This window comes from Geotrypetes seraphini, chromosome 4 (genome assembly GCF_902459505.1).
Source record: "Geotrypetes seraphini chromosome 4, aGeoSer1.1, whole genome shotgun sequence".
Taxonomy (NCBI): domain Eukaryota; kingdom Metazoa; phylum Chordata; class Amphibia; order Gymnophiona; family Dermophiidae; genus Geotrypetes; species Geotrypetes seraphini.
This window is the reverse complement of record NC_047087.1, coordinates 280019188-280279774: the sequence shown is the minus strand read 5'-3', so window position 1 is coordinate 280279774 and position 260587 is coordinate 280019188. Positions and strand designations below refer to the sequence as shown.

Sequence of the window (260587 nt, the reverse complement as noted above, 5' to 3'; positions counted from 1 at the left end):
GACGATCAAAAAGCCTGATCGTCCAAGTACCCATAACCAAAGCTGGTTTTTAGACATATCTAAAAACAGCTTAGGCCTTTCCCCTGCCTCTAAATGCACAGAGAGAAAAAAGGTGTGTTTAGAGGAGGGGAAAGGGCGGGCAGTGGGCGGGAGGTGGGCCGACCTACACCTAGGCGTACAACAGGTATAACCAAAACATTAACAGGTTGCCTAGTCGGCACTTAGACCTTTTTGACTTAGACGAAGTCAAACCAGGTCTAAGTGCCGAAAAAGGGGCTGCTGAGCTGATGGCCATTGGCGCCATCAGTTCAGCGGCCCAGTAACCTACCCACCACAAGCATTGTGGCAGGAGAGATGCCTCATCTCCCCTACCGCGATGCCATCACTCCTCTACCCGAACTGCCGCGACCCGCAGCAGGAGAGATGCCCCATCTCCTGCTGCGATGCATCACCCCTCCACACGAATACAACATCGGGGCAAGAGGGAGCCCAAGCCCTCTTACCCCGGCGATCGTGCCCCCCCCCCCCCGACTCAATCTGGCCAAGAGAGAGCCCAAGCTCTCCTGGCCCCAACAACCACCCCCCTTCGATTGGGCCCAGTAGGAGGGGTCGCCGGGGCCAGGAGAGCTTGGGCTCTCTCCTGGCCCGTTCAATCGGAGAGGGGGGTCACCGGGGCCAGGAGAGCTTGGGCTCTCTCCTGACCATTTAATCGGAGGGGGGGTCGCGGGGGCCAGGAAAGCTTGGGCTCTCTCCTGGCCCATTCAATCAGAGGGGGGGGGGGGTCGCCGGGGCCAGGAGAGCTTGGGCTCTCTCCTGGCCCATTCAATCAGAGGGGGGCGGGGTCACCGGGGCCAGGAGGGCTTGGGCTCCCTCCTGGACAGATCGAGTCGGGGGGGAGGGCACGATCGCTGGGGCAAGAGGGCTTGGGCTCCCTCTTGCTCCGATGTTGTCGAGGGGTGTCGCGGTTGGACGAGGCAAGAGGGCTTGAGCTCCCTCTTGCCCCAATGTTGTCGGGGAGGGGGGGTCGCGGTTCGACATGGCAGGAGGGCTTGGGCACCCTCCTGCCTGCATCGGTGGGGGGGTTTCTGTAAGCGGTGTTGTTTTTGGCAGACACCGGTTACAGAATCCAGCTTTTCGGCAAAGGACTGGCTCCTCCTTCGCCTAAAAGCCCTTCTGTTGGACGTTTGGAGCTTAGGCGTTTTTTTGGTTCATTATGGCCAAAAAGTGTAGACGTCGTGGGGGTGTACTTTTAGACGTAGTGGTGATCTGGGCGTTTAGTAGAGGCAGGCCATAATCAAAACAAGGACGTTTGTTTTGGTTATGGACACTTTCCCTGCTTCTGCTTTGAACGTTTAAGGACTTAGGCCAAAAGGGGACTTAGATGTTTGTTTTTTTTATTATGCCCCTCCACGTATATTTATTTTGAAAAATAAAAAATTTATGAAAAAATACAGAGCTTGAATTCCTCTTTTTACGGAATGTGGATAAGATGGAAGGTCAATTTAAAATATTTTCAGAAAAATGTGCATCTCAATCCCAGGGAATGATTCAACAATTGGAGAAAGTAACTTCCCTTGAACAGAAATGTGAAGAAGTACAGAGTTTAGGAGTGGCTTTAGTAAAAGACTAGTGTTTTAGCCCGTTACATTAATGGGTGCTAGAGACTCCTCTTCCTCCTGCCCTTGTTCCCTCTGTTAGGCGGTGTGTTTTTTTCGAGATCACCGTTAAAGCTACAGAAGAGCCTCTATTCGCCATTTTTTTTTAATTGTAGGCTTCCTCCCCCTCCCATTCCCCTTCCCGTCCAACCTTTCGCTTTTTCAACCCCCTTGCATTTCCCTTTGCACGGTCTCCCTCATGCTGTGATCATCCGCTCCTTCTCCTAGCCTCACCCTGTGGCGGCGCTGAGTTAACTTCTCCCTTCTTTCCCTGCTTCCCTCCCCCTTCGTGCTATTCAAGGAGATTGGGCAGTCTTTCCTCGCTTTCCCCCCTTCTTACCCCCCTTTCCTGTGCCTGTTCGGAGGAGAGGCTCTTTTCCGGGATCTCACTGTCATGGGGGAAGGGAGCCGGTGGAAAACTCCGGAGTGGTGGCTTCGGCCTTGCCCTCCTCCCGCTTTTTTTTTTCCGCCTTCCTCATTGCCCCCTCGGACTTCAACTTAGAGACGATAACAGGATCAGGGCCAGCATGTGAAAAAAAGAGAAAACATTCCCTACCTGTATCACCAACTGCCTCGTGCATGCGCAGTCCTGCCTGCCACTGACATACGGATCACAGATCACGCAGGTAGGACTGCGCATGCGCGCTTAGGGTTTTATTATAGTAGATAAGAATTTGGTTGCTAGGAAGCTGGAGTATTTGGAAAACCAGTTGAGAAATATTCTATGTTTTTAAAATTTTCCTAAGTCCCCATTGATATCTTCAGTGGAACTAGTAAAAAAGATATTTTAAGGAGATTCTCAAGATTCCAGAAAAAGCTTTTCCTCCAATTGTTAGAGCTCAATATCTTGATAGGAGGAATACTGGGGAGTCTGAGAACTTCCAAAGAAATGATCCAGCATTAGATTTAACTTGGTTTCCTTGAATCTTCTTTGGAGATAATAACTCAGAGACTGACTCTAATTGTTACGTTTGACTTAAACTAGATCGTAATAATATCTTACGTTTATACTTTCATAATATAAATCAGTAGTTTATGGGATCATCTATATGTATATTTCCTGATCTTTCATGAGATACACAGAAAATGCACCAGGCATTCTTGGCTTTTAAACCAAGAGTGGTTAATCTGGGGGCCAATTTTGTTTTGTAATTTTCTTGTTTTTGTGTAATCCTTTTAGAGGGGGTTTCTTATAATTTCTTTGACCCTAAACAGTTAGTGGACTTCATTGTAGCTTGAGAGGAATTAAAAGTTACTGTATAATCCTTCTGAATTAGACAATCGCTGTTAGTAAGCGGGCTAAGGAAGGGATATGGGAGGAAAGTCTTCCTGAAAATTATTATTCATTTTTTCCCTATTACTTATATTTGAATTTCTAAAACCTTGGATCCATTTTTCCTAAAAATTGTGGACTAATTGTTTAGATATTTTTCCTTTGAAATTTACAATTATCATGGTTTGCTGATATTTCTTTATCATGGATTTCTTGAAGTGATTGTAAAATTTATAAGAATAAAAAGAAAGTGAAAAAAAAATGGCATTCATAAACAATGCTTATATGCTGAAAACTGTTATTGTTGCATATTGCTGCTGGTACTACAAAAGAGCAATCACAAACAGTTACTCATATGCTTTGAATTGTTATGCTGCATAAACTGCAAGGTAATACTTGAAATAACTTTAATTTGCTTATCTTGAGAAAGCACAGGATCCCCCTTCACCTATATTTTTTATATTGTTTCATGGTAGTCTATTATTAAGGGCTCCTTTTACTAAACTGCAATATAGCGCGCGCTAAATCCACACTACGCAGCTAGAATTAATGCCAGCTCAATGCTGGCATTAGCATCTAGTGTGCACGGCAATTTAGCGCGCGCTAAAACCGCTATCGCAGCTTAGTAAATGGAGCCCTAAGTTTCATTTTGATGATTATGAGTTTATCTCATTCACTGTATTTATGTTTATATTTGGTCATTTTACTATAAAAGAGCCCGAGAGCTGGTCTCGATGGGCGACTATTACGAGGGGCTGGATGGCCCTGGTTGGTCGCCCATGGAGAAGCAGCTTTTAGGTGATGGAAGGGGTGGGGAGGGGTTGGAGGAGGAGCAGGGCATGATGGGAGGAGGTGAACAATATGTGCACTCCGAGGTTCAGGATTTTTCCTGTCCATCGGAGGCAGTTTTCCCTCCCACCCTCCTCCCTTTGTACACAGGGGGTGCTTGGGGCTGTCGCAGCGGCAGTGATCCCAAGCTACAAGCTTTGGCTCATCAGATGAGCAGTTATGTGGTAGTGTGATCAGCTGAGGGATGATATCACGGGTCATGTGACCTGGCATGGGGGGCATGGAGGTACATGCCTTACCCCTGCAGGCTCATCCAGGGATGAGCTGTTAGGGGGAAGTGAGCTCAGGGGAGCTAATGGGCTTTTAGGCACATGACATGGAAAAGGGGCATGGAGGTCCATGCCACCCCCTAGACTCTTGCTTTCATGGTGGGGTCAGGTGGAATTTAATTTCGATTTGTCAAATTGCAATGTTTTTGTAGCTCGGGAGCAGGATGGACCTATGGTCTGCCTCAGCGGAGGCAACTTCTTATGTTCTTATGTTCTTGTCCCAATAAACAAAGCTGCAGCCTGGTTATGGCCATCAATAAAGAGTCTGTGGTTTATTTATGGTTGTCATTATTGTGGAGGTTATATGGGACCTGATAAACAGAAAAGCGTGGAGATTTGGTGTACAAGAAGGTAAGGGGGTGATGGGTGAGGTTGGGCGACAACTGGGCCATTCCAGATCCATATGTTACGTTATGCTGTTAACAAAATTGTAAGTCTTATGTTGAACTGTACTTGCTGTACTCCGCCTGGGTGAATCTCTTAATAAAAGCAGTTAATAAATCCCAATAGTTAATTAATTAAATAAATAAATACCTAGATATTCAGTGCCAGTGCCCAGATATTATCCTGCATTGAATAGCTAGGCATAAAGCTAGCAGCAATGAAAAATTACTGACCGCCACCAGCTGAATATTTACCCCTTAGTTTTTTCTTTTCTTTACATGTTAGTTTGCAAACCCCATATGTTGGTTCAATAAAAGTCATCACAGATATAAAATGGCAGAAAATACTTGGAAATGGGCCATGGTGAATCAGAACTGGGTACACTGTAGCTTTCTTTTAACATTTCTATGTTTTTTCCAACATTAATTTCCAATATGAGAATAAACAGATATAAATAACTATAACAGGTCTTGTAATTTTATAATCAATTATCTATGGATCCTTCATCTAGTTCTTTACATAGTGGTGTCTCTCTTACAGTTGAAAAAAACTACCAAAATTTTTGAAGTTTTCTTGGACCATTGCCTTACTTATGAAGACCAAATTGCCAATCTCTAAAGGAAAACTTTATTTATTATGAGACAACCTAGATTAATGAAGGTCTGATTCTTTGAACCTTTTTTGCCATTGTGTAAGTCTTGATTGACTCCATTTGATCGTGATTGGCGTGTGTTTGTTATCTTTTATGCAGTTTGCTTTATACCTTAACCACCATGGACCCCTGAGGAAGGCGTGTTATCCGAAACACGGACCGTGTCGGGTCCCTTGGTTGGCTATAAGGTTGTATATGTTACTGCATTTACTAATAAACAACGCCTGCATCTTGTACATTATCTGCAGTCTGTTCGTTGTTTTCTGATTCTTTGAACATCATTTTGCATTGTTGATTCAGATGCTTGTGTTACCTCAAATTGACTGTTGTACAAGGGGTCGCTGAAAAGTTCTAAGCACACCCAACAAAGTTAGGGCAGTCTCCATCGAAGGCGATACATTTAATCCATTAATTTTCTACTTTTTTTGTTCTGTCAGAAAAATACGGAATGAAAAAAGTAGAAAATTGTTGGACTAAGGGCTCCTTTTACTAAGGTGCACTAGCGGTTTTAGCGCACGCTACAATGCCGTGCGCACTAGATGCTAATGCCTCCGTGGAGCTTGCGTTAGTATTTTTCATTTAGCGTGCGGTTTGCGCATACTAATATTCAGCGCATGCTAAAAAATCGAGCCTACCTAAATAAAAGGAGCCCTAAGTGTATCACACTTGATGGAGACTGCCCCAACTTTGTTGGTTGGGTTGAGAATTTTTCAGTGGTCCCTTGTAACTCTTTGTATCTGAATTTAAATTCTATATTAGTTTAAAAATTGCATTTAATTCACAATATTGCTGTGAGGTTGATATATGGATTGAAGAGATACAATAGTGTTTCAGCAGCCTATAGAAGACTACATTACTTATTAAGAAACATATTGAGTTCAAAATAGCTTGCTTAATTCATCATATTCTACAAGCAGAGGCTTCTGATTATCTTGCTCTTTTTTTCTCTCAATTGCATTATTCATCTAATAGCTTAAGTGGTATTCTCCTGTTGCAATTTCCTCAGTTTGGAATAAGATCTAAACGTCAGTTTAATTCCTCCTTTGTATATGCTGCAATTATTATCTGGAAAAATTTACCAGTACAACTAAGAACAGAAGTTAGTTATTTGAAGCTTCATAAGATGCTGAAAACTTTTCTTTATATGAGATTGTTTTAGATTAATTGTTTTATTTTTTCTGGAAATGTGTATAATGAATTTTGTACTTCCCATAGTTTGTTTATGGCTTTTTTGATGTAAATCTCCTTGAACTATTTGGTATTAGGTGATTCATAAATCCTGTATTAGATAAGATTAGATTATATAATTATGTGCGCTTTCTTTAAAATCTCCAACAGTTAGCAATTGCTTAATAAATGGTGAAAGCTTGGAAAACTGTCACCTAGTGGGTCACAAATTTTAGGCCAATTAATTAAACTTTTTTTAGTCTGAATGTCATGCGGGCAATACATTTCATCTAACAGACCAAATTTAAAATGTGTGCTGGAAGATTTGCAAATGGAATGTTTCCTATAAGTTCATCCCAGTTCTAAAATATATGAGTTCTAAGTATCTAAATAAGAAGGAAAATATTTAGCAGTTGTTAGGTCACCTCATTTAACCCATTTATGATGCAGGGTTTAGTTAGAGAAGTGATTAAAGTTCAGCAAGAATCCAATAAGCAACCCTTCCACTAATCCCCTAAAGTAGAACCTTTTTTTTACTCACAGATTTACAAAAAACAGATGATGTAAATGAATCCTCTTCAGTGTAAAAGTAACCTTACTATAAACAAAATAGCTTTATTTAATTAATAAAGTAACTCTGGGAATGTTGCCGACTATCCTTTTATTGTCCTACACATTAGGGCCATAAACTTATAAAACTATCAGGCCAAAGATGTGACTCATTGTAAACCAAAGGAATATACTGCAAAATATTTAACTATTTTTTCTTCCACAGTTCTATACAATAGATTGGCATCTAATGGTATCTTTCCTCTATGCAAAGAAAAATAAAAGTTATTTCCCACATATTTGCTATGAAATACCAGTGTAATGATGCTGGTTTGCAATTATGACAACAGATGAAAAAGATTTCTATATCTTTCTACAGTATTTTGAGACTTTCTATATGCTTCTCTCTGCCACAGTACACAAGTGCAACATGAATTAGTAAACTACCTGAAATAATCAAATATTGGATTTCCCAAAAATTCTTTCTGAAAACAACAGCTGACAAGGAGATCATGATAATCTCTACAGATTTATCTGGAATTACTACTATAACATCCACACTTTACACCTTTAAATACCTCTTTACAGGAATCTGCAGCTTAGACACTCACTGTAAAAAAAAGACTGCAAAAATCAGAAGGACTTTTACAAGGTTCTCCTTTTGTATTCTTATTCTTTTCAACCAAAGGGAATATTAGTAAGAAATTACATGTAGGTACCAAGGAAATGGGGACAAAATACCTCTCTAAAAACTGAATAGACTTGCCCCAAAATTGGAATGGGGGAAAAACTGTGGAAAAGACACAAAACATTCAAAGATGAACCAGACTGGGTTAGGGGCTCTGCAGAATTAAAATCCTCAATAAAATGGTCCAGTGCATTTCCATAGGAGAGGTAATTGCAGTGGCTTCAAAATCAGTTGACAGTGACATCTAATGGCTAGATGAATTATCACACTTGGTTAAATTTTTGTTTTCAAGATAGCTGATGTTGTAAACAAATAATAACAGGATCTGGATGAGCTCCCCTGTTCCCTGTAACCCCTACCCTAGATCCCCTGACACTCATCCTACCTATTCAACAAAAACACGCCAACTCTATATTTGGTAATTAGCCACAGCTCAGTTTATTAATAGTAAATTAACATATTATAATTTCATTACAACTTTAATTAACATAAAACAAGAGCTCTCCCCGAGCTACCAAAAACAAACATTCTGTGCCCTCGACCCTGCCACTTCAACAAGGGTCAGAGGGGTGGCATGTCCCTCATGCCCCTTTATCCGGGTCACCTGACCCCACCAGGCATGGCACCCCGCCGGCCCACCGCTCATCACCCGATGAGCCCCAATGACCGAGTAGCTCGGGAGATCCGCCACAGGCCTGTGGCCCCACAGGCCCCCCCCCCCCAAACAACAGAGCAGCGGCTAACCCAAACCCAACACGCGCTCACAACCCACCGCGAAATCATCTAAAAGCAAATCCCACCCAATGTCAGACAAATGCACCCTGTCTTTATGGAAAAGCCCACCACAACTGACGTCAACCCACCCATGCAATAACTGTGAACTGCCTTGCGACTCGACCCACTTACCTACCTGACGGTTAAACTTAGACAACCCCCTAGTCCACCACCGGGACACAAGACACCGCGGTCGCGGAATAACATCCGACCAAAGCACCCGCGTACCCGGGAACCAGGCAAAAAGAACCCGCAAATCATCCTTAATGACGTTAACTAACTGACAGCGAATCAACATCATTACCCCCCAAATGAATGATAAGCACATCAGGACGGCGAGGACAAGCACGCAAATGCGACAAAAACAGCAAAAGCTGATGCCACTTCATGCCGCGCTGACCCCACCAAGATACCCGTACACCAAGATGGCCAAGTCCAAGATGTCGACCTCCAGGGCGCAACAATGACCTCTCTCCAGCCCAATGAACAAAGGAATGGCCGATTATCCACATCGAACTGCTCCGAACAGCACCTGAAAAAACAAAACAAATGAGCCACAGACAGAACAAAAAACTCACCCCAATATCCCACAATACCATTACCAACCCGTAGAACTACCCCCACGTCCCAAAACCGGACCCGACGGGCGAATGTAACCGCGGAAAGCCCCAGATACCCAGCGACCCAACCGCCGAATGCCCGCCTCCGACATACCATCAGCACAAGCACTGGTGGCTGCACCAATCCGAAACGAGTGAGTGCCATAACGCCTAGGCTCCTCACCGCAGCGGCCCAAGGCCAAACGAAGCACAGCCAAGAACTGAAACCTGGAAAGAGGGGACCCATTCGCGTGAACAAATAATACAGGAGAAACCGCAACTCGCACCGACAAAAACTCGTTCAAACAAGCCACTGGACAAGAAACACAACCCACAACCCGGTGGAGCACCAACCACTGGCCACGACCGGCCTGATCCGTCTTAGAACTAGCCACAGAAATCCAGACCTCCCTGGCTCCCAGCCGCACATGTTGAACTAGCAACCCGCGCCGTCTAGCCCTGTCAGCCACACTAACCAACAACTCCCCAACCCGTAATGCCCCAAAAAAGGCTAGCGAAAAAGCCGCCCGAAAAAGGGACGCCTCGTAAGAAGAGTGGGCCAGATCAGGTAGCACCAACAAAAGCCGAACGAGCAAGTCATGCTGAATAGGCAAGCGAGAATCGGGCCTGGAAGGCAAAACCCTCCCCAGAGCACGAAGCAAACGTTGAACCACGAAACCCGAGGAAGGACAATTCCAACCCAGTGCCCGACAGAAAAAGGCAAACCCTACCAACCGCCCCTGCACCACACCTTTAGAGACCCCAGCCCTGCTTGAATCCAGCACAAAATCCTCAAGAAAGGACTCGGCCACATGCCCTGGAACCCAACCCCTGCTGAACAAGAAGGTAGAAACCACACGGAAACCAGCTGAGTAATGCGACCAGGTAGCAGGTGCTACCGACAGACGGAGCATTTCCCACACTCCTTCTCGACCAGGCTCCACAAATGCTCCGGCATCGCCGAACCTTCCTCTCGAGCCTCCGGCGCCAGTTGTCGAAACTGCGAAAAATGGAAACGAGAGAGAGCATCAGCAATGCCATTCTGCATACCGGGCACATGCCGAGCCCTGAGAAACACATTGAGGGGCAAACAGCGCAAAACCAACGCTCTGACCAGAACAGCTACCGACAGGCAGTGAGCCGTCTGCCTGTTAACCACCTCCACCACCCCGAGGTTATCGCACCAAAATATGACACGCCTGTCCCTCAATATGTCGGGCCACAGTTCACAGGCCACGACGAAGGGAAACAATTCCAAGAGCGTGATATTACGCGTAATACCCTTAGCTACCCAATCCTGGAGCCACCGCTCAGCACACCAGGCACCCTGACAGTAAAGGCCAAAACTGACTCCTCCCGCAGCATCAGAAAATAACTCCAAATCCCCGTTAGACACTTCCGGAGCCTGCATAGGCAAGCAGCCGTTAAAGTCTCGCAAGAAACAAGCCCACATGCGGAGATCCGCCCGCACCCCTGCCGACAGTTGCAAAAAATGTCGCTTATCCCTAACCCCGGCTGTGGAAGCAGCCAGCCGACGCGAAAAAACGCGACCCATGGGCAAGACCCAACAAGCAAAATTAAGGGAGCCAATCAGAGACTGCACGACATGCAAAGTAGACTTAGGAGCGGATAACACGCGCTCAATAAGATCGAGCAACTTATGAACTTTAACCACCGGCAGGCGAATCACCAACGCCTCAGAATCCAATTCGATACCCAGAAAAACCAGGGACGTAACAGGACCCTCGGACTTGTCCAGCGCCAGAGGTATCCCAAATTCATCGGCCATTGCCTCGAAAACCCACTTTAGGCGCCCACAATCATCCAAGCCCCGTGGACCTATGAACAAAAAATCATCCAGATAGTGAACCACGGCATCCAACCCAGCACGCTGAACCACCACTCAATGAAGGAACGTGCTGAACATCTCGAAATAAGCGCACGAGATAGAACAACCCATCGGCAGACAACGATCATAAAAGTAAGCACCCTCAAAACGAAACCCCAACAAAGGGTAAGACTGAGGATGAACGGGCAATAACCTGAATGCAGATTGAATATCAACCTTCGCTAACAGTGCCCCACGGCCAGCCCGGAGGATAAGCCGAACAGCGCAGTCCACCGAAGAATACCGTACAGTACACAGATCCCGCGGAATACCATCATTAACAGAACACCCAACAGGACGGGATAAATTGTGAATAAGGCGGAACTTACCAGGTTCCTTCTTGGGAACGACTGCCAGTGGAGACACCACCATAATCGGAAACGGCCGCTCCCGGAAAGGACCAGCAATCCGCCCCAAACGCAATTCCTCCTCCAACTTACTACGGACTACTAAACGTAAATGAGAAACTGACGGCACATTGCGCGACCGCACCCCCGACAACTCGCCCCGAAACGGTATCTCGAAACCAACCGAGAACCCACACTCCAACAGCGTAGCAACGCGCACCGGCCGGTAACGATGCAGCCATGGGCCCAAAACGCCCACCAAAACCGGCGTGGGAACAGCACCGAACCTACCACTATTTGCCAACACTCGCAGGCCCCGCAGTTGGCTTCTTGGGGCACTTAAGCAGGGAATGAGGCTGCCCACATTGTGAGCAGGCGTGACGAAACCTGCAGTCCGAGAAGGAGCAGCTCGATTTGTTGAATCTCCAACAGACATCGCTGACCGCTCCCCCAAAGGATCCCACCCCCGTCCCGGACCGAAAGGGCCGTCCGCCACCCGAAACACCCACCGGCACACGACCCCCCACTCCCCGAGGCTGTACCAGGCTTGGAGGACATATGTGTCAGCCACAGGTTAACATCCTACGTACCCCACGACATATGAGAGTTCTCCTCCATCTTATCCCTAAATGCCTCATCGTAATTCAACCACGTCCAGCCCCCGAAGCGCTGGTACGCGTCAAGCACAGAATCCGCATATGCTAGCAACAGACCATAATCGCTAGGATGCGCATGACCCCAAACACTAGCAAACCGCATAAAAGAACGGATCCAATTGAGAATGGACCGTGCGACCGGATAGGGCTTGGAAGCGCCCGCCTCCCGCTTAGACTTCTTACGGCTCCAACGATGAACCCTACCCTCCATAAGACGACAAATATCAATGCAGGAACGCCGCCTAATCTTACGCCGCAAAGCTTGCGGCACCCGCTCCCAAAGTTCCGTCAGGGCCACCAGCGCAGGCACGCCCCGACCCTCCCCCTGCGGAGCAACGTTACCGCTCCCCGCAAGACCCGCCTCCCCTACCTGCCCAGGAACCAAAGAAGAGGAGGCCGACGAGGAAGAGGAGGACGAGGAGGCAGACTGACTAGACGAAGAGGAATCCCGCCTGCGCCGCCGCTTCCCCCTACCCCTCTTCTGATAGGATTTCCCCCCAGCAACCACAGCAGGTGCCGCCTTACCCGAAGCAGAAGGTTCTTCCACAGGAACGGAGATGCCACCGGAAACAACCTCCGTCGACGGCACCAACGGACGCTCCACAACAGTGACGCTACGGCCAGCAACCACCACATCAGCTGAGGGACCAGCAGCGCCTCCGCCAACAGCCACTGGCTCCAACGCAGAAGCAACCGAAGCTCTCTCGCTGTGCTGCCGAACCGACACTGCCCCGACGCTGCATGACGAGGGTCCAGGAACACTGCCAACCGCACTCCAGTGAGGCTCCGGCACAACCAGCGGACTCTGTGAAGAAAAACCAAAACCAGGAACAGAGCCCAGGAAACCACCCCCAGGCGTCCCCCAACCAGCACCCCCAGCCCCACTCGGCGAGGAACCACCCATCCACCCAGGGGGCACACCCTCGCCCCAGTAAGGAGAAAACAAACCAGGACCCCAGCCTTGCTGCCCAGAACACCACCCTTGCTGCCCAGGACCCCACGGGAAGGCCCTGTAAGGCACCCCCAAAGGCCCCCCAGAACCAGCACCCCACGCTCCAGCGTCCCAGCTAGTGGAAGGCTGGGGCGATGCTTGAAAAACACTCCCCTCTAAGCGAGCAGACCCATCCGCCCCCGAAACCGGGGCCGCATGCACCTCAACACCACTGCTCCCGGAGGTTGACATAGGAAGAACTAAAGGCTCAGACAAGTCCCCGGAAGCCTGCAGGGAAACAGGAACTGCACTCCCAGCCCCCTGCAGAGAACCAGTAGCCTCAGAGCTGCTGCTTTCTGGCCGAACGGACGGCCGCCCACCCGACTTGCACCGCCCACCAGCTTTAGTCTTCCCCGTCGCTTTGCGCGTCGCAGCCACATTCTGGGACACCCCCGGCACAGGAGACCGCCCACCCATGCGGCCCGCGGAGCCAGCAATCGCGATGGCCGAGAGCGCATCGCGCTTGGATCTGCGCTCCGGCCTGCCCTGCGCCGCTCCACAACCCGAACCCACCTGCTCATCAGGGTCTTCAATCAAGGAATCGCCGGCCCTGAAAGAAATCTCAGTCGCATCCGAATGCTGCACACCAGCCATCGCCGACCTCGCCGCCATGCCGCCGCCAACAACAGACACAGAAGGTCGGAAAAACGCCCTGGAGGACCCGAACGGTTGAGTCCTCCAAGGCCCTCCCCCTTTTATCCCCTCGCCTCACGAGCACATCGTTACCCGACCAATCAAATTTAAAAGTTGGCTTTTGCCTTTTACCAGGCCAATCAGCCATCACGCTAATTTTTTTTTTTTTTTTTTCTTTCCGCCCCCCCGACCGCCCCGCTGACGAGCAACGCGGAGGCTCACCAGCCCCGTATTATATTTTGCCCTTCGACACTCGGTCTCGGGCTCCCATTTATATGTAGCAGCTCAAAATGCTTGTCAGATATACACACACACAAATCCTCACCTGCCAACAAGAAAGCATAGTTGCTTACCACAACAGGTGTTATCTGGAGACAGCAGGCAGCTATTCTCACATATGAGCCCGGTATGGACAGTTTAACAAGTGAATTGTCATTTTAACTTTTTAGAAACTTCATGGCTGCCCACACTGTGCATGCATGATTGCCTTCCCGCCCGCTGAGGTTCGGGGTACCTCAATTCCATAAAGCAAGCTAAGAAGCCAACCATGGGAGGTGGGAGGGATGTGAGAATATCTGCCTGCTGTTTCTGGATAAAACCTGTTACAGTAAGTAACTGTGCTTCATCCTAGGACAAGAAGGCAGCATATTCTCACATATGGAGGAGAGGGGAAGTGGAGAGGACTCAGAGGGGTAAGTCCTAATCTTCCCCTTTCTCTTCCCCATCTTTCTCAAGTGTTATGAGCAAAATTAGCTCAAGGGAAAATGTTCCAGTTCAGAGCCTGTTTCAGCATCGCTGTTACTGAGACGCCATCTTGAATTTCTCTCCCAAAGTGGTGATTCTTTAATTAAACAACAATGGTCATTATTCTGGCTTTATGGTCACAGATCCTCACTTTCAGCTTCAATGACCCAATCATTATTTTTCCTACAACACAGATCTCACTTGACCCCTATTACATCCCTTAAATTTGGCAATAGCTAATCTTTGTTGGCCTTGTAAATTTGATCCTGGTATATTAAAACACATTTTATTTGAGAGTAACACTATATTGGCCTTCTGGTTTGATATGTGGTTACAAATTTCTAATATATTGCGTATTTCTGAACTACAAACATATTATATGGAAATATCCACAAAATTATCTCATGAACAAACATTATTTGATTTCTTAATCTCTGTTGTATTGAAACTCATTGTTCAACATTGGAAAGATAATTCTTCCTTGTCGATATATCTTTAGTGGAATACCATTTTACTCTATAGGAAATATGAAGATATTGTTTATAAACATTTACCTCCATCCTGTTTACATATTAGAAAATGGAAAACAGTAGATAAATTTCTAAATATGCCCATCTCATCTAATTAACAGCATATTGTTATTGTATACTTTATGTAAGCTCATGAATAATTCCCTTTATTGCATTATTCATTGTTTATTTTATTGTTTAGTATAGTTAACAGTTGTACATTAACCATCCGAGTTAGATGGTCCTTATTATTATACTGAAAGATATGTTTCTGAATATTTTCTTCACTTATGCCTTTGCCATCAATAAAAATGATTTTGGAAAGAAGATATTTGCAGCATTATTCCTTAGGCTGACTGTAAGGATTTTTATCTCAGGACAAGCAGGCAGCATATTCTCACAGATAGGGGACGTCATCCACGGAGCATGGACATCGGCTCACAAGGTCATCAGTTCTTAGTTTTCCATGGAGCTAAAAAGACGTTGGAGTCATTCCATATCTGCGCTGCTTTTTTCCCTTGGTGCCTTCCCATTTTTTTCTTTTTCTTTATTATTTTTTCCCCTCTGTATATCTTTTTTTAAAATTTACCTTCAGAATTTTCTTATTTTCTTCAGTTTATTGACCGTCTCTCTAGTACTGAGTTTGAGACTTCAGCTCCTCTACCGTCCCTTCGCAGGCTGGAAGAATTTAAGACTTTTTGTTGATTATTGCCATCACTCATGATTTAGTCTCAGTGGCTTTCCCTTCTATGTCAAAGTCTTCCAGCAGGTTCAAGAGATGCTCTGGGTGTAACTGGGCCATATCAGTCACTGACCCCCGTAAGTGATGTATTCAGTGCCTTGGTATTGAGCATCGATTTGACATTTGTATCCACTACTTAACCCTTCAAAAGTGTTCCCTGAAGGTTCAATGTCTCCAAGAGGAGAAGTTCTTTGGATCCTCCTCAATGATGTCCACAATAGATCCTGAAGAGGTGCTGAGAGTGGATCTGCTAAGGGGAAGAAAAATCCAATGGAATATCTTACTTGTTAGCATTCAAACTTGGTAAAAGGTAAAACTTGGGCTTATTTCATTGTCCTTCTCTTTTGTAGTTCAGTACTCTGCTTTTACAGCAAAATCAGTTTAGGCAATAGTGTGGAGGGGCATAATCAACAAGTAGTATAAAATCACTAGGCGTCGGCGGCGTAAGACATCCAGGGAAATGTGTCGATAATCGAAAGACGTCCATGCCAATCGATTATCGGCACATAACACGTCCAACATAAACACGTCCACATGCGCTATACCGAAGCGTCCAACTTTACCTACCAGAATGTCACTCGTCCAAACAGGACGTACAACTATTTTTCGCAGCGTTCCGCTAGACGACTTGCTAGTTGTATAGCGTTCTTTATCTATTAGTTGTCCTGGCACATGTCCCACTGATGTCACACTGTCCCCAACAATGTCCTGCATGCCCATATATAAACCACCACGTGGAAGTGCGACCCTTGTGGGTGTAGTAGGAGTTTAGTGAGGAGTCAGGAGAGTGTTTGGAGTTTGGTGGAGGTTAGGATAGTTAAGATTGATTACTGAGTGGGATCGAGTGATTGGAGAGTATTTCTGTGAGTGTGTATGTGAGAGCAAGTGAGAGAGATTGTAAGGGAGACAGACAGGACAGACAGTGTGAGTGATTGTGGGAGTGAGAGATAGTGTAGTGAGGAAGGGCGTGCCAGGAAGAGTGTGTGGCCACCAGGGTGAGTGTGGGAGAGGGTGTGTGAGTGTGTGTGTGATAGCTTCTGTGAGCGCGTGCAGGTGTGATGGTGGAGCGAAGGGAGCCCAACTACTCCCTAGCGGAGACAGAGTCTCTAGTGGAGCTCTGCCTCCAGTATGAGGCACGGGTCTTTGGCCACAATGGCAGGAGATCACCCCGCAACGTTGCCATGAGGGCCTGGGCAAGAATACGGGACACCATGCATAGGTGAGAAAACCCCCCCCCCCCCCAGTACCTATCACTATGTAGCCAGTGTGTCCTAGTCACTAAACCTGTCACCTATTGCTCCCACCCCCATCTGTCAAGGACCTGCTTGCTTATTCTGTGTTGCATAAAAATAGAGAGAGAGATATATATAAAGGAAACATAGATAGATAATGAAGGATAACAATATCTTGGCAGGCAGATGTTTAATATCTGGTATGTCCCGATCCCATCAGAATATACATGACAGATGTGATGTGCTCAGTGCCCTCATAACACTGCATATGTTAGAAAAGGACTGTCACCTGACCTTATTCTCCACCATATCTTTCTTCCTGGCGTTATGGTGTGTACCAGGACCTTGAGTCCCTGAGGCGCAGGTGGCGCAGGGTCCACCATGAGAACCCAGCCCTCATCCAGCGCACCAGACACCGCCTCCGAACTGGAAGTAAGTGGCAGCCCCCCCCCCCCAAACAAAAAAGTCAGTAGCACAGGTATGACAGCTGCCTTGTAAGAAATACCAGATATCCTGAAATGTGTAAGTGACTATCAGATGCTAAAAAGCTATAATGGAGGAACGGGAGGTAATGGTCAGATCAATGAATATCTCTCCAGTTGATATCGGCGCTGGTAGCATACTGAGTGCTCATTCTCTGAAGCCCCTCTCCGCAATCATCTGCATTGTCAAGGAGGCATACCTGAACAAGGGATATAAGCCTCAGAGGCTGCCGGCCACATGTTGCTCTGGAGGTCACCCTCATACCTCCAGACCAATGTCAGGCCTGCTGTTGTGGAGGCATATATCCCTTGGTCAGGTATGCCTCCCTGACAATGTAACCAGGCCAGGGGTACAGGGAGCAGCAGTGAGATTAGAAGCCACAACCTCTGGAGACAGAGGCTGTTGCAGCAGGCCAGCCCTTACACATATTTGCTGTCCCTTACAAATGAAAAAGTATGTGAGGCCAAGAACTGCTCGCTTACTTTGCACAGGTCAGAGCAATTTCAGGCATGTTGGGCCAATCAGCCTGGCATGTGCTATGTAGTTACCATAAGTATGATATTGTGTTTTCTCATAAAGCGTACATATATGATTGTTCTATGACAGTCTTTTGTGACCAGGTGTTCTAGCATTCATGTCTACCTCAGCAAAGGTGTATGCATTTATATTTGAATCATGACTAAAAAAAGCAGAACAAAATAAATAACAGATATCTCCCTCTAAACTGGGTGTCATGTGTGATTCCTGATGTCATGTCACTGACCTGCACCTAACAAAAGGTCAAGCAGCCTACTGAAAGTGGGAAGATGCCCATCCTGTAAGTGAGATGTGGATGAGACCATGTCACATGCAAGACCTGAGACAGAGGGTGTGTTAGTAAGAGTTCTAGAAAGAGGGGAGAGACGTAGACTTGTGGGTTCCATGATTTGCAATGCATGTACCACCTGACTGCTTGAATAGCTCCCCCTTTTTCTAGAGGCCTCTGCTAACCCTAGACTGATGAGACATCTTAGGACTGAGGAGTCATGTACAGGAGAGCTGGTGACTGCTGTGCAATGCTGGGAATCATATGCAATCAGGTAGATGCCATAAGAGCAACACATGTGCAAGGTGAGGCACTAGGAAGCAGAGCAGTGACAACTGAGAAGGTATCCCCCCCTCCCAATGACACCAAAAAGCTGTAACAGCAGAGCCACCAACAAGGCCACAAATACACCTGTGGCCAGGATCAGGAGTGTGTAAGGCAGGAATCCCAGGGGAGGGGAGGGGGGTGAGGTGAAGCAATCATTGGAGGAAGGAGGTGGCATTGTGGGATAAGGAAGCCCCCCCCCTAGGCAGGGATGGAGGACGGGGAGAGGGAAGAGGTGTGTTCCCCAATAAAGAGTGCCTCTCCCCCCCTCCACTCTTCCTCTAAACGGTGTTTCACACAGCCTTTCCAGAGGGTAACCAGCAACGTGAGCCCCAGACATGTCTATGAGCATTCCAAACATCATAGATGAAGCAGGAATACTTGCTTACCTGAATACAGCCACAGGCTTGAAAAGGCAGCCCATGTAATGTGTAACATCCAGCAAATGAGTTCGGATGGCATCAGTAGATAGGAAGGTGTCTCCGAACAGACAGGAGACGGAAGTTCGTGGTGATGTAGACGTATCCCGGCCCTCTGAATTTAAACGTACCAAGGAACGTGGGCTAGATGTCTTTTGGATTTGTCCATAACCGACCAAATGGACGTATTACGTCAGGTCGTCTAACATACGGCTTGTTGGACGTGCTTAATTGTGTATAAATACGTCTAACTTCATATTATCAAAAGTGTGGGTACTTTGACACCATGGCTCCCAAAGCACTGAAAACCATGTCGAGAAAGCCTAACTTCACCCAGGCTGAGACCGAAATGCTGGTGCAGGAGGTCCACGCTCACCACCAGCGCCTCTTTTCGCCCCAGGGAGAGAGACTAGGGGCATACTCCAAGAGCAAGCTCTGGACCGAAATTGCTCACCGCCTCAATGCAGTCCACCACCATAAGCGGGATGTGGAAGACTGCAAGAAGAAATGGCGAGCGATTAAAAGGGAGGTGTGCGCAAAGGTGGGGACCTCAGCCCCATGGAGCAGCTGGTGCTAAGCTGTGTCAGTATCCTCCACCTATGGTGTGGGCACCCAGGACACCTCAACTGCCCCACCTTCTGGTAAGTACCTGTCTTCATCCCCAGTCTCACAACTATGTCCCATATTCTGAGAGAGCTCTCTTTCATCCGCCTTACTCTACCCCTCTAATGGGCCAGTGAGTACACCTGCTGTTCAAACCTTCACATAACACCTGTTTGGTACTGCTGATGGCACAGCATGGAATTAGAATCCAACACCTTTATACTCACAAATTGGAGTATTTGCTATGATCAGCAGGTGTGGTCACGTAAGGTGTGTGCACATACACTGCTTTCATCCCCTTCATAATGTCACCAACACACCGCCCTATGGTTGCTGGCTATGTGGTAATACACCTTTGGGATGCATGTTACTGCCAATTCATCTCACGTACACACAGGTAGCGCACCTGTGCTATGCGGTGACATCTATATGTGCTTTTCCCCTATGTAGATGCCAGTTCTGATGAGGAGCAGCCCTGCCATGGTGGCATGGACACAGCAACTCTGTAGGATGCGCCAGCCACAACAACAGTCAGCCAGCAGGAGCTTGAGGACTCCCAGCACACCCTCACACAGGAGCCTGCGAGTGGAGCTGAGGACCTGCCAATTCTCCCACCACCTGAGCAGTTTGCCACTGTGGTTGGCGAGACTGAAGACGGCAGTGAGGGAGGCCAGGCTGGCTGCTGGAGGGCACCCAGTTGCCAGCGTCGACACCTGGTTCGACTGGCCCAGAAGCTACTGGGCCACAATCTGACCCTGGAGAAGTATCGCCAGCAGAAGCTCCAGCTGCTGGGAGAGGCAGTGGAGGCCCAATGGGAGACGAATGACCTTCTGTGCCAGCTTGTGCATACCAACACTGCCGTCGTTGGCAAGCTGGAATGCCTCCGCAGTGAGCTGCGAGCTGCACACCGTACTCCCTCCACAAGCCACCACACTGATGAGGTGCCTGCACCACCCTCCAGCACTGGCTCAGTGCCAACCGGGCGCAAAGCTACACAGAAAACAAAGCACCCCAGGTGTTGGGGCCTGTTCCACGCTTGCCCTCCTCGGCTCCCTTAAGATGGCCAGCTTTTGAACACAACAACACTACCTCCAGCAGTGAGAGTGGCAGCTCAGACACTGATGGGGCACCAGTTGTTCCAGAGGCTACATCTCTACCTAGAGGGGGAGCTGGGAAGGCTGTCAGGGGCCGTGGGAGACCACGTTGGTGAGGGAAGGGGAAGTAGGTAGGGGCTGCAGTTGTTTGTGTATGGGGTGGGGGTGGGTTTGGTGAGGATGTGTGTATGTAGGGGTAGTGTTTTGCACAAAATGTGGGATAATAAAGGTGTTTTTGGAAAAGAACCTATTGTCAGTGCTGTTTTCCTGCTTCGGTTTATGTACACTGAAGCTGGCTTGGTTTTGCAGTCCAGTTAAATGGCACTGGACTGATATAGTATCAGGTGGCTAGGGTACACCATCCATGTCAGACGAAGTGGGTCTGTATTAGACGGTGCCTGGTGTTGAACCCTTCGTGGACGGCACTCTGCTCGTCTCTGTGGTGTAGGGGTGGAGGGGGCTCATCAGCATCAGGTTGTTGCTGTGGGGGATCCGGCAGTGGCTGCTGTTTGCGTAGTGCAAGGTTATGCAACATGCAGCATGCCACAAAGATGTCAGCCACCTTCTCAGGCCTGTACAGCAGCTGGCCCCCCGAGCGAGCCAGGCACCTGAAGCGGTTTTTTAACTGGCCAAATGTTCTTTCAATGATGCTCCTGGTGGCTCTGTAACGCCGGTTGTATTCCTCCTCAGCTGCAGTATGAGGGTGGACAATTGGAGTCATCAGCCAAACTCGCTGCGGATACCCCCTGTTACCTATCACACATAGAGGGAGAGAGAGAGAGAACAATGATGAGTGGCAGTGATTTACAGGTGCAGGAGAAGAGTGTTGGGATGGTGGAGGGGGGGAAAAGGGTATCTGTGTCCCTGAGGTGCTTACCTAGAAGCCAAGCCCCATTGAACTCCCCCTGGGTTGCTCTCCTGTGGAGGCCACAATGTTACACTATATAGGAGTTGTGTGTGGAACCAGGGTATCGGGCACACACATCCAGGAACTCTCCCTCTGAATTGCACACCACCTGCATATTCAAGGAGTGGAATGCTTTCCTATTACGATAACTGGCCTCATCCGCCCGAGGGGGTCTCAGGGCAATATGATGATGATGATGGAGGGGAATTGTGCCACATTGTAGAACCGCCTCATACTGTCTTGTAGGGCCTGGGGAGTGGTGGGGAAGGAGATGTAGTCACAGGTGTGGGTTAAGAAGGCATTAAGAAATTGGGTGAGGCAGTTGGAAATGGCAGGTTGAGTGAGCCCAGTGCTGGAGGCCAATACAGACTGGAAGCTCCCAGTTGCCAGGAAAGCGAGGGCTGTTGTTACTTTTAGATGCACTGGTATTGGGTAATTACGGCAAGTGGGGGCCTGTCGAATCGGTATCGCTCTACACACTGCTGGTCAGTGAACTCAAAGAAACTGGAGCGCCCCCTAAACTGCCTCCTACGGTGCAGTCGATGTTGGGGCCTGTCATTCTCCATCTCCTCCTGCAGGAGGAGTTCCACAGCAATGACCACATTGATCCCTTCCATGGGCCACAAAGAAAACACCTGGCAAAGAAAGCACAGCTCATTACAGTGTAGACAGGCACCAGCCAAGCAGTCGCCCCACACTCCCTCCCTCCAGGGATTGAGCCAGGTGGTGAAACAGAACACTCATGCCACACGCTAGAGACCACAGTGCATGAGTAAGCTGTAATAGATGTAAGAGAATCAGCTGGTGATGGTGATAGGAGGTAGGATGAGAGAGGGTTGTTTGCAGAGGTGGATGACACGTGGGGAGACACACAGCAGTGAGAATATAAGTGGGGAGGTTGAGATAGAGATGGTGAGAGTGAGGGGGTATACACACACGAAATTACACACTCTTCCCTTACCTGACCACTGCACGAAAAACACTCGGGAATAGCTTAGACGTTGTGAAAGCAGGTCTAAGTCAAAACGCTACTTTGAACGCACTGAGCAAACTGATGTGGCTTTGGTTATCGTATTTGTACGTTTGGGGCCTAACCCCGCCCTCGGAACGCCCCCAAGTTGGACGACTTACGTTCGATGTTTTGCGGCATAGGACATGCAGCTGGCCGACTTTTCATTATGGCTACTTGTACGTTTTGCCGGGTAACACGTCCAAACCCCGACTTATGCGCTTTTTTAGACGTGTTTGTGTTTTGATTATTACCCCCTTAGCCTTTAGAGTCTGTTAGGGTTTTTATATAAAAAGTGTTTTAGTCTAGATTAGTACTTTAGGTTGTATTTCAGAGCATAAGATCATATTAGGGCATAGATAGCAGTTGAGGAAAGTCTTGTTTAGTGCTTTAACTCTCACACTCCCCAGCTCCCACCCATCTCTGGCCTGATCTCTGATTTATAGTTCCTTGAACCAATTAGAAGGCTGCAAATATAATTAGTTAGTAATTACCTCAGGGGTACGGTAAAACCCTTTGGGTTGAATAAAGAAGTTGAATGGCATTTGCTTTAATCAAGGACAGGTGTGTAGGGGATATAACAGGAAGAAGGAATTGAGGTAATGGCAAGCGTTTGTGCTGGAGTAAGATCCCGATTTGGAGTTTTCAGTCCTGGTTGAGGCCAGCAAACAATATATGATGAAATGTCAGGTATGATGTTATATGATTGGGGTTAAAGGTTTATTTTAGATTTAATTTATTTAGTGTATATTGTAAAGTTTATGGGTGAAGGTAATTTTGGAATTGTATATAACAGCGGGATCTGGATAGGCCCTGCTGTCTTCCTAAATACTCAAACCCTATTCTTCCCTCATAACCCAAACCCCCTTTAGTTTTACCAAAAATCACACAACAGTCTCCTGGTTGGTATAACTAGCTGCAGCTCAGTTTATTAACCATAAACATAAACATATCAACTTCATTACATTCTTAACATCATATAATAGCTCCTCCCGAGCTACCCAATAACTTTGATTTATTCCCTAGACCCTGCCGCCACAGCAAGGGTCAGAGGGGTGGCATGTCCCTCATGCCCCATTTTCCGGGTCACCTGACCCCCGGGGCACGGCTCCCCGCCGTCCCAATGCTCATCACCTGATGAGCCCCATGACCTAGTAGCTCGGGAGATCCGCCACCTGAGCTACTGAATTATTGCACCATCACAACGGGTGGGCGGGTGGGAAAAGCCACCCTGGAGGACCTCAGAAGGAGCTGAGTCCTCCAGGGTTCAGCCTTTAAGACCTCGCCCCCGCGCCCATCCACCAATCAATTTAAAATTCTTACACTGATGGATCCCTCGCCCAATCACGACCTGCATACCACCCAACCCCCCCCCCTTCCTCTGCTAATACACCCAACCCCCAGCTGATGGGCGACACGAGGGCTCTCCCAGCCCCGTGTTACATTCCGCCCATCGACACAGGGGTCTCGGGCTCCCATTTATGGAAACTGTGATGAAGTGGAGCCGGTTTCAGTCTTAAGCTCCTGATAAAGCCTTAGAGTGAAACACAGAACTGTGTTGAGCTAAAATGTTCTCAAAGATCAAGTTTGATTGAATAAAAGCGGAGGCAAATCCAGTAGACAACGGCGTGCAGAAGATAATTGAGAACTGATACAGATAAGAAGATTAGACACTGAATACAGTGTTTTATTGAAAGGATAAACTTTTCATGAATTTTAACTTTTTTAATGTGTTGGATAGATGGGGGGCTTCACTGTTTGGGAGAATAATTGTGTGTATAGTATGAAATAATGTTATAATATGTTTTAAAGGTTTTGATGGTGCCATATTATAATAAATGATGAATTATTTATAAGCATAAGAAGCAGTGTGAAACATAGCTCTTATGTGGGTATTTTGTTTATGTATTAAGAAATAGTCAGAAATTCTTGGAGGGTAATTTACCAATTAAAACATTGCAAAATAATCATCTAAATTAAACATTACCTAACATATAACTAGCAATCTTAGTGGAATATGGACTACATATTCCAACTCCCGTAGCAACTTAAGAAAGAAATCTCCAATATTAAGATGCAGGCAGTAGTCCGGCAGCAAGATAGGGGCTATCCATTCTTTTGCACTGAGTGTCACATGCTTGATTATCTTCCAGCTGGTGAGAGGTCTTATGTGTGTACTCAGTGCAAAGAGCTCCTGGCACTCAGAGAATGGGTCCGATCTCTTGAGGCTAGAGTAGCAGACTTGGAGGAGTTAAGGGAGACAGAGACATAGAGGAGACCTACAGGGACATTGTAGAAATGTCTCACCTCCAGTCTGGCAGCCTCTGTGCTGCCTTAGAGGAAGGAAGTCTTTTCATAAAAGAGATCATCACCCTGGTGAAATAGAAGGCAATCCTGTAGCTAGGACCTGCCCACCAAAGGATGCAATGTTCTCTCGCACCGAGGGGAGGGGGGTGTCTCCAGGGACTTCTGCCCAAGAGTTGAAGGGTTAGGACAGCCATTATAGTGAGCGATTTGATCATTAGGCATGAAGATAGATGGGTGGCTGGTGGACGTGAGGCTCATTTAGTCACTTGCCTGCAAAGATGGGTTCTACCTTAACCAGAGTGTAACCAGGCTACTGGCATCAGCATTTAAAAAGGAGATAGAGCAGCTTTTAAACTAGAAACTGGAGGAAGGCAGACAGTTACTCAAAAAAGCATAAGACAAAGCATCTTTAAAAGATATCATCATAAAAGGGAAGACAGAGCATCTTGATAGTGAGATTGCAATACAGACCACAGTAGACCAGGTTTCCTTAAATATAGAGCAGGCTGATTTTAAAGATTGCAAATTATCTATGCCAACTCCTGAGCAAACTGTAAATAGATATGATAAACACTGTTTAAAATATCTGTTTGCAAATGCCAGAATCCTAAGAAACAAGCTAGGAGAGTTAGAATATATTGCACTAAATGAAAAGATAGATATAATAATCATCTCTGAAACCTGGTGGAAGGAAGATAATCAGTGGGACATTGTCATATTAGGGTACAAGTTATATCATAGTGATAGGATGGATCGAATCAGTGGAGGCGTAACATTATATGTTAAGGAGGGCCTTGAATCGAATGGACTCAAAATTCTACAGGAGTAGAAACGCACCTTGGAATCATGGGTAGAAATTCTGTGTGGAAGAGGAAAAGGATAGTGATAGGAGTGTGCTACCATCCACCTGACCAGGATGAACAGACAAACTGGGGTGATTTCAACTACCCCAATAAGTGCATCATCAGGGCATGCTAAGGAGATAAAATTCCTTGATGAAATCAAGGACTGCTTTATGGAGCAGTTGGTTCAGGAACCGACAAGAGGTGAAGCAATTCTAGATCTAGTTCTTAGTGGAGCACAATGAATTGGTGAGGGCGGTAAAGGTGCTGGAGCCACTTGATAACAACATGATCAGATTTGATATAATCCCTGGAATAGGTTTACACAGGAAATCTAATACAGCAGCACTTAACTTTAAAAAAGGAGACTGATAACATGAGGAGAATGGTAAAAACGAAACTTAGAGGTGCAGCTGCAAAGATCAAAAATAAACATCAAGCATCGATGTTATTTAAAAATACCATCCTGTAAGTCCAGACTATATATATTTCATGTATTAAAAGAGGAAGGAAAACCAAATGGCAGATATGTTTATTAAAAGCAAGCAGCTGAAAAGAATTGGTTGGACCACTAGATGACTGAGGGATAAAAGGGGCTCTCAGGGTAGATAAGACTATAGCAGACATATTAAATGAATTCTTTGCTTCGGTCTTCTCTGAGTAAGACATGGGGGAGTTACTAGTGCTAGAAATGGTATTCAATTCTGATGAATCAGAGACCTTTTACAAATCTCTGAAACACTGGATAATGTAATGGATCAATCTGACAAATTGAACAGTAGCAAATCACCTGGATTGGATGGTATATACATCCCAAAGTGCTGATAGAATTAAAAAATGAACTTGCAGAGCTATTGTTAGTAATTTGTAATTTTTCTTGGGAGAGGCACTTTTTGGTGATATGTTTGAAGAAACCATGCAGAAAATTGCCCAGCACAAATATCCTGAGTCTATGACCTTATCTTCCAGATCAACACTGACACACAAATCTACTTTCCGTAGTCTCTCAGGACTACTTTTATGATCTACACCAAGCCTTGATGTTATTCTATGCCACTTCATTTGTACCCATAAATATACTTTCTTCTCCTTGGCCTCTCCTCTGGCTCACTCAACTTACTGCGTAGTCTTCACACTCTCTACATTACAGCTAACAGTCTACTCCAAGTATTCAACATCTCACTTCTTTCAATACCATTTATCATCCTCTTCTCTGAGCACTAGGTCAATGCAACTCAACTGGCCTCATATTAATCACTCCTCTGCAGCTTTTCGGATCTACTTGCATTTTCAATAACTTTGCCTGTAACCAGTCTGAGTCGTACAACTCATGTCAATAATATTATTCTACTTTAATCTTGTTTTTCTTCTCTTGTAAGAAGCAATATCACGATTCAACTCTGTAGGCTGGCTTGCAATTTTTCATACCATTATGAACAGCCAAATCATCCACTCTTGAAGTCTGCATCAGCAAGATCAACACACTCTACTTCACCTTTGAAGCGTAAAATACAGGTCCAAATTACAGGTCCGAGGGAAGAAAATGGAAATTAGTTTTTCTAACTGAAGATTTAAGATACACTGATGAGATGTCGTCACATTTTGAGATATTTTCTTCTAATTTTGAGTGCCTCTTTTTCTTTTTATTCTCTCTCTCTCTCTTTAGTTTTGAGGGCTTATAGAGGAATCTGCTATCTAATTCACTTAACAGTATATTCTGTAATAAATGTTTTATGTTTTTGAACATTACTGATATAGCTATTTGATTTCTGTTTCCTAATGCATGTAAGTGCTATAGGGCTCATAATCAAAACAGAAAAACGTCCAAAAACCGGCCTAAGTCGGCACTTGGACGAACATTTCTTAAAAACGTCCAAGTGTCGATAATAAAACCAGGTTTTGGACGTATTTAAAAACAACATAAGCCTTCATAGTGCCGCTTAACGTCCAAAGCTAAACGGGGCATTTTGGGAGGTGTGTCGAGGGCGGAAGTTGGGCGGGACGTTGACCGGCTTAGACTTAGTCGTACAGCATGTATAACCGAAAGTTTAACAACAGAGCCTAGACGGAACTTGGACGTTGTGACTTAGACCGTCACAAAAACCCACCTAAACTCACAAGATAAATACTGCAAACACATAACACAGACCCCCACACACTACCCCAGTGATCACCAACCCCCCTCCCCACCTCCATAAAAATTTTATTCAAAACTTTAAATTTCAGCCTCCAGACCATCATCACCTGGCCGCCTGGCATAGAAAAGCCTAGTCGTCCAGCCCAGAGGCAGCTTAAGTCATCTTGGGGGTGGGTTAGGGACCCATAGAGAGGAGGACCCATGCCCAAAAGCCCCTGTAATCACTGCATTGATACTGAAACATGTGCACTGCTCTATACACCCCCAAAACCCTTTTTTACTGGCATATAAGTGGCTCCTGCAGCCATACGGGCTATGGGGTGGTAGATAAGTGGGTCTAGGGGATTCTGGAGGTGGTTTGGGGGGCTCACCCTCACCTATAAGGGAGCTGTAGTGAGGAGAAGCCATGGCACCCTTTTTGTGAAGTTCACAGCGGTGCCCTGTAAGGTACCCCACTATTTAGGTGGCATGTCTGGGTGTGCAGTCCATCACTTTGCAGACCCCTCCCACGTCCAACAGGGCTTGTTCTAGGCGTTTTGGACTTGGACGGAAAGTTGGACGGAAATGTGGTATAAAGATAGACGATTTAGTGGCTTGGACGATCAAATCGGCAGGACGTATAATTAGATGATTTGCGAAAGTAAAAAAAAGTTGGACGTATCTTTCGAAAATGTGTCTTAGGCTCATTTTAACTTTGGATGACTTGCGATATGGACGTAAACGGACTTAGACATCCCTTTCGATTATGCCCCTCTATATGTTCAATTAAAACTTAATAAATTTTAAAAAAATAAATAAAAGAATCACCATTTTCATTTTCCCATGTTTTTTGAGTATTTATAGAGAAATGTTTATAGAGTTTTTTTGACAAACATTATAGAAAGATACAGCAGAAAATTTTGTGGAAGCTGCAAATATCTTCTATGAAGAAAATGTTGTAAGGGAACAATAAGAAAAAAAGTCAATTATAGTTAAAAAGCCAGAAGCTTGGCATGCCCTCCCTAAATTAAGAACCACTGATAATTATAGAGTTCTTTTATTAAGGTGCGCTAACCAATTTAGCGTGCACTAAAGATTAGTGCGTGCTAAGATGCCCATATGAATATAATGGATGTCTTAGCATTTAGCACGCACTAATCTTTAGCGAGCACTAAATCGGTTAGTGCACCTTAATAAAAGGACCACTTAACTTTTAAATGTACAGTCAAATCCACTTAATGTCACTTCATACATAATGTCACACATTTTTTATATCCCTGGTCAGCGCCCAATTGTAACTAACAAGAACTTATTCTGCCTATTATCACTCTGTGTAATATCACATATCAGTTAATATCAACAATTTTAGCTGCCTGTTGGTTTAAAATCTACTACTTAATACCACAAAGTCACTATCAGTGTCACTGAAATAGCCAATCATATTGCTCTTTTATGTCACATGACAGATGCTAGTTCAGCAGTGGCTTCACACAGACGTCAATTTGCAACGACATGTTGGTTTAAGCATGCCAAATCTAAGTGTGCCAATTTGAACTTAAATGTAAAAATGGACATTACAGATGCTAGATAATTAGGGTAAGCACAAAAACATTGCGGAAGGGGAAATTATGCTTTGATAATTTTCCTTTAGTCCTTAAAACTATTCCAGAAAAGCGGGTGTTGTGTTCATTGACCAGCAGATGGAGATAGAGACTTTAAAATCCTGGTGCTCTGTACCTTCTAAATTTTTCATCCTCTTCCCAATCTTGTGCCATCCTCTTCCCAATCTTGTGATATTGAATTTAAAAAAAAAAAAAAAACGGCAAAATGCAAAGATGAAACAAACTCTGTAAAGAAACAACATGAAAAAACAGCAATGAGCCACAGGTCCTGGTATGATCCAGTATGGCTATTAATATGCAATGTAAACACATAAAAACTATCAGAGCACTTAAAAATATTTCACTAATTTGTGTGTTTTTGCATAATTTCCTAGAAATTCCAGGTAGGTAAATAACAAAATTTAAAGCTAGTTGTTAAATTTCCACATGAACTTGTACCATATTTTCACTAGTGCTTTTTAAAATTATGATATTTCTAAACACACTACTGCATATGGTGGTGCCCTCCTTTCTTCCTAATGTTGCTACATCCTCTCCTATTAATCAGTTGATCGATTTCCCTACATTTCACATGGAAGAGTGTGAATGTCATTGTTCTTCCTTATGGTTGTTGAATGTTCACAGAGTACTTCTCAGGTATTCCTGGCTAAAGGAAACCATTATTTCAGTCGTAATGGGGAGAGGAGACCAGAGGGGCCATGGCCTCCCCCAAAATTGCCACTTTCATCATCCCTGGTGGTCCAGAGGTGCAGTGGGCAGGAGTGAGCTTTCCGGCTCCTGTCCCGCTGCTAACTCAGCCGGTTGCAGCTGGTTTCTTCTGCCGCTGAGCGGCAATGAGCAGGAGCGCGCTTTGACGCTCTTTCTCAGTGCTCGGCGGCTTCTGCACGTACTGGGAAAGAGTTGGGAAGGACAAATGCATGGGCTGGGGGAGTGGTTAGGAAAGGAGGAATAGAGAGATGCTGCACAGGTGGAGTAGTGGGAAGGGAGAGAAAGAAATGCTGCCGGTGGGGGAGGGAAAAAGAACGGAGAATTGTTGGACATAGGTGTATGGCATGAGAGGGAAAGAGATATGATGTTTATGGGGAAAGGAAGAAAGAGGAGAATTGTTGGACATGATAGTGGTGGAGAGGAGGGAGGGAGAAATGTTACACTGGGAGGGAGAAGAGATGACCCAAAGAAGGGAGAGATGTCAGACCACTGGAATGGGAAGGAGAGAGAGATGCCAGACCACAGAATGGACGGGAAGGAAGGGAGAGAGAGATGCCAGACTGCAGAAAGGAGAAGAGAGAGATTCCAGGCTATGGGAAGGAGAAAAAGAAAGATGCCAGACCTTATGAGGGGGGAAGGAGGAAGACAGGGATGTCTGACCATGGGAGAGGGATGAGATGGTGCATAGGGATGGAGGAGAAGGGGAGACAGGAGGAGATGGTGCACAGCAATGGGTGCGACAGGGAAGAGATAAGAAGAAATGCTTCTTATGGATAGATGGGAATAGGGTAGAAGAAAAAGGGAGGAGACTGAGTGTGCCCCCCCAAACAAAAAAGTGTTTCACTGCCTATGGTTTCAGCCTATGTTCTGGCAGATAAAGAGGCACGCAGAGCCTTGCAAGCCTACATGAGGGTGGCAATGACCTCTTGAGTAGAAGTCAGTCTACTTTTGCTAAATTTGCAGAGCAGCGACCTAGGTTTGCCTTCACACTTTTACAAAGCATTATATAGTCAACATAGCAGCCAGAAGAGCTGTCGAGATTAGGGCCTCTATACTTGGGACAGTAGTGACTTCTACCCACTCTATATAGGGATTGTTTGTTTTTCTGGAATAATCTAAGGACTACAATAAAGGAGAGATTAAGTCTTACTTGATAATTTTCTTTCCTTTAGTTTTTACTATTCCAAAACCCCTCCCTTCCTGAAGATTTACATAAGAATGACTTTTGTGCAATTATCAATTCATTTTACTTATTTACCAATATTGACACTAACACATTAGTTTCATTTTTTCATTCACAGGTTTTCAACATAGCATCGTCATAGTAATAATCTAATATTGAAAATGTCCAAAAGAAAAACAAGACTGCAAGTTTGGACTCATTTACATCATTTGGTGCGATCAGGCATAAAACTACCAGTAGCTGAACTACCAACTCCCAGGGATCTCATTAGATATGGGCTGTATTTGAGACATCAGTGATCAAGGTAGATTAAATTACAAGTTAATTGTGGGAAGTTGGAGCTTTTGCTTTTTGCAGGGGAACCTCCAGAACCCTGGCATACACTCTTGCCTATTCCTCCTTGTCTAAAACCTATGAGACACTTAGGTATTTACCTTAGTACGGATCCTATCTCTTTATATCAGAATAATGTACAATGTCGTCTGGATGGCATAGGCAAGCTGTGTTCTGCCTGGATGGATCTCCCAGTCTCATTGATGGGAAGGGTTGCTCTAATGAAAATTATCATGTTGCCCAAATTACTATATCCACTGCAAACAATGCCTTTATGACTCACACAAAAGGATGAGCTGAGGTTTTGCTCATTAATCACATGCTTTATTTGGAAAGCTAAGGCACCTCAAATCAGTTTGGCCAAATTGATGATGGACAAGACACAAGGGGAGTTAAATATTCTGGATATTAGACTTTATAATGTCGCAGCCTTAATGCAGTGTATTCATGAGGGTTTCACGGATAACGACTGATTCTTCCCACTGGGATGGTTAGAGGGATGGAGCATATCTTTAAAATTTGTCAATCTGCTTCATGCTCAGGAGAGTTGGCTAATGCCTTACAGCAGGGGTGTCCAATGTCGGTCCTCGAGGGCCGCAATCCAGTCGGGTTTTCAGGATTTCCCCAATGAATATGCATGAGATCTATTAGTATACAATGAAAGCAGTGCATGCAAATAGACCTCATGTATATTCATTGGGGAAATCCTGAAAATCCGATTGGACTGTGGCCCTCGAGGACCGACATTGGACACCCCTGCCTTACAGGGATCATTTTCAGTTTGTAGAACCCTTCCAGAGAGCATGGAAGTGGTGGAGACAGAAGTAAAATCTCAGCCCAGCTATCTCCCCCTTCATGTTTTTGGAGGGTAATGCTAATTTCATGCCTGGATGGGGCAGGTCGGTGTTCCGGGACTGGGCGGCTAGGAACTGTAGAACTATGGAGCACCTCTTAGATATCTCTCCGAGCAGCTTTCCATCATTTTCACAGGTGCAAAAGAGATGGGGACTTCTCCCTAAACATCTATGGTCCTATTTTCAGATTCAGCATTACTGGGGCTAGAAGAACTCAGAACCTGGCATGGGAAAGGGGACAATTAGATCAGGTGTTTTCTCGAACACCGTCGACCTTAAATTCATTATCCCATTGGTACAGAATACTCCAGATGAGAGTCAACCCTGCTGCTCTGGGCCCGCTTCGGGAGAGGTGGCAAAGGGATCTTGGGGGAGGGGGGACATTACAGGATCACAGTTTGCAGAACTATTTGTTATCATCTATGAATTTGTGAAGTCAGTGGACCTTCAGGAAACTCAATTTAAAATTTTGCATAGGTACTATCTCACTAGGCAGAAGGGAGCGCAGCTGGGTCTTTGAGAGGGGGGAGGAGTGTCTTAAATGTAAAGATTTTCTGGGTTCTTACCTGTAGTCTTTTCTGGAATTTCCAACTTTACACATTTGGCGGGCGGCCTTACCCTTGTTAGATAAAGTAGTGGGAAGGAAGGTGGATTGGAAGTATGGAGCCTTACTATTGGGGGGCCAGGAGACACTGATTGCGCAAGGGTATACAATGCCACAGAGGTGTCTCTTGTATGTTTCTATTTTATTAATTAAGAAACTTATTTTGTCTTACTGGATTTTGGAAGAGGCCCCCACCGCTAATACAGTGGCTAGCTCAGATGCATGAATAGCTAGTTTTGAGATCCGCACGTACAGAACTTCTCTGCACATTGACAAAAAGACATACCTTCAGCTCCAAGATGGGGAATGGAAAAACCAGTAGGCTGACTTTTGTAACCTGGCAGATGGGGGGTCATGGCTCAGTGTGTGTGGGGGAGAGGGGTGGCAGCTGTATTCCATTTGTTGTACCTGGTGGCTATGCCCATGAGAGCTTGTGGTGTGTTTTGGGGGGCTAGCATGTATGACAGGGTTATATTTAAAAAAATCATGGTGTGGTTGGGAACAAGGTATCACGAGCTGTCTCTTGCAATTTTCTCTTAGGTTGAATACTTTGGGGTCCCTCATCATTAGTTCTTTCTAATATATCATGCTTAAAAAAAAAAAAAGACAAAATTCATTAGTGACCTCCAGGTAGCGAAGAAGCACTCTGCGCACCTCAAGTTTCCTCAAGAGGCGATCTTGCGTCCTGGAACCAGTAGGCTGAAAAACAGACAAACGTATTTCCTGATAAACATGGAAAGCTGAAATCATCTTCAGAAGTAAGAAAGGAACCATACGTAGGGAACTCCCAATCTCCAAGATGCGGAGGAACGGTTCCCTACAAGAAAGAGCCTGGAGTTCCAAGACACACCGCACAGAGGCAAGAGCAACCAGAAACATGGTCTTGTGCATCAAGTCCAAGAGAGAAGCATCCTGAAGGAGCTCAAAGGGAGCCGTGATGAGGCTAGACAGCACCAGGTTGAGGTCCCAGGAAGGGACCAGTGGTCTGATGCGAAGAGCCCCCTTCCGAAATCTAGCGACATTGGGATGAGACGCCAAAGAGGAATTACGATCCCAGGTTCTAAAATAGCAGAACCCGGCTACTGGACCCAAAGAGATGTGAGGCCTTTATCAAGACCAGCCTGAAGAAAGACGAGAATCACCATGACAGGAGCCAAATAATGGTCCACCTGGTCCTGAGCATACCAATGTAGCAGCCATTAACCCCAGAACCTGAAAACAGTCCCACGCCGAAAGAGCCGGCTGTTCCAGAAGGGAAGAAATCTGGGCACACAGTTTCTGTCTGCGTGCATCAAGAAGACAGATGCAGCCGTGTTGAAGAGAATGCCCAGATATGCTAAAGACTGCATGAGCATTGGATTACTCTTTCTGTAGTTCACAATCCAGCCCAGGTCCTCCAGCACCTGGATCACCAGATCCACTATGTGTTGACCTTCAGCCAACAAGGGAGTCCTGATCAGCCAGTTGGCCAGGTAAGGGCATACCTGCAGACCCATTTTCCTTAAGTGACGGCAAATGTTCTGACAGTTATTGGTAATATACAAGCATTTTTCAAAATGTTTCAGCACTTTCATATTTTTGTGGGAAATGATTGGGGTGGGAGAAGTGGTAAGAGAGTGTGTCGTAGAAAGTCATGGGACAAATCAGTTTGGCAAGCTGATTCACCTATGGAAAAGTGATGCAATTTGCTTTTGAGATATTTAATTAATAGTTAAAAAAATAAAAGTGCTTAAACTTTTTGAAAATCCCTCATAACAACAGTATTGTAATTTTAACCTCAATAGTTAGCAGCTAACATGTAGTTGTCAGTAGTCAATAGTGGACACCTGATTTAGTAATGAGGTACAAGCATTTCATTGATAAGTTAAAGGAGGTGCAGGATTTTAAAAAGGTTATGCATCCTTGACCTAGGCCATCAGAAACCCTTAGGCTGGTGGGGTAAGGGTAAGGTTTCCCTGGAAATGTCCATTTTTTGAGGACTCTTGTCGGAAATCCATGCAGCTTTTTTTATTTTACTAATTTTGTCTGGGGAAAACTGGACATCTAGTAACCCTACAGTCTTGGACCCTGACCTTCCCCTTGCCAGGATCCCTGGTGGCCAATATGAGCCCCCACCTGCGTCAGCTTACCTGTCAGGACCCCACCACGGCCTAAAAGTCTTCTGAACCCCAGCCTATATCAAGCTGAGGTCCATTCATATTGCCACAACTCAATTCATTGCTGCACATGCACCAGATTGAGTGCACTTCTCCTCCTTTTACCCGGTAGCCGGTATGCAGAACCAACAAGTGCTGCGGCCACCAGGAGAGAGATCAGCTGATCTGCTTGCCTCCTGCTACCATGGTCCTGCTGGCCCAGAGCAGCAAAGCCAAGCCAAACCCACAGGCCATAACAGGACCATGGGAAAGTCTCCAGCCCCCCAGAGCCAGCCCACAGGTGGGTTTAATTTTTTTACTTCACTGGAGATTCACTAAATTCCCCAAAGGCCCTAACCTCATTCCACTCAGGCAAACCACAGGCTCCTGCTACACACACTTGCTGGGATTCAGTGCCTGGAATCCACCTAAAGGCTTTTTAATGTATTTATTTATTTTTTTTAATTTCATTGGTTGGCAAACTCAGAAGTTCTGCCAGCTCAACCAATCAAATAAAAACAAAACATCTTTGGGGATTCTGTCCAGGCTCTGAATCCTCAACACTCCTGTGCTGGAGGACGGCAGGATGCTACAGTGAAGAAGCATGAATGCTATACTGGTCTCTGATTGCTCAGCCAACAACCATGAGGGGATTTGAAAATCTCCTGATGGAATGAGGCATGATGGCATGAAGCATGATGGCATGAGGACTGCGTGGGCATGAAGGAGGAGCCGGGAGCGAGCAGCCTGAACAGAGGTAAGGAGCCAGAAGTGAGCAGTGCAGTGCAGATCTGCAGCCGCAATTAAGGCCTTCACTGATTCCCTGAAGTAGGGTTACCAATCAATATACACTTAGGACAGTATATATATGAAAAGATTCCACAAAACTATTAAAGCTTTCCCACTGTTACCATTAAATATATTTATATTTTATAAATATGCTTTTTCCCCACTCTTACAAAACATAAAACATACAACATTTCATTATACAACATCAAATTACTGCTTAGAAAACCTGGACCATCAGTCCCTCAATCATTCCAAGTCCAGTTTTTAAAAGTCTCTCTATTAATCTCGTGCTACATAGACTTAGCTCCTGTGATGATCATAAAGTCATGTCATTGTGAATTTATCTTTGATGACAAAATAATATTCAGCCAGCCCAACACAATCTTGCAGGAGCTGAAGCCGCTTTAGGTTTTCATCCTGTATTGTCATCCTGTATTTTTATCATAAAGCAACTGCAACGCAGGCTCAGAAATCTCACCTCCCTGATTCTTTCATTTTGATCGGAAGGTGAGATTTCTGAGCCTGCATTGCAGTTGCTTTATGATAAAAATACATGATGACAGATACACGGTGTATGAAAACCTGAAGCGGCTTCAGCTCCTAAGGACACCTATATGGTGTAGGGCTGGATGAATATTATTTTGTCATCAAAGATGAATTCAGTGACATGATTTTATGATCATCACAGGAGTTAAGTCCATGTAACACGAGATTAATAGAGAGACTTTTAAAAACTGGACTTGGAATGACTGAGGGACTGATGGTCCAGGTTTTCTAAGCAGTAATTTGATGTTGTATAATGAAATGTTTTATGTTTTGTAAGAATGGTGAATAAGCATATTTATAAAATATAAAAATATATTTAATGGTAACAGTGGGAAAGGTTTAATAAATAGATTTGATAAATTTATAAATTGTAAAAAGTCAGCTTCTTCTGAAGTAGGGTTACAGACACGTATCCTCTTTTTAGAGGACTGTCCAGGTGCCTGGAGGGATTTCCAAGACCCAGCAGTTTGGGTTTTGGAAGGCGGCAAGGCCCCAAACTCGGGGCGGTGTCAGGAGGGCCTTTGCACATGAGCATGTCATTGGGTCAATATCCACACATGCCTGGAGGCCCTCCAGACACAGCCCAGAGCTTGAGGAATAAGACCTAAGGTTCACATGGGGGCTGGGGGCACATATCCTTTTTATTAAAGAGGAAATCTTGTAACCCCAGGTAAGAGGGACAGTCTATATCTCCCTAACCCCCATTTCAAAACCAAGTAAACTAGCAAGACAACTACTCTCCTATATTAACTCATGCTCCAAGATTCTAAGATATTTACAACGAAATGAGCATTGTGTCAGTTGTAAAGTTGTGATATTTAACTGTTCACCTGTCATGTACGAAAATATCCTTCTCAGTTAAATATTAACTGAAAAGGCAAGCAGAGCGTCAGCCTGCCTCCACTTCTTCCTGCTTTCCATGAGATGGGGGGGTGACCCTAATTTAGCTTCACGGCCCCAACCTTGCTCCATCCGCAGACAAACACCAAAACAGCTAGCTCAACCAAAGCTAGAAATATTGAAGCACTCCAGTATGGTTAAATGTTTTCATACATTTTTTTTTTCTTCAGTGAGAGTTCACAGGTTTGATTTGAATGGGGGAGTGTGGGAGAAATCTCGAGCCCTTACTTCCCAACTGTCACTGAGGATCACGTGGCTATCATTTCCCCCCTCCCTCCTGCCCCCTCAGTTCTGTGGTTCCGTTGCCGCAGTGTCACGTGCGTCATGTCAGGTCTTACTCCAGGATGGCGGAGGCGAAAGCTGTTCGCTGCGGGACGGGCGCCGTGTTATTGCTCATCTTCTCCTTGCCGCCACGGTCCGCAGCATCCTGGTTACTGGGGTTCCGTCCAGAGGACACAGCGGGAGGCCTTGTCTCTTTAGAAGGGGGTACTCTGCGTGTTACCGAGGGAGCCCGTTTTTTTCTCCGGGTTTATTTCCAACCGTTGTCCCAGCCCGTCCGTAACGCGAGCAGCCTAAAGTTGGCGTTCGTCGAAAAGCCGCAGCTCACGGAAGTCCGCAGCCACGACCCCTGCATCGACAGAGGCTTCTGGGCTACCGACGTGGAAGTAGTGGGGCCCCTTCGGCTGTCCCGGTTCACGGCGGGGTCAGCGGTGGCGGAGGTGCAGGTGCGCGAGCTGCGCAAAGACGAAAGCGGCAAGCTCTTCTCCCTCTGCGCCTTCGACGGGAGGCAGTGGGAGCATTACGGGGGGGCCCACTTCGCGCTGGAGGTGCTGGCGGTGGTGCCGGGCGTCCCGGCCTGGCTGCGAGCCCTGACCACGGTGCTTTTGCTTGCTACGTCATCCCTCTTTAGTGGTCTCCGCCTGAGTTTGCTCTCCTTGGACCCGGTGGAGTTGCGAGTGCTGCAGAACAGCGGCTCTGCGGTAGAAAAGGAGCACGCCCGCCGGGTGCAGTGGGTAAGGGGCCGAGGGAGCTACTTGCTGTGCACCTTGCTGCTGTGCAATTCGCTGGCCAACGCGTCGGTTGCCGGCTGGCTTTGTTTTTTGCTGCCTACTTCGGCTGGGGACGGCGGCGGGATCTGGCTGCCTGTTTTGGTATGTACTGGCTGCGTTTTCCTGTGCGGAGAGGTAGCGCCCTATTCTGTGTGCTCGCGACATGGGCTGGCTATTGCTTCTCGCACTATCTGGCTCACTCGGTTTCTGATGGTCGCATCTTTCCCGTTATCCTATCCGCTAAGTCGGTTGCTTGACTGGGCTTTGCGCCAGGAGATCAGCACCTTTTACACCCGGGAGAAGTTGCTGGAAATGCTGCGGGCGGCCGATCCGTACAACGACTTGGTGAAGGAAGAACTGAACATCATTCAGGGAGCGCTAGAACTGCGCACCAAAGCGGTAGAGGATGCGTTCACTCCTCTCGGAGACTGCTTCATGTTGCGCTCCGATGCTGTGCTGGACTTCGGCACCGTCTCTGAAATCTTGCGCAGCGGTTATACCCGCATCCCGGTGTACGAAGGTGAGGATCGTGCTAATATCGTGGACATCCTGTTTGTCAAAGACTTGGCTTTTGTTGATCCAGATGATTGTACTCAGCTGCAGACGGTCACTCGGTTTTACAATCGCCCCTTACACTGTGTGTTCAATGATACACGTCTGGACGCTGTCCTGGAGGAATTCAAGAAGGGTGAGTCAGCGATCACTGTTGGATCTGCCCACTACTAATTTGGCCTTTAAGAGGTCAATGCAGAAAGCCATTCAGTACAGCTGCTAACCGCATAGTTTCTACTATAAGAGCCAACATTTCAAAATGATTGGGGTTGCTCAACTGGGCACACATTATTACCATGTCTCTATATAGGAAAACAAAGTATGGCAGGGATCTGGGGCATAACTGGGCAGGCCATATTTAGATGTAGAGCATAGCAGGTATTCTCACACTGGATGGACTGATGGCTTAAAAAAAGAGCTAGGGAAGCACTGAATGCCCCATCAGTTTCTCTTCCTCCCCAACCTCAATTCATCCCCACCCAATTTATTCCACATTGCCTTTCTTCTACCCCCTCCCATCCACAGCCTTCCAGTCTAGCTGGCCTATCCGTATCGCCCATACTCAGGTAGGATTACTGTTCTCGTTTTGTGAGAAAGGAACATGATGGTCCTCTCGTTTCTCTTTCAATTTGAGTTTTGATTTATAGGTTCTCTCCATTGGAAAACTTTTTCATATCATGACATCACATACTGCCAAAATTCCCTCTGCTCCCCCATTTCCTTTAGTAGGGCTGGAGGAAAATGGCAAAATACTAGCTGTTCTCTACATTTGATCCAGCTCAATTAGCACACAAATCTTCTGGATGATATACAAAACAATTTAATTGGTCGCTGACCTGTTAAATTGCATAGCTGGAGCTAAACACTAATTTTCAGCAACAGTGAAATTCTCAGCACCTACAGTAATTCAAAGCCAGCTATGTTGGAGGTGTGCTTAAGTACTAAGAATATAAGAATAACCTTACTGAGTCAGACCAATGGTCCATCAAGCCCAGTAGCCCGTTCTCATGGTGGCCAATCCAGGTCACTAGTATCTGGCCAAAACCCAAGAAGTAGCAATATTCCATGCTACCGATACAGGGCAAGCAGTGCAATAACAGACTATGGACTTTTCCTCCAGGAACTTGTCCAAACCTTTCTTAAAACTAGCTACGCTATCCGCTCTTACTATTCATTTATCCCTTTAGTGGCCAAGTTTAGTGCATAAATAGGACTGCATACAAGCCCACCTATCTTTATGCACTCCCCCGCTTAAGTGCTTAATATCAAGTGGCTTTGTGTTAGCCCAATCATATTAATTCTTTGAAATTCATAAATGATTTATACTATTGCAGTTGCAGGATCTTGAAAATGCTGTAGGAGTGTGTATATATATATATATATATAGATATATATATAGATATAGATATAGATATATATATATAGATATATACTAGTTTTTTAGCCAGTTACATTAACGGGTGCTAGAATAGATGTGTAGACTTAGGCATTTCTTTCTTTCTTTCTGTCTCTCTCCCTGCCCCCTTTCTTTCTTTCTGTCTATCTTTCTTTCTGTCTCTTTCCCTGGCCCCCTGTCTGTCTTTCTTTCTGTCGCTCTCCCTTCCCCCTGTCTGTCTTTCTGTCTCTCTCCCCCTGTCTGTCTTTCTTTCTGTCTCTCTCCCTGGCCCCCTGTCTGTCTGTCTTTCTTTCTCTCTCCCTGCCCCCTTTTTTTCTTTCTGTCTGTCTTTCTTTCTGTCTCTAATGGGTGCTAGAATATGTGTGTGGGTGTCTGTATTTATTTCTTTCTCTCTCTGTGCTTAGCCTCTTTCAGTATTTCTGCATTTTTTTCACATCTGCGAGAGGAGGAGGAGGCTGGGGTGCGCGGGATGGCGGGGAGTCTGGGGGTTGGGCGGAGCAAGGCAGAGCTGGGTTCGGGCATGGACCTTGCGCCTCCCGGGCTGGCTCCTCGTCACGCAGCCGCTCCCGGCGACAGGCACCGCGTCAATATCAGCACGCTGCGTTCGCCGTGACTCAAAACCGCAGGCAAACGAATGACTCGGTCGGCTCCTCCTCCCTGCGCACGACCACCTCTCCCAGGACCGTCACGGCGCCCCGCCAGGTCTTCGCCACTGGATTTAATGACCCTATTCTAACTTTACTGTTGACATAGGTGTTGTCCCCTCCCCCCCCACACACACACACTATAAAGAATTAAATTAAAGTTGTATTAACATCAAGCAGCTTTCAAATGATATTATAAGCAAATAAAAATAAAATATTTTAAATACATTGCTAATGATTACCTGCATCTTTACCTAAACTGTTTTGCCCTAGCTCTCACTTTGATCTTTATCTGCTACTTTTTGGTTTTGCTGTAGTGCAATCACACTGGTCTCCTTCAAGGCTCAGTAACACCTCTCCATAAATTTTGTGGAAGATGTATGGAAGTGGGGATTGCTTCTATTTCATATCCTCAGTGAGACCTCAGGAAGGAACCTAATGATCAAAACATTATTAGAGGTGCTGTAGAGCCATTTCTTGTTTGATGGGATGAGCTATATTTACAGTGTTCTCCCTGGAAAATATTTCCAGCTGGGTGGCATGAAAAAGCAGCCAGGTGGGGTGGGATGGGGAAATTTGGTGGTAGGGAAATATCTAATTATTATTTATTTTTTATTATTTTATTTTAGGGAAAATGCTTGAGTACCTGATTGTAAACCGCTTAGATAACCTTGATAGGCGGTATATAAAATCCTAATAATAAACTTGAAACTTTTATATACCGCCAAAGCCATGATAGTTCGAGGCGGTTTACAACAAGAGGTGCTGGACAATCAGCGAAGTGGTTACAATACAAAGTCATCACGCTAATATTCTGCGCACACTAAAAATGCTAGCGCACCTTAGTAAAAGAGGGGGTTAATTTTCCCCACCACCAAATTTCCCCATCCTGCCTCACCTGGCTACTTTTTTATGCCACCCGGCTGGAAAAAATTTCTGAGGAGAACACTACAGCGCCATGCATCTTCTCCAGGATGGCTCTAGTGATTTCTCCACTGAAATCCTTGGGCTTGGTTGTGAATCACTTGGTTCCCTCTCAGGTGTTGGAATACTTGGGGGTCCAGTTTGACATGGTCTGGGGTTGGTGTTACTCCTGGAGGAGTGGGCGCAGAAGCTACAGGTGCAGAAATGGCAGTTGTGTGAACTTCACATGCCCACTATTTGGACCTATTTGTTACTTCTGGGTACCATATACTTCTCCTTGTCATAGTCAGGACTTTCACCATCTTCTTCGTCTTATGCTCAAAGAGAGGCTCAGTCAGGACTGGTGGGACAGTGCAACCCATATATTGAAAGGGATTCCTCTGGCTTCCCCTCAGTAGGTCTTGTTCACCATGGATGCAAGTCTCTTCTGTTGGGGAACTCACTGTCTGGGTCATGTGTCTCAGGGCCTCTGGTCGAGCCAAGAGGCAGTTTGATCCATCAACCATAGCATTGCTGGAATTTCAGCTGCTACTGGAGGACAAGGTGGTCAGAGTGAGGGACAATGCCACGGCAGTACCTGAAGTCAGGCAGTGGCTCTGGAGGCTGCAAGTCTGTTTATTGACGGAGATCCATTGGCGAGTTTTTTGTTGCTGGGTAGAGACCCATCCGTTGTCTCTTTCAGAGGTTCACATTGTGGGCAAGGACAATGTGCAGGCAGAAGTTGCTCTCTTGATCCAAGGGAGTAGGAGCTAGGGCATTGGCCTTTCAGCTCATTCTGAACCACTGGGGGCTTCCACTCTTTGACTTGATGGTGATGTGGGACAACACAAAGATGGATTGCTTCTTCAGTTAGTGGGGAGGGATCTAATCTCCCACGGAATCGATGCCCTGGTCCAACCATGGCTAGACTCGGAGGCCCTTTGTCTTCCTCCATGGCCCCTCATAGGGCACTTTCTGCAAAGGGCTGTGCAGTTTCCGTATCTGATCTTGTTAGTGGTTCCCTATTGTCCCTAGAGACCTTGTTGTGCAAAACTTAAGTGTCTTCTTGTGGAGGACCCATTTCCACTATCCAGGGGTCAGAATCAGGGTCTCCTTCGGCAGGGGCTAGTAAACTAAACTAAACCTTAAGTTTATATTCCGCATCATCTCCACGGAAGTAGAGCTTGGCACGGTTTACAAGAACTTAAAAATGAGAAAGGGTAAGAAAAGGTTTACATAAGTTTATAAGTTGAGTGGAAAAGTAAGGGAAAAAAGAAATTACATGTTAGAGAAGAGCCAGGTTTTTAGTTGCTTGCGGAATAAATGGAGGGAGCTCAGGTTCCGCTGCGGGATGGTAAGGTCATTCCAGAGACCTGTGATTTTGAATAGAAGTGATTTTCCCAGTTTACCTGCTTGGAGAATACCATGTAGGGAGGGGAAGGATAGTTTTAATTTATGGGCAGTCCTGGTGGAGTCAGGGCACGAGGAGTTGAAGGAAAGTGGGAATAGGGAAGGAAGGATGCCGTGAATAATCTTAAAAGCCAGGCAAGAGCATTTGAATTGGATTCTGGAAATCACTGGGAGCCAGTGAAGATTGGCCAGGAGTGGGGAGACGTGGTCAGTTTTACGTTTTGCAAAGATCAGCTTGGCTGCTGTATTCTGAATAAGCTGGAGGCTTTGGAGGCTTTTTTTCATTAAGCATAGGTAAATGGCATTATCCCAGGACAAGCAGGCATGATATTCTCACATGTGGGTGACGTCATCTACGGAGCCCCAGCGCGGACAGCTTTTCAAGCAAACTTGATTGAAGTTTCAAGTTTGCTACACTGCACCACGCATGTGCATGCCTTCTTGCCCACTAGAGGGCGCATCCCCACCTCGTGGTCCTCAGTTTAGTTTTTTCCACGGAGCCAGAAGCCCTGTGGAAATTGTGCTCTTCGAATTTAGCCTTCTGACATAGCGGCTGTGTGTTATTTCACGGTCGCTGTGCTTAATTTGCTTTTCTTTCTTTATTTTCTTTCAGTTTTCGTCGGAAAAAAAAAAAAAATTTTTTTTGGTCGGCTCCGGGGGTTCCCGGTAGCCGCGGCCGCGGGACCTCGTTCGTTCCCGGCCGGGTTTTGTGTCCATGTCCCGTCCCTTGACGGGCTTTAAAAAGTGCACCCGGTGCGATCGGTTGCTCTCAATTACCGATCCTCACCGGTGGTGCTTGGTGTGTTTGGGTCCTGAGCATCCTACCGAGTCCTGTAATAGGTGCTCAACTTTTCAGTCTAGAGCTCTCCGCCGACGCCGTGCCCGGATGGCGGAGCTCTTCTCTGCGGACCCCGCGGCGGGGAAGGCCTCGACGTCGGCTTCGGCCCCCGACCTCGCCTCGACCCTCGACTTCATCCAAGCCTGCTGCCTCGACCAAGCCTGCTTCGGGTAAGTCCTCGCTTCCATCCTCGACTCCAGGGTCAGCGAAGAAGCTATCCTCGGGCTCCTCGACTGCGGGTGGGTCGTCCTCTGCCCCGCCCCGAGTTGCAAAGCCCAGTGCCCCGAGGGAATACTCGAGACCGAGGTCGCCCTCCAGGGAGCACTCCTCGGCCCTGGACCTGCCTGCCATGATGGGGGTTCCGGTCTTCCAGGACTTGCTCCGAGCGCTGATTGCCTCGGAGCTGTCCGGGGCCCTCACGCACCTGCAGCAGGCTCCGGCCTCGACTGCTCCGGCGTCGGCGGCCTCGGTCTCGGTGCCTTCGGCTTCGGCCCCTGGGGGCCGGCCGGCCTCGACCCCGACCTTGCCCTCGACCTCGGTTGACCAGCCTGAGAGGAGTGTCAGGCCTCGGGACAAGGTGCGGCGGGTTCGGAGGATCTCCTCCACGTCCTCTTCCTCGAGGTCCTCCCGGGGCTCCTCGCCCTCGGGTCGGCCTCGAATGAGGCGTTGGCCGAGGAAACCTAAGCGCTCTCGCGCTTCCCCTCGGAGACGCGGTCGCTCCTCGCCGACCGGGGGTGAGACATTATGTGTCTCGGAGCTCTGCCTCAACAATCCGAGGCTCTTCCGCACCCCTGGGGGAAGGGGTTCGAGAGACTCTTCGCCGAGACGGAGGGGAAGGACCTCGGTTCCTCATACCCCGGGGACTTCCCCCAAGGGCTCCTCGGGGCATAGGCGGTCCCCGACCCCTTCGAGGTCCCTCGGCACGGCCTCCTGGGGATCGGGGTCTGGTAGGGAGCCTCGGTATTCCCGCGAGGCCTCCCCCTCTTTCTTGGCGGCTCGGACCTCACGTACTCCTTCCCCGCCAGCTAGGCCCTCTTCCTTCTCAAAATTTGTGCAGGATATGGCGCGGGCCTTGGACCTGGACTTGCTTGCTGGGTCTCAGTATACGAAGGAGTTTTTGGAGGAACAAGATCTGCCCACTCCCCCGATAGAAACTCCTCGTCTGCCTCTCAATAAGGTCCTCCACCAGACCTTCCTGAGAAATTTAGACTCCCCTCTTACAGTCACAGATGGAGTCCAAGTACCGGACCATACCATGGAAGGGCTTCGATAAGGCACAACTGTCTCACCAGTCGTTGCTGGTGGAGTCGGCGCTGAAAAAGTCTCAACCCGCTAAGGTTTTGGCGGCGGTCCCGCCCGGACGGGAGGGGCGGACCCTGGACAAGTTTGGTCGTCGCATCTATTCCAACTCATTGATGGCTACCAGGGTCCTTAATTATGCCTTTACATTCTCCTCTTATCTTCGAAGCATGGTCAAAGACTTGCCCCGTTATCAAGGGGTCATGCCGGATTCCCACAAGGAGGGTTTTGCCACGTTCATGTCCAACTTATCCCAGCTGCGTCTGTACCTGTTTCACGCTGTCTACGATGCATTTGAACTGGCCTCCAGGGTATCCGCCTTTGCCGTGGCGATGCGCCGGCTGGCCTGGCTACGTACCCTGGACATGGACCCGAACTTGCAGGAACGTCTGGCCAATCTACCCTGTGTTGGCTCTGAATTATTTGATGAGTCCCTGGAGGCGGCGACCAAACGTCTGTCGGAACAGGAGCGCTCCCTTGCCTCCTTGGTCTGTCCTAAACCTCGGGCCCCGCCGCAGAAGCCATTCCGGCCTCCCCCGAGGGGATACCCCAGAAGTCCACGCCGGCCTTCTCGAGACCTCCGCCCCGGCGCCCCCCGCAACAAGGCAGGGGAGCCCAACAAAAACCTCAGGCGCAGGGGGCGTCCAAGCCGGCGCCGTCTTTTTGACGTGATGCACGGATGGGGGCGGGCCCCCTCCGCAATCTCGCCGAACCTCCTTCCTATCGGGGGTCGGCTCCGAGCCTTTTATGCGGCCTGGACCGGGATCACATCAGATGCTTGGGTGCTTCGGATTATCTCCGAGGGCTACTCGCTCAATTTCTCAGCCACGCCGCCGGAACATCCGCCGGGGGCTTACCCATTCAGTCAGGTCCAACTTCTTCTTCTTCTCGCGGAAGCGAGGGCCTTGTTGAGCCTTCGGGCGGTGGAACCTGTACCCCCCGACCAACGAGGGCGAGGGTTTTACTCCCGTTACTTTCTGGTCCCAAAGAAGACCGGGGACTTATGCCCCATTTTGGACCTCCGGAAGCTCAACAAGTTCCTGGTCCGGGAGAAGTTCCGTATGTTGTCGCTTCCGGTGTTGTATCCTCTTTTAGAGGAAGGGGATTGGATGTGCTCCCTAGATTTAAAGGAAGCGTATACTCATGTTCCGGTGCAATCCCGCCTTCCGCAAATTCTTACGGTTTCAGGTGGGGGAGTTGCACCTTCAATATCGGGTCCTCCCCTTCGGACTCGCTTCGTCCCCTCGAGTCTTCACGAAGTGTATGGTGGTGGTCGCTGCAGCCCTGAGATCTCGGGGGCTACAGGTCTTTCCCTACCTGGACGATTGGCTGATCAAGGCGTCGACCAGGGAGGGGGTTATCTCAGCGACCCAACAGACTATCATCTTCCTTCAACGTCTGGGGTTCGAAGTGAACTTTCCTAAGTCTCAATTGTTCCCGACTCAATCCCTCCAGTTTATCGGAGCCGTGCTGGACACGGTTCGTCTTCGTTCGTTCCTCCCCCCCCCTCGGTTGGAGGCCCTGCTTCGATTGAGTCGCCAGGTTTCGCTGATGCCCGTGGTGTCGGCTCAGCGCATGATGGTTCTTCTGGGACACATGGCATCGACGGTCCACGTCACTCCGTTCGCCCGCTTGCATCTAAGGCTTCCTCAGTGGACCTTGGCCTCGCAGTGGCGTCAGGATCGCGACCCAGTCTCTTGTCCGATAACGGTGACTCCTTGTTTGAGACGCTCGCTCCGTTGGTGGACCAACTCTTCCAATCTTTCCGGGGGTTTGCTCTTTCTCGTTCCTCCGCATCGCAAGGTCCTGACCACGGACTCCTCGGAGTACGCGTGGGGGGCTCATCTCGACGGCCTGCGGACTCAGGGTCTATGGTCGGCAGAGGACCGTCTTTGTCACATCAATGTGTTGGAGCTTCGGGCCATTTTTCTGGCGGCTCGAGCGTTCTGCCACTTGCTACACGATCAGGTAGTCCTCGTGCAGACGGACAACCAGGTGGCAATGTATTATGTGAACAAACAGGGAGGAACGGGCTCTTGGTCCCTGTGCCGGAAAGCCCTGCGCCTTTGGGAATGGGCGGTCTCCCAGAACATCTTCCTAAGGGCGGTTTACATTCAGGGAGAGAGGAACTGTCTGGCAGACAAACTCAGTCGTCTTCTCCAGCCGCACGAGTGGTCGTTGAACTCCCGGGTTCTGCGCGAGGTCTTCGACCGCTGGGGGACTCCTCAGGTGGACCTGTTTGCCTCCCCAGAGACTCGCAAACTGCCCCTCTTTTGTTCTCGGATGTACTCCCCGGATCGTCTCGAGGCCGACGCCTTTCTTCTCGACTGGGGAGGGAGGTTCCTTTATGCGTTCCCTTCTTTTCCTCTAATCTTGAGAACGTTGGTGCATCTCAAATCGACCAGAGCCACTATGATTCTCATTGCGCCTCGTTGGCCCAGACAGCACTGGTTCTCCCTGCTCCTTCAACTCAGTGTCAGGGAACCTCTGCTTCTGCCTGTTTTTCCCTCTCTGCTGTCTCAGAGTCGGGGTTCGCTGTTACATCCCAATCTGCAGTCTTTGCATCTGACCGCTTGGTTCCTTTCCCCTTGACTTCGATTCCTGTTTCTCAGTCGGTGAGGGAGATTTTGGAAGCCTCGCGCAAGGTCTCGATTAGGCTTTGTTATTCCCAGAAGTGGACTAGATTTTCATCCTGGTGTTCCTCTAACCATCTGGACCCGAGTTCAGTTCCAGTGTCTTCGGTGTTGGAATATTTGCTGCATCTGTCTAAGTCTGGACTGAAGACGACTTCCATTCGGGTGCATCTCAGTGCCATTGCGGCGTTCCATCGGCATCTCGAGGGTCGGTCTCTCTCTCTTCATCCTCTGGTGACTCGTTTTATGAGGGGTCTCGTGAATGTTCACCCTCCTCTGAAACCTCCTCCTGTAGTTTGGGATCTTAATGTGGTCTTAGCTCAACTCATGAAGCCTCCTTTTGAGCCTATCGACAAATCTCACCTTAAGTTTCTCACTTGGAAGGTGGTCTTTTTGCTTGCGCTCACGTCCGCTCGTCGGATTAGTGAGCTGCAGGCTTTGGTTGCGGATCCACCTTTTACTGTGTTTCATCATGACAAGGTGGTTCTTCGCACCCATCCGAAATTTTTGCCTAAGGTTGTGTCTGATTTCCACCTCAATCAGTCCATTGTACTTCCGGTGTTCTTCCCGAAGCCCCACTCTCATCCTGGTGAGGCGGCGCTTCACACGCTTGACTGTAAGAGGGCGTTGGCCTTTTATCTCTAACTTTCCAAGTCTCATCGGAAGGTTCCTCAATTGTTTTTGTCCTTTGATCCTAATCGGTTGGGACATCCTGTTTCCAAGCGCACCTTGTCCAACTGGTTGGCTGCTTGTATTTCTTTTTGCTACGCTCAGGCTGGTCTTACGCTCCATGGTCGAGTCACGGGGCATAAGGTCCGGGCTATGGCAGCTTCTGTTGCTTTCCTCCGGTCCACTCCTGTGGAGGACATATGTAAAGCTGCCACTTGGTCTTCGGTTCATACGTTCACCTCCCACTATTGCCTGGACACTTTGTCCAGAAGCGACGGCCTGTTTGGCCAGTCGGTGTTACGTAACCTGTTTTCCTAAATTGCCATCCTCCCACCTGCCCTTTTTTGGTTAGCTTGGAGGTCACCCACATGTGAGAATATCATGCCTGCTTGTCCTGGGATAAAGCACAGTTACTTACCGTAACAGGTGTTATCCAGGGACAGCAGGCATATATTCTCACAACCCGCCCTCCTCCCCGGGGATGGCTTCTTTGCTGGTTATGGAACTGAGGACCACGAGGTGGGGATGCGCCCTCTAGTGGGCAAGAAGGCATGCACATGCGTGGTGCAGTGTAGCAAACTTGAAACTTCAATCAAGTTTGCTTGAAAAGCTGTCCGCGCTGGGGCTCCGTAGATGACGTCACCCACATGTGAGAATATATGCCTGCTGTCCCTGGATAACACCTGTTACGGTAAGTAACTGTGCTTTACAGTAGTCGAGTTTGGAGAGGATGATGGATTGGACAAGGACAGCAAAATGTTTTTGGCGGAAGCGGGGTCTTGCTTTCCTTAGCATGTGGAGGCTGAAAAAGCATGATTTTGTCAAGGAGTTGAGGTGGTCGGTGAGGGAGAGAGAGGAGTCAATTATGACGCCAAGGACCTTGCTTGAGAACTCAAGGTGTAAGGCAGTGCCTGAGGGTAGTGCGAAGAGGGAGGGCAGGTGTTCTAACTTTGGGCCGAGCCAGAGTAATTTTGTTTTTGATTCATTTAGTTTCATCTGTACCGAGAGGGACCAGGAGTGGAGTCTTGTTATGCAGAATGTTATGTTATCGTGGAGGTTGGTGAGGTTCTGGTCTGTTTCAAGAAGGACAAGGATATCATTGGCGTATGTGTAGATTGTTTCAAGGGGGGAAAGCTGGAAGAGCTTCAGTGAGGACATATAGATATTAAAAAGGATAGGGGATAGGGGTGAAGGAGAAGACCAAGACCGCAAGAAGGAGATCAAGGAGCGGACATGGTGCCATTAGAGTTGACAGTGTAGAAGCGAGAGTGAAGGAAGTTTGAGAACCAATTAAGAACGGTGGAATCAATTCCTATCTCGGAAAGTTGATAAAGTAGTATGTCATGGTGAACGACATCGAAAGCAGCAGAGAGGTCGAATTGTAACAGAACAGCGAATTTGTTTCGAGAATGTAGTTGTTGTACCTTTGATATTAGGGAGGCAAGGAGGGACTCGGTGCTGAAGCTGGGTCTAAAGCCATGTTGATAGGGGGGGAGAATGGAGAATCTCTCTAGGTAAGAAGATAGCTGGGTAGCGACTATGGACTCAAACAGTTTGGTTAGGAGGGGGATATTTGTTATGGGGCGGTAGTTCGATGGTGAGGAAGGGTCGAGATCAGCTTTTTTCAGAAGAGGGGATAAGGCAATGTCCCATTTCTGTGGAGAACAGGCCAGATAGTAGGGCAGTGTTTACAAGATTGGTAAGGGAGGAGATGGCCTGTGCAGGAATGTTATCGTAAAGGTAGGATGGGAAAGGATCTAGGATCCATTTGCAGGATTTCAATTTGAGACAAAGTTTAGAGATCTGGGATTCGGAGGCTATTTTGAAGGCAGTCCAGGATCTATCAGCAGGGATAGGGTTGGAGTCGTTGGGAGGTAGAGAATTGTAAGAGATGGTTGGGGGGAAAGAACTTCTTATGGTAATGATCTTTTCGTTAAAAAATTTGGCTAGGTCGTTTGCGGATGGGGGAGAGAAGGGGGAAGGTGGAGTCATTTTTTGAGGTTAAATTATGCCAGATGTTGAACAGTGTACTAGTGTGGTTTTTTGATCTGGTGATTTTGTCACCATAGAAATTTTTCCTTGCTTTTGTCAATACCGTGTTGTAGAACTTGATGTTGTCTCTCCAGGATTGTCTGTCAAAAGGGGATTTTGATTTTTTTCCATTTACACTCCAGTGCTCAACATTTCTGCTTCAATTCCCTATGATATGGAAGATACCAGGGAACTTTGCGGGAGTGGGAGATAGGTTTAGTAGAGAGAGGAGCGAGAGCACAGTAAGTGGATTAAGAAAGGGTTATCCAGTTGTGCCAATTGGAATCAGGGTCGGTATGGTCAGGAGAAGGGGGGAGATGGTTGAGAAATTGGGACCAGAACAGTTCACTCGTGATTTTTTTGCGGTAGGTGATATAGTTTGTGGCTCAGGGAGGAGTGCCCAGGTGGGACATGAAAATGGGAAGGCAGGCGGAGCCAAGAAGGTGATCAGACCAGGGGACATGTTCCCAATGGGCATCTTCAGCAGAAATTTTGTGTTCAGTCAGGTCGAGGAAGCTGATGATGTCTAGAGTATGCCCCTTATCATGGGTAGGGGTGGGCGGAGGGGCAGTGAATCCGAGGGAGGTAAGGAAGTCTTTGAAATCGGTTGCATCCTTGTTGGTGTTATCATCTAGGTGGAGGTTGATATCGCCAATGATCAATAGTCTTTGGAATTTTAGGAAGGCCCTTGTTATGGTCTCTAGGACGAGTTCGGAGGATTTGTTTCAAGGGGTGGGTGGGTGGTAAAGTAGCAGGATGCCTAATGGGTAGGGATGGAGTTCGTCGTTGACTAAGGCTAGCAAGAATTCTAGTGATGTATGGCTGCCCTTTTCAAGGAGCTGGACATCGAAAAAGGATTTGTAAAGCAGGGTCAGGCCTTCTCCCCTCCGGTTGGTTCTGGGTGAGAAGAGACCATAGTAGCCAGGAGGGCAGAGTTCGTTTTGTGTGAAAGAGTCATCTCTTTCAATCCATGTTTCTGTGATGCACAGGAAACCAGGGTCGAAATCTCCGAGTATTTGGGTCTTGTTTCGGGCTGATCTAGCGTTACAGTAGAGAATTGGGACTGGGGTGAGAGAGTCCGAGGTATGGTTGGGTAGGTTGGCAGGAGAAACAGGCTTTAAGGAGGAGTGATTGACTCCACGGTGTTTTGTGAAAGGATGGGATCTGGTTCGTATTAGTATGGGAATTTTAAGTGGAAATGGAAGACCCAGATCCCGTCTGGCTTATGGTTTGTCCACTGAAAGGAGAGTACTCTCTTGCACTGATAGCTACAGTGTTTCATTCTCATAAGTCTTTTATGTCCTTGACCTATGTCAGGGCCTAGCATATTTTTATTTCCTTGCAGGGCTCAGGTTCCTGATATTTTGAGATTCTTGCAGAAGGGCCTGGACTAAGGGTTGGCTTCGAGCTCCCTGAAAATTCATGTTGTGGTACTCTCCAGTTTCTGAAGGAAGGGGAATGGCAACTCTCTGGCTATGCAAAGAAAGGTAGCACAGCTTCTGAAGTGGGTGGCACATATGCACCCTCCACTTCAGCCTTCCAGTCTATCATGAGATCTTGCCGGTTTGCAAGTGTTTTGCAAGACGAGCAAAACATTTTCGCAAAACTTGTCTCGCAAACCGAGTGTTGACTTGATTTGCGAGCACCCACCCCGAGAACCGGCATCGCACTCCCTGCTCGCAAAGGCCCCCCCCCCCCCCGACCAACTTTAACTCACCCTCCCGTCTGGCACTGGCACGCAGCCCACAGGACGTGCCGGTGCTGCTTGAAGATCTTCTTCCTGCCTCTGCCAGCTTTGAGCATGCTCAAGCCCTTTCTCCCTCTCACCCTTCCACAAGAGCTGATGGAGAAAAACGGTGACCGAATTAAAAGATGCATGAAATAGACATGGGAAGGCCTAAATATAAATAATAATGATAATTTTATTCTTATATACCGCCTAAGCCATAATAGTTTGAGGCGGTTTACAACAAGAAATACTGGACAAGCAGTAGAAAGATACATATCATTACAAAATACAATATTAAAATCAGAATAAAAATAATTTAAAGTTAAAACAATAAACCTTCAAATTATAAATCGATCAAACAGCTGGGTTTTTACTAATTTTCTAAAAGTAAGATAAGAAGGTGCATGCATAAAGTTATTACCCAACCACTCATTCATTCTGCCAGCTTGAAAAGCAAGGGTTCTATAAAAAAAAAAAATGGAAACCCAACATGACTGTTGAAGTGTTATCTTGGGCAAGCATATTGGAAACTTAGGCTAGTGCTGGACAGACTTCTACCATCTGTCTCTCGCAAATAGCAAAAGACTGAAAAAAAAAAATCAGCATTATCCCAGGACTAGCAGGCAGCATATTCTCTACATGTGGGTGACGTCATCTACGGAGCCCCGATCGGACACTCTCACAAGCAAACTTGCTTGAAGATCTTCAAGCTTGCGAGTGTACCGCGCGTGTGTGTCTCCTCAACGTGGCCTCAGTTCTTCGTTTTCCGCGGAGCCAGAAGCCCTGTTCTTCTGCTCTGCGCGATCGGAGTGCCTCTTGCACGGCGGCTTGCTTCGTTTTTTGTTTTCAAATTTGGGTGAGTCACTGTGCGGCATGTTTCCTAAAAAAAAAAAAAAAAAAAATTTTAACTTTACAATTCCTCGTGTTCGTCATTGACCCAGGGCCCCGGGTCTGACTAGGCCGACAAGCCTCGCCCTATGTCCTAGCTTATCACTGGCTTTAAAAAGTGCATTCTGCAGTCAGGTTATTTCGATTACTGACCCCCCACCGTTGGTGCATTGAGTGCCTGGGAGCCGATCACTGGACTGAATCCTGCTCGTGCTGTGCTACCCTTCAGACGCGGGTGCTTCATAGGAGACGGGCGAAGATCCTCAAACTGTTTGGAGCCATAGATCCTTCGGCCGGGGCAACCTTGGCCTCGACTCCGACCTCGGCCCCAGCAGGGGCCTCTGCCTCGAAGGCCTCGACCTCATCGAAGTCGCCCTCTTCCACCAAGGCCTCGGTGGCTGCCCCGACGAAATCTGTGGCCTCGGGTAAGTCTCCTCTTCCTCCCTGAGGTTCACTAGCGAAGAAGCCTCTCCTGGGGTCTCATGGAGGTGCAGTGGGCCATGCCCCGTCGAGACTTCCCTCTAAGTGTGCCTCCACACAATGGGAATACTCTTCATCGAGGTCGCCCTCATTGGAGTGCACTGCTGCACCTGTACGACCTGATCCAATGGTCTCTGTACCGATGTTCGAGGACATGCTGAAGGCCATCCTGAAGACACAGATCTCCTTGGTCCTGAGCCAGCTTGCCCCTGCCTTGACCCTGCTCTCGGCAGGCCAGCCTGAGCGTCTGCTCGACGCCCCTCGGGGTTGGTCTCAACGGTCTCGCAGGCTCTCTTCTAGTGGGTCTTCCTCTGCTGCTTCGAGGCTTGGGTCTCCGGTCCGTGCGCCTCTTTCAAAGCACCTGAGTGAGATTGCTGCTTCTTTGAGGCATCCGCCTTTGAAGCGACCGAGGGACTCGCCTCGCCAAGGTAGGTCTCCTGCCCTGCGGACCTCGAGGCACTTCAAGGCTTCAGTGCAGTCAAGACGCACCTCTCATTCTCGAAGGCGGCCCTCCATGTCGGTCTCTCCGGGGCGAGGCGGGTCGAGGTCCCCTCCCTCGAAGCCGTCAGTGAAGTTTGTCTCTTCGTCCCTTTCTCGTACCCCGGGATCTTCCCCCAGTAGGTTGCAGCGTAGGCGCTCTTCTACCTCCTCGGGGCTTCGGAGCAGGACGTCCTCGTTGCCCTTTTCTTGAGGCTCGGACATGCCTGTGCTCTATTCTAGGGAAGCGTCCACATCCTTTTCGGCAGCTCGACATTCTGGGTCTTCCTCCCCTCACGAGGTTCCTTCTTCCAATCGGACCTCCTACTTTGCGAGGTTTGTCTCGGACATGGGTAAGGCTCTTTAGCTGGACCTCCAGTTTGAATCCCGGTACACCCAGGAATACCTGGATGAGTTGGAGCTCCCTCATCCTCCTAGGGAGTTTTTGCGTCTTCCTCTGAATCAGGTCCACTCCTATTGAGGAGATCTGCAAGGCCGCCACTTGGTCCTTGGTTCATAGCTTCACCTCTCACTACTGTCTGGATACCTTTTCCAGACGAGACGGCCAGTTTGGCCAGTCTGTTTTGCGTAATCAGTTCTCCTAAATTGCCAACTCTCCCTCCATCCCTTTTTGGTTAGCTTGGAGGTCACCCACATGTAGAGAATATGCTGCCTGCTTGTCCTGGGATAAAGCACAGTTACCGTAACAGGTGTTATCCAGGGACAGCAGGCAGATAATTCTCGCAACCCACCCACCTCCCTGGGTTGGCTTCTTTTCTAGCTATCTGAACTGAGGCCACGCTGAGGAGATGCACGCCCTGATTCGGGCGGGAAGGCACACGCGCATGCGCGGTACACTCGCAAGCTTGAAGATCTTCAAGCAAGTTTGCTTGCGAGAGTGTCCGATCGGGGCTCCGTAGTTGATGTCACCCACATGTAGAGAATATCTTCCTGCTATCCCTGGATAACACCTGTTATGGTAAGTAACGGTGCTTTTCCAGCAGGGGGGGATTTGAAGCCAATGCTGGACAGACTTCCACAGTCTGTGTCCCACAAATGGCAAGACAGGTGAAGCTTTGACAACTCTAGTATTTGAAATCATTTTATTGTCATATTCTGTAAGTGGGGGTGCTGTGCAGCTCAGAGGGGTGGGGAAGACATCTTGACTGATAAGTTGAATACTGTCAGCAATACTTGGTTATAACCATTTTTGCAAAAGTCAGAGATTATAAGTTAAAACAGAACCAAGAGTCACAGGCAGGGTAGGGTAAGTATTCTGGTAGAACCAGGGCTTGAAACATAGTGAAAGATAATCCTGTTGATTAGAGTAAGGCACCACTATTTTAAAGTGATCAGGCTGTTCTTATGTTGGGTAAAACAAAAAAACCAGTCATTGATTTTGACACTATTATTCTTTGTAGGAATAGTTTAATTTGGTAATAATGGTTTTACTGTGGCATTGGCTCCAAATAGATTAGTTTTGTTCTTACCATATCAGTAAAGAAGTTCACTCCAAGCCAGGGGTATGTATGGAGAATAATCTGTCTCCCAGATTTATTGCTGATGCTCACTGTAGTAATTGCATGGTGCCAAATAAATCTTCATTTTAGCATTCATAAGGTGTATCAGGTATAGTCTATCAAGGTGTGCTTAAAAATTAATTTTAATCCAGCCCATGGCATTCAAGGCAATTGGAAGCATTTCTTATCTTCCTATTATATTTTCTTGGGTTCTGACTGCATTTCTTGGTACTTGAGAATAATTTCTCTCCTGATTCACAGATCATTTCCTTGATGCTGAATCTCTCTTTTATCAATAGAGTTCTTTTCTTTCACCGTTATGTCTGGTTTTCCTGCATTCAGCTTTTTATCTATTGGAATGGATATCCCAAGGTATTAGAATATCTTCATTCTCCACAGTTAACTTTGGGTTTTGATTTTAGTACTCTTCCACAGGAATGTTTACAATGAATGAGACATGCCATCTTATTGTGCCTTTCTGTGTAGAAAATTTCTGCCATTGACCTTTGCAGCCAGCTGTGAGATACTGTTATAAACACTTGCAGCTCTTCTTACAGAATCTACAGATATCTTTTGTACCAGCTTTTTCCAAAACATACTGTTAACATCTTAACTTGTGGATGGGAAGACTGGATGGGCCATTTGGCCTTTATCTGCCTTCATGTTTCTAATCTGCTCTTCAGCTATTAATTTTTTATCCTTAGATTTCAATTCATCTTATGTATCCATTTGTCTGGTTTTGATCAACAAAAGTATTGCTGGAGGAATATTTTGTATTTTCTACTGTACCTAAGCATTTGCCTCTTGGTTTGTTTGTTTTTTCTACATTTGCTGATCTGGTTCTTTGAAGAGTTTTTTTCTCTCTTCCTTAGCAAATTCTTTTGCTTCCTTTCCTCTGTGTACTGGTGGATTCTCACTCATTCCTTCTGCTCATTGGAGCTTGTTCAAGTTTAATAATGGATCATATTCTGGGCATTTATTCCATACTTCAAAACCTTTTGTGCATTTGATCTGACAACACAGTTAAGTATGCCTGGAGGCCTAGAATAGTAGTTGTACATATATACAGTATATATATAATCTGTCTCTCTGATGCCCACTCTTCTTTGAATTGTGAAATGTACAGTCTCAGCATGCACTAATTCTTATAAATGGCTTCATAGGCATGGAAGAGTTTTGTTGTTTATATCCATTTTTTAAAGATCTTTAAGAAGCTAGTCTATAATTCCAAAGCTATATGAGAGTGTGGGAGTTGCCAGCTGATTAATGGCTTTTATCTTATTCTATATTAAGAGTTTTCAGTATCAGCTTTAATCTCCTGTAATATTCTTTACTGATCACAGGCACTGGAGAAATGTTCTTAGTTCTGTTCAGTTTTCCTCTAAAATACAGTATTTGTCCAGGCCAAAAGTCATCTTGATGTCATCTGAGAAGCTTTTCACTACATAGAGTTGCTCTGCTAGTAGCAGATCACTGGAATTATAAAACTTCAAGTCATTCACAGACATTAGGTGCGATGTAACTGTTAATAATCCAACTATCTTTAGCATTAATCTGTAACCCAAGGAGTTAATAAGAGAACTTAGTGGATTAAGTGCCATATAAAAGTGGCAACAGGCAATCTTCCTGAAATATTCCTTGCTGGATTTTGATGTTAGGAATGATGAATTGTGATTTGTCACATTTTCATGGTGAACTTAATGTACTTGATCAATTTAGGGTTTATTTTGTACATTTTAAGGCAATGAAATTTGGTCCACCAGCTGAGCAATGATCTGGCCGTCAAAGGCTTTCTTGTAGTCATTCCGTGCTATAGTGAGATTTCTGCTTTTCTTAGCACTGGCTATGATGGCTTTTTTAAGCATTAACTAGTCATTGATTCCATATACTTCTCTCTTTTTTGTCCTTTTGCTGTATTACCATGATGCTGTTGGAGTCGATATGATTGTATATTGTGTTGATATCTATTGCAGTGAACAGCTTATAGAATATAGGTAGGGAAATTATTGGTCCAATTTTTGTGAACATTACTTGGATCTTCATTTAGAAGAAGAAGTATTCTTCCTGTTAGCCACTATAGGGTTAAATCTGGCTGCCTGACCAATTGATTTTTGAAGTCAGCCAGGTCTTGGTGGAGGGAAATTATTGGTCCAATTTTTGTGAACATTACTTGGATCTTCATTTAGAAGAAGAAGTATTCTTCCTGTTAGCCACTATAGTGTTAAATCTGGCTGCCTGACCAATTGATTTTTGCAGTCAGCCAGGTCTTGGTGGAGGGATATTTTGCTGTACTTCATTTGGGCCAGTTCTCTTCCAGTTTAGAGCTCTTAATGCAGGGCTTACAACACATTAATGGAAATGCAGAATAAGTGATCTCCAATTATGTCTCACAGTTATTTTAGTATAATTAAGTGCAATTTATCCCTTTACTTTCCTCTTTTAGCACAATGGCCTGCACCTACTTGAAATGGATATTTTCACAGAAGGGAGAAGTTCACAACCAGGGAAAGGTGCCCAGATGAGCTTATAGAGGCAGAAAACTCTACCCTTGATTTTGCAGTCATCCTCATCAGTTGTGACAAGGTGAGTGCTGCATTCATCAGCCTCTTGTAGAATAACAAATGGATTTAAGGAAGTGATAGGCAGCATACAAGCAGTGAATATAGCTGCCTAGAAGTCTTTCATTCTGAAAGGATATAATATACAGGGGTATCCTACAGAAGAATGGCAGAAAAACACATGCAAACCTTTTTTGGTTTGCTTGGTTTTTTTAGAGTTGTGATTAGTGGACATTATTAATTCTGGAGAGTTAATAAGTCAAGGCCAATTGCTTAGAATCAAATAGTAGAGCAAAGGGAATCTGTTGTATAGAGCAGTGCTTCTCAGCCCTCTCCTGGAGGCAAACCTAGCCAGTCAAATTTTCAGGATTGCCACAACAAATATGCAAAAAATAAATCTACATATGTAGATAACCTATTGTATGAAAACCTATCTTGCTAGATGTGCCTCCAGGAGAGGGTTGAGAAGCAATAGAGCAGTGTTCTTCAACCACCGGTCCATGGTGCCGGTACTCAGAAATTTTCTGCCGGTCCGCAGGGCCAGCACATCCATTGGGCCGGCTCCCTGAGTGCTGCAGTGCAGTGCACAAAGCTGGCTTCTATGCGCGGCCTGCGCCTGACCCAGAAGCCTTCTCTCTGATGTTGCAATGTCAGAGGGAAGGCTTCCGGAGGAGGCCCGGGACGCGCGCAAGGAGTCGTTGCCCACAGCCCTCAGGGAGCTGGTGACGAAAGGCGGGTGCTCGGCATTCAATGAAGAGGTCGGGGCCTACCTGACCGAGCCAGGTGCGAAGGCTCCTTAGACCCACACGCGTTCCCCTCGCCATCATAAAACTCGAAGAGCCATTTTCCTTTTGGAAGGGGCCAGACTGGGTGTGGCCCCAGAAGTTCCTGGGAGGCAGCTCTGCCTCTCCCCCAGTAGGAAGCAAACTGCTTGACTGTGGCCAGAGAGGGGGTCATTTCCGTTGGGTTTAGCCCCCCCCCCCCACTCGCACCCTTGATCTCAAATACATTGACCATGGCTTTCTGAGTTTTGTCCTGGTCAGGTGCAGCTAGCGAAGGGATGGAAGGGCCTTTGGGGGCTCAGGTTGATTTCCCGCACGTGATGGTGTGTCCCTGAAAACTAAGGGGAGAGCGGGTTGACGCTAGCATTTACCGGGTACATTTTGCCCAGGATAATTGGACTATAGATTGGATTTATGAGCTGATTACCCCTTGGACAGGCCAGAAGGCAAGGCACTGCATGGAAGGACAGAGACACCAACGGTAGGGGGAATGCTTTTATTGTTTTTATTTAGTGATTGATTTGTCTGTTCAGGAAGAAATGCATTTGTTTCTTTTCCTCCTGGGGTACTGCTTACAGAGTCTTGCATCTTAGGATTTGTTTGTAAATATTAGTACTTTTAGTTTTTGGTCCTGCATTTGCATGGGGTTATCTGTTTTCTAGTAGGAATGAATGTTGAAAAGCGTACAGTATGCTTTGTGTATTTTAATTTTGTGGTTAACCATTATTACATTACATTAGTGATTTCTATTCCGCTTGTACCTTGCGGTTCAAAGCGGATTACATTGGAAGAGAGCTGGACATTTTCAGGAGGTTGTATTACATTGGAAAACTGCTGGTACAGGTTATGTATTGAGGTGTTGTTAATACAGTTATATTGTGTGTATATGTGAAAAATGAATGGAAAAAATGGTGTTACAATTAGTACTATTATGGGAGCGGGGTCTGTGGCGGAGATGGGCATGACTTAGCCCAGTGATCTTCAACAGCTGGTCCGTGGACTAATGCTGATCCACAAAATAATTATTTTATTTCCGCTGGTCCATAGGTGTCAAAAGGTTGAAGAACACTGCTCTATACAGCCTAACATCCTCCTGGCTAAAGGTACCACCTTGTCGCCTTCAGATCCTCAGATACTATCACCCCAAGGTCCCTCTCCCTATCCATGCATATCAGTATTTCGCCTCCCAGCACATACATCTCCCTTTGAGCCACTCGCGACAGTGTCCCACACCGCAGGCTGCTAAGCAAGATGGAATCAATGGGGTTAGGAGAGACACTAACTGCATGGGTCAATGATTGGCTGAGTGGCAGACTTCAGAGGGTGGTAGTTAATGGTACCCTCTCTAAAACATCGGAGGTGACCAGTGGAGTGCCGCAGGGCTCGGTCCTGGGTCCACTCCTTTTCAACATATTCATAGGGGATCTGACTCAAGGGCTTCAAGGTAAAATAACACTATATGCCGATGACGCCAAACTATGTAATATAGTAAGTGAATGCAGTTTACAGAATTATATGGCGCAGGACCTGCATACATTGGAAAGTTGGTCCTCAACCTGGCAGCTAGGCTTCAATGCTAAGAAATGTAAGGTCATGCACCTCGGAAGCGGAAATCCATGCAGGACGTACTTCTTGAACGGAGAAACTTTAACTAGGACTTCAGCAGAACGAGATTTAGGAGTAATCATCAGTGCAGACATGAAAACTGCCAATCAAGTGGAGAAGGCTTCATCTAAGGCAAGGCAGATATTGGGTTGTATCAATAGAAGTTTCGTCAGCCGAAAGCCTGAAGTCATAATGCCGTTGTACAGGGCCATGGTGAGACCTCATCTGGAGTACTGTGTGCAATTCTGGAGGCCACATTACAGTAAAGATGTGCGCAGAATTGAATCGGTTCAGCGGACGGCCACCAGGATGATCTCGGGGCTCAAGGGTCTCTCGTACGAAGAGAGACTGAACAAATTGCAGCTCTACACTCTCGAGGAACGTAGGGAGAGGGGAGACATGATCGAAACATTTAAGTACCTCACGGGACGTGTCGAAGTGGAAGATGATATTTTCTTTCTCAAGGGACCCTCGGCCACAAGAGGGCACCCGTTCAAACTCAGGGGCGGAAAATTTCATGGCGACACCAGAAAGTATTTCTTCACAGAGAGAGTGGTTGTTCATTGGAACAAGCTTCAAGTGCAGGTGATCGAGGCAGACAGCATGCCAGACTTTAAGAATAAATGGGATACCCATGTGGGATCCCTACGAGGGTCAAGATAAGGAAATTGGGTCATTAGGGCATAGACAGGGGGTGGGTAAGCAGAGTGGGCAGACTTGATGGGCTGTAGCCCTTTTCTGCCGTCATCTTCTATGTTTCTATGTAACTTCATAGCTTAAGCATATCACATGATAGATTGGTTCTTCACACATCCCAAGTTTCTCCAAAAGGTTGTCTTAGAATTTCATCTGAACCAGTCTATAATCCTCCCTATCTTTTTTTTTTTTTTTTTGCAAGACTACATTCTCATCCTGGCGAAGCTGCACTCCACACTTTGGACTGTAAACAAGCTCTGGCTTATTATCGGCATCACACAAAATCTCACAGGACTTCCACTCAGCTATTTCTCTCATTTGATCCAAAGAGACTTGGAGCTCCTGTCACCAATAAGACCAACTCCACATGGGTGGCAAACTGTATCTCCTTTTGCTATGCTGGATTGGACTGTTGCTCGAAAGTTGGGTCACTGCACATAAAGTCAGAGCAATGGCAGCTTCAATAGCAGCTTCTCAATCTGTCTGCTGCCTTCGACACTTTTGATCACCACCTCCTTCTCAACATGTTGTCCTCACTGGGATTCCAGGGTTCTATTCTCTCCTGGTTTTCTTCCTATCTCTCTCATCGTACTTTCAGCGTATGTTACTGTGGCTCCTCCTCCACTGCCATCCCACCATCTATTGGCGTACCCCAAGGCTCTATCCTGGACCCTCTCCTCTTTTCCATATATACCTGCTCTCTTGGTATACTAATCTCCTCTCATGGGTTTCAATATCACCTCTATGCTGATGACTCCCAGATCTACCTCTCCACACCAGATATCTCTACAGGAGTTCAGGCCCGAATCTCAGCCTGCCTGTCCAACATTATCGCTTGGATGTCTCGCCGCCATCTCAAACTGAATATAGCTAAAACTGGACTCTTTATCTTTCCACCTAAATTCACTTCCCTCCTCTTACTGTTCTTATTCATAAGAGATATGACGCAAGGACTTAGAGGAAGGGTATCACTGTTCGCCGACGATGCCAAACTTTGCAACATAGTAGGCAAAAGCTTATTACCTGATAATATGACACACGACCTACTGTTGCTGGAACAATGGTCAACTACTTGGCAGCTAGGCTTCAATGCTAAAAAATGCAAGATAATGCACCTGGGTAAGAGAAACCCGTGTAGAACTTATGTACTAAATGGAGAGACCTTGGTTAGGACCACGGCGGAATGCGACCTAGGGGTGATCATTAGTGAGGACATGAAGGTTGCCAATGAAGTGGAGAAGGCTTCCTCCAGGGCAAGACAAATGATGGGGTGTATCCGCAGAGGTTTCGTCAGCAGGAGACCTGAAGTTATGATGCCGTTGTACAGAGCCATGGTGAGGCCTCACTTGGAGTACTGTGTTCAGTTTTGGAGACCACACTACCGAAAGGACGTGCTGAGGATCGAGTCGGTTCAGCGAACGGCCACCAGGATGGTCTTGGGGCTCAAGGATCTCACGTATGAAGAAAGATTAAAAAAATTGCGGCTGTACTCACTTGAGGAAAGAAGAGAATGGGGAGATATGATTGAAACATATAAGTACATCACGGGACGCATCGAGTCAGAAGATGATATCTTCTGGCTCATGAGACCCTCGACCACCAGAGGGCATCCACTGAAGATCAGGGGAGGGAAGTTTCATGGCGACTCCAGGAAGTACTTCTTCACCGAAAGAGTAGTGGATCATTGGAACAGACTCCCACTCCAAGTGATAAAGGCCAGCAGCGTGACGGATTTTAAGAGAAAGGGATACTCACGTGGGATCTTTAAGGGAGTAAATTCAGGGGAGGGGATACTTGGAATGGGCAGACTTGGTGGGCTATAGCCCTTTTCTGCTGCTTTTTTCTATGTTTCTCTATTTCTGTGGATAACACTATCCTCCTCCCTGTCTCGTCAGCTCGTAACCTTGGGGTGATCTTTGATTCCTCTCTCTCCTTCTCTGCTCAGATTCAACAAACCGCCAAAACCTGTTGCTTCCTCCTCTGTAATATTACCAAAATCTGTTCTCTCCTCTCTGAACACACTACCAAAACCATTATCCACACATCATCACCTCGTGCTTAGACTACTGCAATGTACTTCTCTCAGGCCTCCCACGCACACATCTCTCACCTTTTCAATCCGTTCAAAATTCTGTTGCATGATTCATATTCCGTGAGAGCCGCTATTCTTGCATTACTCCTCTCCTCAAGTCACTTCATTGGCTCCCCATCCATTTCCAAATACAGTTAAAACTCCTTGCTGACTTACAAGTGCATTCACTCTGAAGCCCCCCCAAATATCTCTTCACTTATCACCTCCTATGCTCCTCCCCAAGAACTCTGTTCATCAGGCAAGCCCCTCTTATCTCTACCTTTCTCTTCCACTGCCAACTCCAGACTCCGTCCCTTCTTTCTTGCAGCACTGTATGCCTGGAACAGGCTGCCTGAATCAATACGTCATGCTCCATCCCTAGCAGTATTCAAATCCAAGCTGAAAGCCCACTTTTTGGAAACTGCTTTCAACTCTTAACTCCCACTCACTGCTGTCAGATACCTAGACCCACTGTATCATTTACTCATACCATAATTTCCCCAACCCTGAGATGTCTGTCTGTATAATTAGATTGTTAGCTCTTCTGAGCAGGGACTGTCTTGTATGTTAAATGTACAGCGCTGCATATGCCTTTCAGTGCTATAGAAATGATAAATAGTAGTAGTAGTAGTTCACCTATGCTTCACTCCCATTGAGGATATGTAAAACAGCCACTTGGTCCTCCATTCATATGTTCATATCCCACTACTGTTTGGAGAATTATTCCAGATGGGATAGTCAGTTTGGCCAAGCAGTTCTCCAAAATGTACTCTCCACTTAGAAGCCAACTTACCCTCCAGCCCCTTTCTAGTTCAGCTAGGGAGTCCCACATGTCAGAATATGCTGCCTGCTTGTCTAACAGGTGTTATCCAAGGACAGCAGGCAGACATTCTCACAACTGTTCTACCTCCCATAGTTGGCTTCTTATGATTGTCATTCCAAACTCCAGAAGTAAAAATCCTTCATCATCCTCTGAAAAACAATTGCCATGACTTTGCCTGCAGATTTTTCTGTCTTGAACATTTTTGGGGTGGGGAATACTTGTGCTTCCACTGCATTTACTCCATTTTGGACTCAGGATCTCTGTGATAGACCCAAGTCTCATCTCCAGTCACCAAACGATGAAAAAAATTCACTTAGTCTTCATGGAGCTATCTCCAAGTTCTCCTGACAGCACTGGAGCCTTGTGGCCTTCTGACATGGCATCGGCATTCTTGGAACCCATCTTGCACTAACGTTGGATGTGCCTAACTTTTCATGAATTATTTTCCAAACTGTACCTGCCAAGATGCCCATTTTTTTCAGATATTTGGTAAATTTTATTTAGTCTGTCTGACAAAATTAAATTGTCGACTTTCTTTCACATTTCTGTTTAAGTTGCTTCTATAAGCTGTCCAATGTGAAGGTCATCTTCAACAGACTCTCTATCACTTAAACTTCTTGCTCCAAAATTTAACTTTTTAGGATGATGGCACAGACTCACCGTAAACTGCAGTCATGGATCTCCTTTGGCTTTTTCCGTTCTTTTGTGAGAATTTTATCATTTAACAGTTCTCCAAATCTAGCACTTTCTTACTTGATTTCGCATAAGGACTCTCCTGACATGTTGTCTCTTGGAATGTTAGACTTGCACTGAGCCGCACCTGTGCTTGAGTAACCTTGAAACATGTCACAACATGCATAGACTTATTTCAACACGCTTGCTACTTTCATTCATACTCAGGTAGATAAATTTTTGAACGCCCCTTGTGCTGTCAACCATCGCATAAACTCTGGTGTGGTTTTCTTCTAGTAGTTGTGCTAGGCAAATATCTAGTCGAATGTGTTTTGGGGAAAGTTTTTTTATCCAGGTTTTAATTTGTTTAATGGAGATTGGTGAGAATTCAGTCCAGTTTTTCATTCAGCTGGGATCCCAATTGTTTCGTTAGCATTTCTATGTGATACTTCCACATTGTCTTCAAGAGGTGGGTGAATATTTTCCTTACTGTTCTAATTTTCTCTTGAAAGTAGTGTGCTAATTCTGTTTTGTTAGGTGGTTGTATGTTGAGGTCATTAGTTATGTCTTTGGTATCTGTGAGTGAGTTCAATATTCTGAACAGGCTTTTTAGAAGAATTTTTTGATTTCTCTGTTTGATCTTGAAAGTATTGCATCTTTATATTGCTTTACTTCCTTTCTCCAATTGATGTAGTGCTCTTTGCTGTGGCTTTTCCTGCAAGCTCTTTCCATTCTCTGTATTTTTTTTCTTTAATACTGTATTAGCAGCAAGTTTTTGTACCAAGGATTATTTCTTGGCTTTAATTGGAGTTTTCCGAGAGGGCTGATGTCTTCTAGAATGGATATGATGAGGTTTTGCCAAGAGTCAATGGTTGCATCGATATCTGCGTCCACTGGCTGTAGTTGAGCTGTGAACGTATTCCAGAATTTTTCTGCTGTTATTTTGCCATTTTTTTGTGTCTTTAGTGTATCTTTGATTACTCATATGCTGGTCTTGGGTAGCTTGAGGTTCCCAATTGGTGTGTTCCACTAAGGAAATTGAGAAGTTATTGAATATGTATGTTATTAGGTCTAGGCTATGTCCGTTTTTGTGGGAAGGAACATGTGGTATGGTATTGGGATATGTGGCGCAGTGGTTAAAGCTACAGCCTCAGTACCCTGAGGTGGTAGGTTCAAACCCACACTGCTCCTTGGATAAGTCACTTAATCCTCCCCATTGTACCAGGTACGTTAGATAGTGTGTGAGCCCGCTAGGACAGACAGGGAAAAATGCTTGAGTACCTGAATAAATTCATGTAAACCATTCTGAGCTCCCTGAGGAGAATGGTGTAGAAAATTGAATAAATAAATAAAATAAATAAATTGTAGGAGAAGCTCATTGGACTGGGTTCTGGGATATTCTCGCATTTCAAGGTGGAGATTCAGGTCTCCTAGTATTATTAGATTGGAGTAGGCTGTGGGACAGTGAGTTATCAAGTTGTTTAGCTTGTCTTCTACTGTTGCCCTTTTTCCAGGCGCTAAGTATATGAGGTGGATTCCTACATTTGTTTTCCCCTCGGGGGTTTTCAGTAGGCAGACCATATATTCTAGTCTTTGCTCATTGCTGCTGTCCTGAAGTTTTGGAGTTAGGAAGGATCTGTATGCTATGAGGAGTCTGCCTCCCCTTTTGTATTTCCTGAAACCAGGTGAGCATAGGTTGAGTAGGATTAGTGATTTTTTTGTCTTTTACATTACATTACATTAGGGATTTCTATTCCGCCATTACCTTGCAGTTCAAGGCGGATTACAAAAGAATTATCCAAGATGTATTACAACAAGAACTTCCAAAAAAAAAAAAAATTGGTCATTTTCAAAAAGAGTAAGAAATGGGTAAGGTTATTTGTTTGGGGTAGTTGGCTTTAGTGAGAGGTGGAGTTTGAGACTTGCGGTATTATTTCTTTTTTCAGAGTTTTCTTGAAGAGTATGGTCTTTATTTCTTTTCTAAAAGTCTTGTAGTCGAGGGATGCCGCCAATAGATTGGCGATTTGGTTGTCTAGTTTGGCTGCTTGAGTGGCCAGGAGGCCATCATATAGTTTTTTCCGTTTGACCTCCTTAATTGGGGGTATGAGAATGGGGTGTGAGTTTTTCTATGTCTGGTTGCGGTGTTGTGGATGAGGCGGTTATTCAGGTAGTTTGGACTGTCTCCGTATAAAATCTTAAATAGTAGGCAGTAGAATTTAAATTGTATTCTTGCTGGGATCGGAAACCAGTGCGATTGGAGATATGTTTCTGTAATGTGATCATGTTTCTTTAATGAGTAGATGAGTCTTAGTGCTGTGTTTTGGATAGTTTGTAGTTGTTTTGTTATGGTTGTAGGGCATGGGAGGTAGAGGATATTATAGTAGTTAAGTAGGCCTAGTATTAAGGACTGAACTATGAGCTGGAATTGAGTTTTCTCGAAGAATTTCCAAACTTGTCTTAAGTTTCTCATCACTAAGAATGACTTTTGTATTGTTTTATTGATTTGCAGTTGCATGGTGCAGCATCTGTCGATAGTTATTCCTAGCAGTTTTAGGGTGGTTTGTATGGGGTAGTTGATTGCGTTGATTTCAATGTTGCTTATGGTTGGTATTTTGTTGTTTTCTAGGAGGATGAATTTCGTTTTATCTGGGTTCAATTTCAGTTTGTGATCTTTCATCCAGGTTGCTATTGATTTTAGTGTTTGGTATATTGTGTTCGTCATGGAGAGTTCAGGTTGATCGAAGGGTATGAGAATGGTAATGTCATCGGCATAGCTGTAGGAGGTTATGCCTTGTTTATCCAGGTGAGAGCTGAGAGAGGCTGTATAGAGATTGAAGAGAGTCAGGGGTAGAGGGGATCCTTGGGGAACTCCGCAGGGGTTTGACCAAGGTTCAGATTTTTATTTGTCTGATTTTACTCTATAGGTTCTTGATTTAAGGAAACCTTCAAACCATGTGTATGTGATACCTATTGTATCCAGGATTTGTAGTAGAATGTTAAGGTCCACCAAGTTGAATGCAGCGGTAAGGTCTAGTTGTATGAGCATCATTTTTTTCCTGTGCTGAGATGTTGTCCAGCTGTGTCCAAGAGAGATCCTAGTAGTGTTTCCATGCTGAAGTTGTTTTAGTTATGCTTCGGTTATAAATACAATATTATGCCTTCTTGTGTATCTGTTATCAGGTCTTTTAAGATAAGGGTCTTGTTATAAATTGAGCAGGCATTTAGGTAGAGGCATTCTATTGAAGCGTAATGTACATGAGGAGGACTGATTGATTCCTAGGAGAGTTTTTCAGGGAATTGTGATTCCTAACTCTGTAATAATTAGATAAGTGGGCTCTGGTGCTCTTGTTTCCTATGATCACTTACATTGTATTACATGTTTCAGGGGAGGAGATAGTGTGTATCTCGTGGCTGATTGTTAAAGCAAGGTTATTACGATTCAATTCTGGTTCATCCTAGGAGGTTGTATATGATTGCAATTGAAATGACCGGATCAGTTATCTGTATACATTTCATCTCTAAGGTGTGGTGTTTGGTTATCTGTTAACTTCAAGAACTGCTGGTGTAGAAGCTGGTGGTAGGGTGTATAATTATGATTCAGTCTTACCTATTTATTGGGTGTCTTGCGAGTCCAGCGATGTTCAGGTTCTAGGTGATCTTTTGGTTACATCTCAGAGGTTGCTGAGACAAGGAGGAGACTTAGTTTGTATTGGCCTAATGACTGGAATATTGAGCTTGTTTGCCTTTTGTTGCTTTGCTCATCACTGCGCAAAAACTTTGGCTTGTTCCTTAGGCATCATGCCACTAGATGCGTCACCTTAAATGGCGTTGCAGAGCTTCAGGAAGTGGAGCGATTCTACCATGCCAGCCCAACTTGCTCCATTCCCTGATGTTGCAACTGTAGGTTTTAAGATTGACGCTTTTTGGGCAATGGCGTTGCGTTGTGGAGTGTCGGAGGGGGCGGAGCAATTTCCCCCATGCCGGCCCAACTTGCTCCATTCCCTGATGTTGCTGCTGAGGAGGACTCCGCAGCATGGAGCTCTGGTTTAGTATGGAACAGCTGTAAGTTTTTAAATTGGTGCTTCTGGGACAATGGCGTCATGTTGTGGAGTATTGGGGGTGGAGAATTTACGAGGTCTTCTCATTTAAAAGCCTGTACCAAAATGTCTTGGGATCTGCTGATACAAACTCAGTAATATGCTCATATGTGGGGATTTTTGATAGTTCCCTTAAAAAATCCCACAGAGGAGGGTTAAATCACCCTTGTAGGTCACAAACATCACAGAATTTGCCATGATAACAGTTTGTACATTTCTAAGTGAGCGTAACAGTGGTGTAACCAGAAGGCAGTTTTTGGGTGGGCTAGCAGGTTGGATGGGTTGGCAATAGGGTTGGCAATTTTTCAAAAAAGAAAAATCCACTATTTAATGCACCCATGCCTTGCCCCTGCTCTACCCCTATCTCAATAACTTTAATGAGGGTAGCAGTGGAAGTTTCAGTGGTTGCAGGCCACATTGAGAGCTTGGAGAAATACAAGAGACTGCACTCTTCAGCCCCATGAAACATGGTCCCTCAAAACACATATGGTACTGAAACCAAATATATCCTACATGACCTGGCTCTCATCCAACACTGGATGCAGAGCTAGGAAATTTCTCCAATAAACTCACCATACAAAGAAATTTTTGTTTCTAATGTAATCTCAATAAAACAGGCATATTGTAAAGTAATACAAAAATCTAGAAAACAAAAGGTCCCTTAGAACCTAGCTCAAATCTACCTTGCTAATATTAACTTCCAAAAAAGGAACTTAACAAGCCAAATTATTACAGATTGCTACATAGAAAATTCATGCTAATAGAATACCTGGGTCACACACAGGGAACACAAATGTGAAATACAAAATAAGTGACCACAAACTATAAACAAATTAGACGAAAACCCCAAGAAGCCAGACTTTTGTAGGTAGTACTATACTAGAAATAAATTTCTTCCTCTACTGTGTAAAATATAAAGATGGTATATGTAGGGATGATGTTAGGGGGGGGGGTACGATAGAGCAACTGTTCTTGGCCTCTAGACAGAGAGAACCCCAAAACTGCCAGAATCTGAAGGTGATACAACTGAGTAATGGCCTTTAGAATTCCCTCCCAAATTTCTGCCCTGGGCCCCAACCACGTCTGACACCAGCTCTGGTAGAATGTACATTTTAAATCTGACATTCTAATCACAAAATAGAAAATAAAATTACTTTCGTTTGTTCATTTTTTCAAATCATATTGGTCTCAAGCTCTGGTTTCTGCTGCCTTCTGTCATATTTTAACTCACTCACCAGAGTTTCCTGTCCATTTGATATTTCTTCTCTGCCATATTAATCATACTTCTTCCATCTCTGTGTCCTATTTGCTCCCATGTTCAGCATCTCCCTTCTTTGTGTCCTTATACTTTTCTGTTTCACATCTCCCTTGTGTTCATATACCTGCATCCATCATCACCTCTTTAGTTTAGTTTAATTTATTGGTTCTTGATATCACACTCTTCAAACAAATCCCCCTGCGTCCAGCATCACTCCTCTATGACCCTATGCCCTCCATGTCCAGCATCTCCCTTCTGTGTTCCTATTCTCCCCATGTCTATCATCTCTCTTCTGAGTCCATATACACCCCTCCTGTATCTGGCTTTGACTCTGTATCCATATACCATCCCCATGCAGCATCTCCCCTTTGTGTCCCTGTCCCTATGCTTTCCACCATGGTCATTATCTCCCCTCTTTCTGTATACCCCCCTGTGTCCAGCTTCTCTCCTCTCTTCCTTTTCCACACCAATATGTGTTTCTTCTATCTAACCCCACCTCATCCAGCTTCTCTCCCTGTCTCTTCACCCCCTTCCAGCATCTGGCTTGCCTGCCCACCTTCCCTGCATCTTACCCTTTTTTCCTTCCCACTATGGGTTCAATATTTGACTTCCTCTTCCTTCATCTTTTTGGTCCTGTATCTCTTTTCCCCCCCCTTTCTCTCTTCTCTCCAGCTCTAGCCCCTTCCTACTGCAGGCCCAGGACCTCTCCCCCTTCCCTTAAGCCCCCCCTTCCCATAGATCCAGGACATCTCATTGCCAGCCCTCCCCCCCCCCCGCCCCACTGTGAGTTCAGCACTTTTTTCCTTTCCCTCTAGCTCCCCTCCTCCTGCAGGTCCAGGAGCGCTATCCTTTTCCTTCAGGCCCCTCCTCCCGCAGGTCTAGGACCGCTATCCCTTTGCTCCAGCCCCCTTCCTCCAGCAGGTCCAGCACCTCTGTCTCTTCTCTCCAGCCCACCTCCTGCATGTTCAGGACCTCTATCTCATCCCGCCAGCCCTCCTCCTGCTGTAGCTCCAACCTCCTTCCTCTCACAGAGTTCTTGATAACTAGAATCAAAAGCACAGCTGAGAAGTCCATTTGAGCTTGCAGGATGTTACCTGAGTCTTTGATAAAGTTGTTTGTGACAAAACCCATGGTTGAGCATTTCAGGGGGTACCTGGATTAAGTCTGAAGTCAAGTAAGGCTATTCATTAGATTTCAACCAATATTGGCTGAGCAAGCTGTGGTGGAATAAGAAGTACCACACAAAAAGCACACAAGATAAGTTGTCTTTAATATTTTTGTTATTCATAAGTGAGCGATATTTATTTTGTGAACACTGTTTGAGATACACATTTTTTTATGAAATTGCCTGATGAAAGAGAATATAATCAATATTTCATCTTTAAGGGCCCCTTTACAAAGCTGCTATAGTGATGCTTCCATGGTAAATGCATCAAAGCCCCTTCAATTACTTTGGGTTTTGGTGCATTTTACCACAGCAGCATTGCTCCCACAACTTTGTAAAAGGGGCCTCAAGTGTCTATTTGTAGAGACACTATACAAGTGATTGGATTTTCTGAGGGCGTTTCATAAAATTAATTCCAGTACAATAGGTGTGTCATTCTGAACAAGCGGGTAATTTCCCCATTGCCACGAGCTCTGCAGAAGGAATCCACTCAGATTTTTTCTAGAATCCTCTTACTTCACTGAGAGCTCTACTGCCACCTACAGATGTTTCCTTCTGTAGGTGAGCCTGAAGGAGTGTTTCTGTTCTGCTCTCCCTTTTTCTTAATTTTACTCAGTGTTTTTCAGTTAATTTTTGACGGTTTCGGTGCTTGGAACTAACCAATTTCAGGGTCAGCTCTGCCTGCTTGAAGAAGAAACAGACTTGAGGTCTACAGCTGACAGGCTAATCCCTTGTGATACCCAGGGCCAGATTAAAGGGTAGGCATGTGCCTCGGGCCCATAAACGTCAGGAGGGCCCGCTGATGTGGTACTTTAGGGCTGTTTTTAGGGGAGGGCAAACAGAGCAGCTGCCCCGGGCCGGTGTGAAGCAGAAAGTGCAGGATACACATGGCGACGTCGCTGCACGAGGGGGTCCACCAACCAGCTCGATCTGCTTATCCGAGCCGGTAAAGACTCCCAGGAAGTTGTTCACGGGGGAGGCGGGTGCATGCTGAGATGTGCTGTGCTGCTAACTTAGCTGGCGGCGCGAACGGAGGCAGCTGCACATGCTGTGATTTCGGTGGCGCTCACATGAAGTAATGGAGGGCAAAGTAGGAAGTGATCACCTCTGGTTAGCAACCTGCATGGCGTTTGGGGATCTTCCTGTTGTAGATTTGTGTGAGAGTCGACGGCCACAGGTGTTGGCAGTTGTTTGTGGTTCGCATGCTTTACTCTGCAGACTCATTTCAAGCTGAGGGGCGTTCTGTAGTTTACTCTTCATTGCTTGGGAAGCAGGAAGAGTGCCAGATTGGTGTCTTTCCTTGTGTCTTTTGCCACGCTGTCTGGCAGAGAAGGAAAGAAATCTCACTGGATATCTTTTTATGGATTCCCTGTAAAGCATTCTTATTAAATGCAAGAACAGCTTTTAGGGTTTATTTCCTAAACTTTTCTATTTTTTATCTTGCTTAACGGGCATTGAAAGTCCTGTTAGTTGCCATGACTAGAATAAGCTTGCCATGACTAGAATAAGCTTCACCTGTGCAGATAAATCGATTTTGTTCTATGGTGCAGTTTAGCTGTCGTATTACTTCTGGATTGTTAGGTAGTCTTTGCTGAATATTGACTTTATAGTTCATAGAATAATGTGAAATACTGTATGATATAAAGAAGCTCTGTTAAGTCACTGAGTGAGATGGGAAATTGGAGAGCTACAGAATGAGAGGAGGTAGAAAATTGATAAGTAGCTGAAAATTTAGAAAGAAGGTGAGAAAGGCAGTAAAGATAAAAGGGAGGAAAGCTTAAAGAGCAAAATCAATATGTTGGAGATAGGCATAGTGAGGGAATGGAGCAAGAGGGAAGAGGAGAAAAAAATGGATAGCAAACACTGGAAAGAGAATTAGTATAAGATAGGCAAAAGCAGAATGAGAAACTGGGACCGAGTTGATGGAAAAGCAAAATGTCCAGACAAGGTAGAAAAAAGTTTTTTTGGAATGTATTAACTGGAATATGTTGGCTTTGGGACCTGGGCATCACAAATATACTTTATTCTGTTTAGTGGCATAGCCACACAACTAATGGAGGGGGGTGGATCCCAAAATGGGTGGATGGGCACCAAATTTTCTCCCCACCTGAATGCAGAATATAAATACTTGAGCTGGTGGGGATCCCCAAGCCCTACCAACTAAAGATCTTCTCCAGACTAGCAACCAGAAATCTCCAAGTTTTGCAGCTAATGGCCATATCCTCAAGTTGCCACCCCAAGGAGTGAGGAGGCAGCAGCAGCTCTGAAATACTGTTGCAAGCTGCAGAACTTGGAAAGTTCTGGTCTCTGGACCTGAGGAGCTGGTCATCAGCTGGTGAGGCTTGGGGATTCCCACCAGCTACAGCAAGGGAGATGTTCATTTTGAGGAGGCCTAAGCTCAAAGTGAGAGGCCCAGCCCCCTCTCATGATTATGCCACCAATTGTATTTAGTACAAAATGAAGTACAGTACTCCCCTGATATTTGCGGGGGTTCCGTTCCAGGAACCCCCACGAATATCGAAAAACTGCGAATATGTTTTTTTTGCCTGGGGAGGCAGGAGAGGGCAGCTGGAGAGCCGGCGAGTGAAGGAAATCACTCGTGGTATGCTCCAACCGCCTCTTCCTGCACTATAGTCAGGCTTCACCAATCAGGAGCTGCTTTAAAACGCAGCTCCTGATTGGTGAAGCCCAACTTTAGCGCAGGAAGTCCTGGTCAGAGAATACCGCGAATGAACGGGGGAACACTGTACTTGCTGAGTTTGTTTTGGAGTTTCCAGTTCAGTTTTGGGTTTGGGCAGGGGACGGGGCAGGGCCAGGGGGCCCAGTGTACTTGTGTGCGTAGGGTCCCTTGAAGAATTAATCCTGCCCTGGTGATACCTGTTGGCCAGCCTACAAAAGTATTTTTGGAACTCAGGGCAGTCCCCATTTACCATCCCTCACCTACTGCTTAGTAGAGGTTTGAGCGCAGGCTGTTAGGCATCCGTAGGAGGCTCAGTGGTGTCTTGCAGGGTGCTGGCTGTGTTTTTGCCTTCCCCCCATTTTGGTAATGCATCCGTCAGTCTGAGGGAGTGGGGGTTCAGTCAGATGTTGGGTCTGACTGGAAGCCCGAAGATCAGCATTGGAAAGGACTTTTAGCATGAGGCAGTGATTTCTTCTCCTTTCCATCTACTGTACAGAGCTGAGACAGGCTGCAGCACATTTGCAGCACAGGTCAGAGTGAGTAAGGCTGTCATAGCCTTTGAGGTAAATTAGAGGGGGGGGGTCTGAAATTCCAATTTTTGGTGTTTTCTGCATATTCCCCTGTATTCCCCCCTCCTGAAAAATCCTAAATTTGCTGGTTTTTTACTTTTGTTTGGGTTTGGGGGGGGTTTTCCCAGTGATTTTTGGTGCCAAAATCTGACGGTGGCCATCTTGGATTTTTTTTCAAAAGTTCCCTATAGCTCCAAATCAAATTTTTTTTGCCTCAAATCTTGTTGGGATGGAGTCTTTGGGCTCTTGTACCACTAATCCATGCCAGGGTTGTACAAATTCTGTGAATTGGGAGTATCTGTGAAAAGGACAGCTAGCTTGCTGGGATGGGTGTTTCTCTTCTCAGGACCCAGAAACAGCGACCATCCCATGCAAAAGAGCGCAGAAGCCAGAGAGCCTAAGAAACACAAATTAGAGTCATCACAGAGTGACTCTTCACACCCTGGGTCGGCTTTTTATTTGAAATTCATCAGTTTAATGTGGAAAGCCTTTCAGGAGAGCTGTTCTCCCAAAGAGTAGATCTCCTGCACTTTAGACTTGGCATATCAGGGCGCAGCCCCTCAGGGAATTTCTGTCTTGCAGTTTTAACACTACCTAGCCATTAGGAGACCAGTTTGCAGGGGATACAGATGATTATGATATGTCACTCTTTGTGCCATTGCTGTCCATGGATGTGCCTCCCATATCGGGGGAGACTGGTCCACAGACTGGCACTTTGGATCCTGTTCTGGCACTGGATCCTGGGGATGATCCCACTGTCCTACACATATTTAAGCCCATGGCCCTGCCAGATTTCATTTCTGAGTCTTTGCATGAACTAAATTTAGACTCCCTGCCAGTTTCTACTACTTCCGTCTCTCTTATGAGTGGCATGAGGATTCAGTCTGCTGCATTTCCCTGGCATCTGAATATTAATGTTTTAGTCACGGAGCAGTGGAATTCTCCTGAGGGGTCTCTCAAAGTTGTGAGAGCCATGTCTCGCCTGTATCCTATGGCACAGGAATGCCAGCACCTGTTTGCTCAGCCTAAAGTGGATTCTTTGGTGAGGGAAGTGTGATGCTCAAAGATATGCAGGACTGCCATGTTGATGTAGTTCTCAGAAATCACAATGACGCCAAGTCGGAGGAGGTTCCTGTCAAGTTTGGGAGCTGACTCTCTGCATTTCTCCTGACCTGGGTTCAGATTTCATCCAATTGGGTTCTGGAAATCATCCAGACCAGCTGCAAGCTGGAATTACCAAGACCTCTAACAGATTGGTTTGTGGACTCTCGCAGGGCGGCTAGAAAAGGCAGTTGAGGTACAAGCCTCTGTAAGAATATCCAGGCCATAGAGTCTGTGCTGCCTGAAGACTTGGGCTCCGGCAGATACTCCATATACTTTATTGTGCCAAAGAAAAGCTCCAATGATTGGAGACCCATTCTGGACCTTACGTAAATGCAGTGCTCAGAGTCCTGCGCTACCGCATGGAGACAGTTCAATCTGTCATAATGGTGGTGTGTCTGGAGGAGATCCTTGGTTCTCTGGATCTGACGGAGGCCTAGTTGCATATTCCCATTTTCCAGGACCATAGGAAGTTTCTCATGCTTCATGTCCTGGAAAATCATTATCAGTTCTCGGCTCTGCCTTTCAGCCTAGTGACAGCTCTTCACATCTTCACCAAAGGCATGGTGGAGGTAACAGCCTACCTGCGCAAGATGGGGCTGCAAGTACTTCCCTACCTGGACAACTGCCTGATCTAAGCCCCCCTCGTTGACCGAGGGTGGGTGCACAGTGGATCAGGTGATCCGAGTCCTGAAAGGACTTGGATTGGATTGTGAATTATTGCAAGAGCCAATTAATCTCTGGAGTACCTGGAAGTCTTGTTCAGCACGGGGACCGGCCATGTCTGTCTTCCAGAGACACACAGAAGCTTTGCTCACCGATATCGTGTCTTCTAACCAAGTCAGCTCCGTTGGCATGGAACTATCTTCAGGTCCTGGGGTAGATGATGGTAGCAATAGATGTGGATCCTTGGGCAAGGGCCCACATGTGTCCTCTCCAACTGGCGTTACTCTCACGTTGGTCCCCGCAGTCAGATTCTTTGCAGAAGTGTCTACCCTGGACACTGGAAGCTAGGTCCAACATGGTTTGGTGGCTCCGCTGTGACCTCAATTTGCCTTTTGACTCAGACTGCTGGGATTCAGATTGCTGAGAGTGCTCAGTCTCAAAATATTTAGTGTTGCAGTGTTATGTTCCTGAAGAAAGGGGTTGTTACCTTTGAAACGGAGCCCCATTGGACTGCTTCATTTTCTACATGCAGTTTTATGGACTTTCAGCTTAACCTTTCACATCCAGCGTTTTCTCCTACTGCTCTTCAGCAGATAACTGTGTTTTGGCTTTTTCCTTAAACTTTGGTTGGCTGACACTTCCTGCTCTGATTGGGAGTGGGACTACAGACTATTGTTATTTTTACACTTAGCATGTTTTGTAGTGCACTATTTATTCACATTGTCACTTTGGGTAAGGTTTGGGGATGTTGCACAGTTGATACCCTTTTGGGTTCTAATGTGGCAGCTTGCCTAGGGGCTGGTGTCCCCAGGCTGCTATGTTTTCTGAGGACCTACCATTCACACAATAATACTAAGAAATTCTCATTTTATTGGTGATATTTCTTTGGTCTGTAGCTCCATTCTCCTTCTCAGTGTCAGGAGTGGGAAGATTCAGTGTTTCTATATTACTATATAATTTTCCCCTTGTTTGGGTTTTTCTAAGAAGATTCCCTTACCAGGGGCATACCCCTTCAGATATCTTCCTGGGTAGTAGATGCAACTTCCTGGGTAGTTGACTGGGGGCTCATTGTAACCGTTGACCAATTCAAGGGCATTCGTTGGTGGCCCCCTCAGAGGAAATGGTCAGTCAACAGGCTGGAGCTGCAAGCCATTTGGCTAGCTCTAGTGAAATTGCAAAGGACTCTGGAGAACCAAGCAGTCAAAGTCTTTTCCAACAATGCTACAGCAGTAGTATATATCAATCGCCAGGGTGGCACCAAGAGCGCCCATTTGTGTTGCGAAGCCTGCCTCCTCTTCCACTGGGTGGAACATCATTGCAGGCACTATCACAATGCATGTAGCGGGAGTGGGAAATGTCCAAGCCAACTTCCTCAGCAGACAGACCTTAGACCCATGCGAGTGAACACTGTTAGTGACAGCATTTCAAGCAATTGTTCGGCATTGGGGTTGGCCTCAATTCGATCTCATGGCAACAGCAAAGAACAAAAAGCGATCAAGTTCTTCAGTCGAAGATTTGAGCCAGAAAGTGAGGGTCTCAATGCTCTAGTCCAGTCATGGCCTCAGGGCCTACTCTGGTACATCTTTCCTCCTTGGCCCATGATAGGCCAAATCATTCAAAGGATTGCAAGTCATCAGGGAAAGGTCATTATGGTGGTTCCAGATTGGCCCTGCAGACCATGATACGCAGATGTGATGCATCTTCAAATGGATCCTGGTCTCCGGTTTCTGGACCTCTTGTTTCAGGGTCCAGTATGCATATAGGATCTGAATTGCTTTGCTCTTACGGCATGGTTCTTAAATGCGAAGCGCTAGAGTGGAAAGGATATTCAGAAGTGGTCATTAATATTCTTCTCCAGTCTAAGAAGCTGACTACAGGTAGCTTTTCTCCAATCTGGCCTTGACAAGGGACTCACCGTGGCTTCCCTTCAGGTCCCAGGGCTTTCTTTTTCAGGGTTCAAGTCACAAGGCTCTCTTTTCAGGACTTGGGACTACAGATCTACACTGGCATCTCATCCAGACATAGCCAGATTTCCAAATCAGACCACCAATCAAACCACTGTTCCCTTCGTGGAATCTTAACATGGTTCTGCGGGGTCTCACCAAAGCTCTGTTTGAGCCAATGGAAGAGATGTCCCTACTGGATTTGATACTAAAGGCTATCTTTTTGGTAACTGTGACCTCAAGTGAGACAAGTCTCGGAGCTCTAGGCTTTTTCTTGTAGAGAGCCTTTCCTTAAAATTTCAGAGACTGGATTCTCTCTTCGCACTGTTCCTTCTTTTCTGCTGAAGGTTGTTTTGGCATTTCATGTCAATCAAGAAGTCCGCTTACCTGTATTCCAGTCTACAGATTCTAAAGAAATAGGACCGCATTTTGAAGAAGTGAGATGTGAGAAGAATGCTTCTTTGATATCTAGAGGTCACCAACGAGTTTAAACTCTGACCATCTGTTTGTGCTGACTCATTCAACTAAGTGAGGTGCGTCCGCTTCCAAGGCCATGATTTCCAGATGGATCCGTAAGGCCATTTTGTCAGTCTACATTGTCTGTGGGACAATGTAGACTGCTCAGGGAGTTGAGTGACATCCTGGCGGAACCGTTATCCGCGCTCTTCAATCTTTCCCTAAGTACAGGAAGAGTCCCGTTGGATTGGAAAATGGCTAACGTCATTCCACTCCACAAAAAGGGATGCAAGACGGAGGCTGAGAATTATAGACCAGTGAGTCTCACATCGATAGTGAATAAACTTATAGAAACACTAATCAAACGCCAATTGGATACGATCCTGAACGAGGAGAATATACGAGATCCCCATCAACATGGTTTTACGAAGGGAAGGTCCTGCCAATCAAATCTGATCAGCTTCTTTGACTGGGTAACAAGAAAGCTGGATATAGGGGAGTCCCTGGACGTCGTGTACTTGGACTTCAGCAAAGCGTTTGATAGCGTCCCACACCATAGGTTATTGAGCAAGATGGGTTCGATGGGACTGGGTGAAATATTAACCGCATGGGTTAGGGACTGGCTTAGAGGTAGACTTCAGAGGGTAGTGGTAAACGGTACCCTCTCCGATACGACGGAAGTGATCAGCGGAGTGCCGCAGGGCTCGGTCTTGGGCCCGATCCTATTTAACATCTTCATAAGAGACTTGGCTGAGGGGCTTCGAGGTAAAATTACATTATTTGCCGCCGCCGCCAAACTATGCAACATAGTAGGCAACCGCACAACAGATGAAAGCACAGTGTCCGACAAAAGCTCAATGCCCAACAGTATGACGCAGGACCTACTCCTGCTGGAGCATTGGTCAAAGATTTGGCAACTAAGTTTCAATGCCAAAATATGCAAGGTCATGCACCTTGGTGGCAAAAATCCATGCAGGACTTACACCCTAAATGGTGAGATCCTAGCAAGGACTGTAGCAGAACGTGACTTGGGGGTGATCATTTGCGAAAACATGAAGGCTGCCAATCAAGTGGAGAAAGCTTCATCCAGGGCTAGACAAATCATGGGCAGCCGTAAGCCCGAGGTCATAATGCCATTGTACAGATCCATGGTGAGACCCCATCTGGAATACTGTGTACAATTCTGGAGGCCGCATTATCAAAAAGATGTGCGGAGAGTTGAGTCGGTTCAGCGAATGGCCACCAGGATGGTCTCGGGTCTTGAGGATCTCCCGTATGAGGAACGACTGGGTAAGTTGCAGCTGTACTCACTCGATGAACGCGGAGAGAGGGGAGACATGATTGAGACGTTCAAATATGTCACGGGCCGTATTGAGGTGGAAGAGGATCTCTTTTTCCTTAAAGGACCCACGGCAACAAGAGGGCATCCGTTGAAAATCAGGGGTGGGAAATTTCACGGCGACACCAGAAAATATTTATTCACCGAAAGGGTGGTTGATCGCTGGAATAATCTTCCACAACAGGTAATTGAGGCCAGCAGCGTACCAGATTTTAAGAAAAGATGGGATTGGTATGTGGGATCTCTTCATGGAGGTAGTTAGGGGGTGGGCCATTAGTGTGGGCAGACTAGATGGGCCGTGGCCCTTTTCTGCCGTCATGTTCTATGTTTCTAATGGTCCCCTGTTTCTGTTAGGGCACATTTGACTAGAAGTATAATGTCATGGGCAAAGGCTAGGGTAGTCTCTCCAGTGGAGATTTGTAGAGCTGCAACTTGGTCCACTTGGCCAAGTTTTAGAAGGTTGATGTTGCGGCAAGAGAGGACTCTGCCTTTGGCTCCTTAGTATTACGTGCTGGCACAGTTAGCCTGCCCTAGAATTCTGGTACTGCTTTTGTATTTCCACTTGTCCAGAATGATACACCTATTGCACTGAAAAAAGAGATTATGTTCTTACCTAGATAATATCTTTGCTTGTAGATAGGTGTGTCATTCTGGACCCTCGCCCTGTCCTTTCTTCACCTGCCTACTATTTTATTCTTCTCCAAGTATGTATCTTGGATGTCAGTCAGCCCTTGGGGCCATGAGGAATTGTATATAATCTATTTTCAGCATCAACAAGGGTACTCCCTCAGCTTCTTTGATGCTTCTGTTGGGTTTGGCTAATTTTTACCTGTTTATTTCTAATTTGTTAGAACAGAACTGTTATATACTTGGGAAGTTTTCCCATTTTCCTTACTTTACCTGCTCTCAGAGGAGCTCTTGTATGCTTTGAAACTAACTGTAGGTGGCAATAGTGCTCTCGGTGAAGTAAGAGGGTTACAGAAAAAATCTGGAGTGGATTCCTTCTGCAGAGCTTGTGGCAATGGGGAAATTACCTGCTTGTCCTGAATGACATAACTATGTACTGGAAAAGATATTATCAAGCTAAGAACAATCTCTTTATAATTATTTTAGTTTTGAGGAATGTTTTTAAAATGCATTAGCATTAATATTACTCAATAGAACTTTTAGAGGATGTAATAAAAGCATTTAGCATAGCTGGGTTTAAAAAAAGGAGTAACATAGTAGATGACGGCAGATAAAGACCCAAATGGTCCATCCAGTCTGCCCAACCTGATTCAATTTAAATTTTTTAATTTTTTCTTCTTAGCTATTTCTGGGCAAGAATCCAAAGCTTTACCCTGTACTATGCTTGGGTTCCAACTGCTGAAATCTCTGTTAAGACCTACTCCAGCCCATCTACACCCTCCCAGCCATTGAAGCCCTCCCTAGTCCATCCTACACCAAATGGCCATATACAGACACAGACCGTGCAAGTCTGCCCAGTACTGGCCTTAGTTCAATATTTAATATTATTTTCTGATTCTAAATCCTCTGTGTTCATCCCACGCTTCTTTGAACTCAGTCACAGTTTTACTCTCCACCACCTCTCTCGGGAGCGCATTCCAGGCATCCACTACCCTCTCCGTAAAGTAGAATTTCCTAACATTGCCCCTGAATCTACCACCCCTCAACCTCAAATTATGTCCTCTGGTTTTACCATTTTCCTTTCTCTGGAAAAGATTTTGTTCTACGTTAATACCCTTCAAGTATTTGAACGTCTGAATCATATCTCCCCTGTCTCTCCTTTCCTCTAGGGTATACATATTCAGGGCTTCCAGTCTCTCCTCATACGTCTTCTGGCGCAAGCCTCCTATCATTTTCGTCGCCCTCCTCTGGACCGCCTCAAGTCTTCTTACGTCCTTCCTCAAAACTGAACACAATACTCCAAGTGGGGCCTTATCAATGACCTGTACAGGGGCATCAACACCTTCTTCCTTCTACTGACTACGCCTCTCTTTATACAGCCCAGCATCCTTCTGGCAGCAGCCACTGCCTTGTCACACTGTTTTTAAACCTTTAGATTTTTGGACACTATCATCCCAAGGTCCCTCTCCCCGTCCGTGCATATCAGCTTCTCTCCTCCCAGCATATACGGTTCCTTCCTATTATTAATCCCCAAATGCATTATTCTGCATTTCTTTGCATTGAATTTTAGTTGCCAGGCATTAGACCATTCATCTAACTTTTGAGATCCTTTTTCAAATTTTCCACTCCCTCTTCGGTGTCTACTCTATTACAAATCTTGGTATCATCTGCAAAAAGGCACACTTTTCCTTCTAACCCTTCAGCAATGTCACTCACAAACATATTGAACAGGATTGGCCCCAGCACCGAACCCTGAGGGACTCCACTAGTCACCTTTCCTTCCTTCGAGCGACTTCCATTAACCACCACCCTCTGGCGTCTGTCCGACAGCCAGTTTCTGATCCAGTTCACCTCTTTGGGTCCTAACTTCAGCCCTTCAAGTTTGTTCAACAGCCTCCTATGAGGAACTGTATCAAAGGCTTTGCTGAAATCCAAGTAAATTACATCTAGCATATGTCCTCGATCCAGCTCTCTGGTCACCCAATCAAAAAATTCAATCAGGTTCGTTTGGCACGATTTACCTAAAGCCATGTTGCCTTGGATCCTGTAACCCATTAGATTCAAGGAAGTACACTATCCTTTCTTTCAGCAACACTTCCATTATTTTTCCAACAACTGAAGTGAGGCTCACCGGCCTGTAGTTTCCTGCTTCATCCCTGTGACTACTTTTATGAATAAGGACCACATCCGCTCTCCTCCAATCCCCAAGAATCACTCCCGTCGCCAGAGATTTGTTGAACAAGTCTTTAATAGGACTCGCCAGAACCTCCCATCGCCTGAGGTGGACAAAGCGATGGGAGGTTCTGGCGAGTCCTATTAAAGACTTGTTCAACAAATCTCTGGCGACGGGAGTGATTCTTGGGGATTGGAGGAGAGCGGATGTGGTCCTTATTCATAAAAGTAGTCACAGGGATGAAGCAGGAAACTACAGGCCGGTGAGCCTCACTTCAGTTGTTTTTCAAGTTGCTCATAAACACCCTCCTCCGTGAACGGCGCAGAATCTACTCCATTTTCTCGTGTAACTTTGCCAGACAATCTCGGTCCTTCTCCAGGATTTTCTTCTATGAACACAGAACAGAAGTATTTGTTTAGCACATTTGCTTTCTCCTCATCACTCTCCACATATTGGTTCCCAGCATCTTTTAGCCTAGCAATTCCATTTTTCATCTTCCTCCTTTCACTAATATATCTGAAAAAAATTTTGTCTCCCTTTTTTACATTTTTAGCCATTTGTTCTTCCGCCTATGCTTTCGCCAGATGTATCTCTCTCTTGACTTCTTTCAGTTTCACCCTGTAGTCCTTTCTGTTCTCCTCTTCTTGGTTTTTTTATATTTCGCCTTTATTTTCTCAGCCACTAGGTTGGAGAACCATATCGGCTTCCCTTTTCTCTTGTTTTTATTGATTTTCTTCACATAAAGGTCCGTAGCCATTTTTATCGCTCCTTTCAGCTTAGACCACTGTCTTTCCACTTCTCTTATGTCCTCCCATCCTAACAGCTCTTTCTTCAGGTACTCTCCCATTGCATTAAAGTCCGAACATTTGAGGTAGTCCATAAATTGCTCTTAAAGTAGATCTGGGAACATAAGATTTGCCGCTGCTTGGTCAGACCAGTGGTCCATCATGCCCAGCAGTCTGCTTATGCAGCGGCCCTTAGGTCAAAGACCAGTGCCCTATTTGAGTCTAGCCTTATCCCAGGACAAGCAGGCATGATATTCTCACATGTGGGTGACGTCATCTACGGAGCCCCAGCGCGGACAGCTTTTCAAGCAAACTTGCTAGAAGTTTCAAGTTTGCACACTGCACCACGCATGTGCTAGCCTTCTTGCCCACTAGAGGGCGCATCCCCACCTCGTGGTCCTCAGTTCATTTTCATCCGCGGAGCCAGAAGCCCTGTGGAGAATTTGTGCTAATTGTGCCTTCTGTCGCCGCGGCTGTGTAGGGATTTTCGCACGGTCGCTGCGTTTTTTTGTCTTCTTCTTTCTTTATTTTCTTCTTTTCCAAAAAAAAAAAAAACAAAAAACTTTTTCGTTCCGTTGCTACCGGGGGCTCCCGGTAGCCGTGGCCGAGGAACCTCGCTTGTTCCCGGCTCTCTTTTGGGCCCATGTCCCGGCCCGTAACGGGCTTTAAAAAGTGCGGGCGCTGTGAACGGCTTCTTTCAATTACTGACCCGCACGGGTGCTGTTTGCGGTGTTTGGGGCCCCAACACCCGACGGCGTCCTGCGAGAAGTGTGCCACTTTCCAGAAGCGGGCACTTAAACGCCGCAAAGCCCGCATGGCAGAACTTTTTTCTGTCGAGTCCCCTCCGGGGAAGGCCTCGAGTTCGGCCTCGGCTTCGGCCCCGGCCTTGACCTCGGCCTCGACGTCGGCATCGACCTCAGCTTCGGCACCCTCGGCTTCGCCTCGGGCCTCGATGCCTTCGAAACAGCTGGCCTCTTCCAAGGCCTCGGGTAAGTCTCCGCTTCCCTCCTCAGCTCCAGGATCGTCCAAAAAGCCATCCTCGGGCTCGTCGGCAGGTGGGTCCGCCTCTGTTAAACCCAAGTTGCCCGCGTCCGCTGCCCCGAGGGAATACTCGAGACCGAGGTCGCCCTCTGAAGAGCAGCGGCAGGTCTTGCCACAGGGAATGTCAATCCCCGTGTTCCAAGAATTGCTCCGGGCGTTGATCGCCTCGGAGCTCACCGGGGCCATTGACCAGCTGCAGCAGGCTTCGGCCTCGGCGGCTTCGGCCCCGGTGGCTTCGGCCTCGGTGGCCCCGCAGTTGGCGACCTCGGCCTCGGGTACCGGGGCTTCGGCTCCCGAGGCGCCCACGGCCTCGACCTCGGCGGTACCCTCGGACCCGGCTTCGCGGGATCCGCCTGAGCGTAGCGTGCGCCCGAAGGACAAGGTGCGCCGAGTGCGAAGAATCTCATCTTCGTCCTCGGGGTCCTCGCGAGGTTCATCGCCCTCGGGCAGGTCTCGAGCGAGGCGCAAGCCGAGGAAGGCCAAGCGGTCTCGGACCTCGCCTCGGCGGCGTGGTCGCTCGTCGCCGGCCGGGGCCGATGCCTTGCAGGTGCGGGACCTGCGTGTCGATAACCCCATTGTTCCGGTCTCCGGCCAGGGAGAGCTCTCGGGCTTCCTCGCCGGGGCCGAAGGGTCGGGCTTCGGTGCCTCGGACCCCGGGGGGATCCCCGAGGGGTTCCTTCCGACGCACCCGGTCTCCGACTCCGTCGAGGTCGCAGGACTGTGCCTCGTTGGGGTCGGGGTCGGGGAGGGAGCCCAGATACTCCCACGAGGCCTCTCCCTTCGGCTCCGCCGGGAAGTTGCGGTCTCCCTCTCCTCCTGCTAAACCCTCATCCTTTACCAGGTTTGTGCAGGATATGGCGGCGGCTTTGGGTGTTGACTTGTCTGAAGGGTCCACTCACACCAAGGAGTTCTTGGAGGAGCAGGATCTTCCTGCCCCTCCTAGGGAGTCCCCGCGCCTTCCGATTAACAAGGTCCTCTGTCAGACCTTCCTGCGGAATCTTGAGGCTCCTTTGACGGTCGCGGTGGTCCCCTCCAAAATGGAGTCTAAGTATCGCACCCTCCCCATCAAAGGGTTTGAGAAGGGCCAACTTTCCCATACTTCGCTCCTAGTGGAATCGGCGGTCAAGAAATCGCAACCCTCCAGGGTCTCGGCGACGGTCCCGCCGAGTAGGGAGGGCCGGACCCTTGACAAATTTGGCCGTCGTCTCTATGCGAACTCTCTGATGGCTACAAGGGTCCTGAACTATGCATTTTCGTACTCTTCCTTCCTCCGTACGATGGTGAAGGACCTCCCCTCTTTTCGTGAGGTGATGCCGGAGTCGCATAGGGACCGGTTCGCCACCTTTAGTTCGAATCTGACCCAGCTGCGCCTATATTTATTCCACGCAGTTTATGATGCGTTTGAACTCGCCTCGAGGGTGTCCGCCTGTGCAGTGGCCATGCGCCGGCTGGCGTGGCTTCGGACCCTCGAGATGGAGTCAAATTTGCAGGAACGCCTGGCAAACTTGCCTTGTGTTGGGGTGGAATTATTTGATGACTCTTTGGATGCGGCGACGGAGCGACTGTCTAAACAGGAACGCTCCCTGGCCTCTCTGGTGCGGCCGAAGCCTAAGGCTCCTGCCCAGCGTCCCTTCCGGCAGCCCCCGAGGAGGTACCCTCAGAAGTCCACACCGGCCTTCTCCAGACCGCCCCCTCGGAGACAGCCCCAGCAGAGTAGGGGTGGCCCCTCTAAACCTGCCGCGCAGGGGGCCGCCAAGGCCGCGCCGTCCTTTTGACGGGATAGGCGGTTGGGGGCGGGCCCTCACCGCAATATCGCGCCACCCCCTCCCCATCGGGGGTCGGCTGACGGCCTTTGCCGGGGCCTGGTCGGCGATCACGTCGGACGCATGGGTGCTCCGGATAATCTCAGACGGCTATTCGCTAAACTTCTCCTGTCCGCCTCCGGACTTGCCCCCCCGGGGCTTGCCCTCCCAATCGGAACCAGCTGGCCCTTCTCCTGGAGGAAGCCAGGGCCTTGTTGAGTCTCAGGGCGGTCGAGGTGGTACCTCGCGATCAGATGGGCCAGGGGTTTTACTCCCGTTACTTTTTGGTCCCAAAAAAGACCGGGGACTTGCGCCCCATTTTGGACCTCCGGAAGCTCAACAAGTTCCTGGTCCGGGAGAAGTTCCGTATGTTATCGCTCCCGGTTCTCTATCCACTTTTGGACGAGGGAGATTGGATGTGCTCCCTGGACTTGAAGGAAGCTTACACCCATGTTCCGGTGCATCCCGCTTGCCGCAAGTTCTTGCGTTTTCAGGTCGGGGATTTGCACCTGCAGTATCGGGTTCTTCCCTTCGGGCTGTCATCTTCCCCTCGGGTATTCACCAAGTGTATGGTGGTGGTGGCGGCGGCCCTGCGCTCGCGGGGTCTGCAGGTCTTTCCCTATCTGGACGATTGGCTGATCAAGGCCCCGTCCAGGGAGGGGGTTATCTTAGCGACCCGACAGACTATCAGTCTTTTGCAGGACCTGGGGTTCGAAGTGAACTTCCCCAAGTCTCAGTTGCGTCCGGCGCAGTCTCTCCAGTTCATTGGAGCCGTGCTGGACACGGTTCGCCTCCGCGCTTTTCTCCCCCCGCCTCGACGGGAGACTCTGCTTCGGTGGAGTCGCCATTGTCAAGGGCAATCGCAGATGTCGGCCCAGCACATGATGGTTTTGCTGGGCCACATGGTGTCGACGGTTCACGTTACGCCGTTCGCTCGCTTGCACTTGAGAATCGCGCAATGGACTCTGGCGTCGCAGTGGCGACAGGATCGCGATCCGGTGTCTTCCCGGATAGCAGTGACTCCTTGTTTACGTCGATCGCTCCGTTGGTGGACCGTCTCTTCCAATTTGTCAGGGGGTTTGCTGTTTCTCGTTCCTCCTCACACCAAGGTCTTGACGACGGACTCCTCCGAGTATGCGTGGGGAGCGCACCTGGACGGTCTGAGGACGCAAGGTCTGTGGTCTGCCGAGGATCGTCGGTGCCACATCAATGTGCTGGAGCTTCGCGCCATTTTTCTAGCTGCGCGAGCTTTTGTCCACCTACTGCGCGACCAGGTGGTACTCGTGCGGACGGACAACCAGGTAGCGATGTACTATGTAAACAAACAGGGGGGTACGGGCTCTTGGCCCCTGTGTCAAGAGGCCCTCCGCCTTTGGGACTGGGCGATCTCCCAGAACATATTCCTGCGGGCGGTGTACATTCAGGGAGAGCAGAACCAGCTGGCAGACAAACTCAGTCGTCTTCTCCAGCCGCACGAATGGTCTCTGAACTCCCGAGTACTTCGCGAGGTTTTCGACCGCTGGGGTACTCCTCAGGTGGATCTGTTTGCCTCTCCGGAGACTCGCAAGCTGCCCCTCTATTGCTCTCGGATTTACTCTCCGGATCGTCTCGAGGCGGATGCCTTCCTCCTCGAATGGGAGGGGAGGTTCCTTTATGCGTTTCCGCCGTTTCCTCTGATTTTGAGAACGCTGGTTCATCTCAGATCGACCGGAGCCTCCATGATCCTCATTGCGCCTCGTTGGGCCAGGCAGCCCTGGTTCTCCCTACTTCTTCAACTCAGTACCAGGGAACCTCTGCTTCTGCCGGTGTTTCCCTCTCTGCTGTCTCAGAGTCGGGGTTCGCTGTTGCATCCCAATCTTCAGTCTTTACATCTGACTGCTTGGTTTCTCTCCCCCTGACTTCGATTCCGGTGTCTCGGGCCGTGAGGGACGTTTTGGAGGCCTCGCGTAAGGTCTCGACTCGGCTTTGCTATACTCAGAAATGGACCAGGTTTACATCCTGGTGTTCTTTGAATAGTCTGGAACCAGATTCGGTGCCTGTGGCTTCGGTTCTGGAATATCTTTTGCATTTGTCTGAGTCTGGCCTGAAAACGACTTCCATTCGGGTACATCTCAGTGCCATTGCAGCATTCCATCGGCATCTTGAGGGTCGTTCTCTCTCTCTTCATCCTCTGGTGACGCGTTTCATGAAGGGGCTAGTGAATATCCATCCTCCTCTGAAACCTCCTCCGGTGGTGTGGGATCTTAATGTGGTCTTGGCTCAGCTTATGAAGCCTCCCTTTGAGCCCATCGACAAGTCGCACCTTAAGTTTCTTACTTGGAAAGTAGTCTTTTTGATTGCACTCACGTCTGCTCGTCGAATTAGTGAACTACAGTCTTTGGTGGCGGATCCTCCTTTCACGGTGTTTCATCATGATAAGGTGGTTCTCCGCACCCATCCCAAATTTTTACCTAAAGTTGTGTCTGATTTCCACCTCAATCAGTCTATTGTCCTTCCGGTGTTTTTTCCGAAGCCCCATTCTCATCCTGGTGAGGCGGCGCTTCATACCCTTGACTGTAAGAGGGCGTTGGCATTTTATCTCCAACGTACCAAGTCTCATCGGAAGGTTACTCAATTATTTTTGTCCTTTGATCCTAATCGTTTGGGACACCCGGTTTCAAAGCGCACCTTGTCCAACTGGTTAGCTGCTTGTATTTCTTTTTGCTACGCTCAGGCTGGTCTCCCGCTTGCGGGTCGTGTTACGGGTCATAAAGTCCGGGCGATGGCAGCTTCTGTGGCTTTCCTCCGATCTACGCCTATGGAGGACATTTGTAAAGCTGCCACTTGGTCTTCGGTTCATACGTTCACCTCCCACTACTGTCTGGACACTTTGTCCAGAAGCGACGGCCGGTTTGGCCAGTCGGTGTTACGTAATCTGTTTTCATAATTTGCCATCCTCCCACCTGCCCTTTTTTGGTTGGCTTGGAGGTCACCCACATGTGAGAATATCATGCCTGCTTGTCCTGGGATAAAGCACAGTTACTTACCGTAACAGGTGTTATCCAGGGACAGCAGGCATATATTCTCACAACCCGCCCACCTCCCCGGGGATGGTTTTCTTTGCTATGATATGGAACTGAGGACCACGAGGTGGGGATGCGCCCTCTAGTGGGCAAGAAGGCTAGCACATGCGTGGTGCAGTGTGCAAACTTGAAACTTCTAGCAAGTTTGCTTGAAAAGCTGTCCGCGCTGGGGCTCCGTAGATGACGTCACCCACATGTGAGAATATATGCCTGCTGTCCCTGGATAACACCTGTTACGGTAAGTAACTGTGCTTTATCTGCCATTTCTAATCCCTGGGGGTGATAGCATGAAATCTTGCTACTTCCTGGGATTCTACCAGGTACTTGTGATTTAGGTTGGCCAGCATTGGGCTGAATGGACCTTTAGTCTGACTCAATATAGCAATTCTTATGTTCTTAGTGTATTTTTGTCTTTTATTTGATTGTGTATAAGTGTTGTAAACCTCTTTGAATGACTTTGTGCCACTAAGGCGGTACATACATTTTAACACACAAATCCGTTTTTTACATCTATATTGCTATTTTTGTAGAAGGTGAAGGTAGTCTGAGACTGGATAGGCTTTGTGTCAGGGATGAGTAGACTGGAAGGGCAATCAAGAATTTTAAGGCAGACGATTAGAAATTAAATTGTTATTGTACTGTATCTGGGAATTTAACTATTTTTGTGTTTCCTTTGTTGATTCTCTAGGTAAATCCCACTTAGCAATTGTTCAAAGGGTTAATGATGAAGGTGAGGGAGACCCATTTTATGAAGTAATGGGAATCATCACATTGGAAGACATTATAGAAGAAATCATAAAATCTGAGATTCTGGATGAAACAGATCTTTATGGTAAGGGTTTATTGCTATAACCATTGATTGAGGGGCTAAAATAAATTTTGTTAAAAGCATACAGATGAATATGTTTACTGGCAACTGCAATGTGTATAAGTTCCCTATCTGTAGAGTTTTAGAAGCACTGTGCTGCTTAAAATTCTTCTAAATGCCCTCCACTATCCAGTTAGTACAGGGCAGTATGAAAATGAAAATGATGAGTGAGGTGATCAAATTTGCAGATGACACAAAATTATTCAAAGCTGTTAAATCAAAGATGGACTATGAAAAATTGCAGGAAGACCTTTCAAGATTAAAAGACTGAGCATCCTGACATTATAGAATCATAGAAACATGATGGCAGACCCATCCGCAGTAACCATTATCTCTTTCTCTCTCTGAGAGATCCCACGTGTCTATCCCATGCCTTCTTGAATTCAGACACAGTCTCTGTCTCCACCATTTCTTCCAAGAGACTGTTCCACGCATCTACTACCCTTTCTGTAAAAAAGTATTATCCTAAGACAGGGGTAGGCAATTCCGGTCCTTGAGAGCCAAACGCAGGACCTACTTGTGGACTTCGATCCTGGATTCCTGTGCATCACAGAAACATGGATTGAAAAAGACAATCTATTCATGCAAAACGAACTCTGCTCCTACAGTTACCATGGCCTCTTCTCTCCCAGAATAAACCGGAAAGGAGGAGGCCTGGCACTCCTCTACAAATCATTCTTTGACGTTCAGCTCCTCGAAAAGGGTGCCTTCCTAAAATTTCAGAGACTATTGATCATTGGTGATATTTATCTCCACCTAGACGACAACACCAGCAAAGATGCAACCGAATTCAACAATTTCCTCTCTTCTCTAGGTTTCCCTTCTACGTCCTCCCCAACCCACGAAAAGGGGCACACACTAGACATCATCAGCTTGCTCGACCTGACCGAACACAAAACTTCTGCCGAAGATGCTAGTTGGGAACATGTCCCTTGGTCCGATCACGTTTTAGGCTCTTTCTGCCTCCCTATTTTCATGTCCCACCTTGGATCTCCACCCCGTGCCACAAATTCTATCACCTTTCGCAAAAAAATCGCGAGCGAACTGTTCTGGTCCCAATTTCTCAACCAAGCCTGCTGACCCAGAATCCAACTGGCACAACTGGATAAATCTCTCCAAGACTACCTATTGTGCTCTTGCCCCTTTATCTACCAAAGCTATCTCCTACTCCCGTAAGACTCCTTGGTATCTTTCATACCACAGAGAACTGAAGCAGAAATGCCGAGCACTAGAGCGCAAATAGAAAAAATCCAAATCCCCTTCAGACAGACAATCCTGGAGGGACAATATCAAGTTTTATAACTCGGTACTAAAAAAAGCAAGGAAGAACTTCTATGGTGATAAAATTTCCAGATCCAACAACCAGAGCAGCATACTTTATCATCTGGCGCACCTTAACTTCTAAAAACGTCTCCACCATTCCCCCCTCCTCCCCATCAGCAGACGACCTAGCAAAATTCTTCAACGAATAGATCACTACCATAAGGAGCTCTTCCATCAGTCTCCTACAACTCTCTGGCCCCCAACGACTCTAACCCTATCCCAGCAGACAGATCCTGGACTACTTTCAAACTCGTATCTGAACCCCAGATCTCTAAACTCTGCCTCAAACTGAAATCCTGCAAATGTACCCTGGATCCATCCCCTTCCTACCTGTATGAGAATATCCTCGCGCAGGCCATCTCATCCCTCACCAGACTTATAAACTCTGCTTTACTATCGGGCCTGTTCTCCGCAGAAATGGGACATATTGCCTTGTCCCCATTACTGAAAAAAGCTGATCTTGACCCTTCCTCTTCTTCTAACTACCGTCCCATAGCAAACATCCATCTCCTGACTAAAATGCTAGAGGCCATCATTTCCACTCAGCTCTCTTCCTACCTAGAGAGATTCTCCATTCTCTTACCTTACCAATACGGCTTCAGACCCAACTTCAGCACTGAATCCCTCCTGGTCTCCTTAATTTCAAAGGTGCAACAATTACACTCTCGCAATAAGTTTGCTGTCCTATTACAATTCGATCTCTCTGCAGCTTTTGATGTCGTCCACCACGATATTCTAATTTATCAACTTTCCGAGATAGGCATCGACTCCACAGTCTTAGAGTGGTTCTTGAACTTCTTACGCTCCCGCTCCTACACTGTCAACACAAATGGCACCACGTCCGCTCCTTGGAAACCGACTTGTGGAGTCCCGCAGGGATCACCCCTATCTCCTATTCTCTTCAACATCTACATGTCTTCCCTGAAAATCTTCCATCTATCTTCCTTTGAAACAATCTATACTTATGCTGACAAAATCCTTATCCTTCTCGAGACAGACTCGAACCGTACCAACCTCTCTGAGAACATAACAGCCTGCATAATGAAACTCTAATCCTGGTCTCTCTCTGTTCAAATGAAACTGAACGAGTCCAAAACGAAACTTCTCTGGCTCAGTCCAAAATTAGAACAGCTGCCCACTCTCTTCGCACTACCCTCACTACCCGCACTACCTAATCCTCAACGGGCTAGAGGGACCCGCAAAGGAAGTGGTGGTACTAGCACCGTTAGGGAACAGCGATCACAACATGATCCAATACAAATTAAAAATGGGAACAACCAAGGTGAAAAGAACCACAACGACAGCACTCAACTTCAGCAAAGGAAACTACAAGGACATGAGGAAAATGGTAGGAAAAAAGCTCAGCAGCAGCTCAGGAAAGGTGAAGACCGTAAAGGAAGCCTGGACACTGCTTAAATGCACAGTGCTCGAGGCACAAGACCTGTACGTCCCAAGGTTTAGGAAAGGGTGCAAAAAAAATCGAACTAAAAACCCAGCATGGATAACATCTGCAGTTAAAAAGGCGATAAGCGACAAGAAATCATCCTTCAAGAAATGGAAAAAGGAACCAACAAAGGAAAACCAGGAAGAGCACAAAAGACACCAGAAAGAATGTCATCGAGAGGTCAGGAAAGCAAAGAGAGAATATGAGGAAAGACTGGCAGGAGAAGCAAGAAACTTCAAACCCTTCTTCAGGTATGTGAAAGGGAAACAACCAGCCAGAGAGGAAGTGGGACCACTGGATGACGGAGATAGGAAAGGAGCGATAAAGGAGGAAAAAGAGATAGCTGACAGGTTAAACAAATTCTTCTCGTCAGTCTTCACCAGAGAGGACACAACCAATATTCCGGAACCCGAGGAGATTACAAACGGAGAACAAGATGAAAGGCTGGTAAAACTAGAGGTGAGCAAAGAGGATGTCCTCAGGCAGATAGACAGACTAAAGAGCGACAAATCACCAGGCCCGGACGGCATCCACCCAAGGGTACTAAAAGAACTGAGAAATGAAATAGCAGAGACACTTCACCAAATATGTAACCTCTCCCTAAAAACAGGGGAGATCCCAGAGGACTGGAAAATAGCGAATGTCACGCCTATCTTTAAGAAGGGATCAAGGGGTAACCCGGGAAACTACAGGCCTGTGAGCTTGACCTCGGTTCCAGGGAAGATGATGGAAGCAATGGTAAAAGACACAATATGCGAATACATAGATAACAATGGACAACTGAAGGCGAGCCAACATGGCTTCTGCAAGGGAAGGTCATGCCTCACGAACTTGCTGTACTTCTTTGAGGGAATAAACAGCCAGATGGATAAGGGGGAATCCATAGACATCATTTACCTAGACTTCCAAAAAGCCTTCGACAAGGTACCTCACGAACGGCTACTTAAAAAGCTGTGGTACCACGGGGTGCAAGGGGATATCTACCGATGGATCAAACACTGGTTGGCGGGCAGGAAGCAGAGGGTTGGAGTAAAAGGCCAATACTCAGATTGGCAAAGGGTCACGAGCGGAGTTCTGCAGGGGTCAGTGCTGGGACCTCTACTGTTCAACATATTTATTAACGATCTGGAGGCAGGGACAAAATGTGAGGTTATCAAATTTGCTGATGACACCAAACTCTGCAGCAGGGTTAGAAACACGGAAGACTGTGAAGACCTGCAAAGGGACCTAACGAAACTGGAAGACTGGGCAAAAAAGTGGCAAATGAGTTTTAACGTAGAAAAATGCAAGGTCATGCATGTAGGGAAAAAGAACCCGATGTTCAGCTACAAAATGGGGGGAACACTGCTAGGGGTGAGTAACCTTGAAAGGGACCTGGGGGTGATGGTCGACACATCACTGAAACCATCGGTGCAATGTGCGACAGCCTCAAAGAAAGCAAACAGAATGCTGGGCATCATCAAAAAAGGTATTACAACTAGGACGAAGGAAGTCATCATGCCGCTGTATCGCGCAATGGTGCGCCCGCACCTGGAGTACTGTGTTCAATACTGGTCACCGTACCTCAAGAAGGACATGGCGATACTCGAGGGAGTGCAGAGGAGGGCGACTAAACTAATAAATGGTATGGAAAATTTTTCATACGCTGACAGGTTAAAAATGCTGGGGCTGTTCTCCCTGGAGAAGAGGAGACTTAGAGGGGACATGATAGAAACCTTCAAAATCCTTAAGGGCATAGAGAGAGTAAATAAGGACAGATTCTTCAAACTGAGGGGAGCCACAAGCACTAGGGGTCACTCGGAGAAATTGAAAGGGGACAGGTTTAGAACAAATGCTAGAAAATTCTTTTTTACGCAGAGGGTGGTGGACACATGGAACGCGCTTCCGGAGGAAGTGATAGGCCAGAACTCTGTACAGGGGTTCAAGAAGGGTTTGGATAGGTTCCTGGAGGATAAAGGGATAGAGGGGTACAGATAGAACTTGAGGTAGGTTATAAGAGTGGTCAGAAACCACTTCACAGGTCGCAGACCTGATGGGCCGCCGCGGGAGCGGACCGCTGGGCGAGATGGACCTCGGTCTGACCCAGTGGAGGCAACTTCTTATGTTCTTATGTTCTTACCCTCTGGCGCCACGCTGCAGCTTGAGTTCTCAAGCAAAGTTCTAGGCATCATCATCGACTCTTCTTTGTCCTTCAATGACCACCTCAACTCCCTGGTAAAATCATGCTTTTTCAGCCTCCACATGCTGGAGAAAGTGAGATCCTGCTTCCGCCAACAACATTTTGCTGTCCTTGTTCAATCCATCATCCTTTCCAAACTAGATTACTGTAATTCCATCTACCTAAGTCTAACTAAAAAGAGTTTTCAAAGACTTCAACTAATTCAGAACACTGTGGCCAAGTTGATCTTCGCAAAACGTAAATTTGACCATGTTTCCCCACTTTTGTCCAAACTCCACTGGCTCCCAATAATCGCCAGGGTTCACTTTAAATGTTCCTGTCTAGCTTTTAAAATCCTACACGGCATCCTCCCTCCCCTAATCCCTCTATTTTGGAACTCCCCGAATCCCAACAACACCAGGCCCACCCAAAAACTTAAGCTATCATTCCCCTCACTAAAAGGCATCCTCCATGCGGGAAAATTGGGACAATCTCTCTTCTTCAGAATCACAGGGCTTTGGAATAACCTTACTACCCCACTGCGGAATCAGGTCTCCTTCCAACTATTCTGCAAGCACCTGAAAACTAGTCTTTTCACAAAAACGTAATGCTCTCCTCCCCTCCTTTACACTACCTCCAAACTCAATGTGTTATACTTTCCTTTATTAAGTGAAGGGGCACATACATTCTTTGTAAGTTGTTAAAATAAGGACTGGCAAATTGGCATTGTGCCACTGCATCAAAGCAGCGTTTGCTAATAATTCTCAGTTCCTTTTTGCTAGGCACAAGAAGTTACAAGGTCTTTTCTTTTTGTGTTCTGAGCTCTATGTCCCCATTTTGTTCTGTAGTTGACTTGTTTTGATAAGAAACATTTGCTAAGAAAGAAACATTTGCTTGAACTTAGACAAAAAGACAGTATTATATGCCATAGTTACCCCTCCCCTTATGTTTGCTACCTTTTTCTAGTTGCTTTTATGTATCCTGTTACCATATATGGTCTTTCCTATAGTCATATGCTAAAAAATCTGACCCATGTGAAATGCTATATATATGTTACAGTACTCTGAATAAAAGAGATATATGTATTGGCATGTGCGTTTGTGTGTGTATGTGTGCAGAACGAGGCTAATACAAATTGGGACTTGGTCATTTCATTAAGCTCTTGTAAACTGTACCGAGCTCTATATTCATGGAGAGGATGCGGTATATAAACTTAAAGTTTAGTTTAGTTTTCAGGATATCCACAATGAATGTGTATGAGATGGATTTGCATGCACTGCCTCCTTGAGATGCAAATCTATCTCATGCATATTTACCAGGACGTGACAGCTGGACTATGGATAAGTTTGGTTGCCATTTTTGCCAGACCTAATGTTGGCTAACAGAGTTCTCACTTTCATCTACCCTATGTCTATTCTATCTCAAACAACTTGTATAAGACTTGGCTGGTTTTGAGCAGTACAGTACTCTCCCGAAATTCAGAGGGGTTCCGTTCCAGGAACACCCGCAAATTTTGAAAAACCGCAAATGCGGTTTACGAGTTGATCAGAGGCAGGAGAGGGCAGCTGGGGCACCGGCGGGTTCTGAAAATCATTTGCGGTATTTTCCTACCGTCTCTTCCTGGTACTAAAGTCAGGCTGCACCAATCAGGAGCTGCTTTGACACGCCAGATAGCATGTCAAAGCAGTTCCTGATTGGTGTAACCATGGCTTTAGTACCAGGAAGAGGCAGTCGGAAAATACCACAAATAACTTGAGTACACAATTCGCGAACCACAAATTCGTTAGGGTTTACCGTATATTCCTTTTCTTTACCTGCCAGAATTTTCCAAACTTCAGAAGACTGGGAAGAATCCACTATGGCTATAGACTTTTCACAATTGATTAATCCTGTATGTCAGAGGTGTTCCTTCATGGGTGTAGAGCCTACTATTCCCTAGCAACAGCAGCAGATGAATCCAGAGACCAATGGGATAGCCCACATTTACCAGCAGGCGGAGATAGAGAAACTGATTTACAGGGGTCCTATTGGCTGGCACTCCTCCTGTATCTCCAGTATTCTCTATCTCCCAGCAGGTGATAGTCGCTATTCAATTAGCTCTTGGAATCTGGCTGTGACTAGGCCTTTATTTTCTCCTGTTGAGACTTTCTCTTCAGTGAGCTGGCTGATTTATTTCTCCTGTTGAGATCTTCTCTTCAGTGAGACAGGGGTGTCCGGCTGGACGGTGCCGGCTTTAGAGGTTACACTTGGGCCCTCCCTTATCCCTGCCTCACCCTCCCTCCGATGATAGAGGGTCTGCCTTGGTCCCTATTTTTTCTTCTTTCTCTTACAAAAAAAAAAAAAAAAACAACCAAAAAACAAACAAACAAGGGACTCCCTGCAGCTACATTTTTGCTCTGCTAGTGCTGAGCAGCCGGCGTTTCCCAGCGTCTCCCGGCTCTGTGCAATGGGTTTCTGCCCTGTTTGTGATGAACGACCGGCATCAACCGGCACTTTCATTCACCTTGTGAATCTTTTGGCGGTTGCTGTAAGCAATGCGGGCTCGACGTCGCGTGAGTACAGCTGCTGTTATTTTGTGTTCTGGACTCTGGGATTTCGGTTAGGCAGACCTGAAGTTTAGTCATTCGGGGGTGCATGTGTGTCTTTGGAGGGCTCCGGTTTGGTCATTGGCAAACTGTTTGGTGGCCACCGTTTTTCCCGCGTGAAGACGGTATGCGCTTCATCTTATCTGCGAACGGCAGAGTCGCTGAGTTCCCAAGGCTGTATTTTTCAGCGGGACGGTGCTCTTGTTCTGTCGGCAGTGCCACAGCATTTCCGGCAGCTGTACATTTCAGCCGGACCTAGCCCCTTCGCTGTCGGCAAGCCGCAACGTTTCCTGAGGCTCTGCTTTTCTGTGGGCTGACCTCCTTCACTGTTGGGGGAGTCGCGGCTTTTCATGAGGCAGTTGTTTTTGGCGGGCAGTTCTGCTTCACTGTCGGCAGAGCCGCAGTATTTCCCAGGGCTCTCACTTTCGGCGGGACGAGGAATCTGGGTTGTTGGACATGGATACGGTACACTTTTTCTGCTTTAAAAAAAAACAACAAAAAACAAAAAGAGCAACTGTAAAGTGAAAACACTCCATATGGCGCGGTTTGTGTGCTCGGGGAGTATTTCTTTGCACTTTGCCTGCTGTTTCAGGTGCATGCTGGTGGTATGCGCCCAGCTCGTTAGCTATGTCAGGGAGTTGCAGAGTTGATTGACCTTGGTGGTTGCCAGCCCAGTGTGGTGGCCTTCTGCACCGGGTTGGCACACCGCGCATCGCAGCAGCGGGCAGTAAGCGCTTGAAGGTATGTTATGCAGGTTTCTTTTTGTCTCTCTTGAGGCCTGTCTATCTAGGAGGCTTTGCCTGCGTGAGTGTTTTCTTTTCTGGTTCTCTGGATGAGTTGCAGATGGGTCTAGGGGAGACGCCAGGTGGCCAGTTGGATCTTCTCCTATTCGTATGGCAGGACTGGCTTCCTCTATTTGCGGATTGGCAGTTTCTCCCGGTTTCCGACTGCTTCTAATCCCTTTTATTAGACGACCCAACGAATTGGCAGCGTGTGCGGTGCAGCTACTTGTGGCCCGGGGCACCCTTTTGGGGACCTGGGAGGGGGAAGTCTGAGATTTTTCCCTGAGCCTACTTCTTGGAAGACTGCATCTTTCTCCTTTCTGAGGGGGCCTGGACTTCAGATTTCCATGCTTATGACGCTGATTTCTCCTGTCGCCATTTTCTCATGGCACAGGCTAGACGGGCCCTCCTACCAGACAGGAAGGGCTGTATAGCTCCTTTTAAACAAGAGCCAGTTACCTATTCTATCATTAGCGATGTGAGCATTGTCTGATGCCTGTTAGGATGCTGTTGTTATCCACGGGGCGGTAGATGCAGCGTCTGGATTGCGTCTAGTACGTATTCACTTTAAAGGACATACGTATGTCGCTCATGTTGCATGAAGTTAGTACTGTTTTCATGGTTCCAGTATATTCCTCTTTATATGGTGAAACTTGATTTTCCTAGGAGAATCTTCTTGCAGATCCTACAGTTCTCATACTGCCGTTTCCTGACCTTCTGCACTTCATTCTGAGGGAGATCTTGACTTCGTCCAATGACTCTTAAGGCTTTCTCATGAGGGAGAAGACGCTATAATGTCAGGTCAGGGGGCTGTGATGATTTTTCAGGATGCTTGCAACTTTGCATCCTCCTCAGGTTTCCAGTTCGTTCTTGGGGTCTCTATGTTTTGTGTTTCCCTTTTCAGTGTTACTGGTCCTCTGGGCAGTTCTTGTAGTTCTTCGGGAACTAAGGGACGTGGTTCCACATACTGCATGGTGCCCAAGCCGGGGGCTTTGGGCAGGCTGGATCCCATTCTGCTGAATTAGTTTCTTTGGGTTACATATTGCTGCAGAAAAACTGGGAGAATATTTACATTATCCCTATGGACTCTGAATCGGCACTAGGTTTGCTTGCCTCTCTTTGAGCTACGCTTTCGGTTTTGGCACATGCCATTTCTCCTATCCAAGGCTTCAAGGACATTTTGGAAAATGTGGGCAGGGGTAACGTTTTGGCGCTACCAGGTGATTCACCTAATTTCTTCTTGACTGACTGCTTGATTCGGACGTCTTCCAGTCGGGCCATTTGACTGATACGAAAAGGGTGGTTTCCTTTCCTCAGTTCTTTGGACGTGACTCTTCGAATTTGCACAGCGCTCTTTTCTCCTGTGCTGTTTATAGGTATATCGGGGAGATGTTTTTATTCATATAGGAGAGAAATGTGTTTCTTCCCAGAGACTAGGGCGATGGGTCACAGTCTCAGGTTTGCTTTCTTCTTCAGTCACCATGACCAAGAGTATGGGATTCTGTACAGGTTACAGGATCCTTGTTGCTGACTCCACTGGGAACTTCGGCTTGCTTTCCCATTATAACGCTACAGCTGTCGCTTTTGTTCCAGTGGTTCCCGGTACCTCAGGGCTCCAATTATTTGGTGGGCTCCTCATGCATCGCTCTGTATGATTTGGTGACTCAGCGAGATTTCTCTTTTCAAAAGCATGCCTCGGTCCTTGCTGGACTAGCTCGTGGGCACCAAACATCCCGGGCTGTCGGGTTGGGGGGCTCGGTGCCTTCCATCCTCAGCTCCAGGAGTCTGGTTTAGGCGGCGACTCAGTTTTTGTTCATTCTTCTACTCTTGAGTCAGGCTGCCATTCTTCCGGAATACCGCTGAGGGTCCTTACAGTCAGTATTATGATGGGGGTATTTCTCTACAGCTTGGGCTGTAGGTGATGTACTCAGTTGACAGGTGAAGTTGTTGTTATACTTCAATGGGTGGACCCTCATCTTCCTCTTCTGTTGGCAGATCATTTTCAGGGTCAGGAAAAGAGTTGAATGGACTTTCTTTCCGCAAAATCTGAGCATAGCCCATTTATTGCATGTTCTGTGTAGCGCTGTGTACGCTCTAGAAAGTGTACACGTTTGTAATATTGAAATCTTCTACCTCCTGGATATTGGGAATTTTGGCTCTTTTTGTGGATGTGAGATCTCCTGGAACTAGACCTCATGGCCTCGTCTCCCAATTCTATTTTTCCTATCTTCTTCGGTGGGCACAGGGAGTGGGAGTTAGAGGGGGTAGCAGCATGGCTTCTTTCTCGCCTCTGGTTTCTCTTTCAGTGTTTTCCCCTGGCTGATGATGGCTTGGATTTGCCGTCTCGAGCTCGCTTTCCGGGCACAGTCTTTGTAGAATCTCTGGCTTGGCTGTGCCATCCTTGCTATGCGGATCTGATGAGTCTTTTGACAGCCGGACTACGTGTCCTGGTATCTCTGGATTTGCTCCCCTAGGGTCCGATCAACATGGATATTCGTACTACTTGGGTATTACGACCTAGCTTTTGAGAAGTCATGACTGACGTGTAAGGGTTATGCGAAGCAGGTTGTTTCTTCTCTTATCCAGGCGCTACAGACGTCTTCACCTGTGGCTGCTGCTTCCTTTTGGAGGTTTTTCCTTTCTTGGATACTTCTCAACATTTGCACCCTTCCGGAGTTCCTTTTTGGCACAGGGTATTGCCGAGGGAATACCTCTGCTGCTTCTTTATATTCTCTTCCAATGAGCATCCATCAGAGGTGTAGAATTTGTATAGATGGATCTCCTCTTCTACCCATCATAACAACTCAGTTTCTAACCATGTTAAGCTTCTGAACAGAGGAATCCACTTGGGGCATAGAGCCTGTTAAGCTTGAATCTCCTCATCTGTTTGGTAACGGTCTCCACTCTGGGTATAGAGCCTTTAAGTGGATTACTTTTCACAGTTCTACTCTGCTATGACAGCTTACACCCTTCACATGTTCCACATAAATCTTATATTGTGCCTACAGTGCATCTCATTCAGCCATGGAATTTCAATGAACCCCTCTGGGAGATTCTTACATTGTCATTTCCCAATCTGTCACAGATGTTACATTTGAGGCCTGGTCTTGACCTAGGGGCTGCCGCATGAGCGGACTGCTGGGCAGGATGGACCACTGGTCTGACCCAGCAGCGACAATTCGTATGTTCTTATATCTCTCCCCATCACTATGCTTCCACCAGTAATTTCTCTCTCTTCAATATTGGACTACCACTGTACCATCAATGTTACTATCCTTATCAAAATAGATCAATGGAATGTTCTCCTTACTTTCTTGAGGTTTCTACACTACACAAAGCTAATAGAAGGTTTCTACACTACACAAGATTTCTACACTACACAAAGCTAATAGAAGAAATCTCCAATTCCTTCGTTATTCTAATGCCCTTGGAGATCTGGGAGTGGCTGTAGGGGAGGAGGAGGCCGCTAACATATACTATTAAGGATGATATTATACCTTTCAAGCCTCACTTGTATTCATTTTGGTCTACCTGCAAAATCTCTAGACCTTGCATAATCCTATGATTATTCCTTAGTACCGTGCTGTGACTCCAGAGCTGTCTTTTGGCACTGGTGTACAGGGGCACAAGTTTGAAATCCCTTCAAGGGTACATCCCTATATTTCCAAGCAAGGAACTTTATCACTGCAGAAACAAGCAATTACAATTAGAAAACAGGTAGAACAAGCATGGATATAATTACATTTGGTGAAGCAGAACTGAGCACCTACTTTCCACACACACAGTTCAAGAATGAAAGTCAGTTAAAAGTGGGGTTACTTGAAGTCCAGATTTATCCGGACATGTCCTCCTTTTAGAGGACTGTTTGGGTGTCAAGATGGATTTTTGAAAAGCAGCAATTTGTCCAGGTTTTCAAGTTCAGGGTCACTTCTGGAGGGCTTCTGAGAATGCACACACCTCGCATGCTTGAAGGCCCTCCAGACGCAGCTCCGAGCTCAAGGAGAGAGGAGAAGGTTTGGTGGGGTGGGGCTGGGATGAAACGGGGTAGGACTGGGATGGACAGTGAAAGGGCTGGGGGCAGGGCCAAGTGTCCAGGTTTTAGCTTAACAAAATCTGGTAACCCTAATTCAAAGCTTTTCATGTACCTGGTCACAAGGAAACCTCAGGGAGTACTCTCTGAGGGGGTTAAAGTGGCAGGACTAAGCAGGGCTTAGGGAGGAACAGAGAAAATCATGCAGGCTTTGGGCAGGAGTCTGCAGAAACAAGCAATTACAATTAGAAAGCAGGCCGAACAACATAGTGTAATTACATTTGATAAAGCAGAACTGAGCACCCAGTTCCCCCCCCAAAAAAAAAAACCAACAGTAAAGTGACTGAAGGCCTGTGTTAGAGCCAAGGATGGACACTTTGATCATGTAAGTGAGTGCAAAATTTTGACATATTAATTGTATTGTTTGAATGACATTATTTTGCTCTTGAACATTTTTAACACACAAAAATCGCTAGCTAGTAATGCTAAAATGGCAGTTACATCAACATAGCTTAAGATAAGATAATTAAATGTTGTTTAATAAGTATGATGACTAAATAAGTATGTAAAATTTCTCATTAAAATTCAAAGCAGATGCTGAGATAATTGCAAAAACTAAGGGGTTACTTTTTTTGCCGTACCCTGTAGAAAACATTTAGGGTTCCTTTTATCAAGCAACAGTAGAAAGTTTTACCCCAGGCCGGCGAAGTAAATGCGCAACACTCACAGGAATTGAATGAGCGTCAGAGCATTTACCTTGCTGGCTAACAGTAAAACTCTCTACCACTGCTTGATAAAAGCCAACGTTAGGAAATTTTTAAAGCAAATTACTTATCTGTGTGACTCTCCAATCTAACTGGGTAAGTATTTTTGCATATTGGACTTCTGTTTACCTGTGTAAAAAATCTGACGCATTCCCATTTTGAAAGTAATATTTTTACCCAAAAATTTCAGGAAAATTTGATTTTTGTGCATCACAAGTAATATTACCCAAGGGCTGCTATTTACCTGGATACAGGTTCAAGAAAAGTTCCACAGGATGAAAATCCCTCTCTTAGGCAGTAAGAGAAGAGCTTCCCATCCTGATATGTAAAAATTGGACACAAAACACTGAAGAATTTAAGAACAAAATCTTCGCATTATATTCTGTTCAAACTCCTTCAACGAAATCTATTCAAAGCTATACATTTTATCCTTTCTTCTTAAACACGTATATCCTATGGAGTCTAGTTTATTTACAAAAATGTATTTTTCCCTATATAACTGTCCCAGTTAACCCTTTATAGCCTAAACCAAAGATAAATTTCAGTGGAAAAGATGGACCAGTATTTGCTCATCAAATCCAATAGATGTCAGTGTTACACCTTTTCTCCGTATAACAACTGACATTTGTAACCTGTCAAGACATACATCATGTCAGTAAAATCCCCACATCTTGGTTTATAAAAACAGGCACTTCCTAACATCTGTATAAACTCTTAATTAGCTTTGTGTTTGCTAATCTATAAGATTGTATTTGAGTCTATATGCAAAAACAGTTTTTCCTATTTCCTCCGAAACCCTTATCTGTAAATTCTATGACTGCATTTAAACATATATAGATTTACTAGTCTTTAAGCCCGTTACATTAATGGGTGCTAGAATATATGTCTGTCTGTCTTTATTTCTTTCTGTCTCTCTACCTCCTATTGTATTTCTCTCTCCCTGAGCCTCTTTCTCTGTCTGTCTTTTTGTCCCTTTACCTGCCCCTGTGTCTGTCTTCCTTTCTTTCTGTCTCCCTCCCTCCCGCTGTCTGTCTGTCTTTCTTTCTATCTGTCTCTCTCCCTGCCCCCTATGTAGCATTCCCTCCTCCTCCATTTCCCTGTGCAGCAGCATTTCCCCCCACCCCACTTCCCTGTGTAGCAACAGCATTTCCCTCCCCCCCACTTCCCTGTGGAGAAGCCGCAGCAGCATTCACTCCACCTCCGTTTCCCTGTAAGCAGCATTTCCCTCCCCCACCCCACTTCCCTGTGCATCAGCCGCAGCAGCATTCCCTCCCCCTCCATTTCCCTGTGCAGCAGCATTTCCCTCCCCCACCCCACTTCCCTGTGCAGCAACAGCAGCAGTATTTCTCTCCCCCTCCACTTCTCTGTGCAGCAGCCTTACCTCTGAACAATATGCTTTCCCCCCTTTCGTTCTTCTTTAGTTTCCTTCCCCCTCTCCCTTCCTCCTTTCCTTCCCCTTCTTGATACATAATTTATGCCAAATACTGCAGAAAAGCACTTGACATCGCAGCACTAACCAATCGTAGGGACGCAAACAAGTCCTCCCCCCCTCACGCGTCGAGCAGCATCCTTCCCACGTGACATGGTCCCGTATAGTCTTCATTCCTCGCCAGTCTGGAGTCGCACATTTATGGAAAACTCACCTTCCGCTGGTCTTGGAGTGGAGCTAATTTGGCAAATGTTTAACCGGGCTTGCTCCTTTTGTCTCTCTGTGGAACCCCGATAGATGGCTAATAGCTCTTCTGGAGTCTGAACGATGAAGAGAATTCAGTGAAAGAGTGGGCAAAGCAGGAAAAACGGCACTACCGGCCAAAGTTTATTTTTAAGTTTAAAGGTGCCACGGTGGCTCCTCTCACGATCTCCACCTGCGTCGGAAGCCTTCTCAGATGCAGGTGCAGCTCGTGAGAGGAGCCACCGCTGCACCTTTAAACTTAAAAATAAACTTTGACTGGTAGTGCCATTTTTCCTGGATGTCATAAACTTTGGGGGTCTGTGACTAGGGAACTTTGTAAGCGCGCATGCGCACTCTTGCCGGCCACAGACCGACAAATCAGGGAACACGGCGGTAAGAGTGCGCATGCGCGCTTAGCATTTTATTATAGTAGATTACCTATGTCTTAAAAGTCACAAGTTAAACTAAACTTTTGAACTTCCTTAGCATATCTGAAATATAGAATCAGCAATTTAAACTTTTCAATCTTTAATTACAATGCCTCAAACTTTGTGTCTATAGATCTCTCATCTGAGTTCCCAATTTTAATGTATAGGTACTGTGTTTTAACTTATTCACAAATTCAGTTTTCTATGACATCTTATTACACCTTCAAATTCCTGGAAATCTTCAACAATGTATAGATAGCTTGCCACAGGAGCCCATATCACCAAAATTTAATAATTGAATGATATGGCATTTTTCTATAACTTCTTGTAGAATCTGTCTTCAACAACTAAAAAATCATTGGCCTTGACTGCAATTCAAGTGAACCTAGGCCTCTGTAACAGGTAGAAAGTGAATCAAGGTTTTCATAGTCACTTCTTTTCTTGAAGAAGAATACTACTATGCAGCAAACAGAAGAGTTTCCTAAAAAAAACAAAACAGGCCAATTAACTGGAGAAATGAATTACACACTGAAATTAGGTTTTGCCTTATAAACTTATCTTGGTTTTTGTTTCCAAAGCAGATAATCGAAAAAAACAGAGAATTCCCCACAGAGAACGAAAGCAACATGACTTTTCTCTCTTCAAACTTTCTGATAGTGAGATGAAGGTGAAGATTTCTCCACAGCTTTTGCTGGCCACACACAGGTTTATGGCTGCAGGTGAGAGTGTCTCAGCTTCTTCCTCTTTGTAATGGACTGTCTATAAGATTGTATATAAATGCTTCCATTCTATGCAACAAAGTTCATGATTTGCAAGCCCTTATGTTACTGGCAGACTTAGATATTGTTTTATCATAGAGATTTGGTCCACTGATCCCCATGAATGGGATGCAAACATACTGGGCTATGCTCTACTTAGGAAAGCTAGAGATGGTCTAAAAGGTGGAGGTGGTAGTTTTATATGTGAAAAACATATTAAAGCAGCTGAGATGCACAGGCCTCAAGGTACCGAATCAAGATCTCCATCGATACGTCAGTCTACTTTGCATCAATCCCCAGTAGACAACGATGCTCACCATCACAGCATCGATCTTCAAATTCACAACAACGCTTCTCATCGCATCATCGTTCTGCGTCGAGACTCCAATGTTCTTCTTCGATGCATCAACATTCTTCATTGACTAGACGCTCTGGATTTAGTCACCGTTGATCAACATTGCATTGTTCCCATGTTTCTAGGGATAAGAGAGCTTCCTGTCAATCCTCTTCATCGGATTGGTACCGAGGAGCATCAACTCATCATTCTCACCATTCTCCTCATCACTCTCCTTCCTATAGAGAGTCACTTTGAGTGCGTGTGGCAAACTCTGACCTTTCACGCCACCACTCTGATCCGAGTGTGAACCTACTCTATCTCCACCAAAATCATATAGTATACCATCGGATCCATCACCTCCTGCCCTCAAGAAGGAGGTCTCCTCCTGAAGGACTGTCTTTCACAAAATACATCAGACAATTGGGAAAGACTGTACCTGTCAAGCTAAAGGCTGACATTGTACCTAGGGCAGAGCTTTTGGATACCTTGGATTATGATGAACCACCTAAGGAACTTTTAAAGTTCCCTTATATAATCTGCTTAAGGAGACCCTCTTTTGAAACTAGGAGAATCCTCTTTCAGTCACTGCAGCCCCGAGGAAAATTGATTCTCTTTATAGAGTAATTTCATGCCCAGGGTTTGATAAGCCTCAGTTTCAACACCAATCGCTGCTGGTAGAGTCGACCCTCAAAAAAATCATCCAGTACCAGAGTCTATATATCTGCACCACCGGACATGAGGGCAGGGCTGTGGAGTCAGAGTCGGAGACAATTTTGGGTACTGGAGTCGTGGGTACCAGAAACTGAGGAGTCTGAGTCATAGGATTTATCTACCAACTCCACAGCCCTGTGTGAGGGTTGCACAATGGAAAAATTTGGGTGCCACGTCTACCAAAATTCAGTGTTGGCCAATAGAGTGTTAAATTATAACTTCTCTATCTCCTTTTACTTTAAACATCTTATCAATAAGTTAGCCAACTTTGAGCAATATCTTCCCCCAGAACATCTAGAGGAGTTTCAACAGACGACTCGCAGCCTTCTTCAAACGAGGAAATATATTGCCCAGATGGCATTTTTTGCATTTGAGATGTCATTGAGAGCATCCACCATGTCTGTAGCTATGAGACATCTAGCTTGGCTATGAGTTTCAGACATGGACGTTAATTTGTAAGATATACCTATCACAAAAGCCTCATACTATGCTACTATAAACCTGGAACAGCTGAAAAATATCCTTTATTCTGACACAGAGGTGCCCATGCCACTAATTGATGAAAGACTTAGAGTCCTCAGAGAAGCTGGGAATATTCTTCTTGAGAAATTTGGAGGTTCATACCTCAACTGTGTAAAACAGTGTGAAAAGAGTGCACAGAAACTTTTGCAGCTTGTGGTGAACAATTTTCCTTCCTACAGAGATGAGGCCATATATCTGGGAAAACAAGTGGCTTTTTACAAACGGGCCCAGATCTTGGTGGCTGATACCTGGTGTGTGTTGGAAGGAAAAGGCATTGGTTGCTTCCATGATATTTCTACAATGACCATGTTTGCTGACTACAGAATTCCTCAAGCATTGGTTCAGTTTGGAGCAATGAGATATTCTGAAGAGCTAATGAAGAAACTGAAAGAAGGAGAAATGTTCCAGTATAGAGATAAGCAAGAGATGGAGATCAGAGGATGTTCCATTTGGTGTATTGAATTAATTTGCAAACATCTGACTCAGCTGTTGGAGAAGAAAGGATGGAAGAATGAAAGTGTCAATCCAGTTCTTCTTGATCACTACCTGTGGGACTACGCTCATGATCACAGGGAAGCTTTGAAAGAGATACCTTTTCACCGCGTTCGTTGTGTCTATTATTAACGTTGCCACTTACTAGCTAGGGAAACTAGGTACAAGTCTCTGCCTTCATTGTATATACAAGAAAATTTTAAAATAACAAATTTAGATTTTAGCCTGCCTTTTAAAATAATACAACTTGTAGGGTTTGTCCTATATGCTTTACAGCTTTCCTTTCAACACCCTAGAAGGCACCTTAAGCTAGTATGGGCTACATGATTACAGAGAAGATACATGAGAGATTTGTGCGTTAATCAGTTTTACATATATCCAAATTTCTCTTGTATCACCATTGTGATCCTAAAATTGACTAATTAAGTGAATCTCAGGAGAGAATTTTAAGCTCTTACTCTTCTGATATTTCCTCCCTCCCATCTCATAGATCCATTAATTTCCTCTATTTCTTATCCCATCCCCAGGTTTATTAATGCACAGTCTCACAAGATGAGTCATGTAAAATCAAAATTTGTAAAACAATAAATAAATAAAAATGTTATTTCCTTACAACTATGTTTAATCTTCTGAACAGCTTAGTAATTGCATTATATTGAAGTTAAATAAAAAAAGGCAAACTGCTAAAAATAAAAATAAAAAAAAATTTGTAAGATATCATTTAGCCAACATTGTATGTCTTGGAGAAGAGCTTTTTGGGGATAGGTTAGGGCGGCCACCCAGAAGCTCACTCAGCCATCTGAGTCAGCTCCAAGACCAGCTGCCTATTCTTATAAGGGCAGATAACCCTCCAATGTCTTCTTCATCCAAACCACCACCACAGAAGAGGCAAAAGCAACAACGACCTCAAAAATCTAAGTCGTCCACCCCTCAGAAACCAGCATAGTCTTTTTGATGTGTTTTTAGAGAGCAAGGCCATTTTACCATCTACCCCAACCTATTGGCAGTTGACTATAGTACAGCCTCTTCCCCAACCTATCGGAGGTTGACAATAGTACTATCATCGACATTGGGCTCTCATCACAATGGACACTTTGGTCCTCAAAGTCATCACAGAAGGTTACTCACTTCATTTTTAAACAATGCCTCCAAATCACCCTCCTTCACATCACAAAAGATGTGTCTTCTTCAGGAAATTGAAGCTCTGCTTCAGTTAAATGCCATAGAGGTAGTTCCTCCTTCTCAGAGGTTCTACTCCAGGTATTTTCTAATTCCAAAGAAGACGGGAGGTTTTCGTCCAATTCTTGACTTCCGAAACTTGAACAAATATCTAATCAAAAAAAGTTTTACATGCTATCCCTGGGGACTATATACCCCCATCTAGAGTGAAACGAAGGACTATGCTCTCTAGACCTCATAGAGGCTAACACACATATATCCATACATCCTGCTCACAGAAAGTTCCTACGCTTTCGCATAGCTCATCAACATTTTCAGTACAAAGTTCTTCCGTTCGACTGGAATCTTCTCTGAGGGTATTTACAAAGTGCCTAGTAGTCGTAGCAGCATCTCTGCGTACTCACGGATTGCAAGTATTTCCGTATCTGGATGATTGGCTAATAAGATGCCTCATCTCAAGAAGTACTTTCTGCAACAAAGTTAACGATAACATTCCTTCAACAGCTAGGGTTCAAAGTAGAGAATGACACGGTGGTTATTACCCGTGGCTAGCCACGGGTAACCTGCCAAAACGGTGACCTAAAAAAAAGTCACCGCGAGATCGGGGACAAGGCCATTCACCACCCCGTGGAGTGGTGAATGGTTAGCACGTGCAGTGAATGAGCGTTCGATCCGGCAGCTCCCTCTCTCCCACCAGCCGGCCGGCCATGCATCTCCCTCCCTCCTTTTCCCTTACCTTTTCTTGTTGAAACTGGCGATTTCTATAAGGCTATGAGCTGTATTACAGCCGAAGCCTTGAAGTTGCGTTGCGTTGCCTGCTGGAAAAGTCTCCTCTGACGCAACTTCCTGTTTCCGGTTGCATCGGAGGAGATTTTTCTAGCAGGCAACCCAACGCAACTTCAAGGCTTCGGCTGTAATACAGCGCATAGCCTTATACAAATTGCCAATTTTGCCACAAGAGAAGGTAAGAGGGAGGGAGGGAGGGAAATGCACGGCTGGCCGGCGGGAGGGAGCTGCTGGACCGCGTGAAGGGTGCTGGGGGTGGGGGAATGGAGAAGAGAAGACGCTGAAGACGGGGATGGGGCAGTGAAAGGGACAGCGGGGGGCGGTGAAGGGGACGGCAGAGATTGGGACAGGGCGGTGAAGGGGATGGCGGGGACAGGGCGGTGAAGAGGGTGGTGGTCCGGGGACAGGGCATTGACGGGGACAGAATTTTTCCCCGTGTCATTCTCTAGTTCAAAGTTACATCAGAAGGAGGACTTGGCGGGAAGGTTCCAAAGCAGCCCTTCGTGCAGGAAGCTTCTAAGAAGCTGGTAGACCCACCCCAGGAGGTGCGAAAGGGCCAACCCAGGAGAGTCACAGGTTTGTTTTGTTTTTTTGCCAGTAGCTGCAATTTAAATCGAGAAAGGGGGGCTGTTGGACTCACAAGGGGGGATGCTGACCAGGAGGGGTGGGAAGGGAGGTAATTCATGGCCTTATCCTTTACTGCAGGGAAAAGATCATTCACCGCACCCGTGGCAACCAATCAATTTCCACCCCCACCCCCCCCAAATTCCTGTGGGTTACTCGCATCTAGCCACAGTTAACAATCACTGTGTCATTCTCTAACCTGTACCCATTGTATTATTCCTTCTAACAGAAACTCGCCAACCTTGAAGTCTCTGTCCAAATTAGATTGTAAGCTCTTCTGAGCAGGGAATGTTAAATGTACAGTGTACGCCTTTCAATACTATAGAAATTATAAATAGTAATAGTAGGTATGGGAAAGTTTGTAGAGTGAATAGTTTTGTATTTGATTTCTCAAGGATTTGGGACTTTTATTCTCATATGGTTGCTGATCAAATTATATTTGTCTTAGGGTGGTATTTTAATTAAATATATCATGTAATCTGTTGTTTTGCCATGGAAGATTAAAAAGATCAATGTACCTAGTTAAAAATACACCTTGCTTTGAAGGGGAGCCAGTATATATAGTTCAAGGTACAGGGGTATCATATTTGGTTGCTGAGAAAATAAGTCTGGCTGCTACATTTTTATGGTTTGTAGTTTTTCCATTTTATTTGCATCCTACAGTACATAAAGGACATTGCAATAATCTAGTTGGAATAAATAGTACCAGTGGCTGAACCAAGATCTGAAAGTTCATTGGCAAATTAATGATGAATTTGTCTCAGTTTTCTCAGTATTGTGAATATTTTCTTGGTTAATGTTCACATTTGTGCTTCCCAGAATAGGTTGTTGTTGAATATAATCCCTAGGAATTCTCAATTCTGATTCCAGTTTCAGTGGGGCATTGTGCAGTGTTGTTTGAGTATCATCGGTGATGCTAGGTGGGTTTATCAGTAGAAATTGTTTTTTCTTTCGTCATTTAGTTTGTTTCATTTTGTCAGCCCATATCTTATCTGCAAACTATGGGCACCAGGATGGCACCCAGTATGCAAACCTCTTCTGCAAACCTCTTCATGACAGAACTGAAAGAGACATTTTGGGATACATAGCAGACTAAACCCCTGAAATACTATCGGTATATTGATGACATCTTTATACTTTGGACTGAAGGAAAAGAGACTCAAACAATTTTACAATTCCTTCAATACATACCATCCTGCTATCAAATTCAAAATTGACTACCGTACTCCTCAGAAAACGTCAACTTTCTAAACAGCACAGTTTCTGTCAACAATGGCTTTATACAAATATTTATATATAGGAAACCTGCAGACAAATACTACTACCTCCACAATTCCAGCTTCCACCCCTCACGTACAGAAAAATCCATTATACATAGCTAAGCCATATGATAGCACCTTATCTACTTTGACAAAAAGGACAGAGATAAACACCTCAAAACCCTTTCAAACAAAAAGATAACCCCCAAATAATCTCCAAGAATATTGCCTCCTCCCTTGAAATTCCCAGAGTAAACCTATTGCAATACAAAGACAAAAAAACACAAAGAGAATTCCCATGGTGGTGACACGCAACCCAGAGCTGGAAAAACTGAAAAAAATTATAAAGGATCTACAACCACTACTCCATGAGGATGAATTACTGAAAGAAATATTCTCAGCTCCATCCATGCTGGCCTTCCAACAATCACCTAACCTGAGACAAAAACACATGAAAAACAATATCCCATACAAGCCTATATAGAAAAGAATGGCACATGGCTCTGCAATATAACAAGCTGAAAACTTTTATCTTTCTTTATTGGAAGCTTCTATACCGCTACTAATGACTGGGGAGTCAATTCAGAGCGATTTTCAAAGACATCTGTAATGGATTTTAAATACATATTCAAATGGGTTCCACTGTAATTGTTGTCTAGGGTAACATGTTAGGATTTGCATTATTACACTATTATATATGTATGTGTTGTATGTATGCTATGTTTACACAAGATTAGTTAATCATTCTAAACATGCTATATTTATACCCTCCTAAATAGGTTAACCGTTACAACTAAGTAAGCTATATTTACATGCATCCTAAATAACTCTAACAATGTGTACTCTCATCCTAGATAATTCTAGTTAAACTCATCCTAATTTATTTTAGTTCCATTTACTATATTCACCATATCTTAAACATTTCTGGAAAGATCTACTATGTGCATACTGTCATGTACTGTCCTCCTATTGTGTTCTTAGTGGGAGAGGGGAGCCTGCTATTTTCCTCTGTATTGCTTCCTCCCTCTGTCGGCCCACAGTTTCAATTGAAGTAGCCTGAGAAAAAGATGGTCTTTATCCCTTTCTTGAATATTCTGGTATCCTTTTCTAGCTTTAATTCCTTTGGTAGGGCATTCCATCACGTTGGAGCCATTACAGAGAACGTTCTTGCAGCTGTGCTTTTGTATTTGATGTCTTTGTAAAGAAGGTATTTGTAGTAGAGACTCCAGACTTGAGTGTAGGTCGTGTTGTGGAGTATGTTTATGTAGTCTGGCCGCAAGGTATTGTGGTTCTGAGAGGTGAATGGTTTTGTGTGTCATCAATAAGATCTTGAATTTCACCCTGCTTTCAATCAGGAACCAATGTAACTCTTTCAGTAATGGGGTGGCACTCATCTGTCTTGATTTTTCTAGCAAATACCTTGCTGCAGCATTTTGTACTGTTTGGATCTGTCGATCATGTATTTTGATAAACAGATAGGTTGCATTGCAGTAGTTGAAGATTGTGAGTACCAGGGCTATTACTACATTGAACATTACTTGGTGAGAGAGGTAGGGTTTCAGTTCTCTAACCTGGTAAAGTTTGCCATAAACATTTTTGATGATTCGTTGGATCTGTGTTGTCATATCTAGGCTTGGGTCCACCAATACTCCTAGATTTCTCACCCCATTCTTTGATTCTATGGCATTGCCATTTCGTGTTAGTTGAAAACTGAGACTGTTTCTTCCCCATTTATTTATGAGAAGTAGTTCTGTCTTTTCTTTGTTAGCTACTAGTCCGTTTGCTTGAAACCATCCAAAGATTTTCTCTAGACCTGTCTTGATTGTCTGTTTAGTTTTTGCATCCTGTCTCGTCAGCGGGATGATAAGTTGGACGTCATCTGCTTTAGATGTAGCATTCTCACCCCAGTTTTCTGATGAATTTTCCTATTGGTTGGAGAAAAGGATGAGAGGGAGAAATGTTTGGTATGGTGGTGGAGAGGGACAGAGGGACAGATTGAAGGGGGTGCCAGGTGTGGAGTGAGAGGGAAAGACATGGGGAAAGGAAGAAAGAAAGAAATTGGGCAGAGAGAAGTAGATTTGTCACCTTATTTCCTTTTGTTTTTGTTTTATTTCCATTTATTACCTCTAAAAGTAGACTAACACGGCTACCACACCATTTTACTCAATGAAATTATGAATTCTCTGTTATTTTTTGGCAGAGGTGGAGCCTTTCAAATCTCCATATCTTTCTGAAAAGATCCTACTAAGGCTTTTGAAACACCCCAATGTTATTCAAGAGTTGAAGTTTGATGAAAAGAATAAAAGATCACCTGAACATTATCTCTATCAGCGTAACCGGCCAGTGGATTACTTTATTCTGATACTTCAGGTGGGTCTGAGGCAATACTTGAGGGAAGAAAACCACTGAGACTTAGGGCTCCTTTTATCAATCCGCGCTAGCGGGGTTAGCGCGTTGGACATTTCATCATGCGCTAACCCCCATGGCAAGCAAAAAAACTAACGCCTGGTCAGTGGAGGCATTATTGACTAGCGCGGCAAGCGGTTTAACGTGCAGTATTCCGTGCGTTAAACCTCCCTACCGCGCCTTAATAAAAGGAGCCCTTAGACTGTTCACAGATCTGCAGTATACTGTATGGTAAAAACATTGCATATGGTAAATTATCGTATAAATTATTATAAGGATTTAGGGAAATCAAAAGGTGATAAGCTTCAGTGATACTAGTGTTTACTGCATAGATATAAAGGGAAGAAAATTGCTGTTCACAGTGAACAAAGTATTTCTGCCTTTTCCAGGGTAAAGTAGAAGTAGAGGTTGGCAAAGAAGGATTGCGATTTGAGAATGGGACATTCACTTACTATGGAGTTCCTGCCATCATGACCAATCATTCCTCAGGTACTTCTATAGTAAAAATCAAGGTCAATATGCAATGTGCTTATATGCTTTTAAATTATTTTATCTGGTAGAAGACCTAGCTTTTGGCCATATAAGTTACTCTGTGAGCCTAGCTAGCAATTTTAAAATTGGACAGTTGGCAGGCAGGCTTAAAACTTTCATCAGATAAAGGCAATATTGAGCTACTATCATAAAAGTTAAATATATAAGGGGCATAGTTATCATCATGGGCTGCTGTTAACATGTGTTATTTTGTTAGTGGTAAATGTTTTAGCACAGGTTCCGTGTTATGTAATGGGACCTGCTTACTAATACCTGCATTAACAGTAAAATAAAACATTTCAACAGATAGTATAGTTTTTGTAGGAAGGTTATGATAATAATAATTTATTTTCTTGTATACCGCCCTGCCAGTAGTTCTGGGCGGTTCACAACAAGAGAAACTGAGACATTTCAGTGAAGAAATACAATTCAAAAAACATATTCCTAATTTAAATACAGCATCAATAAAGAAATACAATTCAGTAAAGTACGAATACCTAATTAAAATACACCATCGTTATTATACTGTTAAAAATTAACATTCTTGCTTATCGAATAGGTAAGTTTTCAGTAATTTCCTAAATTTGAGATGAGTAAGATTGGACAATCAAAGGGCACTGAACTCTGGCACCATAAGGCAAAAGACTGGAATAGGAGGAATCAATAAAGTAATTGGATAGAGTCAGTAATGGTCCATATTTACATATACTGTTCCATTCAGGGACAAATACAAATGGATCAAATAATGAATGTCTCTCAACAAATAACATACAAGTTTACTCTCTCTTAAGTATAAATCTCTTCTGGTTAGACTTCCAGTGTTTCTTATGTCCCAGTAAGAAAACTCTGAAACAGTAAAGTGATTCAACTCCTAATTCTATATGCAGTTTATCTGCTCATTATCTCTCTCTCTCTCTCAAGCCTATTACCCACTATTTGGTGGCACACCATCATAGGAATTCACTTTTGTGCTAGTGATAATTTAAATAAACTATGCAGTAAGCATGAGGTGGGGGTATCAATATGGCAGTAGGCTTGTGAGTGAGTACAAATTATATCGCAATGATAGAGTAGATCAAATTGGATGGGTGTTGCGCTATATGTTAAAGAGGGAATTGTATTGACAAGTTAAAGAGTGATAAATCACCTGGATTGGATGGTATACATCCCAGGGTACTGAAAGAACTCAAATATGAAATTGCTGATCTATTGTTAGTGATCTGTAACATGTCACTAAAATCATCTGTAGCACCTGAAGATTGGAGGGTAGCCAATGTTACGCCAGTTTTTAAAAAGGGCTCCAGGGGAAATCCAGGGAATTACAGACTGATAAGCCTGACCTCAGTGCCAGGCAAAATAATGGAAACAATTTAAAAAAAAATTGTGGAACATGTAGACAAACATGAAAAATGAGACAGAATCAGCATGGGTTTAACCGAGGGAGATCTTGCCTCACCAATTTGATTGACTTCTTTGAAGGTGTGAATAAACATGTGCATAAAGGCGAGCCAGTTGATGTAGTGTATCTAGATTTCCATAAAACTTTTGACAAAGTTCCTCATGAGAGGCTCCTGAGAAAATTAGAGTCATGGGATAGGAGGCAATGTTGAATTGTGGATTAAGAATTGGTTATTGGACAGAAAACAGAGGGTAGGGTTAAATGGCCATTTTTCAACAAATCAAACTATATGGCTTAACTCCAAGATTCAAATAGGCGGATTTAAGGTCATCTGGAAGTATTGGGTTATGGCAGGTATAAGAACTTTGGACGATGTTATATCTAATGGTAAACTGCTTGATTTTTCACAACTGCAACATAAATTTGGTCTTAATAAATCACAAAGTTATAGATGGTTGCAACTGAAGCAGGCCATTCAGGCAGGGTTCCCTGAATGGAAAAATCTTAATAACCATTTTTAGAGTTCTTGTGCTTTCAGGTGGACTTCCTGGGACACCAGGTCGCACAGTGGTATAAATTATTATTTGAATTTATGAATAAAAAAACAAAAACTGGTCTGAGGGACATTTGGAGCATTGAGATAAGGCATTAGATTACTGCAACTCAATGGCCACGAATTTGGTCTTGGAGGATGAGTTGTACAATGTCAGCATCTATGAGACAAATTTGGTTTTTTCTGTTGCACAGAGCTTTTCTATTGTAATTTACACCGTGAATAAATAATTTTTTTTTTAAATGCCATTTTTCTCAATGGATGGAGTGGTGTGCTGCAGGGATCTGTACTGGGACCTGTGCTATTTAACTTATTTATAGATGATCTGGAAATTGGAACTACAAGTGAGGTGAATAAATTCGAAGATGACATTAAACTGTTCAAAGTTGTTAAAACGCATGCGGACTGTGGAAAAACTACAGAAAGGCTTTAGGAAATTGGAAGACTGGGCATCCAAATGGCAGATGAAATTTAATGTGGACAAATGCAAAGTGATGCACATTGCGAAGAATAATCCATTTCATAATTAATGGATGCTAGGGTCCACCATGGGGGTCAGCTCTCAAGAAAAAGATATGCTGAAATCATTCACCCAATATGTGGCAGCAGCCAATAAAGCAAACAAGATGCTAGGAATTATTAGAAAAGGGATGATAAGCAAGATTAAGAATGTTATAATGCCTCTGTATCGCTTAATGGTGCCACTTCACCTTGATTATTGCATTCAGTTCTGGTCTCCTCATCTCAAAAAAGATAAAGCGGCACTAGAAAAGGTTCAAAGAAGAGCGACCAAGATAATAAAGGGGATGGAAATCCTCTCATATGAGGAAATACTAAAGAAGTTAAGGCTCTTCACTTTGGAAAAGAGATGGCTGAGGGGGAGATATGATTGAAGTCTACACTATCCTGAGTGATTTTTTTTACTGCATCAAGATTTAAAAAGACTAGGGGACATTCGATGAAGTTACAGAGTAATACTTTTAAAACCAATAGGAGGAAATAATTTTTCACTTAGAGAATAGCTAAGCTCTGGAATGCGTTGCCAGAGGATGTGTTAAGAGTGTTTAATGTAGCTGGTTTTAAGAAAGATTTGGACAATTTCCTGGAGGAAAAGTCCATAGTCTATTAATGAGAAAGACATGGGGGAAGCCACTGCTTGCCCTGGATCGATAGCATGGAATGTTGCTACTTCTTGGGTTTTGACTACTGTGAGAATGGGCTGCTGGGCTTGATTGACCATTGGACTGACCCAGTAAGGCTATTCTTATATCTCAATCTCCTCTCCACTTATTTCCTACTTACTAGTAATCTTCCAAAGTGGAACGTCCCATTTCTATCACTTTTGCCTTTTACTCTACAGCATAGTACGTCAACAGTAAATTTTTTTCCCATTGGATTCTTTTCTGTGCACTATATGCAATGGTTCTCCGAGTCAAAGTAATAACGGAGGTATTTCCTTTGGGCTGGAAGACTGGAGATACGTATTTTCTAATACATACTCACTTTTTCCCTTCCTTTCTAAAGATACAGTTCTTTTTAAGACTCTCCACACTTTACCAGGAGTACCTTCCTATATTCACCTCATTGTCTCTATAAAGGCTCTGAACTTCTTCTCCAAGCCATATTATCTTGACTTTTTTTTGTGCATTGTGAATCTGCCTTGGCTTCCGGCCTACATTGAATATGCCTTGTCCACACAAAATCTCATCTACTGCTTCTCTTCAATCTCCCCACAGTCCATGCATGGTCCATGCACTCCATATACCTACTCCAATGCTCTGACTAGGCTCCCACTGGACAAGTGCGCCAACACATGCTTTAGCAGCATTACCAGCATTAGTAATTACTCCATTTCATTCTCTTTGTGGCATCTTCTGAAACAGATTCTTAAGTCCCTTCTTCATATTTCCCATTCCATTTTGTTTGGAATTTTATTCCAGATGGTATTGTTGGTTCAGCACAGTTTAACCCCCTCCCCCCCAAAAAAACAAAATATAAAAACACTATATCTTCTTCTCTATTTCATAATCAACTCCCTCCATCCCATCCTTCATAACTAGGGAGTCCGATCTGTGAAAATATGCTGCCTGTTTGTCCTGGGATACAGCTCAGTTACTTACCTGTAATGGGTGTTATCCAGGGACAGCAGACAGATTCTTACAACCCTCCCACCTCCTCTACTTGACTTCTCAGCTTTTTTACTGAACTGATGGTCCCGCAAGCCAATATAGGGTGGAAAGGCACTCGCTCATAAGTCTTGAGACTTCTAAAGAATTAAAGTGATACTACACTCTTAGACTGTCCATACCGGGCTCCGTGGATGACGTCACTCATCTGTGAGACTTTCTGCCTGTTGTCCCTGGATAACACACGTTACAGGTAAGTAACTGTGCTTTTCCCCCAATAAGTTGTGTATAGTTTGTCACAATTTGTGCCCTTATTGCTTTATAATCCTGTTTATAATTTGATTAATTGGAAATTTTTGCAATGGAATTTTGTCCTGGTAGGTCAGGACATAATTGATATTGCTTTGTAGACATGGAAAAGATTGCTTTATGGTTGACTTTATGCAGTTCAAATTTTTGATTATAAATTTCATTGGGATTGGTATTCAGCGATGGTGGTGAGCAACTTAAACACCAGCATTTAAATTGATTTCCCTAGCAACAGCAGCAGATGAATCCAGAGACCAATGGGATAGCTCACATCTACCAGCAGGTGGAGATAAAGTTTAGTTTGTCTGGACATTAGCTTTAAATCTCACTATCTGATAATATTTTAGGTCCACCCTCTCACAGTTCCTTCACTATACAAATGGTCTTGGGCCAGTCATGGATTTTCAGCCCATTTCTATCTATATAGGGAGCAATTCTAGAAAGGTTCTAAACGTTATACACGTGGAGGGGCATAATAAAAAAAAAAAAAAACGTCTAAGTCCCATTTTGGCCTAAGGCCTTAAACGTTGAAAGTAGAAGCAGGGAAAATGTCCATTATCAAAAAATCGTCCAAAAGGAGTTTTTTTTTAATAATGGCCTGCCTCTACATTCAGCTGTTTAAACGCCCAGACCACCACTACATCTAAACTTATACCATATAATCAACCTAAAAAAAGCCTAAGCCCCAAATGTCCAAAACAAGGGCTTTTAGGTGAAGGAGGAACCAGTCCTTCGCCTAAAAGCTGGATTCTGTAACCAGTGTCTGTCAAAACCAACACTGGTTACAGAATCCACCCCCCCTTCCCCCCTGATGACATCGGGGCAAGAAGGAGCCCAAGCCCTCCTGCCCCACTGCAGCCCCGACCTCCCCGACACTATTGGGGCAGGAGGGAGCCCAAGCCCTCCTGCCACGGGCACCCCCGAACTCCCTGACAGGATTGGGGCAGGAGGGAGCCCAAGCCCTCCTGCCACGGGCACCCCCGTACTATTCCGGTTGGCCCAGGTGTCTCAGGCCTCACCTGTGGGCGGGATTTGAGTCGCCTGGGCCAATCAGGTCCTAAGGCCAGCCATTCAACAGATGGCTGGTCTGTCGGACAGACAGGCTTGGCACCCGTCCGTCCAACCAACGTTATTGAAGGTACGGGCTCCCTCCTGCCCTGATAGTTGTCGGGGGGGGGGAAGGGTGGATCGCGGCAGGGGAGATGAGCCATCTCTCCTGCCGCGATCATTGCTGTAGGGGGTAGGCAGGTTGCTGGGGCCGCTGAGCTGATTGCAGCAGCCACGATCAGCTCAGCAGTCCCTTTTCAGCACTTATACCTGTTTTGACTTGGTCTAAGCCAAAACGTACAAGTGCCGACTAGGCAACCTGCCTAAAGTTTTGGTTATACCTGCTGCACACTTAGGTCTAGGTCGGCCCACCTCCCGCCCGCCCTTCCCCCCTCCTCTAAAAATGCCTCTTTTCTCTCTGTACGTTTAGAGGCAGGGGAAAGGCCTAAGCTGGTTTTAGATACGTCTAAAACCAGCTTTGATTATGGGTACTTGGACGATCAGGCTTTTTGATCGTCCAAGTACCCATTTAGGCCATTTTTTAGACTTTTTTTTTTTTTTATTATGAGCCCCCTAGAATCTAAGCACTAAGCTAGTATTTTATAGTGGTAAATTTGAGTGCCTAATCTGTTATAGAATATTAATGTTAAGACAGCATTAGGTGCCTAATTTAAGCACAGCCACTTTCACTTGCTGTATGGCAGGTGTAAATGGGTATATTAAATGCCTAACAGAGTATTTAATAAAGTGTGTGCTTATATAATCAGGATGCCCATGACTCACTCATCCATTGCCCTCTCATGTGAACATTCCCTTTGCAGTTACATGCTAGAACACATGGAGGGACATAATTGAAAGGGACCTCTACGTCTGTTTGCGTCCATCTCGCAAGTCGTCCAAAGTTAAAAAAAGCCTAAGACACATTTTTGAAAGATACGTCCAACTTTTTTTTACTTTCGAAAATCGTTTAGTTATACGTCCTGCCGAGCTGATCGTCCAAGCCACTAAATCGTCCATCTTTATACCACATTTCCGTCCAACTTTCCGTCCAAGTCCAAAACGCCTAGAACAAGCCCTGTTGGACGTGGGAGGGGTCTGCAAAGTGATGGACTGCACACCCAGACATGCCACCTAAATAGTGGGGTACCTTACAGGGCACTGCTGTGAACTTCACAAAAAGGATGCCATGGCTTCTCCTCACTACAGCTCCCTTATAGGTGATGGTGAGCCCCCCAAACCATCTCCAGAATCCCCTAGACCCACTTATCTACCACCCCAATAGCCCTTATGCCTGCAGGAGCCACTTATATGCCAGTCAAAAAGGGTTTTGGGGGTGTATAGGGCAGTGCACATGTTTAAGTATCAATGCAGTGATTACAGGGGCTTATGGGCATGGGTCCTCCTCTCTCCCCCAAGACGACTTAAGCTGCCTCTAGGTTGGACAACTAGGCTTTCCTATGCCAGGCGGCCAGGTGATGATGGTCTGGAGGCTGAAATTTAAAGTTGTGAATAAAATTTTTATGGGGGTGGGGGGGTGGTGATCACTGAGGTAGTGTGTGGGGGTCTGTGTTATGTGTTTGCAGTGCTTATCTGCTGAGTTTAGGTGGGTTTTTGTGACTTAGACCATGTTTTACATGGTCTAAGTCACAATGTCCAAGTTCCATCGATCCTGGGCTGTATAACTTTTGGTTATACATGCTGTAAGACTAAGTCTAAGCCAGCCCATGTCCTGCCCAACTCCCGCCCTCGACATGCCTCCCAAAATGCCCCGTTTAACTTTGGACGTTGAGCGGCACTATGAAGGTCTAGGTTGTTTAGAAATACGACCAAACCCGTTTTTATTTTCGGCGCTTGGACGTTTTTGAGAAATGTTCGTCCAAGTGCCGACTTAGGCCGGTTTATGGACGTTTTTCTCTTTCGATTATGAGCCCCTTGGGCACCAAGTTAGAGAATAGTGCCTAAGTGTTCTTAGATACCTTACTGCTGTTTCATCCCATTTTGGTGCATAAGTTAGGTGCCTAATTTGTGCCTAACTTTCTGCCCTCTTTATAGAATTAGGGGGATAGTGTTTAAAAATGCACAGCAGAGTTATAGAATATGTTCACTGGCTGCCAGTGAAAATGCAACTTCATTTGAATATTGGGTTCATAATATGTAATTATTAATTTTTAATTAGAACATATCTGTATTCATCATATATTTTTGGAATTTGTGTTTTTTTTCCCCAGATAATGATGTGAGGAAAGTTAGCAGTCTTGCTGGATCTTCCTTCCTCTGTATGTATCTCCTCTGCAATTTTCACTATCTTTTTGTCAAATTGGAACATAAATCCAATATATTTGCATTCTTTCAGTAATTAAATTCAGTAAAAACTATTTCTTTATCAAGCAGGATAGATAAGGTAGATGACATCATCCAAAGGTGCTGAGACAGAAACTTTTTTGCATAGTTCAGAACTTGTGTAGAATTCTGAGCATCTATAACTCTCCCTGTGAGTTGCCTCAGTTTTGCTTCTGTTTTTCCAAACAGGCATGAAAATAAAGTTCTTGAAGAATCTTCTTTGTGTCTCACCAACATTACTTTTGTTAATATCTTTATTTTTATTTCTAAAATTAAAAAGAATAGAAGGCTTTTACTATTCAAAATTGCTTAACTTGTATTACTTCTTTAGTGCAGCTAAGCTCAGGCACACCAAGTCAACCCAAATTTGAGACTCTCTGTCTTGCATTAGACAAACGACCACATGATACCCATAGGGAATTCTCCCTTTTAAAGAATGGCCAGGTTCATGCAAATATTTTTTCATGTGAACAATAACAATTTTTAATCCCTATATTAGCAATTCATTTCTATATATATATAGCACAAAAAAATCATCCTACTTATCCCAGGACAAGCAGGCAGCATATTCTTGACTGATGGGTGACGGCACCGACGGAGCCCCGGTACGGACAATTTTAGAGTGATTGCACTCTAAGAACTTTTTAGAAAGTTCTAGCTCGGCCGCACCGCGCACGCGCGAGTGCCTTCCCGCCCGACAGAGGCGCGCGGTCCCTCAGTTTCTTAGTTTCCGCGGAGCTAAGAAGACGCGTTTTCAACGGCTGTTGAAATTTTCTCCTAACTTGCCTTCCCGCTCGCGTAAACGTTTGGCTTAAATTGCCTTTTTTCTTTCTTTCCATTTGTAAAAAAAAAAAAAAAAAAACTTTCATTTTTATTCTTCAGTTTTCGGTTTTCCCCGGCGGGGCCTTCTGCCACCATCGAAGCCTCGGCCTTCGATTTGGCGGAAGCCGTTTTTACTTTCATGCCCCCTCAACCGGGTTTTAAAAAGTGCCAGCGGTGTGCTAGGCCTATATCTCTCACGGACCCACACAACTGGTGTTTACAGTGTTTGGGTCCTGAGCATCAGGCCTCTTCTTGCACCTGCTGTGCTACTTTAAAAAAACGGACATTGAAAAATCGCCAAATTCAGCAGCGATTGTTATTCGGTGCCGAGATGTCCGACCCCGTTCCTTCGACTCCGGCTTCGGCACCGATTCAGTCGGCACCCTCGTCTTCGACGCCGCGTGATTCCACACCGGCATCTCAACAGTCAGGTAAGCCGGCTAAGAAGCCTTCCCCGCTGGAACGTCTTCCGGCCTCGAGTGCAGTGAGTCCAATCCTGCCGCCTGTAAGACGCCAGCGGAAGCGCTCCGCCCCTATAGAGGTGAGTCCCTCGACATCGGGCTCCTCATCTCCGGGGCGTCGAGCGGCACCGCAGGTACCGCAGAAGAAAAAAGCGGTACCGGTGCCATCCCTCGATGACCGCATTACGGCCATCCTTCAGGTGCAGCTTAAGGAGCAATTAGAACGACTCCTTCCTGCTATCATGACACCGAACCTTCCGGTGCCAGTCCGCACCGAGCCACCGGTACCGGTTGTGGATCAACCCGTATCGATACCGATTGTGGAACCCGTATTACCCGCTTCCACTGTCTCGGTACCGCTTCACCTAACCTCATCGGTATCGATGCCAGTCCTTGCACCGGAGCCGAGAGCTCACCATCAATCGGTGCAGACTTCGGCACCGGTGCGACCGATAACTTCTCCTGACTCGGTATCGATGAGGTCGGGTAAGTCGGTGCGCAAAACCCGACACATGCAAACGTCGACACCTGAGTCTCGGGACCATTCTTCCCATGTCAGGGACCCTGATCTGTGGGGAGACTCAGAGGAACCCTTTCTTTCTGAAGGCGAATGTTCCTCAGAGGAGGAGGATTCGGCTGTCCCTGACCCATCCTCCAAACAGGCCACTTCCTCTTTCTCTAGTTTTTTGAAAGAGATGTGTGAGTCCTTGTCCATTCCTTTGGAGGCTGAATCCAAAAAGTCTAAAGCTTTTTTGGATGCCCTTGATTTTGATCAGCCTCCAAAGGAATTTTTGAAACTTCCCCTTCATGACATCTTGAGGGAAACTTTCTATAAGAATTTAGAGACTCCTTTAACTGTCCCAGGGGCCCCACGTAAACTGGATTCTCTATATAAGGTAATTCCCATTCCTGGGTTCGACAAACCTCAACTTCCACATGAATCCTTATTTGTCGAATCCACCCTTAAAAAGACTTCAGGAGCCAGTGTATATGCATCTGTCCCTCCTGGCAGAGAAGGAAGGGCCATGGATAAATTTGGTAAGAGGCTCTACCAAAATGCTATGTTAGCAAATAGGGCTAGTAATTATGCTTTTCATTTTTCTTTTTATTTAAAGCATCTCCTTACCACCATGGCTTCTTTCGAAAAATATCTTCCTTCACGAAAGCATCCCGCTTTTCACACATGCTTGTCGTCTCTTCTACAATTACGTAAGTTTATGGTTAGATCCATATATGACACCTTTGAACTTACATCCAGAGCGACAGCAATGTCAGTAGCTATGCGTCGTTTGGCCTGGCTTCGGGTATCCGAGCTTGATGTTAACCATCAAGATCGGTTAGCCAATGCCCCATGCCTAGGGGATGAGCTCTTTGGGGATTCCATGGACTCAACCACACAAAAGCTCTCTGCTCATGAGACGCGCTGGGATACCCTGCTCAAGAATAAAAAGAAGCCTCCTCCGCCAAGACCATACAGGCAGCAATCGGCCTATCAACGCCGCTTCACAGCTCGTCCATTGACTACCACTGCTCAACAACCTAGGCGTCAGAGGCAACAACAACGTCAGCCTCCCAGACAACAGCAGCAGCAACAAGCTGTAAAACAACCTCCTCAGCAGAAGTCACAGCCCTTTTGACTTCATTCTCCACAGTATAGCCAGTATCCCTATTCCTGCTCTCCTGCCTCAGCCTATAGGAGGTCGACTTTCTCTGTTCCTCAGCCGGTGGGAAGTAATCACGTCGGACCAATGGGTCCTCAACATCATCCGCCACGGCTACTCTCTCAACTTTCAGACTCTTCCACCTCAAAGCCTGCCAAAAGAGTCTGCTTTGAACAGTCCTCAATCGGCCCTCCTTATTCAGGAGGTCCAATCCCTCCTCCTTCTGAACGCTATAGAGGAAGTTCCTCTAGATCAAAAGGGGCAGGGATTCTACTCCCGTTACTTTCTAGTTCCCAAAAAGACAGGAGATCTCAGACCTATCCTGGATCTTCGCGATCTCAACATTCATCTAGTAAAAGAAAAATTCAAGATGCTTTCTTTAGCCATCCTTTATCCCCTTCTAAATCAAAACGACTGGCTATGCTCCCTCGATCTCAAAGAGGCTTACACTCACATACCGATCAATGTAACCTCAAGACCATATCTCCGATTCATGATCAATCATTGTCATTACCAGTACAAGGTGCTGCCCTTCGGTCTTGCCTCATCTCCAAGGGTATTCACCAAATGTCTCATTGTGGTAGCGGCATTTCTACGCTCTCACCACCTGCATGTATTTCCTTACCTGGACGATTGGTTGATCAAAGACACTTCCGCTCAAGCAGTCCTTCTGGCCACCAACCAAACCATCCAGTTTCTACAACTTCTGGGATTCGAGATCAATCTACCCAAATCTCATATCATTCCCACTCAGAGACTTCAATTCATTGGAGCGATCCTGGATACACTCCTCATGAGGGCTTTCCTACCATCCAATCGTCTCCAGACTCTTCAGTCTCTATGTCACCAGGTGCTTCCTCTGCCGTCCATCTCAGCAAGACAAATGATGGTACTCTTGGGGCACATGGCATCCACAGTTCATGTCACACCTCATGCCCGTCTTCACCTGCGCACTCCTCAATGGACCCTTGCTACCCAGTGGTCCCAAGCGTCGGATCCTTGCTCACGACACATATCTGTGACATCATCTCTTCGTCAGTCTCTTCAATGGTGGTTGGTATCCTCAAATCTATCCAGAGGTCTTCTGTTCCATCAGCCTCCTCATCAACTAGTCATCACCACCGACGCCTCTCTGTACGCATGGGGAGCTCACTTGAACGAGTTCCAGACTCAAGGTCTTTGGTCAGCCCAGGAAAGGAAGCATCAAATCAATTTCCTGGAACTCAGAGCGATGTTTTACGCCCTCAAGGCCTTCCAACACCTTCTCTTTCCTCAGGTCCTTCTGTTGTGCACAGACAATCAGGTTGCGATGTACTACATCAACAAACAGGGTGGGACAGGCTCTCGCCTTTTATGCCAGGAAGCCCAGAAGATCTGGACTTGGGCCATAGATCACCATCTCTTCCTGAAAGCTATATACATTCAGGGGAAACAGAATTCCTTAGCGGACAAACTCAGCAGAATTCTCCAACCTCACGAGTGGACACTCGATCCCGTAACTCTGCAGTCTATCTTCAATCAATGGGGCACTCCTCAGATAGACCTCTTTGCAGCTCCTCACAATCATCAGCTGCCCCTATTCTGCTCCAGACTTTACTCTCCACACCGTCTAACAGCAGATGCTTTTCTCCTCGACTGGTCGAATCTGTTCCTGTACGCCTTCCCTCCTCTGCCTCTCATGTTGAGAACCTTGTTCAAGCTCAAGAGGGAACGAGCCACCATGATTCTGATTGCTCCGAGGTGGCCCAGGCAACATTGGTTCTCCCTTCTCCTTCAACTCAGTTCCAGGGAACCTTTTCTTCTTCCTCTGTTTCCTTCTCTGCTTACGCAACAGCAGGGAACCCTTCTGCATCCCAACCTCCAGTCTCTACACCTGATGGCTTGGTATCTCTCGGGCTGAACTCGACTGATACTCTTTTGTCTCAGCCCGTTCGTTCCATTCTGGATGCCTCCAGGAAACCAGCCACTCTACAATGTTACCATCAAAAGTGGACGAGATTTTCTTCCTGGTGTCTTCTTCATCATCTTGATCCCACTTCCCTAGCAGTGGAGACGTTGTTGGATTATCTTCTTTCTTTGTCTGACTCTGGCCTGAAGTCCTCTTCCATCAGGGTCCACCTCAGTGCCATTGCAGCTTTTCATGAGCCAGTCCATGGAAAACTTCTTTCAGCTCATCCCCTGGTGTCCAGGTTCATGCGTGGGCTTTTCAATGTGAAACCACCTCTTAAAGCCCCTCCGGTTATCTGGGATCTCAATGTGGTTCTTTCAGCTTTAATGAAACCTCCATTTGAACCTTTAGCTACTTCTCCTTTCAAATTTCTCACTTGGAAAGTACTTTTCCTTATTGCTCTTACCTCTGCCAGGAGAGTCAGTGAGCTTCATGCACTGGTTGCAGATCCACCTTTTACGGTTTTTCACCATGACAAGGTGGTTCTGCGTACACATCCAAAGTTTCTCCCCAAGGTTGTTTCTGAATTTCATCTCAACCAATCCATTGTTCTACCGGTTTTCTTTCCAAAACCTCATTCTCATTCTGGGGAACAAGCTCTGCATACTTTGGATTGTAAAAGGGCTCTTGCTTACTATCTGGAGCGTACGAAACCCCACAGATCAGTTCCCCAGCTTTTTCTGTCCTTTGATCCGAATAAATTGGGACGTCCTGTTTCTAAACGTACGTTATCTAATTGGCTAGCAGCGTGCATTTCATTCTGTTATGCTCAGACCGGACTGACACTGGAAGGTTCTGTCACGGCCCATAGAGTCAGAGCAATGGCAGCATCTGTAGCTTTCCTCCGTTCCACTCCTATTGAGGAAATCTGCAAAGCTGCTACTTGGTCCTCAGTTCACACTTTTACATCTCATTATTGTCTGGATGCATTCTCCAGAAGGGATGGTCACTTCGGCCAATCTGTTTTACAAAATTTGTTTTCTTAATGGCCAACCTTCCCTCCATCCCTCTTTTTGTTAGCTTAGAGGTCACCCATCAGTCAAGAATATGCTGCCTGCTTGTCCTGGGATAAAGCACAGTTACTTACCGTAACAGGTGTTATCCAGGGACAGCAGGCAGATATTCTTGCGTCCCACCCACCTCCCCGGGTTGGCTTCTTAGCTGGCTTATACTAACTGAGGGACCGCGCGCCTCTGTCGGGCGGGAAGGCACTCGCGCGTGCGCGGTGCGGCCGAGCTAGAACTTTCTAAAAAGTTCTTAGAGTGCAATCACTCTAAAATTGTCCGTACCGGGGCTCCGTCGGTGCCGTCACCCATCAGTCAAGAATATCTGCCTGCTGTCCCTGGATAACACCTGTTACGGTAAGTAACTGTGCTATATGGTTATTGATTTAGTTTAATTCCTTTTTTTATAGTTTAACTAGTCTTTAAGCCCGTTACATTAACGGGTGCTAGAGTAGATGTCTGTCTGGGTATTTTTTTTCTTTGTCTCTCTCTCCTTGCATGCTGCCTGTCTGTCATTTTTTCTGTCTGTGAATCTCCCTGTGCCTCCTTCCTATGTCCATAGTGCCCCCAGTGCCTCCTTCCTCCCCCCCCCTCCGATGCCAGCCTGCCTTCCATTGAAACTCCCCACCCCCACCGTTGCCTCCCATAACCCTTCCATTGAAACACCCCCATGCCAGCCTGCCTGCCTCCCATCCCCCTGAGCAGCATATTTCCATGGAAATCCCCCCCGATGCCATCCTGCATGCCTGCCTTCCATTGAACCCCCCCCCACCCCCCTCCAATGCCAGCCAGCCTGCCTCCCATCCCCCTTCCACCGAAACCCCCCCCCCCATGCCAGTCTGCTTCCCATTCCCCTGAGCAGCATGTTTCCATGGAACCCCCCCACCCCCGATGCCATCCTGGCTGTCTGCCTTCCATTGAACCCCCCACCCCCCTTCCGATGCCAGCCTGCTTGCTTCCCATTCCCCTTCTACTGAAACACCCCCCCTCCCATGCCTGCTTGCTTGCCTCCCATCCCCCTGAGCAACATGTTTTCATGGAACCCTCCCCATGCTATCCTGTCTGCCTTCCATTGAACCCACCCCCACCCCTCTTCCGATGCCAGCCTGCCTGCCTCCCTCCCATTCCACTTCCACCTGCCTGACTCCCCCCCCCCCCCCCCCCCCCGCCGCCGCCGCCGACCCGGCACAACCGCAACCCCTATTGACCCTCCCACCGTTACAGGCCTGACAAACCCGGCAGGAGCAGCAGCATCGCAGGCACACTAAACGCTGCTTCGGGTCTTCTACTGACCTAATTTCCTCTGCCGCGTCCCTGATGTCATCAGGGACGCGGCAGAGGAAATTAGGCCAGTAGAAGACTCGAAGCAGCGTTTAGTGTGCCTGCAACTTGTGGATGTATGAAAATGAATTTTAAAAATTTAAATAAATAAATATAAATGGCAATATCCATTTGCACTTTCTTTCTATATGGAAGGGAAGCTGCAGAGATTGTGCACATTAGAAAAGGCCCAGAGGCCGTTTCCAGAGCCTTTGCTTAACTCCACCTCATCCTCGGAACACACTTCAAAATTGGCCCCTTCTTCGTTGACTCGCCAAAAATGGCAGTGGGTGTCTTGTGGGAAGGGGCATTTAATGCCCCCTGGATGTCTCACCGCCATCTAAAGTTGAATATGGCTAGAACAGAGGTGCTCATCTTTCCACCTAAACCCACCTCTCCACTTCCATCGTTCTCCGTCTCTGTGGACAACACTCTCATCCTTCCTCTTCTCGTAATCTCAGGGTCATCTTTGACTCCTCTCTCTCCTTCACCGCCCAGTTACAACATATCAAGTTTCAAGTTTATTTAAAATATTTGATATGATCGCAATATCCAAATCCAATGCGATTTACAAAAATTAAAAGTGGAAAAATAAAAAAAAAAAAACAATTATGATGTAAAAATGCAATTGAGGGGGGGGGGGGCCTAAAAAAAATTGGATTAAATACAATTCCAAAACAAATGAAAAAAGGTGGATAAGGAGACAAAAGGTTGGGGAATGTTACCTGCTTAATTTCCACTTAACAATGTTCCTTGTCCAGATAAATTCCAGAATGAGGTCATATGATATTAAATGGGTCAGTTAAAGGCATCCTTAAACAACCAACTTTTTAGTAGGCCTTTAAACTTATTAAGTAATTTTTCTTCTCTTATATTGGATGGAAGCAAGTTTCAAACTTGAGGAACTGTAACAGAAAAGATCATATCCCTCCTTGAATAAATGATTTTTAATGAGGGAATTACTAACAGAGATTTTTTTTTTTTTTGATCTTAAAGATTTTACAAGGATCTATGGTATTAGAAATCTTTCTAAAAATGCTGGGGCTTTGTTTACTAATATTTTATGTGTGAGTAAAGCTATTTTGTAAGTAATTCTATGGTTTACCGGTTGCCAGTGATTTTTCTTTAACAATGGAGTTACATGATCGCTAAAACCTGCCGCTTTTTCCTCTATAATATTGTCAAAATCTGACCCTTCCTCTCTCAGCACAATACCAAAACACTTATTCATGCCCTCATCACCTTGCACTTGGACTACTGCAACTTGCTACTTTCAGGCCTTCCATTTAGCCACCTTGCCCCCTTCCAATCCGTCTAGAATTTGGCAGTACGACTCGTATTCCAGGAGAGCCGCTATACTCACATTACCCCTCTACTTAAGTCACTTCATTGGCTTCCCATCCATTTCCGAATACAATTCAAACTCCTCTTACTGACCTACAAATGCACTTATTCAGCTGCCCCTCACTATCTCTCTCTTTGTTTATCTTCCCCTGTGTTCACCCTCCCCTCCCAAGAGCTCTGCTCTGCTGGTAAGTCCCTCCTATTTGTGCCTTCTTTTCAACTGCTAACTCCAGACTGCATCCCTTCCACCTTACTGCACTTTATGCTCGGAACAAGCTGCATGAATCCCTACAGTAGGCTCCGTCTCTGGCATTGTTCAAGGCACAGTTAAAATCCCACCTCTTCGAGAGTGCTTTTGACTCCTAACTCCTCTCACCTTAGGTTTTTATCCCCAACCTTATATGTCATGTTTGTCTGTCCAAGCTAGATTGTAATCTCTTCTGAGCAGGGACTGTCTATAAATGTCAAAATGTAGCGCTGCGTATGCCTTCCAGTGCTATATAAGTGATAAGTAGTAGTAGTACGCCTGCCATTAGCAGTTCAATTCTAAGATTCCAGTCACTCTTGCTGTTTCAAGTTCTGGAGATGGATTTCAGCCGAGTTTGACTTGTGTTGGTGATGTTGAGAGACATTTTTGATAATATTTGTCCTGGAGGAGACTCCTGTTAATTTAATACTTGTTCTTCAGCACTGTATATAGAGCTGTTTCTCCTGTTGCTTGATGATGGGTTCAGGGATTCTTGTTATTTTGAGAATTGAGATATGGTGTGACCGGGCCCTGTGCAAGGCACCATTCCTCCCTTCTTGGTAGATGCGCCTAGTTGTTATGGTGCTAAAAACTGATATCTCGGTTTAATAAATGGGGGCACTGTGAAGAGAGAAAATGGCATCGGACAGCAAAAACGGTGACAATTTGGTGCTGCTTCTCGGTGCTGAGCAGCTTTCTTACTGGCTCCTGTGAATTCTTGCGAGAATTTGCGGGAGCCAGTAAGGAAGCCACTCAGCACTGAGAAGCAGCACCAAATCGCACTACTGCTTGTGCCGCTGAGATGAACAAACGGGATCCGCGCAGCCAGTTAGCAGTGGGGCAGGAGTTCGGAAAGCTTGCTCCTGCCCGCTGCACTTCCACCAGGGATCGGCAGAGGTATAAAGATAGGGCAGGGAGGGGGGGACAGAGGGAGAGAGAATGCAGAGTCTGACGGGAAGGAAGGGTGCTGGGTGCAGAGCCTGACGGGAGGGAAGGAAGGAAGGGTGCAGAGCCTGACGGGAGGAAAGGAAGGAAGTGGGCTGGGTGCAGTGCCTGACAGGGGAGGGGAGGAAGAAAGGGTGCTGGGTACAGTACCTGACAGGGGAGGGATGGAGGGGAGGGTGCTGGGTGCAGAGCCTGACAGGGCAGGACACTTGAATATTAAGCCGTCCAACTTATATTCAAGTTAACCATTTTTCCTCCTTTTTTGGGAGAAAAAGAGGGTCTCGACTTGTATTCGGATCAACTTATATTCGAGTATATACGGTAAACAGAGCTTTACAGTTGTTGCAGTTACTATGTCTAGGTATGGTGAGCTGAAGCTGGAACAGGAGCCAGAGCAGGATGTGACATCACTAAGTGTAACAAAAGGAAGTCAGCCGCTGAGACATCCAATATTACCACAAAAATTCAATACCCTGATCAAAACCAGAATGAATCCTATCTAAAACAGAAATAAACAATGTTTCTGTATTATATCTCATTATCCCAGGACAAGCAGGCAGCATATTCTTTACGCATGGGTGACGTCACCGACGGAGCCCACGGTACGGACCTTTTTACTAGAAAGTTCTAGTTGGCCGCACCGCGCGTGCGCGAGTGCCTTCCCGCCCGACGGAGGAGAGCGTGGTCCCCAGTTTCTTCGTTTCCGCGGAGCGAAGAAGACGTGCGTTTTTCAACTCCGATTGAAAACCTCTTTTTGCCTTCCCGCTCGCGTTCTTTTTTCGTTTATTTACCTTCGGGTTGCTTTTTTATTTCATTTCCCAAAAAAAAAAAAAAAAAAAAATATTTTCTTTTTGTTTCGTTTTTTGTCTTTGCCCCGGCGGGGCCTGTTGTCACGATCCAGGCCTCGGGGTTTGATTTTGCGGAGGCCGTGTTTCCATTCATGCCCCCGCAGCCCGGTTTTAAGAAGTGCCAGCGGTGTGCACGCCCGATCTCCCTCACTGACCCACACAATTGGTGTTTACAGTGTTTGGGACCGGAGCATCGGGCGGATTCCTGCACCCGCTGTGCCACTCTTAAAAAACGCACTTTGAAGAATCGCCAAATCCAGCAAAGTCTGCTGTTCGGCACCGGCCCGACTATGGACTCGACTTCTTCAACTGCGGCACCATCGAAGTCGGCACCGACCACCTCGACACCGCCTGACATCACATCGGCGCCACCGGCGCCAGGTAAGCCGGCTAAGAAGCCTTCCACCCTTGAGCGCCCTCCCACCTCGGTGGCGACACCGGCTCTTTCGGCTCCACGCCGAACTAAAAAGCGCTCCGCTCCGATATCAGTGAGTGCCTCGTCATCGGCCTCCTCATCGCCGGAGCGTAGAGCGGCACCCATGGAACCAAAGCAGAAAAAAGTGGTTCCGGTGCCACCCCTGGATGACCGCATTGCGGCCATCCTCCAGGATAAGTTGCAGGAACAGCTCCAAACGCAACTTAAACAGCTCTTGCCCTCTATCCTGGCCCCGCTGCTTTCGGTACCAGACCGGCCCGAGCCCCACACCGTCCAACCGGTATCCACGCCATCGGTACCTATGGACCAATCCATGCCCATTCTCTCGGCACCGCATGTCCATGCCCATGCCGAGGCCGTCGCTCTGACGACATCCGATCCTCCTCGGGACCGAGCGGAACACCGGTCTTCCCGCGAACCTGACCGGCACCGTTCTTCCCGGGACCGAGACAGACACAGGTCTTCATCCCCCGGTACCGTCTCGGTACGCTCAGGCAAGTCTCGGTCTAAAACTCATCATACCGAGCCTTCCACTCCAGTCTCTCGGCACGCACACACCGATGTCAGAGACCCGGACCTCTGGGAGGAATCTCCCCTCGGTACCGAGGAGGATGCATCGTCGTCGGACGAAGAGCCCTCGGCCCCCGATACCACATCTAAACCTGAGCAATCTTCTTTTTCGAAATTCCTCAGGGAGTTATCGGGGGCCTTATCTTTGCCTCTGGAATCTGATTCCAAGAAATCACAAGCTTTCCTGGAGGCATTAGATTTCGATCAACCACCTAAGGAGTTCCTGAAGTTACCCGTGCATGACATCCTACGGGAAACTTTTTATAAAAATTGGGAAAATCCACTGACTGTCCCTGGGGCACCCCGTAAACTGGATAGCCTTTACAGGGTTATTCCAATCCCGGGATTTGATAAACCCCAGCTGCCCCATGAATCTCTCCTGGTTGAGTCCACTTTAAAAAAGACTCAAGGCTCCAGTGTCTATGCCTCTACCCCTCCTGGCAGGGAGGGCAAAACTATGGACAAGTTTGGCAAGCGGCTCTACCAGAATGCCATGCTTGCCAACAGGGCAAACAATTACTCTTTCCACTTTTCATTCTACCTGAAACATCTGGTAATGCAACTCTCCGCCATGCAAAAGTACATGCCGGAGCACAAGGTCCCACTATTCCAGCAGCACATCTCCAGCCTGCTTCAACTTAGAAAATTTATGGTACGCTCCATCTATGACTCCTTTGAGCTCACCTCTCGTGCATCTGCCATCGCTGTGGCCATGCGCCGCCTGGCCTGGCTCAGGGTCTCTGATCTGGATGTCAACCATCAGGACCGACTAGCCAACGCCCCATGTATGGGAGACGAATTGTTCGGAGAGTCTCTGGATACCACCACACAAAAACTCTCCGCCCATGAGACCAGATGGGATACTCTCATTAAACCAAAGAAGAAGGCCCCTCCTGCTCGGCCTTACAAACCACAGTCTTCTTACCAGCGCAGGTTCTCCGCTAGGCCGCTTAACCCGCCTTCCCAGCAACCTAGGCGGGCTCGCCAACAACACCACAATCAGGCTCGTGCACAGTCTAATCAACCTGCCAAGCCTATTCCTCCTGCCAAACCTTCTCAGCCCTTTTGACTCCTCTCTCCAGGGCTTAGCCAGTCTTCCACCCTCATTGCCTCTCCCTCAACCAATCGGGGGCAGGCTCCACATTTTTCTCAGCCGTTGGGAGGTCATCACATCGGACCAGTGGGTCCTCAACATCATCCGCCACGGCTACTCTCTCAACTTCCAGACTCTTCCACCAGACAATCCTCCCGTAGAGTCTGCTTCTCTTTCAACTCACACCCCCCTCCTCCTGAGGGAGGTCCAATCCCTCCTTCTCCTCAATGCCATCGAAGAAGTACCTCTGGAACAAAGGGGCCGGGGATTCTACTCCCGTTACTTTCTGGTTCCAAAAAAGACAGGAGACCTACGTCCCATTCTCGATCTCAGGGACCTCAACAAGTGTCTTGTCAAGGAGAAGTTCAGAATGCTCTCCCTTGCCACGCTTTACCCTCATCTCTCTCAGAACGACTGGCTATGTTCCCTGGACCTCAAAGAGGCCTACACTCACATACCAATCAATCCAGCTTCACGTCGCTACCTAAGATTCCAGGTGCACCATCGCCATTATCAGTACAAAGTGCTACCTTTTGGCCTCGCTTCATCACCCAGGGTGTTCACCAAATGCCTCATTGTGGCGGCGGCCTTCCTCAGGTCTCACAACCTCCAGGTGTTTCCCTATTTGGACGATTGGTTGGTGAAGGCACCTACGTCTCCGCTTGTGCTACAAGCCACTCATCAGACCATCTCTCTCCTCCACCTCCTGGGGTTCGAGATCAACTACCCCAAGTCGCATCTGCTTCCCACGCAGCGCCTTCAGTTCATTGGAGCAGTTCTCGACACCACACTCATGAGGGCGTTTCTCCCCTCCGACCGTCAGCGGAACCTGCTCCACCTGTGTCGTCAGGTGCTCCTTCATCACTCCATTTCTGCCAGACGGATGATGGTCCTCCTGGGCCACATGGCCTCGACGGTGCATGTGCTTCCCCTGGCACGACTCCACCTCAGAACACCTCAATGGACTCTGGCCAACCAGTGGTCACAGACCTCGAATCTTCTTTCTCATCCCATCTCTGTGACATCGTCTCTTCAGCAATCTCTACAATGGTGGTTGAACTCCTCAAATCTTTCCAGGGGCCTTCTTTTTCATCTGCCCCCGCATTCCATGACCATCACCACGGATGCCTCCCCTTATGCATGGGGAGCTCACCTGGGAGACCTACGCACCCAAGGTCTTTGGACCCCGCAGGAGCGTCTTCATCACATCAACTTCCTGGAACTACGAGCCATGTTCTATGCTCTCAAGGCCTTCCAGCACCTTCTTTGCCCTCAGGTTCTGCTCCTGTGCACGGACAACCAAGTGGCCATGTACTACATCAACAAACAGGGCGGCACCGGATCTCGCCTCCTTTGTCAGGAGGCTCTTCGCATTTGGACCTGGGCCACGGCCCGCAGTCTCTTCCTCAAGGCTGTCTACATCCAGGGCGAACAGAACTCCCTGGCCGACAATCTCAGCCGCATCCTTCAACCTCACGAGTGGACTTTGGATCCTCCCACGCTCCACTCCATCTTTGCTCGCTGGGGCACTCCGCAGGTGGACCTATTCGCAGCTCCCCACAACCATCAGCTGCCCCAGTTCTGCTCCAGACTCTTCTCTCCTCATCGTCTGGCCCCGGATGCATTCCTTCTCGACTGGACGGATCGGTTCCTCTATGCCTTTCCTCCTCTACCTCTGATGTTGCGGACTTTATCCAAACTCCGCAGGGATGGAGCCACCATGATCCTCATAGCTCCCCGGTGGCCTCGTCAACACTGGTTCTCCCTCCTGCTTCAGCTCAGCTCCAGGGATCCCATTCCTCTACCTGTGTTTCCTACTCTTCTTACACAGCAACATCAGTCTCTGCTACATCCCAATCTGTCTTCGCTCCACCTGACAGCTTGGTTTCTCTCGGGCTGACCTCTTCAGGAAATCTGTCTCAGCCTGTCCGTCTCATTTTGGACGCCTCCAGGAAACCGGCCACCCTCCAATGTTACCATCAGAAGTGGACCAGGTTCTCCTCTTGGTGCCTCCGTCATCATCACAATCCCACCTCTTTAGCGGTGGAAACTGTTCTGGACTACTTGCTCTCCCTGTCCAACGCAGGCCTCAAGTCTACCTCTATCAGAGTCCACCTCAGTGCCATCACGGCATTTCATGAACCTGTCTTGGGAAAACCTCTCACGGCTCACCCTCTGGTTTCCCGATTCATGAGGGGCCTCTTCAACATCAAACCACCTCTGAAGCCTCCTCCGGTCGTCTGGGACCTGAATGTGGTTTTATCTGCCCTCATGAAACCTCCCTTTGAGCCGCTTGCCACAACTTCGCTCAAATTTCTGACATGGAAGGTTCTTTTCCTCATTGCCATCACCTCTGCCAGGAGGGTTAGTGAGCTTCATGCACTGGTTGCCGATCCACCGTTCACTATTTTTCACCATGACAAGGTGGTTCTGCGCACCCATCCAAAGTTCCTTCCAAAGGTGGTCTCAGCTTTTCACCTCAACCAGTCCATTGTGTTGCCTGTTTTCTTCCCGAAACCTCATTCACATCCCGGAGAACAGGCATTGCACAGCCTTGACTGCAAGCGTGCCCTGGCTTACTATCTTGATCGTACAAGGGCTCACCGCTTGTCCCCTCAGCTCTTCCTGACCTTCGACCCAAATCGTTTGGGTCGACCGGTCTCTAAACGGACGCTATCCAACTGGCTTGCAGCTTGCATCGCGTTCTGTTACGCTCGGGCCGGTCTGTCACTAGACGGCGCTGTCACGGCCCACAGGGTAAGAGCTATGGCCGCTTCTGTTGCTTTCCTCCGTTCCACACCCATTGAGGAAATCTGCAAGGCGGCCACCTGGTCCTCAGTTCACACATTCACTACTCACTACTGTCTGGATGCTTTCTCCAGACGGGATGGGCACTTCGGCCAATCTGTACTTCAGAATTTATTTTCCTAATGGCCAACCATCCCTCCTCCCTCTTTGTTAGCTTGGAGGTCACCCATGCGTAAAGAATATGCTGCCTGCTTGTCCTGGGATAAAGCACAGTTACTTACCGTAACAGGTGTTATCCAGGGACAGCAGGCAGATATTCTTACGTCCCACCCTCCTCCCCGGGTTGGCTTCTTAGCTGGCTTATACTAACTGGGGACCACGCTCTCCTCCGTCGGGCGGGAAGGCACTCGCGCACGCGCGGTGCGGCCAACTAGAACTTTCTAGTAAAAAGGTCCGTACCGTGGGCTCCGTCGGTGACGTCACCCATGCGTAAAGAATATCTGCCTGCTGTCCCTGGATAACACCTGTTACGGTAAGTAACTGTGCTTTCTGAATCCAAACTGTTATTGAACTAGGATTCCATGATTGTTCACTAAATGCTGTAACTTACTTCTCACTGCTACCTAGATGCTGACTTTCAGAAGGACAGCAACTTTGGCCAGGCAGTTCTTAAAATCCTTTTCAAAGCTTATAAAAATATTAGTTTTAACAATAACTCTTTCCAACAATAACTTGTTTAAAAAAGTCACCTAGTTGGAAAGCAGGAACTGCAAAACAACCCACAGCTTGAGAAGCTCCACAAGTGTGACTGACTTTCCTGCTTTTCCATGGAGAAAATTAAATTGCTGACTTGTTGTTTGTTTTGTTTATAAATCTTTCAACAAGTGTACAATAAAATCATCATTTAATATACAACATCACTTGAAGCTCTACAATTTCTCAAGAAAAAGATTATATCCCACCCCACCCTCCCAAAAATTATATTCAAATAGAATATATATCACATAATATAAAAATTTAGATCATTTGTTTTATAATTTGATATTGAAAACCACATAACCCCCCCCCACACACACACACACACAAAACAATATATATTAAGTAGGGGAAAATGCTGACATGTCAGGACACCATACATGGTTAGTGGAGGTTAAAGCTTTGACTCAAACCTATATCACTTTCTTCCTTCACACCATTAGCCACTTGTCTTGCTGTCCACAGAGAACACAAGTTACAGATAAGTGACTTAATTATTGAAAACACCAAGGTTTAGGAAGGTAAAATCTCTCTGTATTAATGTCTTGAAACAGTAGTGTTGACAAATCATATAGCAGCAGATGTGTGTAGTCTCTTTTGCTCTTGTTTCTGTTGCTTAAAGATTCTGTATGAGACTGTCAATAACATTCTTCTTTGCTTCTCTTCCCTCTTTTTTCCTTGTGCCTGTTCTGTTTTCTTGCTTTCTCTGCTCTCCCCCTCTTTGTCCACTGTCATAGTAAACAGATCCCCTTCTCGCTGCAGTGGTTTAAATCGATCAGAATCTCCAAGCAGAGAACGCAGTGATTATGGGGGCAGCACTAACCAGTTAAACAGCAGCAACAACCTCTATACACCTGATTATTCTGTGCACATCTTATGTGATGTGCAGTTTGTTAAGGTAATAGATAATAGAACACAGTCTCCCCTTTTTCTTCATATGTTTGCACTTAAATACTGGTGATTGTAATGTGATTTCATTAAACTGTGATGAACATGTCTGAACTCAGAAACAGTGAATGGCTTGAAAAGAAACAGATGAGACATAAATGTTGTAATAAATACAGCAAACATTGGGGGAAAAACTTAGCAATACAGTCAAACATCAGTTTGCGATCATAATTCGTTCCAGAAGCGTGCTCGTATATCAAAGTGAGTTTCCCCATAGGAAGTAGAGGAAACTCGCTTGATTGGTTCCTTCCCCCCACCTCCGAGGCCACCAGCATTGCTCGCTTACACACACCCCCATCCCCGATGCCACTGGTGCGCTTCTACCACCCCCACCCAAGAACTGGCATCGCCTTCCTGCCCAAACCCTTCCCCTGATCTGGCACTGACATGCAGCACCAACCCAGAGGTGCCTGCAGATCCTGCCTCTTGCCGCTGGGCTGGGCCTTGAACATCTGCGCATGCTCAAGGCCTTTTGGCTCTTGCTCTCTCCGAGATTCGGAAAGAGCAGGAACCAGAAGGCCCAGGCAAGAGGCAGGATCTTCACTGTACATAGAAATTGAGGATACATAGAAATTTGTTGTGATTCCACATGTCATGCACACTCCCACCTTCTCTCCTCCTGCACATGTGCGCAGAGTAGGTAGTTAATGCAGCAAGGTAGCAGTGTATCTTTTTAAATGCAGAAAGTTAAGGAATTGTTGTCTGGTGGGAACATCTGGAAGGAGTAGAAATGCAGTGAGCAAAATTGAAAAAAGTTATTGTAAGGGCAAAAAAACTTTTTCTGAGGCAAGTATGTAAAACGTAAGAGGAAAAGAAGGCCACTTTGATTCTCAAAATTAGTAGCTGAGAAGGTAAGGAATAAGATGTCAGCTTTCATAAACTACAAAAAAATTGCAGAAAGAGGAAGACAGGCAAAAATATCTGGAAAAGTTAAGAGAGGCTGGTCAAGTAGTCAGGAAAGCAAAGATACAAATAGAAGAAAAACATAGTAGACAAGGTAAAACGTGGAGACCAAACATTTTTTTAGATATATCGGTGATAGGAAGACGTGCAAAAGTGGCATTGTGAGACTCAAAAGTGAAGGGGAGAAATATGTAGAAGCTCATAAAGAAAAAGCTGAATTGCTTAACAAATATTTCTGTTCTGGGTTCACAGCTGAAGTGTCGGGAGCGGGACCTCAGAAGATAAACACAAATAGGGATGGAAGAGTGGTATACCCTGATCAATTTTCAGAGGGTTCTGTTCATAAGGAGCTAGCTAAATTAAAGCGATGGGGCCAGATGGTATAAATCCGAGGGTGCTGAAGGAACTTAGGGAAGTTCTGGTGGCTCCGCTGAATGACTTTTTCAATGCTCCAGTCCTCCGGGAGTGGAACCGGAGGACTGGAGAAGGGTGGATGAGGTCCCTCCACAAGAGTGGAAGTAAGGAAGAAGTAGGGAATTAAAGGCCAGTAAGTATGACTTCTGTGGTAAACAAATTAATGGAAATGCTTTTAAAACCGAGAATGGTGAAGTTTCTGGAATCCGGTGGATTACAGGACCAGAGGCAACATGAATTCACTAGAGGTAGGTCTTGTCAGACAAATCTGATCAATTTATTTGACTGGGTGACCAGAGTATTAGATGGAGAGAGTGCGCTAGATGTGGTGTATTTAGATTTTACAAAGCTTTTGGCAGTGTTCCATTCTGAAGTCTAATAAATAAACTGAGTGCCCTGGGATGGGCCCCAAAGTGACGGGCTGGGTCAAGAACTGGTCGAGTGGAAGATGACAAAGGATAGTGGTCAATGGAGATCGCTCTGAGGAAAGAGATGTTACCAGTGGTGTGCCTCAAGGTTCTGTTCTGTGGCCTGTTCTTTTTAACATTTTTATAAGCGATATTGCTGAAGGGCTGTCTGGTAAGATTTACCTCTTTGCAGATGATACCAAAATCTGCAATAGAGTAGAAATGCCGGATGGTGTGAATAACATGAAAAAAGACCTGGCAAAGCTTGAAGAATGGTCTGAAATTAGGCAGCTAAAATTTAATGCTAAAAAATGCAAGGTCATGAATTTAGGTTGCAAAAACCTGAAGAAACGGTACAGTTTAGGGGTGAAGAACTTATGTACACGACAGAACAGCAAGACTTGTGTGTGATTGTATGTGATGATCTTAAGGTGATTCCAATCGTTTGTGCTAGTATACCTACTGATATCTCCTATTCAAAGGCTAACTTTAGATCAAGAGGATCTTATACATTTAAAAGAATATTTACTATATCATATCATATATAATATCAGAGGTGGAGACTGCGGATCTCAAGTGTTCACTGTCAATTACCAGAACTAATCTTGGTATATTAACCTTTCTGGTGAACTATCATTGATCTAAGTCGGGCGACAAGTAACATCTGAGCTAAGTATTAAATAATACTATTGAACATAAAGAACAACAGTAATAACCAGAGGTTTACATAGTATATATAAAAAGGAAAAAGTGGATGGACTTAGATCAATGATAGTTCACCAAGATTAATTCTGGTAATTGACAGTGAACACTTGAGATCCACAGTCTCCACCTCTGATATTATATGATATGATAGAGTAAACATTCTTTTAAATGTATAAGATCCTCTTGATCTAAAGTTAGCCTTTGAATAGATGACCTTAAGGTGGCCAAACAGGTTGAAAAGGTGATGGCGAAAGCTAGAATGATGCTAGGGTGCACAGGAAGAGGTATGCTCAGTAGGAAAAAGGAGATATTGATGCCCCTGTATAAGACTCTGGTGAGACCTCATTTAGAATATTCTGGAAAATTCTGGAGACCGCACCTTCAAAAAGATATAAAAAGGATGGAGTCAGTCCCTTGAGAACTGACGGCAGCCATTCAGAGAGCGGCACGGGACCAGGCAGGTGGCAGAAAGCTTGCGCCTTCCTTGTGCACTGTTCTGCAGCTGCCAGAAGTCATCAGGAGGCAGTGGTCCAGCTAGGGAAGGGTAGGAGCATGGAAAGCTCCTGCCGATACAGCACAATAAAAAAAAAAAGGTACCCAAGGTGGGAGTGTATTCACTCCACGCACCCTTTTTCCACCCACTTTTTTTGGGGAAAAAGTGCATCTTATGGAGCGAAAAATACGGTAAATAAATAAAGCATTGAAAGGGTAGGGGGATATGAACCTCGCATCCCTTTTTTTTTTTTTTTCAAAAATCTTTATTCATTTTAACATCTCACAACAAGTGCACAATAATATAACAAATAATTCATTTAGACCACTTGAAAAATTTTTCTATTATCATCACAAATAGATAATATTAAACCCCTCCCCCACCCTCCCTTTCCAACAACATAATTCAAGTATATTATATGAGTAATATATTCAAGGATACAACAAATTCAAAAATATAATTACAAACCCCCCTTTTCCATCAAAACATCCTATTATATTTGTGCAAAAAAAAAAAATGTGTCTAATCATTACAATATGCAGTCAAAGGCCCCCATATCTTTTTAAAATTATTGTAATTTCCTTTTTGTATGGCAAATATTCTTTCCATCTTATATATATGGCAGAGTGAATTCCACCTAAAAGTGTAATTTAGCCTTGTGTAATCTTTCCAATTGTTGGTAATATGCTGAATGGCAACTCCTGTCATTATTAATAACAGTTTATTATTATTTGTTGAAATTTGACTCTTTAATCTCATAGAAGTTCCAAATAAAATTGTGTCATACGAAAGGGTAACATGATTTTCCAATAAACAATTAATTTGGGACCAAATTGAATTCCAAAAGGCCATAATGCAGGGACAAAAAAATATTAAATGATCAAGAGTCCTTTCTTCCAGTGCCAGCATTTATTAGACTTAGAGCTATCCAACTTTTGTAATCTAACTGGGGTCCAAAAAGCTCTATGCAACAAAAAGAACCAAGTTTGTCTCATAGATGCAGACACTGTACTTCTCATTCTCCAAGACCAAATTCGTGGCCATTGAGATGCAGAAATTTAATGCTTAATCTCAATGCTCCAAATGTCTCTAAGACCTGTTTTGGGGTTTTTATTCATATATCCAGATATCAATTTATACCACTGTGCGGCTTGGTGTCCCAAAAAATCCGCCTGAAAGCACAAGAATTCCAGACTATTAAGAATTTTCCAGTGTGTCATCTGTACAAAATGGAAAGGTTAATTGCAGTACAAAATGGTTATTTTAATAGATTTCAGGATGTGTGGGGGCCAATAATAAAATATTATAATGATTAATGTTAATTTATTATTCTTTTTCCTTATGTGATAATTGAAGGAAGGGAGGGGTAGGGGAATTAGGGAGAATTGCATATATATATTGCATATTTTTAAATGATTTATATACATATGAATTTTATTATTTGTGTATGGTTATGGGAGGGGGTGGGATATAAAGCTTTTAGATACACATTGTGATGGAATTTTCAAGTAATAATGTATTATGATAGTTTGTATTTAATATACACTTGATGTATGTATTAAAATGAATAAAGATTTGGAAAAATAATTTTTCATTCAGGGAACCTCTCCTGAATAGCTTGCTTCAGCTGCAACCATTTAAAGCTTTGTGATTTGTTTAGACCATATTTATGCTGCAACTGAAAAATCAAGCAGTTTACCATTGGAAATAACATCATTTAGAGTTTGTATGCCTGCAATAATCCAGTGCTTCCAGACGATTTTAAAACCGCTGATTTTAATCTTGGAGTTTAGCCAAATAGATTGATTTAATGATTTATGTAATGGGTCAGGTGATAAATTGCTAACATAACATAGAGTTTTCCAAGTATCTATTAAAATTTTATTTTCTTTATATTTCCAAGGCATTTTTATACTAAGGAGATGAGATAAATGTAAGGGGAACATGAGTCGCCATTCCAAATATAGCCAATCTGGCTATATTTCCATGAGCTCTGGGAGGATCCAGAGCGTAAAATATAGGCTTGATGATACCTATAAAAGTTTGGAAAATTTACCCCACCCTCTATAATTGATTTTTGCAAAGATACTAGAGCAATTCTAGGCATTTTCCCTAGCCAAACAAATTTGGTAAGAATACCATTTAGCTTTTTATAGAAGGACCCCTGAAAAAAAACCGGAATCATACTCATTTGATAACAAACCACAGACAATATCATCATTTTAACAGTTTGAACTCTCCCCCACCAAGAAAGATGTTAAGGATTCCATTGCTCGCACATCTCTGTTACTTTCTTTAATAAAAGTTTTTCATTCTCTTTCACTGTGTCTTCTATTGTATTTTTTATTCTAATACCTAAATACTTTAATCCCTCTTCCTTCCATATAAACGAAAATGAGTCAAATAATCCTTTAGTGCAATGCACATTAAGTGAAAGAATTTCTGACTTGCTCTAATTTATCTTATATCCTGAAAACTTTCCAAATTTCTCTATCAGTTCAAGTAAGCATGGTATGGTAGTTTCAGGATTCCTCAAATAAAGCAGTATATCATCTGCATATGCATAGATTTTATACTCCCAATCTGCATGAGGAATACCCTGTATCCCCTTTGCCTGTTGAATGGCTAATAATAAGGGTTCCAAAACAATATCAAAAAGCAAAGGAGACAAGGGACAACCCTGTCTAACCCCCTTCCGCAAGCTAAATCGCTCTGATAAATTATTATTAATGTATATTCTTGCATCAGGGGAATTATACAACGTTTGAATCATTTGAATAAATCCTGAACCTATACCAAACCACTCCAATGCCTGATACATGAAATCCATTCAACTCGATCAAAGGCTTTCTCTGCGTCCAATGACAGAAGGAAAGCCGGATCATTCATGTTTTTTGTTAAATTTAGGGTATGAAAAGCCAACCTAGTCTAGTATTGTTAGAAGAATGTCTCTTAGCAACGAATCCTGTTTGGCGCATACCAATAATAAAAGGGAGAGCCTTAGCCAATCTTAAAGCTAAAATCTTGGCAAAAAGTTTTCCATCAACATTTATTAATGAGATAGGCCTATAGTTTGAAACCAAAGTAGGATCTTTGTCTGGCTTAGGCAATACAATTGTTAATGATTCTGCCATAGTATCTGTAATACAACTTTAGTCAGTTGAAACTGAAATAAATTTAATAAATAGGGTAAAAGGGTATTTTGAAATGATTTATAAAACTCCACTGTATATCCATCACCACCTGGAGTGGATCCAACTCTAAGAGACTTCAATGCTGCCTCTAATTCTTTTAGTGATATAGGCTCCTCTAAACTTCATTTTACATGCTCCGGGACCTTTGGTCCCACAATTAAATTCAAAAATTCTAAACCATCCCCTGTCAGCATAAGGCTCAGAAGAATATAGGTCCTTATAAAAATTTAGAAATTGCTTTAGGATATTTCAATTTTAGTATGCGTTTCACCATTCTCATCCTTTATAGCAATAACTTTTGTTCTTTTTTTCTTTGCTTTAAGATAATTTGCCAATAATCTTCCCGCCTTATTTGAATTTCCATAATACTGAGTTTGCTGAGAAAACAAATCTTTCCTTGCAAATTTAGAAGATATCTCATTATATTTACCTTTTGCTTTTAGCAGATCTTGTAAAGTATTATACTCCCATTTATCTATTAATTTACTTTCCAAAAATTAAATTCTTTTTCCAAATTATAAAACTGATTTTTTTAGTTGTTTTCTGATATATGCAGAATATGAAATAATATTACCTCTCATGGTAGTTTTGAAAGCATCCCATAATGTTCCAATGGTAATATCATCTGAGGTATTTATTTGGAAAAATTCAGTCATTTTTAATTTAAAATCTTCAAGGAAGTTTGAATCTGCAATCAAAGTATTATCAAATCTCCAAACAGATTTACTATAATCTTGATCATCAGACTGTAACTCAATCCACACCCCACCATGATCAGATAGAATAATAGGATCAATGGTGGCTTTTGTCACTTTCTGAACTATCTGACTCGAAACAAAAATATAATCTATTCTTGAAAAATAATTATGGACCTGCGAACAAAAGGAAAATTCCCGATCATTAAAATGAAGTATACGCCATATATCAATTAAATAACAAGATTGAGCCAAATTATCCAACCCTAGTGATTTCATAATTTTACTTGGTTTTTTATCCATTAAAGGATCCATTACAGCATTGAAATCTCCAGCCACAACTAAATTAGAAGCAGCCAGTGGGAATAATAATTGTTGTAAACTCTTTAAAAATTCCATTTGATTCGTATTCGGGGCATATATATTAAACAAATCCAGGGTAGTATTTCCCATGCTCATTTTAACATGTACCCACCTATCTAAAGGATCTGAACTAATCAACTGAAAATTGGCTGAACACTTTTTATTTATTAGTAATAATAATAACTTTAATAATAATAACTTTATTTTGTATACCGCCATACCCAGGGAGTTCTAGGCAGTTCACATCAATTAATTAAGGTTACAAACAATGAAGTCTTTGGAGTTAACAGCAGTATAGGAATGTACAGGTCATTGATGTTGGCAGGAATATACATTTTAGGAGTGTACAGGTCATTGGAGTTGGCAGGAATATACATGAGTGTACAGAAGGAAGGTAATATTTATTTACATGAAAAATACAGGTCCTTGAAGTTAACGGGTTAGGAGAGTACAATAAGAAGGAGTAGGTGGAGATTCACGTGCATTGATGGGAGTTGAAGAAGTATAAGAGGGTGTGTTAAGGGTTCTGTCCCTGGAATAAGTGTGTTTTGAGTTTTTTCCTAAAGTCAAGGTAGGTGGGGGCATCGAGCACAATTTGGGCTAGCCATGGGTTCAGTTTAGCTGTCTGGAAGGAGAAGGTTTTGTCAAGGAACCTTTTGAAATGACATAGTTTTAGGGAGGGGAAGGTGAACAGATGAATTCTGCGGGGGGTCTTATTGTTGTAATTTAGGTTGAAGTGTGGGTTGAGGTAGCTTGGGGGATATACCAAATACTGTTTTGTAGCAGAGGCATGCGAACTTGAATAGGACTCTGGATTCAAATGGTAACCAGTGCAGTTTATGGTAGAAGGGGGTGATGTGTTCCCATTTGTTTAAGCCAAATATAAGGTGGACGGCGGTGTTCTGAATCAGTTTTAGTCTCCTGGTGGTTTTCTTCATGGAGCCCAAATAAATGATGTTGCAGTAGTCCAGGATGCTGAGAAAGGAGAATTGTACTAGCAGGCGGAATGAGTTGTCGTCAAAGTATGTTTGTATGGTGCAGAGTTTCCAGAGCACCGAGAAGCTTTTCCTGACAGTAAGATCAGTGTGTTTCTCAAAGGATAGATGTTTGTCTAAGGTGACTTGCAGTATTTTTAAGGTTTGTTCCAGGGGGAAATCCGATCCATTCACTTGTATTGTGGTATCTTTGATTTTGTCGTTGGGGGTGGCTAGGAAGAATTTAGTTTTGTCAGAGTTTAATTTTAATCTATAGGATAACATCCAGAGTTCTATCTGGATGAGTAAGTTTGATAGAGAGTTAAGCAACTCTGGTGTGAAACAGGTTAGCGGGATGACTATTGTGATGTCATCTGTGTAGATGAAGAAATTGAGCTTGAAACTTTGCAGGAGGTTTCCCAAGGAGACGAGATAGACGTTAAACAGGGTGGGGAACATGGGGGTAGCCCTGGGGAACCCCCACAGGAGTTGTCCCAGCTGTAGGAGAAAGAGTCGTTCTTGAACACCATGTATGATCTATTTCTTAGGAACCCTTGGAACCAGTTGAGAACCTGGCCAGAGATGTCGATGTGTGCAAGGCATTATCCCAGGACAAGCAGGCAGGTATTCTCACTAGTGGGTGATGTCATCCGACAGAGCCCCGATACGGATGTCTCACAAGCATGTCTTGCTTGAAGAAATTCAGAAGTTTCGAGATGCCCGCACCGCGCATGCGCCAGTGCCTTCCTGCCCGATGGTCCGGGCGTGTCTCCTCAGTTCTTTTTCTTCCGCGGAGCTGAAAAGTTTACTTCAATTCTGCGCCCATTGAATCTGTTTTTTGCCTTCTATTTTGCCGCGGGTTGGGTTTTTTTGGCTCTCCCGTGCATTTATTTCTTTCTTTGATTTCTTTTTTCAAAAAAAAAAAAAAAAAATTTTATTCGTCCGACACCGGGTCGGCCGCGTGGCTGGGGCCCCGCGCCTTCGACCTTGCAGCTGAGATTTTCCGGCCTATGTCCCGGCCGATCACTGGTTTTAAAAAGTGTAGCAAGTGCCAGCGCGCAATTTCGCTTACGGACCCGCATCGACGCTGCCTACAGTGTCTGGGTCCGGATCACCTTCCGAAATCGTGCCGGCCTTGCTCCACTCTGACAGCGCGTGCGTTTAAGCGCCGCTGTCTGCTGTGGGAGTCCATGTTCAAGATGGAAGCTTCGTTGGATCCTTCAGCTTCGACATCAACTGGTGCTTCGACTCCGTCAGCGAAGCCCTCTGCCTCCCCGGCTGCTTCGGGCTTTCTGAAACCGGCATCGTTCACGCCGGTTTCGGCCTCGACCTCGGCGCCGGTGCCTTCCTCCGTCTCCTCGGAACAGGTATCGACCCCTACAGTTCCACCGGTGGTGCTTAAAGTGCCGAAGGCTGGCAAGCAGAAGCACACAACACCGAAAGAGCGCGGAGACCGTGCGGAAGGGCCCCCTTTTGGTGTGGATCCCTCCATATCGGCTTCGCTGAAGTCCCTTCTAGAGGCTCAGTTTGTGGAACTCATGTCCACCATGGGACCCCGGCTGATTGCCTCGATCCAAGGTGACCTCCAAGTTCCGGTTCCGAGGGGCGGGCCTCCTCCTCCTCCGCCATGCCGCACAACCTCGTTACTCGGCGAGGAGGAGCAGTGGGCGGTATCCGATTCGAGGCGGTCCTCGGTTAGTGCCATGCCTCCCTTGGAACTGATTCCCTCGAGGAAGGCCTCCCTTAGCGATATGCCTCCCTTGGAGCCTATCCCCTCGAGGAAAGCTTCCCTTGGCGACTTGCCTCCCTTGGAGTCTATTACCCCGCCCCATGACACGGTGTGGCGTCCCCCTTCGAGACCTCCCAGTCCTGGGCATAGCAGGAAGCAGGACGAGTTCTTCCGAACCCCCTATCAAGCCTGGGCAGCTTCTGGGGAGGCTCCGACTCTTCCGCCTCTCTGATCAACGGCCTCGAGTCCGATCTGCTCCTTGGAGGCTTCTGGGGACCAGTATTCTCACAGGCGGGCTCGCTCCCCTTCCAGACATCGAGAGGGGCATCGATACAGATACTCCTCGAGGCATTCCTCTCGGCACTCAACTGTCTCGCCTCAGAAAAAATTGCCTCGAATGGGGTATGCTGCTTCGGCTGGGTCTCCTCCTCCGGGCCCGGAGTTCGAGGACCCCGAGGTTTTTTACTCGCCCTGCTGTTCACAGGCCTCTGTGGAGCCCGATGCCTCGTCTTCTTCTAGTCCTTCTCGAAGACCGGCACTGGCGGACCAACTGTCTTTTTCCTCATTTCTCAGACAAATGGCGGATGACATGGACATTACCCTTGATGCTGGGTCTCGATACTCCAAGGAGTACCTCGATACCATGCACTTGCCTCGTCCTCCAGCCGAGTCCTTGCGCTTTCCTCTGCATAAGCTCCTCGATCAGATCTTCATGAGGTGCTTTGAGTCTCCTTACTCTATTCCTGCGGTTCCTGGAAAATTGGATGCTCGATACCGCACGGTGCATCATAAGGGCTTCGAGGGACCTCAGCTTTCTCATCAGTCCCTCCTGGTCGAATCCTCACTCAAGCGGTCTCATCCTGGTCAAGTGTATGCTTTGGTGCCTCCGGGCCGCGAGGGCAGAACCATGGATAAGTTTGGTCGACGCATCTATCAGAATTATATGATGGCGTCCCGAGTCCTGAATTACAATTTCCACTTTGCCACCTACTTGGAATTCTTTCTGCCTGTGCTTCGGAAATTCACGCCCTACATCGAGTCCCAGGCTCGGTTTGAGTTTGAGGAGGTGGTTGCTTCGCTGTCCCAGCTTTGTCTTCAGTTGATGCAATCTGCCTATGATGCTTTTGAGCTCTCGGCCCGAGCAGCGGCCTGCTCTGTGGCGATGCGCCGTTTGGCCTGGTTGAGAACCATTGACATGGACCCGAATCTTCAGGACCGACTAGCAAACGTCCCGTGTGCTGGGGCGGATCTTTTTGACAAATCCATCGAGACAGTCACGAAGAAATTGTCTGATCATGAAAAGTCCTTCCAGTCCATTCTTCGGCCGAAGCCTAAGCCTCAACAGTCTCGACCGCCGTTGATCTATCAACGGCGTTATCAGCCGAGGCAAGCTCCACCTGCGAGACAACCTGCGAAACTTCAGCCTCCTCAGAAGGGTCAGCCGAAGTCTCAGCCGGCTGCTGTCCCTAAGGCTCCTCAGCCTTTTTGACTGTCTCGTCGAGGGCATAACCAGCCTCGTTCTGCCTCCCCCTGTTTTTCCCATCGGAGGGCGCCTCCATCATTTTTATCATCGATGGGAGGCCATAACCACCGACCTCTGGGTCCTTACTATAGTCAGGGAGGGATACTCTCTTCACTTCCAGCGGGTCCCTCCAGACCACCCTCCAAGAGAGTATCCTTCCAACTTGACGCAGGCCGCCCTTCTTCTTCAGGAAGCTCAGGCTTTGCTCCGGCTTCGGGCCGTCGAGCCGGTCCCGGAGGACCAACTGAATCAGGGGTTTTACTCCTGGTACTTCCTTGTTCCGAAGAAGACGGGCGACCCATTTTGGACCTCAGGGTCCTCAACAAATTCCTAGTCAAAGAGAGGTTTCGCATGCTGACCCTTGCTTCTCTCTACCCCTCCTCGAGCAGAACGACTGGTTATGCTCTCTGGATCTCAAGGAGGCCTACACTCACATTCCCATTCATCCGGCCTTTCGCAAATTCCTCAGATTTCGGGTGGGACATCTGCATCTGCAGTATCGAGTGCTTCCATTCGGTCTGTCCTCGTCTCCCAGAGTCTTCACGAAGTGTCTGGTAGTGGTAGCTGCGGCTCTCCGGAACCAGGGTCTTCAGGTATTTCCCTACCTCGACGACTGGCTCATCAAGGCTCCCTCGGCCTCGGAGGTCATCTCGGCGACCTTGTCCACGATTCTGTTCCTGCAAAGTTTGGGATTCGAGATCAACTTTCCCAAATCTCATCTGCACCCTACGCAGTCGCTTCCCTTCATCGGGGCGATCCTGGATACCATACGTCTCAGAGCATTTCTCCCTCCTCAGCGCATGGAGGCTCTTCTTCATCTCTGCCAGTCTGTATCTTCTCGCCAGTCCATCTCGGCGAGACACATGATGGTCCTCCTGGGCCACATGGCCTCTACAGTTCATGTGACACCGTTGGCCAGACTCCATCTCAGAATTCCTCAGTGGACCCTGGCATCTCAGTGGAGTCAGGTGTCGGATCCGTTGACTCGACACATCACCGTCACTCCTGCTCTTCGGCAGTCTCTACTTTGGTGGATGACCTCTTCGAATCTATCCAGAGGTTTGCTGTTTCATTCTCCTCCCCACCAGAAGGTTCTCACGACCGATTCCTCGACCTATGCCTAGGGAGCACATCTGGATGGGCTTCGTACTCAGGGATTCTGGACCGGTGCGGACCGACTCCATCAGATCAATCTTCTGGAGCTCAGGGCCATCTACAATGCTCTTCAAGCTTTTCAACATCTGCTTCACGACATGGTGGTCCTCATTTGCACAGACAACCAAGTAGCCATGTACTATGTCAACAAGCAGGGGGGCACGGGCTCGGCCTCCCTCTGCCAGGAAGTTCTCAGGGTCTGGAATTGGGCGGTTCGCCACAATGCCTTCCTCAAAGCTGTCTACATTCAGGGAAGGAAAATGTCTTGGTGGACAACCTGAGTCGTCTTCTCCAGCCTCACGAATGGACACTCCATTCCAAGCCCCTTCATCATATCTTTGCACAGTGGGGGACGCCTCAAATAGACCTCTTTGCGGCTCCCCACAACTTCAAGCTGCCTTAATTCTGCTCCAGGATCTACGATCCTCATCATCTCGAGGCGGATGCCTTTCTGCTGGATTGGGGGAATCGCTTTCTGTATGCGTTTCCTCCCTTTCCTCTTATTCAAAAGACTCTGGTCAAGCTGAAGTCCGACCATGCCACCATGATTCTGATTGCTCCTCGGTGGCCCAGACAACCTTGGTTCTCCCTTCTGTTTCAACTCAGCAGCAGGGAGCCATTCCTTCTTCCTGTGTTTCCTTCACTGCTTACTCAGCATCAGGGATCTCTGCTTCATCCCAATCTGCAGTCTCTCCACCTGACAGCTTGGTTCCTCTCAACGTAACTCCTCACCAGTTTTCCCAGGCGGTGAGGGATGTCTTGGAGGCTTCCAGGAAGCCTGCTACTCGTCAATGCTACTCCCAAAAATGGACTAGATTTTCTTCCTGGTGTGTTTCCAATTCTAAGGAGCCTCAGCGAGCCTCCCTATCCTCTGTATTGGACTATCTTTTACACCTGTCTCAGTCTGGTCTCAAGTCGACATCTATACGAGTCCACCTGAGTGCTATTGCGGCTTTCCATCAGCCTCTACAAGGGAAACCTCTCTCTGCTCATCCTGTGATTTCCAGATTTATGAAAGGACTTTTTCATGTTAATCCTCCTCTCAAACCTCCTCCTGTGGTTTGGGATCTCAATGTTGTCTTTTCTCAGCTTATGAAACCTCCTTTTGAGCCTCTCAACAAGGCTCCACTAAAGTTTCTCACTTGGAAAGTGGTTTTTCTTGTGGCCCTCACGTCTGCTCGCAGGGTCAGTGAGCTTCAGGCCTTGGTGGCGGACCCGCCTTTCACTATCTTCCATCATGACAAGGTGGTCCTCCGCACTCATCCAAAATTCCTACCTAAAGTGGTCTCTGAATTTCATCTCAACCAATCCATTGTACTTCCGGTGTTTTTTCCAAAGCCTCATTCTCATCCTGGAGAATCTGCTCTTCACACTCTGGACTGTAAACGTGCTTTGGCTTTCTACTTGGATCGCACCAAACCACACAGAACTGCTCCTCAACTATTCGTCTCCTTTGATCCAAACAAGTTGGGACCACCTGTATCAAAGCGCACCATCTCCAACTGGATGGCAGCTTGTATCTCTTTCTGCTATGCCCAGGCGGGATTACCCCTTCCCAGTAAGGTCACCGCCCATAAGGTCAGAGCAATGGCAGCCTCTGTAGCCTTCCTCAGATCGACACCGATTGAGGAGATTTGTAAGGCTGCCACTTGGTCCTCGGTTCATACATTCACCTCTCATTATTGTCTGGATACTTTCTCCAGAAGGGATGGACAGTTTGGCCAAACAGTGTTACAAAATCTATTCTCCTAAGTTGCCAACTCTCCCACCATCCCATTGAGGTTAGCTTGGAGGTCACCCACTAGTGAGAATACCTGCCTGCTTGTCCTGCTTACCGTAACAGTTGTTATCCAGGGACAGCAGGCAGCTATTCTCACGTCCCACCCACCTCCCCTGGGTTGGCTTCTCTGCTAGCTACCTGAACTGAGGAGACACGCCCGGACCATCGGGCGGGAAGGCACTGGTGCATGCGCGGTGCGGGCATCTCAAAACTTCTGAGTTTCTTCAAGCAAGACATGCTTGTGAGACGTCCGTATCGGGGCTCTGTCGGATGACATCACCCACTAGTGAGAATAGCTGCCTGCTGTCCCTGGATAACAACTGTTTCGGTAAGTAACATTGCTGTCTAGGAGAATAGTGTGGTCAACTAGGTCGAAAGCACTGCTCAGGTCAAGTTGCAAGATCAGTGCGCTGGAGCCCTGGCTGAAGAGTGAGTGCAAGTGATCGAGTAGAGAGGCTATGATGGTTTCGGTGCTGTGGCCAGAACGAAAGCCCGATTGGTTGTCGTGTAAGATATTGAATTTTTCCAGGTATATGGTGAGTTCGGCATTTACCACCCCTTCTGCTATTTTGGTGACTAGCGGGATGCTAGCGATAGGTCTGTAATTAGACGGGGCGTTGGGTGGTTCTTATGTGTTTTTTATAATTGGAGTTATCATGATGTGGCCTTGCTCTATTGGGAAATTTCCTGAGGATAGTTAAAAGTTGACCAATGCCAACACATTGGCTTTGAAGTGGATTGGGGCAGTTTTCATGACATTTGGGGAGCAAGTGTCCAGTCTGCAGTAGGAGTTATTATATTTATTTTAGTATTTGCTAAAGGTATGCCAGTCTATGGTTGTGAAATGGTTCCAGCTTAGGTCGGTTCTGGACCTTAGGTCAGATTTGGATATGTCTGTGTCATGTAGAATTGGAAAGTACCTTTGGGGATTGGCCGGGGCAGTTATTGATGATCTTAATTTTTGTATCTTGGGATTGAAGAAATCTGCTAGGGTGTTAGCAGTTAATGTGGATTCTTCCTGGATGTCAGTGAGTGTCTCTAGGTTGTAGAGGTCGTTGACCAGATTGAAACGGTTTCTACTGTTAATTGTAACGTTTCCAATTTTTTGGGCGTAGAAATTTTTACGTTTTTCCTTGGTGAGGATTTTGTAGTTTTTTAATTTTGATCTCCAAGCAACTCTGTGCTCTTGAGTGCCGGATTTAGTCCATAGTCTTTCTGATTTTCTTAGGTCCCTCTTTAGTAGTAGTAGCTCTGAGTCAAACCATCCCTCTTGATTTATATTTCTAATTCTACGGGTTTTTATGGGGGCAATTTTGTTTAGAATGTTGGTGCTGTCTTTAATCCAGGAGTGCATGATTTGATCCGTTTCTATGTTTTGTTTTGTGATATTCTCATAGTGGGACCAGAATTCTATCGGGTCGATCTTACCTCTGGAAGTGTGAGTTTATTATTTCTTGTTTTGTTGTTTTTTTGCTGGCAGTCAATAATGAAGTTACATAGTCTATGGTCAGACCATAGGGAGTCTGGCCAGTTATCTTCTTTCCAGTAGAATTTGGGGTTGATTGGTTCTTTGGAGGAGAATGTCACCAGGTCTAACTGATGACCTTTTTGATGGGTTTTGGTTGGGGGTGGTATGAAGTAGCCTAGTTGGGAGATAAGTAACTAAAAATCTGATATTTCTGGTTGGTCTATTTGCTCTAGGTGAATGTTGATATCCCCACATAGTAAGTTGTAAGGGCTTGCTAGTGAGTTGGTGAATAAAAAGTCAGTGAAATCCTCCTTGGCTAGGTTCAATTTTTTTAGTGGGACATAAAACAAAATTGTTGTTAGAGCGGCGGTTAGGGATTTTGAAGTTAGTGAGAGTGATAGTATCTCTAAGTTGGGCTAGGATTTGGAGTTGAGTAAAGCGCAATTTAAATGGTCTCTGAAGATTATTGCTAGTCCTCCTCCCCTTCCCCAGGTTCTGGCTAGAGATAAGATCTTGAAACCTGGGGGAAGACAATCTTTGATGATAATATCGTTATCTGATAGAAGCCAGGTTTCTTTGAGTAGAATGAAGTCAGGGTTAATTTCATTCAGCCAATCCTTGATCAGTATGGATTTGTTCCTCATCGATCTTATGTTTAGGTAGAAACCTTGAAGGTTCTGGTGGGTGGTGTGTTCGGTTGGAAAGTAATGGGAGTAGGCTAGTTTTTTTTAGTGATCGTTGATTTTAGTGCGAGGCTTGGTTGAAGCGTGGGGGGGCGGTAGAGTTGGGATTGGGAGTAGACCTGCCTCGAGGTGGTAGTATGGTTTGTGGGGTGTGAATGTTGGGAATTGCCACCCCAGCCTTCTTACCAACTGCCGGGGCAAAAAAATGTGGTCAAACCCAACCCCCTTCCAATTTTCTAGATTCTATCAATGATAAGTGTATCTCTTGAATAAAATACAAATCGGCGTTTTGCTTCTTTAGGAACGCTAACATCTTTTTCCTTTTTATTTGATGATTAAGGCCATTGACATTTAAGGAAAATATCTTAATCTCCATCGATCCATCGATGATAACCAAATTCATTAAATTTAGTATGATTAGACACCGTTACACATAAAATAAACCATAAAAAATTCATTTGATCTTCAGTATTCCCTTCATTCCCAGTCAACCCACCCCTGATCTTAAAAAATCCCTCCTCCCTCATCCCCCCTCCCCCCCAAACAAATTGATAGCCTTGGACCACACATTGGAATAGTAATCACAATACCCACCCACCCCTAGGCAACATTCATAACTTATATTCATACAATATATATAAATAAGATAAGTATCAAAAATACTTTATGCAACAAATAATCTCACTTAAATACCCTTGCTATATTATAAATTGATTTTCCTAGTATAGAAGTTTTCATAAAACCAATTAATAACTTATTCAATTAAAACCAGCCTTCATACTTCAAATTATATCATTATGACTAAAATTTTGTATTCATTTACCAAATAAATAAAGAAATATATAATCTCCTTATTAAATAAACCGTATTCATCAAATATCCCTTAAATCTTCATCAATCCATCAGATTCATTTTATCCATTAAGCACATTAAAACTCAAATTACATCAATTACTTTTACCATTTAGTTAAACCTTTTGCATTAAACTCATTTCTGACTTTTAGAACCTTAGATCTAAAGAATAAAATCATCTTTCTTATTTCTTATTGTAAATGAATATCATCTGTTCTTATTTTATATATATATATATATATATTTTTTTTTTTTTTCACCTTCCATCCCCTTTACTTTTCCTTTTACTAAAATCCTGTAAATATCAGCTAATTATTCCATAAAACCACATCACAAATCAAAATTTAACTATTTTGAGATAATTGATATTTAGAAAATTTATTGTGAATCAGATAAAATTACTATAACCCTCCCAAAAAATTGAAATACTGACTCCATTGCACTTTTCATCTGATCCATTAAATATTAAATCCAAACAGATCAACTTTCCTTTCTAATAATAAATAATTCAATAACATGAAAATACCCTCCTTCAATATCATTACTAAAAGATCATTTTATAACCAATATCAGTTATGTCATTTTCCCTAAAAGATAGGTATATTAGAATTAATCCAAAACTAAAACCCAAAATATCTAGTTCTGCATTACAAATGAGTTCCCAATTCCTAGTTAGTCATTTGATCCTTCTCTAAGTTGTTTTCATCTGTAAAATGTCAAACTCATTTTGAGGAGGCTTTTTTCATAATTTCTTATAAAACTAACTTTTACTTCATCCTATTCAGACTGGATCCATTTCAATAAAAGAAATGGATGGATCAAACACTGGTTGGCAGGCAGGAAACAGAGGGTTGGAGTAAAGGGCCAATACTCGGACTGGCAATGGGTCACGAGCGGAGTTCCACAGGGGTCGGTGCTGGGACCTCTATTGTTCAATATATTTATTGATGATCTGGAGACGGGGACAAAATGTGAGGTTATCAAATTTGCTGATGACACCAAACTCTGCAGCAGGGTTAGGAACACGGAAGACTGTGAAAACCTGCAAAGGGACCTAACGAGACTGGAAGACTGGGCAAATAAGTGGCAAATGAGCTTTAACGTAGAGAAATGCAAAGTCATGCATGTAGGGAAAAAGAACCCGATGTTCAGCTACAATATGGGGGGAACACGGCTAGGGGTGAGTAACCTGGAAAGGGATCTGGGGGTGATGGTTGACACATCGCTGAAACCATCGGCGCAATGTGCAACAGCTTCAAAGAAAGCAAACAGAATGCTGGGCATCATCAAAAAGGGTATCACAACCAGGACGAAGGAAGTCATCATGCCGCTGTATCGCGCAATGGTGCGCCCGCACCTGGAGTACTGTGTTCAATATTGGTCGCCGTACCTCAGAAAGGACATGGCGGTACTCGAGGGAGTGCAGAGGAGGGCGACTAAACTGATAAAAGGTATGGAAAATTTCTCATACGCTGACAGGTTAAAAACGCTGGGGCTGTTCTCTCTGGAGAAGAGGAGACTTAGAGGGGACATGATAGAAACATTCAAAATCCTAAAGGGCATAGAGAAAGTGAATAAGAACAGATTCTTCAAACTGTGGGGAGCCTCAAGCACTAGGGGTCACTCGGAGAAATTGAAAGGGGACAGGTTTAGTACAAATGCCAGGAAGTTCTTTTTTACTCAGAGGGTGGTGGACACATGGAACAAGCTTCCGGAGGAGGTGATAAGCCAGAACAATGTACAGGGGTTCAAGGAAGGTTTAGATAGGTTCCTGGAGGAAAAGGGGATAGAGGGGTACAGATAGAACTTGAGGTAGGTTATAGAAGTGGTCAGAAACCACTTCACGGGTCGCGGACCTGATGGGCCGCCGCGGGAGCGGACCGCTGGGCAGGATGGACCTCTGGTCTGACCCAGTGGAGGCAAATTCTTATGTTCTTATGTTCATAAAGCGATCAGACTTAGTACACTTCAGTATACTTTTCCATTACTTCTTCAGATCTTAAAATCAGCTATTTCTGCTAGAACTTGGACACGCAGGCAAATGGTCGGGTAATAGCTGTGCTCCATGTCAGACAAGCTAATATTTCAAATTTAAAGCTTCAAAATCGATTTATTCATTGAAAAAAACAGTGGATAAGAAGAAAATGGCATCGAGCAAACAAAATAAAAACGATACAGGAGCCGGAGGATCAGGAACAAACAGTAATAAAAGATCAAAACCTGAACCAGGGACACCTTCAAAGGTTCCACTGCCTTCAGAAGGAGATACAGACATGATGATGGAAATAAGACAGATCAAAGATATCGTTTTAGAAATCAAAAAACAACTTCAAAAAGCAATTGACGACGTGGCCATACTTACAAAAAGAGTTGACCTAATTGATAACAAAATAACTCATTTAGAAGAAAAATCGGAAGAAGTACATACTGAAGTTATGCAAAACAAAAAAGCTTGGAAAGAAATGGAAATAATGAAAAGAGACTTGGAAGATTGTTTGAATAGAGAAAAAAGAAATAATTTAAGAATTATAGGGATGCCTGAAGGAGTGGAAAAAAATGATCCCATCACTTTCCTGGAACAATTCCTTCCAAAAATCCTACCTCTTAAATCCAAAGTGCCTCTCGAAATTGAAAGAGCACACAGAATACCAAGACAAAAAACAGCGGTACAAAAAGGTCCAAGAACTCTAATATTTAAATTATTAAGATACCAATATGTTGTTGAAATATGTCAGCTAGCTAAAGAAAATAAAAATTTACGATGTCAAGATGCACGTATACACATTGTTCCTGATTTTGCCAGAGAAACTGCCTTCAAAAGAAAACAACTACTGGATTTAAGACCTCAATTAAAGGCACTAGGGGCAAGATATGGACTTCTTTATCCAGCAATTATGAAAGTAACTTTGGGAAATAAAACGCAAAACTTCACTGATCACAAGAAATTAGCAGAATACCTGGAACAAAGTGAACAACCAATGACTTCTTAATAAAAATACTGAGTAAGTTTATTAATACCTAACTCATAACAAAATACTATGTTTATATTTCAATTTATTTTAAATCGTTAACACAAATATACTGTAGAAAAAAAAAACAGTTTGAATTAACTGATTCGAATATATGGAATTTTAACCTACTTTTAAAAATGTTGTCACGAGTATGGAACTTGAATTGGTGAGGACATGGACGGAGGAGTGACGTGTAGAAAGAACAGAGTATTGACTTCCATTCAGTGACACTGCAGGACTCTGGGAAATGGGTGTACCAGATTTCTGATAGACTGAGAAAAGGCGGAATGAATGTTTTCTGGCTGGGTATTCCCTTGAAGATATATATAAGCCAAGGAAAGTGGCGATCGATTTGTCAGAAAGAAGGAAATATAGGGAAACATGCATCGGGAGGAAGCTTTGTTTGGCTAACAAACTGCACTGGAAGTAGATGGGATTGGTTATTCTCACGTCATCACGTATACGGAAGAAGAAGAAGGACATCGAAGGGAAAAAAAAAAGAACGTTCACTACGTCTACGGGAAAAAAAAGGATATCGAAGAGAGGAAAAACATTTCAAACAGATGAACTGAATTGTGAACTGTTCTCTTCATCCCGAGGATTACCAACAGAATATACTATCTATTCAAATCATCGCATCACGTAATGTTTGGATAGTCGGCAAAGCAACTCAAGGAGAATGTCGGCGAGGTCATAGCTTCCCATTGAGGGTGCACTGTTAGTATATCATTAACTCAGGGCTATTTATTTGACAGCGCTTCTGGGTCTAGTGTCAAAGCTGTATGATGATATCGCTGCTGTGCAATTAAAGATAATAGTTAACATCAGGAGTCTGCTCCTGCTATCATGACCATTCAGACAGAGAAACGTTCAGACCAGCGAGACTAAATGAATGGAACACTGAAATATAAGATATATAAAATTAAAAAAAAAAAAATTATCTAAATATAAGAAAAAATAATATCTTCATAAGATAGATAAGTTATTTAGGTTTCAGATACATGCTAATGTACATTCTTTTCAAGATAAAGTTCTACATAAGATATAGAGGAAGTTTAAACATAGAATTTACTAAAAATTCCTATTGAATGATTAAAATATGAACAAGAATGAAAAAGAGATTGGGTTATGATAGATTTTAATTTTATTAAAGCTTTTGTCTTCTAATGTTGGATGAATGGATCTTGTGGAATAGAAGAAAGAATGATTGTGATGAATTAGTATAGATACGGAAGATAAAATGTTTACTTACTGATTTATTGTAAACTTATCCTAGATAAGAATTATATATACTTCAAATTATTTTAAAATACATTTAATTTATCTTAACAAAACAAACTTGGAATAAATAAAAACATGCATATAAATATGAAAGTAAAGTTATATAAATTGTTTAAGTTTAAATAGTAATTTTACTATTATGGAGCTTAAGATAATTTAAATATCTTATTTATGGCTTGTAAGGAGTGATGTTAAACTTGATCTAATTTTGCGTTTCCAAGTGATCGTATATATATGGGGTGGGGAGGGAGGGATTGGGAGGGTATTAAACTTTAAGGGTTTAGGAAAGGTAGACAATTTTTGGAATTATCTTAAATATGGGAAAATAAAGATCATAAAGAATATTAAAGATGAAATTATTATATTACAAATTAAAATAATACATGATGGATCTTAAAATAATATCTCTAAATGTTAATGGTCTCAATCGCCCAATTAAAAGAAAAAAAGCATTATTATTTTTAAAAAGACAAAACGCTGATATATGCTGCATACAAGAGACCCATCTGTCAAATAATGAATCTATAAAGTTAAAAGGTGATTGGGTAAAACAATGTTATTTTTCTTCGGCAATAGGGAAAAAAGCTGGTGTTGCTATATTAATAAATAAAAAATGTTCTGCTACATTTAGATTTAAGGCAGCTGATCCTCATGGAAGATGGGTATGTGTAGATATGGACATGGGAAATACCACCATGACACTCTTCAATATATATGCCCCTAATTCGAACCAAAATGAATTTTTTAAAGCTCTACAACAAATGATTCTTCCACTTGCTACTTCAAATTTAGTAGTAGCAGGGGATTTCAATGCTGTTATGGATCCACTAATAGATAAAAGTCCGAGAAGATTTATAAAATCATTAGGCCTTGATAATTTGGTACAATCTTGTGATTTAAAAGATATTTGGCGTATTCTTCATTTTGATGGACGGGAATTTTCGTTTTGCTCACAGGTTCATAATTCTTTCTCTAGAATAGATTACATTTTTGTTTCTAATCAATTAGTACATCAAGTCACACAGGCTGTCATTGATCCAATTATATTATCTGATCATGGTGGAGTGTGGATTGAAATTAAAATAATGGATCAAACTGAAAATAGACCTATATGGAGATTAAATAATACATTGCTTGCAGATACTGATTTTTCTACAAAACTTATGGAAAAAATAGAGGAATATTTTCAAATTAATGATACAGAAGAAATTTCAATAGAGACTTTGTGGGATGCTTTTAAAGCATACATTAGAGGACAAATTATTTCTTATTCAGCAATGCAAATAAAAAGGGAAAAAAAACAATTTATAGAATTGGAAAAAACGGTGAAGTCTCTAGAATCAAAATTAATTGAAAAATTGGATTATTTGACACAACAAAAACTATTAAAAGCTAAAGGAAAATATAATGAAATTTCTTCAAAAATTATTAGAAAAGATTTATTTGTACAGCAAGCTTTGTACTATGGAAATTCGAATAAGGCAGGAAGAATGCTAGCAAATTATCTTAAAGCAAAAAAAAGAAAAACAAAAATAATTGCTATTCAAAATGAAAATGGTGAAATTTTATCTCAAATTGATCCCATTATAAAACAGTTTTTAAATTTTATAAAGATTTGTATTCTTCTGAGCCTTATTCAAAAAAGGAAAAGGATGGTTTAGATTTTTTAAAGTTAATAGAGGGACCAAAAATTCCTGAACATATAAAACGAAGTTTAGAAGAACCAATATCCTTAAAAGAGTTAGATACAGCTTTGAAATCCCTTAGGGTTGGATCCGCTCCAGGTGGAGATGGTTATACAGTGGAGTTTTATAAATCATTTCAAAACATTATAATGCCCTATTTATTAAAACTATATCAGACACAACTAAATAAAGGTTGTATTACAGGTACTATGGCTGAATCAATAACTATAGTTTTACCTAAGCCAAATAAAGATCCCACTTGTGGTTTCAAATTATAGACCTATTTCTTTAATAAATGTGGATGGCATTAGCATTAAGATTGGCTAAAGCTCTCCCTTTCATTATAGATATGCATCAAACAGGTTTTGTTGCTCAAAGACATTCATCTCATAATACTAGATTAGCACATCACATGTTATATTTGACAAAATCCATTAATGACCCAGCATTCTCTATTTCATTAGATGCTGAAAAAGCTTTGATAGAGTGGAATGGTCCTTCATGTTTCAGGCAATGGAATGGTTTGGTATAGGATCCGGTTTTATACAAATAATAAAAGCATTGTATAGCTCCCCTGTTGCTAGATTATATATCAATAATAATTTTTCAGAAAAATTTATTCTACAGAGGGGGGTTAGACAAGGATGTCCACTATCTCCTTTGCTTTTTGATATCGTGTTGGAACCCTTGTTATTAGCTATAGAACAAGTAAAGGAGATACAGGGTATTCCGCATTCAGATAGAGAATATAAACTATCAGCATATGCGGATGATATTTTACTTTATTTGAGAAATCCGGAAACAACCATTCCAAATTTGCTTGAATTAATTGAAAAATTTGGAAAATTTTCAAGTTATAAAATAAACTGGAATAAATCAGAAGTGCTTCCACTCAATGTACATTGCACAAAAAGTTTATTTGATTCATTTTCTTTTATTTGGAAAGAAGAAGGATTAAAATACTTAAGAATTTGGTTACAAAAACTATAGATGAGACTATAAAAATTTATGAAAAAAATTTATTACAAAAAGTGTCAGAAATGTGTGAACAATGGAATCCTTTATGCATATCTTGGTGGGGGAGAATACAAACTGTAAAAATGATGATATTACCAGTAGTTTGTTACCAAATGGGTATGATACCAATTTTTTTTCAGGGGTCTTTTTACAAAAAATTGGATAAGATATTAACAAAATTTATTTGGCTTGGAAAAAACCCCAGAATTGCTCTAGTATCTTTACAAAGACCAATCGCGGAGGGAGGGGTAAATTTTCCAAATTTTTATAGGTACCATCAAGCCTATATTATGCGTCATGGTGTGTATTGGATCCTCCCAGAGCCCATTGAACATATACCAGATTGGTTCTGGTTAGAATGGAGATTAATGTTTCCTTTACGTCTGAGTCATGTAATCAGTATTCAAATGCCAAGGTTATATAAGGATCACAAAATATTTGTTGATACTTGGAAAACTATAAGATATATAAGTAATCTAACTCCTATTCCAATAACTAAATCAACGACTCAAACAATATGGCTCAATCCAAAGATCAAAGTTGGCGGTTTTAAAATTATCTGGAAACATTGGATGATTGCTGGAATTCGGATTTTAGAAGATGTAATAAATAAAGATAAACTGCTTGAATTTTCACAATTGCAATAAATCACAATATTTCACAATTGAATAAATCACAATATTTCAGATGGATGCAATTGAAGCAGGCCATTCAGGTAGGGTTCCCTGAATGGAAAAATCTTAATAACTATCATAGTATGGAATTCTTATGTTTTCAGATAGATTCCATGGGTCACCAGGCCGCAATGTGGTATAAATTGATATCTGCATTCATACATAAAAAGAAAAAAATGGTCTTAGAGATATTTGGAGCATTGAGATTAAGCATCAGATTAATGCATCTCAATGGCCACGACTTTGGTCTTGGAGGTTAAGATGTACATTGTCAGCTTCTATGAGACAAACTTGGTTTTTTATTTTATGGACCCCTACACGTTTACATAGAATTGATAGCTCTAAGTCTAATAGATGCTGGCATTGTCATCTTGAACCAGGGACATTAGATCATCTTTTATTCTATTGTCCATTCATATTAATATTTTGGAAATCAATTTGGCCTCAAATTAATAGGATGTTAGAAAATCCGGTAGCCTTGACATATGATACGATTCTGTTTGGTACTGCAATGAGAGCTCGAAGTCAAATTTCATCAAATAACAATAAACTTTTATTTATATTGACTGGAGTAGCAGTACAACAAATTACACATAATTGGAAAAATTATGACAGATTGAACTATAATTTTTGGTGGAACTCGGTTTGCCATATATATAAGATGGAGCGTACATTTGCAACACAAAAAGGATATATGGATAAGTTCAAGAAGATTTGGGGACCATTAACAGATTTTTGCAATGAATGATTTTAATTTTTTCCCATGATAAGATAATGGTTAAAGAAGGGAGGGAGGGAAGGGGTAAGGAATTTATTCTCTTTATAATACATTATAAATAATGTATTATAATGAGTGATAATCTTATGTGAAATTAATGTAATAAAGGGAGGGAAAAGGGTTCATAATTAAATAATAATTAATAAAAATATTACAATATATATGTTATATAAATTCATAAGAAGAATAATATAAAATATGGTTTATATAAAGTACATTATAGAGAATTCAAGTGTATTGTTAAGACAATTGTATGGAAAATTTACACCACTTGTTGATATATGAAAAAATCAATAAAAAACTTAAAACAAAAAATCAGCTATTTCCTTTATGCCTACTCCTATAAGCATGACAGAGTGTAGATCCAGATGAACTTCACTTTCCTCTGAATTAACCATGAGAAAAGCCTCTTAAGAGAACTGCCAGTCATACTCTTCACTATACATTAAACAAATCATTTGTTAATTGAACTCTCAAGCATCCATATGACAAATATATTGTCCAAGTTTTCCAATGAAGATTTGTGCTAAATTGACATTGGTTCAGAATTTGACAAGAAGTCTTTTAACTTCTCCGGATCTTCAAAGAATAATGATTTGTCACCACTTGATACCCTCATTTTTGCTGGGTAATATAGACCATATTTAAAACCTTTCTGTAGCTAATATTCACTGGCACATCATAGGTACAGTGCAGCATGGGTAAGAGGGTAGAAATGAGCATATTCTAAATTATAAAGAGCAATGTTAGATTTTAAAATTGAAGTTGGCGATGCCTTGTGGATTAAATGATGAATTTGAATGGATGTCCATGGTATAATGCCACCAATTATGTTAGATCAACTGACTGATCATATTTAAATCCCACAGAAGCCACTGCCACAACTTTGACTAAGATTTCTAAAGCAGTGCCTAAGAGATAAAATCTGTGCCAGAAGTGACTTATACTATTTTGACATGGACTGTGTTTATTTTTAGAATTGGAATAATGTCAGTTCTCTCATTCATGAGTATTGATATAAAACAGTTTACATGCAGAATGTGTACTTTTACTAAAGTGTTCAGCCAGGGAGCATTATACTCTTGCACTGGCTCTGAATTAGCAAATAGTATAATCATTAATATATGCAACAAATAGTAAATTGGCCTCTAAGGGCTAGATTCTTAAAACATCACGATGAAATACAATGAGACACTGTCACAGCCATTATTGTAGCGATTTCAAAAAGGCGAGTCGTTCTCCAAAAACCTCACATGCAAATGAGGTTGTTGGAGAGTAAAATTTGCATGTGCCCATCGCTGGTGATAGTAATGGGCACTTGCACTTGCAAATGCAAAAATTTAAATTTGAAAAAAAATTTTGAAAATCAGCAGGAGAGATGCCCACTCCATCCCGCCACCAAAGTCAAGCAACTACCTCCCCCCATCCCCCCACACACATGGCAGCGGGAGAAATGCCCACTCCCTCATGCTGCTGAAGTCAAGCACCCCCCCCTCCACGACAGCAGAAGAGATGCCCATTTCCTCCCACTACTGAAGTCAAGCACCCCCTCCCAATGGGAGCAAGAGAGATGCCCACTCCCTCCCCCCACCAAGCAATGCCCCCAACACCCCCCGGCATCAGGAGAGATGCCCACTCCCTCCTGCCGCCAAGCAATGACCCCCCCCCCTCACATGCTTACGACAACCCCCTGCTCCCACCCCCTTACCTTATTTATGATGGCTGGCCAGAGGGATGCCGACTCCCTCTGGACAACAGGCCTGCCTCTTTAAAATGGTGGGCCTTCCCCTCTAGTGCATCCAGGAATGTGCCTAAGGCTCTGATTGGCCCAGGTTATTTAAGATCCCTCCTCTGAATAGGCATCCCTCCGGCCAGCCATCATAAACAAACTAAGGGGGAGGAGCCGGGGCTCATTGGAGGCACAGGAAATGTTGGAGGGGCGTTGCTTGGCAGCAGGAGGGAGTGAGCATCTCTCTCGTTGCCCTGGGGGGGGGTTCTTGACTTTGGCGGCAGGAGGGAGTGGGCATCTCTCCCGCTGCTGTGTTGGGGTGCTTGATTTCTGCGGTGGGAGGGAATGGGCAAGGTGAGGGGCTAGGGGTCATTGGAGGCAATGGGGTATTGGGGTGGCGTTGCTCGGCAGTGAGAGAGTGAGCATTTCTCCTGCTGCCATTGGGAGAGTGCTTGACCAGCAGCAGGAGGGAATGGATATCTCTCTCGCTGCCATGAGGGGGGAGTGCTTGTCCTCAATGGTGGGAGGGAATGGGCATCTCTCCCACTGCTGGGGGGAGAGGGGAGTTAGCGGTGTTAGGTGATTGTGCAACACGTCAGGAGAGAGTGAGCATCTCTTCTGCCAATCTTCGATTTGGGTTTGGTTTTTTAAAATTATTTTAATTGGGGGTGCGGGGTCTGAGCTGTCAAGCCTTACTTTCCTGTCAGTGCCTGAGCCAATCAGCACTCAGGCACTGATCAGAAAGTAATGCAACAACACTTCAGACCTTATGGCAAATTTTGCCCGCAAATGTGGCATAATGAGGTTACAAAATTGCTCTGAGTTCTACATTTGCATGGCAGTATTGGAGACTGCGGAAAATCCATTTTAATAATCGGCTGCTAAAATACATGCACGCTAAACCAGCTGGAACCAGTTTAGCGAACACGTTAAAGGCAGATTTTAGTTTTGAATCTGGCCCTTAGTGTTTTTTTATAAAGTACAGCTAGGTGCTACTCACAATTGTTAATGAGTTTTAACTACAGAACTGTAACTTCAACATGTGCTTTACCCCTAGCAAAACATACAGATTCTGTCTTCCATCGTTTTTAGAAAGAGAAGTAATAGAGAAGAAGAACACATCAGATATATTTTCAGGAGCAGAAATTAATGTATTTATGTTCTTTCTTTTTAGGTAACACGGCAGCAGTACCAGAATGCACTGACTGCTAATCGTATGGACAGCTCACCACAGTCTCCTGAACTGGAAGTGTTTGCTGATGGGCATGCTTCTAAAACCGCAACAGTCCATGAGGCATTACAAACCCCTAAAGATGAGAACACTACTAACCTTCTGAATGAAAAGAATAGTATCATGAGTATGTCAAACAGAAGTACATTTCTTTCTTTGTTTTAATTTAGCAAATTTTATATATTTGTCAGCACAAAAAAGCAAGGCAAAAATTATATTCTGTTGCATCTACTTAAGAGTCCATACATATATGATTATCAGTCCTTTCCCACAAACTGAGACTTGCAGAGGTGTGAATACTTACAATTATGAGTACCTCACACATAGAGGCAGAGCAAAGTGCCCCCTCCAGTTTTTCTTCTGTAAGTGATCTGTGCAAAGGTGTTTCTGATGTGCTCTGCTTAGTTCCTTTTTCTTTTCAGCCTTAAGTTCATTTCTCCTGAGGCTGCGGTGACCTGAGACCCCATACTTTTGGATTCTCTGCCTGGGAAAGGATGCAGGTTCTGCTAAGCCAGACTGCAGCTCTGCAAGGCAAGCCTTCAGGTGGATCTGGGGAGCTAGCCTGCTGTGAGACTTCAGGGCTCAGGGTCCATTCCCCTGGGAACCGGCTCACCTGAGTTTCTCAGTGGCTTAAGCGCAGGCTATGGGCACCCTGTGTACCCCTTTGGGTATCAGGGTGTCGGCTGCGTAATATACCCACCCCCATTGTGCTTCAAGGTCCCATGGGGATAGAGGTCTCTGTTGGTCCGACTGGCAGCATGAAGAGTTCTTGGTTTGGAGTTGGATTTGGAAGTATATGAGGCAGAAGGTCCTTTCCAGCTGCACAGAAAAGCTGACAGGCAAGCACCTCCACAGAACTGCGAATACAACCCCATTATGTCCAATGGTGGCTCAAAAAAAGTCTCAATTTTGAGTGTTTCTGGGGTTAGGGTTTAGGTCTCCCACCTCCAAAATCCCTTTTTCTGTATTTTTGATTTTTCAAATAAATCTCTACAGGCTATTTTAGTGCAATTTTACTGGCAGCAGCCATCTTGGATTTCAAACAATCTTTTTTTCAAAAGCCTCTATCTGCCTCAAAACCCCTCAATTTTGATCACAAATGACAGGGATGGACTCCTCAGGATGTGAGGACACCATTTTTTGTAAAAATTTGTGCTGGATGCCTGGTGGAGGAGTGTCCGTGTATTGCGTGCTACAGTGTGAAGGAGGGGCGGGAACTTTGAGCTTAGCCCCTTCCTTGTCCTCCAGGGCTGGTGAACTGCTGTGGTGCCAATAAATTGGTAGACAGGCCTGTCCGAAGTCCCTATTTTACAATGATGTGAAGCAGAGGCCCGTAGAGTCTGCAGAACCCACAAGAGCCCAGCCAGAGGTTCTGCAGGCATCATTTACTTCCAGTACACCAGTGTTTCTCAACCTGCGGTACGCAGACCTCGGGGTACGCAGGCTGCCTGTTGGGGGTGCATGGGCTGGCCACCTCCTGGGATCTCTCCCTGCCCCCCCACTGAAGCCGCCGATTCCTCCCTGCCCCACTCCCGAAGCAGACCATCCCGATATGCTCCATTCCCACCCATCTCCGCTGCTGTATATTAAACATGTAAGAGATAATACCTGCTAAAAAGAGCTTACAATATAGACAAACAGGACAAATAGGGGGTTAGTGAATTTCTGAAAGTGTGAATGATAAAACAGACATGGATCCGTTGCAGGCCCCTCCCCGGGCCTACCTTAAGCCCTGATTGTCCAGTGGTGAGCTAGGGCAGAAGCAATCTTCCTATACTGCCGTGAGTTTGGTTTACATTCAAGTCAACCTTAATCCCCCTTTTGGGCTACCTCGGTTTACATGCGGATGGGTTTATATTCAAGTATATACGGTAATTGTTTTGACCAGAGCTAAGAGGTTAACTTTAACCAGCTAGTGTTGAATATTGACATTATCCAATTAAAGTTTTAACCATATTTTGGCATGCCTCCAATCCTTCTATTTAACTGGATCACTTTTGGCCAGAAATTGAATAGTCCACCCAAACATTATCCTGTCATTGGGAATGCAAATTCAAAGGTAAATAGTAGTCTGTTTAACTCTGAGTTAACTAAACAGATATTTTTAATATCAAACCCTGTACTGAAGCAACTGTGATATCAACTTATAACTTCCTTTGAATCTTTCGGCACACAGTAAATGTATGCTTTCCTTACAGGAAGCAAGTTAGGTGGACCGAAGAGTCCCAGTGATTCTGTGTTCCTGCATATGGATGAAATCCCATATAAAAAAGAAGAGTTAGTAGACAATGAAGAGAACAACCAAAGACAAAGTAAATCACTCATATATCTGTCCCTTGAACTACTGTACTATTTAGCAGGTATAGAGGTAACAGATTAATTAGCCTTAATCTTGAATTTCAGCTTGCAGCATGAGAAACTTACCCCGTCTTCTACGAAACCACGCTAGTATTTTTTAGCACAGAGATAGCACAGAGGGCTGTGCTGAATGGCCTGCACTGCTCCCGACACTCATTGAGTTCCTATGAGCGTCGGGAGCAGCGCGGGCCATTCAGCATGGCTCCCCGCACTAGAAACTGCTAGTGCAGTTTCGTAGAAGAGGGGGTTGGGGATTTCTTGGTTTTCTTTGAGAGTCACAATGTGGGGAGGGGGGAGGCTATTAAATATTTGTCTTGAGTTGAATAGGGAAGGGGAGGGATAAGGAATTTGAAATTGAGTTTTGTATAATATTAAGTGATGTATGTAAGACCAAATGGATGTTATATACTGTTTCACTTATTGTAAGTGTTAAAATGAATAAAGAATTATAAAAATAAAAAAGAGGGGATTAGCCTAATGGCAGTGTTACTTTCTAATAGTAAAAAAGGTGATCTGAGGAAGATGTATGAATGATAGTTCAAATGATGAAAAAAGTTTACTAAAGTTAAATATAGCCATAATTATAATACTAACCAGTCTTAAAAATACAATAAATACAAAGTACAAAGGTATCATGTACATGAAAGCAACATGTACAAAATATCAAAATGCATGAATACATAAATTATTAAATATCACTGATAATAGATCTGTTTCTCCCATAGATACTGTAAACCGCTTAGAACTTCACGGTACAGCGGTATATAAGAAATAAAATTATTATTATTATTATTATTATACTATTAGGATTAAAATAAAATAGTTTGAGGGAAGAAACAGAGTAAGCATTAACTGTGAGAGATGAATATATAAAATTGGATACACTGAATCATCAGAAATTGTAATTCTGAAAGCCAGTAAGTAAACTCATAAAGCGATTGCTGGAATTACTGAAGAACTTTGTAAGTATTGTCAGCAATTGTAAAGGTGTTAACTTTCTTTATTTCAATGTTGTTATTTTTAGACAATGATGGCTGTAAAGTAAACATGGATTCAGGCATTTTAAGCCATGAAATTATAACAAGTTCTTCTCTAAGCGGCTTTGAGGAAACTTTGGGAAAGAAGCTCTTGAGGACACTGAGTATGTAAATATGCCAACTCATTTAAAATTATCAGTAGCAAGCAGAATTTAATTTCTCTTTTCTTTTCTGCTGTGCTTGTTTTTCTCCCAAATCTAGAAGTAGGAAAGATGACTAATTATATGTTGTCTGCATGACTAACCATTTATCTTTATATTCTCTCAGGGATCGTGTGTCCAAATGAGTTGGTTTTACACATAGCATGCTAGCCGGACTAGACTTTACTTGTAAGCTATAATATAATGGATATTAATTTCTTACAGTTACTACTAATGCTTTGTTAGTATTTCAACTCAACAGTCTCCTTCTGAATTTCATATAGATAAAAGGTATACACACATCATTTGAAGGTTCCCAATACAATTGGGATTTTTTTTCTCCCTGTATTTGCCACATCCGCAGCATGCACAAGACTATATTACACACAGTGAGGGGCATTTTCGATAAGACATCTAATTTGGACGCTGTGGAAGAAAACAGCCAGAAATCCAGTAGAGAAAATGTCCATTCTCAAAACAGCCAGAAGTCTATTTTTTGTTTTTGACAATGAATGTCCACATGAAAAACATCTTAATACTCAATATAGTCTGCAGGTTTTATGTTTCCAGGCGGATTTCTTGGGTCACCAAGCCGCAAAATGGTACAAATTGATATATGGATTTTTAAATAAAAAAAAGAAAACTGGTCTTAGGGATATTTGGAGTATTGAGATTGGACAGACAATTTCTGCGTCTCAATGGCCACGATTTTGGTCCTGGAGATTAAGATCTACAAAGTCAGCATCTATGAATCAAACATGGATGTTTTTATTGCATAGAGTGTTATGGACCCCTACGCGCCTGCAAAAGATAGATAATACTAGATCCAATAGATGCTGGCATTGTAAAATAGAAATAGGGACGTTAGATCACTTAATTTTTTTTTGTCCCTGTGTAAATGCCTTTTGGAATCTGATTTGGCCCCAAATTAACAAATTACTAGAAAATCATGTAGGACTCTCATATGATACCATACTATTTGGCACTGCAATGAGAACTCAGAGTCCGATCTCAGCAAATAATAACAAGCTGCTATTAATATTGACAGGAGTCGCCATGCAACAAATCACTCAAAATTGGAAAGACTATACCAAATTAAATTATACGTTCTGGTGGAACTCTGTCTGTCATATCTACAAAATGGAAAAAGTATTAGCATTACAACATGGGAATCTTCATAATTTCAAGAAAATTTGGCAACCATTGACTAATTATTCTAATGATTAGACTTCTTAGCACATTCGCAGTACTTATATAGGAATGGGGTGGGTTATGCATAAATTTTGGAATTATTAATTGAAAAAATGGGGAGGGACTTATAAAATTTGATTATATATAATTTCTAATATATACTGATTGTAAATTAAATTGTATTAATGATAGATACAATGATATATAGTAATTAATTATATTACTTGTGATTCAATTGTTGTAAAAATTGAAAATTTAATAAATAAAAATTTAAAAAAAAAAGAAAAACACACACAAGCAAGTTTTTCAGACTTGCCCAACTACATTGTCTGAAAGGCCATCGGCATTTCCGGACAGTTACTAAATTGGTTCAAAAAAAACCCATACTTACCAGGTCTACAGCGAAGGAACCTACTCTCAAGCTTGGTCCAATCCCTCTGGAGTGCCACAGGGCTCCCCACTCTCTCCCTCACTCTTCAATATCTACATGGCATCACTGGGAAATATGTTATCCGATTTAAAACTGAAATCGTACATATACACGGATAATATAACAATTATTATTCCCATAACCTCATTGACCCAAGAGACAGAACAACTCATCTCATCTGTCCTTACTAAGGTTGAACATTGGACTATGCACTCCAAACTAAAACTAAATCCCGAAAAAAACCAAGATTTTCTTAGCAAGTCCCAATAAGATTGTGAACACCTCCTTGAGACTAAATGGATCAGACTACCCAATTAGTCCCACAACCAAAATCCTTGGCATCACCCTGGACCGAAGCCTGATATTTGAAGATCACACTAATGCTCAAGTCAAGAAATGCTTTCTCACTCTGTGGAAACTTCATACCATTAAACAATACTTCGATTTCTTTTCCTTACAACTGCTGGTTCAATCCCTGATCTTAAGTACCTTAGACTACAACATTATATACTTGGGATCTCTCAAAAAACCATCAAACGACTGAGAGTCGTCCAAAATACTGCAATCCGTCTCATTTATGGCCTCAAGAAATCAGACCATGTAAGCCTATATTACAGAAAACTACACTGGCTGCCTGTGGAAGCAAGGGTCATTTTTAAGTTTGCATGCCTTTGCTTCACAACCATGACAGGTTCATCCCCCAACCTATCTGTCTCACCAATTCAAATTCCCAGGCACAACTAGTACACGCAGTACCTACATGTTCGCTTTTCCCTATCTAAAGGGCTGCACCTACAAGAGATACCTCGGCAGAACACTATCATTCCAAGCAAGCAAATGGAACAAATGTTTAACCAACTTCATCTTAAAAAATTCACTCTTGTACCAAACATTTAGAAAGTCAATAAAAATCTATCTCTTTGACAAATTTCGCTGACCCCACCTCAACCTGATGTACTCCCAATACTTCCAGATAAACCTGACTAAACTTAACAAGCCAATGTAAATTTGAAAGTTTGCTGTAATGTCGCTGTCTGTATACAGTCTCTTCCCTTGTAAACCGCTTAGAACTGTTTGTGGTATGATGGTATATAAAAATAAAGTTGTTATTATTATTATTATCAGCTGATCACAGCAGGAGAATCTCCATTAGCTGAGCCAGTTTTGGTGCAGTCCTGCCAGCTCAGCTGATCGTAGATTCCCCTGCCAGGATAAGCTGAATTGGCAGGGAGAAAAAAAAAAATTCCCTCCCTCACACCCACCGATCCCCCATACCCCTCCCCATAAAATCCCCCTCCCCCCAACATCTCTGGACCCCCCTCCCCAACATCCCTGGACTCCCCGACATCCTCCTAACATCTCCGACACCCCTGTACTTTCTGCTGACAAATCGGTAGCAGGGAAGCCCACTCCCTTCTGCCTATAGGGCCGCATGCTCAGTAATGACGGGCCTTCCCCATCCCAGTGCATCTTGGGAGGGGTCTAAAGCCCTATACGAAGGAGGAAGTGGGCTTTCCTCCTGCCGATTTGTCAGTAGAAGGTACAGGAGTGTTGGGGGGATGCAGAGATGTTGGGGATAGCGAGGAGTCCGGAGATGTTGGGCGGTGTAGGGGATCAGTGACTTTGAGGGAGGGAGAGACAAATTTTTCTCCCTGCAGATTCAGCTGATCCTGGCAGGGGAATCCACAATCAGCTGAGCCAGTAGGACTGCACGAAACCAACTCAGCTGATAGGTATTCCCGTGCCATGATCAGTGATGGGAAGCTTACTGGGGGGTTTTTCTCTGTGTGGATGGTGGGAGGGGGTCATGCCTTAAACCCTCCAATGGTGATCTTGTTAGTTTGGGCTCTTCGGTAGGAGTGGTATGTTCATGAAGGATAACCCAATTTTTTCCCTGAGGAAGCCCCTATTATGGAGTGAAACAGGCTGATCCTTGGATATAATATATGATCCTTGGATTTTTGTGAGCTTCTTATTCTGGAGTTTTAAACAAGAAACGACAATAATGAAGAGTTAAACTACAAAAGATATTTGGTGAGTTTGTCCTCCAGAATCTCTTTGGGAGTTAGAATCCAACTGCATCCTCTGTGAGCCCTTAAAAAAAACAGGAAAGATGAAAAGTTCACCAAAAAGAATAATTTTTTCTATAAGGAATAGCTAGCAGTTCAGAGGCCCCCTCAGAATTTTGACCATAAAGAGCTTTAAATACAAAGTAAGCTAACTTAAACCTAATATGCTTATTTCATGATTATTTCCTCTTTTACTGGGGTTACCATATGACTCCAGAAAAAGAAGGATGGATTAAGACATCCAGGTTTTACTTCTATTGCTTTCAATGAGAGTAAAACCTGGATGCATCAATCCATCCTCCTTATACTGGAGCTATATAGTACGCCTATCTTTTACATTCAGGGCAACTTGTAACTAGGAGGTTTCATTGATGAGGATTTGATTTTCTCTGAGAACAAGTAGGATAGCAAGTTACTTACTTGTAACAGGTGCTCTCCATAGACAGCAAAACACAAATCCTCATATACTACTCACCCTTCTTCCCAAGGAGCTGTATTCTACTCTGATGCACATTGGGAAGAATAATCTGAATCACCGTTACTGGATGCAAGGCTCCACCTTGGGGATTAGTGCCCAAGAAAAGGATCTGGGCGTCATCATAGACAATACGATGAAACCTTCCGCCCACTGTGCGGCGGCAGCCAAAAAAGCAAACAGGATGCTGGGAATTATTAAAAAAGGAATGGTTAACAAAACTAAGATTGTCATAATGCCCCTGTATCACTCCATGGTGCGACCTCATTTGGAGTATTGCATTCAATTCTGGTCTCCTTATCTCAAGAAAGATATAGTGGCACTAGAAAAGGTTCAAAGAAGAGCGACCAAGATGGTAAAGGGGATGAACGCCTCTTATATGAGGAAAGACTAAAACAGTTAGGGTTCTTCAGCTTGGAAAAGAGACGGCTGAGGGGAGATATGATTGAAGTCTAAGGAAACTACTAAGCCACGGAATTGAAGGGGACGTACTTAGATGGATAGGCAAATGGCTAGAGAATAGATTGCAGAGGGTAAGCATAAATGGGAAATTCTCGGACTGGGAGAAGGTAACTAGCGGCGTGCCCCAGGACTCGGTTCTTGGGCCCATCTTATTCAATATCTTCATAAATGACCAAGAAGAGGAAACAACAAGTATTATAATCAAGTTTGCAGATGATACAAAACTATGACGGGCAGTTGGGTCACAAAAAGAAAGTGAAGATCTCCAGAAGGATCTAAATCAGCTGGAGGAATGGGCGGAAAAGTGGCAAATGAGGTTTAACATAGACAAATGCAAGGTGATGCACCTGGGTAAGAAAAATAAGGAACATGAATATAAAATGTTAGGTGTAACATTGGCCAAATCAGATCAAGAAAGGGACCTGGGGGTACTGATAGACAAGAACCTGAAGCCGTCGGCTCAATGTGCGGCGGCGGCAAAGAAAGCAAACAGAATGTTAGGTATGATAAAGAAGGGGATCACGAGTAGATCGGCGGCCGCTTTACAGAGCAATGGTCAGACCACACTTGGAATACTGTGTCCAACACTGGTCTCCATACCTAAAAAAGGATATAACCCTGCTGGAAAGGGTGCAGAGGCGAGCCACGAAGCTAGTAAAAGGTATGGAAAATTTGAGCTACAAAGAACGACTCGAAGGACTGGGACTGTTCACCCTCGGGAGGAGGAGACTGCGAGGAGATATGATTGAGACTTTTAAAATACTGAATGGATTCGATAAAATTGAGCAAGAAACACCGTTGTTCACATTGTCAAAAGTGACACAGACAAGAGGTCATGGACTGAGGCTGAGGGGCAGCAGGCTCAGGACAAATGTCAGGAAATTCTATTTCACACAGCGAGTGGTGAACGTTTGGAATGCTCTCCCAGAGGAGGTGGTGACGGAGACTACCATTCTGGGTTTCAAGCGTGAGTTGGATGCACACCTCCTTGCAAATCAAATTGAGGGATATGGGTAATCGGGGTCTCCATCTGGGGGCACCTGGCTTGGCCTCCGCGTGTGCGGGTCGCCAGGATAGATATACCTAAAGACTGATCCGGTGAAGGCGTTTCTAGTAAAGTATTGGGGTTCAAGAAGGGATTGGGCAACTTTCTGAAGAAAAGGGGATAGAAGAGTACGGATCCTGGACCTGATGGGCCTCCGCATGTGCGGACTGCTGGGCATGATGGACCTCTGGTCTGACCCAGCAGAGGCAATGCTTATGTGCTTATGTACAAAATCCTGAGTGGTGTAGAACAGGTACTAGTGGATCGATTTTTTACTGCATCAAGATGTACAAAGACTAGGGGGACACTCGATGAAGTTACAGGGAAATACTCTTAAAACCAATAGGAGGAAATTTTTTTTTCACTCAGATAATAGTTAAGCTCTGAAACACGTTGCCAGAGGTGGTGGTAAGGGTGGATAGCATAGCTGGTTTTAAGAAAGATTTGAACAATTTCCTGGAGGAAAAATCCATAGTCCATTATTGAGAAAGACATGGGGGAAGCCACTGCTTGCCCTGTATTGGTAGCATGGAATATTACTACACCTTGGGTTTTGGCCAGGTACTAGTGACCTGTATTGGCCACCATGAGAATGGGCTACAGGGCTTGATGGACCATTGGTCTGACCCAGTAAGGCTATTCTTATGTTATCTCTCAGAGATCCCACATGCCTATCCCAGGCCCTCTTGAATTCAGACAGTCTCTGTCACCACCTCTTCTGGGAAACTATTTTTGTAAAAAAGTATTTCCTTAGATTATTCCAGAGCCTATCACCTCTTAACTTCATCCTATGCCCTCTCATTGCAGAGTTTCCTTTCAAATGAAAGACTTGACTCATGCGCATTTACATTATGTAGGCATTTAAACGTCTCTATCATATCTCTCCTCTCCCGCATTTCCTCCAAAGTATACAGATTGAGATCTTTACTCTGTCCCCATATGCCTTATGATGAAGACCACATACCATTTTAGTAGCCTTCCTCTTTTTTAAGCTGCTTCCACTAATGTCTTTCTTTCTCACATCTGATATGATAGCTTAGGGATCTGCTAAGCTATGATCTTCTCAGGTGTTTTTATCTTCATATGGCTAGGATTACTAAGCTCTTATGGTAGGAACCCCCATAACTGAAACTACGCTCAAAAGTAGACCGCCTTTACAATGCCTATAGGACCCAGTTTTACAATTGCAATGCAACTTGTTAGCTCATTGTGTAGCACAGTGGTTAAACCTACAGCCTTCTACCCTAATGTTGCTGGTTCGAATCCCAGTCACTCTCTCTGATGGAAGAGAAATAAATAAAAGCATTAAACAGATCCAACTCCCAGTATCACAATTATAATGAAAACCACCATAAAATCGCCATTCTAATAACATCATAATAATAAAATATTATAACATTACAGACATTATTTGGACGTCTAACTCTCACCTAAAACCTGATTCTCTAAAGGATGTCTCAAAATTTGGACGTCTAAACATTGCTGAGCGCAATTCTACAAAGGATGCCTATCTTGGACGTCCAAACTGCGTCAAACTTTAGATGCATTTTGCAGAATCAGGGCCTTGGTGTCTAGAAGAGATTGTAAGTTTGAAAATAGAAAAAGGAAATAAGGCAGTCCCAGCTAGATTACCTGCTAACCAAGGGGAAATACCATCGCAGTCGGACCTCCTTCCCAAAGCACAGAAAATTCCAACAATTCAAAAAATAACAAAAGTAATTGTTGGAATTTTCAGTGTCTTGGGAAGGAGGTCCAACTGCGATGATAGTTCCCCTTGGTTAGCAGGTAATTTAGCTGGGACTGCCTTATTTCCTTTTTCTATATTTATATTTCTTGCTTGACTCCAGCAATATTGTAGACCAAGTTTCAATGTTTATTTCCTCTATTAAGGGGTTTGCCTGTATTTCTATGTCTTATTCTGATTTCTTTAGTACATGCTTGAATGTTCTTTTGAAATTCTAAATGAAAGAATAATAAAGAAAATGTCAAATGGACAAGAAACTTTGGAAAGAAAGTTAAGAGAAGATAGGAAACAAGAAACCAGAGACTGAGAGAGACCAAAACAATTAGAAAAATAAAATGACCAGACAACAGGAGGTAGAAAAATAATTTTAGGGGTCAATATTCAGCTGGTGGCCAAGTGCTAACTTTATTCCTGGAACACTCAAAATAATCAGTTTTTTGATAGATGCTAATTGGTCACTTTCAGTGGCACTAACTGGTTAAGTGCTTCTGAAAATGACTAGTTAGCTCTGAACAAACGATTTAACCAGTCAGAAACTGTCTGGCTGGTTAAATCACTTTGAATATCAACCACTTATTTTCTATTTAGTGATTGGGATATATTAGTTTTTGGAATGTGCATCTAGCAGTGCCAGTGCTAGACTTGGCTGGGGTTCAGGGCAGAAATTTTGGTAGAGAGCCCTAAAGCCCACTTTCAGGCTATGCCTTTTTCAGGTTCAAGGTTTGGTGCCCTCAGTGGCCAGCAAATCAAGAAAAATTGCATGTGTTGTATCTCCCCTCCCTGCCACTCACACGCACACATCTAAATGGTGCTCTGGATGTTGTTGTTTTTTTAAAGTTTGATTATCCCTGCAGAATGTCCCAAGTCCTAAGCCCTAAGCCTGCCCAAAACACGCCTCTACACGCTCCTTTAAGATTTTAAATGCACTGGAGACAAAATGACCAGAAAGATGTCTAGAAAGTCAGTTTTGTTTTGTTTTTTTCCAATTCTTTATTCATTTTATCATCTTACAAGTACACAATATTACATCATAAAAAATAAACACATCTCTTGAATTTCTTACTAATATCATCCTAAATATATAAATTAAACCCTCCCCACCCACCCTTCCCTTTATAATATTTATATGATATTTTTGATTGAAAGTCAGTTTTGAAAATGGCCACTTGGATGTTTAGACTAGTAAGACTTCCAAGTGCCAGTTTATGCCATCTTTTGGATGTCTTGTATTTTTTTGAAAATGAGCCCCAAAATGTTTTAACATATTTATATTAATGTTTGAATGGTTTATCCTTACAGGTGGTAAGACGAGGAAAAAATCACGAGATGGTGAAAAGACTCCAGAAGATAATTCCACTTCATTGCCATCAGCTACAGAGCAGAACACCAGGATAGATTAGTTGGTGTGTAAGCAAAACCACTGGAATTAGTGGAAAAAGAATCATGATTCCTTCTATTATCTACTCTAGTAGGACCAAGGAAAGAGCTTATGATTCTACATTCTCAGTATACCTCCTGACTGTGAATAGGGCTCAGTTTTTAACTATACTCTATATCAATTGCTTTGTTCTCCTTCTGGAGGTCAAAGATTCCGTTTTTAACCTGTTATATATTCCAGGTTATTGGCTAGATACAAATCAGCAGAGTAAATTGTGTCTATGCCTCAGCTTGTAATGATAGAAATTAGACGCTGATGTGAAATATTCTTCCTTGAAAAAGAGAGTATTACCTAATGTAACTATTTACAATCATCAGGTGTACATTGTATCAAAGGAAAGGTTCACACTTTTCCTTGGCAGCATAGGGTAGATTCTATGACAGAGCACACCTGCACGTCTACAATGTGTCTACATATGTTGATACTTTATAAGTGAAAAATCACTACAGAGGGAAAACAAATTATTGAATATTTTCGTGTACTGTGTTGTTCAAGAATTTCACTTCCAGATTGCTGCCTTGTTTTCAGCTGGTTGTAATTTTCCAAAATAAAATATAGATAAAATTAATTGTCCTAAGTCACAAAGTAAACAGCACTCCTCAGATGCTCCAAATATGCAATCCTCTTGGATATGCAGTAACCCACTCATAGCCAAGTTCTACAATAGAGCATCTTCCTTATAAGGCAGCTTTGCTGACCAGTGTTGTCACCAATGCACCCCAGGTCTGCTTACAGGGATGCTTCATATTTGTAACCTGTGCTACAACATGGAGAAAAGCTTGCAGTTGCCTTTGCAGAGAAGAGAAGATGGGGTAAAGAGGCAGTTATTCTTACTAAGGAACATTGTAATTCACTTACATCCATCTTCAAAGCAACTTCCAACTCTAATTTCTTTTTCTAGGAAGTTTTGGACGGGGTGACCAGAAGATCTTTCATTCATTGTTTTAAGCAGTCAAAAGTCAAAACTACTTTCTCGCCAAAGCTAGAGATTAGGGGGGAGAGGGGAGACATGATAGCGATGTTTAAATACCTATGTAATGTAAATGTGCATGAGTCGAGTCTCTTTCATTTGAATCGAAACTCTCCAATGAGAGGGTATAGGATGATGTTAAGAGGTGATAGGCTCCAGAGTAATCTAAGGAAATACGTTTTTACAGAAAGGATGGTAGATGTATAGAACAGTCTCCCAGAAGAGGTGGTGGAGACAGAGACTATCTGAATTCAAAAGGGCCTGGGATAGGCACATGGGATCTCTCAGAGAGAGAGAGAGATAATGGTTACTGCGGATGGGCAGACTAGATGGGACATTTGGCCTTTATCTGCCATCATGTTTCTATATTTCAATGCAGGAACTACTGCATATGCAATTTAAAAGTTCTCCATTGCTGTAAAGCTAGAGGAAGCATTCAGGGCTCCTTCAAATTATGTCACCCATCTGTGAAAACGTGTATCCTGCTGTCCACAGAGCACACTTGTTACAAGTATGTTACTTGGTTTTGTTTAGATTTTAAAGTGTTTGAGGATTGAAGACAGAGCTTGCAGGAGTGGGACAGGGACAGAACTCATGAGGACAGGATGGGGGATAGAAAGATCCCGCAGGAATGGGGAAAATTTGTCCCTTTGTCATTCTCTAGTTGACAGGAGCTCTGTTTGGATTGAATGAGAGAAACAACTTAGTGGAAGTTCTGTGAGGTTTGATATGATCTAATTAATAAGCCAGAACATAAGAATTGCCACTGCTGAGTCAGACCAGTGGTCCATCATGCCCAGCAGTCCGCTTACGCGGCGGCCCTCAGGTCTAAGACCAACAGCCTAACTGAGACTAGCCCTACCAGCGCACGTTCTTGTTCAACAGAAACTTGTCTAACTTTGTCTTGAATCCTTGGAGGGTGTTTTCCCCTATAACAGCCTCTGGAAGAGCATTCCAGTTTTCCACCACTCTCTGGGTGAAGAAGAACTGTTTACAGTCCAAAGTATGAATGAGGCCTTGGAAAAAAGACAGGGAGATATATAGACTGATTCAGATAAAATTCTGTGATGACTTTTAACAGACCTCAACTTCAACTTGGGAGGAACTTGGAATGAGTGTGAAGAACTGTACTGTATCATGGTAGAAAGTTGTGTAAGATGGTTTTGCCACAAGTGCTTTTGAAGTTCACTGACTGGGCGTGCAGATGATACAGATTAAGAAGATCACTTTCCAAGTGAGATGTTTTAAGGATGAAGTCGCAAGTGGTTCAAAGGCAGGCTTCACCAAAGTTGAAAGTATAACGTTTAAATCCAAAGCAACTGGAAGAGGCTTGATTGGCAACTTAGCATGCAGCAGACCCTTCATGAATATAGAGACCATGGGATGTACTGACAGGCTTTTTATCCAAAAGAGCATGAAAAGTTGCAATAGCACCGAGGTGAACTCTGACTAAAGAAATTTTGAGACCAGAATCTGAGAGGTGTAACAAGTAATCTAGAACCAATGAGAGAGGACAAGATATTGGATCAAGTTTCAAGTTTATTAGCATTTGATGAATCGCTTATAAAAATATCTAAGCGATGTACAGTTTAAAAGCCACCGGATGGTGGTTTCACGTACAGTTTAGACGAATTAGACATAAGACAAACAATATTAAACAGTATAACAATTGAAAAGAACAGCCAATATAAATCCATTAACCTTAAAACAGTTAAGATAGAGACTAACATGAATGGGCAGGGAAGGAGGGAAAAGTTACAATATATCTGTTAAAATGTACATAAAAAGGGAAAACACACTAAGGAACAAAAGGAATTGGTAAATATGATGGTCATAATAAAACGTAAGAAATTTAAGTGTGTCGTGTCACGTATCAAATGCGTCTTGAAATAGAAAAGTTTTTAAAATTTTCTTAAACGATAATAAGATCCAAAGAGTTGAGGTGACACCACATTGCGAAACAAGTCCATTTAAAAAGTGATAGCAGAGTTGTGTAGAGGGTTTTATGGAAGCCTCAAGTATAGCTGATACTGGAGCCGAGAGTGCATCTAGCCATTGGAAGATAGGTACCATGCTGTGAGTCAGTGAGCATAGCTTGGGATGAAGAAGGGAGCCCTCGTTTTGTCTCAAGAGTTTTAGAAAGATCTGAAATGGGATATTTTATGTTGAATTGTAGAAGAATAGGAAACTATGGTTGTCGAGGGCCACCAAGGTACTATGAAGATCGTGGTAGCATGTGTTTGGAAAAGTTTGAGTAGAGTTTTCTTGATTAAAGGTAGTGGAGAGAGCAAATAGAAACCTATTTGTGGAAGGCATCGGACTCCAAGCAATTAGGAGTGTAGATCCTGGAACAGAAAAGTGGGAGCTTGTGATTGTGGGGGGAAGAAAAAGGTCCACTTCTGGGGTGCCCCATTGTATAAATATTTGACACAACACAGCTGAGTTGTAGTAGTCTGCTTAACTGGTCCACTAGGACATTGTTTTATTGTGAGATATACCGCTTTGAGAAATATGTTGTGCGGGATTGCCCAGAACCAAATTTTCATCGCTTCCTGACAGAGAAGGCAAGATCTTGTTCTCCTTTGTTTGTTTACATAGTACATTGTCACCTAGTTGTCTACTTGATTGAGGAGGCGCTCTTGGAACATGGCATGGGTGTTTCGAATTGCTCGAAGTTCATGAAGGTTGATATGGAGCGACTTCTCTTGGCGATCCCAACTGCCTTGGATATGGAGACCATCGAAATGGTCTCCCCCAACCTAATCTAGAGGCATCTGTCATAAATATCTTTTGATGCTATGGAGTGTGGAAGAGAAGACATCTGGAGAGGTTGGCGAAGTGGTGAGGTTATTTGTATGTGGTGGGATAACAGATCGGTGGCTTTTGACCATTAAGTTGAAAGAGTCCATTGAGGTACCGAGGTGCAGATGAGAAAATGAAACTGTGGACGCCATAAGGCACATAATCAAAACTTTGAAACATCCACAAACCAGCCTAAGTCGGCACTTGGACATCCTAATAGCAGGGACATCCAAATGCCGATAATCAAAACCAACTTTCTGGATATGCAGTTGCACTTCTAAGCTGCTGTACATCTAGAGCTCAAAGGGGCATGTTTGGAGGTGTGTTATGGGCGTGAATCAAGTGGGCTTAAACTTGGACGTCCTGCAGCAATAATCAAAGCTTTCCCAGGATGTCTTAGAGCAGGGCTGCCCAAGTCCGGTCCTTGAGATCTACTGGCAGGCCAGGTTTTCAGGATATCCACAATGAACATGCATGAGAGAGATTTGCATACCAAGAAGGCAGTGCAGGCAAATCTCTCTTATGCTTTATGTCACGACCCTAGCCCTAAAGCTGGACTCGTGCCTAGCCGTGCTAGGACTAAGGTCACCCCTAAAATACAAAACACTAATGGAAGAGGTAGGGTAGTGAGCAGTAAGAAAGAAATTACTGACTGCCCCTTTAAGTCTGAAAAAATCCAGTTGCAGGGAGTGGAGGTTGATAAGAGGAACAGCCTGGAACAGCCTCTGAGACATACCTCTCCCTCTGCTAGTCCCCAGCTGAAGGTGATAAGCAAGAATTCAGGCAAACCTAAGCAGGCAGGACAGATAACTCCTCCCCCTCTGAGAACAGGGCGTGGAAAGTTGTGCAATTTAGAGGCTGCCCTCAGAAGGAGAAAGTCAGTCTTTTCTGGGCCAGCTGGAGGAGAAGATCCTCCTGAGGGAGCACTGGAGTCCCAAGATATAGAAATGACTGAAGCTGATACTGACCTTGGGACCAGCCAGCAGACAGTACCTGAACCCATGGACTGAACACAGACAGAAGGATTGCCTGAAGATTCCTGCATGGACTTGAGTTAAGTGGCAGTTCTGTATGGACTATAAGATAGCAGTGATAAGCTAATGAGATGCTGTTCAAGGTAAACTGCCTTGGGGAAAAGAAAGAGGCTAGTACTGCTATGTTCATTTGGAACAGAGAGGAAAAAAAAACGTTTGTTTTGTTCCAAACTTTAAGTGACTGAATACCTGAAGTTTATGAGCTATGTTTTGGCTGGGTTAAGGTACCTGAGGGAAGTAAGTAACTTTGGGGAGAATCCACTTACCATTTGGGTGGGTTAGTGGAGCCATTCGTGGCATTCTGTTTTGCAGAAAAGTTTAAAAGGTGGATTCACTTACTCCCCTCCCCCCACATCAGCTTAGCTGAGCTGATTGGGAACAAGCCAGCAGAACTACAAGGCTTGGATATAGCACTAGTAAGGGTGCTAGCTTTATGGTTGCCAACCTATTGGAGTTTTATGGCAGCAGCATTTTTGTGCGAACGTTATTGTGACCAGCTAACAACAATGACTTTTGGACTATGTAATATTTTCTTTACTTACCTGAGTTAAGGTGATAATTGAGCTCTTCTTTTTCTTGAGCTCTATTGAACTTTGTTTAGTGGCTGGACTTTCCTTATTAACGGTGGAGTCAAGACTAGCTGTACATAGACTCCCCCATGCCACAATAAAGTGCTTTATTTTTGAACTAGGATTTGAGTTTCTTTTGTGACAATTAGGGTTCCAGTATTATCAAAGCTGTTCAGCAGGACTTCCTACTTGAAGGAAGCACGCGAAGGTGGAGTTGAAGTGAGCAGAGTCCGGGGAATTCTGAAGATAACAGGTACCGGCTCAGCTACATTATTCATTGTGGATATCCTGAAAACCTGGCCTGCCAGTAGATCTTGAGGACCGGACTTGGGCAGCCCTGTCCTAGGGGGAACTTACACGCCAGTAGTTAGATCTATTTTAGTTGCATCTAAGTGCCCCAAAGCTGCCCAAACTGACCAGATGACCACTGGAGGGATTAAGGCATGTGCCCGCTTACTCCCCCAGTGGTCACTGACCCCTTCCCAACATCCAGAGATGGGGGGGGGACACATTGAGGGCTTGCCCTTAGCTGATCATGTTAGAGGAATCCCTATCAGCTCAGCCAGTTTGGGGGATTCCTGCTGGCTTAGCTGCCAGGATCAGCTGAGCTGCGAAGACCTACACTCCTCCCCCTGACATTCCTGGAACTACCCTCCCCCCCACATCACCTGACACCCCATCAGCCAACACCCCCCACACACATACACACACACACATACATATCACCCAACACTCCAGTACCTTCCGATGCAAAATCGACAGGAGGAAAGCTCACACCCTCCTGCCTACAGGGCATTTGGTTTTGATTATCGGCATCTTGGGATGCAGTTGGAGAGGCCTAAGGCCCTGATTAGCTCAAAATTGAGATTTTGAGCCAATCAGGACTTTAGGTAGACGTCCTAAGGACCAAAAACATCTACATAGGTCATTTTCAAAAATGGTCATTTTTTCTACTGGGTTTGTGAACATCTTGCCCAAAACATCCAACCTCAGACTTAAACACGTCCTAACGAATATTCCCCACAATGTGACCTAGAAGGCACATCATCTGAAGAGAGGAAACTTGTTGACAAATGTGAATCAGATTTTCTAGTCCCTGTTGCGGTAGAAATGCTCGAGACTGAGTTGTGTCTAAAAGTGCTATGAATTCTAGAGTTTTTGGTCATTTGTTGGTGGGGTTTCTGATAGCTGATTGCAAATCCCAGAAGTTCTAGCAGTTGTATTGTTGCAGTAATTGTCTAGTGAGCTTGAAGAGGCGTCAGACCCTTGATCAACCAATCATCCAGATAGGGGAAGACATGGAAACTGTAAGAGCGAAGGCACACAGCCATAACCACTAAGCATTTTGTAAATATTCTGGGTGTCGATGCCATACCATACCAATGGCTGATATTTTCTGTGTGTTAAGATGATGGAAAAATGGATGTAAGCTTCTTTGAGATCTAGAGAGCAAAGCCAGTCATTGTGTAACAGTGGTAACAGGGTTCCCAGAGAGAGCATGCAAAACTTTTCCTTCACTAAAAATTGGTTGAGTACACAGAGATCTAAGATTGGATGGAGTCCTCCATTCTTTTTCGGTATGAGGAACTACTTTGCGTAGAACCCTCGGCCCTTCTCTAAAAGAGGTACTTTTTTGATGGCATTTAGTTGGAGAAGAACTGAGAGCTCTTGGTTAAGGAGAGCTTTCTGATGGGAAATGAAAGATTACTTCTTTAGCACTCACCAGACCAGTAGAGGTTAATCTTTACGAATGGGTATATATCCAATCATGACCAGCAGGTGGAGACTGAAAACAAAACTGTGGGACAGTATATAATATACTCCCTTCTCTATTTACATCAGTCTTCTTTCAGTCTCCAGCAGGTGTTGAGTGATCTGTACCCATCTCCCTTGGTAGGGCTGTTGGAATTTGTTTAGGGGTTTCTAGTCCCTGTTTTTGGCCGGACAGAGCTTGGGCGGGCCCTGTTTGGGGGTCCGTCCGACCTCGGGGGTGTCAAACCCGGCGGGTCTCGAGCGGGGTCCCTCCCCCCACTTCCTCCACCTCCCCACTTTTTTTTAGAGGAGCCTCAGCAGTAAGCCTTGCCCCCTAAATCAAGCAAGGCATATTGCTTCAAGAGCCTGTGGAGTCTGTTCTGTAAAAAAAAAAAAATCCTGAGGTAGTGCCGGTCTGCAGGGTTGCTTCCCTGTCAGTTTAATGTTTTTTACTGTATTTTTTCTTCTAACCGGCACTTTGTTTCTAGCTAGGTCGTGTATGGAGCAATTGTGCCCTTCTCCGGGGGAGTGGGACACAATTAGGTCCAGCCGCGAGGCACTCGCAGCCGGACTGAAATCGGTAGTTTGGCCCGGTGAGGTGGTGGAGCTCCGTCGGCAGCGGCTGCAGGCGCCCAGAGCTCCCCGCCAATGGTGCCTCGCGAGTCGGCTAGGAGCAGTGGGGAAGCCCGGTCTTCCCCAACCGCCCACGGAGGGATTCCCCAAAGGATTCCCTCTCAGCTGATTTTTTGACAGCTGATGCCGACTTGCCTGTTTTAGCGGCTGGGACTGTTCAGCCTTCTCAGCCGCTACAGGCCATGGAGGGAGCATTTTTGGCGGGAACTTCGCCATTTTCTCTGTCTGGCCCCTCCATTTTGTCTGCAACCTCAGGTGACCTTCCCCCTGTATTGCAAACACAGGGGCAGGTTTCAGCAGGGACCCCTGCTGGGGCAGGGAGTGGGTTTTTTGTCCCCAATTTAATTTCTTTCTTTGTGCAGACAATTGGGGGTCCCACGTGCACCTGGGGGGTTTCGGGGGTGGTTTCCCTCCGCGCCCCCTATGGCTTTGCCTCCCTCTTTTCGTTTGGCGTCCCCTCTTCCTCATCCCTCATCCAAGCACCCGCGGGGGGGCTTGGATTGCGAATTGGTGGTCGGAGGAGCGTGTTGGCATGGTTGAGGACCTGGCTGCTTTGGCGGGCTTCCAGGATCCTCTAGAGGGGACGCCCACTGGCAGCGGGGCGGCAGGTTTCCCGTCTTCCAGAGCAGATGCGTCCATGGTGCGTTTTATTCAGAGGGATGAGCTTTTAGACCTGATGTAGCAGGTCTCCTTGGTGCTGCATTTTTGAAATTGCGCCATCGGAGACCCCGCGTATGGGGGCCCCTCTGCTTCAGGGGGTCTGTCTTGTTTCCCACTCTTTTCCTGTGCGTCAGGATTTTCGGGATTTTGTGTTGGCGCAGTGGCCTACGGGCGCCGTTTCGTTTGGTGTGCGCCTTGGCTCATGGGTATCCCATCCCGGAGGGGGATAGGGCTACCTTAATTTCGCCAATGGGGGACGCGGTGTTCTCGGCACTTCCTAAGCGGCATACCGTGCCTGTTATGGACGGTTCTGCTCTTAGGGTCTCTGAGGAGCGTACGTTAGAGACACTTCTTAAGTATAATTTTGATGTCTCTGCCTTGGGGGTCCAGGCGGCTATTTGTGTGGGGCTGGTGGCTCGCACCGTGTTTCAGTGGTCTGAGCATGTCCTGGATCGTGAGTCTGATGACTGGTCCTTAGTGGATCAGGAGGTGGTGAAGTTTGAGATGACTGCCTCGTTCCTCTCGGTTGTTCTTTGTGACTTGGTGCTGCTAAGTCTGGGACTTTTGGTGGCCGCATGCTGTACCTTGTGGCTTCGCGCTTGGTCGGCGGTTGCCGCGTCCAAAACTGAACTTCCCAAAATTTCCCTTTCGGGGGTTGTTTTTTGTTTAGAGAGGACTTAGATCCGGTGGTTCAGACTCTGACGGACTCTGAGGTGCCCCGTCTGCCTGAGGACCGTGCCCGCCCGGCATCTCGGGTTGGCATTGCCCGGGGGCGTCTGCGGGAATTTCGCAAGTTTCGCCTGGGGCATGGGACTGCTTCTTTCCAGGCTTCCGGTTTTTCCCCGGGGTCAGTTGGCTTAGCGCATGCAGTCTTTTCAGGGGGCCCGTCGGGGGGCTGGGAGTTCCCCCCCCCCCCGGTTCCCCTGCTGCCCGTCCTGCGCAATGTCTCTTTGCCGGCGCCCCCTTTGGTTCCCGTGGGTGCCCGGCTTCGCAACTTGTTTCCCAAGTGGGCCAAGATCACGTCCGTTCAGTGGGTCCTGGTGGTGGTGCGGGACGGTTATGTACTTGAATTTTGCCCGCTCTCTGCCGGATCATATCTAGCCTCTCCATGTCAGGTGGCATGGGAGACACTAGCCTTTCGCCAGTCCCTTCAGCGCTTGCTAGATCTCAAAGCAGTTGTCCAGTGTCCCCTCAGGAGTGCGGTATCGGCTGGTACGCCATTTCCTTTATGGGGCCCTAAAGGGAGGGGACCTTTCGGCCCATCCTTGGTTTAAACTGAGGTCAACAGGACTCTCACAATTCCCTTTTATTCGCATGGACACACTGCAGTCTGTCCTTCTGGCGGTTCAGCCGGGGGAGTTCCTGACTTCTCTCGCTCTGGCAGAGGCCTACTTGCCTGTTTCCATTCGGGCCTCTCCTCAGCTCTTTCTTTGCTTTGCGATATTGTGTCTGCACTATCAGTTCTGTGTGCTTCCCTTGGGCCTGGCCACGACTCCCCGGACGTTCGCCAAGTTGATGGTGGTCGTCACGGCGGCATTGCAGTCAGAGGGCATTCTGGTGCACCCCTTCTGGGATGACTGGTTGTTTCGGGCGAAGTCGTTGCAGGAGAGCGCCCGAGTTACGGCTCGGGTGGTTGAGTTTCTCCGGTCACTGGGCTGGGTGGTCAACCTTTCCAAGAGTCGGTTGGTCCCCGCTCAGCATCTGGAGTACCTTGGGGTTCTGTTCGTCACCTCCTTGGGGAAGGTCTTCCTTCCAGAGGCCCGGGTAAGCAAATTGCAATCTCAGATTCGCCTTCTTTTGGCGTCCCGGTGTCCTCGGGCGCAGGATTTCCTCCAAGTCTTGGGGTCGATGGCAGCGTTCCTGGATGTTGTGAGGTGGGCACGGGCCCACATGTGTCTCTTCAGTATGCTCTGCTCCGTAGATGGTCATCCCAGAGGCTCAGTTTGGAGGTCCCTATCCCTCTGCGAGGCTTGGCGCACTGCAGTCTTCTTTGGTGGCTCCAGACCTCTCATCTGGTCCAGAGGATGAGTCTGGATTTATCGCAGTGGACGGTGCTTCTCACGGATGCCAGTCTCCTCGGTTGGGGGGGCTCAGTGTCTAGGGTCACTCAGCTCAGGGCACCTGGTCCATGGAGGAGGCGTCCTGGTCGATCAACATGTTGGAGACCAGAGCCGTCCCTCTGGCGCTGTTAGCTTTCCGCTCCCTCTTGATGGGCAAGTCGGTCAGAGTCCGGTCTGACAATGCCACAGCGGTGGCTTATGTCAATCGTTGAGGCACCAAGAGCGCTCAGGTGGCGGAGGAGGCGGCTCGGCTCATTCTTTGGAGCGGAGTCACACCTTCTGGACCTCTCGGCCTCTCACATGGCCGGGGTGGAGAATGTTCAGGCGAACTTCCTCAGTCACATCTTAAATCACAGAGAGTGGTGTCTCAGCCCTGTGGCTTTTCAGTTGATAATGCAGGCTTGGGGTCAGTCCCTGATGGACCTGACGGCCACGAGTGGCAATGCCGAGGTGTTCCGCTTCTTCAGTCGTCGCAGGGATGGACTGGCCGAGGGTCTGGATGCTCTGGTTCAACCATGGCCAACAGAGGGGCTGTTGTGCATGTTCCCTCCGTGGCCATTAGTGGGCAGAGTTCTTCTCCGCATTGTTCGCCATCCGGGTCTGGTGGTTCTGGTGGCTCCAGATTGGCCTCGACATCCGTGATACGCAGATCTGGTGACACTCTGGTGGCGTATCCTCTTCCTCTGCCTCCCTTGGACGACCTTCTGACGCAGGGTCCCATTCCCATGTTCGACCCGTCTCCCTTCTGTCTTACGGCTTGGCTTTTGAAAGGGGTCGCCTTGGTAAGAAGGGGTATTCAGATAGGGTGATTTCTACACTCTTGGGGTCCTGGAGGCTTTCTACCTCTCAGGCTTCTGTGTGGATTTGGCACTTCTTTGAGGGGTGGTGCGGGGAGTGGTCTCTCTTCGCGTTTCTGTGCCTAACATCCTAGAGTTCTTGCAAGATGGCCTGGATAGAGGCCTGGCTTCGGCTTCTCTCCGGGTTCAGCTTGAGGCCTTGTCAGCCTTTCGGGGGTTTGTGACGGGTCAGCGTTTGACAGCCATTCCTATGTGATTCGCTTTTTGCGGGCGGCCAAGGTGCTCAGGCCTCCCGTGCGGTCCTCTGTTCCCTCTTGGAATCTCAGTCTGGTTCTCTCTATTCTGATGCACCCGCCCTTCGAACCGTTGGGCGGCTGCTCTTTGAAGGACCTTACTCTGAAGACGGTCTTTTTGGTGGACATTTCTTCCGCTAGGCGTGTTTCTGAGCTACAGGTTTTCTCTTGTAGGGCTCCCTTCTTGGAGTTTTCTAGGGAGCAGGTTGTCTTGAGGCCTGTTCCTTCCTTTTCTGCCGAAAGTAGTTTTTCCTTTTCATGTCAATCAATCTGTGGTCCTCCCGGTCTTGGGTAGTTGGGAGGGCTCTTCTGAGCAAAGACAGCTGAGCAAGTTGGATGTTGGTCGGGTCCTTCGCTCTTATGTGCAACGGACCCAGGAGATCAGGAAATAAAATCATCTCTTTGTCCTTCTGACTGGTCCTCTTAGGGGGGCTGGCGCTTCTAGGGCTACGATTGCATGCTAGATCAAGGAGACTATTGCTTCCGCTTCTCTTCTGGGGCAGCAGCCCGTTCCAGAGTTTCTCAAAAGCTCATTCTACTCGGGGTCAGGCGGCTTCTTGGGCTGAGTCGTCGCTCGTGCCTCCAGTGGACATTTGTAAGGCTGCGGTTTGGTCTTCCTTGTATTCCTTTGTCAGACTCTTTCGGGTAGATGTTCTGGCGCGTCAGGACGCGGTGTTCGGGGTGTGTGTTCTGGTGTCAGCCCTTCGGGGGTCCCGCCCGTGTGAGGGACTGCTTTGGTACGTCCCATTCGTAAAGATTAACCTCTACTGGTCTGGAGAGTGCTAAAGAAGGAGAAATTAGGTTCTTACCTGCTAATTTACTTTCTTTTAGCTTCTCCAGACCAGTAGAGGTCCCCACCCTGTCTGTTGTTGTTGTTGTTGGGGCTGTTTCGCGGGCAGTTTTTGTTTTTTGCTGCGGGTTCTAGTATTTTTCTAGGGCCGGCGAGAATTAAAGAACAGCGGCTGTGGCTCGTCTGGCTTAGCTGGCGAGCTGTGGGGACATTTTCCTTCTGGTATTTCTCCTCTGCATTTTCCAACAGCATTTGGGTATGTTATTTGTTACTCCTGTTTGGAGTATTGTTTTCTTTCTGTTTTCCAGTTCTTAGTTCTGCTTGGCTATTCGGCAGACTGATGTAAATAGAGAAGGGAGTATATTATATACTGTCCCACAGTTTTGTTTTCAGTCTCCACCTGCTGGTCATGATTGGATATATACCCATTCGTAAAGATTAACCTCTACTGGTCTGGAGAAGCTAAAAGAAAGTAAATTAGCAGGTAAGAACCTAATTTATCCTTTCTTGGTCTGGGGGTTTTGTTTAAAGCAAGGGCATAACCATGTCTCGCTACTTTGAGGACCCACTGGTCTGTTGTTATGAGAGCCCATCAGTGGTAGAAATGAGTGATATGACCCTTCCCCCCACCCCCCACATTGAAGTGGTCTCAAACTCGCAGCCCGTCAGGTACTATTTTGAGGCCCTCGGTATTTTTATCATAATCACAAAAGTAAAATAAAACAGTTTCTTGATCATATGTCTCTTTAGCTATAAATTACAATATTATTATTAAGACTTATGATAATCAAGTGATATTGTATATGTTCAAATGTTATTTTATGACACACTTGTTGTAATATGTTAAAATGAATAAAGAATTACAAAAAAAAAAAGACTTAGCCAAAAGGAAAGATTTATAAACTATAAAGAATTTTACTTCATGCAAAATTGTCATTTCTTTAATAAGACATTAACTATTTTTTCTGAGGCCCTCCAAGTATCTACAAATCCAAAATGTGGCCCTGCAAAGGGTTTGAGTTTGAGACCACTGCCCTATTGGAAGATTCTGTAATGGAGGTTTTGGCGTACTGGGTAGGCTGTCTAAACAAGAGACAAAATAAAGGCTGAGTTTTTTTTTGTTCAGACTGAGATTGCATTTTTTGGTATCTCTTGTCTAAAACTTTTTCTGCTGTGAAGGTTGCAAAGAAGTGGAAGGTACTGAATATCTTCACTTTGGACAGTAAGAGGATCTTCTAAGGGTGTAAAATCTCTTAGATGGCTGAGACTTTTGGGATGATAGGGTGGTCATAGAGCTCTCATGTCTTTTTATTTTTTGAGTGGCTGTCTCAATTTTATCCCCAAAAAGATCATCTCCCAAGCAGGGAATTAACATCAAGGTCAGAGAGACATGGAGCCATGCATGCCTTTTCATGGTGATGGAAACTGCTGAAACTCTGGAAATGACATCAAAGGCACCAAAGATGACTGTGTCATATATTTCCTAGTTTCTAAGAGGTCATGTATGTTATGCTAAAAGGAATCGAGATGATCTGATGGAATGTATTGTTCATAAGCAGACAACTTCAGTAAGAGGGACTTCATGTAAAAATTATAAAGCAGGACCCTGCTTGACAGCATCATACTCTGGTAGATTCTAAGACCAAATCTAGGTTTTCCCTTCTCTTCCAGGTGGATTGCTGGCATAAATCCTGGAACTATTAGATTTAACACTGATTCAACTAGAAGGGACTGATGTTGAAGTTGAGGTCTGTTAAACCCTGGACAGACTGAACTCAGAGAGTGTCGAATTAGAAGAGGCATCTCACAGTTCTTAAACATAGTCTCCTTCATCAGATTGTGAAATGGGAGCTTAATGACAGTACTTTGGCCATTCTTCATAATCCAGAGCATCCATAAGTTCAGCCCTGGGCTCGGCTTCAGATTCCATCTTTATTGGCAAGGCAATACCCATCTATCTTAAAAATCTAGTGAAAGACAGACTTTCTGGTGGTGATCTCCTTCGAGGAGGAGGTGAAGATGGCTCTGAAGGGATGCCATAAGAATCCTGATCTGATAGATCCCCATGATCTAATGATTATAGAGGTTGAGGACGTATCTAACATCTTTTCATGTACTATGAATATTTTGTTAACCGAGTTGAGCCCTATTGGAGGGATGAATCAGTATATAAAACCAAGGATTGGATTGGAGTGTTGAGACAGATCAGAGTCATAATGAATTGAAATGGTCATCTAGGTGATGACTCATGAGAAGATGTTGATAATGGGAATGTCAAGGACTGTTGATGTCCTTCATGTCGAGTGTCAGTGCCAGTGCCAAAATCTAGAATGTCTGGAGCGTGACGATAAACTGCTTTTTGGATGATCGTCGAAGTGCTGATCGATGACAGTGCGGAGTCCGAGAACTGGCCCTAGCTAACAGCTCTGTTTGGACTGGGCTAGTACCAAAAGTGTAGAGACAGGTACAATGGAACCTTGGTTTGCGAGCATAATTCGTTCCAGAAGCATGCTCGTATATCAAAGCAACTTTCCCCATAGGAGTTAATGGGAAACGTGGGCGATTCGTTCCACATCCCAAAAAGACCCTCCCACTCCGAGGCCACTGGTGTACTTCCACCCCACCCATGGGAACCAGCTTCACCCACCCCAAGAACTGGCATCACCCCGCCTGTCCACCCAAACCTTACCACAATCAGACACAGCACCAACTCACAGAACGTGCAGGTGCTGAAAGAGGCTGCCAGTGATTGCTGCTGGGCCTTGAGCATCTGTGCATGCTCAAGGCCTTCTGGCACCCACTCTCTCAGAGAAACAGAATCTCATTAGAATCTCAGAGAGAGCGGGCACTAGAAGGCCTTAAGCATGCACAGATGCTCAAGATCCAGCAGAGATCACCGGTAGGCAGCAGGTTCTTTTGGCATCGGCACGTGGGTTGGTGCGTGCCGGTGCCCGATCACGGTAAGGGTTTGGACGGGCAGGCGGAGGGTAATGCCAGTTCTCGGGGGTGGGGGCAAAATTGCATTACTCGCAAACTGAGGTTTGACTGTACCTTCATTGTAGACTTTCCTGCAGCATCTCCACCTACTCCCGTTGTAAGAGTTCTTGAATTTGCTTTTGTAAGGAGAGCATCAGTACCACAGCAGCTAGCGGTACCGATGGCACAGATTGTACACTGTGTTGAGGTGTCGGTGACCTCAAGGGAGACATAAACTTCAGGGATGGAGACCTGGGTTCAGTATGTCTTCGCTTCAACTGTGTCAAAGATGCATATTTGCCGAGGTATGCCTGGAGGGAGGATGTTCATTCGTCTTAGCTTTTTTCTGTACTCTTTCAATAAATGGTGAACATTAGTACCGGAGTCTGAGTCGGCAGACATAGCTGCTGTTTTTAATGTTGATACAAATAGTTTTTCAAATTACAATTGGCGGGCTCTCAGGGACCGCTTTTGTAGGTTGAAACACCAAGTGCAGGAATCTGGTCAGTGTTGGGGACTAAGGCACTGAATACACAAAGTATGCGGGTCAGTGACTAATATGATCTAATTACACTGAGTGTACTGCTTAAAACCACTCGGAGCCCTGGACATGAAGGGGAACACCGCTATAGCTAGATCAAAGGATTCAGTGGTCCCAGGGAGGTCAGTAAGAGTGAATCCAAAAATATTTTATGCTCCCAACCTGAAAATTGGCATGATGGGGACAAAATGAAAACTTATTGGGATTAAAAAAAATACTGAAGTAAAAAAAAAAAAAATGAATGAGAAGGCAAAAATAAGGTGAAAAATTTGATGGACTTGGAGAGATTCCAAGAACAGTTTCTTAGCTCTGCAGAGAACTAACAACCGCCTCATTCAAACTACATCAACTAGACATAGGAAAACCCACACTCCATTCACGCACCCCCCAATCAAAGAAGTCAAACGGAAAAAACATATGATGGCCTAGCCACACAAACAGCAAAACTCAACAACCAAATCTCCAATCTACTAATTATGACCCCAGACTACAAAACATTCAGAAAGGAAATTTAAAGACACTACTTTTCAAGAAATTCCTGCAAACGACTTAACACTAGCTCCTTCCCACCTCCCAATACCTTCCCGATTCCCCAAAACAACCTCATCTATTCTTTATCTCCTCTAGAAATTACCAGATATCTTCTTCATGTAATTCGCTTTTGTAATTCTTTTGTAATCCACCTTGAACAGCAAGGCAATGGCGGAATAGAAATCTCTAATGTAATGTAATGTAACTGATGGTCTTGCAAGCCGACATCAGTTGGGAAAGCACCAGTGCATGTGCGGTACGGGTAGTCTCGAGACTTTGAAAAATTTTTAAGTGACAGTACACTTTTAACACTGTACTGGCTTCTGTGGATGACGTCACCCACATGGGAGAATATGCTGCCTACTTACCTTGGGACAATGGCTGGAACTAGCCCTTCCCTGGAGTAATTGAGGCACTGCAGAATCTGTCAAGCTAGACATAATGTGTAGATAATATATATATAATATGAACAATTTTGAATCATGCACATGCTGCGTCTAAAGAGTAGATTATATTTATAATTTATGTATAATTTCCTTTATTTTAACATTTTTTTTCAATCATACAGCTAACTATGGGCCTCTTTTATCAAGCTGAATAGTGTGGGCCGCTGTAGTAAATTAATTGAAGCCCACAGATATTGAATGGGCTTTAGTGTGTTTACTATTTATCATTTCTATAGCACTGAAATGTAATTGCTAGTACAGTGATAAGAGGCCCTATTTTTCAAATGGTGCTGCAATGACCAATAAATTTAAAGTTCAGTCCATTCCAGAAGTAAGCAGTACTATGGTGCATGCTTCTATCCACACAAATATGCAGCATGAAAATCATATGTTTTCAGCATTAAGTAGTGTTAAAAATGGTAATCATCTGTGTGACATTTGTGCGTCCCTCAAGCTTTGTAGGCAATATTTTGTAATGAAGGGCTTTCCAGTAGTTTAGAGCCATGTTTTCTTTTCATGAAAAATGCTTCTATATATCTAGACAAATTTCACAACATTAACGGTTTATAGGGGAAAAAAGCCCAGAAAAATTTTTCAGCTTTTAACTCATTAGCAAAATGAGGAAAAGAAAACAGCTCTCAGACCTTACTTATGGACACCTTTACTAAAGTTTAGTGCATTCTAACTATGGTTTACTAGAGCCAATCATCTTCATAAGGGGTTTTTATCCTAAAGCTTAGTGCATGTTAATGAATTAATACATGCTAAATGTTAAGAAATTCATAGGTAAAGAAAGGGCCCCTTAGCATTTATAAAGGACAAAGAAAAAGTACTGCAGACAGATGTACAAGATGCAAGTGAATGTTTATTTTGAACAAACAGATTGTTGCGTACAAATAGGCCACTTTATACAAAATATGGGACCCAACACAGTCCGTGTTTTGATCAACACATCTTCTTCAGGGGTCCCATACAATGGTGGATTCAAAGGACACGCAATAATAATGCCTGATCTGTAAGCTGTTTATTTAAATGATGAAGCTGCACTGCTGAAGGGACTATCCTCTACTTTTCTAGTCCCTTCAGCAGTGCAGCTTCATTATTTAAATAAACAGCTTACAGATAGCCATTATTGTTGCAAGTCCTTTGAATCCACCATTGTATGGGACCCCTGAAGAAGACGTGTTGATCGAAACATGAACCATGTTGTGGCCCATATTTTGTATAAAGTGGTCTATTTGTATGCAACAGTCTGTTCAAAATAAACATTCGCCTGCATCTTGTATTTTTCTTTGTCCTTGGTTTACCACATTTTTACTGCAGACTTGTTGGATTTCCTTTTTCTTGTCTTGGTTCTACCTCTTAGCATTTATTGCATGCTAATTCTGTTAAGATGCATTTCAGCTTCTACACATTATTCAGGTACTTGCTGGAGTGACTTAAGTAAATAAATTGGTTGTAATGGTTAAAATTAAAATATTTTTAAATATAAACTATCTTTTGGTATGACTGTTTTCTTACACATATCAGGCAGCTCCAAAAATTTGGCTTAAATATCCAGGTTAAGCTATGTAGTGGATGATGAGACTTTTGCTCTCCATTGTCTCAGAAATGGGTATGCTAAATTACTTGATTCCAGTTTCCATGATGTACTAAATGGAGCTGTCATTCTCAAAACAGTTCAGTTTCTAGCCTTGCAAAAGCTGGCTTTCAAGGTTTCTCCTGTATAGGGTTACCATATTTGTGAAGACAAAAAAGAGGACAGATGACCCCACCCACACTCCTCCCATTTCCTTGGTTCCTTTTCCCATCCTCTACCCTTTCTCCTCCTCCAACCCTCCTTCTCTACAGGGTGCTTCTCTCTCACCTTTCATCTCCCCCTCTCCTCCTGTGTGTGCTTTCTTTATCTGTCTCCTTCCAAACCTCAACTCTCCTTTCCCCCATGGGTGCCCCTCTTTCTCCTTTCCTACTGTTTGTGTCTCCTCTCCCATCCCGCACTACCCTACTCCATGCTCTTTTTCTCCTGCACTCTCTCCTATCCATAATGCTTCTCCAGCCATCCCTTCCTCCCTCCATGCTGTTTCCACAGCCCCCTCCCTCCTGCTTCCCCTCACAATCTCTTTATCTCCCGACTCCCTCTCCTACCTCTTCTCCTTCTGCTGTAATTTAATCTTCGAGCAGTCGGCAGCAGCAGCAACAAGGTGAGCCTGCTACCGCTGGCCTACCCCAGAAACTGCCTCACTGCAGCAACTTCCTGTTCCCACATAGGCGGGTCTTGTAGAGTCACTTCTGGGGCAAGCTAACGGTAGCAAGCTCACCTCGTTGCTGCTACGTGAAAATTACAGTGACTGGCTGGGGAGGAGATAGATCAAGAGGGAAAGCAGCATCAGAGAAGGGAGGGGGCTGGAGAAACAGCATGGAGGGAGAGAGGGAAGGAGGCTGAAACAGGCAGGGGAGTCAGGAGAGCTAGCTAAACCTGTACAGACTCTCCCCATTTTTTAAAAATAGTCCAAACAGTCCTTGATGTTTGGTACACCTACTCCTGCAGTTTAAATAATTTTGTGTCAACTGCCAATTTGATGACTTCAACTCATTTCCAGATATTTATGATATTTTAAAATTCACCGGTCCCAGTACAGAGCCCTGTGGTACTCCACTATTCACAACCTCCCATTGAAATAAATGGTCATTTAACCCTACTATCTGTTTTCTATCTTTTAACCAGATCCTATTTCACAGTAGGACATTGCCTTGTATTCTATGGCTTGCTGCAAGTCTCTCTTGAAGGACTTTGCCAAATACCTTCTGAAAATCCAGATATACTATATTCTGGATTCTATATATGGCACTCATTAAAATCTGCATACATCTGGCTGCTTGTTGCTCTACTGGGATGTATGTGTAGCCAGTCTACTAAGAATCCTGGTCTCCAACCATCCCAATGACTTATTTTTGTGCATTTTTCCCTAGAGTATTTTTCCCTAAAAAATGGTACTTAAAGATAGAAACACTGAGCATAAAACAAATCTAGAAAACAGCTATTTTTTAAACAAAAGATACTTTTTGCAATTTAAAAATTGTACACCACGTGTCTTTTGGATGTTTTCAGCAAAACATTAAATGGAACCTGTCATATCAAAAATACTTCTCAAAATATTTTCCACTCAACAAATGCAACTTATAAAATTTACATAACATTTACTTATATATAACTTGTTGGGAGATTAATTGTTTGAATAGATATTAATGAGCATATGAATTCTATACAGAAAAGTAAAATTGATACAGAATGAATATTATTAATTTTTAGAGATATATTAAAATACATAATTTTAATAAATTAAAGGTTTTCTCAGATAAAATATTGGAGAAGAGTAAGAATACATGAGAAGAAATAAAATGGATTAAAATCTTAAACTTAAAATATTACTTAAGATATAGATTAATTTTGAAGGAATTATATAATTTATTAGAAGATTATAGATATAAATTGATATTGATTCATATTGGAAAATGAGCTTAATAGATTATGTAGGATTTTATGTTCAGAAAATGATATTTACTTATTTATTCTCTTCATTGAAAAGTTGATCAATATCAATTGGATGAGTCTGTATGTTAATTCGTCAGATTTCTTTATGATTCAGATCTAAAATTGGGTAGCTTATTATAGAAGCTAAATATATTATAATAGCTTGTAAGGAGTTTTTTCTGTACCTGATCTCAAATTTGCGTTTCCAAGTTTTCATAATTAATTGGGGAGGGGAGGAGGGTATGTAAGGGTGGGTTTGGGGGGGGGGAGTGAGATTATATCTTAGATCTTATCTATTGGAAAATGATTATTTATTAAACACTAATTATAAGTTGATTTCTAGGAAGGCAAGTTTTAGTTTCATTTAATGGATTTTAAGATATTTTCTTTAAATGTTAATGGTCTTAACCATCCGATAAAAAGGAAAAAAAAAAACACTGTTATTTTTAAAACAACAAAATGCGGAAATCTGTTACATCGAAAAGACACATCTGTCGGATATAGAATCAAAAAAACTGGAAGGTGGATGGGTCAAACATTGTTTTTTTTCTCCCCAGCTGTTGGTAAAAAGGCTGTGTTGCTATTTTAGTGAATAGAAAATGCACTGCTTTGTTTAAATTAAAGGCTTCAGATCCTTTAGGAAGATGGGTACATGTGGAAATGAGCATGGGAAATACTACAATGGTGCTTTGTAATGTATATGCCCCTAATTCGAACCAAAATGAATATTTTAAGACTCTACAACAACTGATACTCCTACTGGCTGCCTCTAATTTAGTGGTAGCTGGGGATTTCAATGCTGTCATGGATCCTTTGGTGGATAAAAATCCCAGTAAAATCATTAGGATTAGATAATTTCGCACAGTCTTGTGATTTGAAAGATATTTGGCGTTTACTTCATTTTGATGGTCGGGAATTTTCTTTTTGCTCCCATGTTCACAAATCCTTTTCAAGAATAGATTATATTTTTGTTTCAAATCAATTAGTACAACAGGTAACACAAGCCGCCATAGATCCAATCATTTTGTCGGATCATGGAGGGGTGTGGATTGAACTTCAAATTGTAGATCAAGATAATAGTAGACCTGTATGGAGATTTGATAACACATTGCTTGCAGATCCAACATTTTGTGAAGATTTTCAATTAAAAATGAAAGATTATTTCCAACTTAATACCACAGAAGAAATCTCTATGGAAACCTTATGGGATGCGTTTAAAGCAACCATGACAGGTCAAATTATCTCTTTTTCGGCTTATCTTAAGAAACAGGTCAAAAGACAATTTTCCAATTTGAAGCAAGAAATTAAACTTTTGGAGTCAAAATTAATTGACAAATGGGAATATTCTACGTTACAGGATCTTTTAAAAGCTAAAGGTAAATATAATGAGATTTTGTCTAAATTGGTAAGGAAAGATTTATTTTCTCAACAAGCTTTGTATTATGGAAACTCAAATAAGGCAGGAAGAGTATTGGGAAACTATCTTAAAGAGAAAAAAAGGAAGACAAAAATAATTGCCATTAAAGATGAGATTGGTATTACTTATACTCAAGTTGAACCTATTTTAAAACAATTTTTAAAATTTTATAAATCTCTTTATTCTTAAAAGTGACAAATCCCCTGGACCAGATGGAATTCACCCGAGAGTACTAAAGAAACTGAAGGTAGAAATCGGAGAACTACTGCAAAACCTTGCCAACCTGTCAATTAGAACTGGACAGATACCGGACGACTGAAAGATAGCAAACATCACCCCAATTTTCAAAAAAGGATCCAGAGGAGAACCGGGCAACTACAGACCAGTGAGTCTTACATCTGAACCTGGAAAGATGGTCGAAGCACTGATTAAAGATAGCATAGTCCAACACTTTGATACACACGAGACCTAATGAGAGCCCGTCAATACGGCTTCAGGAAAGGAAGTCATGCTTGACAAATTTACTACAATTCTTTGAAACAGTAAACAAACATATTGATAACGGGGAACCAGTGGACATAATATACTTGGATTTCCAGAAAGCGTTTGACAAAGTCCCACACGAAAGACTTCTCAGGAAATTACAAAGCCACGTAATAGAGGGAGACATACTAAAGGTGGATAGGCAAATGGCTGGAAAACAGAATGCAGAGGGTGGGCTTAAATAGGAAGTTCTCAGATTGGAAAAAAAGTGACTAGCGGTGTGCCCCAAGGCTCGATTCTTGGGCCCATCTTATTTAATATTTTCATCAACAACCTAGAAGACTGAATGTCCAATGAGGTCATCAAGTTTTCAGACGACACGAAGTTATGTCGGGCAATCGGATCACAAAAGGATAATGATGAACTATAGAGAGATTTGAGCCAGTTAGAGAAATGGGCAGAGAAATGGCAGATGAAGTTTAATGTGGAAAAATGCAAGGTAATGCATTTGGGCAGAAAGAACAAGGAGTACGAGTATAGAATGTCAGGTGCAACTCTGGGTAAGAGCGAACAAGAAAAGGACCTGGGGGTACTGATAGATAAGACCCTGAAACCGTCGGCACAATGCGCGGCAGCAGCAAAGAAAGCAAATAGAATGTTGGGCATGATAAAGAAGGGAATCACTAGTAGATCAGAGAGGGTCATAATGCCGCTGTATAGAGCAATGGTCAGACCACGCTTAGAATACTGTGTCCAACACTGGTCTCCCTTCCTAAAGAAGGATGTAAAACTGCTGGAGAGGGTGCAGAGGCGAGCAACGAAGCTAGTTAAAGATATGGAAAACAACTACAAAGAACGACTTAAAAAACTGGGACTGTTCTCCCTTGAGAAAAGGAGACTGCGAGGGGATCTGATTGAGACTTAAGATAATAAAAGGAATCGACAAGATAGAGCAAGATAAAAAGTTATTTACGATGTCAAATGTGACCAGGACAAGAAGTCATGGACTGAAGCTCTGGGGGGACAAGCCCAGGACAAACGCCAGGAAGTTCTACTTCATGCAGCGAGTGGTGGACATTTGGAACACTCTCCCGGTAGAGGTTGCTGCGGAACCCACAGTTCTTGGTTTTAAGGGCAAGTTAGATGCACATCTCCTTGAAAGATACATAGAAGGATATGGGTGACTAACCTTTTTTTATTCACCAGGTTACACCGGGCTGGGCCTCCGCATGAGCGGATCGCCGGACTTGATGGACCTAGGATCTGATCCGGAGATGGCAGTTCTTATGTTATTTAGACAAAGAAAAAGATGGTTTAGAGTTTTTGAAATTATTAGAGGGACCTAAAATTCCTTAACATATAAAAAGAAGTTTAGAAGAAGTTTATCACTAAAAGAATTACAAACAGCTTTGAAGTCCCTTAGAGTTGGATCCGCTCCAGGTGGTGATGGTTTTACGGTAGAGTTTTATAAGTAAGTTATATAAATTTATATATTGCCTTATTTATTAAATTTATATCAGACTCAACTAAATAAGGGTTGTATCACAGGCACTATGGCAGAATCTTTAACTATAGTTTTGCCAAAGCCAAATAAAGATCCCACTTTGGTTTCAAATTACAGGCCTATTTCTTTAATCAATGTAGATTAGTGGTCTCAAACTCAAACCCTTTGCGGGGCCACAGTTTGGATTTGTAGGTATTTGGAGGGCCGCAAAAAAAATAGTTAATGTTTTATTAAAGAAATGACAATTTTGCATGAGGTAAAACTCTTTATAGTTTATAAAACTTTCCTTTAACAGTTAAAAGGAAAGATATATAAACTATAAAGAGTTTTACCTCATGCAAAATTGTCATTTCTTTAATAAGACATTAACTATTTTTTCTGCAGCCCTCACATTTAAAGTTTAATATCTTTTCTTTCTCAAAACTGGCACATTTCAATCACTATATTGAAAATAAAATCATTTTCCCTACCTTTGTTGTCTGGTGACTTTATTTTTCTGTGCTTTCAACTATGTTTCCAGGGCCTTCTTGTCCTTTGACTGTTTTTCTCTCCATCTTCACTTTCTGCCTTGCATCCATCTTTGGCATTAACTTAATATTCAATTTTTCTGCTTTTTTTTCAAAATCTACGTTTCCATGTCTTACCTTCCCTTCCTATCTCTCTTCTTCTGTCCTATTTCCATGGTCTGGCATCTCTTTCCTTCCTTTCTCTCCCTCCTTCCTTCCTTTCCCCGTACAGCAGCAGCAGCATTTCCCTAGGGTCTCCCTTTCCTATGTAGCAGAAGCATTTCTCTTTCCCCTTCCCTTCCGTTCTCTTCCTTGTGGAGCAGCAGCATGTCTGGCCGGCTCGTTCCGTTCAAAGCCGCGGGGGGCGGCTCCTTGCAAGATCCACGCCTGCATCTGAAGCCTATCTGATGTTGTGACGTCAGAGAGGCTTCTGATGCAAACCCGCGGCTTTGAACGGAATGAGCCAGCCAGACACGCTGCTGCTCCAAAAGGAAGGGAAAGGGGAAGAGAAATGCTGTTGATCGCGTCCAGACCGCGGGTCACAAATAAAACCTGGAGAGCCACATGCTGCGTGTTTGAGACCGCTGATGTAGATGGTAAACTTTTAGCTAAGACATTGGCTTTACGCTTGACACCTAGCAGATGATGACAACCACGCAAAACAGCACTTACAATGTAGGCGCCATTTATAGAATCCAGCCCTTAACAGCCTCAGACAAATTAGATCACATAAAACTCAGGCCTTGATGCACTAAATGGTCTGATCATGTACCAATGGTTGCTGAACCAGTTTGACTGGTTTAGTGACTAACTGAATTTGCTGACTCGATATTCAAAACAGCTCAGTGCTTGGTTTTCCATGCATTTGTACATTATCCAACTCTGGCTTGCAAATGACCTCATTAATTATTAAAACAAGCCATCTGATCGATGGCTTAACATTGCAATGCCATAGTTGGATCGCTTTCCTATGTAGCAGAAGCATTTCTCTTTCCCCTTCCCTTCCGTTGTTATAGTTGGATCGCTAACATTGATCTGAAAAAAATGACATGTTTATTTCTATGGGCACAGATGTATCTGCCCCATAAAAAGTCAAGCTGCAGCCCCCTTCCCCCCCAAACAAAAATATAGAGGCAGGAGGGATATGCACTCCTTCCTGCCGCCCCAACCCCCACCCCTCACAAAACCAACCTACCCCACCAGGAACCCCCTCCCCACACTTTACAAAAAATCAGTAGGATGGATGCCCACTCCCTTCTGCCATTGAACCACCCCTGTAAAACAGACAGCAAGAGGGATGCCCAGTCCCTCCTGCTCACAGGCCCACCACTCCAAAATGGTGCATCCCAGGGGAAGGGCCTTAAGCATCTGGGCCTTAGGCCCCCTTCCCGATGCATCCTGGGAGAAGCCTAAGGCCCTGATTGGCTCAGATGCCCAAGCCAAGGCCCCTCTCCTGGAAGGGGCATTATATGTCTGAGCCAATCAGAACCTTAGGCCCCCTCCCTGTGCATCGGGAAGGGAAAGGCCTGCCATTTTGGAGTGACGAGCCTGCAATCAGGAGGGACTGGGCATCCTTCCTGCTTTACATAGAGGTATGGAGATGGTTCAGGAAAGTTGTTTAAACATCAATCGCCTTTTAGAAATTGGCCAAAAAAATCTAGCTCAGTCCTATATATTTTTATTCAGTTTCATTTAGGCGGACAAGTGCTAAATATCGCACTTAAGTGGATAAGATATAGCCAGTTGCACTAACTCATGGTCCTGCATTGAAATCCAGGCATAATGTTACTGTTATATTAGATGAGATTTCGCCCAGTATAGTAATTTTTTATGGTGTACCTTTTTCTGTTTGCTACGGTTTTTACCCCTGTAACTTAACATCTTTAGTTCAGGTCCAAGCAGTGCCTGAATTACTACTACTACTCATTTCTATAGCGCTGAAAAGCAAACACAGCACTATACAATCAATATGCAATAGACGGTTCCTGCTCATAAGAGCTTCCAATCTAATTGGACAGACAGACACGATTACTCTTCAATATACTGTAAAATTGCTTTGGATGAATCTCTTCATGAAAAGGGGTTAATAAATATTTTTAAAAAACAACAAGAATCTAATGTGTGAATGCTATTTTGCAACTGTTTTGTTATTTTTTACTACACTAAAATTTGCGTTATAACTTACAAATTAGCCATCAAACAGAAAAGTTCCCTAGCAACAAAGTGCAAAATAATTATGACATTTAGGAAACATTAATTCAGATGACATATATTTTATTATCAGGACATTTTTGAACATGAGACGATTTCATAAACATAAATTATGCTAGTTTTAAATGCCCTGAAATATCATATACCTGTGAACTGCAAGTAGCATCTTGCATGAGGATGGAAACCATATAATTTTTCCTGCATTACCGAGGCCAAAGTTCTTGATGTTTCATTACCACACAGCACTAATCTTTGAGGTAATTAAGGTAGGTCAAGCCAGTTAACATTCCCAAACACATGTGAAGAATAGAAGGCAATATATATTAATGTTACTCTGCATGGAGTGCTAAGGTCTTTGATTATCTTATCAGCTACAGCTGAATGGGCTAAGGGTACCACTCAAGTGTAATTGCTTTCTTATCACACTCCAAACATTACTCAAAGAGGATAGCTTAATTATATCCCTGACAAAGTTTCTTGGTAACTGTATCACTTTATACCCAGAGAATACATGATAATAGGTCTTGACCAAAGCAAAATACACGTGCACATTGATTATACATATGAAACATTGTTTATACATAATTCAGTGTCATTTTGTTTAGTGAATTTTGGTGACAGCTTCATGAATAGATTCAGCCACATAGTCCAAGTTCTTGGTGGTTAGCCCACACATATTAATCCGGCCACTAGCCATCAGGTATATATGCTTCTCTTTAATGAGGTACTCAACTTGCTTGGCTGAAAAATAAACAGAAGTTGAAGTGGCATGGATGCTCATGTATTCTGTAAAGAAATTCTAGTTTTACATGCCACAATATACCCATATGCTTGTCTGTCTGTCTTTCTCTTTTATACCCATTCTTTCCATTAAATTATAGAAAACGATAATCAGCTAAACTTTACCTTTTGTAGTCCAAATTACCCAAATATAACATATTGCCAATTCAATTTAAAACACTTCAAACACTACAGAAAATGGATACAGGAGCTCAGAACTATTAATATACCACTTTAAAAACCAGACTAATCATAGGGAATAAGGTAAGTGTACATTTAAAAGCTCTGCTTTAGGAACATTATCAATAAACATTTTGTTATTTTGCTCTCTGATCATATTTGGACACATCTTTGCTTTGAGGTCAATTAATGGAGATGTCAGATTTCACTTTAATAAAATGTAAATAAACTGCGTGGTTCCAACAAGAGTATGTCTCTTATCAATTCGTCTAAGGAAAGATGATTTTGCAGATGCACTACAGACTGCTTATTTCATTCACTATTAGCATATGTGTCACTTACCAAGCTACTGATTTAATCAAGGAACACAAGATTTGGGTATGTGTCTGTACTTACAGTTCAGGCCAGTGTAGCTGAACATGCCAATCTGGTCAGTAATATGATTCCAAGTGCCTGGAGTTCCAAGTTTCTCCAGCCGAGATCTGAGTTCTGACCTCATTAGCAAAACTCGATCTGCCATGGTCTTCACATTACTTTTCCTAGAAACATAGAAAAGAAAACATTTGTAACAAAATAGTTGTTCTCCCTTCCCAACACAAGAGTCATTTACTAACTACTTCAAATAAAGTTCTTAGAACCATTGTATATTGTTATATATTAAAGTCAATTCTTACCACTCAACAAATAGATCAGAACTAGTAAGGGTGGTGGCAACAATACGAGCTCCCTGTGATGGTGGGTTTGACCATGTGGTGCGGGCAATTTTTTCCATCTGAGAAAGGGCCCGCTGAACACTGTCTGTGTCTTCCCCCACAATAGTCAGATTTCCTACTCTTTCATCTGGAAAGGGAAATAGAGACATATTGAGTGGCACTGTTCTTTGAGGAGGCACATACACTATCCCACTTAACTGTGCTTGGTCCCCATAGCCCCGGATCATTACACCCTATGCAGAAATGAAAGGAGGGATCTAATAAAAGTTAGTTTATTTAAATTTAGTGTCATAATATGGCATTTGCTGATAGTACTGGACCATTTTGTAAACTGGCTTCATTTGGTTCCATCACCTAGAGAGGCAGTACATCAAATATTTTAACCCTTTATTTGGCATTGTTGCTCAGAAGCAACATGTATCTTCTATGGCTCTTAATGGAGATCTGCATCTCCAAATGCCTGTTACTTTGCACTGTTGCTCTCGTTCAACATCAAATTACATAAAGCAGCCGTTTCACCATCTGCCAATTAAAGGGTTAATAAAATAAATGGATGAATGGGTTATCTGAAATTTGGCCACATATTATTGCTAAAACTTGGTAATACATTTAGGTAGCAAAACTTCAAAGGTACAGTATAGGGGGTAAAGTTCTGGCATAAAGAGTGGGACCTGATAATGATCATATCCAATGATCTTAAGGTGGCCAAACATGCAGTAAAGGTGAAAGCAAAAGCCAGAAGGAAATTTGGATGAACAATGAGAGGACCACTAGCAGGAAAAGAGAGATGGTAGTGCAACTGTATGTCTCTAGTGAAACTTCATTTGGAATACAATATATAACACTGGAGATGGCACTTTAAAAAAAAATATAAACATAAATAAAGTTGGTCCAGAAGGCAGCTACTAAAATGGTCAGTGATCTTGATCCTAATGCACAGCAGACTTAAAGATTCTCAGTACAGTATATATACTTTGGAAGAAAAGGAGAGGTGTGATACAATAGAGACATCTTATTGGCATAAATGAAACAGGTAGGCCTCCTACAATTGAAAGGAAGCACTGGAATAAGGGGCATAGGATGAAGGTGAAAAGACTAGACTATGAACTTCTATTGTAAGAAATTATCCAAACCTTTTTAAAACTCTGCTAAGCTAACTGATTTCACCACATTCTCCAGCAACAAATTCCAAAGTTTAATTACACAATGTGTGAAGAAATATTTCCTCTGGTTTGTTTTAAATCTACTGCGAATGGTGTTCATTAATTTATCTACCTCAATAGGAAAGAAGAGTTTTTTTAATACACTTCATACACTAATACACTTCATACACTTTTCCTGCAATGACTTTAACCCCATTGAAAATAATTATTCTGTTTGACCTTCAAACCAGGATGTCACAACTTCCTTGATGTCGTTACTTGAAAACTGCTGTCCACGGAGAGACTCCTTCAAAACTCGGAACATGAAATAATCCGAGGGAGCCAGGTCAGGACTATAGGATGAATGGTTCACCTGCTGAAACCCATATTCTCTGATGGTAGCCTGTGATTTGTCATGACATATGCAATGACACATTGTGAAGAAGAAGCTGCACGCCTGCTGTGAGTTTTCTTCCTCTTTTCTCCTTGATTGACTCACAAAACGATCATTGTGTTGACATAACTCGCCCTGGTTATAGTTGAAATCCAGAAGCAAAAATCCTTCAACATCCCAGAAGACAATTGCCATGACTCTGCCTGCAGAATTTTTCTGAACGGAACCTTTTTGGGGTGGAGGATGGCTTGTGTTTGCATTGCATTGACTCCATTTTGGACTTGGGTCTATCGCAAAGATCCCAAGTTTCATCTTCAGTCACCAAACGAAAAAAATTCACTTGGTCTTCACAGAGCATCTCCACATTCTCCTGACTGCACTGGAGCCTTATGGCCTTCTGACATGGTGTCAGCATTCTTGGAATCCACCTTGGACATGCCCAACTTTTCATGAATTATTTTCTAAACTGTACCTGCCAAGATGCCCATTTCTTCAGCTATTTGGGAAACCTTAATTTGTCTGACAAAATTAAATCCTTGACTTTCTTGCACAGTTCTGTGGAAGTTGTTTCCAGTGTGAGGGTCATCTTCAATGGACTATCTACCCCAGTTATTGGTGCTTGCACCAAAATTTTACTTTGTAGGATGATGGGGCACTCACCATAAACTGCATTCATGGATCTTATTTGGCTTTTTTCCTTCTTTTGTAAGAATTTTATCACCAAATGGTAGTCCAAATCTAGCAGATTCTTACTTGATTCATACAAGGATTCTCCTGATATTCTGTCTCTTGGAATGTTAAACTCACACTGAACCTCATGCTTACTTGAAACATGTCACAATATGTACAGACTTTTTTCAACATGCTTGCTACTTTCTTTCATATGCAGGTGGATAAATTATTGGAATGCCCCTCGTATTTGGTAGCTTCATCAAATGCCCCCTAGTCCTAATATTTTTGGAAAGAATAAACAAGTGATTCACATCTACCCTTTCCACTCCACTCAGTATTTTATAGACCTCTATCATATCACCCCGAGCCATCTCTTCTCCAAGCTGAAGAGCCCTAGCTGCTTTAGCCTTTCTTACTAGGGAAGTGCTCACATCCCTTTATCATTTTTGTCATCCTTCTTTGTACCTTTTCTAATTCCAGGAAAGTATGTCACAACATGTTTCTAATCAGCTGTATAATTAGCAAAGCAAGTCTAGAGTTTGTAATATATTTCAGAGGCGTGCACATTCTGAAACAATGTTTAGATCCAAAATCTAAGCCCACTACAGGAATGAGATTAAAATTCATTTTTCGGTTATCGAATTCCATATGGCTACTCACTGTATAATCCAAAGTTCTTTGAGAATGACTGAGCACAAAACAGCTCAAACTCCTTCGACACAAAATACCGTACTGCCCAGGCATCCTTATCCAGGTTCCCAGAAGCAAAGCCTTGGTAAGCCGAGTCAAAAAATGGAAACAGGTGCCTCACCTGGGTTGGAGAGTAAACAAACATATTTTATTTATTGACCAATACTCGCTATTCCACCTGACAATTAAAATAACCAGGAGTTACAATCATAAATTTGACAATTTAAAATGATAAAACATACAATCAATACTTTAAAAACAATAATAAAAAGAAAACATTCATTCCTCAGTACAATTAATATCTTTTACTGTCCCAGGAAAACCTATCCTTCTCCTAAATAACACAAATTCTCTTCATTTTCAACAGGAAAGAATTCCACAGCACTGGATCATAAGACATAAATGTTAGCCTCCAAAAATAACTACTATACCTCTGAGAGGGAATATGCAAATATGCTACATCTACTGTGATTACCTCAACCTGTTATTTCAATGCATACCACTCCAATAATTCTGCCAAATATACTACGGAGCTCCTCAATAAACTGACACTTGAAACATTCCAAGATCTTAAATACAGTTCAAGCCCTGACAGGAAGCCAACGTAAAGATCTTTATAAGGGAGTCATATGATCATATTTTTAAGCTCTAGAGCTTAACTCTGCATATACTGAAATAACTGAAGCCATCAAGTAAACCATAATACACCCTATTCCTCTGAAACAACATAAACTGACTACTGTAATGGACCAGGACTAAGACACACTAACAAATTTTGTGTGCACTAAAGCAGTTGCTTGCCTATAACAGGTGCTATCTGACACAGGCAGATATTCTCACATGTGGGCGATGTCATACACTGAGCCTGGCATGGACAGTGTTAAAGCGTACTGTCATTTTTAAAATTTTGAAAGTCTCGAGACCGTCCGTACCACATATGCACCGGTGCCTTCCTGCCTAACGTTGGCTCGTGGGACTGTCAGTTTGGTAAAAAAGCTAAGAAGCCAACTAGAAGAGGTAGGAGGGTTGTGAAAATATCTGCTTACTGTCCTCAGATAATACCTATTACAGGTAAGCAACTGCTTTATTCAAGAACAATCAGGCAGCATATTCTCACATGTGGGACTCCCTAGGTTTCAAGGTCATGCTTCTCAGCCTGGCATAAGTTTAAAAAAAAAAAAAAGGGATGGCGGAAAGTTGGCATCTAAATGGAGAACAAATTTTGTAGAACTTCTTGGCCAAACCAACTATCCTGTCTGAAATGATTGTCAAAACAGTAGTAGGATGTGAATATATGAATTGATGACCAAGTGGCTGCTTTAGAGATGTCCTCAATGGGAGTAGAATGTAGGGGAGCTAATGAAATCGCCATTGCTCAAACATTATGTGTAATGACAGCCATCCAGTGTCAGCCCAGCCCAAGCATAGCAAAAGGAGATATAGTCTGCGAGCCATATTGAGATGGCTCTCTTAGTGACAGGAGTTCCAAGTCTGTTTGCATCAAAGGGTAGTAACCATTGAGTGGAAGGTCTGTGAGGTTTAGTGCAGTCCAAATAATAAGCAAGAGCACGTTTAGAATGCAATGTGTGGAGTGTGGCCTTGCCAGAATGAGAATGTGATCTTGGAAAGACAACAAGGACTATGGATTGATTCAGATGAAATTGTGAGATGGCTTTCGGGAGTAACCTTGGTTGAGTGCGAAGAACCACTCTTGTGATAAAATGTTGTATAAGTGCTTGAAGCTCACTGACTTGACGTGCAGATGTGATGCAGACCAGAAAAACTACTTTCCAAGTCTGAAGCTTGAGAGATGTGGACAAAAGTGGTGCAAACGGAGGTCTCATCAAAGTGGAAATCACATTAAGATTCCAAGCAACTGGAGGAAGCCTGATTGGTGGCTTGCTATGCAGAAAGCCTTGCATGAATCTGGAGACTAAAGAATGAACTGATAATGATTTTTTATTCAGAAGTTTATGAAAAGTTGTAATAGCACTTAGATGAACCCTGACTGAAATAGTTTTGAGACCAGAGTTAGAAAGGTGTAGAAGATAGTCCAGAACTGATGGGAGATAACAAGTGATCGGGTCTAATGAATGGAGGCTACACCAGGCTGCGAAACAAGTCCACTTAAAATGATCGCAGCGGTGAGTGGAGGGTTTCCTCAAAGCCTCAATTATGGATGATACTGGTGCAGAAAGTGCGGGAGCATCTGCTCGCTGAGAGATAGATACCATGCTGTAAGTGCTAACAAATGTAGATTAGGATGGAGCAGAGATTCTTCATTCTGTCAGTAAAGCTGGAAAGATTTGTAGTGTGATGGGTTCCTGAACACTAAATTGCAAAAGGAGGGGGAATCATGGCTGACATGGCCACCGAGGTGCTATAAGTATCACTGTGGCATGTTCTTGGTGAAGTTTGAATAGAGTTTTCCTAAGCAGAGGAATTGGAAGGAAAGTGTGAAGGAAATTGCCATGTCAGTCGAGGAGAAAGGTATCTGATTCCAGATGATTGGGTGTATAGATTCTGAAATAGAAGAGTGGAAGCTTGTGATTGTGAGGGGAAGTAGGGCCTTCTGCTGGGAACTGAAAATTGACTCTCTTGGATAATGATTTGGAGTTGTTTTTTTTTACATTGGAGGGCATAATCCCATATCACTATTTGTAGAACCCAATGGTTGGTTATTATTGTAGAAGTAAGGCATCCTCCTATAGGGAGAATATGGGGAAAAGACAGATATGCTGGCTAGGTTCTCCAGTATGGAGTCAAAATGACTGCTGAGACTTCTGCTCTGGGGCTGAGATTTTTGTGTCCTTGTCTAAGACATCTTTGTGTGGACACTCTAGAAGATGTTGATGGTTGAACATATTTCCTTTTGCTGTAATAAGGAGGACAACTAGATGAGTATAATCTCTTAGATGGTTGAGATTTAGAGGATTTTGAGGAAGATAAGGTGACCATGGAATCCTCATGCCTCTTGATCTTCCGAGTGGCTTCCTCAATCTTATCACCAAATAAATCCTCTCCCAGATATGGAATATTTGCCAATTGTTCCTGCACATTAGCATCCAGGTCTGATACTCGAAGCCATGCTTGGCATCTTATAAGAATAGATATTGCTGAATTAACATCAAACGCATCAAATACTGATCACGCCATAAATTTCCTTGTCTCAAGCAGATTGTTGGTAATGTCCTGAAAAGAGTTCAAGTGATCTGTAGGAATGTACTGCTCAAACTGGGAAAGCTGTTATACCAGATATTTGAAGTAGGTTATATAAAAATTATAACTGAATATTCTACTGTACAGCATGGAACTTTGAAAAATCCTATGACCAAATTTATCCATTATTCTTCCCTCTCGGTCAGGTGGGTTATTGGCATAGGGTCTAGAACTATTGGACTTTTTCAATGCAGATTCCACCAGAAGAGATTGATGCTGGAGCTGAGGTTTATTGAAACCTGGGCAGACTTGTACACTACTTAGAGCTTCCTTGGTGCTACTGGAATGAGAAGTGGTGTTTCCAGTTTCTAAACAAAACATTGCCTACTTGAACAAATTATGAATAGCAGTTTTAAACAATCTCTTGGCCAGTGCTTATAATCAATAGCATCCATCATCAATTCAGCTCTGGGCTCTGCTTCAGATTCCATTTTAATAGAAAGAACATGGCCCAACTGCTGGATAAATCATGTAAAAGACAAGGACTCCGGCAATGACCTGCATGAAGGTGGTAGAGATGGGACAGACAGTATACCTTAGGACTCTTCAGCAGGAAGGTCTGAATACTCAGAGCAAGATTGTTGTGAAAGATCTGAGTCATATTCCGCAATACCCTGTCTCGGTTTAATGGACATTGGGGAGAATGTTGAGAAAGGCTCCTAGATTGGGAAGAGCATAGACTGTATCGATGAGTTGACGAGGTGATCTCAATGTTGGCTCAGCAAATACCTCCAATGAGAGAAGAGCTGCAAACTCTGGAAGCTACAGGCTGACTTGACACCAAGCCTCTATGAAGAGGAGTCCAAGAATGAACTCTCAATGGCTGATCATGTTGCTGTTCAGACTGGGCTGAAGTAGCTGATACCTGTATCGGATGCGACTTCAGCAGTTCTGAAAGTTCCTGTTGAAACAGAACTTTAATCTGATCCTGTAATGATGATGCTAGTACCGTTGCTGTGGTCAGTACAGCTGGCACAGGCTGCTGAGTGTTGAGGCATTGGTGACGTTGATGTCAAGACATGCCTCTGAGGAGATAACAGTTGTAATGAAGGTGATCTAGCTTTGGTGTGCCTTCATTTTGAATGTGTCGATGTAGTCAATGCTTAGGAGGATTCCGATGCATGTCTGGAGGGAGAAGTAGGTCTATGCTTCTTAGCTTTCTTTCGAATTTCTCCAAACGGAGGCAAAGGAGATGAAGTGGTAGGCGGAGGCACCAATGTTTTTGGTGTCTATGTTGATGGTGGATAGCAAGCAACAGCGGAGTCAACAGACATGGTCGATGTTCCCAGTGTCCCGAAAAGCTTCTTGTATTGGGCTTGTCTGGCTTTGAGAAATCTTTTATTCAATTTGGAGTAAAGGAAGCAAGAAATATCATGGTGCTCAGGGCCCAAGCACTGCACACACAAATTATGTGGGTCAGTGACTGAGATGGTCCAAATGCACCATTTAAAGCTACTTGGAGCCCTTGACATCAAGGGGAACACCGCCAACGCTAGATTGAAGGACTGAACGGTCCAGGGTGGTTGAGTAAAAGTTATTCCAAAAAAGGTTCAACACTTCTGTCCTGAAGACAAGCTGAAAGGAGCCCGAAAGCCCCAAATAAAAAATTAAAAGTAAAACGTTTTTAACCTGAATAACAAAGAACAAAGGAAAAAGTAAAATAATTAAGAAAAATATATACGAGACAGCAAAAAAAGAAAAATTTTCATACTTGGAGAGAATCCAAGAAAATCAACCTCTTAGCTCCGCGGAGAACTAAGAACTGACAGTCCCTGAGCCAATGTCAGGCGAGAAGGCATCAGCACATGCGCGGTATGGACGGTCTTGAAGCTTTCAAAAAATTTTAAAGTGACAGTACACTTTAGCACTGTTTGTACTGGGCTCCGTGCATGACGTCACCTATATGTGAGAATATGCTGCTTGGGATAATGATTACTGTTTGCTAAATGCCATGTGGCCAATTATATTCTTATGGGCTGCATGGCATTTAGCACGTACTAATCGTGTGTGTTAAATGCTATGCAGTCCCTAGGTCAGTGGTGTCAAAGTCCCTCCTCGACGGCTGCAATCCAATCAGGTTTTCAGGATTTCCCCAATGAATAGGCATGAGATCTATTAGCATACAATGAAAGCAGTACATGCAAATAGATCTCGTGCATATTCACTGGGGAAATCCTGAAAATCCGACTAGATTGCGGCCCTCGAGGAGGGACTCTGACACCCCTGCCTTAGGTATACAGTGGGTTGCATAGCATTTATCAGGGTTGTCCGTCAGTCCTCGAGGTCTGCAATCCAGTTGGGTTTTCAGAATTTCCCCAATTAATTTGCATGCACTGCTTCCATTGTATGCAAATAGATCTCATGCATATTAATTTGGAAAATCCTGAAAACCCAACCTGGCAAGAGATGAGGTTGAAAACCCTTGCACTAAATACTTTAGCGCACCTTAGTAAAAGAACCTCTAAGAATGTTATTTTCAAAATTAATTTGCATACAAAGATGTGTCAAATCTAAGATATTTGCACTGACAGTTTTAAATACAGTGTAGAAAAAAATAAGGGGTCCTGTTATTTTGAAACACAGTATATAATCAACAAGCAAAGCAAAAAGCTAAAGCAAAATATCCCCATTGTGTTCTATTTCTCTTTTATGCTGCTAATATAGAACGCCCAAAACTCTATAAAATGGATTTACTATGTTTAGCTTGTAAGTGTGGACTGTGCACACATATCTCAGAAAGTACTGTATTTTTCAGACCATAAGACGTAGTACCCACCTGTAGAGGAGGAAAAAAACCAAGAAAAAAAATTTGGTTCAGAATTTTCTTCTTGGTTTTTCCTCCTCTACACATAGGTGCCTACTTACCCTGTTTTATTGAAAGCCCCAAATGTTTGTTGAAAAACATGGATCTTTAATAACTTCAGAGATTCTTCCATATGAATTTCATTGGGGAGTTGAATCCATAGGAAGGGCATAAACAAAAAAAATGGCACCCTTACATGTACATTCCAGATCAGCTGAAGCTGGAGAGGGACAAATCAACCTATGTTGCAATCTGCAATGTCTGCAGATAGGACAGGGCTGTATGAGCAGCAAGGCCACAGTTAACAGAAATGAAAGATTGGTTTCTGACTACAGACTACAGAGCTGATTTTCAGTGGTGCTTCATGCATGCAGCGGCCTTGTAAAATCAATTAAAACCGCTCTATTTGACAAATTCCTTGCCTAATCAAATGACCTCTCCCAGGTATTCTTTCCCCATTTAACCCCAACGTATTATGTAACATCTTTCTCCTCTCACGTATTCTTTCCCCAGGTTCTCCAATTTATTATGTAACTTCTTTCTTCATGCATTTTATAATTCGCTATCTGTCCAGCCTTCTTTCTATGTAAACTGCCTAGAAGTCATTTTGACTATGGTATAGAAAAATAAAGTTATTATTATTATTATTATAGATCATGTGACTGTTTCCTTCCTGCCTTAATGTCAAGATGCTTCTGAAAAGAACTGACGGTAAAAAGCCTCTTGAGGTTCTACAGAATGAGGATACAAAACATGGCTTTATTCTCTGTCTTATCATGGTCTTTTAGTCTTTTTAGTATATGCAGGTGAAATTGTCCTAAAAATAGAAGACTGATCATTGCTAAAGGAGTTGGTTCAGGCTAGTAGTACCATGAATGGACCAAATATACCACGCCCCCCCCCCCTCCCCCGGTACCTTTTTTAAGTGGCAATGGTCCAGCACGGTCTGCTGGACGGCTGCCTTTCTCTGCAGAGGGACGCACAACCCAGGAGCACGACCTTTGCGCTTCCTGTCTGGTCCTGCGCCGCTCTATGTTTGGGGGCGCCTGGTATATTCAGTCCATAAGAAGCACCCCCTTTTCAGGGGTGGAAAAAGTACGTCTTATGGTCCGAAAAATATGGTAGGTTCCTTTGATCTTGAGTGGAACTTCTTGTTATTATTTTTAAAGATCCATGACATTCTTTATTTCCATTAATTATCGTACTTAAACATGGCATCTTCCATGAGCCCTAAGTTCATTTAGAACTTTGGTGAAATGATATTTATATCACAGAAGCACTCCACTTGCATGCTATGGGTCGGAACAGTTCTGCAACAGCACATACTTGTAAAATGTAAGTTGGCAGCTAACATGTGACAATCATGGTTTTGATTTATTTTTCTTATTTACCTTCATAACCTCTGCAATCTCCTTCCATTCATCTGGAGTGGGATCTGTTCCAGTTGGATTATGTGCACAGGCATGAAGGAGAACGATAGAGAAATCTGGTGCTTTCTGAAGTAAACAAAAGGACACTTCTCAGTTACTTTGAAAATATATGACCAATAGCATAGTAAGGGGGTGGAGCACCCAGGTGCCATTGGTTGCTCTGCAAACCCTTCAAGGAAGACAGCCTATCCGGTACTTTGTTTCACCTTCTTGGAAGGAGTGCCACCCAGCAAAGCTGTAGCCATCAGGGATCTCCGAGCCTTGCCAGCTGAAGACTCCAGGCATCTCTCCTCCACCCCCCATTAATTGGGGGGGGGAGTCTCTTAACTATACTCTCCCCAGTACCTCTTAAATCCTATATTTGCTGGCAGCGAGCAGGAACTCCTACTCACTACTACTCATGCCAGCCCTGAGCCCTCTTTCTACCACTAATCATTTCTATAGCACTACTAGACATATGCAGCACTGTACCCATTATGTGCAAGTACTTTCTGTGCAGTAATGGAGGGTTAAGTGAATTGCCCAGGGTCACAAGAAGCTGCAGTGGGAGCCGAACTCCGTTCCCCAAGGATCTCAGTCCACTGTATTAACCATTAAGCTACTCCCCTTCTTGTTCATGGAACCGGGAAGTTACATCAGAGGGAAGACTCAAGCTGGCGTGAGCAGCGAGTAAAGTCTCTGCTCACTGCCGGCAAAGATAAGAAGGATAAGAGGTACTGGGGGCAGTGCAGTTAAAAGACCCCTCACCCATTGCCAGGTGGGGGAGGGATGGCACCCTCCACCCTTATTATGCCACAGCACATGACAATGTTCTTTCCCAACACAAAACCAGCTGCAAAAATGCACATTACCTGTGTTAACAATGGAGGGGTTCTCAACCTAGTCATGGGGCACACCCTAGAATATATATGAGCTACACTTGCATACACTGCCTTCATTATATGCAAATCTAGCTCATGCATATTCATTGGGGGTATTCTCAAAACCTGATTGACTAGGTGCATCCTTTGAGAACCCCTGATCTAAAGCAGTGATTCTCAGCCAGTGTGTTGCCAAGAGGTGGCAGGCATATCACCAAAGCTTTGGCATAGGCAGCAAGCCTGTGTTTTACCTAACAACTACCTGTGCTTGCAAGCTGGGGAGAGCAGAGTTCCAGACAATCAAATAATTCAAATCCCCATTAACTGGTCCATACTACCCCCAATAATAACTACTGCCACCAGCCCCCACTATAAATGTTGCAGATCTGTTGTTCATGGTTTTTGGGTTTTCCATGGATTCTGGGTAGAATATTTACAGGGTTTTGTGTTAATGTACAGTACCTGAAGGTGGAGAAATTTTGTATTGCTGTTACTGAAGTGACACCAGAATTTAAAATATATATTTATTTTGTATGGCAAGCTGTAAGGGGAACATCTTATCTCTTTACTATAGAATGGGTAAAAGTTTATTGATGTTGACAGTTAGTATGAATTTGTCTACCATTCAATCACTTATTAACATTTATATATTGTCCCAGTCATCATACAACCTGTATTTGTTTAAGAAAAAATAAAGTTTGATCATTTTAGCAGATGATTAAAAAATAAATTCTGTTTTAGAATATTTTATATTTCCCCTGCATCATTTTTAATATTCAGCTGTGTCACATGCATGAACAGTGTCTGTCAGATGTGTTACAACAGAAGAAAGGATGAGAACCACTGCTCTAAAGTGACGTGAAAAAGTGTCTACCCCTCCTGTTTTCCCTTATTTCCCTATTTTCCCTTATTTATTACATAAAGTCACACTGATTGGTTTCTGATATTTAAACAAACAGTTAGGGAACCTGAATAAACACATAACAGTTTTTAAATTATTACTTTACTTAACTTATCCAAAATAATGTGAAAAAGTAACTGCCCGTACACTTAATAATTGGTTGTACCACCTTAAGCAGCAGTAATTACAAACACTTCCTATAATTTGATATGTCTGTCTTTTTTAACCCAGGACACATTAGTAGGTTTTGGGGAAGACGTGCTCGTCTCAAGTCCTGCCAGTGTCTCCATTAGATTGAAGTAAGGACTGACTAGACTTATCCAAAACTTTTAATTTTGTTTCTCCTCAGCCTTTTACATTTAGACATACTTTTATGTTTTGGATCATTGCCCTGCTGCATAACCTAATTAGGTAGAATTACCATATTTATGAAAACAAAAAATAAGAGAACATATGACCCCCACCCATATTCTATCCCCAGCACCACCCACACCCATTTCCTTGGTCTTCCCTGTACCCTTTTAGTGCTTCTCTCTCTCCTCCCAACCCCCCCCTCCCTCCCTCCCCACAGGTGCCCCTCTCTCTTCTTCCAACCTCCTCACCTGCTGTTTCTGTCTCTTCACTCCCATCCAGCACTACCTTATACCATGCTCTTTTTTTCAGCACATTCTCCTTTCCATGCTTCTTCAGCCCTCCCCTCAATGCTGTTTCTCCAACTCTCCTCCCTCTCTCCATGCTGTGTCTTCCTCCCTCCTGCCCTCCCTTGTGCCCTCCCTTCCACCCCTCTTTCGACACTGCTTCTCCTCACATCCAACTCCCCCACTTACCTCTTCCTCAGGCCCTGCCACTCTAACTGAATCTTCAGGCAGCCAGCAGCAGCAAAGAGATATGCTTGCTGCCATCAGCCTACCCCAGAAGCCGCTTCTCTGCAGCAACTTCCTGTTCCTGCATAGGCAGGATTTATACAGTGAATGTTTAAATTTTAAAAAATTATTATAGTAAAAGACACACTGAGGGGCATTTTCAATAGGACGTCTTAAGTCTGAGTTTGAACGTTTTGGGAAAGATCACCAGAAATCCAGCAGAGAAAATGTCCGTTCTCAAAACAGCAAGACGTCCATCTTTTTCTTTTGAAAATGACCTATGTAGACATTTTGGTCCATAGTATGTCTATCGTTATTGGCCATTCTCAAATATAAATACATCCACATGAAAAACGCACAAAAGAAGGTTTTTTCAGACCTCAAAGCAGCCAACTTTCTTAGGAAACTGTTCATAGACAGCTGAGCACAGCAGAGGGGCACTCTAGGAGGTACTGCACTCCCTCCCTTCCATCAGTCCTCTCCAGTTGAGGATTGATGGAAGGGTTCGGTAGGAGGGCTGCCTTGGCTGCCATAGTCCAGACCCTCGACTCCCCGTACCTTCTAATGAAGACTGGCAGAAGGGATGCTCACTCCCTCCTGCCAGCAGGCCCACTTCTTCAAAATGGCGGGCCTTCCCCATCCCGGTGTATCCTCATGGGAGGAGCCTTAGGTACCTGAGCCAAACAGGGCCTTAGGCCACTTCCAGTGCATTCCAGGATGTGCCAGGGAGGGGAAGGCCCACCATTTGAATATGCAGGCTTGCCAGCAGGAGGGAGTGGGGGGGTGTGATTGGACAATGGTAGTCGAGACAGAAGGGAGTGAGTAACCCTCCTGCCGGTTTTTATTAGAAGGTATTGGGAGTGTCAGGGGATATAGGGGTTGTGGAGGGGTCTAGACAGCAGCTGCCGAGGCAAAAGGGAGTGGGCATCCCCCTGCTGATCTTGAAAAAAATGTGCAGGGGTGTGGTAGTGGGGCAACACCGGGTGAGGGGGTTCAGCGTGATGGAGGGACAAGTTGGGGTTTTTTTGTTTGTTGTTTTTTAATGGTTGTCTGGGCCTTTACTGGCAGGGTGGACCATCATATCCTTTCTTTCCTTCAGTGTCTGAGCCAATCAGCATCCAGGAACCGATAGGAATGCAAGACTACGACAGCTCAAACCCTGCCAGTAAAGTTTGCACGGGAAACGTGTTTTCCTGCTGTGCATTATATGGAGTGCTCATTAGAATATTGATGAGCTCCCTGTAATGCATTGGTATAGGTTTCTCAGTGGCTGCTACCAATGATCGGTAGCAGCCTCCAAGAACCCTTTTGTGCATTGGTAGGAGAGTTTCCTTGCAAGTAAGACTGGTTAAAACCAGTCTTACTTGCAAAGAAACCTTTTGTGCATCAGGGCCTAAAGGTTAAGCTGTCAAATAAGGGAGCATGTGTAAGCCATATTTTACAAGCAGATGGTGGCTCTTATAAAACTGCATGGGTATATACACGTTTAGAAGTATGTACACCACCAGAAGCATGTGCTCTTTGAATGCAACCTGCACTGAAACATTTCTAGGTCACAGCTTGGATGGAGTTGCAATGTATACATGTACTTTATAATTTATTATATAGATTATATAGATTACAAACACACATTTATACCTGCCTCAGAAGAGTATTTGTGTGCTATAAGTGGAGGTGTAGCCTAGAGGTTGGTGCAGCAGCCTGAGAACCTATGTAATTGGGTTCAATTCCTGCTGCAGCTCCTTGTGACTCTGCGTAAGTCACTTAACCCTCCACTGCCCCAGGTACAAAATAAGTACCTGTATATATTTATTTACTGGGATATATAATATGTAAACCACTTTGATTGTAACTAAAGAAAGGTGGTATATCGATTCTTATTCCCTTTCCCTTTATAAAGATACATAGGCACATATACTGCCTTTATAAATGCATTTTCCTCAGTTTTATTTGTTATATCATTGCCCTCCCTAATAGTGTATTCTAATAATCTAAGAAGTGGGGTAACAGCTTAGTGGTTAGAGAAAGAGGTTCAAAGCCAGGGTTCAAACCCTGCTTCTCCCATTGACTCTCTTTGTAACCTTGGACAACTATTTCACCCTCCATTATCTCAGGCACAGCTTAGACTGTGGGTCCACTGGGACAGGAAAAAACCCCCAAATAAACAACTTATATACCTGAATCTAACTCACCTTGACCTTAGATTTTGAAAAAATGAGGTTTTGGATTTTAGATTTATTTCTAACTGTTCCCCTCTCTAATTGTACAGTACAGCACAGCAGCTTTATCCAACACAATCACTCTCCAAAAGAATTCTACTAGGGAGACCAAATGAAAATCAGTGCTTCAGAAAAAAGAACTACAACAGGGCCAGTGAGATGTACAGTTTATAAGAGATGGGTATCACAGACCAGTTTCCTCTAATGCACTGATTCCCAAACCTGTCCTTGGAGAGCCCTAGCCGGTCAGGTTTTTCAGAATACCCACAATGAATATTCATGACATTAATTTGTATACACTGCTTCTTTGGTGTACAAATGTATTTCCTCATAATCATTGTGGATATCCTGAAAACCTGATTAGCTGGGGGTCCCCCAGGACAGGTTGGGGAATCATTGCTCTAATGGTATAACTGCCCTAATGGTACAACTAGATGTGATCCCCAATTTCTGTCCCCCACCTGCAAATCCTGCAGAAACCCCTGCAGATCCAGACCTCTCTTAGCAGCATCCCAGTAGCGATAAGTGCGTATGTCTTTAAAGCCCGCATCAATGAACACTGCATTGTGGTTCTCTGGGGGGGAAAAACAGAATACAGAAAACAATTTCTCTCTCCAAAATGGCAATCCATATTTCATATGAACCAAGAGAGCTGTCACTTTTGTACAGGGATACATGATACCTCATCTGGATGATTTGGCTGGTAAAGAACTTTTCATCTTAAGAAGAAGCACAGTGATCAATGTGCAAAATCAAATTGGGTTCAAGAGTCACTAGAGTTCATCATCAATTATCCCAAACCCATTGGATCTCTTTTAGCTCAATTGGAATTCATAGGAACGCTGATAGATACAACTCAGGCAAAGTCCTTTCTCTCACCACACTTGTGTCTGTGGAGCTGGAGGTAGCATGGGGCACGTAAAGACTGTTGAATCATATGCTTCGATTATTCATGTAACTCCCTGGGCATCTGTCAGGATGAGATAGGCCCAGTGGACTTACATGCACAACAGACACAAGCCATGTGAAAGGCAATACTATAATGGAGGGCTCGCATTTACAACAACAACAACAAAAAAAGAGAGTTACAGGGGATTTGAACACATGTCCCTAGGTTTACAGTCTATTGCAAGTAAAAGGGCGGATTGGAATGAGATCAGCAGAAATATGAAGTGCACGATATTGCACAAGAGTGGGATTTCAGCCAGTGAGGTGTGCACAGTGTAGCTGTGAATTCAATCTCTAGTGATGTCCCTACAAGCAAGCAAAGGTGAGAGAGAACTCCAAGGAAGTACATTCAAGTTTCTATTATGTGATTAGTAGGGTGATTCAGAGGGGTATGTAGATGGCCGAAGTCCTATTTCAGGGACTGCACATTCACAGTGGTTTACAGGGACAAAGAAAGATTTTAAAACAGGGAGCAAGCAGGCAAAGGTGAGAGAGCGCTCCAAGGAAGTACCTTCAAGTTTCTATTATGTGAATAGTAGGGTGATTCAGAGGGGTATGCAGACAGCCGAAGTCCTGTTTCAGGGACTGCAAATTCACAGTGGTTTACAGGGACAAAGAAAGCGGGAACAAGCAGACAAAGGTGAGAGAGCACTCTAAGGCAGTACATTCAAGTTTCTATTTTGTGATTAGTAGGGTGATTCAGAGGGGTATGCAGATGGCTGAAGTCCTGTTTCAGGGCATGCAGATTCAGGCAGACTAACAAATAGCGGTTCACAGAGATATAGAAAGATTTTAAAATTGGGATCAAGCAATGGTGACTCATTACAAATACTATAGAGCAGGGTTGGGCACCTTGCGGCCTTTGAATTTTATGAGGCCTGCAAGTCCATGGGAAGTATATACAGAAAATGTTGTCAGTGGAACTGTTGAAAGATACAACAGCATAACAAGACGTGATTGACAGTATTAGCAACTGTTTGGAAAGATAAAAGTATATGGTGACAGACCATTCTAGTAATAATTTATGTTCATTCAGACATTACATTGAATTTCATCAGTAGTGAATAATATGGTGCATTTGTTAATATGTGTGTGGCCAACTGGTATTTATCCAGCCCTCTTTGTATTAAGGTTGCGCCCACTCCTGCAATAGAGTACAAAAGTGAAGGTGGGAGAAAGGAAACAAGTGATATAATATTGCATCAGGAACATGAGAATCAACCATTTAAACCAGCCCTGATGTCAAGCTAATTGCAAACTGTCCTACTTACCAGGCTTTAATTCCAGCTATAACACAGGCTATGTAGAATATACTAAAAGCCTATTGGGTATGGCAAAGTCTTACCCCAGGATGGAGAAGAGATGTAAATTGGAGTAGATGGGTTATTGGTCCCATTATACCAGCGTCTAAGAAATTCAGCTCCAATGCGCAGTGCTCCAGTACCACCCAAACACTGAACACCTCCTACCTAAAAACAGAGAAAGGGACAAGCTTGGAAATGCAGACTTCACATTTCTACTGGACTTAAACTTCTTCTGCTAATCCCTTCCACCACTTCCATTACTTATTTCTCATTTTTATGATTAATTAACATCAAGTGTATAGACTTTCAGATGACAATACAAAATACAAATGTCCAAAGGACTTAATAAACATGTCATGAAAAAGTACAGAATCTGTCTCTTGTATTCTTCAAAACATCTAATGGGAAATCTGTTTACAATTCACATTGTATGGAGTAGAACATTTTTCAGCGACTCTAACTCTTGAAAGATATACGAACCAATAACATACAAAATTATATATATTGGTATTAGATGCCTTGTATGTGTCATTAGGATAAAAACTTGTAATGAAAAACCTTGCACTGTAACTATGATTGGTCTATATATTTTATATATAGATTGGTATATAGAATGGTATTAGATGTATCGAGTTAGGATAAAAACTTGTAAGAAAAAAATTGTATTGTAACTATGGCAAATTGTAACCTATTAACTGTATATTATGTACGTTAGCCTGTAACCCATTCTGAGCTCTTTGGGGAGAATGGGATAGAAAAGTAACTGACTAAATAAATAGGGTAAGTGTGTACAAAAAGTAAGGGCTCCTTTTTCTAAACTGCAGAAGAGCTTCTTAGCGCAGGCCAGCAAGGTAAATGCTCCGATGTTTATTCATTTCCTATGAGCTTTGGAGCATTTATCTCGCTGGCCCACGGTAAGAAGCTCTTCTGCAGTTTAATAAAACCAAGTGTAAGCCTACTCTATCGACCTATCCTCCCCCTTTTCCGAACTGCATTGTATAAACACCTGTTCAGGGATAGGGGGGGGGGGAAGTCAAATAAAGTGACAGAGTCCTACCAGGCCTACAGGGAGACTTGACAGAATGTTATCATTCCAGGCAGCCAAACTGAACACATGGCTCGTAAAACCCATACTCGAGGCCGTTTCATACGCTGACTTCAGAAAATCACTGAAGACCCGTCTCTTTAACACATACTAATCCCAATCCTTGTCCTATCCGCTCAGCCATCTCTCTCATTCTCAATTTCTCTTGATTTTAGATTAACTCATGCTCTTCCCATTTGTAATTGCATTCCACCCAAATTGTTTTCCCCCGCACCCCTATCTCTGACAGATATCCTTTTGATTCAAACCAACTTGGGTCTCTTCCATTTGTAATTTTGTATCACTGAAAGTTTTTTTCTCTTCCTATTACATCTCTTACCTTCATTGCATGTATCTTGTTGTAAACTTCTCTTACTCTCATTGCATGTATCTTGTTGTAAACTGCTTTGAACTTATGGTATAGCGGTATATAAGAAATAAAATTATTATTATTATTATATGTTCCCACCTATCCAGATATAGTAACAGAGCTAAAAAAAAAGAAATATCTTGGTACCATAAGAGGACAATTTAATATATCAGTTACAAAGGATTGAGCAGCAGACTATGAGCCCTCGTGGACAGTGATTGTATGAAAGGTTCCCATATCAATAAAAAAAATGGTTTTTTTCTGTCTGGGATTAAGCTGTGCTCTAGTTTTTTCCATCAACAAAAGTTGATGTAACCTGTCTTTATCATTTTTAAATTGTATTTATAAATAGTAATTTTAGGATTTGCAGTTGCAACACAGACAAAAGTTATTTTCTTATTACACACTGTACAACCCATACTTTCATCCTAAAGGAAAAGTTTCAGCATTTTAGAATTTTTCATTCAGTTTTGATTAGTCGTGTATTCATTTGTATATAACTATAAAAATTCACATGCAGATAATCAAAAGAGAGCTTGCTTAAAGAGTATTAAGTTATGTCTTAAATATAAAATGTATTTAATTTGTATTGCACTTATTGAAAATGTTGAAAATGAATAAAGAATTTAAAAAAAAAAAGAATGCTTTGCATTAGTGGTAATGTAAAACTCAAAATTGTTTTGAAACATCATTTAAAGCCAAAGATTTAATCATCATCATACTGGATCCTGTTTCTTTAACAGTTTAGATTAAATTAAGAAACTTGTAAATAACTCTTCTGCTTCATGTCTCCTCTAAACGTACCCTCTTTTCCAGGATGGCTTTGCTGTCCCCTCCCAGTGCAATTTTAGAGGCACTAGACCGAAATTCAGGCAGTCCAAGGATCGGCAGGTACTCATGGTTCAAACTGGCATCGCTTGCAATCTGTTGCTCTACCTTCTTCACTACTGGCAGGACCCAGGGCTGTGAATCATCAGTGCGATAAGCTGCAAAAAACATCAAACAAACAAAAAAAAAATCAGTTTATCCTGTGTCTATCATTTTTGCTGCTAACCAGAAAGGACAACATAGAAGTTTACTATTGGAAGGTCCCTTTTACCTACGATGGAATCTCAAGAATATTTCAATCGTGGTGGTTGTAAGTGGTCACAAGGTCTGTATTCTCATTAAAAAAGTTTTTATTGGGATGACCTTTTATTGATACGACCCGACTCAACTGCGCAGAGCCTTCTTGTTGGCAACAAACAGGAGCTAAAGTGGCACTTGTTTTCGATTTGCGACAGCATTCAGTGGTTTTAGCCAACTACGCTTTTCTCGCACAGAAAATGGGCGACTAATTTTCCTTGCTTTTATACATACGGTATGTTTTCTAAATGACTCAACGGACTCCTATTTGTTGCCAACAAGACCCCTGAAGAAGACTCTGCACAGTCGAAACACAGCCCGTGTCTGGTCATATCAATAAAAACCTTTTTTTTCAGAATACACACCTTGTGACAGTGATTCCATCTGTAGACTTTTACTGCTCACAACCACCATGATTGAAATATTTTTGACACTCTCTTCAATGTGCTTCTATTTGTTGTGGAGACCTTGTTTTTCTCTTTTTTTTGTTCATTTTTAGGTCCCTTTCACCAACAGAACATACTAGAAAGAAAACCAGAATAATTTAACACTTTTGTCAGCTTTGTTATAAGGAGACAATAATATTTTGTTAATGTACATTTAGGAGGCAATTTTCAAAAGGATCTCATGGATAAACTACAGGGAAAAAGGATGGGTTAGAAGGGTGAGCTGACTTAACTATGTGCCACAATTTCATTCTGAAATCTCAGAGGGTTCTTTATTTTGCATACTTTATGGGAGAAGAGATCGCACTGGCACAAGAGGTCTGGCAGATTTTTCAAAGGATAAGCTGTGTAGGGAGTTACCCTTGAAAAATCAGCCCACAGGCCAATGAGTGCAAAGTACAGACAAGTCTGCAAACCTGCCCCCCCCCCCCCCCCACCATCACCACCACACACACTAAATAAATTGCTAATGTAGCTCTATCAAGCATTAAATAGGCTGGAGATAAAAGCAGTAATTATAAAAATTACAGGTGTTCTATGGAATCTATTTTTTTTTTTTTAAGTAGGTATGGAATACAAATATTTTTGATCAGTTTTCAAGTAGCCTACCTATTTGCAAACTACATGGTTGCTCTTAATGCACATTTTCAAAGAGAAACTACCCACATAGTTGTTCTTTGAAAGTGGAAAGTGCATTTAAAAGGATCCATATTCTCTGCTTGCGTTATTTGTGTGGAAAGTGAAGGTACAAAATAAAGCACAAATAGTTAAAAATGCATATGCTAACCATTTTCCTCCCTCAATCTAAATATGCCCAGAGGAACAGCTCTTTTTTTCTTACAGCTAAAAATATTGTACACGATGCAACCTACACCTACTTTTAGCCACATTTCAATCAGTCCATGGAACAGAAGAAATCTAGATGCTTCCTATCAAACCAGAAAACATATGCAATTGTAAAATTTCTAGTGAATTTTTTCCTAGAAGTAAAAAGTACATTAGATGCTGAACTGGGAGGGAGAGGGGACTAAAGGTTGGGATTTTACAAAAGCCTCCTTGGTTCTTTAAAATCAGAGTTTGGAAATGTCTAGCCTGATTGAATAAATCCTGAGAGGACTGGAAAACTATTTTGTCTAAACCAGTGGTCTCAAACTCGAACCCTTTGCAGGGCCATATTTTGGATCTGTAGGTACTTGGAGGGCCTCAGAAAAAATAATGAATGTCTTATTAAAGAAATGACAATTTTGCAAGAGGTAAAACTCTATATAAATATTTTTTTTCGGTTAAGTCTTAATAATAATATTGTCATTTATAGCTAAAGAGACATATGATCAAGAAACTTTTATTTTACTTTTGTGATTATGATAAACATACCGAGGGTCTCAAACTAGAACCTGGTGGGCCACATGTGGCCCCCGGGCCGTGAGTTTGAGACCACTGGTCTAAACCAAGAAAGAGCTAAGTGAATTATAGGCCCCTTGTTTCTCCTGAGTTTTCTCAAGTTTTCTGCTAGAGATTTTTTAAGGATATGTGTATTCTGCTGCTCCTATCTCACTATCTTCTGTAGCAGAATGCTGGCACCTTACCATTGCCAAAAAAAAAAATATCTTGGAACTCTCTAGTGAAATAAAATACTATTCATTATGTTCTAACTCAGGGACCACTCATTAGAACCTAAGTGGCAACCCCACTTGTCTGCATGAATGCTTGCTAGATCAGTAACTCTTACGGCTATTATGTATACAATGACCCAGTTCGTAATCCGACTGCTTATGACACAAGATAAAAGACTTAGGCAAGCTTTTATAAAAGTGCTTTGCCAAGCAGTGAATGCTAAATGCCAAGCTACTCATAGGAAAGGGAGGCTGAGCTTTTGTAAAAGGAGCCATTAATTTTTCCTGCTTGCACAAATTGAACACACCTTGAACACACACCTACCTGACTGATTGAAACAGGAAAATTTGGCTAATCATCTGATTTCTGAACACCTTTAGAATATGATATATTGCCCTTAGTGCCACAAGGCTGTGAAACCTTCTTCTCTTTCATCAACAGGGACCTTGGATTAGGAGACCATTTATGTGAACTTCCCAGTCCAGGCTGGATGTATCTGTGATTAGTATAATCAAAATGGTTGACTTTGGAAAATCAATCTCTTAGTTAAGAGAGGAATGAAAGAGTAGGGTTGTCCAGAAAAACTTTTCAGGAAATACTGAATAATCCAATTAAGTTTCCTTTGTTAAAAGTACAGATCAATTTCTTAGCAAACACAAGTGAACCAATTCTCAGTTTAAATCTGGATTTTGAGAATAGGAAGCCTTGTTCTGTTAAAGTTTTTGACCTTCTTGAAGAATTGCAAATATATTTCAATTCACATCTAGAGCTTTCTTCAGCAAGCACCTTTGAGTTTTTCCAGTTTAAAGAGGCTTAAAACTTGTCTCCTGTTAAAAGACTTGTCTGCATAGACCTTTTAAAAAGGCATTCCAAAGAGCTTCTGAAAAGCTTGACAAATATCTATCATATGGGCAACCAGGCTTGAATTTTCTGAAGGTCTGTACTGTAGATTATTTGATCCTCCATCGTGTTTATATCATGCCAGAGGATTCTGAATATTTTCATGCAATACCTGATTTTTCTGAGGTACCCGAATACGAGCTAAAACTGTACAGGAAAAGAATTGTACCTGAGTTATTTAAAGTACAATTGTTTTAGACCTCCAAACGTTTTGGCTTTCATTGAAAAAGAGAGAATTCCAGTTATCTCCAGACTGGCTTTCAGTTGTAGAACTGCAGTTTTTCACTGTACAATTTGATACTTTCTACTAGAAGGAAATCACTAAGCGAAAAAAAACTTGAAGGTTCTTTCTCTACTATAATTTAAATGAAAATACTGGATTGTACTGAAATTCTACACTGTGAACCAAAACCAAAACCCAGACCCCTGCTATGGCCAGCATAGCTTCTACAAAATTGGTTAAATATCAATCATTTTTGACATAGAGAAATTTAATTGTATACTGAATAGCACTTCAAAATATTTTTAATCTTGGGGGCAGTAAATGGTTTCCATGGGACCAGTTGTTTGACAGCTTGAAGTGCCATTTGAATGGTTCTTGGCCCCCTGCCACCAGCCTTATGATCAGATGAACCTGACTGTCTAAGAGGTTTCAAAAAGTTGTCCAAAGTGCTTTTCTTCCAATCTTTGGTTTCAAATTACCCAAAATTGTTGATATTTGACCTATTTTCTAGAATGCTGACCATAACAGATATTTGGGAAAGGGGGGGGTTGGTTCACACAATGTAGCTTGTTTGGCATTCAGTTGTATAAATGCCGTCTCCAACTCCAGAGATGCGGAGAGAAGTTTTTCACTGTTCAATATGATGTCTTCTGATAGAAGAAAATCACTAAGCGAGAATTTGGCTCTTTGTTTTCTCTAGTATAATTAATGACAATACTGAATTGTACTGAAATTATGGATAATACTTAGGAAAAATACTATTTAAATGTTGTCAAATAAACTTGCAGAATTTGAAAATTTTGTGCACAGAATTTTGAATTTTTTTGCGCACAATTCCACCAGGAGTGTTTAATACTCAATTTAGGAAGCAGTGACATCTTGTGACTACTGCCAGTACTACAGTATTATGTTTCCTAGACAGGTTTTGTTCTATCTTAAAACATGCATGCATATGTGAGAATAGACTGGACAGGGATTATTAGAGATTAGTGAGAAAAAGTGTGTTGGAAGGGGTGAGAAAGAGGGGAGGATCAACTCAGAATGTGTGTACGAGTATGTTAGGAAGATGGCAGTGTGAATCAGCACCAGGGTTGTAAGTGAAAAGGGGGACTGGCACTACACTGTGTATCTATGTGAAAGGATATTGTAAATGGAGGCAGTGGGGGGGACACATACTGGGGTAGTACTTTGATAAATTTGGATTTAAGATTTAATTATTTGAGTTTTCAAATGTAAGCTAAACACTGGTACAATAGGTATTGCCCCTCCCCCCAAGAAGGCTTGCAATCTAAAGGACTGAGATTGGCATAAGGAATGTTCTAAACTTGCCGTTAAAATCCTGTGGGTCATTGTAGTGCCAGTAAATTTTCCAATTTCAAAAAGCGAGCGATGCTGAAAAACCTCAAATGCAAATGAGCTCCGCAGAGGTCCAAGAAAATGCCATCAGATCAGTCGTTGGAGAAAGTGACCGACACATGCACAGAACAGTCCACAGAAAGAGGCTTAAATGTGTGCGTGGACCTGTAAATTCTACATAGTAGGCATGCATGAGCTATCATAGGTGTGCCTTTATTGTAGCGCATCATGGACATGCCATAAGCGTTCAATGACCAGTGCGGAGGGGAGGAGCCGAAATCACCACATACCTAGAAAAATTCAGTATCTTAAACGACAACCAATCAGGCTTCCGCCAGGACCACAGCACTGAGACCATCATTGCCGCTCTACTCGACCACCTTCATTCACTTTTCAGCCAGGGCACTAGCGCCTTGATAGTACAACTTGATCTTAGCAGTGCATTCGACCTCATAGACCACTCCATCCTCCTAGACTTCCTTGCCTACATCGGCATCTCTGGCCAAGTCCTCAATTGGTTCCGCGGATTTCTAAAAAAATAGATCATACAGGGTATTCAAGAATGACTCCCTCTCATACAGCTGGGATAATGCCTGTGGGGTCCCACAGGGCTCCCCTCTCTCCCCCATCTACCTCGCCTCCCTGGGAAACCTCCTGAAAAACCTCAAGCTCAAATTCTTCATTTATGCAGATGACATTACAATAGTCATCCCACTAACCAGCTTCACTCCAGAGTTGCTCACCTCTCTTTCAAGCTCACTTACTCAGATAGAACTCTGGATGCTATCCCACAGACTAAAATTAAATCTTGACAAAACCAAATTCTTCCTAGCTACCCCCAACGACAAAATCAAAGACACCACAATCCAAGTGAAAGGTATGGCCTTCCCCATCGAACAAACCTTAAAAGTATTGGGAGTCACCCTAGACAAACATCTATCCCTGGAAAAACATACTGATATTACGGTCAGGAAATGCATTTCAGTTCTTTGGAAACTACGCACCATAAAAAAATACTTCGACGACACCTCATTCCGCCTGTTGACTCAATCCTCCATTCTCAGCATCCTAGACTACTGCAACATCATTTATCTGGCCTCCACGAAGAAAACCATCAGGAGACTGAAACTTATCCAGAACACCACCGTTCGCCTTATATTTGGCTTAAACAAATGGGACCACATCACCCCTTTTTACCACAAACTACATTGGCTACCCCTTGAATCTAGAATCCTATTCAAGTTCGCGTGCTTCTGTTACAAAACTGTCTTTGGGCTATCTCCGAGCTACCTCACCCCTCATTTCATCCTGAACTGCAACAAAAAGAACTCCCGCAGAATCAATCTTTTCGCCTTCCCCTCCCTAAAACTTTGTCACCTCAAAAGGTTCTTCAACAAAACCTTCGCCTTCCAAGCAGCCAAACAGAACACTTGGCTAGCCCAAATTCTGCTCAAGGCCCACTCCTACCTTGATTTCCGAAAAACACTCAAAACGCATTTATTCCACGCTCAATATCCCTAATCCCATCTCTTCCATTTCTCTCCCCCCTCCCTCAAACAACCCAACTCGCCTGGTCCCCTCCCCCTCTTTTTGATCTCCCCCATCTCACTAACTCCAATGACCTACTCATTCCCCCCCCCTCGCATGCCCATCTTTATCACCTCATTGCCTGTAATTATGATCAACTGTAACCATGATCAATTGTAATTTCTTGTTAATTTTGTTCCAATACCTTCTTTACTTGTAAAGATAGTTTATTGTAATTTCTTATTAAGTTTTGTATAATTGATGTGAACCGCCTAGAACTCCCTGGGTATGGCGGTATACAAAAATAAAGTTATTATTATTATTATCAACTAGTGAACCATTCAAATGCTTTTTTCTATTCTGCTTCTGCGAGACATATACGCTGCCTCCATTGTTGTTGTTTTTTTAACTTCCATCTCTCATGCAATCGGCAGCCCCAGAAACTGCAGGCATGTGCTTTTAATGAATGCACACAAGACACACCTTTTAGACACATTGAGGCATGCTTTTAACACATATATATGGGACATCCCCCCCAACAAGTATAATAAATATTATCTTCATCTCTCATGCAATCAGCAGCCCAGACCTGCCATTGTACACTTTTGATGCATGCACACGAGACATACCTTTAACACACACACACCTGAAATGCACTTTTAACACATGCAGTTCAATGCTGCCAGCACCTCCAGACCTGCCAGTAATTTTGGACTGTTAAAGGTCAGGGCTTCATTTCGTGCATCACCCCGAGTGCTCATTTTAATATTAATGACCTCGTTGTAATACATTTACATAGTATTATCAGAGGATGCTACGAAGCACGGAAAAGACCGTGCAGAGGCATTATGTGTATCAGAAGCTAAAATACTTCGACACTAAACCAGTTAGAACTGGTTTACAGTCGAGCGTTAAAAGAACATGGAGCCTAAAGGACAGGATGCACAAAGCTCCGAGACCACGGTAAAAAAAAAATACCATGGTGGGAGCAAGACGGGGTGAGGAGCAGACCCAGTATAAAGGGAACTGTGCCTGGCGCAATCACTAGGCACAGCTCCTCCCTCCCAACCCTCCTGTCAAAATAAAACTTTTCTTCTGCCACTCTGCTGCTGCTCTCTCTACTGGTTGAGCTGATTATGGCAGGGGAATCCCCGATCAGCTGAGCCAGCAGGGCTCCCCCAAAGCTGCTGGATCGGCAGCTTCTGGGCTTCCCCTATCACTCAGTTGTTTGGGGCTTCCGCTGCTGGCTCAGTTAAAATTAATAATATGCCAGTTACATTTATTCTAGATGCCGGAAAGACATTCAGTAGAGCCCTTCTGACTTTTTTTTAAATTTAGATTAGTAAAAATAGATCCGTTATTATTTCTGTAGGTTGGTTAGTAACTTTTATGAAAATCTTACATCTGTTTTTAAGCTAAATGGGAGATACTCAAAAGAATTTAGCCCCCCCCCCATTTTACTAAGCCGCGGTAGAGGTTTATACCGCGGCCCAGAGCACTAAATGGTCAGACGTTGCTCCGACGCAGCTTAGTAAAAGAGGGCTTAAAATTTTAAGGGAACTAGACAGAAGGTCTTTCTGTTCCTTTTTTTTAATCTCTGGAGCTGTTGACTTTCCAGGGGTCAAGACAGGTAAACATGAAGATAAGTTCTCCGTGTTTGCAGATATCTTGTTTACAATTGTGGACAAGGTTTCATTACATGTTCGACTTATTCTTTCTGTACACTACCTTGGAAGAAATATTTCAAAAAGACAGAAAATAAATCCTAAAATCAATCAATCAATCAAATGTCAGCCTTGCTAGAGGTTGGGGTAAAAGCGGATAGCGTAGCTGGTTTTAAGAAAGGTTTGGACAAATTCCTGGAGGAAAAGTCCATAGTCTGTTATTAAGACATGGGGGAAAGCCTCTTCTTGCCCTGGATTGGTAGCATGGAATGTTGCTACTCCTTGGGTTTTGGCCAGATACTAGGGACCTGGATCGGCCACCGTGAGAACGGGCTACTGGGCTTGATGGACCATTGATCTGACCCAGTAAGGCTATTAACCTATGGCAGAATTATTTCAGGTTGTAACTCATTGTAAAATACATAACATTCATCCAAAAACAGATATTTGCAATGTTTGCAGGTACTTTGTCCTGTGGACTGTACAAAAAAATCTCAAAAGTGTGCATATGCTTTCCCTTTGCTAACTGCCTAGAGGAAAAGTACCCATGAAGTGCGAGACACCTACTTTTTCTGTGAATTGCTTTTATAAAAGCTACATACAGGCAGTCTCCGAGTTACTGATGCCTGTCTTAAGTACGACTCGTACTTAAGAACACGGTCGTTCATTGGCATAGACTCTTACACTTCTCAAGTTTCAAGTTTCAAGTTTATTTAGATTTAATGGTTCGCTTAAAAATTCTAAGCGAATAACATTACAATAAATATAAGGGTAAAAACAGTTAAGATCATTTTTGTGCATTAGCTAACATATTCGTGAACACTTAACAATACAGACACTACTGGAGGAGTTGGGAAAAACAAGTGGGGTAAAAAGTTACAATGTTGTTGTGTCCACATAGGTAGACGAAGAAAATTGGATAGGGTAGGATAGAACATTGGGATGGGGGTACCTAAAAGTAGAAAATTATCGGAGTTTATGATGTTTTCAGTTGATAAAAGAAGATTCATGGCCACATTAAGAACAGTGTGTGGTTGTGCATTATGTACCTTAGAGGGAACACAGGTAGGGACAGTTGGCCCTTTTGTTAACTAGGAGCATAGATAAGCAGCAAGAATCTTAAAATCTACAATTTCTGAGTTACATACAAATCCGATTTAAGAACAGCTTTAAAAACGTAACTCGTTCTTAACCCGGGGACCTGCCTGTATTGTATTTTGGAAGAGAAAAAGCAAAGCATGTTGCAGTACTTCCCTCCCCCCACTCCCCCCACCCCCATCCTCTCCCCAAGAAGGCCTCCACTCAATGGAGTACACACACCATATGGAACATTTGTACCTTTACTTGCAGGGAGGGTGGGTAGTACCTACACAGGGGTCTTCTAAAATGCGGAAGATGTCTCATGTTTTCTGACAGGGCCTTTTAGTTACTGTGCTGTCAAGCGCGCATGATCAACAAATAAATTAAAGCATATAAGAATCAAAACTAAATAAATCATTCATCTCTGACTTTTGCCTCACAGTCAGCTTCAAGGCCAAAAACATACCTTTCATCTATCAGAGGTTAAATAGTCACCTCCATTGCCATAGTGCTTACGCTGGCAGATCATCATTCCCCTCTGCCCAGAACTCGTGCATATTTCACAATACTCTTTTTGGTAATTGCCTCCCACATCCCAAAGTTAGATCTTCAATCACAAAATACAGTTTGCAAAACAGCATGTGATTTACTAAAGAAGAGAGTCTAATTTGAGCTTACCCACTATAACATTACAAATTCACCTTGTAACTTATTTACAGATTGTCCTCGAGAGTGGCATTTAATGACACATTCGGCCTCTTTTACAAAGCCGCGCTAGCGGTTGCCACGCGGCAACATCTCCGAAGCCCTTCAAATCTCTATGGGCTAGCGCAGCTTTGTAAAAGAGGCCGATTGTATTACCAACAGATAATTCAGTATAGAAGACTAGCATTTACATATATACAATAAATGCCAAAAATCCAGCTATGTGCTATTCAGGAAATTTTATTTTTTTTATTTTATCTGTAATATTCTAGGTGCATTACAGGAATGCATTCATAATGCTAAACTTGACTTTGTACATCTAACATTACTGTATAAATATAAATTCATAATTTGCTTTTCTATGCTTCAAAAAATTGTGAGCCATGGAATCGAGGGTGATAAACTCACGTGGATTAAAAACTGGTTGGCGGATAGGAAACAGAGAGTAGGAGGTAAATGGACAATACTCGGACTTGAAAAGCGTCACAAGTGGAGTGCCGCAGGGTTTGGAGCTCGGGCCTGTGCTCTTCAACATATTTATAAACGACCTGGAAATTGGTACGACGAGTGAGGTGATTAAATTTGTGGACAATACAAAGTTATTCAGAGTAGTGAGGACACAGAAGGATTGCGAAGACCTACAACGAGACATAAACACACTCAAGGAATGGGCCGTGAAATGGCAAATGAGGTGCAAGGTGATGTATGTCGGTAACAAAAATCATATGCACGAATACAGGATGTCAAGTGCTGTACTCGGAGAGAGCCCCCAGGAAAGAGACTTGGGAGTACTTGTAGACAAGTCAATGAAGCCATCCGTGCAATGTGCAGCGGCGGCAAAAAGGGCGAACAGAATGCTAGGAATGATTAAGAAGGGGATCACAAACAGATCTGAAAAGGTTATCATGCCGCTGTACCAGGCCATGGTGCGTCCCTACCTGGAATACTGCATCCAACACTGGTCGCCGTACATGGAAAAGGACATAGTACTACTCGAAAGGGTCCAGAGAAGAGCAACAAATATGGTTAAGGGACTGGTAGAGTTGCCGTACAATGGGAGGCTAGAGAAACTGGGCCTCTTCTCCCTTGAAAAGAGGAGACTGAGAGGGGACATGATCGAAACAGAAAGAGAGATTGTTCACTCTCTCTAAGGTGGAGAGAACGAGCGGGAACTCTCTAAAGTTAAAAGGAGATAGATTCCATTCAAATGTAAGGATGTTCTTCTTCACCCAGAGAGTGGCAGAAACTGGAACACTCTTCCGGAGTCTGTCATAGGGGAAAAACACCCTCCAGGGATTCAAGACAAAGTTAGACAAGTTCCTGCTGAACCGGAACATATGCAGGTAGGGCTAGTCTCAGTTAGGGCGCTGGTCTTTGACCTAGGGGCCGCCGCGTGAGTGGACTGCTAGGCACGATGGACCATTGGTCTGACCCAGCAGCGGCAATTCTTATGTTCTTATGTATGACAACCTTGTTACTCGTTTTGAGCTCATTGGGGAGTGCGGGATATAAAACTAACCAAATACCGGTAAATAAAATAATTCATAAAGCACGCAACAACAAAAACATTAGTAACATTTGTATATATCAAATGTATCAAGCTCATTAGTATACATCGTTAAGTACTCATATGTTTTGTTCCATCTTTTTAATAGCCTTATAAAAGAATAACATCTCGAGTTCATCCCTAATTCCCTGGATCATGTGCAAAACCAGTTTTCAACCATCATGAGGAGATATTCCATAAACTCTGTTTAATGAGCCTCTTTGAGCAACAAGGCCTTTAGTCTGTCCTTAAATACCTTCTCAAGTATGTACACATATACTTGATAGCATGTATATTACAGGTGAATGATCACATGAGTGGAGTCTGGGTACAGCATAGGCAGGACTCAGACTTATGTGCATAAGTTACACAATTATCTAAGCACAAGCATTTACACCAGCTCCATGACTGGCATAAGTCACCGCTCCTACTGTTTATCACCAGGTAGGCTAGTATTCTCTAGTCTAAATAAAACGTAAGCACCTGCTTTCCCTTCTGGAATGGGCTACTACAAATAGGTGCCTCTTGAAAGAATACAGGTGCCCTCCAGAAGGGTAATTTTTATAAAGCAGAAAAAGGCTTTTCTAAAATTGCACAACTTCATACACACATAAAAGTCCATGCAATTTATGCAATCTGGGGCTAATTTTATACTCATTGTTGTACATATGTGACCACATACATGTGTAAATGGCCTGTTATAAAACTCCGATCAGCATAAAGATGTTGGTAAAGTATGCACCGTTATGTCAACAGGGAAGTAGGAGTGGCGCACGGGTAAGAGTTCGTAAGTATGTGCACATTAGAATACATACACACTGATTTAGGAACACACGGCTTCTTTTACAAAGCCGCACGGCAAAGGCCCCGAAGCCCTTTAAATCTCTATGGGCTTCGGGGCCATTAGCGCGGCTTTGTAAAAGAGGCAGTTAATCTTGACATGGACATTAACACTTTCTCCAGCTTAACCTCAGTGCCTCCTCCTTACCTCGTACGTTCTGCAATTCTGTCACTTTACTATTATATAGCACCATTCCTCCTCCTTTTCTTCCTACCCTGTCCTTCCTGAATATAGTTATAGGCCAGTATAGCTGTATCTCTGTTATGGTTCTCTGCAAACCACATCTCCACGACCACCCCTAAATCGAAGGCAGTGCTTCCATTACAGCCTCTAGATCCAAAACTTTATTTCCCATACTATGGACATTGGTATACACAGCTTTCCAGATGCTGTCATTTTTCATTTTCATACAGATATTTAACGTTTTACTTACCTGAGAGCTACATTAACCCATCTGCAGTGATCCTAGTTTAGTCGGTCTGCTGCAGAAGACACTTCATTCTAATAGATGAAGATCATCTCTGTTCAGCAGCCCTTGGAAAATCATCCCATGGTCCAAGAAGCCAAAACACTTTATGACACCATCTGTGCCACCATGCATTCATATCCAGGATGCATGCTTCTTTCCCTCGACCTTTATCCTCAATAGAAAAGATTGAGGAGAACATAATTTATACACCTCTTGATATGGCAGGCAGGATACCTAGCAGTATCATTCATGCCAACATGGCTAAGCAGTACTGGACAACAGTCAATAGATTCGATGAATCTCAACAAACTTTCAGTAACATCATGCAAAAAGCATGCCTTCCAGGATGTCTAGTCAGCTAGTGGATGCCTATGTAGCCCTCAGAAGGCGTGCACCAACTACCAGTACCAATCTGGCAACTTTGGGGAGTTCTTGCTTCCTCAAGGCTGCATACTGGCTTGAGGAAAGGTGGAATCAGGGTGTGAAATCTGCAAGATCTGACACTGTCCTCTTTTACCATAGTTCCATCTTCCCTTCTGCTGGAGATCCTTGATACTTCAAGAAGCAATTCGTTGTTTGTAGTTCTCATTGTCACAGATACTTCTTGGCCTTGCCATCTCCACTCAGTTCCTTCGCTTGTTTCAAGAAGGATTCAACCCGCGGGCATCTTGTACATGGAACTAGTCCGTCCCCTTGAATCAGACTGTCTGACTGGACAGAGACAAGCTGTAATGGGGGCAACAGCCATATTTCAGTTGTAGGAGTTTTGGTACCTCAATTTACAATGAGTTTCTGGACTATTCTGTATAATTTAACCTTCCCCTTCATTCTTGCCTGATCTGTAAAGATGCATGGGAAGGTACCTCCGCTTACTCATCCTCAGAGTGGGAGGTAAGTAGAGAGTCTTTCAGTACCACAGTACTAAATACTGTTCTTTGCCTGGCTTGACATTCAACCTATAGTGCTCTGAAAAGGAGTGTAGGGTTAAAAGTTGACTGCCTTCCAAAGATTTAAGCTCTACCATAGACAATGCTTAGGTAGTAACTCCCAGGGTACTGTATATTCATTGGCCACAGAGAAATATGATGGCAGATAAAGCCCAAATGGCCCAACCAGTCTGCCAATCCACAGCATCCACTATCTCCTCCTCGGCCTCCCTCTCCCGCCTTTCCTCCAAAGTATACATATTGAGATCCCATTCCTCCATTGACCACTACTACCCTATGGCCTTTCACTAAACCAGTTCCTAACCCAGTCTGTCTCTTTGGGGTCCATCCCGAGGGCACTCAGTTATTTATTAGACACCTGTGTGGACACTGTCAAAGGCTTTGCTAAAATCTAAATACACCACATCTAGCGCACATCCTCTATCCAATCCTCTGGTTACCCAGTCAAAGAAATTGATCAGATTTGTCTGACAAGACCTGCCTCTAGTGAATCCCTGTTGCCTCGGGTCCTGTAATCCACTGGATTACAGAAACCTCACTATTCTTTGTTTTAAAAGCGTTTCCATTAATTTACTTACCACAGAAGTCAGACTTACTGGCCTGTAGTTCCCTACTTATTCCTTACTTCCACTTTATGAACGTCAGAGCAGTGTTGAAGCATTTAGCACTATGGGCCATAGAAGAAATCTCTACTGCAGCTTAGTAAAAGTGGGGTTAAGTCTTATCTCCCAATTTATATAGTGAGAAAAAAGCTTAGCAAATTGTATTTACTTATTTATGATCAAGTTACATTCGGGTACAGTAGGCATTTCCCTGTTACCAATGCAATAACGTGTGGCAGACTTTGCATACAGCTTCTGTGCTCAAGTCTATGCACTACTGTGGGTGCTCGATGTTGAAATTGAGTTTTGCACATAAACTAACAGTGCAAAAACTCAGTGCTGACTTCAAGGGCTCATCTAAATCTCATGGTAATGAAGGCACTAACTTTTAAACTCAGATGAAAAGATATGCACAAAAAAAACAATAGGATGAGCATGGCGGGGGGAGGAGGGGGGAGTTGTTGCTGTTCTTTTGTTTTTTAAAAGCTGAGGTTTTAATTCAGGTCTGAGGAAGGCCTGGAAGAGGCTAGCTTGTTCTACTGCAATCAGCATTTGTACAGATTTCATGACTATTTTCTTCTCTTTAATTTTCTGGCTTTCTTGAAAGAGATGGGCAAAAAAAAAAAAACCCCAACTATTATGCTAAACAGAGGGGCCTAAGCAGAAAGCTACCATGGGCTGCGGCTCATGATAAATGAACAGCTTGTCTGCTTATTAAGGGTCATTGAATATAAAAAGAGTTTCTATGCTGAAGTTTACTCCCATGTTAGACATTAGAAAAAAAAAAAAAAACTTAGCCATATTTTAAGCTAAGTATTTATCTTTATAAGAAAGTATCTTTATAAGAAAAGCATCAATAGAAATATAAATAGCGGAAAGCTCTATGAAAAATGTCCCGATGACGAGTAGACACATAAAGCTCAGGACAATGAGAAGTTTGAGTCCTGAGTGGTGCCACTGAGGGTCGGGTAAAAAATTGGTAAAAAATTCTAAAAAATATTTTTGAAAATCACATACAAGGTGGCTTCATAGCCTTAAATAAGTTTATATTTTGGCTATATTTATAAATTGAATGTTCTGGCACCTTGATAATAATTTCAATATTTGTGCATGGATTTGAGACATTAGAACACAGCATTTTAAAACATATGATAAAGAGCCTATAATTTACCCATCAGAAGTTAAATACCTGGTGTCTTCCCCTCATTCTACTTAAACACTTCCTCAGTGCCAAGTGGCACCCTTTACCCCCACCCCTGACATGACTGACCTCCTCCCTCCCTCTAACTTTAAAAAGCCCATCATTTCCCTTTAAAAAAAAAAGTCCTCCAACTCACAACCCTTTTTCCAGGCACTCCTGGAATCTCGTTCCCACTCAGTCTTGCCTCTGGTGCTGCCACCTTGTAAAAAATTGTGGCACTTAGCTAGGGTTAAACAAAAGAAAAATCCAACCAAAACGAAAAACTTAGCTAGGGTTACCATATGGCTCCAGATAAAGGAAGACGGATTGAGACATCCGGGTTTTACTGTTACTGAAAGTAAGGATTTCAGATAGAGACATCTGGGCTTTACTTCCGTTTAAAGCAATGGGAATAAAACCCAGATGTCTCTATTTGTCCTCCTTTTTCTAGAGCCATATGATAACCCCACACAGCCCCATACTGGTAGTCGAGTGGAGATTATCAAATAAGGACAAAATCCTCTATATGACAGACCCATCCTGTCCGGTGCAGTCCAGGATGCTCTGTGCAGGGCTGGGCACCACCATTTATCAAGATGGCGGCTCAAGAGGCAGAAGTGAAGCATTGCTCCTGCCTCTTTCAGGTACAAGGATCCAGGGGATGGGGGGGCAACAGACAGCAGAGAGATTTTTTTTAAGTGGCGGGTTGACAGTGGCAGAGGTGCCACTAGACATCAGGGTTTTTAAAGTCAATGGGAAGGGGCCAATCAAAATTGGGAAGTGGGACAAGGGTACTGCTAAAAACACTAGGGAAGTGTTTATTTAAGAAAGGTGGGGTGTCTAGTTAAGTTGATTAGGCCAGAATGAGGGGGAAAGACCAGAGCCAATACAGATCACTGGCTTTTGTTTTTTTTTATGCCAATCATTGCTCGGGCACTAACAGGAAATGTGATATTTTGCAATAAACTGTGGATTACTGTTACGTTTTTAATGTGGCTGTAATTTGCATGCTCATTGTTTACAGCATGTTAGCCAAGTCTACCACACCTTTTTGTGCGCTCCAGAATTTCAGAACATGCACAAAATGTATGCATATTAAAACCCTGTGAATAACTCCATTTTTCTTGATACCAACCAAATTTATGTACAGAACACCATTCCAGCACATATACCTATGTAAATGCATGCAAGGCATGTGGGATTTCTTTGAGAGGAAGAGATAATGGCTATTGCGGATGGGCAGACTAGTTGGGCCATTTGGCCTTTATCTGTCATCATGTTTCTATTCCTTGCAGAAAACTGTGATATATAAGTCACTATACTGTATTGTATATCAAGTGCCTATCATCTTTTTTTTTTTTTGGGGGGGTGCACAAAATGTAGCTGCTGCTGCTTGTGTAGATCTATTAGGTGTTCTACCTTTCCACACAATTTACTTGCATACTACTTGGCTACTGCATTAGGAAGCAAAATATTATCATTACACTTGGGTTAGTATTTGGAAACCGCAAGCAACCTAGGGCCCTATAATAAGGTATTGAAGTGCCCGCTCCTCTTCACTTTCCTTGATCAGCTTCACTCCTCCACTAATATCAGAAATCGAGAGGGTTAGCTGCAGGGATAATCTCCTTGGAGTTCCACGTAGAGCATTTCGCCCCAGGCAATCGGTGCCAGAATATTATTGCTTCATAGACGTAAACTGGAAGAAATTCCTCAGTGAACAGTACAGTATGTCACTTCTAGGTCCATGGTCTGGTCTCATCCGCTAGCACCTGACAGCAATGCAGTGATGTTTTGCATTCTGCCTGCAAAGGGTAAGGGATTGCATTCTACTGTGCTTCTAATTGTCTGACTTCTCATACTCACCTCCCACTCCCAAATTCACCTTCCTCGGATCGCAGTCCTCTCGGAAGTCAGCCGTGAGTTTGAACACAGCCACCGGAGCTGCAGCCGGAACCCCGGAGAAGACGGAGCTCGCAGCCATTAGGAACCTTCGAGTTCAGAACTCTAGACTGGAGGAGACTCTCACCTTCACCACGGGCACAGGAAAAGCAGGCGAGGAAGCAGCCAATCCCAGAGCCGCAGCGTGGGCACCGCCTCTGCAACCTAGACACGCGACAGCCAATAGTGACCGAGAGCTGGGCGGAATGGTAAGATTGACAGTTTGTGTAACCAACTAGGCAAGGCCTTCTCCACCGAAACCATGGTGCCCCGGACGCCAGGAAAGACCTTTTCGGGAACCAGAGGCACGGCGGTGGACGCAATAACGCCGGCAAAGTGAGGTTTTTTTCCTGTTATGTCCAATCAGGTGACGAGACGTCAACTGCGTTTAGATTACTGCGGCGGGCTACAACAGATCAAGTTAAGACTCGTGTGATGGGTTAATCGAGGCTAAAGCTTTGAACTGTTTTTCTGTAGTGCAGAGCTGTCAAGTTAACCATTTCCAGGAAAAAGACATTTTGGCCAGATCTGACTTTGGACTTACACACCACAACGGTGTGGGATTTAAAGTATCTAATTGTACCCATAAAAAAAAAATCCTACCAGCAGGCCTATAATGTAGCAGGACTGACGTCAAATTCAGGACTGGCCCAGAATCTCCCTCTTAGAACTGGGTAACTCGCAGCTCTGGTGCTAGTAACTTGAAATACAGTACTCCTTTCTGAGTTGTGAGAGGCAGATATGTGTTTAACATGCTTAAAATTATGACTATTTCAATTTGTTTTATTCAAGTTTAAAGGGGAAAAAGTTATATTCATTCAAAAAAAAAAAGTAAAACTACTATTTCTTTCTTGCTGTCAAATGTTGATCTATCATGAAAATAAGACAAAACAATATATAAATCAAATATTGCAATATATACCCCATAAGGATATGGAACCTATGTAGGCTTTTTGGTAGAAAGCTGAAATCCAGAACCTCAAGAGTAGCATTCTCACAAATGTTCCCCACTCCACATATGTAGGGCCTGAAGCAAGCAGGGCTCCGTAGGGGGGCAATTAAGTACTGGGTAGGAACTGAGCTCCTGTCCATGCAGACTTGCTGAAAAACATGGCTGCTGTGAATTCCCGTGGCAACCTTACAAGACTGCCGAAGTCTCATGAGGTTGCCACAGAAACATATGGCTCCCATTTTTTCAGCGAGGCTGCACATGCAGAAGCATAAGAAGATCACTCCTGCTCTGACTCGCCCCGCTGGACCACCATTGACTAAGGGAGGCCCAGGAGGAGGTCTACACTGCTCCGATTCTACAGCCGGTTGCCAACAGGGACAGGACTCGGGGAGGGAGGGATCACTCCCTTCCTGGCTTGACTCACCACACCACCAGGATTTATAGTGGATCCAAATATAAACCGAGACCCCCATTTATGGGCCATTTTTTGGCCCCCCAAAATATTGGTTTATATTCAAGTACTATATATGCAGTATATATTATATACAGGTACACTGGAGGGTTAAGTGTCTTGCTGAGAGTGGGAAATAAAATACTTTTGTGAGATTAATCATGATTTAAAAATTTTAAATCACATAATTAATTATGATTACAAATTTTAATCAAAATGGTGCCCTATTTTTTTCTCACAATTAGAAACACAATCTGTGATTAATATTTCTCATGAGATGAACAAACAATTTTACCTGAAGAGCTTGGCTACAGATGAACATCTGCCACACAGATAATAATCAACGAGTGTGGGGGTGATTATATTTTTAGGTAATGCAGAGGACATATGTTTATGCTTAAGACTTGACCATCCAGACTAGATAACAGTCAGTTTTGTATCATAAAAGCACTCAAGATGTTGAATCAGGTGCCAGTAGCGACATGATTTTTTTGAACGCAAGCTCAATACACAATTTTCATTCATCAGCATAGCACATTAATACACACAAATTTCTGCCATATTATAAAGTGTTCTCTGCCAGAAAAAAACAACACACAACACCATAGTAGTATGCAGCCATTTGCTGCACTGAAAAGTAAATGTTTCCCTTCCTAACAGTGATTAGCTTATGCACTGATAGAGAGAGGACATTAAAAAATCCCATTGGCTTCCTCTGGATCACTTTCTACCACTCCAACAAATATCCTTGGTAGTCTAGCTGACCCTTCTGATCTCCTCCCTCCCCTGACATCTCTAAAACATCTGCCTCAGAGGGAGGCGGAACAAAATGGAGCTTCAGTGCATAGGCATGGAACGCTTTTTTGTTGGGGGGGGCCCAAAAGCTCCACCCAAGACTCCACCCAAGCTCTGCCCACAACCCCAATCAAGCTTCGCCCAAGACCCCACCCCATAATAGTACTAATTGGAATGCCATTTTTCCATTCATTCTTCATACACACATAATATAATCTTATTAACAATACATAATGGTAACCACAAAATTAAACTACATTAAGCACACTATGCAGAGAAAAATTTAATTAACATTTATATTCTGAGGTCAAGGCAGATGACTTTATGTTATAATTATTTATTAATTTTCAAATGACATAGCAAGTAATCATTTGTACAGAAAGTAAGTTAGTAGAGATATGACCTAAAACAATATAAATCATAAACTATCCAAATAAAATTAAAACAGGAAAAGTCTTCCAACCAACTCAACTCAAGTCTTCAAAATGTGGATCCAAGATTTCTTAAAGCGAGCTAAAGAAATATTATTAGAAGATAAATTACAGACAAACTGAGATAGGGCAGATATATTAATTATGGAGCTGATGGTTTCTCTTTATCCAGTCTGGACATAGCCAGAAAAGCTGTTAATTGTTGTGGTTCAAAGAAAACATATTTGAGTGAACGGTAGCAAATTATACACTTGCAAGGATGTCGCAAGTAAAACTTTGCTCCCAGTGAAGTGACTCCAGGTTTCAACAATAAAAATTCTCTTCGTCGTCTTTGAGTTTCACTGGAAAGATCAGGAAACATTTGTATTTTGCAACCGAGGAACTCTTTCTGTCTGTTTTTAAAGAAAAGTCTCAACAACCATGTTTTATCCAAAGTGAGAGCTACGGTTAAGATCATTGTTGAGGGTACTAATGTTTCTATTTCTGAAATTTCTAACAATTCAGATACATTCAATGGTGCTTGATTCGATACATTAACGTGTGTTTGAGCCCCTTCTTTATTTGGCAAGTAATATACTTGAACAAATGGTGGTAAAGTTTCTTCTGAAACTTGCAAAATTTCTATCAGATATCTCCTAAGCATTTCCCTAGGAGTAACCGAAGTCAATCTAGGGAAATTAATTAATCTTAAATTATTATTCCTAGAATTATTTTCAAGTGTCTCAATTTTCTTCCGTAAATTGATGTTGTCTTTAATTAGGGACTGCTGAACTTGTTTAATCATAGATATTTCTTGATCAAGCTTTTGAGTAGTGGTCTTTGAAATAGTCACTTCCGTTGACAAATCTTTAAGCTCTCTAGAATGTTGAATCAATTTCCTTTCAACATGTTGGAAATTGGGACTAATAGTCTTGGTAAAATTTACAATCAAATCCCACAGTGAATCTAAAGTCACTTGTGCTGGTTTTTCAATAGTAGGAAAACTTTGCTGGATGCTAAAGTGCTCACCGTCAAAAGAAGAAAAGTTCCCCTGGTTAGGTCCTGGCTGGAATCTTTCACCTCCGGTTGCATGATCTCCCCCAGCTTCTTCTGCAGCTACTCCCTGAACAGAGAGTACTGCCTCAGTCTCCCATGATGACCCTGCTGCCTCATGGGGGAGTACTTCCCCCATCTCCGGGGTTTCCTCCACCCCTGGGAAACTGGCCAACCGGGAACACGGAGGTGGAGCTCTCGGGTCGGGGCTGCAGATGACTTTAAATATGCAATGTCCCCTCACTAACTGCTACAGAAAACTCCCCTTCAGTGCCAAACAAGTACATCACGAAGTAATACAAAGCCCTGCAAAGAACATAAGAATAGAAACAGCATCTTTTGTCCCTCCCCACCATCCCCATGCCATAATTTCTCCTTCCATCGACCCTCTCTAACACAATGCTGCATCTCTTCCTCCTTTCCTTCCACCACCATGTTCAAAATTGCTCCTTCTTACATCCCTTTCCATCTATCCCACCCTTTCCTCTCAGCATTCAATATTTCTCCCTCCTTCCTCTCCACCACTATCATGTCCAACAATTCTCCCTCTTTCTTCTTTTCCCCATGTACATCATCTCTCTTTCCATTTCACTCTACACACCTGTGTCCAACAATTCTCCATTCCTATTCCCTCCCCCACCAGCAGCATTTCTTTCTCTCCCTTCCCACTACCCCACCTCTGCAGTATCTCTTTTTTCCTCCTTCCCAAACCCCTCTCAATCCTGCCTTCTCACCCCAACCCTCTCCCAGTACGTGCAGCATCTGAATTCCCCCCCCCCAAGCCCCTGAGCATATGTTCCCCTTGCCTTCCAAACCTCCTACCCCTAGCCTGTGGCATGTAACATATGTCCTTCTTCCTTCCCCACCGGGACCCTGCAGCATAACCTCTCTCTTTGACTGCCTACTTCCCCAAACCTACCTCCTCCCCGGCTGTTGTTATTTTTAATTTTTTGGCAGCCGCCAGGCAGCGTCAATAAGATCAGCGTGCTGCCGTTAGCCTGCCCCAGAATCCTTCATTCAGCAGCAGCCCGCCTATGCAGAAACAGGAAATTGCTGATGGCAGCACACTGTTCTTGTTGACGCTGCCCAAAAATTTAAAATAACAAACACCGGGGAGGAGGTGTGGGGGAGTCGGGAGCCAAAGAGAGAGGTCGTGCGTCAGAGTCTCGGGGGGGAGGGGGCAGAGAGAAAGGAAAGAAAGAAGAACATGTGCTACACGCCAACAATTTAAAGTTTTAGCGGCCAGAAGAGGAGGTAGGTGGGGGAGCAGAGCCACTACCTATTTCAGTGTGACCCTGTGCTTTAGGGCCTGTGAAGTGCTGATACTTTTTAAAATCTGTGGTCCAGCACAGGATGAGGTGGGGAGGCAGCAGCAAGAAGGAAAGATGGAATGCTGGATTTGGAGTGGAGGTAGCGATGAATAGATCAAAGTATAAATGCACAGGATATGGGTCTTTTTCAAAGGAAAGGAATCATGGAACAAAAAAGGGCCAAGGGCGATATGCCAGTGACATTTAAATATATCCAGGTATAAAAGGCATAGGATATGGGCCTTTTTCAAAGGAAAGGAAGCTTTAGAACAAGGGACCAAAGGAAGAATAAAGTTAATAGAAAGAGTGGTGCATGTGAAGAACAATTTCTCGGTGGAAATAATGGAGATGCCAGTATCTTAAATTAAGCAAAATTAGGACAATTCAGAAGATCTCTAGGGACAGGAAGGTGTTGTAGAGCAGTTTTTCAACCTTTTTACACCTATGGACCGGCAGAAATAAAAAAATTATTCTGTGGACCGACATTGGTCCGTGGACCGGCGGTTGAAGAACACTGGGCTAAATCGTGGGCCAGACCCCGCCCATCTCTACTCAATGTCCACCCCAGACCCCGCCCCCATAATAGTACTAATTGCACCTTGCACGTCCCTTGCCTCATCTGGAAGCCTTCCCTCTGACGTTGCAACGTCAGAGAGAAGGCTTCCGGTTCAGGCACAGGATGCCCATAGGAGCCACTGCTCGTGGCTTTGTGCACTGAATCAGTGAGGAAGAGGGAGCTGGCTCGAAGATAACGCCGCATCGATCGCACCGTGAACCGGCGGTTGAAGAACACTGTTTTGGGCCTGATGCACGTGCTGGCCCTGTGGACCGGCAGGAAATTTCTGTGGACCGGCACTGGTCCATGGACTGGTGGTTGAAGAACACTGTTGTAAGAACACTAGTTCAGAAACTAGTGCTGATGGGCAAACTGGGTAGGGTGTGAGGTCTTTCTCTGCCATCATTTTCTATTTTTCTAGACTTCTATCAGACTGTAAAAGAGGTGAGTAAACCTTTTCCCAAGGGCCACATTAGTAGCTCTTGCCTACATCAGGGGTTAGGAGCAAGTCTCCCAGAATAAAGAAGAGATGTCCCCCACGTGGCTGTTTTTATACTGTATTTTGCTTTGTTATTTTGAATTTCTTTACTTTCTTTCTTTATTTGATTATTTATATTCCACATATCCTACAATTCTATGCAGATTACAAATTATTCAAGTACTCAAGCATTTTTCCATGTCTGTCTCGGTAGGCTCACACTCTATCTAATGTACCTGGGGCACTGGGGGATTAAGTGACTTGCCCAAGGTCACAAGGAGCAATGCAGGATTTGAACCCACAACCCCAGGGTGCTGGGGCTGCAGCTCTAACCACTGCACCACACTCCTTTTGTATATTTCTACAGTATCTCTATCAATGTTCTTTCTTTTTTTTCACATCTTTGCTTTTTCCTCCTCCTCTCTAAGCAGTTTCTCCTCTTAATTGCAGTAATTGCTCAGTCCCAGGCCCTGTCTTCATTGGTTGCAGCAGTGGCAGCTTCCCAGGCAGCCCAGGCCCCACCGTTAACCTTGCTGATGTCTGAGGGTAGCTGACCTGAAGTTGGCTGCTCTTCTGTCCTGTAGACTTGGCAGCCTGTGGACCACAATCCATGCCAGCATCATAGGTCAGGGAATAGTTTCAAGCAGATTGAAGTTGGCCAGTGGGCCTTAATTTACCCTCCCCTCCACAGAAATGATTGAGTGCAAGATGAATATTCTGGTGTGACAGATGCCCTTGGTAAGAACATATGCTTTCAGGCTTCTGCTAATTTTAACCCAGGAATACATTCCCAGCTTGAAGCAGTACAGAGTGAAATGGATATTCACTGAGTAAAGTGATCTGTTTAGATGGGTGGAATATAGTAAACAGTTATATCTACAGTATGTAATGTAAAATATTCTTGAGACTTTCTAAGAAAAGTGGGGAAAAGGCCTAGATTTTTCATAACCTTGTTATTGTAATATGTGTGCAGTGGATGATTGCGTGACTATGTCATTTCTTTTGTATACCTGCACATGTCACAGTATCATGTGCTGTGTGACATCTTGAAGACTTGGGGCAGCAAGAGAGTGTTGGAAGTTGATAAACTGCAGTAAAATAAATTTCTAGTTTCCTGAGAGAGTCACTAACCAGCAGTAATTTAGTACCCCTCGTAATTCCCAACAATAAATCAATAATGCAACTTGCAATCAACCTTGCAAACTGCATTATTCTTCTCCATGGTGCGATAGGCTGTGCCTGTCCAGTCCAAGGAGGACAGAAGGAAGGTTGAGTAGACAGGAAAACCTAACATGGATCACTGTCTCTCTCAGGAAAAGGGTTATAACTGAATGATGCAGGGCTGTGGTTAGTGCTATAGCCTCAGCACCCTGAGATTGTGGGTTCAAATCCCATACTGCTCCTTGTGACCCTGGGCAAGTCATTTAATTTCCATTGTCCCAAGTACATTAGATAGAGTGTGAGCCCACCAGAACAGACAGAGAAAAGTGCTTGAGTACCTGAATGTAACCCACTTAGGCTATAAGTGATATACTGTATATAAAATTTTTAAAAATGATTTGCTCTTTTCCTTCGACCAATATCCCCCACCCTAACGCCTCGTTAGGTACTAGCGCGGCAGGCGTTTTAACGCGCGGTATTCCACGCGTTAAACCGCTACCGTGCCTTTGTAAAATGACCCCTTAGTTACCGGATGTTAGGGTTCACCTTGGGGGTCAGCGCTCAAGAAAAAGATCTGGGTATCATCGTACATAATACACTAAAGTCTTCCGCCCAATGTGCAGTGGCAGCCAAAAAAGCAAACAAGATGCAAGGAATTATTAGAAAATGGATGGTTAACAAGACTAAGAATGTTATAATGCCTCTGTATTGCTTAATGGTGTGACCTCACCTTGAGTACTGCGTTCAGTTCTGGTCTCCTTATCTCAAGAAAGGTATAGCGGCACTAGAAAAAGTTCAAAGAGCAACCAAGATGATAAAGGGGATGGAACTCCTCTTGTATAAGGAAAGAATAAAGAGGTTAGGGCTCTTCAGCTTGGAAAAGAGATGGCTTAGGGGAGATATGATTGAACTCTACAAAATCCTGAGTGGTGTAGAACAGGTACAAGAGGATCGATTTTTTTACTGCATCAAGATTTACAAAGACTAGGGGACCCTTGATGAAGATAGAGTAATACTTTTAAAACCAAAACCAAGAGGAAGAAATATTTTTTCACTCAGAGAATAGTTAAGCTCTAGAATGCCAGAGGATGTGGTAAGAGCGGTTAATGTAGCTGGTTTTAAAAAAAAGGTTTGGTCAAGTTCCTGGAGGAAAAGTCCATAGTCTGCTGTTGAGATTGACATGGGGGAAGCCACCGCTTGCTCTGGATCTGTAGCAGAATGCTGCTACTATTTGGGTTTTTGCCAGGTACTTTTAACTTGGATTACATAGTAACATAGTAGATGACGGCAGATAAAGACCCGAATGGTCCATCCAGTCTGCCCAACCTGATTCAATTTAAATTTTTTTAAAAAAATTTTTTCTTCTTAGCTATTTCTGGGCAAGAATCCAAAGCTTTACCCAGTGCTGTGCTTGGGTTCCAACTGCCGAAATCTCTGTTAAGACTTACTCCAGCCCATCTACACCCTCCCAGCCATTGAAGCCCTCCCCTGCCCATCCTCCACCAAACGGCCATACACAGACACAGACCGTGCAAGTCTGCCCAGTAACTGGCCTAGTTCAATATTTAATATTATTTTCTGATTCTAAATCTTCTGTGTTCATCCCACGCTTCTTTGAACTCAGTCACATCTGTGAGGATGGGATACTGGGCTAGATGGACCATTGGTCTAACCCAGTAAGGCTATTCTTATGTTCTTATACATGTATTAAAAATTGCAATGCCAACCAGGATATCACCTCCGTGGGACATTTCCTAAAACCAGAACACTGCATTAATGATTTATTGTGAGAATATTAAAAGGAACGTTTAATGCAATCCAGGAACGCAAGACCTTTGAGATGAAAATAATAAAACATTTTGAAACCCAGCAGATAGGAGTTAACAAAGACAATGGTTTTCATTTGCATTACAAAACATAAGTTTTACTGTTCTGACACCTTCATAGCACCTTTCCTTATTTCCCTGTATCCCACCCTCTTCCTGTAAGACTGTCATTTAAATACTTTGATGATTTACTCTTATATACTGAGGACTAGATTCACAAAACTCACCTATCCGATCTGATCCGTGGGCGATCCATGACCGAGTCTTCCTGGGCGACCGATTCACAAAGCGCCTTCATGCAAATTGGAGGCACGCCCCACAGCGACCCCAGAGCGATCCTGGAAACTGATCCTGACTCATGCGCAGACCATCTTCTTTGCCTGTAGATGATCTGCACATACGCTGGCTCTCTGCACAAGCGAGATCAAAACAAGTGGGGGGGGGGGGGGCTTTAATGGAACAGAACACGCTTCTGAAAAAGAGTAGAGATAGAAACCGGGACTCCTGACATTCTAAGCACAGCCCTGTGAAGACAAAAAGTAAAATTCCTGATATTTGTACGTAGCTATATGGAACAAAACATGCTGCAGCCCGGAACAGAACACGCTTTTAACCTGCGGGTTAAAATCACGGGCTCGAAGGGCGGCCGAGAGCAGGGTTTTTGCACAAGGGAGATGTTTTATTTCAGTCGGAAAGGACGTGAGCGACTGGTCCTCACCAGTCGCTTCTTTTTTGATCGGCCAGCCCAGTCAGTGTTCCTGAATTTGTTTAGTGAATCGCTGCCTTCCTACTTTTACATTAGAGATTTCTTAAACCAAACTTACAGGTGTAGGTATCAATCATTGAGAACAGTAGGAAACTCTAAAAGTGCTTTAAAGTGCTTCAAATAAGTTATGCTTCAAATAAATAATCTGAAAAGTGACATTCAAACAACACACTTATCTTAGTGATGTTGGAAAAATTTGCTGTAGTGATATCTTAAACCCTACAGGGACCCGTTTCACCGTAATCGGCTTCTTCAGGAGTCAAATTTTTTGCAACTCGTTAACACCATTTTGCCTCGTTAACAGTCAAGTTGCAAAAAATTTGACCCCTGAAGAAGCCGATTACGATGAAACGGGTCCCCATAGGGTTTAAGATATCACTACAGCAAATTTTTCCAACATCACTAAGATAAGTGTGTTGTTTGAATGTCACTTTTCAGATTATTTATTTGAAGCATAACTTATTTGAAGCACTTTAAAGCACTTTTAGAGTTTCCTACTGTTCTCAATGATTGATACCTACACTGCAAGTTTGGTTTAAGAAATCTTTGATGATTTACCAAGCAGGTATCTGAGAGTACAGTATGGTTACATCTTCTTAAGTTTTACAAGTCTGTATTGATTTGATCTTTGGATAATCTAGACTTGTTTCATTGTGAATTTGATTAAGTATTCCTACTTTTACATGCCATTTCCCCTCATTTACATGCGTGGATCGGATCGGGAGGAAGATTAGTGAATCAGCTCAGGGTTGCAAAGTGGTTGGGACACGATTGGTAAGCTTAGTGAATCTAGGCCTGATAGCTCTCTTCATTTGCTTATCTCTAATCTGAAGAAGGATTACCTTCAAAAGCTATCATTTGAATTCTTTTTGTTTTGTTTTATTTCTACATACTATCAGTAAAAACGTATAATGCAAAGCTAAATAAAAGTAGCACTTTCAATAATACTGGAAATGAAGACATTAAAATCAAGTTTTAATAGTAAATTGTTGCTGCAATTGCTATCTTATCACAGAGTGCACACACATTTATCAGTTGGAGGATGTACCTTTGTAACTGTTTGCTTTTAAATTGAGTAAGAAATCGGGTAAGAGACCAACCTGGACTTTCACACTTACATAGGGCTAAATTCACGAACCTGCCCGATTGGGCCCGATCCGGGCAGGTCGATGAATTCAGGAAACTTCAATATGCAGATGGGGGCGATCGGAGGAATGCCCCCATCTACCTGCCCAGATCGCTCTATAGCGATCCTAGCGCATGTGCAGACCATCTGTAGATGGTCTGCTCATGCGCTGGACCTCCGGGCCCAGCAGGGTTTTTTTTTTTCTTTTTTAACTTTGGAGCCTGTGGTTTTAACCCGCTTAAGCCCCCAGGTTAAAACCATGGGCTTGCACTGCGGGGAAGGGTGGGACTTTTCAAGACAGCGGTGCTGGCACCGTGGGCTAATAAACTTCACTTAGCTGCTTCTACGGTAGAACCGGAGCTCTGTCAGTGAAAAAGAATCGCAACTGGCAGCAATGTGCGGGCCCTGGGGACTGAAAGTAGGCTCATGTTACAATCCTCTCGGCTCTCAGCCTTTTCCCTTCTGTTCAGTTATATGCACCGTATCTCCCGCCCCACCGAGCCCTGTGCACTGGGCATCACTGTTCCCTCTAAGCTGAGTGTCCTCCAGCTGCATTGCTACCACTAGGGGGTGGAATATTTTCAGTCGCTAAGGACAGGTATGTTCCCTGGAGTCCTGCAGAACTTGCCTGTCCCTCACAATTGAAAAATGTGACAGTAAAACAGCACCCTCTATTGGTGAGACTGTGGGTGGAGGACTCCTGCTCAGCTTAGAGGGAACACAAGTTGGGCATGTTCCCTTAATCTACATTCTGATCCTGACAGGCAGACAGGCTTGTCCGGGGCAGGCAGGCAGGCATGTTCGGTGCAGGCAGGCGTTCGGGGCAGCGGGAGAGTCGGGGCTGCAGGAGGTGTTCAGGGCAGCAGGAGATTGGGGATGACAGGGCAGAGAGGAGGGCGGCAGAAGGCAGGGCAGCTGGAAAGGGCTTGAGCGACTGGTCCTCGGCAGTCACTTGGGAATGATCAGCCAGCCCAGTCGGTGTTGCAGGGTTTTGGTTTGTGAATCGGGTCCCTGCCTACTTTGCATGCCATTGCCCTCATTTGCATGCGCGGATGGGAGAATAGTCGGCAGATAGGTAAGTGAATTGGGCCGGAGGGAAATTTGGTCGCTAAGGGGTCGCAAACCGATCGGTACACAATCGGTTTGCTTTGTGAATGTTCTGTTTCACAGTTGCGTTGTTTGATGAGATTTCAACTGATAAGTAGATAAAGGAAATGGGCCTTGCCAATTCATTATCTAAGTAAGAAAATACATTAGAAATCATATTGTCTGGCAGACAGCTTGTGAACTATGATAATCTTATTTGAAGTTGAAATTCAGCAGCCATATAAAGATTATATGGCCTTTCTAATAGGTCCACTCATACTAACTAATAAGCGCTATAGTCTTTCCTCTCCCTTAGAGATCATCTGTGTTTTTCCCATGCTTTCTTGAAGTCAGATAAAGTCCTCTTCTCCACCACCTTTACAAGGAGGCTGTTCCATGCATCCACCATCCCTTCCATAAAGAAATATTTACTTAGCTTACTCTTGAGTCTTTCCCCTTCAGCATATGCCCCCTTATTCATAGTCACACAATGCACAATTTTTGATCAAATTCAAGGGTGCTCTTATCTAGTATAGCAATCACTTTCAACCAGATAGTATATTTTGCTATCAGTTGCTTTGCATCCCTTTATTTTCCTTTTTTTTTAGATTTTTTCAGGATCCTCAGCGCCACCACTCAGAGCTCAAACTGATCTCATTGCTCTAAGCTTTATGTGCCAGCTCCTCATCGGATCCTTTATTATATATAAACTTATTTGCTTTTGTGTACTTTATATTTTATATTTTACTAGTCTTTAAGCCCATTACATTAACGGGTGCTAGAATAGATGTGTCTGTCTGTATGTGTTTCTTTATCTCGCTCTCCTTGGCCGCTGTCTGTATCCTTCTGTCTCCCCCTCCCCCCCTGAGCAAAGCTGTCTGCCCCCAGCACCCACCTCCCCCCAAAATGTCTCTCCATGGCCCTCTTCTGTCTTCCCCCCCAGAGCAAAGCTGTCTGTCCCCAGCACCCCTCCCCCCAAAGTAGCCCCCTTTCCCTATCTCTCCATGGCCCCTTCTGTCTCCCCCCAGCACACCCCTCCCCCCAAATCAGCCCCCTAACCCTCTCCCTGTCTCTCCATGGCCCCTTCTATCTTCCCCCCCAGAGCAAAGCTGTTTGCAGGTGCTAGATGACCGCCTCTCCTGCTTTTGAACCTGGGCAGGGGCAGAGGCAGAGCCGGGGCAGGAGGGAGTGACGGTGGGAGAGCAATTTCAAAGCCTCGGCAGCGGCGGCTCCTTGACCAATCCGCGCTTACAACGGCCCCACACTCGCGGTCTGGCTGGCTCCCCCACCAAAGCCCTTCGCAACGGCAGCCCCTCCCGCATCCGTTCCCGCGTCCCAAGACTCTCCGAAGGCCGGCTCCCACAAAAATGGTACCCCTCTGTCCAAAGCCGCAGCGGCAGCCTCCCTCAAGACACATTTCAAATCTGACATATTGTAATCACAAAACAGAAAATAAAATTATTTTTCTTACCTTTTGTTGTCTGGTCATTATTCATATCATGTAGGGGTCCCAGGCTATGGTTGGCTTTTGATAACTCGCTTGCCAGGGCCCCTTCTTTCTTCTTCCCTCCCTCCATCCCAGCAGCTGAAGACAGGCACCTCCCACCAGTGGTCTGAGACAGGAGCGAGCATCCACAATGTGAGTTAGGAGAGGGTCTGAGGGCAAAGAAGGGCTCAACAGCGCACAACCACCTTTCCTTCCCTCCCTCCATCAGGTGCAGTGCAGCTCCACCAATGTTAAAAGGAGCCGCGTCGAAATCGGAGGCCTGCCACTGCCGTAGCACTTTCCCCTCTGCCTTGGTCCTGCCCCTTCTCTGACATATGGGACCGCGGCAGAGGGAACGTGTTACGGTGGCGGCAGGACTCCAATTTCAAAGCAGCTCCTTTTAACATAGGCGGAGCTGAACTGTACCTGATGGAGGAAGGGAAGGAACGGTGGGTCAAATTTCAGCAACGGCAGGAATTGTTTGGCGGGCCAAATTT

General features: G+C 44.1%; 3 protein-coding genes across 6 annotated transcripts; 2 read left to right on the top strand and 1 right to left on the bottom strand.

The window, feature by feature from the left end:
* Positions 1–37472: 37472 nt before the first annotated feature.
* On the top strand, positions 37473–182442 carry CNNM1 (cyclin and CBS domain divalent metal cation transport mediator 1). Of its 4 annotated transcripts, none has more exons than XM_033943474.1 (11): positions 37473–38921; positions 90362–90505; positions 106309–106446; positions 114596–114765; positions 115191–115290; positions 122995–123042; positions 140047–140207; positions 168944–169127; positions 171199–171312; positions 172383–172499; positions 181251–182441. In XM_033943474.1, the coding sequence occupies exons 1-11, from the start codon at positions 37529–37531 to the stop codon at positions 181349–181351; spliced, it is 2670 nt and encodes an 889-aa protein (XP_033799365.1). In that variant the 5' UTR covers positions 37473–37528; the 3' UTR covers positions 181352–182441. The 4 variants fall into 4 exon arrangements, with proteins under 4 accessions (XP_033799365.1, XP_033799364.1, XP_033799367.1 ...); XM_033943473.1 differs by having other exon boundaries at positions 106306–106446; XM_033943476.1 differs by having other exon boundaries at positions 37507–38921; positions 106306–106446; positions 172383–172503; positions 181251–181341.
* On the top strand, positions 108023–108793 carry LOC117359972 (queuosine salvage protein-like). The gene has a single exon (XM_033943477.1). It carries the CDS (start codon positions 108080–108082, stop codon positions 108677–108679), a length of 600 nt encoding a protein of 199 aa, XP_033799368.1. The 5' UTR covers positions 108023–108079; the 3' UTR covers positions 108680–108793.
* Positions 182443–207942: 25500 nt separating the features above from the next.
* GOT1 (glutamic-oxaloacetic transaminase 1) lies at positions 207943–246759 on the bottom strand. The gene is made up of 9 exons (XM_033943440.1): positions 246560–246759; positions 229273–229454; positions 227056–227179; positions 225224–225336; positions 219881–219985; positions 212438–212588; positions 209531–209696; positions 209253–209395; positions 207943–208637 (listed from the first exon to the last, which is right to left on the bottom strand). Exons 1-9 carry the CDS (start codon positions 246675–246677, stop codon positions 208498–208500), a joined length of 1242 nt encoding a protein of 413 aa, XP_033799331.1. The 5' UTR covers positions 246678–246759; the 3' UTR covers positions 207943–208497.
* Positions 246760–260587: the final 13828 nt, after the last annotated feature.

What these genes read in the sequence shown, in the direction of transcription:
- GOT1 (XM_033943440.1), bottom strand. Translation starts at nt 246,677, where the DNA reads ATGGCTGCGAGCTCCGTCTTCTCCGGGGTTCCGGCTGCAGCTCCGGTG. An exon ending in GGTGAATTTGGGAGTGGGAG is followed by an intron (nt 229,455 to 246,559) that starts GTGAGTATGAGA and finishes TGTTTTTTGCAG; the next exon opens with CTTATCGCACTGATGATTCA. An exon ending in AAGCCATCCTGGAAAAGAGG is followed by an intron (nt 227,180 to 229,272) that starts GTACGTTTAGAG and finishes CTCTGTTTTTAG; the next exon opens with GTAGGAGGTGTTCAGTGTTT.
- CNNM1 (XM_033943473.1), top strand. Translation starts at nt 37,529, where the DNA reads ATGGCGGAGGCGAAAGCTGTTCGCTGCGGGACGGGCGCCGTGTTATTG. An exon ending in GGATGAAACAGATCTTTATG is followed by an intron (nt 90,506 to 106,305) that starts GTAAGGGTTTAT and finishes TTGTTTCCAAAG; the next exon opens with CAGATAATCGAAAAAAACAG. An exon ending in AGAGAACAACCAAAGACAAA is followed by an intron (nt 171,313 to 172,382) that starts GTAAATCACTCA and finishes TGTTATTTTTAG; the next exon opens with ACAATGATGGCTGTAAAGTA.
- LOC117359972 (XM_033943477.1), top strand. Translation starts at nt 108,080, where the DNA reads ATGCCACTAATTGATGAAAGACTTAGAGTCCTCAGAGAAGCTGGGAAT.